Below are 288358 nucleotides of genomic sequence, written 5' to 3' on the forward strand. Positions count from 1 at the left end.
AGTGAGGGATTCTATCCATGGAGGAATTTATATCAGTATGAAGAAACCTTTTCACTGAAAGGGTTATCAATGACTGGAATAGCTTCCCAGGAAGGAAGTTGAATCCCCATCCCTGGAGGTGTTCAACGGAGGCAGAGATGTCCTCAAGGATATGATTTAGCACCAGACTTGGTAAAGAGAATGGTTCGACTTGATCTTAAACCAAAACGAATCTGGAATTCCATGATGTAATACCTACAATCAGGTATATAAAGCCAGGCAAATGGTCTCGTTTCCACTGCTCATGCAGCCTCTTCCGTGACTCCCCACCGCTGCTGCCCCCAACGCACAAGTTTGCCTCAGGGAGAGCCCTGGTATGGGAGAGGGGCAGCCGACCCAGGGAGGCTGCTGAGGTGGCCCCGAGAGGACCGGGCGGTGTGTGAGAGAAAGGCCGCATTGGGAGTAGCGGGGACTGAGAGGGAGGCTGGAATACAGCAGCCAGGAACGGGACAGGGCTCCTCGTCCAGCGCTGACATTCCCTGGGGCAGCTGCTGAACAAACCCTACCAGCCCCCAGGTAGCGGGGATGACATCATCCATTCTGTTCAAAGAGGCGTGCGCTCATTGGCGGAGGGGAAGGTACGGGCTCCGCCAATGGGCGCCGCGCAGGGTGGCAGGCCGGGCTGACGTGCGGGCCGCTGGCCGTATGGGGGTTTATTTTGCTTTGGGCCGCTCCAGTCGCCGCCATTAGAGGAGCCCGGGGAGCGGGGTGAGAGGCTCCCCCCTCCCCCCCTCCCCCCTCCGTATTGAGTGGGAGCGCCCGTGCCCGCGGCTGCCCGCCGTCTTGGGAGAGACCATGTCGTGAGTGGGGAGAGGACGCCGCAAGCCAGCGGGCCGAGGGGGGGGTGGGGGGGGGGGACGGCGGCGGCGCGGGGCGCAGGCGGCTACCAGTGCCGAGTGTGTGTTGCCTGAGGGACGGCTCCCGGCGGCGGCGGCGAGGTAAAGTCCTCTTCCCGGGCGGCTCTGGGTAAGGAGGGGGGGAACTGCCCGACGGCCGGGGTGAGCCGAGCCAGCCGGTGGTGGCTCCGCGACCTGCTGGGATTCGCCCACCGGCGGGGCGACACGGCTGATGGGCGGTGTGAGCAGTCAGCTTCACCGGGACCCCACCGGGGTCGGCTCGGGGTCACCGTCTCGTGTGGAGAGGGTTGGGGGGGTTGCTTCGGCGGTAAGCGCAGCCTGCTCGGCTGCCGGGGCGTACGGCGTTTTTCCCCAGCGTCCCGGCAGCGCCGGGAGTGTACCACCGCGTTCGGAAGGTTGTGATACAGCAGCGAAAGGCTCCCTACAAAGGCAGGAAACTGATTTTTTTTCTTTTGTGGCTGCTTTTCGAAATGCTGGGCTGCAGTACCTCGGTGTGCTGGGGTGAGATCATGCCTTTACTGCATCCCACTTCTTTCTTCCCACTCCTTGTTTTTCTTTTTTGGATATGCCTGTTTTGGTCTGTGTGCTGTGGTGGAATAACTGATGGGAGCTACCTGCTTGTAGCTGTGAAATTTGGTTGGCAGAACTTCCATGATACTGCCTGTAGTACAACGTCTCGCCTTGGCGATGCTTCCCACGCCGTGTTTTATTTCTGATAAGTATTTCAAAATCGAGCTTGTTTTTGTAAACCGAAGTATAATAACAAATGGGGAAAGTTCGATTGAGGAGTGGGACAAAGCTTGGTAACCCACGCTTCCAGTGCCTTTCTGGCTTTACCCTCGCAGTCCCACACTGCGGCAGCTTCCAGCCGGAATAAGGTAAACTTCCCTGCAGAGGTCACGGATGTGCCTGCCAGTCCTTCCTTCGGAGTGACAGCAACCATTCCTTCCAGCCTTCAGCCCGCATCTCGAGCACTCTGTCCTCACAGTAGTCACCGCTCTCTCCAGAGCAGCGGGTGGGAGAAGTGATGGGAGAGATCTAAATCTCCTGCATGGCAAGCACAGCGCTGCTGCTGAGAACTTCTTGTTGCCATAGCGGCTTTCAGCGATTACAACAATGACAACTTTTTCTAGAATTCTTGAGAGTTGGTGTAGTAAACAAGTGGTATTTGACTGGCTTTGTGCTGTTCTTGAATAGTCTCTGCTCACTAGTTACCTACTGTGTCATAAGTGGTGGAACTGGCATGTGACTTTAAAATGTTGATACGTTGATGCAAAAACTGAAACGTGAAATGTTCTGTGTAATGCCTTAACTCTAACACTACTGTGTTCAAGCTCATGCTGATGTGAGCAGAACAGTAGTTCAGGAGAGATTTGTTGCACTTTTCCTTCTCATACAAAATTTTGTCTTTGGGGACTGTAAGAGATTCCCTCCCCCTTTCTTGTGTTTTCAGTGTTTTGGTTTCCCCCCCTCCCCTTTTTGAGTAGTGAAGGAAACGCATAAGCAGCAGAAGGTATTCTGGAAAACTTAAACTTGCCTCCTTCCAAAGGCCAAGTTGAGTTGGTGTCTCAGCATGTGTAGTCTAGCATGTCATATGTAGAAGATCGCTTCAGATCTAAGTCTGTCATAGCATTAAAAGAGAATAATGCTTTTGGATGTGTTGCATTTTGTAGGAATTGAGAAAATCCTAATTATGTTGAGTAATTCTCTTGAAGAAAAATTATGACCTTTCCTTTATGCTGCTTAAGTAAGGACAGACAGATGGGATGACCCATGAGGCCATAATTTGTTACTGTAGAGCCGTAGCCATTAGGATTTTCTCAGAAGTGTAACTAAAAATATTAATTTAATTGGAATGCTGAGTGGCATAAAAGCATCAATGGGATTCATCACAGAAGCATGACGTAAAGTGGGGACTAGTTAAAATGCAGAATTGTCTAAGGGAACATCTTCAGCCTTGTGTATGGTCACTCTGACTGTACATCATTCAATATGTAAATTCTTTGGGGACAGGAAATCCCATCCCTCTTTGGTGTTCTTTGCAGGGTGGGTCTGTAAATAAGTCAGAAGTGTAAGTAGAAAATGCTTTAGTGATTGGCTGGGAGATTATTTTTGATACAGTTAATTAAAAAAATCAAATGTTCTCTCAGGCACTTTAATGTGAGATTTACTGGCTCCTTCATGTGGTATTAGTGTGTCTCCTTCTGCCTTCTCTTTGCTGTTTCAATTCTGCACCAGTTTGAGACTGTGTGGAATTTTAGGCCAATACATTATCATGGTGGACCATCTACTGATTACAGGAGAGGCACACAAACTGCTGATGCCACTTCTGTTAGTAATCTCATGCCCCTTTGTGCCCCCAAAATTTTAAGACTGGGCTACTTTGAGCTGTTCAAAATGTATGGCAAGAAGTATTCCTCATTTTAAAACTGTATGAATTATGATTTATGGTCTCCTGGTACTGAAATGGAGCTAAACTTTAGTTTGGCAGCTGAAAATGGCTGGCTTGTTTGTGACAGAGTCCTTATTTTGATTTTTTTTTAATATTATTTTTTTGGTAGTACCACATCCAAAGAGGGAAATCAGGCAAAGTTGGAAGAGAGTCTTTTTTCAGCATAGTTGATAAAGAGCTTACCACTTCACTTGTCAAATGGTATAGCATGGTAAAATCACTTAAATAACAGACAAGTATGTCTTTGTTAATGCCAATTGAATGGAATTTATTGTACTGTAAAAAGAAGATGTCTGTCTTCTAATTAAGGTCTCAAACATCAGGAATTCAGATAACCTTCTTGGTGCTTACTCTCTTGCCTAGCTGATGTTGGTTTAACTTGCACAGAATCAGACTGATTTTGTTTCTTGAGTTCATTTTTGTATCGTCACTTGCTGCAGCACAGCTTCTCATACGTATAGCTGGTTCTTTTGGAACGTTCTTGAGATACAAGATTAATAAAAGGACTTAGCTCTTTAGTGTCTTAACAGTTAAAATACTTTAAAAGAACAACTGTACTACTTAAACATCAGTGCTGAGAACATGCCAGACTGTAACGGTATGGATGATTTTATATTTTCTTCCTCTGTCCTGCGAGCAGGTTTTCAGAAGCTCAACTGAAGTTGTATCTGTTTGTCACTTTTCAAAGCACCTTTTTTCCCCCCTCTTTGCTGTTGTCCCATTTATGTGAAAAGTGATTTTTGGTGAAGACAGAGAGAGGAATGGTGTGCAGGGAGCGGAGCAGGGAATGAGTGCAGTGGTGTTTGAAGAAGGAACTGCCTTCAAGAAGGGCCTGGTATGGAGACCTTGATTCAAAAAGCTGAGGGAAGGGTAGATTACAGGGACATGGGAGAAAGGGGAAAGAGTGATGGTTGCTGGAATGTGCAGAGTATCTTGCCTGTGAAGCAGCAAGTTTTCAGGCCTTTTGCATCTTTGGCATTTTGCCCTTTGGTTATTTGAATTTCTCCTGATATAATCTGTTCTGCCTGTTCTTTAAACAAAGATACTATTGCATAATTACTATTTTATTATTATTTCTAATAAGGTGGCTTTTTTTTCTTTCTCCCTGACAATAGCTGCTAGCTTTGCTTGTGTTCACATGCGTTCTAAGCTAACTGGATTTAGTACTTCTAAGGCAAACACTTCTAGGACAAGCACAGAATTTACATCTCTCTTTAAGGCTGAGTTCAGAATTGAGCCGAAAATACTTGAAGTGCTGAGAGCTAAGTACAAAAGGAATACCAGGCTGCTGTCCAGGGGATGGGGGAACTGGAAGAATGGACCTGTGTCTATTTTGGTAGGTGTAAATAGGACTAAAACTGTCAGTTGTGAGCAAGGAGGCTACAGTCTTCTTTTTTTTTTCCTTTTCTTTTTTTTCTTTCTCTTCTTCTCCTTCCTCCCACTGTGCTGGAAGCCAATACTTGGTGATGTTTTATTTGGGTTACATTTGCCATTATTTTTGTAAACAAATATGAAGGTTTAAAAATCCTCCACGTGATACTTTGACTTGATTTGGCACCTAGTCTTGAGTAGGTGTTTTTAATGAAATGGAAAAAGGAGGGGAGGCATTTGGAACTTTAAGTTTTGTTGGCGTTCTGTTGTCTTGTGGATATTTGGGATTTAGCTTTCCCAAGCTTTTCCAGCTCTGGCACTCCCAGCACAAGGACATGGAATGGCAAAGAGTGGGTCTAGAGGCAGTCACTAACATGATCAGAGGGCGGGAGTACTTCTCCTAAGAGCAAAAGCTGAGAAGAGAGTTCACATTGTTCAGCCGGGAGAAGAAAAGGCTCCAGAGAGACCTTGGAGCAGCTTTCCAGTGTTTGAAGGGAGTTACAGGAGAGCTGGAGTGGGACTTTGTAAAAAGGCATGGAATGACAGGATGAGGGGTAATGACTTCAAACTGGAAGAAGCTCGATTTAGATGAGACATTAGGAGGAAATTCTTCCTGTTGTGCATGCTGAGGCACAGGAACAGGTTGTTCAGAGAGGTTGTGGAGGCTCCAGTCCTGGAAGTGTTCAAAATCCAGTTGGATGGGGCCTTCAGCAACCTGTTTGTGCTCATGACGAAGGATTGAAACTAGATAATCTGTAAGGTCCTTTCCAAACCATTCCATGATTTGGTGATAGAGAAAACTGTCAAAACCACAATTTACATGATTCTGGACCAAAAAACTCAACAACAAACTTGAGTGGTCTGATTTGTTTTCTATAGATGAGAATTGTTGTGATCAAGTACTGTTTTGGTGGCTTTCAAGTTGGTTATCTGGAAAGAAAAACAACGGTTACAAATGTCATGAATGTGGATAATTCTAGAAAAAATAGGGAGTGTGCTTTGTGAAGTTGATTGTCAGTTTGAGACAGTCCTGTTTCTTATGGCTGTAAAGACTGTAAGTGCACTGTGTCAGAGTTGACTTGTACTTCTTTCAGCCTAATGGGCTTGAAAGTGTTTCTGCTGTCTCCATTCATCTTTCAGGATCTAAGCAGGGATTCAGTTGAGACAGCTGGCATATTTATTAGCTGCTGCTGCCTGAATACTCCCCTGAAAAAGCTTCAACCCACTGGGCTGAGTCTTAAGTCTTCTGCAGTTCCAAGAAGTGTTCAGTCTGTACTTATATTTTCATGCTCCTTTCTTTTTCAGTTCGTAAGTCAGAAGTACTTTGTACTTGGTGTCTTAATGATATCTGATTGTTGCTTAGGTCGTTCATGGACTGGCCTGTGGGTTTAGACTTTGGCTACAAAGGCTTCCTCTTACCCTAGCTGATCCTGCTTTGGCAAGGGGGTTGGACCTGATGATCTCTGGAGGTCCTTTCCAACCTCTAATGTACCGTGATACTGTTTCCTTCTTCACTTACTGCAAGCTTGAGAAGCTAAACTTACTATCTTCCTGAAGGGGTTGGGAGGGTCTGCTGGACTATTTACATTTTTCTTGACCTTCACATTACTGTTTATCTTGGCAGAGATAAAAATAATTGTCACCTCATGATTCTGAAATGGTTTATTTAAAGAAGGTCGTTCAGTGTTGTCTGGAGCAGAAAGTTATTCCCAATGCCCCAAAAGCAGAAGGTTTCCTGATTTAGAACTGTTACTCTGAAACTTTCTAGCAGCTCAGATCACCTTGCAGGGATTAACTTGGAGTTGTTGTAATTTTCTTTGCTCATAAAACATATCCTAATCATAAGGTTAAAAACCCCAGAAGAGCAACAAAGTTGGTGAGGGGTTTGGAACACAAGCCCTATGAGGAAAGACTGAGGGAGCTGGGGTTGCTCGGCCTGGAGAAGAGGAGACTCAGGGGTGACCTTATCACTCTCTACAACTACCTGAAGGGAGGTTGTAGACAGGCGGATGTTGGTCTCTTCTCCCAGGCAGCCAGTACCAGAACAAGAGGACACAGTCTCAGGCTGTGCCAGGGGAGGTTCAGGTTGGATGTTAGGAAGAAGTTCTCTACAGAAAGAGTGATTGCCCATTGGAGTGGGCTGCCCAGGGAGGTGGTGGAGTTGCCGTCATTGGAGGTGTTCAGGAGAAGACTTGATGGGGTGCTTGGTGCCATGGGTTAGCTGTTTGGGTGGGTTGGATTGGTTGATGGGTTGGACGTGATGATCTTGAAGGTCTCTTCCAACCTGGTTTGGTTTATTCTAAATAAAGGTTTATTCTATTTAAAAAGAAAAGAACTGATGTTACTCCTATGGAAGAGTTTGAGTTTGTTTTCCCTGTGGTATTTGATACTAGTTCTTTGCACTGCATTAAGCAGTGACATTTGTGTGTGCTGTGAGAATTGCATTTTTACTACTTTCTCTTCTTTCTTTCCTCCCTTCTCCCCCCCCCCTTTTTTTTTTTTTCCTTGATACTGTTCATCCAGCTCTCTGTAAGATAGTGGTTAGATGGCAGTGAGTGTCCCTTATATGGCTTACCTGAACTAAAAGTAGTCTTGGCTATAGCCTAGTTGCATATGTGTATTCTAAAGGCAGTCCTTAGCTGTATCTGAAAGTGGCTTGCCATTATTAGGAGCAAACTACGCGATCCTTAATGCTGAGTGTGTGTTTCCTTGTTTCATTTGAAGGCAGGTGTTTTTTCTCCACCAAATGGTGACTATGTCTGCATGTAGCCATGATCCGATTTATTGTCAGCAAGCATTGAGGAGGTCCAGAGGATAATTGCTAGAGCTCAGTGTCAAATGTACAAGTTTTAATATAATGTTCCTGGGTTGTTGGACAGGTTTAAGTTTTGATGTCAGACTCCACAGTGTGTTTTCATTCAGGGCATGACATCTGGTTTTCCTCATCTTATGTGAGGATGGCTGAGATCTAAACAAAAATGAGTGTGGTATTTTGGGACATGTAGTCTAAACACAGATAAACTGTTTCTTTGTGTTTGACCTCACTTTTTTTATAAAGAAACTTCTTGTTCAACTTCTGTACTCTTAATAACAAAGTTTTAACAATTCTTCTGTATTACGTATGTTAGTTACACTGTTGTCCATCTTACCTTGAGCTGAAATTCATATGATGATCAGATCCATTAAAAGCTTCTGGCTGTATTTATGTGAATGTCCTATCATACTCATTATTTGGAGTTGCTTTGTGTGGTTTTTGATTAGTGTTGTGTGGGAGATGCTGTGCATTATGTAACTGTTGATCTGCTTACTCTGATTTTCCTAAATGGTATTGGTTTCTAAGTAAGCAGTTGTATTTAGTTCATCCTAATGGACAACTCTCATCTGAAGAGTTCTTCACTTTTAATGAACTTCAGAATAAAACAAAAAAACCTTGAAAAATTTGGCTTTCTCCTGAAATAAGAACAAGGACTGAACTGCAAGCTGCTGCTATTGCTTTTTATAGGTTGATGTTAGCAGTTAGGGTTTTCCTAGGTTTTAGTCACAGATTCAGTGGAGCTGTGTGTAGTTTGACCCATTTGAGATGAGTAACAAATAAAATGGAAACTTTTTCTTTGCAAGTTACACAGCAGGACTAGCTGGAGTGGTTAAAGGCACAAAAATGCTTTAAAGGATGAACATTTAAAAAAAAAGGCAGCAGAAAGAGTGAAGGTTTAGTATTGTCAAATGCCTTGTCAATTCAGTGCTGAATTTTCAGCTTTTGCAGAAGAGTCTAGTTAGGTCTACATCTTAACCTGAAGTTCATTGTAAATTCTTGTATTCTGGATGTCTCCTAATATCTGTAATCTCCCAGATGTTTTCCTTCTAAACGTGTGGAGCATTTGCAAAATTAGGCATATTCTTGCATGAAAACTGCACATAAATTCTCTTGCTTATGAGAGGTCAGGCTGTAAGGTTTAGCTGAAATGATTGCAGTTGGATTGGAACTTTGAATAGACTATTGAAAAGAAACCTAAGGCAAAATCAGTGTGCTTTTTCTGAACCCCATAGATATCTAATAAAGCAGCCCTAGGATGCTTTGCGATGAGAGACAAAGCCATAAATGAAAATGTAAGCAGTATTTATTAATACATATAAATGAAGTCCATCAAAATTAATTTGGTGAAGTTTTCATAGTTTAGTTTCATAGTTTCATAGTTTCATTCAGGGTTGGAAGGGACCACAAGGATCATCTAGTTCCAACCCCCCTGCCATGGGCAGGGACACCCCACACTAGATCAGACTGCCCAGAGCCTCATCCAGCCTGCTCTTAAACACCTCCAGGGACGGGGCCTCGACCACCTCCCTGGACAACGCATTCCAGGGTCTCACCACTCTCATGGTGAAGAACCTCCTCCTCACATCTAGCCTGAATCTCCCCACCTCCAGCTTCATTCCATTCCCCCTAGTCCTATCACTACCTGAGATCCTGAGAAGTCCTTCCCCAGCCTTCCTGTAGGCCCCTTTCAGATACTGGAAGGCCACAATTAGGTCACCTTGGAGCCTTCTCTTCTGCAGACTGAACAGCCCCAACTCCTTCAGTCTGTCCTCATAGGAGAGGTGCTCCAGCCCTCTGATCATCCTTGTGGCCCTTCTCTGGACGCCTTCCAGCACCTCCACATCCCTCTTGTAATAGGGGCTCCAGAACTGGACACAGTACTCCAGGTGGGGTCTCACCAGGGCTGAGTAGAGGGGGAGGATCACCTCCCTCGACCTGCTAGCCACACTTCTCCTGATGCAGCCCAGGATCTGATTGGCTTTGCGGGCTGCAAGTGCACACTGAGAGCTCATGTTGAGCTTTTTGTCCACCAGCACCCCCAAGTCCTCTCCACTTTTCAATGGGTACTACATAGTTTCTCAGATTTTTGTTGTTGTTTAAGAGGAGTCCAAGGGATAGGATGAGAGGAAATGGCTTCAAGTTGCACTGGGGAGATTTAGGTTGGTCATAAGAAGAAACTTCTTCGCTGCAAGGTTCTCAAACACTGGGACAGACACCCAGGAGTGTGTTTGAATCTCCATCCCTGGGGATCTTTAAAAGACACAGAGGTGTGGTGCTTTTGTAATGGGCTTTTCCAACCAAAATGCTTCTGTGATTCTAAGTGTGTTTATTGCAGCTTGTTTCTTTGTGAAAATTCGGGTCTTCTGGGTTTTAATTAGTCAGCCACTGGATGGAAAGTTCGTAATCAAGGAGGGAGTTGTAATGCAGTTGTAGGTAATGAAGACAAATCTGTTGACAGCCTAAACTGTCAAAACTGAGTAAAAATGTTTAAACTCCTTTAACATAAGAATGGTAAATGTTTACTCAGTTATAACTAAAATATTTTCGATGTCTCTTTTCTCATGCACTATTAATGTTACTGCTTGTTACTGGCTCAGATGATCCTTGTGTGTTTTGAGAGAATGCTCATAGTTTGACAAAAGCCTCTGTCTTCCAACATAGTTCTCTGTATGTTTGTAAGAATTTCTGCCTTCTGTAGTGATAACTGCATTCTGAGGCCAGTTCCTGCTGTCTGTACTGGAAATAGCCAGCTAATGTTCTTCAGAGATAAAAATTTGGTGAGCAAAAACTCCCACCTGAGAGACCAGCTCGCAGGAAGCAATTTTAGTGCTCTCTTTGTGGGATGGCACAGGATTTTCTCCCTTTTGCTGATCTGTTTGGGACAGTGTCTTTTCATTTTTCATAGTATCATTCAGGGTTGGAAGGGACCACAAGGATCATCTAGTTCCAACCCCCCTGCCATGGGCAGGGACACCCCACACTAGATCAGGCTGGCCAGAGCCTCATCCAGCCTGATCTTAAACACCTCCAGGGACGGGGCCTCGACCATCTCCCTGGACAACCCATTCCAGGGTTTCACCACTCTCATGGTGAAGAACCTCCTCCTCACATCTAGCCTGAATCTCCCCACCTCCAGCTTCATTCCATTCCCCCTAGTCCTATCACTACCTGAGATCCTGAGCAGTCCTTCCCCAGCCTTCCTGTAGGCCCCCTTCAGATACTGGAAGGCCACAATTAGGTCACCTCGAAGCCTTCTCTTCTGCAGACTGAACAGCCCCAACTCCTTCAGTCTGTCCTCATAGGAGAGGTGCTCCAGCCCTCTGATCATCCTTGTGGCCCTTCTCTGGACACGTTCCAGCACCTCCACATCCCTCTTGTAATAGGGGCTCCAGAACTGGACATACAGACAACCAAGGCAAATTACTCTTGTTAAATTCTGTATTTCAGTGTATTCAAGCTAATACAGAAAATGCTTTTACAATTGTGACTTTGCAGTTATCTTCCTGTTCTTTATTCTATTGCCATTACTGTAAAACTCCCAGATTCAGCACCGATGATCTGATTTGGTTGTCCTGTTGATAAGGTCAGTGTTCTTAAAGAAAACAAAATGCAACAACAAAACCTGACAAACCAACCCTGAAAACAAACAAAGCAACAACAATACCCCCCGACAACACAACACCCAAAAAACTAAATTGAAGAGATAAGAGAGCTTATTGTTAGTTCCCTTTAAACTAGAGAAGTATGGGTTCAAGTTTAATGCTTTTAACATACTGATCTGTTGAGGCTTATGCTGAGTGCTTGAGTCAGGTGAGATTAGCAAATAGTTACAGGTGGAGTAAATAAGTTTAAGAGGAAAAGAAATGTTGCTAAAATTCCACCTTGGCAAAGGAGGCAAGGCAAATTTCACATGAAAGATCGATTTCTTGATACCTGGTAAATTTGATACATTTCAAATAGGTTATTTAAAAATGTAAGTTGTCTTTGTTGAAGTGTGTTAGTTCCCATGGATTCTTGAACCCAGTTGTTATCTTCTAGACTTTCCTACTGGCTATATTTAAAAATTGGCAAAATTGTTGTTGTGGTACAGCTTATGTCAGCTTTAAGAGCGTCCCCTGGTTAGAGACAGCCACGGAGTGTTTATGAATAGATTTGTCTGGAAGAAGTGAAATCAAGCCATTGCTTTGTTCCCTATGGTGAGCAGCTGGCTCAAATTCATCTTGGAATCATAGAAAGTTTGGGCTAGAAAAGATTCCTAAGATCATTGAGTCCAACCATCAACCTCATAGTACCCTGTCTGCTGCTAAACCACATCCGTCAGCACTGCCTCTGCATGTCTTCTAAATCCCTTCAAGGAAGGCGACTCCACCACTGCCCTGGGCAGCCTATTCCAGGGCTTGACAGCTCTTCTGGGGAAGAAATTTTTTCCTAATATTCAACCCAAACCTCCCATGGTGCAACCTGAGGCTGTTTTTCCTTTTATTACTTGCTACTTGGGAGAAGAGACCAATCCTTACCTTGCTCCACCCTCCTTTCAGGGAGTTGTAGGGAGCCAGAAGGTGTCCCCTGAGCCGCCTCCTCTCCAGGCTAAACAGCCCCAGTTCCCTCAGCTGTTCCTCACAAGATATATTCTCCAGACCCTTTACCAGCTACATTGCCCTTCTCTGGACATGCTCGAGTACCTCAGTGTCCTTCTTGGAGCGAGTGGCTCAAACCCCAGTATTTGAGGTGTGGCTTCACAAGTGCTGAGTACAGCGGGGGGCAATGCCTACCCTGGTCCTGCTGGCCACACTTGCTGATAGAGGTCAGGATGCCCTTCCTGTGGATCTTCACAAAACGTTCTGCATTTTTACAGAACAAAAGCAGCTACAACTGTCTGAATTCAGATGAGTGCATGTTTTATAACCATTTAAGGGGATTATCCAGATGTGTGATTCCCCTCCCCCCCCAGGTTTTCCTTTTACAGCCTTAATTTGAAAGCATAATTGTGTGCAAATGAACTACAGTTTTCTAAGAAATATGCTATTTTTTTCTGTGTAATTGGAAGAGAACTTAAGGTAGTGCTGAACAAGGGGGAACCCTTCTGAAAATGTGTCATACTATGTGGGGTTAATCATAGGCTCTTTTTCTTAAAAAGCTGTTTGTCCATTGTGTAAATACAAACTCCACAGCAGTGTTGTCCAGCTGTTAGTGAGCAATTCCAGCCGTCAGCTTGAGCCCCTTTCTTGGTACATGTACTTTTAAATACAATTTCATAATGCATAAAGAATACAGTAGGTGAAAGTGCTGCTGTTTGATCTTCTGCTTTGACGACTTCTTGTTCCTCTCTGCTGCTTTTTGTAGTTGGATGTGTGAAAAGTGCTCTTTCTACACTTGTGAACTCTTTATTAATAGAGTCTGTGTTTGCTTATAGAGACTTTCTCTAAGGATGGGGTGCTTCTGCCTATTTTGTTCTTCTGAAGAGACTTTTCAGTCTTGTACAATGAAAATAAAAGCATCCTGCCTTTCTATTTGGAGCAGCCTTAAGAGGAGAGGAAAGGACAGTGGATCCTGCCTTGGAAGTCATGTTGAAGGCTTAAGTTGAGAACTAAGTTTCCACTTCCCTCTAGATCCAGAAGCAGTTAGCTTTGTTCAAAAATCCCTACACATGAGCAAACCAAGGTGGGAACACTGATTTGATCAGCATAATTACATAAGGTTTGTGCCAGCATGGATGCCAGCAACATCCCAGTACAAAATACGTAGTGTAGACTGGTCTAAATCAGCATCTGGCTTACTGATGGGTAAGGGCTTGATTATTTAATGAAATGGAGCTTCATAGTGTTCCTTGTGTGAGCCAAAGGAACAGAGTGAATAATTAAATTGAGGGGACTATAAGATATCCTGTCAAAAATATTATTTGAGGACTTCATAGTTTCTTTCCACTTTCTGTTTGTCATTTTGTCTTTTCCTATGCACCTAGAAAGAAGAATCATAGAATCATTTTGGTTGGGAATGACCTTTAAGACTATCAAGTAACAAGTGATAGGATGAGAGGAAGCGGCCTTAAGTTGTGCCAGGGTAGGTTTATGTTGGGTATTAGGAAACATTTCTTTACTGAAAGAGTTGTTCAGGCACTGGAACAGGCTACCTGGGAGGTGGTGGACTCAGCAAATCTGTGGATGTTAAAAAATTGTGCAGACGTGACACTTTGGGACTTGGCTCATGGGTCGTGATGGTGTTAGGTTGTAGTTGGATTTGATGATCTTAGATCTGTCTTGTCCAACCTTAAGGATTCTATGATTATCTAAAAGTTCCAAGTCTAGTGTCAAACCATGTCCCTCAGCCCTGCATTTCTGCCTGTTTTAAACACCTCCCAGGGCAGCCTGTTCCTGTGTTTGAGAACCCTGAAAGTGAAGATGTTTCTTCTGATCTCCAATCTAAACCTCTCCTGATACAACTTCAGGCTATTTCCTCTCATCCTATCACTTGTTACTAGGAAGGAGAGACTGACCTCCACCTCACTCCAGCCTCCTTTCAGGGAGTTGTGGAGAGCCAGAACGGCTGCCCTCAACTTCATTTTTTTCCAGCCTGAGGGAGCCCCAGTTCCCTCAGCTGCTCCTCTCAGGACCTGTTCTCCAGACCCTTCACTGCTTTTCTCTGGACCTGTTCCATGACCTCCATGTCTGTCTTGTAGTGAGGGGTCCAAATTCTGAGGAATACTTTTCTTTTAAGTTGAAATAAAGCAAAAGAAAAATTTGTGACTCTTGTAGGTGGCCTTTTCTGACTGACTTTATATAGTAAAAAGGTAATCTGATAATGTTCTGATTATCAGATTTTAATATAGTCTCCTCTTCATTGTACTCAGTTACGCTGTTAGTCTGCCCAGAAGGTACTCAGCACATTTTATGAACTTGCTTGGAGTTTTGTGGGTTGTAACTGCTTTGCCTGCTCATGCTTTTTGGGCACTCAGGCATGCACCTGCACTCCAGTCACTGTTGTGCTATTTCTGTGAGAGAAGGTACTATATGATTCATCTCCTCTGTGAAGAACCTAAAATAGCAAAACAGCTTGAAGATGGAATGCCAAGGAAATAATAATAATAAAACAATGTAACTAGCTTCAAACTACTTAGTGGCTGGCTGATGATCCTGTATTGCCAGATCAGAGGGTTCTTGTGTCCCTTGGGTGGAGGGCAGCTGAGGGTCAGACCAAGACCTAAATGCCAGAAAACCCTGACACTTGGAAGCACTGAGTTTCCTCATCTAGCTGTGCTGTAGTGGGTGTTGGCAGAGCTATCAAAAAAGAGAACTTGCATTACTCCATTGAGCCTTTTGATATTCTTTACTTCATAATAACCTGAGTCCTCATGTTCAGAGGTAGTGAGCTCATATCTTGTAGGCTTTCAAAGCTGCAGATGCTCAGCCTCTTTAAGAGTTATGTCTGAAAGCATCTAGCTTTTCAAGGGGCACCAAGAGTAATTGCAGCTAAACCCCTAATCTGATGATAGATGTGAAAGCTTTTCTGTAGCACAGTGTGTACTCAGTATCTCAGTATCTCAGTATTTGCTTAGATTGCTTTTGCCATCAGCTGCTTTCCAATTTGAGCAGCAATTCCCACTCTTAGTGTCAGTAAAGCAGGTGATACTTTGTTTCTTGCCCCGTCTCAAATGTGGGTTGGGATTTGTTTACTGGGTTCAAGTATTTACAAACTAGGGCAGGTGAGAGACCATTTGAGTTACAGATCCCTTTTGGGGCTCTGTCAGCCATTGTATACAGATCTGGCTTTTGATAGAAAGCATTAGGTACTCAAAACAGGTAGGAATTATTCCCAAGCTTGTATCGGGATAGCCGCTTTGTGGTTGTCCATGGCAGTGCAAACGAAACTGCTCGTGGTTCTGTTGGTGGCAGTTGGCAAGTGCAGGGACACTGCGCTGCTTCCTTCTCTTTTCTGAAAACCATGTTCAACTGCCTTCTGTTTCCTAGGAAATGTTAATGTCTCAGAAAGCTCTCTAGAGCAAATAAGATTACTAAGAACTGTTAAAGTAATTAAATAACTCATTTGGGGAGTTGAGGGGAAAATCCCTTGACCAAGTGCAATAGATAAATCCAGCACATAGTGTACTCATATAGGAGGTGTTTTGGCAAAGCTTTAGCTTATGGAGTAGAAAATCTGTTTTTCCTCCACATTCCTGAAAAATCTTCTTCATAATCATCTTCACTTTTATTAAAATCACTTTGATTTTGTATTCTTGTGTGTGTGTGTATACACACATACACCTTTTTTACTCATTTTGTTACAGAGATGAGGAGCTGAGTATAATTTTGATCTTTTTTTTTTCCATTATGCATGGGCATGGACATTTAGGAGGAATGGTGGAGGGGAAGCAGTAGGAAGTCTGCCTGCCTTCTCAGCACATTCCTTAGACTGACACAGTTTTAGACCATTATGGGTGGGAGTGAAGAGCTCTGCAGGCTGTTCAAGCAAGTAACATTAGAACTTGAACTTCATGAGAAAGTGTTCTGTATTCCTGGTTGCTCATCTGCTTTCATGTAGCATAAATATGGATTGCTGCTGAAAAGGATAGTCCTGTCCTCTCCTCTGTCCTGGCCATGTGATAGCCCCTCATTCATGCAGCCACCTGATCTGGTGAATAGATCTGCTGGAAAAAACCTATGCTGCCTGCTGGAGTCCACAGAAAGGAGCTAGCAGCAATAAGGGTGACAAATTTAAGTGAATGTCTAGCTATTCCTTGGTAGAATGAGGTGTGTGAAGGTATTTCAGTGAAGAATGTACTAAGCCATAAAACCTTTCCTGTCTGGAGACCAGGTATAAACTACTTTTGCGTTTTATGTCTCTAGTTTTGAACTGAATCCTGTTGTGTAGCAGAATTCTGAGTTGTTGTTTTCTAGACTCTGGGTGTGTTGGTAAGCCAAGAGAGTTGCAATATGACGAATAAGAATTGCCAGTCAATTGAGAGGACAAATTAGTATTTTAAACAATTTAGCAGGCTTAAAAATAGCACCTAATTGAATCTTAGATCTTGGGTAAGTATTCTGTGGTAAGGGAGGAAACAGACTTTATGGGTTTTTCTATTTGTCCTTTATCCTACCTGCCTCACCCTTTCCCTCTATTATGCCCTCTACACAAAGCTTTTTTTCCCCCCTTCCCTATCCTAAGTTTCAGGCTCCAATAAGAGTGTTCATGGATGTTTTGGTGTGATTTTGATGTCTTTTGGATCTGGTTCTTCAGCAGATTGATCACTTGTGTGACAGCTAACCAGTCTGTTAGTCTCAGCAGGTCATGACTGAGTTTAAACAAGTTAATTGGGATCAGCATAGGCGTTGCATTTAATAATTAACTTTCTGGTTACTCAGGTCCAGTAGGAAACCTATAATGAGTCTTGTTTTCATCTTGTTTACAGGAATAGTTATCTGCTTAGTCTCATCCTTCATACTTGGCAGTCTGAGGTCGAGGTCTGAGCCAGCATGAAGACAGAATCCCCTCTTCATTAGAGAAAAAGTGAGTTGGAATTAGATTGAAGTCTGTATTTGTAGAATGAGAATACTGTGTTAGCTTGTCAACATACACAGCTTGTGCTTCTTTCAAGTGGCATTTTAACTTTGTAACCCTACTGTTATGACTGATGTCCAATCAAGGCCTAGTCCTGCTTAAGCACTTCTATAGTATTTTCCAATGTATGCGTTTACTGCCGGCTCCTACACCCTGCTTTTCCAGAAGAACTACTTACTCATTGTATAACTGCCCACCTGGTAACGCTCCTTCCTTCCAAATCCTGTGAGGTCTATTACAAGACCTCACAGGAGCTAGATTTTGTGTTCCATTCCTTGTACTGCTGTATTCATTCTGAGTTTTATTTTAATAATTGTTGGGGCTGTTCTGCAGTATTCTCAGGGCTTTATGCATTTCTCTTTTGCAAGCCTCCTGAATTCTTCATCTAAAATGTTTAGCGAGTCTTAGTCTTTTCATAGTGGTTTTTCCCACTTTAAATGTTGTATCAGTATTAGGGAAACAGGATTTCCTGTTTGCCCAGCCTGATTTTTCTGTGTGCTGCAGTACACATGAACTGGATTAAATCTTGCTTTCTTTGAAGCAGAGATGCTGTGCAGCCCATGTCCACTAATGATGTCTTCTGGTTCTGTAGCTTTCTGCCTGCTGCAGTTAATTTCAAGCAGTGCACGATGACAGAGCGTGGAATGAAATGGGCTTGTGAGTATTGTACATATGAGAATTGGCCATCTGCAATCAAATGCACCATGTGTCGTGCTCAGAGACCTAGTGGAACAATTATCACAGAAGATCCATTTAAAAGTGGTTCAAGCGATATTGGTAGAGACTGGGATCCTACGAGCACCGAAGGAGGGAGCAGTCCTTTGATATGTCCTGATTCCAGCGCAAGACCAAGGGTTAAATCTTCTTACAGTACAGAAAGTGCAAATAAATGGTCGTGCCACATGTGCACCTACTTGAACTGGCCCAGAGCGATAAGGTGTACGCAGTGCTTGTCTCAGAGGAGGACCAGGAGTCCCACAGAGTCTCCTCAGTCTTCAGGTTCTGGGTCAAGACCAATCCCTTTTTCTGTTGATCCGTGTGAGGAATATAATGACAGAAATAAACTAAACACAAGGGCTCAGCACTGGACTTGTTCTGTTTGTACATATGAAAACTGGGCAAAGGCCAGGAAATGTGTTGTATGTGATCATCCCAGACCTAACAACATAGAAGCAATAGAACTGGCAGACACTGAAGAAGCTTCTTCAATCATAAATGAGCAAGACAGAGCTCGATGGAGAGGGAGCTGTAGTAGTGGTAATAGCCAAAGAAGATCTCCACCCACAACCAAACGTGAATCTGATGTGAAAATGGACTTCCAAAGAATTGAATTGGCTGGAGCTGTTGGCAGCAAAGAAGAACTTGAAGTTGACTTCAAAAAGCTAAAGCAGATAAAAAATAGAATGAAAAAGACTGACTGGCTGTTTCTAAATGCTTGCATAGGTAAGTTGTTTTCTACTACCTTATGTTGTTATGCCTGTGGCTGGGTATTTTGGGAGGATGAAGAATGAAACCAAACTTAAGGTGTGATTTTTGAAGTAGCTTTTTTATTAATCTCTGCACTTTAGTTTTAAAAATTAATCCAAATGTACAAGTTCCTGAGGTAGCACCTACTATGAGAAGAAGGGTGCAGAGTTAGTTCTGAACTTAGATGTGTTTCTGTACTATGTTTGGTCACTTTTGACCTTTCGGATATTCTTGCAACCAAATCCTGTTGTTCTATGTAGTTGTTGAACAGTGGGGGGGAAAAAAGTAGACAACTAGCCTCCAGAACAATGTAATGCATGTAGTACTGTAGAGGGGGAAAAAAGCCATTCCTGGAGAATTAAAATGGCTCTTCTGTTTTTGTGGGGTTTGTTTTTTTTTTCTCTGGCAAGATATGTTAGTAGAATCAGCAGCTGCAGCTTGGGAGTATTTGTAAACAGTGGAGAGCTCATAAGGGTACAAGATGCTCTGTCAGATGTTAAAAATAACACCAAAATATGTAGCTCCAAGAAACTGCATGTGTAATACTGACCTTGAAAGTAATAATGTTGTATTAATACGGATACTGTGTTGTAAATGTTTACAGGCTTTCTGAAAGTATTTTTTGTAGTCGACTGCTTCCAGAAAAATTCAAATACAGGTTTTGTTTTGTATCTTAGTGCTTTCCTAAGGAAATTCTGGATAATTCTTCCAATGCTGTTAAAGAACAGAGACATATGAGAGCAGGGTTTTCTTCAGTTGTTGACCTTGTGAGTTAACTTTTGTGCTCTAACTTCCCAGAGGCAGATAGCTTGTGCCCTGGTATACAAGCAGGTTAAACACTTGAAGTACAGAACTGTTTTTAGAGTAAAACACTTCATTTGAATCTCTGGTGCTCCTAATATGTCTCATACTGTTTTTTAATGTTTCATGCAGTCACTTCGTGGTGGTTACACCTGAAAAACTAATTTGTGGAACTGCTTTATATAATATATTTGATCAGGTGTAAATGTTTTCATAGGTATCATGGGTTTGATTTTTCTGAGCCAATAAATATTCCACTTTGTGGTGCATAATTAGTTGGACAAGCACACTTCCTTTTGAAATACAGTTAGATGCCTCAATATTTCTTTATCTCCAGCACCTTATGTGCTGGCAGTGCTTCTTTCTTCTGAAATGAAGCAACTGAAAATCTGTCTGGTGTTCCTTAAATTGTTAAATACCCAAGATCAGTTGTTGGGAGATTGTTCTTGTGCTTTACAAGAATATTTTGCATTCTCGGAGCCGTTGTATTAAATATTAGGAATGCTGTGTTCCCCCCCTGCTTGTTGAAAAAGGAATTATTTTGGACTATTCTGATACTACATAAAATATGCAATGCTTTCAAATTTATGGACATGGTTGTGTTTGTATTTAAGGCTGTGAATTGTGCAAGTGTTTAAGATTGCCTCAGACTGTACAATTGTATATGAAACTAAAAATATTGCCATTTCGTAAGGCAGTAGTGATTTAGTTCTTTAAAATGCAAATAGTTGGAAGGGATTTTGATGAGGAAGCCAGAAGTCAAGTAGAGTGTGGTTCTATTTTTACTACTGTTCCTCTGAAAGCTTTCATGCATTGGTTTCTGTATCTTAAGCACTACAACTTTTTATTGGGGGGGGTGGGGGTGTAACCAGCGACCAGAGCTGTTAATTATCAGTCCTTCAGCATTTCATTTTGCAAATCACAGATGTTGTATTTTTCCAGATATTCCTTGTAGCAGAAATAACCTTTTGATGGAAGATTCATAGACTTTGTGACTCTCTGAAAGTTTTGCAGTGTGTTTTACTTGCAGAAAGGTGGACCAGTTTAACCAGTAATTGGGAAAGTGATAAGCCGCTTTTGTGCCAGTTTTGTTGACTCAGTGTGACATGGTTAAAACAATTTAACTGCCAGCTGAATAATTTTGTCTGAACTTTGTGTGCTTACCATTGAAATCAGTATCATGGCTTGGTGAGTTCCTGTGTTAGCCAGCTGGAGCTCTTGTTTAGGTAGCTGAGTATTTGTCACTTCTTAGCCAAATAGTTACAAAATAAGATGAATTCCTAGTAAATGTCAAGTTAAGTTGGTGAAAATTGATGGAGTAAGAGTTACATACAGCCTGTTACTACAGTCTAGCTGACAAGTGGTGGCTTGTTAGGATTTGGTAACTTCACACAGTGCACCTCTGAGTTTAACCTCAGTCAGTTGTGGAGAGTCCAGTTGCTTTTAGTCTATCTTAAATGAATACCTCTCTTCCACATAAAGCTTTTGTGTGTATGAAGTGTAGCTTTCACTGAAGTTAAAATGAAGGATTAGAGGAGCAGAAATAGGAGTAATTCTTGGCAAACCAATTATTTTGTGTGAAGAGCAAGGTGTCAGTCTCTTTTCAGTGGTGTCCTGTGATAGGACAAGGGGCAGTGGATACAAACTGGAACATAGGAAGTTCTACCTCAATATGAGGGAGAACTTCTTTACTGTAAGGGTGACAGAGATCTGGAACAAGCTGCCCAGAGAAGTTGTAGAGTCTCCTTCTCTGGAGGCTTTTTTCAAGACCCATCTGGATGCATTCCTGTGTGAATTGCCATAGGTGATCCTGTTTTGGCAAGGGTTGGACTCTATTTCTGGAGGTCCCTTCCAACCCCTGCTATTCTGTGAGTCTGTGGTTTTTGTTTCTGTTTCTTTTCTCTTAGAAATTGCCTTTCAGAAGGTACCAAGGAAAATGTTTGCTACTTTAGGAGAGCTGTTCAGTTTAAGTACCTCTTTGCATCTCATCTCTAGAGTAAAATTGTTTTTGCTAGGTGTTTAATGTCAAGTTTCATTAAAACTATGTACTGGACTCGTTTTTCCACATCTGTTCTTTTTAGCCAAACTATGAGGATCAAATGTGTATCTTGTGTGAAGTTAGAACAGTACCTCTGGGTGTACGTCTGGACATCCAGCAATGCTGTACCCCTCTCTGTCAATGTGCCATTGAGGATTCTATTCCTTGCAAACCTAGGCTTTGCAGGACATGAGGAGTGTAACTCTTGCATAACTAGTGACCTTGATGGAGAGTATTCTTTTCAAATAGTGGCATTCCCCCTTTCAAACTGCCCAAGTTGTAATTGAGTGTTGGTTTTGTTTTTGACTTGGGTTTTGCAGCAGTGAATGTACCCATCAGATGATTCTTTCTGAAAAGGGTGAGACTTTAGAGCTGATTCATTTGGGTAATCAAAGCAGAACATGTAAATATGGCTGTTGAATAACATGTCTTGCTACAAGTGCCAGTTTGAATTACAACAAGAAATTACACACAGCTTCTACAAGGACATCAGTGCTTTCTACTGGCCTTGTACAAAGTTAGTGTGAAGTCTAAGGTGACTCATTTCTTGGTGTGGGGGGGAAGCTAATGTATGTTTAAAATTAAGCCCTGCTATCTTATATATAACTCATGGTATCTATGCCAAAGAGAATTTAAGAGCGCTTTGGTGGCCTGTGTGGCTGAAGGACTCTGATGTGCAAACGCAACGTTACTGCTGTGGGGCCTGGTGAAGCTGGTTACAGCTGGCTGTAGATTTTAGTACAAGTAGATGAAGATGGTCCTGACTATAAAACCTTTTGATCATTCTGAGTTTGTTTGGGGCTTACACTTCAGTACTTGCTGAAGCTTCCTCTCTTCTGGCACTTCAGGGCTAGGTTTTACAGTGATGGTAGCAGAGTGTGTTTGCTGCAGGGCACTGCTGAGGATCCCTGGGTTGTGTACTTAACTCCTGAGCTTCAGTTGTAGCCCACAGATTAAAAGGAAAACACCTTTCTTCTTTTCCTTTTTCCTCCAACCCTGCTGATTTACTGCTGCAAGAATATGCTCATCTCTTGGTTCAGGTCAGTAAGGAATTGTGGAATGGTTTGTGTTGGAAGGGACTTTTAAAGGTCATCTAGTCCATCCCCCTTGCAGTGAGCAGGGACATCTTCAACTAGAGTAGGTTGCTTAGAGTCCCAAACAACCAGACCTGGAATGTTTCCAGAGATGGAGCATCTACCACCTCTCTGGGAAACCTGGGCCAGTGTTTTTCTCTGCCTTCAGGGTAAAAAAAGTCATCTTTCTCTCTAGTCTAAATCTCCCTCATTAGTTCAAAACAATCACCCCTTGTCCTGTCACAAGAGGCCCTGCTGAAATGTCTTTCTTAGAGGCCCCTTTAAGTACTGAAAGGCCACAGTAAGGTCTCCCTGGAGCCTTCTCCAAGCTCAGCAACCCCAACTCTCTCAGCCTTTCTTCATAGCAGAAGTGTTCTGGCCCTCTGATCGTTTTTGTGGCCTTTTCTGTACCTTCTCCAGCAGCTCCGTGTCTTCCTTGTGCGGAAGACTCCTGAGCTGTACCCAGCACTGCAGATATGGTCCCTGCAGAGAGAGGGGCAGAATTGCCTGCCTTGACCTGTTGGCTCCAATCCATCACAGGCTGGGGTTGTGCTGCTGAGATATGGTGACTCCAAAACGAAGTAGACATGCATTCCTCTTAGCTCTGTGAAAGAAAACTCAGAGTGTGTTTATGAAATCCAAAATATTTAAAGCAATCTGTAATGACTCTTGTTTTGCAGTGTGTCCTTAAAAGGACCGTTAGTTCACTCCTAGTGTTCCTGTAGATGTGGCTGCATACTTTCCCTTTTGTCAGTTACTTTCTCTCTGTTAAAAGTTATTGTGTGGTGGTTTTTTTTTTTTTTTCTGCTTTGTCCTTTTTCTCCTTTCAGTTTTTGAAGTATGTGTTCAAATGTGTTACCCAGACATTCAGAAACCCCATGGGAAAGGAGAGCCATCCTGTCCAGATATAGGTATGAAGCTGGTTGGGCAGTGTCCCAGACTGCCCAGCAGCTGCTGGAGATTTGGAGGCCAGCTCCTGCTCTGTGTCTTGCAGAGCACGTGGCTCTTCACTAACAACAAAGCCTGAAGGGACTGATGTACCAAGGTGCTTCCAGCTGGCACTGCTGTCCACAGTAGTGCTCCAGGCTGCTTGTTTCTGTCCTCCTGGAATGTGTGCTAGTATACAATGAAGTCCACCCAGAAGCTAATCTATAGATCCATAGAAAGGTTTGGGTTGGTATAGTGATTTGAGCCTTAACTGGTGTTTAAGAGCTCAAATGGTAGCAAAAAACCTAGAATTCCTCTCCCCACCCCCAAAGAGACTGGAAGTAAATGTACCAAATAGTAATCTGGAGCTGGTTTGGATGTAGGAGAAGTAAATTTTGTAATAAAATATGTCTAACAGTAACAGGGAGGATTTACAAGGGTAAGGAATAAGGATGAATAGGAAAATACAAAAAACCAAATTTGGATGGCCTTGTATCTCCCTTGATGTATGTGGATTTCAGTCCTTTAGGCAGGCATGGATGTGGCAGGGAGAAAACCAGGCCTGACCACGTGGCAGAACCTGGAGGCTGGCAGCAGCTGTGGGTCCTTTCGAACAGGCAAGGCAGGAGCAAAGAGCAAGATGGCTACCATGCCCTCCCCTTTATAGTCTTGCTGGACAGGAAGGGGGAGTGGAACACACCAACTTATACCCAGGGGACCCCTCCTCCTGGGGGGGAGGAGGGAAGCCAAGTCCACCTGGATCAGGTTTCTTTTGTGCCCTGGGGGATGCAGGGTTCTCCCAACCCTCCCCCCTCCCCAGGATGGGTGTAACCCAACACAGTTGGAAAGGGGCCTTAAAGATCATCTAGTTTCAACCCCCCACTTTCCGCTAGATCTGGTTGCTCAAGGCCTGGCCTTGAAGACCTCCAGGGAGGGGACATCCACAGCCTCCCTGGTAAGCCTGTTCAGTGTCACAGTACTGTCACTATTTCTTTCCAATATCCAGTCTAAATCTCCCCTCCTTAAGCTTCAACCCATTCTTTCTTGTTCTCTCACTACAAGCCCTTGTAAAAAGTCAAAATCATTGCCATAATGGAGCTTGATAAGTTTGATTAGGGAATATTTTTGTGGGAGCTGTGATAGTTACTTTGTTTGTTGGTTTTGCTGTCTTAGTACACCCAGAGTGGTTTCCTCATGACGTCCATGGTAGAGCTAAACCTTGATGGGGCTGTTTGTGCTGTAATAAGCAAAAGAGTGTGGGTGAGAACAAGTTGCTGGAGACGGTCAAGGGTCATGCACCATTCTGTGCTAGTGTCAGAGTCAGTTTAGGCTAGCTTGGGGAGGTATAGCATGAATTAGTCACTGACAAGTGATTACCTGCCACGCTAGCCTTGGCTAAATATGGTAAACTGCCTGTTGGGGTGATTGGGAAAGAGTCCCTGGTGTGAGCTGTACAGCCTGGCTTCCTTCCCCCATTCCTTTGTGGTGCTGGGTTGTGTGACTTGGCATCCTTGTCTGCTTGCCACGTAACAATGATGTAAGTGTACAGCTTTCTCCTGGGTAAGAAATCTTGTTGGAGTGGGGTCTATGTCCCGTACACAGATTCTGTCATAAAGGCTTCTGCCTGTGTGTCTTTCAGAGTACAGAAAACTTCTACAGGCCTCGCTGGTGGTAGAAAATCTTCACTCCAGAGAGACACTTCTATTTCTTGACTACATTTTTAAATGCTCAGAGCTATTTGATGTCATAAATAGTTATTGATACTTGCTTTACAAATACTGATGGTTGACTTTAATATCATTCGTGATTTTCCACCCGCCGGCCTCCCTCAGGGTGTAACCCTGCAAGTGACTGATTGGCTTTAACACAACAAGGAAGCTGTGTATAGGAGAGGGCATAAGAACATCTTTAAACAAAGGTGGTGGAGTCACCATCCCTGGATGTGGTGCAGAGGGATGTGGTTCAGTGGTAATGGCTTAGCAGCAGTGGTGGCATTGTGAGCTCTAGGCAAGCTGTCGGACTTGATCTCAAAGATCTCTTCCAACCTCAACAGTTCTGTGGTGGTTCTTCCGTGCTTGCCACTTTGCCTTGTAGTGATAAATTAGCAACATATCCCTACACACAGTCTGTGTAGTAAGAGATGTTTGGATGGAAGAAGAATAGGTGTTAGTCATGCTGTCATGCATAGGATGGCTTCAGGTTTATAGTGTGTTTTTTCTTGGAAGTTAGTTACTTACCTTTAAGCTGATGCAAGTGGTTAAGCTCAAAGAATTAAATTTAGTAATGCAGAAAATTCTGTCTCAAGATGCCATAGTGACAAGGGAGGTCCTGGAAAAGAAAGAGGAGAATGAACAGAAGGGTGTGGTTAGGCCTATAGAGATTTTTCAGACAATCTCTCTTTGTATTAATTCATGGGTCATATTTGCTTGCAAAGCCGTTCTTCCTCTGACAGGAGAGCTTGGACTAAATGGTTTTTGTGCTCAAAATGCTGAAGTGGAGTAGTTATTGATAATAAAACTTTATTTAAGGTTGCCTTATTCACCCTCGGTGAATAGTTGGGTGAGGACCGAGTTCCAGGGAATGCTACAGCCTGTGTGGTCAAACCACATCCTCGGCACTCTCAGTGCTATTGCAGGACTAAGATTTCAGCCAAGCATCAGCATTAGGTTTTATGGGTCAGTTGATCAACTCCTCATTTGCTGGAAGGTCGCCTTGGCACTTAAACCAATCTTAGGATCAGTCTGTAGATGAGTAAAGGAGTACATGTGTGTGATGTATACAACTTGCAGTTGTATCTCTAGCAGAAGAGAAGCAGCACAGGGCTCTGTTTCTGATCTGGTGTATGTTACAGGGGGATCTGTCTCTACTTCTGACCTCTTAAATGTGTACTTTGGTCGCTGGAGAGATTTTGCCTTCTGTTACCAAGCAGTTAAGTAATAGTGATGTTGATTACAGTCATCCCACACGTGAGGCACAATGACCTCCTTAAGGTGATGTGTTTCCTTTTGTAGTCTGCTCAGATGTGGGAACATGTTTTCTTTCTGTAGCATTGCTACCTCCTTGAACTGAAGAAATCTCAAATCTTTGGGTTGTCCTTTAGATACTTCATCTAAAAGGAGGCATCTTCACACTCCTCCATTAATTTATCAAAACATACCTTTATTTTAGCAGGTATATTATTGAAATGAATTCTCTTTTCCTTTCACCTTCATTGTGGTCACCCTTTTCAAAGACTTAGAATGCTTTCCCTGTAGTGTGTACAAGACTGTATGTGTGCTTTTAAAATAAAATAAATATATATATATACACACAGTGATGGGGTTTTTTAACGGGCTTTAAGGGTCAGGAGCCTACTGCAGAATCAGCTGCTGTAGGCTGTCTGACCTGCTGCATTTTGCTGTTCTACAGTTGCTCATTTGTCTTCATAGCTGTTCAGCTGAGGTATTGTGGAGGAACTAAATTGACAGCAAATGTAGTCAAAGGGAAGGTTACTATTCCCTGTCTTTGCTTTTCATCTGTCTCCCAGCATATTGATCCCTTGCTGCTGTTGGGAGCTGTGTGTGGAGCTGGTGGGCCATGTCCTGACTATCGGAGGCAGTGCTGCTGCCCAGGTCTGTTTCCCCCAGGCCCTCTACTGCCCTGTAAACGAAAAAAGGCAGAACTGCATCAGCCTATTTGATAGAATTTGCCTATTTTATTTGCAAGTTGTGCCAGCCAGTGTGCTCCAGAACTGTCAAACAGAGAGTGAGTAAATAAAGGCTGCAGCTGTAGTATTTTCTGGGGAAACCTACAACAGGTTGTTCTGTCATCATTCATTGGGACTGTGCAATCAGGGCAAATGGGATTTAGGTTTCTAGATGGACATGTAAGCTTTTCTGTGTTTTTCATATTTTATTTAACTGCACTAAACCCTGGAAATACTTACAGAATCACAGAATTCTAGGAGTTGTAAGGGACCTCCAGAGAGCATCAAGGCTAACCCCCCTGCAAAGCAGGACTGCTTAGGGCAGCTCACACAGGAATGCACCCAAGCAGGTTTAGATGATCTCCAGAGGAGACTCCATAATCTCTGAGCAGCCTGTTCCAGTGCTCCATTACCCTCACAGTAAAGAAGCTTTTTCTCATGTTGAGATGGAATTTCCTGTGGTTGAGTTTATGTCCATTGCTCCTTGTCCTACCATTGAGCATCACTGAAAAGAGACTGGCTCCATCCTCCTGACAGCCACCCTTCAGATGTTTGTAGACATTCATAGGGCCCCCTCTTAGCTTTCTCTTCTCCAGACTAAACAGGTGGCTTTCTTGGCCACCAGGGCACATTGCTGTCCCATGGATAACTTCTTTATCAACCAGGACTCCAAGGTCCTTTTCTGCAGAGGTCATTTACTTATTTTAAAGAATAAATGTAATAGCACCTTAGGTGAAGCAGTGTTGGTTTTAGCAGCTAGGCTTAATTATGGGCTTATTTCATATGAGCAAGACTGGCAAACCTGCTTTAGTAGGGAGGATGGAGTAGGTGTCCTCCAGAGGTCCCTTCCAAACCCCACAATGCTGTGACTCTGTGCAATACTGATTATTAAAGAAGATAGTTGTAGCAGGAAAACCACAGGACCATGGTGGCACAAATAGTTGCTATTGGGTGATTAATATGTTTTTCTAATTGGTCTTTTAAACAACCTTAGTCTCTGTTGTTTGTCTTGTGTATACTGGGATTGCTTATTCCTGGTCTGTGCTCTCTGTAAGAGTCAGGATTTTACTAGAAAAGAGAAAAAATGTTGGCTCCTGGTGCTGTGAAAGAATGTTCCACTAAGAGGAAATGCCTCAGTTGCAAATGGGGTTACCACTGAACTTGTAAATGCAGAATATAAACTTGCACTTTATTTCCTCACAGCTTGGGTGCAGCACTTGCCATTCCATCCTGTCACTGAGGAGGTCAGGTTATAGTAGGGTTTGTGCATTAAAGAAGGCAAAACTTGGTGGTGGCCACACACACAGACTGATGTTTTTAGCTGCAGCATCAAAAGAACTTTTCAGAAGTCCACTTCAAAGAGAAGCTATTCTTGCTGTGGATCAGAAACAGACCTTGAGTACTAAGGATTTGTTTGCTGATGTATAGTTCTTGCAGCTGATCAGAGCTCTGCCCTCACAACAAGTCCAGCTGCTGGAGTGCTCATGAGTGCTGTGTGAACAATCTTAAGGCAAATGCCACTCTTCTTTTGACATTTCAACAGCCTGAGGAATGCAGTGGGTGTCACTGGGGAAGAATCCAACTGGCACAGCCCCTGGATTAGAATACAGTTCAGAGACTGCTTGTGGAAGCAGTCCTGCACTTGTATGTTATGAAGTGTAGTGAATTCTGACATCAGTAAATATTGCTGTAATTTTTCATGTAAATAGTGTTTTGTTAAGCTTTATTTAAATAGACTCAATAAATTGGAGGCTGTCATTCAGCTGACAGAAATCAAAGCCATTGTAGGAATGTGCCTCCTATTGTTAGTAGAAGCATATTAAGGCCTAGTTTTGGAGTGGTGATTCTGACTTTAGCAAATGCAGGCAGTTTGTGTGAATGTTGCATGCAGGCAAGTTTACCCCATAGTTTTGGGGCAAGATTTGTGTTTTCTTGGTCAGATTTCTATCAGTCTGCCTGTTACTACTCTATTTCTGCTCAGTATTCACTGCAGCTTTAGACTTCTGACTGATAGTGGAAGCAGGCTGGCACCTGATAAGCTGTCAGGAATTTTCCCTGTTCTTTGGAAGTGGCTAAAATGGAGCAGATATTTGGTAGAATGGGTAAAGGGAAACTTGGACTTTTCTTGCTGTGGCTAGGAAGAACTCAAGAGATGACCATAGAATATCAACCCTGCAGTAGTGATGCTCTGGATACTTGGGGCACAGTATTTCAGTGTAGGTTAGTAGAAGACCTCAGAACATGCAGTAGGTTTGCAAGAGGAAGCGTGCAAGGAAATAAACTTGTAATGGGCTCTGTGCAAAAAATTCTGCAGAGGAAGCTCTGTGTAGCTTGAATTTGTTTAAGTTTTTGTGTGTGTCACATTCATCTGTTGAGACTCAACTACAAAATGGATAGTGTATCCAGGAGTGATTTTGTCTGGACTTGGTCTAAAAATTTCCTGATGCTCTCTCCAGCAGAAAAATAGTCATTTGCATGTTTGGATTAAGGAACAGAGGATGACTAGATCTGATGCCTGCGTGTAGTCACATCACCATGTGCTAGTTTGATGTGTCATTTAGCACACCATCACTGTTCCTCAGTTCTAGATAAAGTGTTGCCAACCCTATACATAAAACACATTTTCAATCTCTATTTTTAAATAAGGCATAGAAAGCTTACACAGTTTGCCTGGGTTTTTGCATCACTGAGGTTTAGAAATCAGCCAGCAGAATAGGGCAAGGATCCTTCCCCTGTATTTGGCACTGGTGAGGCTGTGCCTTCAATATCATGTTCAGTTTTGGACCCCTCACTGTCAGAAGGACATTGAGGTGCTGGAGTGTATTCAAAGAAGGGCAACAAGGTGGTGAAGGATCTGGAGAACAGGTCTTCTGAGGAGTGGCTGAGGGAACTGGAGGGTTTTGTTTAGGCTGGAGAAAAGGAGGCTGAATGGAGACCTTCTTACTCTCTACCTGAAAGGAGATTGTAGCAAGGTGGATGTTAGTCTCTTCTCCCAAGTAACAAGCAATAGGATGAGAGGTGGTGGCCTCAAGTTGTGCCAGGGGAAGTTTAGGTTAGACACTAGGAACAATTTTTTCACAGAAAGGGTTGTCCAGCCCTGGAACAGGCTCCCTAGGGAGGTGGTTGAATCACTACACTGGCAGTGTTTAAAAGCTCATGTGGATGTGATGATGAGGGACACAGACATGGGGCTTTTAGGAATGTCAAGTATTGCAAGACATGGGAATAAACTGCAGGAACTGGCAGAGCTGCCTGCAGCACATGTCGCTGCTTTTTGGAGCCTTAACTGCAGCTTGTAGTAGTTAGTGCGGGAAGGCGTTGCCCAACCTCGCATGGCCACCTCTCAGCATCAGCCTTACACCTCAGCTGTTGCTGAGGTTTGGTTAGGAGTGGGTGGTAATAAGTTGCCTCAGCAGCTGAGGGTGGGGGCTTAAAAGAATGGTGACAAATACTGACTCAGCAGTAGGCAGCATGTTGTATGCTGTGTAGTTTGTACTTGATAGCCTGGCCACTGCATCTGCTATGGATGATTTAAGTCTGATCAAGCAATTGAAAAAATGTTTGGGGGATGTTTATTTGACTTTTGAAATTATGCTTGGATATTTGGATTATCAGAGTGGCTACCCATCAGTCTTGGGTAGCCTTTGGTATGGCTGCTGTTGGGTGGCATAGTGGAAGGTTTCTGTAGAAATGGTTAAACTATGAAAGGGAATGAAATAGTTATTAGTCTTTAACAAGAGGTCTTCCCTGAATTACTTTAAGAAGAAGAAATCAAGGTTATTGTGATACAGCAGAAAATATGCTTTTCCATAAAAATTCTTCTTTCCCTGTGGATTCTCAGCTGATGCTGTGCCCAAGCTGTAGTGTAATTCGTTTTAAGAGGGGAGGTCATGAGAAATTATCTGGCTTTAGCTGTGTATGCATGCATGGCTACAGGAAAACCTCAGCAAGCCAGTTCTGATGCATTTGGTTGGAATCATACCACAGGCAGCCTTGGTTTTGCCTTATCAGTGGCATGAATGTGATGCATGGAAATAAAATGCTGCAGTTGCCATTCTTGTTATGGATACAGCATGTACTGACAAAGCTGGACCTTTTGGTTATGTTAGTTCCACATGGAAGTGAAAATCTTGCAATAGGAGAACAGCTATGTTTCATACTGCATTTGATGTGTGCTTTGGAGAACACCTTGAAAATTAATGAATTTCCAGTGTTCCATTTCCCTTCACTGAAGTAACATTACTCCATCAGTAGCAACTCCTCTTGAAAATGGGATTGTTTAGCCTGGAGAAGAGAAGGCTCAGGGTGACCATCAAACATGGGTTTGATGGGTGGACCACTAGATGGATAAGGAACTGGCTTGATGGTCGCACCCAAAGAGTGGCTGTCAATGGCTCCATGTCCCAGTGGAGGCCAGTGACAAGTGGAGTCCCTCAGGGATCAGTCCTGGGACCTGTCTTATTCAACATCTTTGTGGGGGACATGGACAGTGGCATTGAGTGCACCCTCAGCAAGTTTGCTGATGACACCAAGCTGTGTGGTGCAGCAGACACGCTGGAGGGAAGGGAGGCCATCCAGAGGGACCTTGACAGGCTGGAGAGGTGGGCACAGGCCAACCTCATGAAGTTCAATAAGAACAAGTGCAGGGTCCTGCATCTGGGTCGAGGCAATCCCAGGCACAAATACAGGCTGGGCAGTGACTGGCTGGAGGGTAGCCCTGAGGAGAGAGACTTGGGGGTGCTGGTGGACAAAAAGCTCAACATGAGCTCTCAGTGTGCACTTGCAGCCCGCAAAGCCAATCAGATCCTGGGCTGCATCAGGAGAAGTGTGGCTAGCAGGTCGAGGGAGGTGATCCTCCCCCTCTACTCAGCCCTGGTGAGACCCCACCTGGAGTACTGTGTCCAGTTCTGGAGCCCCTATTACAAGAGGGATGTGGAGGTGCTGGAACGTGTCCAGAGAAGGGCCACGAGGATGATCAGAGGGCTGGAGCACCTCTCCTATGAGGACAGACTGAAGGAGTTGGGGCTGTTCAGTCTGCAGAAGAGAAGGCTCCGAGGAGACCTAATTGTGGCCTTCCAGTATCTGAAGGGGGCCTACAGGAAGGCTGGGGAAGGACTTCTCAGGATCTCAGGTAATGATAGGACTAGGGGGAATGGAATGAAGCTGGAGGTGGGGAGATTCAGGCTGGATGTGAGGAGGAGGTTCTTCACCATGAGAGTGGTGAAACCCTGGAATGGGTTGTCCAGGGAGGTGGTCGAGGCCCCGTCCCTGGGGGTGTTTAAGAGCAGGCTGGCTGAGGCTCTGTCCAGCCTGATCTAGTGTGGGGTGTCCCTGCCCATGGCAGGGGGGTTGGAACTAGATGATCCTTGTGGTCCCTTTCAACCCTGAATGAAACTATGAAACTATAACTATGAAACTATGACCTCATTGCCCTCTACAACTACCTGAAAGGTGGTTGTAGCCAGGAGGGGGTTGGTCTCTTCTCCCAGACAACCAGCACCAGAACAAGGGGACACAGTCTCAAGCTGCGCCAGGGGAGGTTTAGACTCGAGGTGAGGAGAAAGTTCTTCACCGAGCGAGTCCTTCGTCATTGGAATGTGCTGCCCAGGGAGGTGGTGGAGTCACCATCCCTGGAGGTGTTCAAGAGGGGATTGGACGTGGCACTTGGTGCCATGGTCTAGTCATGGGGTCTGTGTTGATAGGTTGGACTTGATGATCCTCGAGGTCTCTTCCAACCTTATACTGTGATACTGTGATATTATTGATATAGAGTAAGTTCTCACTTGTACAGACTGAAGTTTAATCTAACTAGTTCTGTAGCTCATAGAATCTTAGAATCTTGGGTTGGAAGGCACCTTAAAGATCATCTAGTTCCAGGCCCCCTGCCCTGGGCAGGGACACCTTCCACTAGACCAGGTTGCTCAAGGCCTCATCTAACCTGGCCTTGAACACTTTCAGGGAGGGAGCATTCATCTGGGGTGAATACACAGTCAGGCACTTAAGCAGAAGGAGACATTACTGCTGGAGTGGAATGGGATTGTCTTCTGTACAGAGAGACCAGAAACATGCATCTGAAAAGTAAGAATGTGTTGAAAACATCTTGTAAGAAAACAAGTAAGAAAACATCTTGTTTTCATTCTGCCCTGGCATTGGCTTTTGAGTCTTTGATGAATGGGTAGATGTTGGGTGAAACTTGAAGGTGAGTTTGTGTTCTGCAACTTCTCTGCTTTAGAGCACTGTTAAAAAGAAGAATCTAACTTCTATCTGTCGAGGCTTAGCATGCAGAGCTGATAGCTTTGTAGGGAAATGTCTTTCACTGATAATCCATTTCCCCACTGCATTTCTTTGGAAAGCTTTGTAATCTCAGCATTGAAAATGACTGAGTTTTGGGCTGAACTAAGAATGCCTTCCTAAATCCTGGATTATCCAGCAACCTGGTGGTTAGTGTGCTGCTCTGGTAGCAGACAGTTCAGTTTATGTGGGGATTTTGGGGTTTGGTGGGGAGTGAAAGCCCTGTTTGAAATTTACCTCTCTGCCTTCTGATCAATTTCTGAGTCTTGTTAAGCAAATTGATTGAAAGGTAAACTGGAGTCTCAGTTTGTAGCTTCATGATCTCTGATTGACTGCTGACTCTTAGGAGTTGGCAGGGAGGATTAACTACAGAAAATAGGGGGAAAAGATTTTGTTGCTTCTGTGATCTGTACTCTTACTCCACTGTTCTTGAGCTGCTGCAAATAAAGCTGCTTCTCAATAGCAAATTAGAACTGTTTACTTCTCTCTTAAAAATGGTCTTAACATCACTTGTCCTCAATTGACTGTTCAGTTCACAATTCAATTACACTGTTCTCTTGTGAAGCAAATACCTAAAACAGAAGGAGTTTCTAATTTTAGGAAGTCTTCTACTAGAACCCGTACCACCGCATTGTGTTGATGGTGTATTCTGGTAACTGGAGCTAAGGAATGCACTCAGCATGAATGGCTTTGATAGGAAACATGGTACAGAAGCTAAAGGTTCCCAGGGACTCTAGAAAACATTAAGGTTCCCCTGCCTCCACAGTCTTGCTGTAGGAGGTACATACCATGTGTGCCTCATTTGAGTTTTGAGTACCTTGAATAGCTGCATAACTTCGATCAGTAGCAGAGATGATGAACTGAAAAACTGGTGCTCTGTACCCTCTTCTAGCACTGTTTTTAAACTATATTTGGGGAAAAACAAAAAGAGGACTTCTATTCCAAAAACAATAGACCTGTTTCTTAGATCCATTAAGATAAAAGGGAAGGTGACACACTCAAACTAATCTCTATACTACGAATGAATGACTTCCTGTCAGTCCTGCTGCTGAGTATGTTATGCCAGGTATTCCACAAGGGTCCTCAGCAGCACTTCACAACTGGCTTTTGACCTGCCATATCTTCAGACTAGTTTGGATAGTGGAAATGGTCTAGGAGGTGAGGTAAGTGTAAATACTTTTGCGGATTTCATGTGTTTTTTAACAGACAAGTATAGTTTCTGGGTATGCTGTTGATCATTGATGTTAGGTCTGTCCTACAATAATGGTAATGTGTTAAATAAGGTAGCTTGATCTAGAATGCCTCAGTCAGCATGTAAAATGAATTTTCTTTTTTTTCCCCAGGAGTTGTAGAAGGGGATTTGGCTGCTGTTGAAGCTTACAAGTCATCAGGAGGAGATATTGCCCGCCAGCTTACTGCCGATGAAGTACGCCTGCTAAACCGCCCTTCAGCTTTCGACGTGGGGTACACGCTTGTGCATCTGGCCATACGCTTCCAGAGACAAGACATGCTAGCGATCCTGCTCACGGAGGTGAGGTGCTTCGGTCCTTCAGCAGGAACCTTATGTAACCACACCATTGTTTGCAGGCACTGACCTGTGTTTGCTGGAAGATAGAGGCTGGTATTGTTAGAATGCGCAAATTGCTACTTTGTGCCTTTGAGGCTCTCCTTAAGAAGCAAGTGTACTTTAAGACTGCGTGTATGTAATGGCTGTGTTGAGGATGTTCAGTTTTCTCATTAATGAGCAGTTTTGGCACACGTTCTGACCTTACTGGCAATGGAAGTGAGCTATTGCGAGGCTTCCTGTGCTTTGGGTGGGGGAGAGGAAATGGCCTGGGACCAAAACAGGGGGATCAATGACAGCATATTTTTTTTCCCTGACTTTTGTTAATGAATAGGTCTACCTGCTTCTCCTCCCATGGTTTTTCTGGGAGTTTCTCTTCCAGAGAAGGGCAAATTTCTTACTTTGGAAAATTGCTACATCTTTCTCACGACTTACCTGTTTTATGGACTGGCTGGTTCCTCACTGTGGCCTCATTACTCTTGCATGTATTTTTGTATGGCCCATCTCAATGGGGGGTGTGTGTGGTGGTTTTTTGTTTGTTCCCCACCCTGTCCTCCTCTACCTTTTTCTTTTTTTCCTCTGTTACTAGATCCATAAGTAATTCTGTTACCTTTTTCCTCTTGTTTTCTTAAGTTCAGAAGTAAGGCTCTTCACCTAATCAGAGTTAAATTTTTACTCCTCTTTCTTTCCTCCTTGATGCTTAACACAATTCCGAAAGTGTGTGTTCCTGAGGAGTAGCAGGCCTGAGAAGCACATAAAGGTGATGGTCTGCTTAGGGTTGAGCAATTAAAAGGAGTAGGTGAAGCAAGACAAATATAGCTAAAGCCTTGAGAAGTGTATATATTTACATATGGCTAATAGCAGCAATTTTGTTCTGCTTGCATAGCTGTCTGGGTGGATGGAATCATGTTTAAAAACAAGTTAACTTGCTAAAATACTGTCTCACAGATTGTTCTGTTGGGTTTTGTTTCAGTTCTAAGGACATGTGTTTCGTGATGCTTGAGCCTCAGGGATACTTTCCTTTGCTGGGATATTACCTAGTGAAATTTGTGTGTGTTAAAGCTTTTTGTAGTATATTCACTGTCATCCCTGTATCACTGAAGGAGTTCTATCCACTGATGATCAGAATCTGGCAAAATTTATCTTAATAGTTCTGGGCAAGAATCTTTGTTTCTCTTGCTGTGATAATGAAGTTCTTTGAGATGTTACCTGTTGTTACCTAGTTTTTATCTATTCTGGTTTTCTTGCTGGAAGTCATGATCTGTTAATTCAGCCCTTAATTTAAAGATGTTCTTAACCAACTTTATTATCATCTACATGAGAAATGAGACTGAGTCACATGAAATTTTTCAGTGTATCAGTGTTTATACTTTTATTACATTGCTTGTTAACTAAATACTGTCCGCTGGTGGTTATCACTCCCAAGTCTTTGTATTGAAGTAGAAATAACATGGAGTCCTTGTGTTTATGTGGAAACCACACAGGGTGCAGTAACTGTGCTGTGTTACAGGTATCCCAGCACGCAGCAAAGTGCATTCCTGCCATGGTGTGTCCAGAGGTCACGGAACAAATTCGTCGTGAAATTGCTGCATCTCTTCATCAACGGAAGGGAGACTTTGCTTGCTATTTTCTGACTGACCTTGTGACGTTTACCTTACCTGCAGGTACCTACCACATTTTTCTCATTAATGGAAGGTTGGTTGGTTTAGTTTCTTTTTGCCACCTGGTTGAGAGTTGCTTGTTTTGGATGTGTGCTTTGACTTTGTGATGGTGGTGGCATGTGTATATAGGTTTTATTTACCTAGTTTTGATAGCTTAGGTCAGATGTAATTGAATTCACTAACTGATACTTGGTGTTTGCACACTTCAACCCATACATTGTTCCTGTGAACATCTGTTGTCCTCTTTAGACATGAGGAAAGTGAAGAAGAGTGGTGTCTGCTAAGGAAAGGCTGTGTTTAAAGTTAAGATTGGAACACAGATGGTTCTGGGCTCCAATATGAGTTTTCACATAGTCATGTTAGCTTTCACTGCTCTTGTTAAGGTCCAGAGCTATTCTTAGGTGTACCTAGCTTTTTTTGTGCTTTTGAGGTGCTCTGTGAGCAAGACAATGTTTTTTCTATCAACAAAAAACTATTTAGAAGATTCGTAATCTCCATAGCTGTTTGCTAAGCTTACCAGAGGTAAGACAATGTGTAGATGGAAACTCTGCTAAGCAGCAGATCTGTTTGCCTTTATAATAAGGCAGTAGCATTGTAAGAATTGTATTTGAAGCTTCTTTGATTGTTAACTCATCTGCTCTTCAAAAAGTCAGGATAGTATTTACCACTTGTCTACCAAGAACCTGTATGAGGTGTTGTATTCAGTCTTATTCTGAGAGTTGCAGATGTGGGTGTATGAAATATAGGAACACTTCATTGCTGTTGGGGTGGGGAGAAGGGTAAAAAGGGGCAGCAGCATGACTCTGTAACACATGAGCATTGTCACTCTCACCAGAACTGATGAATTTATTCAATGTTTTTCAAGAGACATCTTAAACCGCTGTGCAGCTTTTTTACAGATGTAATAGTCATTAAATAGCTAAGGAATAAGAGTGTTCAAAAGCTTTGTCTGTACATCAAGAATGTCAGTGTTATCTCCACTGTCATTTACACTTAGTCAGATGAATACCTCTTGTAGTCAACATTTAGCAGATGGTCTCAAGACATCACTTCCAAGGATAGTGATATAAATCACAGTCCAATCCAGATGTAGACCTAACTGATGTAGTTCAGCAACCAGATTCTGCTTGATCTTTCAAAGAATCTTCCAGAAGAGCCATTCAGCCAGATATTAGAGTGCAAAACTTTTTGAGTTGATTGCTGACTAGTGTAAGCCAGATTCAGTAGAAAATTCCACAAAACCCCAGTCATTCAAAAGTTGCACCCTACCTGCACCAACAATTATATGCTTCTGTAGCAACTCATGGGCCTAAATGTGAATTTCACTTTCAGAAGCCTTAGAGTGTTGGATGTCTGAGCAGGGCTAGCAGATATGACAATGGAGCTGGGAGAGACTCTGAAATTAGGAGAAATCTTCATGCTCCTGAAATACCACTTAGCACCCAGTTATTTGCCCCTAGCATGCCCAAAGGGATGCTAGATATCTCTGCTTTAACTATTTGATTTACTGCCTTAACTTTCATGTACTTGTTTCATCGTTGTGTTGAAGCTGCCAAAGTTTCCCTAGTTGCTGATCTGCCTAGCAACCCATCACTACTTGTCCTGTGTTGAAATGTAGGCCAGGAGCCAATCTTGAAGGTCTAGCTGGTGAATGTGTGACAGTGTTGGTTGTCTTGCACGATACAGAAGTCAAAGTTTTGCCCATTGTTCATTTATTTGTTTTAGAGATAGATCCACAGTCGCAGATTCTGTCTGTAGAGCACTTGGAACACTTGTCATTTGTGGCTTTTGTTTTTTAATTGGCATAGCTGAGTAGTTCTCCCATTTCTTGTTTTCTAATCTGCAATCCATTGGGGTTCTCTGAACTGTTTCATCAAAGTCTGAGTGAAACAACTAAGGAAGTCTCATGGCAAACTGTACTTGTCCCTTAGGGGAGACTGGGGAAGGGAAGCCATTCAGATGGGTGGAAGACTATTGCTTAGGATTGATGCTGTCCTAAATAGAGTAGGTTTGAAAGTACTCTTTATTTTTCCACCTCAAAGTGGCTCTCCACTATCTCCTTCAAAGAAGCCTTCTTGTGCTGTAATGATCCTTTCTGCATAACAGGTCTGACAGTCTGAGGTACATCTCTGCTTCAGCATGCTCTGTGAAACCTGTGGTCACAAATGACAGAAGTGAAAATAATAGCAGCTTTTCAGAGGAGGGATGATGAGGTGAAGATTAGGGATGATAGGGTGAATGGTTTTCTGTACATCTTGAGCATCAGCTGGTGCTGTGTCTCTCTTACATCAGCATTAAGGTGGCTGTTGTATTTGCTTTCTTATTTTCCAGATATTGAAGACTTACCGCCCACAGTCCAAGAAAAGTTATTTGATGAAGTACTTGATAGAGATGTTCAGAAAGGTAAATGCTCTGAGGATGGCTATGATCTCTCCCTGCTGTTCATGAGAGAATTTGTTGATTGAAAAGAAAAGCAATGCATTTTTTGTCTAAGTGTGCTTCAAATATAGATGTAGTGCTTTCAAGTTAATCTTCACTCCATAATTGTTTTAGTTTTAACGTTTTTGGTCTATTTATGAGCAGGGAAAGAATGGAATCTGTAGGAATGGTGTTCATAATGTATTGTTTACATTGTAAAGATTTGTTAATGCTTTACAGTTTTAAGTCACAAGCTTTTTAAAGAAAAATGAGCAAATCTTCACACTTCACTGATGATCCTCCACAGACTCTGGTTTGGGGTCTTGTTTGTCTTTCCTTACTTGACAGTACCTTTCCCGAGGCATGAAGGAAAGCTTACTCATGTCATGGGACCAGTCTTTTTTTCAGTGGTGCCTAGTGACAGGACAAGGGGTAATGGGCACAAACCTGAATATGGGAAGTCCCATCTAAACATGAAGAGGAATATCTTTAGTTTAAGGGTGATGGAGCCCTGAAGCAGGCTGCCCAAAGAGCTTTTAGAGTTTCCATCTCTGGAGACATTCAAAACCTTCCTGGATGTGTTCCTGTGCGACCTTGTACACTGCACTGGTTAGGCCACACCTCGAGTACTGTGTCCAGTTCTGGGCCCCTCAGTTTAGGAAGGATGTTGACTTGCTGGAACGAGTCCAGAGAAGGGCAACAAAGTTGGTGAGGGGCTTGGAACACAAGCCCTATGAGGAGAGACTGAGGATGCTGGGGTTGCTTAGCCTGGAGGAGACTCAGGAGTGACCTTATTGCTGTCTACAACTACCTGAAGCAGGATTGTAGACAGGCAGAGGTTGGTCTCTTCTCCCAGGCAGCCAGTACCAGAACAAGAGGACACAGTTTCAGGCTGCACCAGGGGAGGTTCAGGCTGGAGGTCAGGAGGAAGTTTACAGAGAGAGTGATTGCCCATTGGAATGGGCTGAGTGGGGAGGTGGTGGAGTTGCCATCACTGGAGGTGTTCAGGAGGAGACTTGACAGGGTGCTTGGTTGCATGGGTTAGTTGGTTGGGTGGTGTTGGATGATAGGTTGGACGCGATGATCTTGAAGGTCTCTTCCAACCTGGTTTATTCTATTCTTGCCTTGGCAGGGGCATTGGACTTGATCTCTAGAGGTCCTTTCCAATCCCTGCCATTCTGTGATTCTGTAAATGAGTAATTAGTTAAGATTATGCCTTGCTGTTTGGATTCTCTGGGATTTCAAATGAATATAGATTTGAAAACCTGTTCATGTCATGTTGCAGAGCTAGAAGAGGAATCTCCCATCATTAACTGGTCGCTGGAACTGGGCACACGCTTGGAGAGCAGGTTATATGCACTTTGGAATCGGACTGCAGGGGACTGCCTGCTTGATTCAGTACTGCAGGCCACGTGGGGCATTTACGACAAGGACTCAGTGCTGCGGAAAGCGCTTCACGACAGTTTACACGACTGCTCGCATTGGTAAGTTGGTGCTTTGTCAGCCTTGGAGGTGGCTTTCCATCGAGCCTGGTATGTGGTAGGACCTCTGGAGGTCTAGTCTAACCCTCCCACAAACATAGGTATGCCTAGATCAGGTTGCACAGGAATGCGTCCAGAAGTGCTTCGAAAGTCTCCAGAGAAGGAGACTCCACCCTCTCTGTGCAGCCTGTTCCAGAGCTCTGTCACTCTCCAAGTGAAGAAGTTTCTCTGTAAGTTCAAGTGAAGCCTCCTGTGTTCTAAGAAATGCAACCACCAATTTACTGTCAAATTTGTGCCTCAAAAGATGCTGTCATAGCAGGATTCACAGAGTATTCTAGATCTAGCCTATTTTAAATGCCAGCACTGGAAAGTGGGATGCTCTGAACTCGGTGCTGGTACATGATATTCACCAAATAGCATTGAAAAGAGTGAAATATTTAATGCTGAATTCCTGTCAGGAGAGACCTAACTGCAGTCACTAAGACTGGAATTTCTGTGTGCTTGCAGTATAAATCATGCACATGCCATGCCTGGCTTTGTGGTGAAAGCTTTGCAGAAGGTTGTTAACAGAAGATAGCCTTTTATTCCTGTATAAACTCTTCAGTATTTTCATTCCATCTGCTTAGTTACAGCTTTATTTGGTATTGCTCTTTTTGTCCCTCTTCTGCCTGCTAAAATCATGGCAGTAAAGCAGAGTGGTGACATTTTAACTAGTACTGTCACTTGGCCATACAATCAATTTATCCTTCTGTAAAACAACTTTTGTTGTTTTGTGTCAGCCTTCTTTAGTCTGATACTGTGTGGTTGCCTCTGCCAGAGGGAAAAGTTCTTATTTTTGGACCCCTCTAAGTGTCTGACCGTTCTCAAGTGTGTATTGGGACTAAAGGAGGAGGCTGATAAAACCTAATAACTTAAGGCACAGGTGATTAGTTTTGTGTTCTGGCAGTCAAGGACAAGGGAAACACTATCAGCAGGTAGTGAGAACGAGCCTGTTCCCTTGCCCTGTGTGATGTGCAGTACATCAACAACAAAAGCCAACTATAGGGGGTACCAAAAGTAGCTGTTGTGCTTACTGTTTCAGACTGTTTGCTGTATGGAGAAAAGTCCCAAAATTAGCACCAAGATCTAATTAGCATCCATAAACTGCTGCTTTGGTGACAGTTCTCCCAAGAACCTGCGTCCAGATGGATCTGTCACTGCTTTAGAGTTGTTTATAATGGAGTGTGCATCTCAACCATACAGAAATGTCCCTGGCATCACAGGCAGTTCCTGCTGAGGCCAGAACAGAAGTTTATGACAGATAGGTATTGTGGCAACAAAAACAAGCATGGTATCCAAAACCCATGCTGCAAGCTATTGAGGTTTAAACCAGACTTCCAGAGTGTTAGTGTTAACCATTGTTGATTTACTGTTGTAGCTAAGGCAACACTTTGCATTTAGAGTGTATTGAATCTGGTTCAGCTTTTTAGTTTTGTGTTCTAGGTGGAATTTGCATTTTACTCTGAATTAAAGTCAGTTATTATCCTAACTGGAAGCACAATTATTTTTTTTAACTGGCTCTCTTGTTCCTTTGTAGCTGTTTGAATATGATTTCCTACCTTCAGTCTGGATAATCTTATTTACTAACCTGTTATTGGAAAAATTAGTACAGATTCTAGTGCAGACTTCTACAGAGCCACATTCTGAGTGAGAATCGTAGAATGGCTGGGTGGAAGGGACCTTAAAAATCATCTAGTTCCAACCCTTCTGCTATGGGCAGAGACGCCTTCTACCAGGCCAGGTTGCTCAAGGCCCCTGCTCATCCACCCTCACCTTGAACACTTCCAGGGAGGGGGCATCCACAACTTCCAAGGCATCTATATACCATGTGCTAACCAGAAACCCTGGGGCCATGTTAGGCATCACCATGAGCCAGGGAAGTTCTCCTTTCACAGAAAGGGAAACCAAGGCACAAGTAAATTTATGGCAGAGAGATGTGGTGTCCCAGATCCAACTGGTTGGACATCCCTGCCTACATCTACTGCAGTGCCTGCGCTTGAGCCGTGAAGGTGGTTTGCCATCCGACCTAGCCCAGGGCAGAAATACACCGAGGAAGGGCAGGGAATCAGGATGGTTTTGGTTGGAAGAGACCTTTAGGATCATCAAGTTCAACTGTTAATGCAGAGATCAGCAGCCAACATAAGTTTTTATCTCAATTACATCCCACCCCAGAGCATCCTGTTGAGGACCCTGGCTATGTATTCAGTGACTACACAGCCATATCAGCCATGCCCTTCCCTTCCCCATCTTCCTTCTCCTGTACTGCAGGAGGGGATGTTAGTGATGGAGCGCCTTGAATAGTCAACTGGTGTGTTAGTGGTGGTACTTGATCAGACTTGAGTCATTCATTCCTTCCACAAAATCTGGATTGAGGGTGTGAGAAGTCTTTTAGTTAAGCTCTTCTGTAAACTGATCATCCTGTACATCCTCTACTTGCTGTATAGATTCTGTGTGGGAAGATGTATTTGATTTTTGTGGGCTAAGATGTGTAGCAGCTAGGGAGTGATGCTGCTGTCACTGGCTTTAATGACAGTTGCTGAAAGAACAGGCTGTTATGCAATCACTACTCAACAACAGCATGATTAAACTTTTATCTAGTGGATTTGTTCTTCAGAGCCTTCACAAAGACTTAAACCTGTGTATCTTTGTAGTCAGACACTGAACGTTCATGTAACTCATTTGGCCTCATTTTGTTGTATTTGTTTAGATGCTGAACAAAGAAGAATGTATTTACTAGAGACAGTCTGCTGTCTGCTACTCAGAAAAAGCTCAGTAGTGAAGTTCCCAGAGGCCCTGGCCTGTGCAGTCTTTTCCACTCACCCTATAAGTGGCCATGCTTTTGTACTTCACTCAAAAGTGTGTTCCCATTTGTCCCTTTTTGTATTCCATGGTTAGCTTTTGGTGGACAAAGGGGCCTGTGCCCCAAGTTGCCTTTCAGTATTTATTTTATGTTTACAGATGCATTCAGTTCTCTTGTGCTAAACTGAAAAGCTTGTTTTAACAGATCAAACTCTCGAGCATTGACTTCTGTCTGCATGGCTACCTCCTGTGAACATCTGCAGATGACTTTGTGCCTGCCTAACACAAGGAAAAAAACGTTTTTAGGAAAACACTTTCACAGTAGAGCTTTTGCTGGGGGGAGGCAGGGAATTAGGGAATCTCCCTCCCCCCCTTTTAATTTTTGCTTTCTCTTCCAACATCTGCCACACACACTTTTTGCCCCCTCTTTCCCCCCTCTTTGTGTTTGCCTTCTTTCCCCATCACCCATTTTTTTTCTGCCTTCCCTCATCTTTCCCCCCACTTTTCAGTTCTCCTTCTCTCTCTTTTTCTCCCTGCTGCCCCTCTCCCCCCCCCTTTTTTTTTTTCCTTCTTTTTTGCTTTCTCTCTTCAGCAGAATCTTTCAGGAGCCCTGGCAATTAATTCATTTATCACAAGGTGTTGGGCCAGAGAATTCTGGAGAAAACAGACAGGACATCTGTGGAAGCAGCTGATGTATTTGGGTAGAAACTGGAGCGTGGGGAGACCCCTATGCATGTGTTACTGGGAGTGAGCACCCAGACCTATCAAAGAGTCTTACTAATGGGTCTTTTAAGCCAAGCAAAGGTTGTAGCTGCACTTGGGAAAGCCAGCCTGGTTGGTGGTGGCTGTTACATGCATCAGGACTTTAGGATGATTACATCTTTACTGAAAGGTTTCTTCCGTATGCACTCACTGCTGGTTAATTTTCTCAGATTTTAATTAAAATGAGTTAGTTTCAATGACTTTTTAATAAGCTAAACTCCAGAATGGTTTCTTTGTACTCACAGTGAAGGCCATTGTTCAGAAGTTGGCTTAGCACTCCTCACTAGACCCCTGCTCCTGAGCTGAAGTTGTGGCCTTTCCATAGTAGCGATCAGGCAAATTTTGAACCTTTAAGAAGCCAGCACCTGCTTTTTAAAGTGTAGGTCACTTTTCTTTGTAGTGGATTAAGAAGGATAAAACCTAAGGCATACAAAAATGCTAATTTAAACAGAAAAACAGGAATCCTGTGAGTATAAAGCTTTCAGTGTAAATCTGATTCATCCCACTTGCTATATTCAATTCTTACCCACGCAGCTTTATAATTGTTCCTTGTAACATGAGATTGCCATACTCCTATCCCTACTGAATACTCTGTGCTCCAAAAACTGATACAAAACACATTTGGCCTCTTAACCATGGTCTGTTTGAAGTTGGTACACGAGTACTCTGAAGTTCGTTTACTCATGATATGGTCAACAATAGCAAATACTTGGTGTGTCTATGTGAGAAGGATGAGCAGCTCCTCCTCTGTGAAATGGAATGTCTTAGTAATGTTCCTTGTGCACCAATAATCCTAAATAAGCCTGCAAAAAACCCTATTACATGAAGTATTAAAAGAAGCCAGGAACCTGTTGGGAACTTGCATCTGTTACAGAGTGTTTGCTGCAGTCATTGCCATCCCAACTGATTTCTTAAATACAGATTACCCAATGCAGTCTGCTGAAGAGTGAAACAAAACTCAGTTTTCCTGACACATCTCTCTCTTTCCCCCTTCTCTACAGGCTTGGGATAAAGGATTACCAGGATTGCATACAAGGTGTATGGTGATTGAATAAATAGTTTTGCCTTTACCACTCTCTCCCTAACGTTCTAGGTTCTACACACGCTGGAAAGAGTGGGAATCGTGGTATTCACAGAGCTTTGGTTTACATTTCTCCTTGCGGGAAGAACAGTGGCAGGAGGACTGGGCATTCATACTCTCTCTTGCGAGCCAGGTGAGAAACCTGCTTTATGAGATGGCTGTTTGAAAGGTTATGTTAACTTCTGAGGAGAAAGGTGCTCTTCAGGGCTAAGAATTTCCATAGATTAAAGGAAAACATTCCTCTTAAGCCAGCAATTTAAAAGTCTTACTTGCTGAGCTCTTCTGCCAAGATGGAAAGGTTCATGTGGAATTCTTAATTTTTGAGCTTACCATTAGGCAGCACAGTACAAAAGAGTCTGACTCTTTTGGTGTGTAAGTAAAGTCTGTAGAGTAAACTAACAGACAAATACTTATTTAATATGTCCTGCTTCCTAGCTCCTGCAATGCTTACTCCCTAGAACACCCCTACAAATCTGTAAGCTTGCACTGCTTAAATGTCATCAGGGTGACTCCCTTCCAAAATGAGATTTACATTCCTGAAGCTTCCAACCAGAGGAATATGTTTATCTCTTCTTTCACATATAAACATGATTTGGATGCTGTTTTCTTGTGCTTTGTTTTGGATGTGATTTTTTGTTTTGTTTCTGTCACCAAAAGCTACTTACCTTAACCTGCCCTCTTTTTAGACTAAAGATTATGTAGAGCTTCATTTATAAGTGGGGAATGAAACATGTTAGATTGAATCTAGGCAATAGGGCAAAGAATTATCCCTGACAAATGAAATTCTTCTGCAAGCTGACATGCTTTTGCTTATTTCCAGCTGATGTGTAATAGTTCTCCCAGTCTTTCTCTTTTCCTGTCAAAGCTAGATCACGCTTAAAAGCATTTTCTGTCTCCATTTGGGGGTTGTTTTTCAAATATCAATATAGAAAATGGTTAAGTTCTGTTTCAAGTGATGTCTTTTTTTGTCTTTGGTTCAGCCTGGAGCGAGTTTGGAGCAGACACACATTTTTGTACTTGCACATATTCTTAGAAGACCAATTATAGTTTATGGAGTAAAATATTATAAGAGTTTCCGAGGAGAAACATTAGGATATACCCGCTTTCAAGGTAAGCCTTTTCTTCTGCCAGTGGAGTCTTAGAAAAGGTTCAGCTATAAATCATAAGGGAAGTTGGGAGTGACATGAAGCTGCTAGCTGGAAAAAGACCAAATTATCTCATAAGTAAATTCTTGTCAGGTATTAAAACTCAAACCAATCCTCTCAAACTTGCAGTTTTTCATTGTAGAGTGAGCATGCTACCTGTAGTGACAGTAAAAATGTGTTTTGACCTACCCTCAACAAGCCTTTAGTCTCTAAGGTATATAAAATACTCTGATTGTGCAAACTTATCAAAAGTTGTGTGGTTTGTACTGCTGTAAGACACAAGAGGTTTAGTAAAAGGGGTTGGGAATTCCTTTTGCTGGTGGTACTGCTGGCTGTAAATGTTCATTTTAGAAGCTGAGCTTTTCAGCATTTCCCAGAGGAGGCTCATAAAGTTGGGAGTGAGGCAGGCAGAGGATGTTTGCGTTGGCAGTGTCTCACCAGTATGACAATGGTGTCTGCTGGGTGCTCTTTCAGGATGCAGGGACATGCCTTGTCTCTCTGCAGCACCGCAGCAGCCCACTTGAGGGGCAGTGCAAAGGTGAATTTCACCATGTAGTTAAAAGGAAGTTCTAAAATGTGTGTTTCAGAAATGCACTTTGCAGCAAGCGTGACACAAATTCTGACCTGCTTCTGAAGTACAACTGTAATTCTGTGCAGCTTGATCAGGTTCTTTCTAACTGCTGCTCCTCTTAGTTTTCTGGGCAAGCAGCCTGATTATCCTGAAGATAAATAAGATGATGTTTAATTGACTCAGTCCACTTTTGCTCAGACCTATGTCTGGAGGCTTCTACAAGCCAAATGTGTGTTTAGGTGACTTCCCTCTGCATTACACAGTGATGCTTTGTTATTTACAGCACAAAGGGGATGGGAAGAATCTGTTTGTGCTCAGCAGGAGACAAAACCCCTGTGGAAAGAAGTGTTTGATCTGGCACTCTGGCTCTTTTACAGGCTGGCAGGGTGTTTGTTTTGCCCATGGTTCATCTTCTTGGCCTCAAGTATTTCTGCTTCATGCTTGCCCTATGGATGTTGTCACCAACACATCACCGTTTATTTATAGCTTAGTAGAGGACTTCCCAAAACATCTTTTTGTGATTTTAATAAACACACACTAACTTTGGAAGGAGACAAACCCACAGTGTGGAACTCCAAGCTATGGAGTTAATGTCAAATGTGTGACCTATTATAGCTATGTGTCATAGCCTGGCTTAGCTTGGAAAGAACCTTAGAGATCATCTTTTCCAACCTCCCTGCCATGGGCAGAGATGCCTCTCGACTAGACATGGTTGCTTAAGGCCTTATCCAGCCTGGCCTTGAATGCCTTCAGGGAGGAGGCATCCACAGCCTCCCTGGGCAACAACCTATTCCAGAGTCTCACCACGCCCATACTGAAGAACTTCTTCCTAAGATCCAGTCTAAACCTACTCTGCCTCAGTTTAAAACTCTTCTCCCTTGTCCTATCACTGGACACCCTTATGAAAAGTCTCTCCCCAGCCTTCCTGTAAGTTCCCTTCAGATACTAGAAGGCAGCTATAAAGTCCCTCCAGAGCCATCTCCTCTCTGGGCTGAACAGTCCCATCTCACTCAGCCTGTGTGCACAGAGGTGCTCCTTGGTGAGTCCCTATGCAGAGTCTTCTGAGAAGCTGACTTACAAGTTTAGAGCAGTGACAAAACTTTTTAATGTGAGAAAAATTACTTATTTTTGTTAAAGACTATAAAAAATTTGGTGCTTTTTGTAGCTGTTTTATCTTTTGTTTGAGGTGATGAGAAATAGATTGGGAAAGAACAGTTATTCATGCGATACAGATCTGACACCAGGTTTGTGTGGCTGAGTGGTTTGCTAAATGTTTTTGTATTATAGGCTGGGCACTGAGGCAGAAAAATGTTACATGGCCTAAATATGCTTTTTAAAATATAGTTTACAAACTATTCTCTTGCTGTCTGAACCAGAAGGCAGCCCAGTGTCTGGGACAACCTTTCACTAGGCACACGTTTCCAGGAACTTAGTCGGGCAAATATTTGTGACTTGTGATTTGCTTACCACAAGCTGCATCCATCCATCCATGGGAACACATGAGACTGTGAACAGGTGAACTTAGGAGTCCTGTGTTGGATTACCTAGAATTACTTCTGTCCCTGTCTAACCACATTTTTGTGGTTAATGTGTGGTAATTAAATGCAGCACAGCTGAAAACAAACAGCTCTTGGACTCAGACCAGTGTGGGCTGCTGAGACAAATCTCTTGCAAATGGCACAAGACTTGCTGCTCTGGGCCCATGTGAGCTTTGGTCAGCATGTGCCCTCTTGGTGAAGCTTGGAGTACTGTCTGGACTTGGCTGATCTGCTGTGCAGCACCCTACTTGTGTTTCAGATCACAGGCCCCCGAAAAGAAAGAGCAAAGAAAAACTGCAGGTTGTAATAGAGAAATAAATATTCTTAATGCTTACTTAACATCATGGTTCAGTTTGCAGCACCTTGGAAGGCACTGTAAACCCTTCTCTGCCCCCAGAATCTCCCTGATCAGAATTATTTTCTCAAAGGATTTCTTGTTCCAGCTTGATATCCTTACTGTGACTGCTCTAAGTCCTGTCACTGACAGCTTCCTCATTTCCTAGATTTCAATTGACTCTTAATGCTTCTTTAAATATTAAGGCTTCAACAATGAAAGATCCATTTACTTGGCCTTGACTGTGCTCCTGCTCTAGCTGCATGAATATACAGCTTTTAAACAAATTATCACCAGATCAGGCTGGAGAAAAAAAAATCCTACATGGATGGCTTCCAGGATAGGTGTTAGCCAATGCTCTGTACTTTCCATGGCTTGTGTGTACATCAGCTGTTTTTACACCACCATCTCAATGTATAGCAGTTTGACTTTTATGAGTCTTAGGAGCAACAAATATTCTCCATAGTAATGCTTGAAATTCCATTCTTGTGGAGGTCATCACATACTGTTGGGGAGGAATGGGAAGTGTAGCATGTCCTTCTGTCTTGAGGAAATTCTTTGTGTGGAATTCTTACTTAGATAAAACAATGGTGAAAAAAACCACACAACCCAAACATTGCAAAAAGCTGTGGAATTTCAATGTGAAGATTGTTCCACTCTTGAAAGGTCACATTGCTATGCCTGACCCAGGAGTTGTGTGTAGTTAGACGGAATGTGAGATGTCTGTAGAGATGAGACGCGTTGCTCATCTGTGATTTCTGTAGCCCTGATAATGTTGGATAGTGCTTGGGCCAAAATCTGTCGGTTTTGGAGAGCAGGGCATTAACTGTCTGTATTAATTAGAATCATGGAATGGTTTGGTTGGAAAGGACCATAAAGATCACATACTTCCAGCCCCCCAGCCATGGCTGCTAGATTAGGTTGCTCAAGGGCCCATCCAACCTGGCTTTGAATACTTCCAGGCTTGGAGGCTGGGCATCCTGTTCCAGTGTCCTGCCACCTTCACTGTAAAGAATTTCTTCTCCAAATGGAATCGGTTTTGCCCATGACGGTAATTGTCCTTGTCCTTAATGCATGAGCTTTTTGATGTTTTCACCTGCACCTTCTGAGGAGGGGAGTGAGTGGATGGGTGGGTAAGGTCAACCCACTGCACTAGTGTTAGTATCCTGAGGAGCTGGCGCAGGCTGTGAGTGGAAGGCGTGGACCTCTTGAGAATATAGCTCTATGATCGCACCTTGTGGAAGAGGAGGGGGAAGCAGTCAGCTTGAGGGTGCTGATGCTTTCAGTTCTGAAAGGCCTCAGTGACCTAACCAATATAGATATAGACAGTACCATCATATTTAAGTGAAGGACCCTCAGTTGTTTGCTCTGCTGATGGATGATTCAGACTAACTTGGAAAAAAGTTCATAAAGTTACTTCTCAGTGTGAATGAGCAATGAATTTCCAGGAACTGAGGGACTGTCTTCATGATACTTTACTGTCAGCATGTGATTTCCATGCTGATGGATGTTTGGTTCTTTAAGGGAAAAGCTTGAAGTGTTTTAACTAAAACTTAAAACTAAAAACTTACCCCTTCTTCTGCATCTTCTGTACTTGGCATTGAATTAGTGAGACTTCATTGTGGTGGGGATGAGAGGAAGGGAGTGCCTAAAAGATACTGAATGGATTTGTCCTTAGATTTAGATGCTGTGTTGTGTGTGTGAATTGTAATGTAAAGGAAATGGAAAGATTTAAAAGAAATACACTTTTAGGTATCTCTATATTGCCAGTTCAAGAATTGATTTAGGGACTTGAAGATCTCTCCTATGAGGAAAGACTGGGAGAACTGGGGGCTGTTTAGTCCTGAGAAAAGAGGGCTGAGAGGGGATCTTATAGCATCTGTAAATACCTGAGGGCTGGGTATCAAGATGAAGGTGCCAGTTTCCATTTGGTGGTGCCCAGGAATAGGACAAGGAACAGTGGGCATGATCTGGAACACAGGCCGCTCCACCTCAACAGGAGGAGAACCTTCTCTACTGTGAGGGTGACGGAGCCCTGGAACAAGCTGCCCAGAGAGGTTGTGGGGTCTCCTTCTCTGGAGGCTTCCAAAATCCACCTGTAGGTGGCCTGTGTGGCCTGCCCTAGGTGACCCTACTTTTGCAGGGATTGAACTAGATGATCTCTAGAGGTCCCTTCCATCCTCTTAATATGATATGATCCTAAGATAACAAAAGGGACAAATATTTACTGGTAGCCCCCACTAATTTTTGTTGCAGCAAAGCAAGATGTGCTCTGAACTTCAGTAAACCCCTTAAAGCCAGCCCCTGGCTCAGATTCCCATTTCAGCATTGCTCTTCCATCTCCATGGCTATTGGAGAAGTGAAGTGCCTTGTTTTGCTGCAGTGTCTGTTCCTAACGTGCTGGCAGCAGCTGTACTATGAAAGGTTGCTATGCTACATGTGCTCTTAAGTTTATGCCTGGCTATTTTTAAGCTGTCACAAGGTAAGGCATTGCTTTTCCTGAAGTTGTCTTGCAGCAGCACACACCAAGAATTATTTATGTTCCTAGAAGAAAGGAGTTTCTGGGTTTATTTAGAGACTTCATGCACCTCAAGCAAATCACTGGCTTCCTTGCTAAAAATGGTGGGGACCAAAAACTGCAGCTGTTTGCAGAATCTCTGACTTAAATAATCTGTTGTATCTGAGCAGAAGAGTTCAGCTTCTGTGTTTTTATTTTATGTTGGGGGGGGACTACATATGTATGATTGATCTGAGGTAATGTCATCTATTCATCCAGTGCTTATGAGGGATTGGCCACATAGGTTCCTGAATAATACTTTGTGCAGTAATGTTCTGTTAATAATAAGTTTTGTAAGCAGATGGTAGAGTTTTTGTTCTGGTAAAAATAGACACGTGGCTGTAGCTTTTAGTTCTGTGCTGCAGAACCTGATTTTCACTTTTTCCCCCCCTAAGTTGTTTTATGTTTAAGAAGAATTACCAAACATAAAGGGCTGCTTTTTCCTAACCTTGTGTTTTGTTCATTGCTAGATTATAGGGCAGTAGTAATGTGGCTGTAATTGCAATGGGTTTTATGTCTGAACTTGTACAGTTGCAGAGATACTTGACTGATCTGTTAACCCCTTAATAATTACCTGTACTGAAAAGGGTGACCTAGTTTAGGCCAAACCAAGTAGGTTTTAAATCCCAGAATCACAGAACGGTGGGAGTTGGAAGGGATCTCTGAAGATCGTTTAGTCTAAAGCTGCTGCTAAAGCAGAGTGTCACCTTGCCTATTCATCTTCAGATGGATCCTACTGGGTTCCAGTTTGTGTCTGTGGTCCCTTGTTCTGTCACTGGGCACCACTGAAAACAGTTGGGCCCCATCATTTTGAACCCTGCTCTTTAGGTAATGATCAGCATTGAGAAGATCCCCACTGCCTGCTCTTCTCCAGCTCTCTCAGCCTTTCCTTAGGAGAGAGATGCTTCAGTCCCCTCATCATCTTCCTATCATAGAATCATAGGAGAACTTAGACTCTCTCCAGAAGTTTCCTGTCTCTCTTGAACTGAGGAACTCAGAACTGGACACAATACTGTAGATGAGACCTTACTAAGGTGCTGCTGTTACCACTTTAGCCAAAAGCAGAAGCTTTGTCTGAATCCTTTGTTGCTGGTCTTTGCAGTTCTGAGTCTGACCCTTGTTTTAATTCCTCCTAGGTGTGTATTTGCCTTTGTTATGGGAACAGAGCTTTTGTTGGAAAAGTCCCATTGCTCTGGGCTACACCAGGGGCCATTTCTCCGCTCTGGTTGCCATGGAGAATGATGGTTATGGCAATCGAGGTGCTGGTGCTAACTTGAACACTGACGATGATGTTACTGTTACCTTCCTGCCGCTGGTGGACAGTGAGAGGAAACTACTGCACATTCACTTCCTTTCTGCTCAAGAGGTAAGTAGCAGCTGCCTGGCTGCTACCCTCTGCCTGGGGCCTCAGCAGTCTAAGTATCCTCCACGTGTTCTTGCAGGTCCAAGAACTACAGGGCATCTGGTGATCCATTTGGTTAATGCTGCTCCTTTCCCCAGTACCGGAAGTGATGCTGAAAGATGTTTCCCCTCCAAATTAACAGCCATTTATAGCTCTGTTAATGGAGTGGTGCTTCACTCTGCAGGTGACTGCAAGTGTACCTTGAGCAGGAATCAGAAACGATGATTCTGACACAAATGTGAGACTGCAAAATACACCTTGCTTTAAGGGATGCAACATCAGTGTTGGCCAGTAGAATCATAGAATGTTTTGAGTTGGAAGGGATTGTAATGATCATCTAGTTCCAACCACCTGCCATGAGCAGGCACACCTCTTCCTAGACCACATTGCTCAAGGCCTCATCCAACCTGGCCTTGAACACTGCCAAGCTTAAATCCTCTGCAGTTTTTCTGGGCAATGTGTTCCAGTACCTCATCACCCTTATGGGGCAGAATTTCCTCCTGATATCTAATCTAAATCCAGCTTCTTCCAGTTTGAAGCCATTATCCCTCATCCTGTCACTCCATGCCTTTGTAACAAGTTCGTCTCCAGCTCTCCACAGCCCCTTTCAAATACTGGAAGGCTGCTCTAAGGTCTTCCTGGAACCTTCTCTTCTCCAGGCTGAACAATTCCAACTCTCTCAGCCTGTCTTTGTAGGAGAAGTGTTCCAGCCCTCTAATCATCTCTGTGGCCCTCCTCTGGACCTGCTGTAACAGTTCTATGCCCTTTTTGTGTTGGGGGCTCCAGACTGGACACAGTGTTTTAGTTAGGGTCTCTCCAGAGCTGAGCAAAAGGGCAGAATCCCCTCCCTTGACAAGTGTGGGAAGGCTATATTAGAAATACAAGTCAAGAAAAGTTAGAAGGGAAGAGTAGCTGGAGAATATTTCCAGAAACTTCAGATGGTGGTTGAAAATAGAGCCTGGATCATTGTGGCTTTTGGAGAGTCCCAGCTGGGGTGGAGTTGTATGGTAGCACCAAAGGAACTGTGTTGCTCCCCTAGGCCTGGATGTCTCAAGAGTATCACAGGTGGCTTGTTCAAAGCCTGATGGTTGTGTCTCAGGGCTCATTCTCACCCTGTTCTCTCTCTCTCCCCCAAAGATAGGCAATGAGGAGCAGCAGGAGAAGCTGCTCCGGGAGTGGCTGGACTGCTGTGTGACAGAAGGAGGGGTTCTGGTCGCCATGCAGAAAAGCTCTCGCCGGCGCAACCACCCGCTGGTCACCCAGATGGTGGAGAAGTGGCTCGATCGCTACCGGCAGATCCGTCCTTGTACGTCCCTGTCTGACGGCGAGGAAGACGAGGATGATGACGATGAATGATGGTGCAGAAACGGAGACGAAATGAGCGGCGCGGAGCACCTGCCCCAGAGTTAGCATTGTGCTCCAGCAGCTCGCTGTGGGACGACGCGATGGGAGGGGGACCCGTGCTGTGGAGGACTTTTGTAACCAGCATGGAGAGAGTGGAGAAGCTCATGTGCTGCCCGAGGAGAGCGCAACGGGCTGGACTGCCCTTTGTATCCAAACAAATAAAGAGAAACAAAACACAGCTAATTTTATTATCAACACAGAGGGAAAAAAAAATACCAGAAAACACCCCCAGTTTTAATTTCTGATTGTAAATCTGTCTATAAATGTCCTGCATGTGGTGGTGTAAGAGATTGCGTGATGAGAAGAGCTAATCCCTGCCAAGAAGTTCAGCTAAGGGCACTTAAAGCACACATTAGATGGAGAACTCTTCCTTCCCGGATTCTTTTGCAGTAGAACTTGGTCTTCTGTGTCACCTTAGACCCTCTTGACACATTTCTGTCAAAGGCCCTTTTATGTGAAACCTCACTAGTGCCCAGGTCAGGTTGTGAGGTTGTTTTGTTGTTCTTCTGTTTGGGGTTTTTGTTGGTTTTTTTTTTTTTTTAACCCTTGCTGTTTTTATTTTTTCCTTCTTTTTGTTTGCACAAAATCTCCACAGCAAGTCCTAAGCAAAAAAAATCCACATCCATTATTTTACTAATCGTTTAGTTACTGCTGTGCCCCTAGAATAAAACCTAAGCTCTACAGAACAAACTGGAAGAGAAGCTATTATTTTTCTTTTTATCTTGGATGAGTGGAATGGTTTTTAAAAGTTTGGTTTGTTTTCCCCCCCCTTTCTATTTTTTTTCCCCCCCTTCTCCTAATAGTTGCTAGATTCAATATACATAAGGATATTTATTCAGAGAAGTGACCTAAAATAGAGGGATTTTTATTCCAGTGAGCGTATAGCTAAACAAAATGGTGTGAAATTGGGAGAACTTGGACATGACCGAGAATTCCACATTGCCAGAACTCCACCTTGCTGTGACAAACGATGTTGTTACCATTTGTTCTTTCCTCACAACATGGCTGCCAATGAAAACCCACCCCTTGGATTTTAATTTATTGTTGTGTTTTGGTTTTGTTTTTTAAAGGGTTGCTCCTCAGTCATTTAAATCCAGCGAGAACAGCCGTGGCAGTTCTGACTAAAAGAGAAGAATCTCTGCTCAAGTTGTTTCTAAAAGCACTGTGTTATGTATTTCTCAGTATGTAAACCTGGGAATTTCTTGCATGTTGGTTGATGTGGCCATACTTTAAAACTTCTGTAAGCTCCTGAGATTGTAAGTTCAGAGTATATTCTTCAGTAGAAATTTTATTATATTTGATAACTTTAGCCATGTAACCTGTAATGGATAAAGTTTATCTAAAAATCTCACTTAAAACACTAAAGGTCAGTGCCAGTTTTTACATGTTCAGTGCAATTCAGGTTGGTCTTGAAAAGCACTTTTTGATGGTGTGGTGGTTGAACGAGGAATTTTGCCGTAGATTAAGTTTGTTTTCTTTAGAACTTGGCAAGAAGCCCCCATAGCACTGTTTTTGTGTAGTTCAGAGCTATGGAAACCCTGAGGAACTTGCTGCTTTTTCTTCCAAATGCTGCTTTTGATGGTGTTGAAATGTGCACAGCTCCTCCGTGAACTTGATGGTGACACCAAACACATAGAGATGATGAAGTACTGTATTAACTTCACAACCCTCCCATCACAGATTCCACTGAGGTTTGTTCTGAAACGTCTTCAGTTGTTTTGGCCATCAGATCTCCTCCAATGGGTGCATGCTCAAACCTTCAGGTAAAAGGATGCATGCTTCTCTGTGATGTACCTACAGCTGACCTGAACTACATAGGCAGATACTAAAGAGGTTCTTCACAAGCACATGGTCCTGTTTCAAGTGTGCTTTCTAAATTGGTATTTTTGGGTTGGTGGTGGGGCTTTTTTTTGTTTGTTTTTGTTTGTTTGGGTTTTTTTTAACCTTGCAGTGAAATCCTCCTATACTGTGTCCAGCTGAGGATATGAAGGTTTTCTGTCAGGGGAACTGAACACAGAGTAAGCTGGGATGAGAATTTCCATGATCTGCCCTGGCCTGTGCTGTGCTGGCATTGCTGAAGTGTAACGTACTACACTTCTGGAGGTCCCTCTAGTTCTGGGCTAACTGTGCCAGCTGTAGAAGTTCTTGTTCAGTGGCTAGATTGCTGTAAATTCAGATTCCAGCTTACCCAGCACTAGCTTCCTGTGCAGACCACCGTCTGAATGGGCAAAAGGATGAGCTCCTGCCTTTAGTAGGCTCTTTCAAGGGGTGTGCAAAATGCTGTGCAGAATTTGAAGGTCCCACCCACCCCCTCTGCTTTCTGCAGCACTTTTCCATTGAAGGAAGCAAAGCTTCCTTGTAACATGGGGAGAATAAACAATGTGAAACTCTACTTTGAGCCAAACTTGACAAGCATGCCTTCCCTCATCTCCCCATCCCCCACCAGCACTCCACCATAGCAGGTGGAGGTTCACCATGCAGTCAGTTCAGGTGTTCCTCAAACGCATGCGCCGCGTGCTCCGGTCTTTATCTCCTCCTGGTTTGAGAGGACAGTTCTGGTACTTCAGAGCTCTTGGCTTTCTTGGTCGCTAATTGTTTTGTTCTGATGTGCTGTACAATGGTTTGTTCAGGTGAAGACACTTCACCGGTTGCTTTGGAACTGGTGAAGCATCAAAGTAATCCAAACCTCATGTACCTGTAGATTAAAGAGATGCAAACCCCTGCTTTGTGCTAGCGCAGTGCTCAGTGTATGTTCATGGGTATTCTCTCTCCTTCAGTCACACACCTGCAAGGTGCATTTGCAGATGCTCCTTTGCAGCTTGGTGGCAAGTTCTGCTCTTTTCAGCCATGCAGAGATGCCAGCAACCCTGGGCTTCTCAGTGGTCTTCTCCTCACGTTACTGCTGGCAGCAGCCCACACTTTCCTGGCACAGAACTTGGCTTCTCGTTGCTACCTCCTTTACATCTGGTTGGTTTGTCATGGTTTTATTTATGAATTCTTCCATGAAAATCCCTGTATTTCTTTTTGGTTTTAATATATTAAAATTTAGTTGTTCTGGATTCTTCCAAAGTTCTGCTGCACGGCTTCTTACAGGTATTTCTGGATTGTGTTTGCTCCATTAACAAAACTGGTTTGTGTGCATTCAGAGACCCTCATTTAATTGCTACTTTTTCTTTTCTTCCCCCCTTGTTTAGTGATTTCCCTTAGCCCCCTTTTTTTTCTTTTATTTGTCTGTTACCTTGAAGTTGCCTCTTTTTGAGCCTGCCTGCCTGAAGCATAAGTGAAGCAGCAGCACCCAACTTAGGCAATCAGCTGTGCATCTCCCATGTCCTTGCCCAGTAATGTTCCCTTTGAGAGCCGCTTCCTGCTGTGGTTTCATCATGATGATGCTCTTCCCCTTCCTCTTCCATGGATCTTAGTGTGTTTTCCTGGTGCTTGTGCTGCAGGTGCTTAAAACCCAACAGTGAAAGAGACCTTTTGAAACTAGTCTGTTACCAAAACATGCCCTGAAGTGTGAGACCTTTGGGATGTCTCAATTTCTCCTGGTTGAACTTGGCAGTGTTGGCTTAATGGCTGTACTCAATAATCTTTAAAGGCCTCCTCCAACCAGAGTGATTCTGTGATTGCAGCACTTCTGTAGCAGCCATCTGCCTACACTTGCATCGCTCCTTGGGTTTGGTTGAGAGAGAGATTGGGTGTTGGATGAAAACTACACAATTGACTGTCCTTGGTGGGGTCTGAGCTCAGCCTTCTGTTCCCCTGACACAGCGTCCACCACTGGCAGCAGATGACTGAGGAACCAGCACAGAGATCATACCACACAAAATTACTTGCACCCACCTGTGATGTGTCTGCTTATTTAAAACCAGCTCAGAGTACAAGAGCAAGTTTATTTTTAAAACAGCTCTAAACCTTCACATCATTTAAGTGTTTTCATTCTTACCATCATTTTGCTGGTTCCCAAACACCTCTGTAATTAACCTGGTTTATCCTTCTGCTTTTGTGCACTGTGGAGGGGTAATCACTGATGTGCTGTGTGGATCACTGACAGAGTGGTCGCTCCTCTGACAGGTGTCCCCCTTTTTAACATGTTTGAAGCTGGCCACTAGTTTTCAGTTTAATTTAAAGCAAACAAAATACAGAGTTTGGTAACCTAGTCATCTCTTGGGTTCAGTTTGTTTTTCAGTACCTTTCAAGACCAAACTCTTGGGGCCCATCTAAGGCCATGTGTGGTAGCAATATGACTGGAAAAAAATGGGGTGGAAACCATAGACTAGGCCTCTTGTTTGGTGAGGCTGGAAGCTCCACCTGGAAGCAGCACCTCTTGGGCATGTTTTCAGTCTTTTTCCACGGCCATTTGTTACTGCTTCATTATTTGAGTAGGTACCAAAAAAAACCACGTTTGAGGTTTAGCTGCCTGTGTAGGTTAATGGAAAGCACAGTGATTGATTTATCCCCCCCCCCCCCCGCTGAGACTGCTGCTGCTGTCCCAGTTGATTTTAAATATTCACAAATGCCAAGTTTACAGCTTGAAAGCTTGGCTAGGACACTGAATTCAGCATGAGTTTCCCCAGCAGTGCAATCCTGAAGCTGACCTGCATGCAGAAACTGAGTTTCTACAGCATTTCTTGAAGTCTGCTGCAGGAAGCCAAGGAGAGAGCCTTGGCTGATGCCAGCCATGGCTGTCTCTGTGTTACTCTTCTGCTGAGTGGCAGGAGCAGATCCCAGCTGTTCTTGAGGACAACTTAGATATTAGACTGGATATTAGAAAAATTCTTCACAGTGAGGTTGGTGAGGCACTGGAACAGGATGCCCAGGGAGGTTGTGGATGCCTCCTCCCTAGAGGTGTCAAGGCCAGGTTGGATGAGGCCCTGAGCAATCTGACCTAGTGGCAGGTGTCCCTGCCCATGGCAAAGGGGTTGGAACTTGATGATGTTTAAGGTCCCTTCTAACCCAAACCACTCTACGTACTTACCTGCTCTATGCTGCGGGATCCTATTTGGTTTTGGAGGAGGGCAGACCGTGGTCAGAACGTTTCTGTCCTTCACTGTGCCTTCTCAGTGTCCTCAAGCCGAGGTGCTGGACTGCAGGGAAAGCTCTGACCTTCCAGAAATTATAGAAATTTTGTCACTTTTTTTATTGAAAACTGCACTGAACGCTAGATGTCCACCTTTACAATAAACAAATACAGTAACGGTAACACTCTAAAAACAAAACATACTTCTGATAGCCATTGGTTTCGCGGGGGGAGGGGAGGGGTGGGGAGGGGTTGGTTTGCTTTTGTTTGGTTGTTTTTTATGTTTTAAGTTTGGGACAGTTTGAAGATTTCTTTGTCGTCGCCGTTTGTCACAGAAACAGGAATGTATTCATACAAAGGCTCTTGGTTGGCCGTCGTTCGCCAAACAAAAAGGCCATGATGACTCACAAAAGACTATGCGTATAACAACATGTAGCTACTGGATACAAACCTAAGAGGATTTGTTAAAATCAGTCACGTCTAATAGCACATCTCGAAGTGTTCTTGTATAAAATAGCACGTGAGGAAAAAGAAGACTTTTTTTTTTTTTCTTTTTATCAATGTCTAAAAAAGTGGGGGGGTTTGTTCATAGACAGTCTGACAAGTTACCATAAAAAGTGTTTTCCTGAGACATAAGGAAATGCAACATTATTCTTGAACCCTTTCCAGCTCAAGACTTTTTTTTTTTTCTTCTTATTTTTTTTTTCCACTTGATAAAATAGCTGCAGATTTTAAAACTGAGAAAATATATTTGAGTACAAATAGTGTGTGAAACTTAATACTTTCTTCTATTTTTTTTTCTTTCCTTTTTTTTTTTTCTTTTTTTCCTCCTTTTTTTGTTTTGTTTTGTTTTGTTTTTGTTTCTGTCTTGTCTTTTTCTCGCGTCGTCGCAGGGCGCAGGTGAACGCACAGCTGCTTTACTCAGGGCGTTGGGCAGAGAAGCGCCTGGCAGGTTGGGTTTGGTTTTGTTGGGGTTTTTTTTTTCTTCCTTCAGTGCTACAGGAGCTCTGTCTGCCCTCCCCATCCCATGGATCCTGGCTGGAATGGTTAAGAACTTAAACCTGGCAGGAGGAGAACTTCTGTTACATGTCACTGGCCCTGGGAGACTGCAAAAAAAGGATCATTATTGTGGGGGGGGGGTATTTAGGGTTGGTTTGGTTGGGGTTTGTTTTTTTTCATCTTCCACTTCTAAGCCAGTCCTGATGCCTCCTGTTAGAAGAGGTAACCAGACCCAAGAGTGAGGAAAGGACTGAAGCCACATCCTGGTTTCCTCTTAGCATTTCTGGGCTAGCTCTGTAAGGATGGCTTAATGCAGTGGTTTGAAAACAGGTGCAGGAGCCCTGTCCTCCCCGAGCAATTGAGGGGGGGGAAGAAAATTCCTATTTTTTATTCATGTGATTGATGCACAGATGAAGGAAACTTAACACACAAGAACAGAAGTTGACCATTAACGTATCACATCCTAGTTTTCAGCGCTTCAGTACGTAGGTGACTGCTTCAAGGCTTCTCCCCCGTCTTGACTGCTCCGTCCCGTGGTGGGTAACACTGGATCACCACTGATGCCTCTGTCCGAAGTCAGCGTTACGAATTGTGTATCAAATGCTTTTTTCTTTTCTGTTTTCCCCAGTTCAGGTATAACTTCTCCAATGTCTCTTGGTCCTAAGTTTATTGAAGGATTTTTAAATTATCTGCTATTGCTCGTTGGGATGTTCCCTGTTGTCCCCGTGTTTTGTGGGCTGGTTGGGAGATGGAGCTTGGGAAGGGTGTGCCACTGTGGGAAGGTTGTGGGTGACGGGGATGCCTCCGGGGATGATGCCCTCCATAGCTGCCGGTATTCCTCCCGGTGTGACACTGACCATCCCAGGTGGATACCTGGGAGAGGGGACAGAGAGAGGGCAGGTTTGTCACATCAGACAAGCACCAATCACTCCACCACCACTGTGGAAAAAATGAGCAGCAAAGAGATTCCACTTCTCCACTGGAGCTGAGTTCAGTTTCTCTTTCAACTACAAGGGATGTCCTGATGTTAAACCAGTGCTGCTGTGACTTGGGTACATGTCCTCCACTATGATACTGGGAACTGCATCTTGCTCTGAACCTTCTAAGAGGCTGTTGACCCATAAAGCAGCCTTTCTTCAAAAACTGGGTAAGGAATCAGCTGGAATGCTCTGTGAAACAACCAGATACTGGTATGCTGCCTTCATCATCCCTGTGTGTGAAGCTCTGAACACCTGCTCCTGGTTTGTAAGCTTTGTCTCTTTAGAAGGTGAGCTTCATCTTCCTCAGATGTAACCAGAGAGCACAGAGAGCACAGCTGAACCCTAGCATTGGCCCTAGCCACTGTCCTTCCTAAGAGCAGAGTGAGTTGCACTGTGCAGACTGAGCTCAAGAAATGACACCCAGTTTGAGACAGGAGAACTGAGAATTTCTTGAGCTGTCCACAGGAACGATGTCATGCGGGGGCAGTAAGGCCAAAACCCTCAGGGGGTCAGTGGGACATAAGGGACAGTGGCAGAGGGCCACTGCCATCGCCTTAGGGAGAGGCAGAGAAGGAAGTCAGGAAGGTTCTACCTGCCCAGGAAGGTGCTGAGCTGATCCCAGCTTACAGGGGCACCAGAGCGGTGGCTCCTGAGGAGCTTAGCAAGGATGAAGCACCCCACAGAGAAACAAGCTGTAGAGGCTTGTCCTCAGAGCAATGACATTGTCCACATCAGAGCAGACAGGAGCAGGACCAAGCGGGACGACTTCATCAGCTTTGGCTGTTTCAGTCTCCATGTTGTCAGCCAAAGTGGGCAGTTGGTGCCTGTGACCTGTCTGCAGGGCCATGGCACAAGCACTGCTCGGGGCTGTGCTTTCCCAAGGGCTCTGCTGCTGGGTGTCCTCTTGCCTGCTGCTGCCCTCTAATGTGACCTGATGTGCCCCACAGGGCTCTTTGTATCTCGAAGTATTTCTGGCAATGGTGACATGCGGAAGGCTGCCCGTGCTCCAGCCGAGTCCTTCAGTCCTGATGTCTCCTGTCAGCATGCTTTGAGCTGGCCAAAGCAGAGCAATATATACCCCTAATCTCAGGGATTTAGGTGGAAATGAGACCACCTAGCTGTGGATCTGTATCTGGAGTTTTTACCTTGGCTCATTAACCCACAAGCTAGGCCATGCAGGGTCACAGTAGCCAGGGCATGGCAATCACTTCAGTTTAGATGTCATGTCTTATTTGCTGTGGGTTTGGGGAGTCTGGCCACTTGTGGAGATGGTGCACAAGTGACTGCTGGTCCACCAGGATTGGTGCTTTATAACTGGGAGGCCTTATAACAGTGTCCTGTGATAGAATAAGGAGCAATGGGTACAAACCAGAGCACAGGGGCTTCCACCTCAACATGAGGAAAAAATCTTTACTGTGAGGGTGACAGAGCAGTGGACCAGGCTGCCCAGAGAGGTTGTGAAGTCTTACCTGTGGACTTTTGAGACGAGGATGCATTCCTGTGTGACCCGCCCCAGGTGATCCTGCTCTAGCAAGGGGGGTGGACTCAATTTCTGGAGGTCCTTCCAACCCCTACCACTCTATGATTCAATAAGCCTATGTTTAAATCAGGCAGCATCAGTAATCCCAGTGAAGTGACCTCTGCCCCCCCAGGGAGGGGGATTTTGCCTGCTGAGCCAATCTAGCAATTAGTTGTTGCTGGGGCTTTCAGCCTGGCTTTTTGTAGGTGGAATCCCAAACTGCAGGGGAACCGGCAGCGTGGCAGGCCGCGGTGGTCCTGTTCTCCGGCTTACCTGTACGTGGCACCATTGAGCTCTGGATGGATTGCTTGCTGATCTATTACTGACCACGGAGCTGTTGTGACAAAGAATTCCTTATTCACGCAGTTCCGTAGGCTTTCCGGGATGCGCCCTGGAGTTGGTGAACAAGGTAAGGATGTGTCAGGCAGCTCCTACCCCTCTCAGCTTCTAATAACCTACAGTTTTCTCATTTCACTGCATTTGTCAGTGTAACGGATGGGGGAGAACATCCCCTGTCCCTTGTTTCAGGTGGCTATTTTGGCTGTCCCAAGGTGCAGGGTCGAAGGCCAGTCTCCTCCCCTCTGTTCCAACTCTGTTTTAAGAAAAGCTGTTCCCTTGAGCCCAGGGTTAGCCAGATGTGAAGCTATGCCTGCCACAGCAGCAAGGATTTCTCCATGCATTTGCTGGAGTAGCAAGACCACCACCTTGGAGCAAGCTCGGTTACAGCAAGAGTTGGACACAGGTGCCTTCAGTGCTTTGGGACTTGGTAGGCAATTGGCCATGGTCTGCACTGTCTTTTGGGTTATCACTATTAAAAGGGGCATCAATTATTGCTTCACTGCCCTTTTCAACCAGAGAGGTTGTGGAATCTCCTTCTCTAGAGACTTTCAAAACCGGCCTGGCCATGTTTCTGTGCAACCTGCTCTGGGTTATCCTGCTTTGGCAGGGGAGGTTGAACTAGATGATCTCCAGAGGTCACTTCCACCCCCTACCATTCTGTGGTTCTTCCCAGTCACAGACACCAGTCTTTGCCATGCTCAGAAAAGTGCCCCACTGCTTAAAAGAAAATGCACAAGCAACCCCCTCACCCAACCACAAGCATGCCCAAATGACAGCGAAGTCAAGCCTAGTTTCTCAGATATTTCTCTGGGACAAAAATGAGGGTGGGATCCTCTTCCCAGTCTCCTGCTCAGACAGGCAGGGTGAAGCCCTCTGTCCTTCCTGGCTCCCACTCCAGGCACACCCAGGAGCTGTGGGGCTGGTACCTGTGATGGCACGCCGTATTTCAGTAGCAGCAGCTTCTCTCATCTCTAGTGATGCCTGCTCACTGTACCAAGCCGTGTGGGGGGTACAGATTAAGTTAGGAGCATCTTTCAATGGGCCTTGAGCAAAACTGGGAGCAGTGGGGGAAAAAAGAAAGAAAGAAGATGGATTAGTGTTTAAAGAGAGGATAAAAGATGTTACAAATTACAAGAGGCTTGTGGCCTGCCCTCTATGTACGCAAGCCTAGAGCCCCAGCACCTCTCCTGCAACACCTGAGCTAGAAGGAATATCCTGCCAGCCAGGAGCTCCTGTGCAGGACACAAACTGAAAATGCACCAAACCTCCCATCCATCAGGGCTGAAAAAAACAACCTACTGCGTGGCTGTTCTTAATGCTCCCACAGGAATAAATGCTTGGGGATGTCTCTGCAGCAGTGTGGAGGTGCAGGGACAGGCTGAGGGTCACCTAGAACAGGGTGGGAGGGAGTAAACATGGTGGTTGCCCCTTTGTAAGAGCACACAAGCTAGCTCCTTGTCCTGCCCCACATGCATTTTGCAGTGAGAGGAGCTGCACTCACTTAAACCCTTCCCATTCCCAGGCAGCAGCAGCCCGTGGGCAAAACTGCCCAGTGCTCCCACAGTGACTCTGCTCTCATGCACTAGTGACAGCTTTATCTTATTTCAGAACCCAGGCTAATGGCTTGCTCTAACCTCCCAGTGTCCCTTCCAGCACTTGTAGCCTGCTGTGAGGTGCCACAGCCTCTTCTCAAATCATCAGGACCATCCCCCAGCCCTGGCACCGTGTGACAAGGCACATGGGTGCTGTGCACCCTGTGGACAGGCCACCACAGACAGCAACCCAGGAGAAAGGCAGAGCTTTACCTGAAGGGTTCTGACTCGTGCACGTCGAGCGCAGCCCCTCGTATCCGACCCTCCTTCAGGGCTTGAGTTAAGGCCTTTTCGTCCACCAGCCCCCCGCGTGCCGTGTTCACCAGGAATGCTCCCTGCCTCATCTGGTGGTGGGCAGGAAGAGAGAGACGACTGTGAGCTCAGTGAAGTGACCCAGGCCTCCCCTCCTGTGGACAGGACTGTGCCTCACTTTTTGTACTGAGTGGCTCCTACTCCATAGAAATTCCCATCCTGGTGCATGTGGGCGTTCTATGGAAAGTCTAGGAGCTAACAAAACTTGGCTTGCTGAAGAGAGGTTCTCCTCCCCCTCTGCTCTAGTGATGCCATACCTGGAGTACTGTGTCCTGTTCTGGGCTCCCCAAGTCAAGATAGGCAGGGAACTACTGGCAAGAGTCCAGCAGAGGCTACAAAACTGCTGAGGGGACTGGAGCACCTCTGGGAGGAGGAAAGGCTGAGAGACCTGGGGCTGTTGAGGCTGCTGAGAGGGGATCTGATCAATGCTCTGCAATATCTAAATGCCGCGAGTCAAGAGGATGGAGCCAGACTCTTTTCACAGATACCTAGTGACAGGACAAGGGGCATCAGGCACAAATTGGTACCTGGGAGGTTCCATCTGAAGATGAGAAGAAACTTCTTTCTTCTGAAAAGTGCTGGAGCCCTGTATGAGGCTGCCCAGAGAGATTGTGGAGTCTCCTTTGGAGAGATTCTAAACCCACCTGGTCATGATCCTGGGCAACCTACTCTAGGAGAACCTACTTTAAGCAGGGAGTTTTGGACTAGATGATCTCCAGAGGTCCTTTCCAACCCCCACCATTCTCTGATTCTGAGGGAAAAATGCTCTCTTGCTGTCTCCTCCACGTCATGGGCTCTCTTATCTGGTAAACACCGTGGGGAGGGTGGCAGGGTCTTGGTTGCCACTAGCTATTTTGGAGGTGACCTGTAGGCACTCAGGTAGTGACGTGCTGTGGCTGTGACCACAGAGGAACCCAGGGTCAGCACAGACCTTGTACTGAAGAGCAGAGCACTCTCCACAGCCATGTGGGCAAGGTGTATTACCTGCTTAATTGTGAAGTCATTGATGAGGTGGTGGTTGTGTTCGTTAAGGTTACAGTGCAAGGAGACACAGTCGCTCTGATAGAGCAGGTCCTGCAGCGTGTAGACCCGCTGGACTCCCAAGGACCTCTCTATCCCATCCTGCAGGTATGGGTCATAAAAGATGACGTTGAAGCCGAATGCCTTGGCTCGGACCGCGACCGCCTGCGCAGTGCGACCTGTGTGAGAAGGGCAGAGAGGAGGTGAATCAACTGAGTCCCACCTCCTGGGCTCCATGTGGCTGAACATCATTTGTCATGTGAGGAAAGGCTGAGAGAGGTGGGACCGTTTAGGCTGGAATAGAGGAGGCTGAAGGGGAAGCTTACTAGTACTGACAAATATCTAAGGGGTGGGTGTCAGGAAGATGGGGCCAGACTCTTCTCAGTGTCCCCCAGTGACAGGGCAAGAGGTAATGGGCATGACCTTGAACACAGGAAGTTCCATCTAAACAGGAGAAGGAACTTCTTTACTTTACTTTAAAGGTGGTAGAGCACTGGAATATATGGTAGAGTCTTAGTCTCTGGAGAATTTCAAGGCCTGCCTGGGTGTGTTCCTGTGTGAACTGCTTTAGGTGATCCTGCTCTGGCAGGGGGCTGGACTTGATGATCTTCAGAGGACCCTTCCAACTCCTACCATTCTATGATTCTGTGAACTGCCGTGCAGCCTGAGCCTCAGCCTGGCTTGAGGACTTCTGTGCAGGTCTCCTGGGCTTCCAGGACAGCCCACAAAGGGATGCTGCCTGGAGAGCAAACCTGGGCCACCTTGCACAGGGAGGGCTGTGCTTGGCTCTTGCAAACATGAAGGGCTTGTGTCATGATTGTTAAAAAAATGAACAGAATTACAAGGGAGGTCAGGGGACCCCTGCCAGCTCATGGCCCTTTGAACACCATCCCTGGCCACACAGGTTCAGCAGGGAAGGCACTGTGTGGCTCAGTCCCACCAGTGTGCAGCTCTGGACACTGCAGAGGGATGCTCCTCTGTGGTGTTCTGTCTACAAAAAAAAACACCAAAAAATCCAACACAAAAATCCTGAAGAAGAGAAGAAAAAAGCTGCTGTGTTTCTTAGGCAACTTGTTTGTGATGGGTTTTCAGCCTCTCACTGCATGGCTGGGCATCTGGGCATGAAGAAGGCAACTGTCACGGCTTGGAAGCAGAGGGCTCCCAGTGCAGGAGAAGGAGGCCTGTGGTGTTGGTGCAGACCTCCCCAGTCTGTCCCCATCATGAGAGCTGCACAGGCTCCATTTTACCCATTAATTTTTCCAGCTAGCAGTGCTGGAGAAGCCAGCCTGGACCTCCTGCTCTAACCTCACTCACTCACCTCACCTCTTGCACTAATTAGCTGAGGGCTTTGCAGCAGAGCAGCATCAAACAAGTGGGGAAAATGGCCGCTGCAGCCCTTGTGGTCTGGCTCCTAGCTGGGGTTGTCTCAGTGACAGCTCTCCCCAGTTGCTGAGGGGTATGGAACCAGTAATGAAGCCAGAACTGCTCCCCAGATCTCCTCTGCTCAAGGTTCTATCACTTTGTGCGTGTCTGGCCACCAAGCGCTACTTGAACACACCTCCTGAACCATCTCTGATGGCTGGGCTTTGCTTCCAAGAGGGATGTCCATGAGGGCCATCAGGAGAGGTGCTGAAGCTACCTCTGATGAAGCAGCTCTCAGTAGCTATGGGTGAACTGAAGATAAACTGTTTTACACAGTCCTGCCACCATGCAGGGTGGGATGGCTCAGGAAGAGCTGGCCTGGTGCAGCTGTGGCTCAGGATGGGGCTCTTCAGGAGAGAATGGCAGCACTGCCCAGTGTGGTCCCTCGAGGCACAGTGCTCCTCCAAGAACCCAGTCAAGGCTCATGGAACAGAGCTCCTTCTCCAGACAGAGTACTTTGCACCCATCCACGGTGGTGGGTCTGCTTTTGAAAATGCTTATTTCAGGTCCTCCCCAGGGCAGCGAAGTGGTGCTGAGCCTCCCTCAGAGGCTGCCCCCTGGGCCTGCTGCCCCTTGCCAACATACCAAAGCCGATGAGGCCGAGCGTCTCCCCTCGGATGCGGGCGGCACCGGAGGCCACCTCCCGGATCTGCTCCACGCTCTGCACTCGTGTGCCCTCGCGCAGCGCCTGGTAGAGCCACGTGTTGCGGCGGTACAGGTTGAGGACGTGGCAGACGGTGGAGTCGGCTGTCTCCTCCACAGCGGCCGAGGGGATGTTGCAAACAGCGATCCCTGCAGAAGTGACACCATGTAGCTTAGACCCTGCTGCCCACCCCATGACAAAGCAGAGGGGCTCATAGCCCTCCGCCATCACATCTGTATTCCTGTGTGACCTGTGCTAGATTCTATGGTCTTGCTCTGGCAGGAGGGTTGGACTCAACGGTCTGTGGAGGTCCCTTCCAACCCCTAACACCCTGTGATCTCCTAACCAGCTCATCACCCTTTTAAGCACCTGCAGTAATAAGGAGAACCTTCCTTGCTTGGAGGGTGCTGGAGCAGGCTGCCCAGAGGTTGTGTAGTCTGCTTCTCTGGAGAGATTCCAAACCCACCTGGACACTGTAATACTGGGCAACCTGCTGTGCGTCATTCTGCTTCAGCAGTGGGGTTGGACTAGATGATATCCAGTGGTCCCTTCCAGCCCCTACCATTCTGCCATGTTTTCCAAGGATGTGCATGATTTAGGTACAGCAGCCTTAAACCCCTGCAAAAACAACCGTGACCAATAATGATGAGGGGTCCCCTAAACACTGACAGCTCTCTGGAGTAAGGGCAAGTGCAGATTCCAAGCGTAATATGGCGTAGGAGGAACTCCAGCAGCAAATGTTTGTTTTGCAATGGGAAATCTTATTCTTGTTTAGTTTAATCTACCTTCAAAGTGACATAGATTGCACTGGCAGAAGTTATTCCTCTTCCACAATAAGACTCTCCAAGCATTAAGTTATGCAGGGACCAGTAATTTGGTGCGTTTCCCAACCTCCTGTCAATGTCCTTGCTCCCAGGAACTGCTTTTCTCATTTTAAAACTGGTTTCCACCATGTGGCTGTTCAAAAAACCCACAGGAAGTGGGAGAAAAATGCACTGACCCTACAGAAGCGGTAGATGCCCCATCCCTAGAAACACTCCAGGTCAAGTTGTTTTGAGGCTCTGAGCAACTTGTTTCAGTTGAAGAGGCCCCTGCTGACTGCAGAGGGGCTGGACTAGATGACCTTTAAATATTCCTACCAACACAAAGCATTCTAGGATTCTGTGATCTAGGGTCAAAAAATCCCACCACCATCCAACTCCTGAAAACACTACCTACATCCTTTCAGGTGATGAGGACATGATGCTGGAGCAGGTCCAGAGAAGGGCCATGAAGATGATCAGGGGGCTGGAGTACTTCCCCTATGGGGACAGACTGTGAGAGTTGGGGCTGTTCTGATGGGAGAAAAGGCAGCTCTGGATAGACCTTATAGCAGCCTTCAGTACCTGAAGGGGGCCTACAAGAAAGCTGGGGAGGGACTTTTTACAAGGGCTAATAGTGATAGAATGACAGGGAATGGATTGAAGCTTGAGGAGGGGAGTTTTAGACTGGATATTATGAAGAAATTCTTTATAGTGAGGGTGGTGAGACCCTGGAACAGGTTGTTCAACATTAGGTTGGATGAAGCCTTGAGCAACCTGGTCTAGTGGAAGGTGTCCTTGCCCATGGTGGGGGGTTGGAACTAGGTCCCTTCCAACTCAAACCATTCTGCAATTCTATAAATCTATGAGAAGTGGTCTCACCAGCCCAGTAAGGTGCTGGCAGCCACCAGTGAGCAGCCAGGCACCGTGTTCAAACACTGGCCGTTTACTGACTGCACAGTTTAAAAACTACCTTATGGAGAGCAATACCAATTAAACTTTACGCTACATTTGTGGGTAGTCATTACATTTTCCACTCCAAACTGTATCATTTGGCCACCCAGTTTGCCAAGCATAAAGGGAGGGATTGTTCCGCAGTATCCCATTACTTTCTGTGTTATATTTTTCCTTTCTTGATGTGCAGAGCCTCAGAACATTGTTATAATGGATTATAACAATAAGAGTTAAAAACATGAGGAAACCATTACATTGAGAAGACACTGTTTTCTTCTTGAAAAGAAAATAATAATACTTCACTACATTGAGAATTGCTTTTTAGGAACGGCTGTTGGAAACTCTCTTATCGCAATTATCTCTGCAAAATGGCTCACGTGAGCCAGCTGATGTTCCTCAAGTCCCCTGAGATAACCTCTAACACAAGACAACCTAAACAATACCGTAGGACTTCTTGATAGCCTGACTCTTGGGATCAGAGGATCAAAACTGGTTGTAACTCGGCTGCTAAAACCATGGATAGAATCAAGCACTGGCAGCTTCTCAACCTCTGTGACTATCCAAAGCAGTATGGCAACTGAGTGGCCCCAGCACTGTCTGACAGCCATGAAATGCAGCCTGCATGCATCCTCCAAATCCAGGCATGCAGAAAAATCCCAGAGCTGGACATAGGGGCTCCTTTCTGACATGACAATCTGTGAATCTGCAACTTGTGAAGGCACATGGGAGCCCTGGTTGATAGTTGACTAAATATGAGCCAGCAGTGTGCCCAGAAAGCCAAGATGACCAGTGGCATCCTATCTCATATTAGAAACACTGTGGCCAGCAGAAATAGAGCCATGACCCTGTAACTCAGCACTGGTGAGGCCACACCTTGAATATTGTGTTCAGTGCTGGGCCCCTCACTCTAAGAAGGACATTGAGGCGCTGGAACATGTCTAGAGAAGGGCAGTGAGGCTGTGAAGGGCCTGTAGTGCATGGCCTATGAGGAAGGTCTGAGGGAGCTTGGGTTGCTCAGGCTGGAGAAGAGGAAGCTCAGGGGAGACCTCATCACTCTCTACAACTCTCAACAACATTCAATGGAATGAAGCTGGAGGTGGGGAGATCCAGGCTGGATGTGAGGAGGAAGTTCTTCACCATGAGAGTGGTGAAGCCCTGGATGGGTTGTGCAGGGAGGTAGTTGGGGCGCTGCGCCTGGAGGTGTTTAAGCCCAGGCTGGATGAGGCTCTGGCCAGCCTGATGTAGTGTGGGGTGTCCCTGCCCATGGCAGGGGGGTTGGAACTACATGATCCTTGTGGTCCCTTCCAACCCTAACTGATACTATGATACTAACTACCTGAAAGGAGGTTGGAGTGAGGAGGGGCCAGCTTCTTCTCCCTGGTGGCAAGTGACAGAACTAGAGGAAATGGATGCAAGTGTACCAGGGGAGGTTTAGGCTGGATATTAGGAAATATTTCTTCACTGAAAGTGTACTCAAACATTGGAATGGTCTGGCCAGGGCAGTGGTGGAGTCACTATCCCTGGGGGTGTTTAAATGGCGTGAGGACCTAGCGCTTAGGAATATTGTTTAGTGGTGACTTTGCAGCGCTGGGTTGAAGGTTAGACTAGATGACATTGAAGGTCCCTTTCAACCAAAGCTATTCTGTGATTTTGGCATCCCATGTAGCATGTCCCCACAGCATATGTCTTTTTCAAGTTCCTGAGGGACCTTTGATGGGATGGCAAAGGAGGAAGCAAAAAGTCAACATAAAATTCCTGGCTACCACACGATAGATTGACTTTCTAGCAGTGTGGGCATGGCTCTGAGAGACAGATTAGATAAGACACTTAATCTTGCCTCATAAAATATAATCAAACACCTTTCCTCCATTTTTTCCAAAACTAGACCAACTCTCCTGTGCTACAAATAGACCAGACACACAAATATTCGTTGGGACAAAGGAGCACCTGGAACTAGGGACAGCACAGGAATGAGAAACTCCCACAGGGCAATTTTAACATTGCATGAGCCTAAAAGCTGCCTTCTAAAACTGCATCATTTTGTTGACTTCATGGTCAAGTTTTCATGTCACAATACCATCTACATGCAAAGAATGTAAACTGGAGCTGTAATTTCAGGGGCTGAATCAGCCCCCTTTGGGAAGTCCTGTCTGCAGCTCCTCTTTCCCAGCATGCTCCCATGGGAAGCAGCTTATTGTGCTGATTTTAAAGACTCAGAAGGACATGAGAAGGAATCAAGGTGAAAGAGACCTACCAAGCTCCCCTGCGGCTTTGATGTCAATGTTGTCATAGCCGCTGCCTATTCGAACAATGACCCGCAAGGCCTTGAACTTCTCTAGGTCTTCTCGAGTCAGCGTGATGGTGTGGTACATCATTGCCCCAACAGCTTCATTTAATACCTACAACAGAACAGAGATGTCAGGAGCCACCGGGACCACAGGGCAAGGACACCTACTATTCCTGAATCAGGAATAGTAGACAGCAAATTGGACATTTTTACTGCTGACCTGCTGTCTGACCCAGGCACAGTGCAAGCTGACACTTCCAGGTGTCTCCAGAACCATCAGGGGTGTGACCCACTGACACTGAGGCCATTCCCTTTGGGAACAGACCAGATGGGTATCTGAGAATTATGATGTTACATCTGGGGAGACAAGGCAGAGGAAAACTAGGCTCACCTGGACCCTTTTCCAGGGGGTTATCTGCTAATCCTGCTTCTAACAGCAGTGATTCTGCTGTTATGAAGGAATTAAGTGTTATGGCAGTGTCTATTGGTTCTGAACACAGCTTTGTGTCACTCAACTCCTCAACCTTCTTTTGTATGTTGGAAGTACAAATGTCTGTCAGACTCTTCTCATGCCTTCAAGATGTACCTAAAAAGATTTGTCTGAGGTTCTACAGTTACATAAGGCTGTACTCCATGCTCTTCAGTGGAAATTCAAACCTTCATCAGCACCCACCACAAGGTAACTCAGAACTTTGGAAGCCTGAAACTGATCCAAATTCTCCAAGATTGGCTAAATCTATCAGGGCCTCATAAAAAGTCTCTGTCCTCCTTGCTGTTCAGCCCAGAGAAGAGAAGGCTCCAGATCTTATTACAGCCTTTCAGGAGGAAAGATGGGGAGGGACTCTTTGCTAGGGAGTATAGAGATAGGACAAGGAACAATGGCTTTAAATTGAAAGAAGGGAGATCTAGATTAGGTATTTGGAAGAAATTCTTCACTGTGATGGTGGTGAGGAACTGAAATAGGTTGCCCTGAGAAGCTATGGATGGTCCCTCCCTGGAAGTGTCCAAGGCCAGATTGGAAGGAGCTTTGGGCAACCTGATCTAGTGGAAGGTGTCCCTCCCCATGGCAGGGGGGAAGTCGATGATCTTTAAGGTTCCCTCCAATCCAAACCATTCTGTTCTATGATTGTGATTTCCCCTACATTTAATATTCAAAGTACTGCAAAGATCAACAATGAAATGATTTGTAAGTTCTCTTTCTCAGATCCTAGAAGTGATTTCTGACCACTTCAAACTTCATTTGATTTATCTAAATGTGCACAAAGAATAATTTTAGAAGAAGTATTTACAAGAAGTTGAGCTTCCAAGCAGAAACGCCCATGCACACTGTATGGATCTGTTGCACACTGCCCAGACCTCACCCACTCACTGCTGGGGGAGGAATGAGCTACTGAGGTGCAGCCAGCACCCGAGGAGACCCATCAGCTGCAGTGTGGGATGGTGTTAGCAAAGCACCCGGGGGAGGTGCAGGGTGGATGTTACTGCTGCAACCAAGCAAGCAGCCTTCAACCCCCCTGAGAAACGTTAATAATATTGATGTAAGAAGCCTGATGTGAACAGATGATGTGACTTTTTTTTCCAAAACAACATCTGGCGTCTAAAATGGCCTCGATGAATTTTAATCTGCAGCGACTTCTGATGTGTTATCTGCTGATGGGCTCAAAGCACAACTTCCTACTCTTTTTTGCCCAAGAAGAATCATAAAAGGACAGCCAGAGCACACTGTCCCCCAGCCCACCCCTGCTCTCACAGCTCCCATTACCTTCTCATGAATCTCCTGAGTTGATTGTGCGTCACAGAATGCCACCGTTGCCAGGTCCTTCAGTATGGGCATCTCCACCGTGCAGTCCCTGCCGTCCAGCAGTGCCACCAGGGGCCGGGGGTGCATGGGGCCGTTCATGATTTGAGGGCGAATACCTGCAAGCAGAAGGAACATGGCTTTTACACTGGGGGCAGCAGAAGGTCCCCCCAGCAGTGGTAGCACCTGTGTGTGGCTCCTGAGTTGGATGAGGGGCAGTGGCACATGGCTTCAGCTCATACAGCAAATTTTGGGGGCAAATTTATGGCAACTTCCAGTTTCTCTCTGGGAGCATAGCTGTGGTTTTGCCCCTGGTGGAGGGAAAACACAGTGTGGCTTGCTCCCAAGACTGCAATGGACAACTCCATTTGTCCTTGGGAATTTATGGAGGTTTATCTCCACTGTGCCCATCCTCACCAAAACAGGACCCACTTCAAGCAAGCCACCTAAGCCAGAGCTGCTGGCCTCTTCAACCATTTTATTTAGCATCTCAGGAGTGAAATGAAACCAAAGACAGCAATACATTTTTCCCTGCCTGCAGAAGGGTTGGGATTTCATCTCACAGATACACACTGGCACTTGATCTGTTGTTTTAAGGAATGACTTTACCATTTTGACTACCTTGAAAGAAAATCCACTAAGAAAACAGGACTACTGGAAAATCCCCAAAAGAGCAGGACACCCAGGACCTGCTAAGCAGGCAGGTTTACATTCTGTTATATTACCAACTACCAAGCGGCTTCAAGCTGAGAATGGAGAAGCTCAGCTTACTCTCTAAAAACCACAGCTGCTCTGTCACCACAGGATGCTCTAGGATGTGTAGTTTGAGTTGGTGTGAAGGACCAACATATATCAGATGAAAAGGCTGCAGACCTCACTCCACCATGGCAGTGAGCACACTCACTGTGTGATAGAATTGTTTGGGTTAGAAAGGACCTGTAAAGGTCCAAGCCCCCTACAGTGAGCAGGGATATCTTTAACTAGATGAGGTTGCTCAGAGCCTTCTTCAGCCTGACCCTGAATATTTCTAGGGATGAAGCTTCTACTAGGACACTATTCTTCCCACCCTTACAGACACTTCACCGTGGATTGCCTCTTTGAAACCACTGATATTCAGGGCTCTGTTCAGCTGTACTGTGTTTTCCGCATTTCTTAACACCATGTTCTCCAGACAGAGGTGAGGAGAGGAACAATCACCACCAAGGGCCACACAAGCCTGATTTTTATATCCTATTTATTGCTCTGCTGAGGATTAACTGGTTCATTTTTAGACAAATCACTTCACCACTCAGTAAAGACACTTGCTACATTAGAACTGTACAAAATATCCCAGTTATCTTCTTTGGAGGTTTCTGGAATAAATGTAGGTGGGGGGGAGCAGGTGATCTGTGCACAAAGTGGTGTTTTATTTCTGTTGCCATACCATGGGATGGCCAGGCCTGGAAGGTTTGTGTTTGAACCTTCACATCCCTACACAAGCAGTCTTAGATAAGCTCCTCTCCTTACCACGAGAACCTTCCAGAGCTACCAACCAACATCTGCTTTGCCTTTAAGCACAGCAGTTGTGCAATCCTTTTGTAGAGGAGCTAGCAGATACTACATCTGGATGAGAGCATTCTCTGCTGCATCACATCACAGGTACCTCACAGTGAGTTAGACAAGCATGGTACTTGGCTGAGGAACTCTGTGGAGGTGTTTGCGAAGGAACAAACATCTCACGTAGAGTATTACAGGACAAATGCTACTGTCTGTGGCACTGTTTGAGTAAGCTGGACTGAAGCTAAAAGCTGGAGGCTCCTTCACTGGTCCTCTGTGGTGCTGTGCTCGCCTTTCCTCAGTGTTTCCTGCAGCTCTGCTCAAGTGGTAACCATTAGTGGTGATTGTAGTTGATGCATCTGGTCATGTAGATTCTGGGGAGACAGATATGACCCAACAGCCAAGCAATGAGCAATGTGCCCACCTAACCACAGGACTGGGCAATGTCTGTTTCAAACTAAACTTGGAAGAAACTAACTTCTGTGCTTGGTATGTAAATATGACTGTGAGTCAATTATCTCACTCCATACCTACTGGACAGCCCAGGGCCTGTTAAGCTGCACACCAAGATCTCCCCTTGAGCAGGGATGCTTCTCAAGGTTACTCCTCAAGGCCAAGACACTCCTTGCCACAACAGATTCTCAGTAAGCAATTGATAGCAGGCTAAACTTCAAAATCTTAGCTGAGTAATAGAAAGGATTGGTTGCACATACATAATCCTTTAGACTTAAGTAGTTGACCCAGTCTGTGACTGGGAGTGGATCCAGCTGCACCTTCTCCTCTCTGAGAAGGAGTTTAGAAAGCAAGGGGTTCAATTTCAGACCTCATGACCCAACTGCCTCCCTAATAGTTTTGTCTGGTCCTGTCCCCTAGGCAGTAAATAATCAAGTGTACCTTGTCATGGAATCTTGTTAAATTACTGTCAACAAAGTTCATTAAATTGCTGCTTTATATCAATAAACATCTTGCTACATTTATGAGGGAATTGTGTCACTCCACCTGTGACACTCTCATGCACAGGGCTGGGTACCACTCCAGCCCTCTGGACTGTGGTCAACACCAAGAATCATGTCACTGCAGCCCCACACACCAGGGAAATGACAGTGAGGGAAAGAAACTAACTACAGGAGCAACACACTGATTTAATTAGTTAGTTTTTTAAAGGGAAAATTAATTATAAGTGCCTTTTTGTCCAGATTGCTGCTGGGTAAAGTGTTATCAAGATCTCCAGCAGCTGATGCGTATGTGACAGACATAGGTGCTGTGGGCCAGAGCGATGCCAGCACCAGGAACATAGCCCCGGGGAGGGATCTACACTGCTGTGTACAAAATGTGGGGTAGCACCGAGTTACTTCTCTTGTACATGGGAAAAAAATAACTCTGTGGTTAAGCAGGCAGGCTTAAGGGAGTGGGTGTAATGGTTCTCTGTTACAGTTTCATTGAATCTGCATTTAGAAATGAAGAACTAACCAAGCTGGCAGACCTGACTGGAGATTTTCAGCATTACATGCTAATGTTTTTAGAGCAGGTCCTTCTCTCTGTCCTTCCTACCGAGGTCTCCATTAGCATGTACTGGAAGTAATAGATGATGGTTGCGTGCATTTCATCCAGATGGAAGTGCAACTGTGTCAGTAGGCAGGGTAGAGTGCCGAGACGATTTGGATAACCGAAAGAAGCTTGCCGTAAGCAGATAAGCAAGAATAAAAACATGCACAAATCTCAGAGGGCTTACACAATCCCTTTGTCAAGCACCATCCTGCAGCTAGATTATTTTCTCAGGTTAACGAGCAAGTGAATGATAACACTGACTTAAATGCTTACCAACATGCAAGATCTCCAAGGCTTAGAGCATCACCTAGCAGCCTCACACCACAATTGTAAATAAAAAGGAATCTGATGCAGGACCAAGGTGGCCGTGGTGGTCCCAGCCCTGGTGGCTACCATCCCCATCCCCACTCCATAAATCTTTATGCCTCTGCCTAGGCAGATTGATTTTTTGGTGCCTGCCAAGGACTAGGACAGTCCTTAGGCAGAACAGCAGGCACACAGAGGCTGGTGGTGGCTTTCTGTGAAGTCCCATGGAAGATGAAACCAAGGGTTATCTGAAACTTTGACATTTAATCTGAGCCCCAAAATAACGGTTTTATTATGCAGCCATTACATAAGCTTCTTTCAAAGTCAAACCAAACACAGCCTTTTTTTTTTTTTTTAACCAGCATCTGTGTCTTTGCTCAGGATTAGGGATGTAATTGTGCATGATGACACAGGCTTCTTAGGCACTGTCACCCTTGCCTGCACACAAAAGTGCAGTCGTCAAGGCTGAATGGTGGCTGGAGACCCCGAGGTAGGCAGAGGAATGCCACGCACTTCTGCTTCAATGAGGGAATTTACTCCAGCTTGACAAGGCAAGTTTTGAAGCAAATCAGTACGACATGAAGTGCATAATGTATGGAAATTACCTTTTAATAAAACCAGTGGCAGGTTTGCAACTTCAGCCATGGTATATTTTCCTCACCTGCCTCTCTGGGTGCCTCTCCACCACCCTGCATCTATTCTTCACCGTCCTGGTTCCTACCTCCTGCATAAACACAATCAAACCAAAATCATTGGGCTGGCAAAGCCGAGCTAAACTTAACCTGCTTGTCTTTTTTACCCAAGCTCATACACAGTACATTTTATTCTGCGTGTGACTGCTTCATTAAGAACAAGGTATGCCATGGATCAGAAAGTAATTAAACAACTAGGCACTCCCCCCCTAAATTCTGATCAAACATCACAGCCGTTAACCCTTTCGTTCTGCAAGAACCACCAGAGTCTCTCCACCAAGGTCTACAACATTGTTTCAAACAAGACCCATGCATGGGCACCTCAGCAAGCCAGGGTGGCGAGGGCAGGAATCAGCAGAGCAGTTCTCCTTGGGGCTGGGGTGGGATCAGCTCTCGTCCCAGCAGTGCCGGCAGGAGCCACCCGAGCAGCTCTCTACGGGGCTGGGGTGTGATCAGCTCTCCCTCCCTCCAGCCTCCCAAATTCGTTGGCTTCCCTGCCATCTGAAGCTGATTTTGCCAATCAACCCCCAGCCGCTCTGGCAAAGTTGTGGCAAGTATTGTTCAAGATGTATTTTTATATTTTTTTAGGCGTTTTCAGCTGCCCGCGGATGCTCGCCAGCACTGCAGGGAGAGAAGGGAGGGTTTATTTGGGGGGGGGGGGGGGGGGGGGGGGGGGGGGAGAGAAAAAGAAAAGAAAAAAAAAAAAGAAGAAAAAAAAGAAGGGGAAAAAAAAAAGAGAGAGACAGAGAAGAAAAAAAAGGAAAGGTTTTGCAGTCACACTGAGAACTCAAAACTCCACCCCGGCTCACAGGCAGCGCCGCTTGTTGCACGCAGCCCCGCGTATAAAGTGCTTTTGTTTCATTTTTAATACACAAAGCCTGCTTGTCCTCTCCTGCCGCTCCTCCCCTTTGCCACCCACTTGTATCCGATCCCAATGGCACCCCTGCCAAGAGAATTAGGGAGTGCTCCCTGCTAAATGGCAGCCTTTGTGTGACCGCAAGACGGCTGGTACTATCTCACAGAAACAAAAGCAGAAGCCATTTGCCTAATTCTTATTAATCTCAGTTGCCTACGCCACGCAGCATTTAAAAAAAAAAGAGAGAGAGAGAGAGAGAAAATAATAATAATAAAAAAGGCTTTAAACATGGTCACTTGCAGTATATAAAAGTGCATCAAGAAGCAATCCTGACACTCGCCTGAATTACCCCTTCACAACAAAGTAGCTACAGTTTTACAGTCAACTACACACTTTATTAAACAAACAGAAAAGAAACAGGAAATTTCCCCTTGCCTGGAAAATGTTGCCTCCACATTCTTCTTCTTATTAAAAACCACACATGGCAGTGGAGGAGGAGGGAGGGAAGAGGAAGGGGGGGAACCCACACACGATAAAATACTACCACTTTTTCAGTGCGTTGCCTCTCCTTTCGTCTACGAGGGGGTATCTTCAAACAAGCAATCCCGCGGCCCACAGCTGCAACATCTCAAGACAAATGTCTCTTTGAACACGGAGGGAAAAGAAAAGGCTTTTGTCCTGAGCCACGAAAGAATAATCTGAAATTGCGAGAGGAGTTACAGTCACCTCTGCGCGGCTCCCAACTCTTCAGAGCACTCCCTCCAGACTTTGCCGAAGCTTTTAACTAATCGTAGTTCTTTCCCAGCCCTTGAATAAAATCATGTGAGTGCCAGCCAAAAAATCTTATGCTATGCACACTAAAGGGTTTGTATATGTCACAGTTGCTTTTCCCCCTTCCACTCCCCTCCTCCTATTGACTTGCACATACGGCGGGTTGGTTTTTTTTTCCCCGAGTTGTCTCAAATGGATTTAATCTGTGCCACGCTGCGTTTTGTGTTTGTTTGGTGGTTTTTTTTGTGTGTGTGTGTGGCTTTTTTTTTTTTTTTAACTCAGAAATGAAACATGCCTTTCCATGCAGAGAGTATTGAACCAGGCTCCAGGAACAGGCTGATAGCCTTTAGCAGCACCAGGAAAACAAAAAGCAAAGCACTGGGGAAAGCAAGGCTGCGCTGATCTCATCTAGCACCCAGAAAACAAGGACTAAATTCTTTCTTGATGTGTAAACCAGCTGGTTTTCAGGATCAGAAAGGACATGTACTAGCACAAGACATCTTCTTGGAGATGCCCAGTTTGTCCCAAATAGGTAACAGCAGCCCCATATCATTGTCATCATGACAGGACAAGGGGCAGTGGTTTTAAACTAGAGCATGATGGATTTAATTTAGACATCAGGAAGAAGTTCTTTACTATTAGGGTGGTAAGGCACTGGAGTAGGTTGTCCAAAGAAGCTGTGGATGCTTCATCCCTGGAAGTGTTTAAAACCAGGCTGGATGAGGTTTTGAGGAGCCTGGTCTAGTGAGAGGTGTTCCTGCCCATGGCAGGGGGTTTGGAACTAGAAGATCTTTAAGGTTCCTTGTGACTCAAGCCCTTCTGTGACTCTGTGATGATTCTACAATCCCAATCCCACCTCCCTGCAAAGTGTGGAGGGAGGTTCAGAACTGTGCAATGCCCTGTGTCCAGAGCACGTGGCAGCACATGGCTTAGAGCATTTTTTTTCCCTCTTCTCTCATCTTTCTGGTCACCATCCTCACTGCCAGTGGCAGCAACAGCCAGAGACAACCCTCACCCATGAAAAAATCTGCATCTCACTCTCATTTAGTACCATTAGTAATAAACCATCTTACTCTTTCTATAGCTAGAGAGTACTGCAGGTTAGTTAACAGAGGGATCTAGGTGGGCTTTGTTCCAACTACTGGATATATCTATCTTCAGCCATGGAAGCCAAACTGAACCAGAGCAGTGCTGGTGCACCAGTCCTTCACCTGGGAGAAATGCAGTAGGTGGGGAAACTGGTTAGCAGCAAGGTGAGCCTGTGCAGACACGTGTTTCTCCATCACATTTTATCACCATCCCACTGGTTCAAACAGCATCATCCCTCCCCTCCACAGGCTAGGCAGGCTGAAGCACCCAGAGCTAAGGGAAACATCCAGGAGAAACAGTAAGCAATTCATCAGCACATGCATCTCTGTTGGATGCTTCAGGATGCCCAGGAGAGTCTTGGAAGTGAATGATGGGGTCAGGAACGCGGAGAACAAAGGTTTATTACCTGAAACTAGTCCTGACTTACAACATAAACACCAAAAGACCTATCAGCATCTCTAAAATCCAGTCTCTGAGTATAAAACAAGGGGATTTAGGCATATCTTTCTCTTGAACTTACTAGCACCCATTGCTAGGGTGCTCCACTTTTCCCCATTGTTCACTGCCCCAGCCATCATACTCACAAGCCAGAAAGTCCTGTAGTGCCTTTCTGAGGTGGCTCAGTACTCCCCACTCCATGGCGGCCATAGGCCACTCTCTCCATGGGCTGCAAATCAGTATTGTATTCTGATTCAGGACTACATAGAGGGGAAACCTCTGGAAAGTCACCTCTGTGGGTCACGGATAGCAGATGGAGTGGTGCTTGCAAGCAGAGAGGTGTAAGCAAGTTGCAAAGGTGTCATCAAACGAGTGCTGAAAGGTTTCTGTAAGGATGGGGGTGGTTTTGGAAAGCAGTGCAATGCTGCAGGACCAAGAGGACCACCCTTTGCTACCACAGCATACTTACAAGTGATGATCTTTCTTTAACTTTTGCTGCTCCTCATAATAAATACATGTTAAAAAAAAAAAATGAGGTAAGACCCAACCTTTCTCTCCCAGTCAGGGGAAAGCAGATACTTACTGTTATTTCTCTGCAGGCACTGGCTACTGTACAGACAGAAGCCACACAAATGGAACAGCCAGTTTAGAAAGGGATGTCAAATCTCTTTTATAAATAATCATGATGTACTGTTTTTTCTTTGACACTGCCAGGATCCTACCAGGAAAAGACTGGGAAATCATTCTTGTTTGGAGGAGACCTGAGTGTTTGAACCTGTGTCTTTAATGCAGCTGGAGCTGACGGGCTCCACCCTCCCAGCCAGGGCTGCTGTGGGAAAGAGGGATGATGGCAAAGTGGGGATGACTTTCAGTCCACTGGGAAAAGGCACAGGTCCACGACAGTCCCCTCTGCTCTGGCAAGGGAAATCATGCTTCAGAGAAACTCCTGAGCTCCAGAAATATGGGTAAGGAGGAAGCAAGGCTCGGGAGGGGCAGTGTCCTGGCCGGAAAGCAAAAATCTCGTAACTGCTGTTGGGAAGACCCCGTGCAAACTCCTGACCTCCACAGCATATTTCCTTCTGTCAGCATACAAGAACTGGCTTTTTGCCAGTTCCCTTTTCAGATAGAGTTTCCTTGAAGAATGCATTTTTAAAAATTCATAGGAAATTCCCATATAAAACTATATCCTTATTAGCTGATACCAACACAGCAATTACAGTCCCCAGCTGAACCACAGAAGCACACAGCAACCACAAAGAAATGCTCAAACACAGGGAGTACATTCACAAGGTATTTTCTTACTCTTGTTTCAAATCCTGGAGCTACACCAGAAACAGATGCACCTCTTCACCTCCTTTTGTGTATCCCTGCAGTCCGCAGTACAAGAAGGACCTGGGCCTGTTGGAACAAGTCCAGAGGAGGCCACAAAAATCATCCAAGGGCTGGAATACTTCTGCTGTATGGACAGGCTGAGACAGTTGGGGTTGTTCAGCCTGGAGAAGAGAACTGTCCAGGGAGATCTTCTGGTGGCCTTTCAGTACTTAAAGGGGGCTTCTATGAAGAATCATTCTATGATTCTATGGAAGTCAAACACAAGCTTAGGAAAACTCCAGAGCACTCCTCTTCTATGAAATAATCTCTGAACTACATCTAGGAGCACTCTAGGTGCAGCCACAGGTATATAAACTGGTATAATACAATATAGCCAAGACCTTAGGGTGAAACTCCTGATGGCCAAACAAGGTGACAGGAAATGGGGGGGGGGGGGGGTGGGTGCCTGAGGGATGCATTTGCTCCCAGGGCTAGCCAGGCACCTCAATAAGCAGGAGTGTTGAGCTGGGGATGGACAGAAGGGATAGCAAGGCCACGGAGGCAGCAGGAGCTGCCAGGGCATGTGAGAGAGATGGCAGAGCAGATGGGAAAGGTCATCTGGGGTGCTGAGGGATGTACCAAGAAAGCTAAAAGAAGCACCTGGAAGGAAGGAAGGAAGAAAGAAAGAAAGATAGAAAAAAAAAAAAAAGCAGCTTGCTCAGAGGAGCTCAGTTTCTTGCATTCATTGAGCTTTTTTAAGAGAGAAAAAAAAGAGGAAAAAGTCATTTGGGGGTGAAGGATTCAGATGGCCTCTCAAACCATCCCACCACCCAGGGCTGACCTTTGGAGCTCCTATTAAAAACAATACGAAGAAGGCAGCAAAACGCCCAATAAATTCTCCTTGAACGTGCTCCATTACCAAGCCCAGTGCTGCAAAGGAATTATACCCATCGTGCTCAGTGGAAGGATTTCTTGATATTATCCAGAACCCTGAGAAAATGATTTCTCTCCAGTGCTGCCACTTCAGCTGCAGTCTATATTCTTTACATTTCACACAAGTGACGTGTGCCTCTGAGAGACACATTCCAGCCACCCAGCATCATGCAGGATGGATGACACCCTGCCCTAGCTCTCCTTTGGGTCCTTCTCTATCCTCTTTATCCTCTTTTCCCTTCTATCCAAGCAGAAACAAACGACAGCAGTACCAAATAAATGAGCTGCTTCAGGAAATGGACAGCTTTCCTTGTGTTGGTTTTTTTTTTAACTGAACGATAACATAAATAAATGGAGGGAGAACGATGCTGATGCTTTACACACAGGCGCAGGGGAGAGACGCTGGTATTAGCCATCTGGGCAGGAGGCTGTGCAGAGTTCAAATCACCCTGAGGGAGTCAGAGGATGCAAAGACATTTTGGAAGATGTAAAAATCAAGGCTGAAGATGAGGCTGCTGCCCAACAGTGACAGTGCTGGCATGGGGACAGCCTCAAACGATGCTGCCCGAGACCACCACAAGACCAGCAGTGGGACTGCTGACAGTGTACCAGCGCTGTGGGGGGCAAACTCTTGGTTTAATCACAGACAGCTGACAGCCCTATGGTTTAGACTGGAAATTTTCCTCAAATGAAAAAAAGAAAGAGGTGATCCATCAAAGCAAGCACTTGGATCCAGTTTTTGGGAAGCAAGAGGGGTTCAATCACACTCACAGTCTGTGTGCCACCCGCATCTTTTAAATGTGCATTGGCACATGGATAATGAGGGATTCTGAGTGGGAAACAAAGGAAACATCATGTTGTGAGATACTTGTAGGAATTAAATTATGCTGGGGGTAAGCATAGACATTAGTCCTTCCCATTATGCTGGACAGAAAGTCCTACTGATTTTTTCAGCAAGATATACACAGGGCTTTCTATATGCTGCTCTGATTTGCTGCTGCCATTGCTGAGATCTGCTGGAGCTTTTCTGCAGATAATAGAGTGGTTTGGGCAGAAGGGACCTTAAAGATTACCCAGCCTCAACGCCACTGCCATGAGCAGGGACACCTCCTCCTAGACTGGGTTGCTTAAGGCCTTTGTCTTTGAATACTTCCAGGCTTGGAGCCTCAACAACTTCTCTGGGCAACCTGCTCCAGTGCCTCAACACCCTCATGGGGAAGAATTTCTTCCTAATGTCTAATCTAAATTAAGCTTTTTCCAGTTTGAAGCCATTTCACCTTGTCCTTTCACTCCATGCCTTTGCAGAGAGTCCCTCTCCAGCTCTCCTGTAGCCCACTTCAAATACTGGAAGGCTGCTCTGAGGTTTTCCTGGAGCCTCCTCTTCTCTAGGCTGAAAAATTTCCTGTACAATGATGTTTCTACTGCCCTGATGAGCAAGCTGGTGAGGCAGGACCACTTTGCTGGGTTGGAAGCCTGGGAAGCCTTTTGGAAAATAAATCCTCCTCTTCATGTCCACCTGTAGCTGTTGTCATCTCAATTCATTCATTTGCAGCAAGAATCATAGAATCAGTTTGGATGTAAAAGATCATTAGGATCACTGATACCAACCTTTATATAATCTTACCAAGTCTGATGTTAAACCATGTCCCTTAGCACCAAGAAGGGAGAAAAACTCATCAGTGATCCAGCCCAGGGTTTAGTTAATGCTCTTTCCACGAGGGCAATGTGGGTGCTTTCAGTGAGAGCTCAGCTGCATTGCTAAGAGCCTCCCACCAAAGCAGTCTTTGGCCAAGTGCAAAGAGCCAAAAAAGGCTGGCAGCTGCTTTAGTTCCTCTTGCAAATGCTGCAGATGGACTGTGGGATGTGGCAGGAGCTGAGACCACCCAGAGAGCACCCAAAGCCCTGGCCTGGGATGACGGATAGTTTCAATTCTTTAGATCCATCTGGACATTTCCAGCATCTTCACTCAAAGTGATAAAAAGCACAAAACTTTCAAGCCAGGGGCAGCACCAGCAGAAAGAGAAGAACGTGGGTTGTCCCTCAGCCCTGTGAGACACACCATGTGTACTCTGGGGTCTCTTCTACAGCTTGAGTGATACTTGCTAGCTACTAAAGGAAAAAGCACGGTGAGCTCGCTCCAAAGCCTACAGGTCTTGTCAAGGCCTTGTCCCTTGTAAGACCTATTAAAATAGCTTTTGGGCACTTGCCAAGTGCACAAGCCCAGCTGGAACCGTCTGTTCAGTGACCCTGTTGCAAGGTCATCCCTTCTGGAGACTTAAACAGCCACTACAAATGCTTCTGCTGAGGGCACTGGACCTTTGATAACTTTCTCTCTTAATACCATGGCTCCTGGCCGTGTCCTTGCTCTCAGATCCACACCCCTCTTCCACTGCAAAGATCAAATGAAGGAAACCTCAGCGTGGAGAGGAAGCCCAACCACAGCCACGTTTCCAGCTTTTCTGTAGCCCATTCACAGCCTGCACAAGGCTCCTGCTTTTGTTGTCCTAGTTTCCTGCTTCACTTTTTTTCCATTTCTTTCCCTGTCCCAGTCTGTACCCAGAGCCCCCTTTGCTCTCTCATTGCCCTTTGAGGAATTTGAGACCAATTCAACATAGGGCAGAGAGGATGACAAAATGGAAATATATGAGTGAGAGAATAATCCTGGAAGGTCCTGAGAGGTGCTGAACACCTGCAAATCCCACTCATTTCCCTAAGATAAACACCCTCACTTCCCTGTAGCACAGGACCATAATTGAGAAAAAAACCCACCTAAATACCAACATTTGAAAGCACTTTACTACAACCTACTTGCTATTAAAGTTGATTTACTTTTACAGCTAATGTTTTACAAGTATAATGTAGGATTTTAACACTGAAAAAAACCACAAACCAACAACCAACAGGGCACACCTTGAATTCTTGTTGACATTTCAAGCAGCCCAGAACCATAAAACCACAGCAAACAAAACTTTGTGCTTGGCAGTGACCACCAAATCCCACCTGTTCTCCCAGGGTTACCAAATAAAATCTGCACTCCAACTCTGCAGCCCCAGCCATGGCCCCAGCGTGGGCTGGGGAGGCCTCCCCGGTGTGCTTCCCCATGGCAGGGTGCCCATCCTTGGGCTCCCCAGCTCTTGGCGACTCTGCTCTCACCCAAGGAAGTAATGGAGACCACCAGGAAACCCACCATGGGGGAGGGCAACCCTCCAGTGTGTACATGAGCCTGGCACATATTTCAGTGTGCTATCCTTAACAGAAACACTTTCCTAGATGGGGCTGATATCCCCTCCAGGCACATTATCAATTATTTGCCAGGCGAGAAGGCACGCTGTCATGGGAGATCAAGGAGATGATTGCACTACACAGCACAGGAAAGATGTACCAGAGAACTGATTTTATCCTTTGGAGAAACAGTTTATGGAGGAAGGCCATTTGCTTGTGGGTCTTCCAACTACAGAGGGTAAGCAAGCAAAGCTGCTCACAGGGAGCGTCATCCTTTGGCCACCCCAGAGCAGCAGCTCTGCCCTGGGCTTGGTCCTGCAGGTAACGGTCGTGCTGGGGGAACAATGAGCTGGCTCTGACTTTCCCCTTGGGTTACACTTACTGAATGTTACAGAACCCCAGTATTCTATGTGGTTTTTACTATGTAATGACTGGTTCTACCTCAGGCAAGATTTACTGGTCATGACTGTATTAAGAAGACAGGGTTCTATATGTAAAGTCCTAGGAAAAGAAACTTAACTACTGCTTCAATCCATGTCCCTTAACTAATATATTCTAGGATTTTTCATACTGCTGTAAAGCTGTCTTCCCAGATACATCAGTACAACGAAGGAGGATCCCACATGGTGCTTGTAGCCACTTCCCAGATGAACAGGGTCTGCTGGAAAGACCAACAGGAACGGGGTGATGTGGGGCCCCGCAGCATCTCTCTCCCTGATGTCTTCTTTCAGAGTCACCTGCAAGGCTGCTCACTCAGCTAGAATCAAAACCAACCCATAACCCCCTCCAGGAAGTCTCAATCTCTTTATCCAACTTCTCTGAAAACACATTTTAGAGATGCCACACAATACAGCCCTTTTTAGCTTTCTGTGTCCTCAAGCCATGCATTAATACAGCAGAGACTAAGCTGGATTGAGGGAATTTTAAATTGGTGTATTGGACAACATAGAAGGCTATAAAAAATAACACAAAACCCCACAACTGAACCAAAAAAAAAGCACTCCAAAAAGAATAAAGGAAATACTCAACACAAAATTGAATTGTAAGCTGTAGATTTCATGAGGTCAGGGTGAACCTACAAAACCTCTCACTGGAAATGTTATTAATAAGAGCATCTTATCTCCTGTCATGTAGAAAACACACTGATTAATAACAATACACTGATTAGTAAAAGCCTCCAAAATCTTAGAATATTATCACTTAATCATGGATTCTTTGAGACTGAGGGGGGGAAAGTGGTGGGCAGGGCAGAGAACTCTGTATTTTAAACTCATCTCTTTGAAATCTTTGACTTTTCACCTTTGCAGACAGAGCCTTACTAGCTGCTCACTAACACTGTGTACCTAAAGCATCCTGAGGTTGCAAGAGAATATTGTAGGCATTTCAGAAAAAAAAATTAAAGCATCTCCATACCTTTGCAAAGACTTCTCAGGCTGACAAAAGAACACACTTTTGAGACTGCATGAAGAAATTTTGACTCTGTGGATAGAGATATCAGGTTTCCACAGGTACATTTCAAGCCAGGAAAACGTATTTTGTAATTCAGGGGGATCAAATCTTTCTTCAAATGTCCAAATCAAATTAAACCAAATGAATTAATTTTTTGTGAGCTGCTTTTAAATTTTGTTCTTCCAAGTACCCATTAAATCTTTTGAAAACTGAAAGAATTCCATTTTTAATGTACTGTGCAACTGGGGAGAGCTCAAAAGAAGCACCTGGTGCCAAAAGGATGTGTGTTTTTCTAACTATACAAGTCAGTCTAATAAAAGAGATTGTCTCTCTCTGCAAACCTTGCCTACCTTCAGTTTTCCTGGTTGAATAAAGATAACAGAAAAAGTTTAATGATTAACTTCCATGTTCTTTGTTTTTCCCCTTTATCAGGCTTTCCCTTGCTGCTAGCATTTCTGCATTGTTCCAGAACATTGGCTGCAGGTCTGAGGGCTGCTTGCACCCACCTACAGGCAGCACCAGGGACCTCAGCCCCAGCCTCCAAAAACCTCTTCCAGATACATCACCACCATGACAGTCTCTGGACCTGAATGTGGCTGGAAAAACCCAGAACTCCTCCAAAAAGATTGAAATTATGATTTATTTTGCTACAGTAGAAGGCAGCTCCAAGTAAGGGCAGGGACAGAAATTGTGATGCCCCCGGCCACCCCACCTCGCCTCCCTGGTACTCTCAAGGACCAGTTGGAGAGAGAGTCCAGAGAAGGTGCACAAAAATGATTTGAGGGCTGGAACCTCTCTGCTATGGAGGACAGGCTGAGATAATTGGGGTTGTTCAGGCTGGAGAAGAGAAAGCTCCATGGAGACCTTATTGTAGCCTTTCAGTACTTAAAGGGGCTGAGAAGAAAGCCAGAGACAGACTTTTTAACAGGGTCTGTTGTGACAGGACAAGGGGTAATGGTTTAAAAAGAGGGAGATTTAGCCTAGATAGAAGGAAGACATTTTTAACACTAAGGGTAGGTGGCCCAGGTTGTCCAGAAGTGGTAGATGCCCTATCCCTGGAAACATTCCAGGTGGGATTGGGTGGGGCTCCTTGCTCACTGCAGGGGGTGTTGGATCAGATGATGGTTAAAGGTCCCTTCCAACCCAACCCATTCTATGATTCTATACTTCTAAGATGCTAACATTTTTTCTTATTCCTGACCCTCAAAATGTTGTCATCTGATTAGTGATCATCCACTGCTACACATTTCCCAGGGTTTCATTGGACAGTGGACCAAGCAATGCCTACTGAGCATCATCACTAACTTTGATACTACAAGTAGCCATTCACCCTGAGACACCTCATCTGTCATCATGAGTGATTACCTCATCAAGGATTTCCACACGGGCTTTTCCTGCATGCCCAGAATGGGCTCAAGTCAAGGCTAGGTTAGGATCTCATAACTCTGCAAATCCTGCCCCTATAACTGATTCAGCTCCACCTCTCCTGCACTCAGTCTGGTCAGCAGCACGCAAGCACCTTCTGGCTTATGGAAACATGTTCAGCTCTGCAATTTATCATCAGAGTTTAAAATAGTATCTCTAACCTTTACAAGTAATGATAGACGAAGCGTTTTTGTTAAAACAGAGCTATTTAAGACATGACCAGCTAGGAAAAAAATCTTTGCTAATCTGCTAGATCTTTGAGCAAAAGAAATACTTCCTGGGTTTGGTACTGAAACAAAAATGAACATTGGCAGAGAAAATAAAATTATCTACAAATAGAAATCAACCTTTTCTCCTTGTGAGCCAGAGTAGCCCAAGGGATAACGGCATGATCACGCTCCTGATGTATTTATACAGCACATTTCATCTTCATTAATCTAGATAACACACTGGCAGATCTTTATTTTTCAATTCCAAGAATGATGAGCTAGTCCTGTGCTACAGCACAACACCCACCCTTTCCCTGACAATGTGAGGTTCACTGAAGGTCCCTGAACACCATCCTGAAGCACCATAGGTACCTCCTTCCTACCCTCCCATGGCACGGGGAAGAGGCTGTAGTGCTGCAGCTCCAGCTTGTCCCAGCATGCCCCAAAGTTCACCGCACTCATTTGGTCACAGCATAGGTCATGAAGCACCTCACCAAAGCATGAGGCAGAGCCCTGCCCTTGCCTTCCTCAGCTCTCACACAGGGCTTTTCTCATGTGGGGCAACCACAGCAATGCAACAAGAGCAAAAGAGGAATATTAGGATGCTGTGGCATAAAGCACTGATGCACAGATCTGTCCTTTTCTCTCTGATTTTTTTGTAATCTGACATTTTGGTCAGTAATCCTCATATTTAAGGTGCCTTATTTTTTTGCACATGCAAAGAATATTTAGACTGCCAACTCCGGCAGCTGCTGGGAGTCATTTCCTACAGACATCCACAGCACATTAAGAGACAAATAAAATCTGAACTGCGGAGAAACTGACTGCTCTCAAAACCATGTTAAACTCTAATGGGCTGCAAATGTCTTCGTTTTTATGTCTCTTCACTATCATTGAGAGAAGAAAGTCAGTGCTGACGCAGATAAGCACAGGCTCCAGGTTGATCTAATAATGTACACTAAGATAGTGAGAAATACCTCAAATTTGCCTACAGTTATAAAACTGTAAATCACACTGAACGACACCACTGCAGCAACTTATTCTCCTCTAACAGCTTTCTGCATTTTACCAGTTCAATAAAACCCATCACCTACTAACCTAAGAGCTGTAGTTACGTACTCTATGGTTATTCTCAATTAATTGATTTATATGAGTTCTAAAATCATGCCACAAACCCACCAGAAGAGCGAGGTACAGCAAAATGAACTAACCAGATTTCATTTCTTTCTTGGGAAGGAGGAAAGGGAAGGATAGAAAATGGAGAGTCTTGCACTGAAGTTTCAGAAACCTGACAAATTTTCCTGCCTTGCAGTAAAAACCAGTTGGCAAAGATGGATGCTGATGCATCATACCCTGGCCTACATGTTTATACTCTTGAGTACATCATGCTGATGATGCAAGTGTGCTGAGAAAGCTCCCTGGGATCCTGAGAAAGGCGGCTCCTGCAGCGACAATGCTCTTACACAGTGCTTGTGTCCTAAGGGATCTCAAAGGCACATGAGCTGCCACTGACATGAAACCACCCCTGCTAGTTGCAATCAAGAGGTACAGGCTATGTGGCAATGAGGTGAGAGAAGACATGAAACTCATCAAGAAACCCAGCTAAACGAGCATTTTGCTATCACACAGACAAGCGTGCCTGTGTTTTCATGGCTCACTCCACAAATACCCAAGAGGTAAACTCTACGGTACTCAGTGTAATCTCATCCTCTAATTAGTATCTTTGATAGTACACAGAAAATACCTATATTGGAAAAAAATCCACAATGCATGGCTAAATGACTTTCTTAAGAATACTTGGAGATCAGAGATAGCTTCATAATTATCCCCAAATAATTTTTCACTTAGTGACATTACTTTCAGCAGGAGTTTTCCTGAACCTCTCCCAGATAGGTCACCTTCTTTGACCTATACTCCTCTCTACACAAGCAGATCGATTCTCTGCCCATTTGGTGCCCTGAAATCATCTTCCTCAAGAGGAAAAAGGATGGTGGTTCTGCAGAAATTTGCTAGAAGTTGCTCTCAATGGAGAGATCATCTACAAGAAGACACAAATCTCAGTCACACGGTCTGGAAATGATTTCCTGAGTTTTCTTAAACAAGTCATTTTGTTTCTCCTTGGAAGAAGTGGACCTTGAGAGAGGTGCACTGAAGCAAATCCTTCTCAAGGCCTCGATTCAAGGACTAGCCAACTAACATTGATGGCTTTCAAGACTTTTTTTTTTTTGGTGCGCTTTGTATGCAATATAAGGGTCATGACTCTTGGAGGACTCCTCTTCAAGCTCTCACTGAACAAGCATGATGGATCTTTGTACCAGTCATTCTGCTGTGCTCTCTGGGAGCCCTGCAGGAATCATTAGAGAAGCCATTGCACAAATACCCACAATAGAAACATGTCTCGCCCTGAGCTGCTGAACCATGCTTGATGTTAGCATTAGGTACAGAGTGTGCACCACCACCTCCTCCCTGGCACGTGCGTGGAGTCAAGCATTCATCTGACTTGAAGCTGCTTGGCTCTTTCTGCCCATGTTGGGCATGTAAACAAAAAAATCAGTTGCTACTTCCTTGCAATTCACATGAGGAGTGGCTGGAGTCAATGGGTTCAGTGTGGGGATCATTCAAACCAGCTGCAGCCAATGAAAAGAATCCATTCTTCATTCCTGCAACCCGACTTGCTAAAAAGTAGGGAGCAAATGTTCCACCCAAAATAGTTTTGGTCTGAGCACAAGAGAAGCTATTGGTAACAACGTTTGAAGTAAGAATGTCTCAGGATTGGGCTCAGATGCCTTGTAAATGTATTTTTTATCTTCTGCCCCAAACTGTATTTCTTTCTGCCTGTAACAGACTACGAGTTCTAAATGGCTGTGGCAGATTGCCAAGTGTCTTTATTTTGGCTAGTAAAGAGCTCTCCTGCACACAGGGCCTATCTAGCATGGAAAGCAGACCTACTGGGATGGAGAGCCCAACCCCAGCTGAGCACTGGACCACCACAGCCCTCCACAGTAAAGCCAAGACTTGCAGGAGTCCTGGGCACATTGGGGAACTGCTCAGCTGCTCACCTCTCCTCAGAGTCACAGAACAGGCAGGGGTGTGGTTGTATCCCCCCTCTGCTGGTCACACAGAGCAAACCCTCCATGAAATGTCCATCTACTGGGCGTGCTCACCTGCCCCACCTTCCCAGAAGGTCCATCCCAGACTGATGGTGCAGATCAGGCTTTGGGCAAACGCTCTTCCATGTTGTACACTTCCGTGACCATCTCTCCGTGCACCCAGTTCTAGCGGTGTGAGGATGCTGATAGTATTCCAACAAACAATGCAAAAAGTGGCACACCACCACAGCGACCAGCTGAGAATGGTCTTTGTGATTTATTTTTAACCAACAGAGAATCTGAGAAGCAGAAGGTGCTGCTGCTCTTAGAGATGCAAAGGTAGAGCAACAGGCATGAGGAGTTTCCACTGGGTGAGAATCAGGCCTGATCTGAGCATCTCCTCTGGGCTGACTGGCAGAAGCAATTAATGCTGACAAAATACATATGTTCTGAATTTTGTGTACTTCAGAAATGAAACAACAACTAAAAAGTTATTGTGCTTTACACTAGGCTATCAAAAGCACCAAACTGTGATGCAGTAACATGACATTGTCTTCAGGACTCTTGCCCACCTCAAGGTTGACAGAGCAGCTGGCTCATGGACATTTAAGCAGGGCTCATATTCTTTCCTCACACACCCAGATGCTTTTACATGACACAATATGGCGTGTGGATGTCTCCATCCTCTTCCTACAGTCATCAGTGAAGAACGAACTAAGGACAATGCCCTTTAACAAAGATCCAAGAAAGGATAACCACTAAGATAAAAAAGATTTGCATTGTAAATATCACAATGTAAGGGAAATTATAAAGCCCTGCAAGCTGACTTTCTAATTTTGTTTTAATCTCACTGGGTGTAGCTGTGCCAGTGTTGGCTGCCTTTGTGTCTCAGTCCCAGTCTCCCTCCCACTGGACCAGACAAGCCTTTTCCCAAATCACAACAGCTGGCTGGACCAATGCTCCACCTCCTCCTCCTTCCTACAGCTTTCCCTTAGAGCATGATGACTTTTAAATCCTCTCAGGCTCAAAGCCCAGTAAGCAGTAAAGTCCAGCACAAAATTATATTTATGTCTCATAACTGTTTGGGGTTTTTTCATCTAAGAATCCAATAGAAAAATAACCTCAGCAGCATTCGTCATGGCCAGAGGTGGATTTGAAACTCTGACAGTGTGCTGCACAAAGTTAAGAGAAGAGATGAAATTCCTATCTTCCTTCAGCTGTAGTAAGGAGTGGCTTAAAATCTTTTGTGGAACTGGAAACTTTGGTACGGACAGAGAACTCAAATGAACAGCCGCAATGGCTGTGGAGTGGTTTCCTTAATTAGAAAGTTGGCTGTGTTTGTAAGGAGGAGGGAAGCAACACTACAGACAGCCAAGGCAAAGAGCAAGGAAAAACTGTAGCACATGCAGCTCTGGAGGAAACACAAACCAGCTCTATCAGCCCCCCAGGTCCTCCAAAACGGCTTGTAATTATTAGGCTGAAAATCAAGCATGGTCCTGCTGCTGAATCAGAGCAATGCAAGCTTGTGAATATGACTTGGCCTTAATTAATTCATTTTGACAAGGCTCAAAACACTCCCCAGGCAATTTAAGACACTGTAAAATTCAAGGAACTGACAGTTTTTGACCTCAAGATGTCAAATACAGAACTGTTGTCTAGTTTTGATGAGCTGTCACTCTGTCCCCTGGACATCCCTACTGCAGAGTTTCACGTCATGGGCTGCAACCACACAACGTGGGCCACGAGACTACTGGCACGTTCTCAAAGCATCAGTCAACCCAGCTTCCATGGCATCCAAGATGCCTATTAATATAGCAGTAGTGGTCTGCCCAGACTACCAGAAAGGCTGTGGAATCTCCTTCTCTGGAGAGATTCCAGACCCCCCTGGTCATGATCCTGGGCAACCTGCTCTAGGTAAACCTGTTCTAGGAGGGGGGATCCTAAATGATCTACAGAGGTCCCTTCCCACCCTCATCATTCTGTGATTCTCAGTCTTCAGTCCTGCTCTGGCACTAGGCAATGGAAGAGTAGAGAGGCACCCAATGCTGTGAGACCAGCTGCAAGGCAATCTGAGAGACACACATCTCACTGCCTTGCTTGCAAGGTTTTGCTGGCTGTTCTTGTGGAGACCTGGTGAGCAGAGCTAGCAAGCCGTGTAGCAAACAGAAAACACTAACCTGAAAGGTTGTTGATTTTTTTCTACAGCAGACCAGATCTCTGCCTGAAAGCACAAGAAACAGTCTAAGAAGAGACATGCAAAGGTCCCTTCCAACCTAAAGCCTCCTATGAGTCTATGATTTCAGGCCACCAGCACAATGTACATCCCAACAGGAAGGTGGGTAACTGTACAGAAGAGTGCAGAAAGCCATGAGTGGAGAAGCTGCAGCTTTCCTCTGTGCTGGTTGCATGTGAGTCTGTCAGTCCAACCAGCACCTGACACCTGTGATCAGAAGGAAGCTGATACCTGTTGTGCTGAGATAATGGAGCATCCCACTATGGAAACTCAAACAATTGGTGCCAAAACAGTGCTCCCTTGGAAGAAGCAGCTGTGCTGTGCGTCTGGAGAGACCAGGAAGCCAAAAGGGGAAAATGCTTCTTGGCTGCAGCAGAAAACCAACATACTGATGCTTCTCCTAAGCACAAGACTCTGGCCAAGGAAAATCATGGGTTGTGGACTGTTTCCAGGGGTGCACATGAGATGCTCTTCCTGTAATTTAACATGAAGCTGTGACCTCCAACGGCTGTGTGTGCTTCTCACCACGGCAGGCTGCAACCCTGTGTGACAGAGCATGTGGAGTTTGAGAGTTTGTTTTTCTGCTTCAGATCAGTCTCCAGGATGAAATGAAACATGGATGTCTGATGTGAGGGAGGCTGAGGAGCATGGCTTTGGTCTCCAGAGAGGTGATTGGAGAGTGATAGCAGAAGGGACACACTGAGTTTCTGAGTGTGGCTCCAAAAAAGAAAATCTCAGAGGACACCCTCACCATCCTGATCCATGCAGGAGATGAAAAAGAATCATTCCAATCTGGAAAGGGAGAAATGCATCTCCTCAGAGAGTCTCTGTCCCAAACTCCTCTGCAGCAGGAATAGGGCCATCATCCCAGGAAAGCTGCAAAATTACCTCACAGCTCACACCCAGGAGCTCAATGTGGCTTGACACAAAGCAGCAAAGCACAGGTTACACACACTGTTTACAAGAAAATTAATCTTGAACAATGTGGAGTGAAATCTTGGATCAATTTTAACTTGCTATTTTGCCAAATTCGGATTGAAAATCATTGCTCAGACCCCAAGGGCTCATAACCCGCTTACCAAACATGGCACTGCTGTATTTGGATGGACTTGAGTCATGGTATTTCTAACACCAGGAAGGGTAGATGCCAGAGGCAACTAAACAAAGTGCATAACCACACTGGCTTGAGAAAAGGAGCATACAAAAAAAATTCAAAACATAAACATTTAGTGAATGCTACCAGCAGCCTTCTTCCTAAGCATGGAATGCTTCCCTGGAAACTGTCTACCTTTCAGGCATCGTCTCTCCCACTGCAGTATTTTGCTTGACTTACTCTTGTTGATTCAGGTATTTTTTTCTGCTATCCTACCTTCCTCTCCCACTCAGATATGTTTGCAGTGAAGGAAAGATGCTCCCTTTGGCTCTGCAGAGCAGTTTCCAGCCTCAGCAGTGCTTGCAGTCTGGCTGTTGCTGGGCTGTCCAGCATTTCTTTGTAGTTACTTTGTGCTCAGCATGCTGGTGCTTTGGCTTCCTGCCTTACAAATGGATTAAACTAATAGGTAAAAGACAAATTAACTCAGTGTGCCTAATAACTTCCCAGAGTGGGAGTGAAGGAAATTGAAGATTCCCCAGGAAACTATCCTGGTATGCAAAGTATGACCAGATTCTCCCCATTACAGGGGGGCATCATGGTGAGGAACCCTGTACTCTTGGCATAAAGGCAAGACAGGAATTGCGTTGCAAACTGCTTGTCTTTGAGTCCAGCTGCTGCTCTGAAGCCTGAGGGCACTGGGAGGAGTAGGAGAGGCTTTTCAGAAGGAGTTAAAGCAGTATTCTTCCTTACTGGCAATCTGATGCTTCTTCCTTCCTGGAGCAAAAGCAGCTTCTGGTCCCCTGGGAGAATGGTGGAGCATCTCCTCTGGCTCACACTAAGTGCTCTGCAACTTCCTGTACTATAAACTCATTGCATAACATGACTGTGCTGTGTGAAACCTCTCAAGCACCGAGCCTTGTTGGAGCCAATGTTGTTTCTCCCAATCCTTCTGTGAGATCTGCTTTCCATATGTCCCTGCCAATGTGCTTGCCTTCCTCACAACTGCTGAAGACCAGTCTCCCTCTCCACTGATCTTACCCTTCTCCCTGCCTCAGCTCACCTGCTGGCTGCACACAAGTGCACATCCATAGGTACTACATGGTTGGGTTCCCTCTTCTCAGCACCACTCTTCTGTCTGATACCTCTACTAAGGACATACTTATGCACCATGGCTATATGTTGTCTCCAACTACTGCTCAAACAGTCCCATCACTGTACCAAGAACAGAAGGCCCAGCAGGGTGAGACTTCCCTTTGTATTTCCCAGGACAAAGCTCATCTACTACCATGAAACAAGTACTAAGAGAAAAAAAAAAGAAGCAAGAGTTGCCAATGTCATAATTACCACTGACTTCTCAAACTCCCTCTTTTCCATGTGCTGCCTTAGAAGAAAAAGACAGTTGAATGGATCTGCTCTAGATTTCTCCTACACACCCCTCACAGTTGCAAATCCTTTACAAGGAGATTTTTACTTAGCAAAGGTTTTCATCCTGTGTGTTACCTTCCACCTGACAAATCTCTTTATAGTCTGGAGCTCTACAGTATTGAGCCACAATCAAATTTGTTATCTCCACACACTCTTTTTGTGTCAATATTGCATAACTGCCACTTATCTTTTTTTCTCCTCGTTGCTATTAGCTTTCACAAGTGACCTGTTTTGGTCTATTGTAGCCCACAGTATCACTAATCTTACAATTGTCCCAAGATACAGGCAGAGAGAGATGTCAGTTCTAACATCTTCTGCCACTCCTGAGGATTCTCTTTGAGCCCCTCTGAAAAACGGCCAGCTCTGCCCTTCACACAGGACCCCATCCTTCCTTCTCCAGGGAAGAATCACTGGTCCTTGCCCCACCATTCATGCTTTTATGGTGGGGCAGCCAAGTAAGCTCCTTCTGTGCCTCCTGCTCTTTGGATCTTGTGGATTCAGTTCCACTCCCATCACAGCACATCCCACATCCTGCTGCCACAATGCATCCCATCTTCTTGCCTGGTGTCCTTTTCTCCAGGGTGGCCAGGGACTCTCCCATGACTTCTCACCCACTTCTAGCTAGAAAGCCTCTCCTGCTTCATTCTCAGAGATGCAAAAGCCTCTGTTATTTTCCCCTTTCTGCTTCAATCATCTCTCACTCTGAATCACAGAATCATAAAATAGTTTGGGTTGGAAAGGACCTTAAAGATCATCTAGTTACAACACCCTGCCATGGGAAGGGACACTTTCTACTAGATCAGGTTGCTCAAAGCCCCATCCAACCTGGGTTAGAATGCTTCCAGGGAGGGGCCATCTCTGGGCAACCTGTTCCAGTATATAACTAGCCTCACTGTAAAGAATTTCTTCCTAATATCCAGTCTAAATCTACCCTCTCTTCCAGCTTAAAGCCATTCCCCCTCATCCTGTCACTACATTCCCTAATAAAGAGTCCAGGAAGCACTTTTTCTGTTTCAGAAGACCTGGATGCTCTTTCCAGCTACCTTCCAGCTCTCTGCACCCTTTCAGATTTCCACACTAATGCTCCAAACTTCTCAGAGCTCAATCACATTTAAAGTCTATTTTTTTGAACAGCTACCACTCAACTGTTTTTAGTGAAGGATGTTGGCAACCCAGCCATTTATAATGGTCAAAAAGCCACAGTAGTTTATCAATTATTTTGTAGAGTACCTTCTCTACAGCACAGTGGGTCCATACCTATGAATCATTCTCTTTGTCTAAGATTTCTTTTTTTCTCTTGAGAGCCTCCAGTCAGACTAGCTCATTATTATGAGTAGAATCCAGCCTGATATAGCCAGCCACCATTTAAACCAAAATTGTGCTAATTTGCCTAATCAGAACGAGGACAGATGTAAAACTGACATACCAGAAATTCAGGATAGAGAAACCTTCAACCATGTGCACAACAAAACCACTTTTAAATAGCAAACATCCAAACCCGAACAATGGTTCTTAACACATACCCCCACACCCACCCCAGTACTGCACCTCAAAGTCAGGCTGGCTATGCAAAAATAACCACAAACTAAGCCCATCAGTCCTCCCTTGAAAGCAATTGGTGCTTTAATAATTCAACAGAATTTAATTTGCTGGCAGTAATAAAGGTGGAATTTATTTGTGTTTCCAAAGCGTGACGTGGATGGACATCCTATCTCTGTAAGGTACACCCCTGTTTGCAGCAAGCACTGGGCACAGGGCCAAATGCACACACCAAACCTTGGTGTTCTCTATCTAGATCAGGTCCACAAACCACAGAGACCAAACTGAGATCAAGCAAGAAATCCTCTAACAGATTTAACATGCGACATTTGAAACTGAGCAGCATTACTAATATTTATTTTACCCAGAAGCCCTCTTTTAGAATTTTGTATCTTAAATTTCCAATTGCAAACTTGCAAGGGTTTGGTGGAATACCTTTTTTATGGCTTGCTTCAGACTGTTAATAACAGCTCCAGTGCTAATGACCTAACTTCTGAATGTGGAAAGAAAAAAACAGCACTTCATGAAATATTGATACACACTTGGAAATTTGACAATTATCTCCAGAGTTCCTTGGTAAAATCTGAAGGCAAATAAATAGCAAACATTTCCTGTACTCATTAGAATACTGAAAAACAGAGAAGGAAACCTACTCATTATCCATTTGACAAATACAACCTATTATTTTTAATAATGCACAGGCATTCAAGGCATGAAATTTACAGCTTCTCTTGCTTAAAGAAACCATTGGGTTTGTATATCAAGTGTTAAGAAACGTAATAAAATTATGTGGAGCTGGTGGCTTTATCAGGAGAGGGTAAGACAATTCATCTGTCAAATGCAACAGGAAAGAGACTGTTTTTCAGATGGAAGCACAACTTCACTCACTGCCCTATTTTGGAAGCTGCTTGTCCAGAAAGAAATTCTCCAAAAATCCTCAATGTTAATTTTGTTGGTCTTTCCCACACGAACACAGGAAACAGAAAACTGGAGTAAGAGAGCTGACAAGCCAGAGCATGGGGCTGCTAGCCCACATAATATCTCTCTACATCTTGCTTATCTTACACCAGCGAGACGATGTACAGGCTCGTCCTCTGTCCAGAGCTCAGCACAGGAGATACCACACTGCTGCCTGTGCTTTTAGGATGAAGGGCAAGTACAGAGGACACTTTCTCCTGCTGAATAAATATGAACCATAAGGGGAAAACTTCAAATGCAGAGCATGACAGGTTGCTCGACATTGCATTACAGCGCAATCATCGGTGTTATTACAGTAATTCTGCTTTCTGGACCTTTTAGCCCTGACTGCAGATGAAACAGAGCTACAACTGCTGCAAGGAATAATAAAATGGAAATTTAAGATTCTTAAGCCAAATGTTTCAGCTGGTGAGATAACAACTTCCACTCTTATGCAGGTCCATTCAGCAAGAGCAACAATTTCAAATCAGGGAAAGCTTGAGATCAATAGAAATTGCAAGTGCTGCCCAGGTGGGAGAAATAAAGCTGCATTTTGGCTTTCCTGATTGTCCCGACAGGATGGTCTAGATCCTGATAACCTCTCTGCTGTCCGTACTGAGCACTCCCTTATCTGCTATAATACATACTAACCAAGATTCCTTTCAGCAAGCAAGTGAAGTACATGCTCTTGCATGACCTACTGTACTTATCAAATACTCATTTAAAACTTTACCATAGAGTCACAGAATTGCTTCAGCTGGAAAAGACCTCTAAGAAGTCCAACCATTAACTTAATACCACCATGGCCATTAAACCATGTCCTGAAGTGCCAAGCCCACACATTTCTTGAGCACCTCCACAGACAGCGACTCCACCACCTCTCTGGGCAGCATGTTCCAATGCCTGACCACTCTTTCAGTAAAGAAATCTTCCCTAATCTCCACCCTAAACCTCTCCTGCCATAATTTCAGGCCATTTCCTCTTGTTCTATCACCTGAGACTAGGGAGAAGAGACCAACCCTCACCTCACTACAACCAGAAGGCAGAGAACACAAGAAACAACTCCATGTGACATTTCCATCCCTGGGTTTTTTTTATTTTACTCTGCAGGTCACAGGGAGACAAGAGCCTGGACCATTGTAAGAAAAGGCTGATAATCTAAAGTGTCAGTAAAGGAGTGCGTAGGAGGCAGCTTGAAACTGCTCAGGGATTTGCAGTGTTAGAACCCTAAGCACCAGGAAACGTGTTAAGGTTAAGAAGACCAGCAAGAAAGTTCAGAAGGCATTATCGTGTTGTTGCACCCCGTCTCCCTGCGGCTCCCAGTGCAGCTCCTTGGCATGGAGGTAGCCTATCTGGGGATCCTACATTATACATCTGGAAAACTGGTGAGACTCTGGAATAGATTGCCTAGAGATGTTTAAGGCCAGATTGGATGAGGCCTTGGGCAACCAAGTCTAGTTGACAGGCATCCCTGCCCCTGGGAGGGGGGCATGTGGAGTAGATGATCTCTGAGGTCCCTTCCAGCCTAAGCTATTCTATGAATTTATGAAAATATAAGCAAAGTGTTTCAATGGGCCTCAGTTTTGATGCTCTTTTTCTGATGCTCTTTTTTTGTTGTTGTTGTTGAAAGTATATTCTACATTATTACTTATTGCTATGTTTGCTGTCTAAACAAAGTCTTGTCTGCTTATTTACTTGCCAAGTCAGTACGACAACCTAGGAAATAACAAGTTGCTTGATAACCAAAACAAGCCACTTCTGGCAAACAATGAAGACTCTACAGAAGTGCTGATCCAAATGGATAGTGACTGATACACTGATCATGATTTTGAGAGTTTTCCTCCCCATATTCAGGTCTATATGTATCTGCATATATAAATAAAGCATGAGAACTCCATCTTGGCTCTTTGTATCAGTATTTACTAAGGATCTCCATCAGCTTCAACCATTCAGGTGAGCCCGGATGGCTTACTTCTTACAGTGACAACCTGCTTATCTCTTGGATTACAGTGCCTATAAGACCCTCCTCCTGGGGACTGTGATGCATTTGGGAACTGTGGGAAGAGTAATGTTCTCTTTCTTCTCCCAGCCCCTCCTTGGCTGCATCTGCAAGGTGTGTAAGACGTGGCAAGGGGCCATTGGCCTTGGTCACTCTGTGCTTGGGTCTAGCTGTGCTCCCAGTACCTGGGGTACTCCTGGGAGGGAATGCCACAAGAGGGAAGGGACCATAAGCTTCCACCACTGGCCCCACTGATAGCAGTGATAGCACTGACTCTTCAGATGTGGAGCACACTGCTCATGCATCTGGCAGTGGGGGCTGCAGATACTCACTGCAAACAAAAAATGAAACTTATGCCTGATCACATGAGGTTAGGTTAAGGTCTTCCAAATAACCCAAGACCTGGATCCACCACACCGCAGAACCAGCCTTGCAGGGATGCTGTCATACAGAAAGGGGCACAGGGTGGTCCCACGCAAGCAGGACTGGGGCCATGTTATGCTGAGCCATGGGACTCATGTTTAAGCCGATTGTTGGCTTCAACACCCTTTGGACTGGAGGAGACAGCAGAGGAAGGAAAGCTGGGCACTAATCCTCTCCATCTGCTCCAGAGCAACTAATTGGATTGTGAATAAAGAAGGCAAGCCCCCTGGATGTAGTACTGGGTGTCACTGGAAAGGTGAATCTAAATACTGGAAAAATAACGCACTTGAATCCCACCCCTAGAAGTAACATTTTGCCTTTAACAAAACATTAGAAACAGCAGTCAGAAAAGATCAAAAATTGGCTTTCTTTACCAAAAGCCAGCAGAATGCTGTTAATGCCAGGTTTTATTTAGGTGCAAAAGTCAAAAGCTCATCTGCCAGTTGCTATATATAAACCTTACTAATGTCCTACGTCTGCAACACTTATTTTACATCAGTGGCTTAACAATGTTCGTCTCCTACGTTTTAAGGATTCAGCTGGGCACCTACTTCACTGTTAAAAATAACAGACAATTCAGTGGTGCAGCATTTTCATTAAACTGGCCTAGTCTGTAATGCTGTGGGAAAGACAAGGAGAAGAAATATAAAAAATGTTTAATACAATAATGATCAGAAACCTTTAAATTTTTTCCCCTCTGTGAACACTAAGTTTGTAGCTATGGAAACTACTTTATGAGAAAGCTAAAAAACCTGCCAGCAAATATATTCAGAGAATGATCTGGATATATAAAAGTCCTAACAATGATAGAGAACTACAGGCATGGGGTAAAAGGAAAGTGTAAATTGAAGATGACAACGCTTGTGCAGCTGACAACATGTTCTCCTCAGACAGGCCAAATTCATTTTTATTGCCATGGCACTAAAGTCAATGAATTGCAACTGGAATGAGTTTGACACTTCATATTGCTTTTGATAAAACCATTATGAAACAAGCGTATTTCAGCCTTTAAAAAAGTATTTCAGAAGCGTGCTCTCTGCAGTCAGTGAATCGTGTGCAGATATTGGCCAAGAGAGTCAATATTTTATCAAGGTAGTTTCAGCACATCTCTCACACACTGTTCTCCAGCCATTTACTCTACTAATGTGAGCAGCTCTGATGACTTTAGTTTTAAGATCCACACATGGCACACATCCACATACTCCTCTGCCCAGCTGAGGTTGGCGAGTGTCCTTGTGAGCCTTTCAAAGCTTTCCCAAACTCACTGCCAGTACCTTTATCATTTGGCATTTGAATGGCTTGCAAATGATGCTGTGACCACCAGTACAGCAGACATTAGCAAGACACAACTGCTTCTTTCAATATGTTCAAGAAATGTGTGCACATGACATTTCAGGGTGTGGTTTAACAGTCATGGTGGTGTTAGACTGATGGTTCGACTCAATGATCATAGAAGTCTTTCCAGTCAAAACAACTCTATGATTCTATCATAATCAAGTATTTTCATATGGAAACTACAATCCCAGTGAAAATCATTAGTCCATGGTTTTCCCAGTACAGACTTACTTTACCTAGAGAAACACACTAGCTGGGAAGGGCTCCAAGCACTTGCCATAGCCTGTCAGGTCAATGTGCAAATTGAATCAGATTTATTTAGCACATGGAGCTTCCTTTAGTGCTGTTTCAGTGTGGATTGCTAATTGAGCTGCCATACATGTATACATTGTGGTTACATGCCACACTCTATGCAGAAAACATAGTGAAGAAAACCTCAAGTTGATTTCTGAACTGTTTGCTATGTGAAACACTGGATAAAGAGTAAACTAACACCACCAAATGCTCATGAAATCTATATTGTGCATGAAATATCACCACTGAATGCTCTCAGCCCGTAGCAAACTATGAAAATTTCAATGTGGCACTCCTAAAAGAATAAGGAAATGTTGCTCTTCTAACCATCCCTGATGAACATTTGTAACCACCCTTGATGAACCATCAACCTGAGACTGATGTGTGGTCAACACAATTTTTATCTGGGTGGAAAACACCTATGAAAAGAATCACAACCAAGTGTTAAACAATATAAACAGAGCTGAGCTAATCACAGAGAAAGGCTTTTCTAGATGGACTCAAAGCTGATAAAAGAAGATGAGTCCCCTTCACACTGGAAAGAACCACTTGTCCCAGGAAAAGAGCTACCCTCAGGCTGGCTTTCAACCAAATCTTACAGTGAAGCAATACTGCTCTTCCTTCCTTACGATTCCCACCTGATTTGTACAGAGGAGCTATTCCTCATCTCTGTGGGACGAATCTCCCTCTCCAATAATTTACTTTCATCTCTTCGTATGTAAACTAGAGCTTGAAAAACCACCCAAGACACATATTTACAATAAATTCACTCCAGTGTTCTCCACTGGAGGTTCTCTAAGTCCACCATCAGGAACAGAAATCTGGACCAACCCCCTGTCTGGGAGAAGTCTGGGATAGCTACACAAATAGAAGACATTTTAGCCACCAACTGCTTAAAGATTGAAACATTGGATAAAAAAAAAACAAGTCATCTAGTAAAAATACTAGGAAATGTGACAGTTTTAAAATGCAACATTTTGGAGGTGGACCTCCATCAATCCGATCAGTGACTGCTGGACTTGGTTTGCCCTTACCAGCTTTGCTGCCCTATGCTATTTATTTCCTGGCATTACCACCCACTTCAGCACGAGGCTGGCCACAAATCCACCCTGGCAGCCAACGTGGCTTTGTCACTCAGACTTTGTAAGGTTTACTTTTCCTGCTTGCCACTGTAAGAACTTAGTGTATTTGCTACCTGTGATGCTATGGATGGTGAGACTGCAGGAACAGCTGGTTCTGAGGATGTTTCTTCCCAGGGAAGCAATTCCTGACAGTTTCATACACAAGGTTTTGATAATGCTGAGAGCGGCAGGTTTGCCAGAGCTGTGGCTGGCGAGTTCCTAGGACAGGAAGCCGCTCAGCTCTGGAGACGTCACTCTTGGCTTCCACACCCCACTTGCTCTGCCACCAAAGCAATGGCTTTAGGTGGCTCATTCACCACTTTCTCTTCATACAGCTCTGCAGTTTCCAGGAAGGGTGACTTATCAAACTTTTTCTGAAGAACTATTTTATGAAATGCCAAGAAGTTGCAACACTAAATCTTGCTGCTGATTTTCCCTTATCAAACCATACCGACGAAAGGGGCCCATAAGCATGTGGCACGTGCCTGTGTCCTTGCTCAGGGCACTGCCTCTACAATCAGGAATACCAGGCAAGAGAAGATGTCTTCCTTCTGCAAGCCCTCTGCCCAAACTCCAGTAAACAGCAGCTGTACAGAATCCATATGGAGTGTCAAAGCTCAGCACAAAATGACAAATCTTGAAACTACTCACTGTAGAAAGACTACAATACACAGTGCAGCAAAACTTCCAAAAGAACCAAAATGCGTTGTTTTAACGCCCTACCCATAGGACAAGCTTCAGTGGACTACAACATACACTTTATAGCTCTCCACTGACTGAGAAGATTAACCCATACCGACAGAAAATATTTGCAGCCATTTACAGACAGAATTTAATACTGGACTCACTTTCACCTTGCAACTCAAGTATCCACAGCTACAGCCAGCAGAAGGCTTATCACTCCTAAAAATGCATGCTGTCTCTTCCTGCTGGCAAATACAGTTTTTCCTGGATTTAGTCAAGTTTCTGTTTGAAAACCATCTTAACCATTTGTAACACTTGCTTATCACATGGCATGTGTGAACACTCCTTAGCAATGGTGGTCCTTAAAGAGTAATTCCTCAACACAGCTCGAACACCTACAACTCGCCACGCCTTCCATTTTTCATCTGTTTCCTTCCATTTGCTGTGGGCCTTACCTCAGTTTCTACTTTTAAAATGCAGTTTCAAAGGAAGAAAAGCTCTCAGGCTATTTGGGGAAAAAAAAAAGGGGGGGGAGAATCAATAAAAATGAAGACAATTTTACAGGTCCTACTTCAGCTAAACCTTTCAGGGACTTCAATGAGAAGATAATCTTTCTGTGATTATGGCCAAACCCTCTCGTTGCTTAGCAACACATAATTAAGGAATATGTTTTCAGATCCGCTTTGCAAGCTGGCCATTATCAGATGAAATTACTGGAGCAACAAATGTCATCCTCATGCAAATGAGTTGGTCGTAGGCAGAAAAAAAAAAAAAAATCTAAGAGGGTTGAGCAGCAAGAAAGAGCTCAGCAGCACAGAAATGCTGCTGGCTTCCTCTGGTTGCACACCAGTACTTCTTTTAAAGGGATACCATCTAGATTTTTAGAGAATAAGGTTTGTGGTTTATACATGAGGCCCACGGAAGGAGAATTTTGTATGTCATGGCAGAGGACACTGCTCCCAATGCCTGTGCTCCATCAGTCCCTCACCCTGTGGTTTTCACAGCATCGGCACCAACTGGTTCAGTCCGATGTGTGGCAAATAAGTGAGCATATTTGTGTTCCCTGCGTTATGCCAATTTGGCTGCCTTGGTTTTTCTTCTTTTTTTCTTTTTTTTTTTTTTTTTTTCCCCCTTTCAGGCTTTGGGAAATTGTTTATTTTAAAATACTGCCTGGATGTATTGCTTTCGCATCTGATCCATGTCAACACAGAATGTGTTGCCTAATATTTAAGTATTTTTAAGAAATCAATACATTACACCAGCTACGTCAAGGATGCGTAAGCGTGAAAGAAATAGCATCTACTTCCTCGCTGTGTAATTATGGTAAGGCAGGGAAAGGGGTACGCCAAGAGTCTGCATTTTGACAACTTTATCATTTCCACTCACAAAATCACTCTTTATTTAGATTCCTGGGGAATGGCATCACCAGTTTGGCACCATCTCTATGCCTATAAATGGTATCCTTCTATTAAAGCTTTGTGCATGTATGCTGGTACGGCACATTGTTGGAGACTTGTTTGCATGGGAGTTGAGCAGAACTGCACAGGAAGAAAATTCCCTGCTTGCAGAGCTACTACCAGGAAAAACATTTCAAGGGATTTCTTTCCTCGTTTTTCCACCAAGTCAAGCCACAAATTAATGGATTTGCCAAATTTCCTTGTACAGCATGGTTTTGGGGATTAAGGCTCTGAGCATTATCATCAAGGTACATCTCCAAAGTGAAGGAATGGAACCTGTTCAGCTTATCTGGCTTCACATCTCATCAGCCAAGGGCTTGAGCCCTTCTAGAAGGGGAAGGGATGATGATGAGCCACCATTCATTTTTATTGTTCTAGTGCTTAATGACAGGCTTTTAGTTTTAAGCACAGAGCTATTACTTTAACAGCTATATCACCTCACTTACAGGCATCTCTAGAAGGAAATCAAGGGATTTATTTTGTGCCTGATAAAATAGCAAATTAATAATAAGAAGAAAAGACTTAGGTAATGGCCAAAGGTAAGTCGATTCTGGAATAACACCATTAGCTATCTGATGAATTTAGTCAAAACAATGCCAACCATTTCCTCAGAGAAACACATTTGAGCCTGATAACAGCGTTAAAAAGTCAATCTGCAGCAAACCCTGTAGTCCTAATTGCTCAGCCAGCACGGTATCTAATCTCCCATTCTCTGCAAACAACAGGAACGGCAAGATTAACCCTGGCAGCAGTATCCGAGATACGGCTCACTTTTAACCGAACCTGGCTAAACAAATAAAATATCTGGATTTTAACCACAGAGAGAGAACCAGCATCTTTAGCTCCACATAGCCAGCACAGCCCTGTGAAGAAATCCTGTTTGCCTCCTTTTCTAAACAGGAAAGTGCCTAATACGGAGGCATAGAACCCTGATATATTTGACTGTAGGGTTTTGGGAGTATAAAGTAAGCAACAACAAGGTGGTTCTAAACTACTGCACGGGCTAAGACCCTTCGGAAATTACTTGGTTCAGGTGATGCCATGGTGGAGACGATGACTGGGGGCCCCGTGCGCCTGCTGAGCTTCGGGTACGGGGAGGGCTGGGCAGGGAAAGTGGGTCCAGCGGGTGTCAGGCTACTGTCCCCCGGTGGTCCTGGCCGGCGGAGGAGCTGTGGGCTGCCATGTGGGCTGGGTGCCGGTGACGCAGTTGCCGTCCGCTCCCTCTTCATCAGCTCCATGGGCACGGTGTAGGTGGTAGGGTAGGCTGTTTTGGGGCTGGCATGTGGGTTGGCCGAGGTCATGGGCATGCCAACCGGAGCAGAGTAAGCGGAGGCTGGCCGTGGGTTTGTGTTGCAAGGCAGGGGGGTGTTGTATCCAGAACCAGGGAGAAAGTGTGGCCCCTGAGGTGCCCCTGCAGAGGCAGGGTAGGTGGTGGTCTCCAGCAGGTGCTGGGTTGGGGCGCTGGATGGCCGGCGGTGCATCTCCACTCCTCTTGGGGAAACTGGCTGCAGTGGAGGTGGGGGCTGTGGGATGGCAGGGCCATCCATGGTGGGGCCTGAGCCCAGGGGTATCCCATAGTCACCTGGCAGCTCGCTGCGGTGGCTGAAGCTGTTGGAGCGGGTCCTGGGGCGCAGTGCCCCACTCCTCCGCTCCTGCCTCTGCAGCTGCATTTCTGCCTTGTAGTTGTGGGCAATGCGGGAGAGCACACGGGCCTGCCCCAGGTTTGGAGCCACAGATTTGATGTCATTCTCCTCCATCATGGCCAGCAGGTTTGGGGAGTCAAAGCCCTGCTGCAGCAAGGCAGCAAAGGTGCTCTCCGAGACGCCTTCCGCACGCAGCAGCGCCACAAACTCAGGGTCAAAGCTTCTCTTCCCCTCTGGCCCGGGAAAGGTGGGGGGCACCGGCGGGTGGGACACTGTTGGCACCGCTGCCTCATAGCTGTCATAGGGACCCTTGGTGCCAGCACACTCACGGCCTGGCCCATAGCCAGTGCTGGTGCTGCTGGTGGGATCCACCACCAGGCAGGTGGGTGCAGCCTGCCTGGCTCCTGCTGGCTCAGGGGGCCGCTCTGCCCCATCACCATAGGCCTGCCTGCTGGGGAAGGTGGGTGGCTCTGCTGCATACCGTGGGCCAGTGGACTCCATGCCGTACCGTGCCGGGGAGACATCTCTGCTGCGCATTCGCTGTCCATCCAGGGCCATCTTGGGGTCCCGGTAGAGGCGAGTGGCCTCCAGTGGGGTAGGTAGGCGCCCCGGAGCCTGGTCCCAGGAGAGCCGGCTGCCAGGCACCCCATAGCTCGTTAATGGTCTGCTCACCACGTGGTCGCGGTAGTAGCGGGGGTCCTTGGGTGACCTGGCTGCCAGGGATGGGTCGCTGTAGTAATCCTGGGGTGGCAGGGAGCCCCGGCCCGCCATGGCCGCCTGCCGGTCGCAGTAGGTGAAGTCAGGAACAGAGCCCTTCCTGAGGGGCCCTGGGGCAAAGGTGGCATCCTGGTATGGGTACGCCTCTTGCTTCAGCTCTGCGCCGCCCTGCAAGATGATATCGTTTGCTCGTGGTGGCTCATACCAGCCGCCCTCGCCGCCATAGGTCAGGGAGCTCCTCCGGCCTGGTGGCCTCTGGTACTCGAAGGCGTTCTCACTCTCCCAGTTGCCTTCATACCAGCCAGCAGCATCCCAGCTCTGTGAGCGGCCGATGTTGGGGTGCTTGCTGGGGATGGGCATCGCCACAAGGCCCCTTGCTCCCGCCGAAACAGAGAAGAGAGGGCACCCTCTTTTTCAGTGCTTCTCTGGCGCACATCAAAAACAGACGGTGCTCTGCCTGAGCCCTCCTAGGACTTCAGCAACCACAGACCGGTGGTTTTGCCTTTCAAATTGTTGTCTGAATTATTAATTCTGTGAAACCTTAGTAGGCAAAGCATGCAGTGGCCGCTGCTGCCCGCTCTCACTCTGGGTCGGTGGAGGAAGAGACCCTTCCTGTGCGGTGCAGCCGCAGAAGAGGGCAGCCGCTCAGCCCAGATGCTTTATCCTCTGCCGCTGGGGATGGCGAGCGCACATGGACAACTGGCCGAGCAGTGTGCAGGGATTAGGAGCTAAATAAAACCACTAAAGCCCTCACTCCATGTGACATCATTTTAGCCCGATGAAATCTCCCGCACCGACCCAGCCAGCAACCTCAATGCAGTTTCTCCCTGGGGGAACGGTTTAGGGTTTTTTTGCATGTTGGGTTTTTTTTAATGCGCATTTCATCCCTTTCAGTTGTCTCATTCCTTGTTAGCTCAGGGCTGCGGTCCACACCAGCACCCACCAGGAATTGGCAGACAGATAATGAAACGCGCACATATCCGCTTGTCCCCCCACACACGCATGTAAAAATAAAAAAGAAAGCTTCAGTGTCAGCTCAATCTTAATCCACCCTGATGAAATGCTAATCCACTGCACACAGCTAAGGACAAATTAAATGGGAGCAAGCAGGCAGGCCTAAAAAAAGGCCAATGCAGGATACTGGTGAATACAAGAGTGATTAGAAATTAGTTAGGTATCTGTTTAACACTTTATGAATATTGTAATTTGCTTTGGAAATTGCATTTTTTTTGTTGCAGTTTCAAATTAGCCACCCTAACTAGGCTCCAAAAGGATTCCTTACACTATTATCATAATACTCAAATCCTTTCATCAGCCCAGGACAGAAAACTGTGGAGGTGTAATCTGAAATGTATAATTTTAAGACCCTAGTAGAGGTCATGGAGAAGGAGGGGAGGATCAAAGGATCTAAAGCTTGGTCTTACAAAGCAGAAAGAAACAGTGGACTTCTGCCTATTATCTCTAGCTTCCTTTGGAAAAACAGCATGTTTATGAGATGGGAAAACACTCAGAAACATCAGACAAAACTCAATTTGTATCTAGTGGTATTTCAATATTCATATGGATTAAGCTTTTATATTTTTAAGCACTTAGAGCAGGCAAAAGAATTTAGATGGAATCACACCACAGAAAATTGTTATTTGGGAATGTAATAAAAATTTCCATATATAGTCACCATTTGCAGAGGAGATATTAAAATGGCTCCCCAAAACATGTATCTAGATTACTCCATGCTGCTCGCACTCCAATATTCCTTTTCAAAGAAGAATAGGTCAACCATTACTTATTTTGCTAACCACTTCTACTGAAGTAACATTTTCCTTTTTTAATTACAAAAATTCAGATGGAAACTATTCTTTTCTTCTGCCACAATCACAAATTTCTTCACCTCCAGTACACCCCTTCCAGGAAGGGCCCAGTTAAAGGACTAATAGTCACCTTCCCTGGTCTGATTGCGAGACAGCTTGTGCATTTTTCCCAGCTAATCCACAATAAATGTTTAGTGCCCTAGCCATCACATGATACAACTATTGAGCTATTATGATAGCTAAATCACTAATACAGTCTAATGCTTATACTTGCCTATCATACTAATACCTCTGGGCTATATTTCTGACCCAAATACTGACAGGATCTTTGAGTAATCCCTAAATTTCTTTATTGCAATAAATATTATAAATCCTCTTCAAACATTCTCTCCTCCGATTCAGTCCCCAAGAAGCACAGTCTTTAAAATTACGTTGGATATTACACAGACATGCAAAACAGGGGCCCCAAAAGATTATTTATGCAATTCTCAGAGAATATCTGATTGGCATCATCTTGAATTAACTAACAAACTTAAGGCACATTGGAAAATTTCTTCTTTTGTGAGAGTCAAAATGGGAAGGCACATTTGTGCCTTATAAATAAAGCAGAGAACATTTTAACAAACAAAAACATTTTATTACAACAACATTTTGCTAAAGAATAAAACATATTCCCAACTGGATACAGTGAGATCTGTGCCATTTGTTTGTTCTGAAGCAGCAACAGAAAGCTACCAAAAATGTATACCAAAAAAAGGAGTAATACAATCCTGGTCTATAAATCAAGGGCATCTTCCACCATTGTCTTCAAAGAAATTGCTAATGAACATAGCCACCATGCTAATCCCTGGTTGACAATGGAAAAAACCACGCCACAGAGGAATTAAATTTAAAAAATGCTGATCTTGAACAACTGCAAGGGAAGTCAGAAGGGAGCTTTGAGCATTTACCACCTCTGAAAAAAACACAAAAGCTTTAATAAGCTTTTGAGTCGCATGATGAACAAACAAAAGAAACCTCGCCCAAACCAACACATCTGTCACTGGTGGCCATGCCCTGCCCAACTCCAGTGCACACATGGAGAACCAGAAGACCTGCCTTGAAACTCCCTTCAACCTGAATGCAGGAGCAAAGATCTCTCTCCAGGCTCTAAAAATCACCCATGTGCCATTGCACCAGATTGCTCTTGCATGGGCAAAACCTCCTTTAACATAGGTTGCAACTTATAGCCCTGGGCTTGTACTTCTTACACCTGCTTCTCAGGAAACTTTACCTTCAGACCTGCTGCTGGGAACACTCATGCATATGGATGATCTATTTCATACACACTGACCTCAATGGAACAAACTAACTACTCCTGTGCTCCAAAGCAAGCAGAGGTAAATGCTTGCAGGACCAGTGGCTGTAGGACTTATACTTTTGCCTGCAGCCATGAGTCAGATGTCTTCTTTGGAGGGCTGTGCTAGCCACCACCAACCCTGCAGACAGTGGGGAAGATACACCCAGAAATGATGGAACTAGGAGGCTTCTCATGGCACCACAGCAGCAAAGGAAATGTTATACCCCTCAGTGAATCAAGAAATGAATAAGAAATGATTGGGATGAAATATTGATGGACGGGCAGCAAGGGTCTTACGTTTTCCTTTTATTTTGGCACTCTTAAGAGCAGCACTTATAGAAATTCCTGTCAGCACTGGAGATTACTGAATTCAGACCCAGACAACAATAGCCAAATGAGGACACAAAGGCACTGGGACACAACCCAGCGTTGCAGCAGGGGGGTTGAACTAGATGATCTCCAGAGGTTCCTTCCAACCCCCAGCGATCTGTGACCCTGTGATAACTGACCTCATCTGTGTTTTTTGGGAGCAGAGGAGGTGCTGGCACTCCTGACACGAGGGGGAGATGAAGGACTGCGGGACAGGCAGAAAATTTGTTCTCCCTTTATCTTTAAATTCTAGAGATATTTGGCAAAAAATCCCATGCACAAAAGAAAACAAAGCAAAAAAAGCTGATCAAGAGATTAAATGCTTTGGTATTTTAGATCATGTGAAAAATGCAGAGTTTTGACTTAATACCCTGAGTTTCAGTTTAATGTTCATCTAATATAGGGTAAATTGTGCTATGAGACAACTACAGAAGACATCTGCTCTAAGGAAAACAGAGTAAAGAAAGGTGTGCAAATAATTTCAACTGGCTGCACTTTTTAGTCTGAAGAAAAGGAGACCTCTTGCCCTCTAGAACTATCTGAAAGGAGGTTGGAGTGAGGTGGCAGTTGCCCTGTTTTTCTTAGCAATGAGTGAGAGGATAAGAGGAAATGGCCTCGTGAGAGGATAAGAGGAAATGGCCTCAAGTTGCACCAAAGGAGGTTTAAGTATGGATAGCAGAAGAAACTTCACTGAAAAGGTTATCAAATGCTGGAATAGGTTTGCCAGGCAGGTGGTTGAATCTCCCTCGGTGGAGGTGTTTAAAAGCTGCAGAGATGTGGTGCTGAGAGGCAAGGTTTAGCACCAGACTTGGTAGAGCTTGATAATGGTTGGACTCGAAGATCGTAAGGGTCTTTTCCAACCAAAACGATTCTAGGACATTTCAAAAACGGATAGTGTAAAATCTGGTTCTGGAAACAAGTCACAGTGGATAAGAAACAAGTATCTTACAGAGTGCTACAAAAGTGCCTTCTTCTTCCCAAGAGGAGAGTCTGTTTTACATATAAAACCTATGATAAGAAATCAGGATGCTAAATCTGCCACAGAACTGTGTAAACAACATTTTTTGGTGTCTCTAGCACCGACTCAGGAGAGGGCGGATGTGAAATTTAATTCACGTTGATTTAAAACATTTCATTACAAATTTTGAAAGCAAGTTGCTGGAAAAATTGCTCTGTGTTACAAAACAGGGCAGACTGGTTTTAGTTTTGCTTTTTATTATTTTAAAATACTTTTCAACTGCAAGTCTAAATCTTGTTTATGTCAGGGAAAGAAAAAAAAAAAAAGAAGAGAGATTTTTAATGTAGTGAAATATTGATGTTTTCTCCCAAATCATTTCCTTCTGGGAGACAGAGGAATTGAAACAACATAGTGAATATGCCAAATGTCATTTCTGGCAAAAACTGTAAGGTGCATCAGCACTGGAAAGGCAATTTCTCTTTTACAGGCAAAGGAATCCAACTGCTGGTAGTGAAAAATCCTCTAGAGAACAAATATATCTTGTGTTAATGGAGAGAGTAGGTATCAGGACACCCAGCCTTTATACTTCTCTCTGACACTGTCAGGGAGCAAATTACTTCTTGCTCACAGACGCCCTGTCCATGAAGAAGGATGTAATAATGCACACCTATCACATTCAGATGGTGTTAGGATTAATCAGTGTTTGTCATATGTTTTCAGGTACAAAGCTACCAGTAGGATAAATGCTTCTGCCCTCACTACCTGGGCTTTCAAGAACTGTGTGTGATTGTGCTTAATGACCCCCAAAGCTTGAGAAGCATTCTTTGGACATTGGCTTGCAGGATGTCAGGGAATCAGAAATGAGGGGCTGCTAAACTATACTGTGCCTATATACCATGCATGCTATGGAGAGGAAAAGGAATAATGAATAATGTGTGTGAGAGTAATGGATACACAGACACATGCATAAATTAAAAAAAAAAAAAAAGGGGGGAGGGGGGGGAGGGAGCAGGAAGAAAATGTTCCAAATCCTTGGAAATTACTGCATTTGCTAAAATTTGGCTCTGCGAAAAATCTCTCTCGCAGTGGCAATAAGCACTCTGCCTAGATGGACTTTCTAACAGTCTCCTGAAATTAGAGGACTACAAAGAGAAAATTAGCAGGATTGTGTTGGAATCATTTTCAATAATCAAAGGAACAGAACAGCATCTGAAAGCACTCAGTGCTTGAAGCCATGCCACATGCTTTTACCAATTTTCAAACCAAAAGCATAGATGCTTTGCAACTTCAACAAAACACTCTCAAATACCAACTTGGTACGACACAACAAAACACGCTTCAGATCAGCCCGTTATTAAACAATCATTGCCTCCTGTAACTCTGTATTTTGATTACTTTAAAGCAAAAACCAAAAGCTTGCATCCATTTGTGACTCACCCCCCTGGTGCTGAGATAGAAATGCGCCATAATGTTGGCTCATGTGCATTACAAGCTACAGGAAGGCACCAGCGCACGCTGCCTCTAAATGTTACGCACAAACTGGAATCCGTAACTGGGTTTAATTGCCGTTCCTGCTGGCTACATACACATGGGCACATGAATAAGGGAAATAAAAGGTCAACATCATACCTAAATAGATGTGGAGGCACAGCAAAGGAGCCTGCCTCCCACACCAAATAAAGCAGGTATTTACTCTCAGAACTGCTAACGCAGTAATTACAATGTCATTCTGACTTCCCAAACCCCCCAAAATTTCACCCATCAAAATGACAAGAGGATGCAAAGAGTCTTCCACTCATATCACTGGTGGTGTGCTGAGAAGGTGCACAGAGGTATTTCATGTAATGTAACTACACTGACCTTTTACTTGATCGCTGTGGACCTGACTGCTTGCCTCTTCACTGCTTTTCCATGTCTATTTCTGCTCCGAAGTTTGGTGTAGGAGACAGGCTCCTTTCCACCCTCCTGGCAAGCCAGTGCCATGTCTCCTGTCACCATCACATATCATCAGCTCTCTGGCTAGAGGTATTTCATCTGTGGTTCACTACCTCAAATTAACTTTTGTGTTTTGCAGAATAAGGTATGCACAGAAGCACCTTGTTAAAACACATGGTAACTTGTCCGCTTCAAGTTATCCTGCTCCTCTGGAAAAGCCCTGGTGGTTTGCTGTCCAGGATGAAAATCAGATTGCAGGTAACAAATGCAGGAAGCTATCAATCATCTAAAATACACTTGCAGTTAAAACCAAGAAGGCCAGCTGTAAACCATCCTTTGAGCCACTGAAACAAGCCCTGCAAGCTCTTGAAACTTCACTCAGAAACAATTTTGCCTTCAAGTATGGGGAGAATCCAATAAAAGTTAGCAGAAACACCATTGTCACATTCCTGCATAAACAAAGGGAGAATAAACGTATCAGATGTATCCCTACATCACTTTCAAGTACTACAAAATGAAAATCAAACTAGATGCTGAATGGCAGCCTAAAAGCCAGTGGACAAGCTTCACTGGGCACATCCCTCAACTGCTCACAAAGATCTAATCTGTGAATGCTCTTAAAAATAATCCTCTAGAAATCACATCAAGCACCTTGTCTCCAAAACTGGGTATTAGACTTTGAGGTCAAATCTCATCATTTTTAATAAGAATTCAGGATCAAGATTTAAATACCATGGGTAATGAAAAGCATGGGAATTATATCTGTCCCAGAAAGCAGCAGAGAAATCCGTTGTTAAATGAATCTATATTGTAATTCTGAACTCTGCCAGGCATGTCTGGGCTTTGCATAAAAAAAAATTAATTAATTACTAGATTCTAACACAGTTCTGAGGAGACAAACAGGCTGGGTTCAGGGTGTCTCTCTGCCTTCCTTCCCCTGATGATGCCAAGAACTTGAAAAATGTACTTCCTTTGCAAACTCAGATAAAAACCAAAACCAAAACCAAACAGGAGGAAACATTCCTTTAGCTAAAACAAAAAACATTCATGCCTTGCTTTTCTGAAAGACTGGCATTTTGTATTATTGTATTGCAATAATCAAATCAAACTATCCAGTGTGGAGGGGCCACATCTGTAGGTAGGTCTTACTGTGGTCCTTCACTATCCAAAGGAATGTTTATGGTGGATGGTTTCTCTCAGGTGAGGATGACCCCACAGATGAAGCTGCCAGTTCTGTGTCCCTTCCTTAGGTTCATGTCCTTTTACATCTCAAAACTGGATGTCCATCTGTAACTGCAGGCTGTTTAGTGACCTAAAGCTATTTACTAGCAAGTTTTGAGGTGCTAGGTGGCAGCAGAGTGTGTTTTGCTTAAAAAAACCCAAACAAACAAAACCCCACCAACCCCCCCTAAAAAGACCATCTAAAAAAGTAAAATAAAGACAAAACAAATGAATAGTGTCAAGCTAATGGGCTATATAAAAGTACCAGTGAGAAATGATTGATGCCATTCAATGTTAAGGCAACAAAACTGCACAACCAACTTGCTCTTTGAAGAAAACTCTCAGATATAAAAGACATAATCAAAACCTTCACTGTTTTGGCACTTCGATCCATTACATCTGTTTGTGGATACCAAAAAATCTAAAAGAGAAGTTGTGTAATGTGTTCCCCTGCAGCTTTATTTTAGTATAGCCAGATGTTTTACTCCTGTCAAAGCATTTACTAGTAAACATTCACTCGAATCAGAATCAAACCTAAAAGTCTAGTCCAGATCCAAACTGCCTCACTCAGGAGCTAGATGTGACTTTTTTCTGGCATTTTGAAGGAAAATCTATCCTGTTCTCATCTGTCTCTAAGGACTGATTGTTTCCCATCAGATATTTGGAAGAAGTAGAGCAGCCAGCTTCCACCCCCTGCAGATTCTGCAGTGTTTCCAAACTCCAGTCCTGGGGAATAGGTGACAGAGCTGTCCTGAAGCTGCTACTCCAACAATCCTTTAACACAGCTTCTTCCTGTATATTCCGGGGATACTATCATTTTTCTGAGTAATCTTTAAAGGCAGGGGAGGATTTAGAGCAAGGAGAAAAAAACCCTGATATGCTGATACCTTGTTAATCCCTAAACCAGTTCACTTAAATGGGAAATGTGGTATGGATGAAAATTAAGTTGATGGTATTGAAGTCATCATCTGTAATTGTTTCTTAATTAATGACATGAAGCTATAAAGCATGTTACACAAAACCTTAAGATTGGGGGAAATGGAAACAACAGGCAGAATGAAGAGTTAGATACTATTAAGTTACCATGAATGGGGGCTTAAACACAAAGGGAATGCAACCAAAGTATTTTTTCCTGTTTCTGTGCATGTAAGACTGAAGTCTCACGGAAAGGGGAGTTCTCCTTCTTGCAATAGCTTGAGCCACATATCCATCACCAAAAAAAGCTGCATGCCACATTGATGGAAATTTTGTCTGTAACCTATCTAAATGTGTCTTACTCTTTACTAGATGCCTGGGGGATTTTGTCAGGTTGGCTTCATATCTGGCTCAAGTCCTACATCTTTGTCATGTCTATCCCCTTATGGCACGTCACAGGAGATGGACTGCATATGTACAGAGAAAAAACCTACACAGAGCTGGAAGACTACTTGAGCAGCCAATGCCTCCATGTTGCAAGAACGACAGTATACATGTAGATATCAGCTACATGGTACCTCCATCACAAAACAGAAGCTGGTCAAAAATAGAGAGTTCTGGATTCAGCACAGCAAAAGGATTGAAAATCATGGACTGAAGTCACAGAATCACAAAATGGTGGGAGCTGGAAGGGACCTCTGGAGATCATCTAGTCCACTCACCCTGCACAGCAGGATGCCCAGGATCGCATCCAGGTGGTTTTGGAGTCGCTCCAGAGAATGAGACTCCACAGCCTCTCTGGAAGGCTGCTCCAGTGCTTTGTCACCCTCACAGGGAAGAAACTTTTCCTCATGCTCAGATGGAACATCCGGGGTTCCAGTTTGTGCCTGTTAAGGTCAATAAGCTCAAATAATGTCTGCGAATCCAGTCAAGTTGCTTTAACTTTCTTCATCCCTAGGATCCTGTCCAATCTTTGAAAGATCTTAACATTTTAACAAAGCCTATTAACGATCAGTAACTCCCAAACTTACTATGCCTCAGTCAGCTGGTTGTTAAGAGCACTGCTGGATGACATACTTTTCATTGCCCACATTGGTAAAGTGAGGTGGAATCCAGATTTTGTATGAATTTAAAGTGATTTTTAAAACCTTCACAAAGGCAAAACATTAGGGACAGCCAGAGAGCTCCTCAGTTAGTGTAAATCAGCGCAGGGTGCCATACAGAGAATGTGCCATACAGAGGATCTGACAATGTAACTCTGCCTTTTCTCTAGATCACAGAATCACCAAGGTTGGAAGAGACCTCAAAGATCATCAAGTCCAAACTGTCACCACAGACCTCATGACTAGACCATGGCACCAAGTGCCACGTCCAATCTCCTCTTGAACACCTCCAGTGATGGTGACTCAACCACCTTCCTGGGCAGCCCATTCCAATGGCGAACGACTCCCCCTGTGAAGAACTTTCTCCTCACCTCGAGCCTAAACTTTCCCTGGCGCAGCTTGAGACTGTGTCCTCTTGTTCTGGTGCTGGTTGCCTGGGAGAAGAGACCAACCCCCTCCTGGCTACAACCACCCTTCAGGTACTTGTAGAGAGCAATAAGGTCTCCCCTGAGCCCCCTCTTCTCCAGGCTAAACAACCCCAGCTCCCTCAGCCTCTCCCCGTAGGGCTTGTGCTCGAGGCCTCTCCCCAGCCTTGTTGCCCTTCTCTGGACACATTCAAGTGTCTCAATGTCCTTCTTAAACTGGTAAGCAATTCTTCCCTAAAAGCCTAATACTTTATGTGCTTTGAGGTGCAAACTTAAAAAAAAAGTATAAAAAGCTTTATTGGGGGGAGCAGAATCCTTGTACTGTTTTATATTCATGGAAAACAGAAACTCAAATCCATTAGAAAAAAAAATAATTAAAAGTCTGTATTTATTCTGAATAAGTAACTTTTACTTAGGACAAGCAGTATCTTCCATACTCAATATCATCTTTAACTCATTGTTTCTCATCAAATGACTAGTGCTGATAAGAATTTCCTGAGATAATAAGATTCTCTTTCTAAGCAGTAAAAATAAGTATTATCAGATGCTACTTGGCATTCAAATTTGCAAGAACGGAGGAAAATTCCTCCACCCAAATGTCAAACAGTCATTTTGGCCACTGTTATGATATACAACAGAGCAAGAACTGGAGGCAGCCACATTCCAGAGTTGCCCAGTCCCTCCTGAGACCCTCAGACATGCAATGAGTCTGAAGAGAGATGCTGAGCATTACAACCCCCCTAAATTCTGGAATTACACGTACCATGATTCCTTAGAACCCATTACTTCCTACACAATACCATGTTAACAAAACACTAAGACCTGTAAAATGAGAGGGTGCCAGAACACAGGTTGCTTGTACATCTCCCATTTTGAAAGCTTTGCAGTTTTAAACTACATTTTCCCATCTGCTTCCATGAGCATGGGTCCTCTCTTTTTCAGCCCCAATTGACTGCAGTTTTTGAGGGAGAACCTGTTCCATGTACTGCTGGTAGTGGTGTATGAGCCCAGACCTCAAGGACACACTGTTGAGAAGCCAAAATCATTGCAGTTCTTCAGAGGCACTTTTAGTGAGGGTTGGTTTGGATTTTATATGATAAGAAAGTGCAACAGAAATAACAATTGACAGTGTGAATATTAAGGACACTTTTACAGATGAGAAAACAAAATAAACAGCAGGTAAAAAACACTTCTGCCATAGATCTAGGTTGATCCTTACCAGACTAGCTAGCATTATTGTATTTATCAAAATATTACTGGATATGGTTTGCACTGATTTCCATCACAGGTGGAAATGTGGAATACACAATTTCTGTCCATTCTTGAAGTGCCTCAAGATGGCCTCATGCAGCTACGGCTGAGATAACTTTGTTGATGATGAAATCATCCTTTCCTTCCTTGAATTCCCTCCTGCAATTTAGCCCCCCCCCCCCCCCCTCCTGTGTTTGCAAAAAGATGAGGCAGCTTTAGGCTCTCACCTGTGCTACTACCCTTCTCCCACCTTCTTCATTCATGTCATCCTCCTCATCACCATTCTCACATCCTCCTAAGCCTTACCCATTAGAAAATCTCGAGATTTATTGTGGTAGATGGTTCAGCAGCTGCAGCTGGGAGAGTCTCCAGCTCAGTAGTACAGAGAGACGATCAAATACATGTATGGATGTCCAGCACTAGGGCCACATTGTCTCCTGACTGCTGCAGGATGCATGTATTTTGCTCCAAGCAGCACTTGCTGACGTCAGCCCTTTTCAGACCATATGTACTTTGTTTTAACCATCAGGTGCTCCATGCTGTGAACTTTTCAGAGCAGGCACCCTCCTCAATGAGGACTTGGTCAAAATCCAGCAACTAGCAGATATAACTACAAGCAAACAAGCAACAAGGAATCAACCAGACTGGCCACTGGAGGAACAAAGTTGTTTGCTAGCTCATCTTGAGTTTCCTGCTTCAGCCTGAAAATGCAACTGAACTGCTCAAGGGCTTCTGTTCCTTTTTCTTTGAATAGGCACAAAATCAATGGGGAGGCTTGAGGATGGAGAGAAAAATCACTATCCCAACAGACTGGTGTAACATGGGAAAGTGTTTATTCAAGGTTTTCAATATGAACTATTACTTCAAAGTTCTCAGACCTATCCAAGAGGCATCAGCACCCATGATGGTGTCCCACTGCTGCTGATCAACAAGGGTATGTGGGGGATGTCAAGGTCACACACAAATACTATAGAGACTGGAAGGAAAATATCTGAGGAATTCCTACTGAAATATTAATTATGGGTAGCACCAGAGAAGCCTCATACAGAGAAGACACTTGGATGCCACTCAGAATGTAAGTCAAAAAGCCTAGAGACCTGTGCATTAAGCACTGAAAAGTATTATGTGATTGTGCTGGCATTTATCAGCTGTTAGACATATCAAAGGACCTGAAAGGAAACAAAGAATACGAATGGTTTGTTTGGCACTGCAAACAGTTCTGCTATTCTGCAAAGCACAGACAGCCTTGGTAGCACAAACTGACACGTAAGGACGTGATTTGCCACTAGATGATGATAAATCTTAAAGCAAAAACTCTATCAGAAGATGTCTGTGCTCACTTGGTCTTGCAATTGTTTTTTTCCTCTGTGCTTCTTGTTCATCTCAGGGCTGCCACTTTTGGGGCATGTGTTGAAAGCTCAACTGACTCATAAATGTCAGTGCAAACTTTAACCTATAAAGCCAGGCATTAAAATTTCATAGCACTGCTGTTGACGGCAGCAGGCTAGCATAGCTGCAATGGTAGGGAGCAGAGGTAACGCTTGGGTTCATCAGAGAGGAATTCAGCGGTGTTGGGAAATTGACATTTTACTCACAAAGACACTGCCATCCTGTATGCTGGATGTGCCACCACCACTACCTTGCTCTCACTGACTGTCTACATTTCATGAGAAAATGACAACACTGTCTTGCACACTGCCATAGCAATTTCTCCTCTGGCCTCCCAGCCAGGCTGCTCCCAGAGACATTGCCAGCAACTGTAGAAGGCTGCTCCCTGTCCAGCTCACGGTATTATGTAATACTTTAAAAACCATATTCAGAGAAGCACAGGATAAAGAACAGCTGAACAATCAGCAGAAGTGATGCTTCAAGTTATTTCCTTTCACAGGAATGCTGTATGTGAGCACCAGAGCCCCAAGGGAGTGATGGATGCCATGTTCCAGGAGTGCCACGGTCTTTTGAGCTTGGGGTTTCCTGGAGGCAACACTGTATACCTTGTTCTGCCACAGGTATCTCAGAAAAAATTACACCTGATCTCTGGTTGTTATTTCCTAAATGAAAGGCAGGTGTTCTTCTGCCCTCAGGGTTATTGCTTCCAATGGTTTGAAATTGCTGCTGTAAGAGTCACACACAGCAACGAGCCACCTTGACCTGGGCACAGCACAGCCAGGGACACATTCATCTGCAGCTGTGTTCAGCATCTGACCCTTCCCTTATGCCTATCAGCAATATTGCACATCTTGCCTTCTGTCATCTTAGTAGGGCATGCCATGGCTTCTCCTCAACCTGGAACTTCACTGACTTTATGCTGCCCAGACAGTGGCAGAGGAGGCTGGGACAGCTGAGGAAGAGCAAAAGGAAACTGCCAAGTTTAGAAGACAAGGAGAGATAACACACATACCTGTAGGATCATGCAGTTGGAGACTATCATAGAAACCAAATCATTTTGGTTGGAAAAGACCTTTAAGATCATCAAGTCCAACCATTAACTTAAGACTGCCAAGTCCACCACTAAACTATCTCTTAGTGCCCCATCAACATGTATTTTAAACCCCTCCAGGGATGGAGACTCCACCACTTCCCTGGGCAGTGTCTTCCAGGGCTTAAAAGCCCTTTTGGAGACGCAGTTTTTCCTAATGTTCAATGTGAATCTCCCCCCGTGCAACCTGAAGCCATTTCCTCTTGTCCTGCTTCTTGCCACCTGGGAGAAGAGATTGACTTCCACCTCACTCCAACCTCCTTTCAGGGAGCTGTAGAGGTCTATCAGCCTCCTTTGCTCCAGGCTAATAAGCAACCCCAATTCTCTCAGCCATTCCTCACAAGACTTTATGTTCTAGACCCCTCACAGCTTTGTTGCCCTTCTTTGGGCACATTCTAGCACCTCAATGTCCTTAGTAACATAGTATCAGTCAGGGTTGGAAGAATCATCTAGTTCCAACCCCCCTGCCATGGGCAGGGATACCCCACACTAGATCAGGCTGGCCAGAGCCTCATCCAGCCTGGTCTTAAACGCCTCCAGGGATGGAGACTCAACCACCTCCCTGGACAACCCATTCCAGTTCCCTTCTTGTTGAGAGCCCCTTGTAGCCTGTGCTCATCTTCACAGAACGCTTCTGCTCCTCCTTAGCAGGCTCTAGAAGAGGTCTCCACCTCACACCTACCACCTCTGTTTTCAGGGGAGAATTGCAGAGCACACAACAACTTTCAGCTGCATTAGCTGTGCTTCCTTCATTTATTTCAAAGGACAAGAAATTGCAACAAATTTAGCAACACTCACAAGCACACTCTTGACAGCACAGGGCCTCTGCCACAAAATTCAGACACATTTTATCCAAACAAAGCAGGCAGGTAGCATGGCTTCCAGGCTGCACGGCTGCAGGCTTGCAGCTCTGCTTTGTTTCAAACACAGCAAACCCAAGGTCCCTGCCCGTCTCCCACTCAGACACAGCTCCACAGCTTTTGCTGGAACTTTTTTTGAAATTTAGCCTGAGGTGAAACAGAATGGAAAATCTCAGCTCAAACAAATTTTAAATGTGGCAAAATACAAGCCAATGGGAACAGGATCTGAACCAGGGGGTGCTGGACAAGTCTAACTAAACACAGCACCAGCAGCCCCACCTCTAAAGCATATTTTGACCTACTATGCAATTAGACACAATTCCACAAACAGGAACTATGTAAACCACTCTGCATATACTATTCTCAAAAGCCCCAGTCATGCAGTGGGTACATCTTTCCACCCACATGGATCCAATTACAGCATAGGCACCCAAGCTCTCTGGGACAACCAGAGAAGAAATAAACGGGGAAGCCAAGATCACTGCAAGCACACTATAGCTTTGCTTCCTTTGGGCAGGCTTCACAAATCTGCTTAATTATTAACAGACTACTCTAAATGTCTCTATTGCAGGCCATTGCCCTAAAATTCCTTTGTCTCCTCAAGTTGGCACCTTTATCCCACCCATATTTTCCTATAGAGTAATATCTCTTACCTGGTCCAGAAAGCTCACCTCTTCAAAACATCCTGCTTAGAGCAAAAAGTAACACCGTCATACAAAGATGTCATAACTCTGTATGAAAAAACAAACCCCAGAGGAACTGGTCAAGCTGAGTAATGCAATGAGACTGGCCTGTTTCTCTTCCTGCAACACTCATGAACCTGCCTATAAAAGCTACGATCCAACTTCTGGAAGTATACCACCCCCCTGTATAGCTTGGATGATTTTTCCATGCCAGATGCATGTTTAAAAGAGTAACACAAACACTCTAGCTTCTTAATGTACTCTTTTAGTACTGCCACAGTTTGTAGGCTATTTCCCTCAACACAGGACTATGTTTTTAGTGATTCCTAAAGGAAATATGAAGAACACTTCTTGCAGTATAGATAGTGATTACAACATGTAGCCTGAGGACATTTCACCTCCAGACCTGCTACTATCCTGCAGTGTGGAATTCAGTCTGTTCTAAGCAAACTCTCCAAGGGCTTGTGTTGGGACTTGTAAAGGGTACAGTACACACAACTTAATAAAAAGCACAAAAAGCCATCTATCTACTACCAAACATTGGGAGTTTGATCAGGAAAATCTAGCTTTGTTTTCTGTCCACTTGTTTAAAGAGAAAAGCTGCACAAGTAGTTCCACAGAACTCACTACAATCAACTTCTTTGGACCATGTTGATGGAGCAGTAGAGAGTCTTCTCCCTGCACACCATCCTGTTAGCAAAGATCCCTCTCCTCAATCTGATGAAGCAGTCCTCTAATTTATCATAATCTTTCACTAATTTCTCCATATACCTTTCCTGACAAACCCAGAGAAATGCTCATTTTTTCTCAAAGTGTGTTTTCACAGAGCTAGACTTGCCCCCTTTCGGTGCTTTACTGTGCTTTAATCCAAGATTAGGAGCCTGTAACAAAAAAATAGCCATCAGAGACACCAGGATGGAAACTACTGTCCTTCAAGTCCTGTATTTTGGCAAATCCTAAACCACCTGCATTTTCAAGGCAATATTCAGAATGTTGCTGACACTCAGTCCTCATCTGTCATTTATAAACACAGCATGAAGGCATCTTACAATGGTGAACGCCATCATTTCAGTCAAATCACCAAGCAAGTGGCAAACGACAAAGTGTGCTTACAGAAGTTACATCTTCAGCACCTTTACAGATTAGAAAATAATATCTTTTGACCAAGAAAGAGGAAAAAAGCTCCTATATCAGAGGAAAATAATCTAGACTTCAATCACATCTAAAGCTCTGTTAGCAGGTTTGTTGTGCATCCTTTTGAATTTCTTGTACACTCAGCAACCAGATCTGATAGTAAACATCAAACCGGGAAGGCAGCTTTTGAAAATCCAGGCTCAGCTGATACAACTCTTTTAAGTCAAGTTCAAAGTACATTTTGAAGATGAGACAGCGTACTACACCTGAGCATTTATGACATTCAAGAGGAGAAATATGCAGTTCCACGCTGCAGCATACCCTGAATACTCCTTTCCTATCTCTCATCTCCTCTGCTTTGTGCTCCCACCTTCAAAATTAACAGGGCAACATTAATAGTGAAGCAACTTAGTGGTTGAAATTGGTGATCTTTATAGAACCACAGAATGGTAGGGGTTGGAAGGGACCTCTAGAAATCATCAAGTCCAACTCCCTTGCCAAAGCAGGATCACCTAGGACAGGTCACACAGGAATGCATCCAGGTGGGTCTGGAACGTTTCAGAGAAGGAGACTCCACAGCCTCTCTGGGCAGCCTGTTCCAGTGCTCCATCACCCTCACAATAAAGAAGTTTTTCCTGATGTCGGGGTGGAACTTCCTGTGTTCCACTTTGTATTCGTTGCTCTGTGTCCTATCACAGGACACTACTGAAAACAGGCTAATACCTTCTTCTTGACACCCACACTTCAGATATTTCTAAACATTAAGAAGATCCCCTTCTCAGTCTTCTCTTTTCCAGAATAAACAGCCCCAGGTCTCTTAGCCTTTCTCCATACAACAGATGCTCCAGACCCTTCATCATCCTCCTAGCCCTTCAATTTTAGAGGTCTTTTCCAAACAAAACAATTCTGTGATCAGTCTAAAGCAACAGCAAAGGAGCATTAACTTGGCATGCTAGAGTAAGGAATACACAATACACAAAACTCAAGGCAAAACCCATCCTGTCCTGCTGACCAGCATTCAACCCTCACTAGGCACTCCCACAAAGCCTCCCACACATTGCTCAAATGGACATGGTACAATCCCCCATGAGCTTTGTGCTTTTACCTATGAGCAAAACTTATTTCACCTTGTTGACACTCAAGTAATGCTGCAAATTGTTGCCCTCTGGGTCACCTCCCACATCCCTAAGAGACATAAGATATTCTTCCCAAACAGTCTGTTCTGCTCTTAGTGCTGGTGGTGGAACTTGCAGGAGTGCTGGTCTGCATAGGAGAATTACCAGAATGCACACCAAAAAGTGAGAGCTTGTTGGCCATCACTTGATTTCCAGCGTAAGTAACTATGTGAGATGCAACAGAAAATGTTACCTAAAACGTTTTTGTGCTGAAAATTGAAATACAAGGTATAAGTAATCTCTGGGGTAACATACCATTAATAAAAAAAGTTATTCACAGCAAGTCTGCTTCATCACTACACCAGCGAAAGAAAAGCTGTTCCAACAGTATGCCCCAAACCATAGAAAATACTCCCAACAGCAACTTCTACATTTCCCACATTTCTAATATTACAGGAGAGTGTCCACTTTCAACCCTCTAGGTGACACTTGTGCTGGACACTGTAACTGGCATCTCTTAGAATGGGAAGGGAAGGAAGAGCCATGGCACCATCCCTGTGTCCTAGGTCTCTCTCCAGCCAGAGGAGATCTCCAGAAAGCAGCAGATTCAACAGAGCAAAACATTTTTCTAAAGACAGTATAAACTTAAGTTATGTTTCAAACTGGGATCAACTAGATCATTTTAGTAGAGGTTAGGTGAAAAGGGTAAGATTTGGTCCTATTCACAGGACTACAGATGACTTTCAGATAAGCAACCAATATATCCCTTTCCCAATGTTTCAATGACAGTACGACTGTATTTTGAGCCAGAAGAGAGGATCTAGTCCTGGATCTAGATCTCTTTATGTTTAAGTACTGTAAAAAACCAAGGAGAAATGAGATATTCTACCTTAACCATCTGTCAGCTTCTATGGAAAAACTGGAGCATACTCCTACCTTCACAAATTCTGTCCAGCCGCTGCCGCTTGACTTTGTGTTTATCCACCAGTGCCATTCTTGATGATAGCTTGCAACTTTCTGACTCAAAAAGCAAAGCGGTGCCCCAGGAACTCAGGAGAATCCACAGGAATCGGCAAGCATACCGCCACTGTCAATCCTGCAGAGAAACAGAAAGGTTCATGAGGATTTCCAGCACATCAGGTGAGACCTGCCTGTCCCCAGCAGCAGAACAGTTTCCTAAAGGACAGCTGTGAGTTCAGTACTTCCAGCATACCACTGCTGACACATCTCACACTGCAAGTCAAGTTCACAGTCCCTTGTATCTTCCCCTTGATTAGAGAAAACAGCATCGTAGAGGAGAACTGCCAAAGTGCTGTATGGCCTTCCCAGTTTTATTTCTGTCTTGAAAATCTATTCCTAGCAGATAAAACCCATTAAGCTATTTTGTAGGCTCACAGATACTGCAAGATTGTTAGAGAGTATCTATAAAAAAGGAAAGTAGCTTTTGCTCTCTCAGTACTTTCACACACATACACACACCCCAGCCATTTCTATGTCTCATTTAAGCTTTGCCCTGTAAAAGTCATTGATAGACCTTGAATTTGCAACTAGACCTTGATGCATATTCCAGCTGTCATCATAGCCTGTCTTTGCCTTCATACTTGAATGGCTAACATTAAACATTGGGTGCCAGAGATGCCATCTCTAGCACACATGCTTTTAAATGCTGATGAAATAACACAATTCATAAAATGTACATGTGGCTGATTTATAGGAAATGATCTACACAGAGAGAGCAGCTTCAGGCATCTGCATCTTGGTGACACAGAGGAAGACCCTAAAAATATTCTCCTAGGCCTGATGCTTTTGTTCCTACAGACAGTCAAAGGATTGTTGAACGACTGAATGTTCTGACCCGAGTCCAAGATACAGAGCCCAAATGTGCCATTGTGGCACTTTGACCCAGAAGCTTTGTTGTAAAATCCAGGTATGAATTTTTCACAGCAAGTTCCATCACAGTATTCATGAATCAGGACATATGAGACACAGACCTCATGCTGATGACTGAATTCAAACAATTCAACACTACATGCACTATTTTTTTTTACCAAGTTATGCCATACTGTCAGTGATTCAATATCCTCTTTCATATTTTAAGGTGAAGATAGATGATCCTGATGAAACCTACAAACCTTCCAGGGCTGCTTCTTCCAGCCATCCACCACTCCTTTAAGCCCACTTAAAAGCACCAAAGGAGCAGGAAAAGTGGAAAGCTGTGATTTCTAGAAACAAAACAAAACACCACCACTTTTTCAGAGATTTTGGAAGGGGAGAGAAGGAAGACATGAGCATAAGCACAGCAAAAAATCCTCTCCTGAGGGGCCACCTCTATTCTGGTGCAAAGACTCAAACACTCTGCCTACAAAGTAATGGAAAGGGTTTTTAAAAAAATAAATCAATTCAGAAAAGCCAGCAATAGCCACAGACTTGGTGCCACTTATTCAAACTGACCCCAAAAGTTGACCTCAGGCCTCTGTAGCCTTGACTTCTGCTAGAGCAGCAACAGCAACATTTAACCCATCATCTCCAAACACTTCACATTCTTCTTATTCACACAGTCTGGCCCAGTGTTTCTCCCTTGCATTTTATTCCTCTGCAACATCTTATGGCTCTCCTGAAACCGCACCAGTGAAGCAGTAACTTCCCAGAAAACCCAGTTAACAGCTCGTGAGAGGTAAAGGCTCTAACAAAGCTGCTGCACACCAAGATGACAATTTCATGGAGATTATTGTTATTATTATAAATGGTTATCAATTATGCATCACATTGATAGTTAATTTCTAAAAGGAAAAGGGTTGTGTTGGTACAACTGAATTTTGACTATGGGAAGATGGGTGATTTCCTGGTAGTTAATGGCCAATTTCCCAGCAGCACAACTGCAGCATAATCTCTGAGATTTATAGCAATAATTAATTGATTTTTTTTAAACACAGGGATGCTAAAGAGCATGATTCCCACTCACATCAATAATTAATGCAGCACTCTAAAAGAATCAGGAAACTTCCATTCCAGAGGCAGAAGCTTGCTCTATTCAAAATATTTCTTACAATAGAAATGAAGGTGTTAGGGTAAGTAAAGCCAGGGTAGCTAGCATCATTGCCATGGTCAGCATTTAAAAGAATACACACGATCTTTTACCTCTAATACATCACACTCCACTTCCAGGGAGAAAAAACAGGTTATAAAGAAGTCATGTCAGGAGAGAAAAAGCTGGCATTCTGTGCTGAAAATGCTCAAATGGTTCATTGTGTTTGGGCTGCAACTCTTTTCTCCAACAAAAATCAATGCTTGAAGTGTATGTAATTTTGATGGGGTGTGTTTTCTGATGGACAAACACTTCCATTAAGGTTTGGAAGAATTAAAGCTTGCCATCTCAATTCCCCATGATACTCTCTAGAGTAAAACCTTCTACAAAAGAAACTAATAACAATCAGAGAAATTACTGCTGGTATTACCAGAATCCCACTCAGCTTAATGCAATGCCCATGAATTGACTCCTTCCTAATGATGTTAACTATTCCACCTTTGTTTGACAGGTGTCCATGATGATATCAAGCAGTAAAAGCCCAACCCAGAAGACTTATTAAAAATGTGGCAGGAACTGCTGAGCAGGATTTGGCAAGGATGGCTAAAATGGGGAAAAGCAGATGTGCAGGGTGGCTATTCACCAGCCCTTGTACGAAGCTGTAATTAAGAAAGCAGTTCTTCCATTTGTGGGATGGAGGGGACAATCAGTTGCGCACCCAACCTCAATCTCTCCTCAACGATTTCTCCATCCAACTCAATCTCAAAACAATCACAAGGCTAGATGTTCCCCCCCAGTAAAATAAATACAATCAGGCTTGGCAGAACTAAAATCACGGTCAGCAATTAAAACAGAAGAAAACCTCATTGTATAAGGAAATGTGAGGGAGAGAGGCGCACGCACCAAAATTGTACTTCATCTTTGGTAAGATTAGGAAACAAGTGAAGTGATTTACATATAGTAATTGCATGGCCATGTTAGCCTCCAACAGTGTCTTTCAAAATGTAAATTTTCTTGAAAACCCTTGGACACGATGATAGCCCAGCACTTAGTTATTTATTTAAAGAAGGCACGTACTTAAATGCAACGTTTTGGGGAAAAAAAATACAACCCTGATGCAACACATTTAGAAAGCCTCTTAATACTGCTCATTAAACACCGCAACCCACGAGCCATAAAATGAGAGCAGAGAAAGCTGGGTTGGGGCTTATTTTGCCTGCTTCAGATTGAAAATGAGAAGAAAAGGTTATTTTCCAAAAGAAAATGGACTATTAGTCAAAAACATGAGAAAGGTGGCTTTACAAAGAATGTGTTGTCCTCTCAGCTACCACGGGTTTATCATCTATTCATGGCTACATAGATAACACAAGAGCACAAATACAGGGAACATCTCTTTTAGACCATTCTTCACAGGCATTGCCATCAAACTGCGGTGGCATCAAGCAGGTGACTAAAAGCCCCTGTGTTCCCAGTACTCCAGACCAAACCCTCACATGCTCCCTCTCTCTTTGCACAGCCCCAGGAAAGCACAATGATATTGCCTACATCCTGGTTTGGGACAAGCTAAAGCTGGTGCAAGCGCACAGCCTTGCTGCATCATTGTGGACTTTGGTAAGGATCGTGAAACCAGACCTGTAAGTCCTGCTGCAAATGCAGCTCGTGGTCTAGGAAGCAGTAAAATTCGGACTGCTGCCTTTTGAGGTGTGAATGAACACAGCACTTCTGCCATGAATACTTGGTCACAGGTTAGAATAGAATGGTTAGGTGGGACTTCTCTTTTAACTTCAAATAGAAGCTTCTTTCTAAACAAACAAACAAAGCATGCACACACTCCCAGACCCTCAGTAGAGTCAGGAACCTGTTGCTCAAAATTTCCAATCTATTTTCTACCCTCTATGGAATATAGTATTGAAAAAATTGAGATTCCCCACTACAGAGAACTCCTAGCTCCCCAAACTGTAAAGGCTCCTGTTTCCAAAGAGGAAAGGAAATTTTCATCTTTCCTCACATTTAAACTGGGGTTCCACATCTACAGCTCCTTGCTTAACATGGGAAAGTTCAGTCCAAATATTTTGATAATGCCATCAGACATTTTCTAGGCCTTTGGGAGAGGTTCCTAGAGAAAATTTTGTACTTATGGTTACTGCAAGACATCAGTCCTTTTTGGTGAGACCTCCCTTGCAGTACTTTGTCCAGCTCTGGAGTTGGAGCAGGTCTCAAGGAGAGCACAAAAATAACCAGAAGGCTGGAATGCCTCTGCTATGAGGACAGGCTGGGGTTGGGGTTGTTCAGACTGGAGAAGAGAAGTCTCTGGGTATACCATACTGTGAAACACGGAGACAGATGTTTTAGCAGGGCCTGTTGTGACAGGAGAACAGGTGATAGTTTTAAACTAAAAAAAAGGAGATTTTACCTAGATTAAAGAAGACTTTTTTTACAGTGAGGGTGGTAAGACGCTAGCCCAGGTTGGCCAGAGAGTCCTGAAAACATGCACGGGTCAGGCTGAATGGGGCTCTGTGCAACCTGATATAGTTGAAGATATTCTTCCTGACTGCAGTGGCTTAGATTAAGATGACCTTTAAAGGTCCCTTCCAACCCATTATGTGATTCTCTTGGCTGGAAGCAGACCAGTACATGCAAGCATACTCAGAGCCATGAGCTGTTTCAGCTCCACGTTAGCATCACTGGGTGCTCTAAACTAACTGGCCATTTCCAGAGCTGATCATTTCAGCCATCAGCAGCTGCCATGGGGAGGGCAGGATGATCTGAGAAGCACAGTTCAGCACAAGAAAGGCAATGCAGAGATAAGAAAGAGAGAGACACACAAACATAATGACAGGGGAGGGAAGCAGACAAAGGAAATGGTACAAAGCAGAAGGAACACTTTGTGAACGCTGTGTCATCCTTCCTCCCTGTGCCAGCAGCACATCCTTAAGTGTGATGCCCCTGTGCAGGCTCTACTACCTTCTCCTCCCACTAAAGACCTGGCACGACCACAGGGGAGGAGGGGAAGCACATAGAAGGGAATAGACAGCACAACCCTTCCTGAGATCCATTTTTTGGGATATTTTCTTTTAAAGCACAATAAAACAACATGGAGAACTCACAGTGTCAAGACACCATTAAGCCCGAAAGCGCAGCAGGAACCACAAGCGGATTAAACATTTATATGGGTAGTGAGAACAAACATAAGATGTTCATTAGCCAATATGAAAAATATATATTTTTTTTTTTTTAATGTCTGAGGGATGTAAACCCTCACATTTGGGAAGAAGAGTCACACAGTTTCTGTGTGGCCAGAGCTCAGACTTCTCCCACTCTATTAAACACCCTTGGTTATTGCACGGGAAATAGGATGCTACAAAAAATAAAACCGGGCTTTTTCCCAATTTTTGTGAGAACTACCTTGGCTGCAAATCACACCTCAGTCCCAGGCTCCCAGCAGCCTACATCCCCTCCATGAGCTGTCGGCACCCTCAAAATGTGGTGAGGGCAAGACTCTTGCTGCAAAGCCATTGTTCACCAGGTTGAATGCTTGCCTAGTTATTAGTATGATTTTGCTGCCGCAGAGCGTTCAGCAATGTTTTGCATTAAGGCCCTCTCCGTGGGAATGCCTGGGTGACACCGTGGGTGGCAATAAGTGTTATTTCTCTAGGTGATTTGCTTTTTTTCTGCCCAGAAACCTAACGATCAAAACCTTGCCCCTCCGTTGGCTACCTGGTAAGAAAAAGCAGTAGCGCAGCAGGTTAAACGTGCTTCGTGGAGAGCCAGCACTCCCACGTTAGCACCTGCTGATGGCAAATAAAAGAGCTCTTCTGCTCTTCACTGTACAGAGAAGGAGAATAACATGCTGTAGGAGTCTTGCACTGAAGAACTGGTAACAATTCTGAGGAACTTGCTATTACATGAGTGAACAAAATGTACCATAACGGCATATGAGCCTGCACATCTGCTGCTAAATTAAACACGCTACATAATGATGCAGACCACATCTTAAAACATTATGCAACAAGATACAGGCTGTGCTAAAATCACAAGGCTGCAAAGATGGCATGAAGGGCCTGATCCTGTGTTCCTTTCAGTCTTAGAATTTCATGGTGAGTATCGCACACTAGTTCTACTCCATCAAAGCTATTTGTTGACTCAGTAAAAGAAGAATTTGGATTATATATAACTCTATACCCTTTAAAGGAAAAAAAAAAAAGACATATGGGTTTGTAGCATTTTCCTTCCTCTCCATCTCAATGATGCAGAAAACATGAGAGAGGATTTTGTTTGGATCTGGATTTTATTTAGAAGTGTCTTTAGGAGTCGTGTTTCAGGTTACAAACTGCACTCCAGATTGGGTCCTCAGTAGTCAGAAAGATGTAACCAAGACCTGCTGAAATGATGACATTCAAGTTGCCTCAATAGGCACAGGACAAAAGAGAGGGGACTGGACTGGGGTTTGCTCCTGTTTGTTTTTTTTCAACCTTTCTACCCCACCCCCCCACCCCCCCGATTTTATTTTCCAACATTTGTGACTAGTTCTTGGCTTTGAGAAAAGAAGATCTGGGCATGCTCCTTGGTCAGGTAGTAATAACCCTCCACAGATCCTCTGTGAGTTTTCAAGTTAAACTAGGAAATACCACTCCTTTCATTCCCAAAGCTAAAATTCAAACAAGCAACCCAAACAGACAGCCAGAAAATTGCTTTAAAGAAAATAACTGTCATCTCTCTTTCTGCCATCAGAAGTGAAGCCAGTTGATGCTCTCCTTACCCTGCACTGACAGCCCTCAGGTGCCTGGTGGTGGGCAAAACAATAACCAGGAGCTGAACTCAAATTATCCACTTAGCTTCGAGAGCACCTAATCCGCCTGCTAATTAATCATGGGCCTCCTTCAGCCTCTCTTATCTTGTTTTTCTAAGTATCTGACGCTGATAATGCACACATTGATACTGCTGCAGCACAAAACTGGCTGGGAAACTACCTTTAACTTTTCAAATAAAACAAGAGGAAATGACACCTAAATAATCTTCAGAGTCTCCAAGGGTCCCTGCCATACTGAAAAATAAAATTTCCTTCTATCTTTTATCAGACTTCTTTTAATTGCTTGTTATTTATTTTCACTAATCACAAAGACTAATAAATAAGAGAGGTGAACCTTGGCTCTTTGCACATCTAAATAACCAAAAGTTCTCCTCTACTCAAGCTGTTAGCTGTTCCCATACCCAAATCAGCACAGCCAAACTAGAATCCCCAAGAAAAATGACTATTTGCAGGCTTCTCAGACGAGTTATGCAGTTCCTTGGCCATTAGAGGGCATTTTATACTGCAGAGTGAAACACTGGCACACAGCTTGCAAACAGCATCACTAACTTCCATCTGGAGCTGCTGGAGAACAGTTTCTGTCTACTCTCATTTAGTAATTGCCACTTTTCAACCTTTCCATATGCTGTATATAGATGAGCAAGCAGGAGCAAGGACAAGAGGAAACAAAGATGAAATAGCTAGGAAAAAAGTGCTGGTTAAATTAACGCTTTGGTGTGCAGCTAGTGTTGCTTCCAAGGGCTGGTTTTGTTCATCTGCTTCTTCCACCCTCCCTAATTCCAGCACAGAAATTTCATGCTTTTTACTCTGGCAAACAGCAGTTTATATTTTAAGTTAAGAAAAGCTGCAAATTGTACCATGGTATAACTACATGTGTCCAGAGCTAGAGCTTATGCATCTCCAGATCTGAACAAAGGCAAATTCACCTTCCCCATTGCCAAGAGGTAGGACACTTACCTTCAGACGTTGTCTTCTAGTTACTACTGTACTGCTAAATGTGAACTTTAAACCGTTTTCAGCTTTTGCTGGCTAGGAAACCACACAAAGCCACCCACTTCCCTGCTTCAGTGGTTTCCCTCTCTCCATCTAAATGCAAATCAAATTAGGAAAGAGACAGATATCTTGCTATACATCTCCAAAAATACGTATGTTTGTAATCAGGATAGCCAAACTTCCTGAACACAAGCTGCATACCAAAACCTTCATGTGGCCAAGAGCCACATCCTCTCAACCTCTGTGCCTGCTCCCACCACACATGCACCCCATGCCCTCCCAGTAAAGCCTCATGTATCTCCCATTGCCACAACTTTGTTCTGCTGATCCACCAAGCCCACTTCCCTCATCAGTCTCCATCTGAATGTACAGGTCTGCCAGGGGTGGTGGCTGCACATTTCACAGCTCACCACAGCAGTGCTCCTGCCTTGCAGGATTTGATTAAACATCTGTATGCAGCATATATTTCCACAATACTCACAAGTTACTCCTGGATTCTGCCCTAACAGAAAGTCCAAAGCAGCAAGTGCAGCTACACAATGACTACCAAAAAGACCCTGGATATCTAGCCTCTCCTTTGGGTCCCCAAGCCAAAGGACCAACACCATGACCACTTGGTGTGACTCTTCCAAGTCCTTGGATCTATATCCCTCTGAAATAACAGAAGCAGCAACTAGTTGGGTGCATCCTTACAAGCAATCTCATGGGAATACTCATGAAGTACAGAGCTTCCTTCCTCTGCACCTGGCAGTCTGTCCATGAAAGGACCCACTCCCACAGCAGCACCCACCTCATGTCCTGTGTTGTAACCAGGTGCTGCTGCATGAGCAGGTTGATGTAAGAAAAGAACACGAGAACAACCTTATTCCAGCCAGCACAGCCCACATACAGACGTACAGGATGTACAACTGAACTGTCTCAATGTCTAGAGTACTATCCTTCACTCATAGCTTCTAATTCTTCCATAATCAGGACCAGACAATTGAATCTTACTTGAAGACCCAAGTGGGTCCAGCAATGAGCAGCAACACAAGACTTCCTCCTTGCACCCTAATGGTAACCAAACACTGCTGTAGGGCAATGGCTATATACAGGTGAAAGGTACCCTGCTGGCCTCAGCCCAATTCCTTAGGGGACACATGCCCACATTCTAGGAAAGATCACAGTGGTGTACACCAGCCCACACCTTCATACCCCAGTTGAGGGCCAGAGGAGCAAGTGTGAGCACTGCCCGGCAGGAGAATCCACCATTCAATCCAGATGGACCTAGCTCAACTGAAGTGCAGGGATGAGGCTTCTCATGCGCCAGCTGCACCGTAGTCCAGCAGGTAAGGAAACTCAGATCCCCACTAGTACATCAAAATTCCCTGTACAGAACAAACTCCCTATGTCTCTTAGTATATCACAGATATCTCAAGCTTTTTCCCCCATCAAATCTCCCAGAGCCTGTCTGGGCTGGGAACAGTGGAAAGGAGCAGTAACACTCTTCTATCTCCCGGAAATCTCTGGAGTTATAATTTGCCCTTATCTCAGTGCTTGTATTTACAAGCCACTCTTACATAAAAAGTTCTCATCTGCATTGACTTATTTAGCAACATGAAATAAAATAGCCTGAAGCTACTTGTGTTGCTTAACGTAGGGTTTATTTTAATGGAGATGATGCTCTGTGTAAAGGAATATTCAAAGGGGAAAACTGTGTTTTGTTTGTAACACTTATTACTATCACCAAAGAAAATATGTTCCAACAAGTCTCCAAAGGGGGAAACACATGTAATACCTTTAACAGCTCAGCCAATTCATCTTCTGCTGCCCAGCTACTGCTGGCCAATTTTCAAATGGAAAAATCTAAGAATGGAAATGCGGAAAACCCCATTTCTTGTGGTCCAAGAGCTGTTCCCACTACACAATCCCTTTCCACTGGATTGAGCCTGGTTTGTTTTCAGCACACAGAAGCTTCACTTAAAAAAAAAAAAAAAAGAAGAAAAAAAAGGAGTTCAAGAGTTCAAGGCTACGTCTCCATTCAGGCGTACACCCTCGATACAAACTGGTCTCTCCGTCCTGTGCTGAAGGCATTCCTCTTCCCACCACCTACCTACAAAAGGGCCTTGTCTGAGGGAAATGAGGAATGACGGAAGGAGCAGGATGCTAAGAATGGTGGAGAGCAGAAGAGCCTGGCCAGGTGTTGGGGCATCAAGGACCAAGGAGGGCTTGGATCAAGAAATGGGTCAAGGGAGGAAGACAGAGGGTGGGGTTTGGGGTAAGCAAGGGTCTGGGGAGCCCCAGGGAACCCTCCTGCCCCCTTCAGGCACTCCTCATGCAAAACTCATGCTGCAGACAATACTGAGCTCTACAGGGTCAGACAAGTGCAGGCAGGATGGAAACGTATGAAAGTTTCTGTGATGTCCCACGGGAAAGAGCTGGCTGGGACATGGAGCAGCTCTGGGACACTTCAGTGGTGACATACTGCTTCCTCCTTGTTCCTCCCGTCCTCCACCCTCATCTCTCCTTCCACACCTCACCTTCACTGCTTCTGCAGCATCACTCATGCAGTTTAATTTTCAAAGGAGTGAAAGGAGAGGGAAAGAGCCAAGCAAACTGAGAGAAGTTTAGATAATAGCAATAAATAAGATGAGATAATGCACTTGCTGCTAACCTTTCATGGTAATTCAGAGTATCCTCTGCAACCACTACAGGTTTCATAATCTACTCATCTTTCTTCTAAGCTTTGCCAGCGCATTGTAGTAAGGCTATTTGGTATTTAACAACACTCAGGTTATTGACCTAAATTTATACAGGCTCATCTGGAGCCATAACAGTCCATTGTGTGCCAAGGCCTGCTCAGGATGCCTTAATACAGAGATTATTGATGCAATGAACTGTGACAGCTCCTATAGAGCTGTTATGGTTTATTGTCGCAACACCTACTCGGGGTCCCTTTAATGCACAGATCAGTGACACAATAGACAGAAAGAGTCACTACTTGGGGATGCATTATCCCACGGATCACTGACACGATAGACCGCAATGGATCCGGCCTCCTGCCCTAATGCAGGGAGGAGGGAAACACTGCATCACCCGCTGGGGGCAGGGGGCAATGGCTGAGAGGTGTGAGGCTTGTTGGGGTGGATGCTTCTTCCCCTACTCGCTCGAGCTGCCCAGCTCTAAGAAGTGACAGTTGCAGAAAGCAATTTGCTGCTGAAAGTAAGGACTTATAATGAAAGCCCTGGCAGTACCGAACTTTTAGCAAGAACAGCCACGGGCCTGCATTACAGAACAAGGCTAAAATCCTACATAGAAATACATGGAAATTAGACAGAAAAAAAATGATCAGAGTTCGATTTTCATCATTAAATAGAAAAAAAAAAAGGACAAAATTGTATGTTCCAAGAAAACACAGAGAAAGCAAGAGCAAGAAGAAAGGGCAAAAAAAGAAAGAAATCTGAATTTTTCCCCTTTCTTTTCCTTTCAAAGAACAAAAACAATCTGAACAGGCTGAGACCTAAGTATGGTTTAAAGCAAGTCTCGTGTGGGGAGACCTCAGGCTGAGGAAAGGAAAATTAAAACATTAACACTAACCAAGTGTTCGCAGCCTCCTCATAAACACCAGCGAGCAGTTCAAAAAGCTGCAGCTGGCTTTCCACTATCGCATAGATCTTCCCCACCACTTACCAGGAGCTTTTTTTAACGTTGGTGACACTTCACATTCAAAACTGCAGTTAAAAATAGACCATTGGTCCTCCTGCTTTAACCTTGCAAATTCCCTCTCCTCGTTCCCGCCTCCCCACACGCCCACTTCTGTTCCTCTTGTCCCACCAGCAGCCGTGAGGCTCTGCCCAGCTGCAAGGCCAGGGTCCCCCCATTGGTGCCTCAGGACCTCATCCAACTCTGGGAGCACCCTTCTCATTTCTTACCCAAGCTGGCAGCAGGCTTTATTTTTAGGAATGAAGGCAATGGGGCTATTCCAAATCTCAAGTTCCCTTCCCACCTGCTTTTGCAGATGACATGAGCCTAAGGCTTCAAAAAAAAAACAAAACCAAAAACCCAGCACTAATATTTTCTCTATGGCCTTAAACCCTGCAATCAGGAGCTCAACTAGGAGTGTAGAGAAAGAAAGGTCTTTGTTATCCTGTCGCTGCTTAAATGCTGAACCTTCAAAACCTCCCCAGGAAATGGGCCTGGTGAACGGCTGCCGCTACTACAAGGAGCCCTGCCTGAGAGGAACTTGGAAATCAATACCCTTCACCCAACTTATCAAATTTACTGAGGACATTTATACAGTGTAATTAAATAGAAAACAGATACAAATACAGAAGAGTATTTGCACAGCACTGCATAGCAATTGCATTATATCTGGAACAGAGGACACTTTGACAAGGAGGGAAAACACCATAGATCAACCAAAGGAGCCGCAAGGAGCATGAGGAAGGTTTCCACTCCCATTGCTCATGGGGAGTGGTTAACACTTAAATAAAGACAGACAGAAAATAGACAGAAAATACACATCCCCACATATACCTAAGGCATTTCTGCAGGTCCTATTCAGTCAGCCAAAATGATGCCATCAGAATTAACGCTGGTCCAAAACACTCAGTTGCCTCTCAGACTCGGACAGGCTCTCAAACACATGTTGGGGCACTTCCCCCCTCACTGGAGTGGAAGCAAAGCAGACACTATTATGTTGCTTTTCATCATATGAATGTACCAAGTAAAATCAATTTTGCCCAGTAATCCACTTGGTAAGTCAGTGATATTTTTCACAACCAACAGCCATCTCAGCAGCCTTGCAAGATAAAATCTTCTGTGTGAGGTTAAACCTGGGAAAGGCTGACTGCCAGTGCAGAGCAAATTAAAACACTGCAGAAAAGGCAAACTAGATTACCTGGCTATTTGCTAAACAATTCTTCTCACAAGGGTTGTGTTACAAGCATGCTTTGTGAATGCTCCTTGCTTTCAGGTAGAGAGAAAGAAGCTGGCTCCTCACTCAAAGTCCCTATGAGTGGCACAGTGTTATAAATATAACACCCCCCTTGCCATTGTGACGATAGAATTCAGAATAGCTTGTTGAGTTGTTGGACACATGCTCAGGTCCAAGTGCTGGCAAAGTAAAAGCTGAGCATGTCTACAGAAGGTGTCCAACTGCAGGCCTTCTTCCCCTCCAGTCAAAGATTTGGTCTCCGTGGTTGCCTACAACAATTAGGCATTGCCTAATTACGCTGGTGAATACAAACCAATATACAAGATGCACAGACTCCTACCCCTCAGACAGGGCTATCTGGGATGTAATCACGTCGTACAACCACTGTGTGCAGAAAGATGTTAGCAGGTAACTTGCATGATGAATTGACAGAGGCCAACAAGATGATGTGCATTGCTGGAGCAGAGGCACTATTCCCATCCACATCAACAGCTCCAGGAACACAGGAACAGCCATTGCTTTCTTCCCTGCTTGCTGCTTGCCCCACTGCCAGGTGCTGTGGGCAGTGCAGATATCTCAGCAATCCACTTAGCAATATACTCACAGGGAAGAATGAGTATCAGATTAAAGGCTTTTTTATTGCCTCTCATGTGCCTTACTTTGTTAAGGTGAATCACACTTCACACTATTTTGAGCAATTCTTTATTAAAAAGCCCTGTGAGTCATTTTCTCTAAACTTGAAACTACAAAAATGGTAATGTTTGGGTAATAGTCAGGAGTTTAATATTTTGCATACTTTTTAATTGAACAGGAAAAGGAGAGTAAGCTCACCCACAGAAAGATTTTTTTGCTTCCTTAATCGTCCTGCACAGACCCACTGCTCTTGAATAGATATCACAACTCACGGAGCAAAACTGAACATCCCCACTCTAAATACACATGGAGAATATCAAAAGAACAACTACAAAACAAAGTATCTCTTTAAGGAAATGCCAAAACCCCAATGACTGACAAACTAGGAATCTCTACCAACCTACATTCAGCTTGGTATTAAAAAAGTCTGTAATTTAATGAGCTTTAAATTAACAGTGATCCCTTTATAAATGGCTCAATACTCACACTCAATAACTCAATAATTAAAATTATACTGGTGTTTATTCCTACCCCCAGTGTACCCCACCTGAAACCAACTGAACATCACTAACCTAGAAAGAGAAGCTGTGCTCCATGCAACACAGCAAATAAACTGGCCTGCAAGCATCACAGATGTGCTTTTTTGATCCCAGACATGGAGACACCTCACCCTATTTGCTGGCATCAGATGAGACACTCCTGCAATGTCAGCTTTGGAGAAATGTTCCTCATCAACAGGCAATGGTCTCAAATGAATCCATGGCATGCACACCCATGTGCGTGCACCTGTGTTTCTCTCCTCCATTACCTCACTGCAGAGTTTGTCCCTATGGTCTCTATGTAGGACTGGCAGAAGAAAGCAGTCTCTGACCAGGAGAAGCAGCAGATAAACTTACTTTTTTTTTCTGGATGAACTGGGCATCTCTGGTATTCATGGACACAAAAGTCATGCTCAGACTTGCATCTCCCTTCACCCAAAGCAAATTAAATGACACTGGGAATGAGGAAGATTTATTGCTCAGTCCCACCACATCTGCTTCCCAAACTCCTTCAATTCATTTGCAGATCCCTGCACAGCAACATCTACAACACCAGACTTAGAGATGCTGTAGGGAAGACTATGTGGCAAAAAAGGAACATCCACATGATCTCCATGCAGAGAAGCCTGCAATGATGTTGAGATCACTTTGTCTCACTTGGGCAGGGCCAAGACCCAAGGAGCAGCAGAGAAGGAAGCACCAGCAGGTGCCAGGATGGCTCCAGCAGTGCAGTATGCTCTGAAGAGAAGCCATACTGGTGAAAGCTGTTTACTTTTTGAGCTTGTAGGTGACTCCTTTCATTCTGCTCAACCACCACAAACATGAATAAAGGTGACCGACTTACAGCTCCAGCCATGGGGTTGCAAGTCCAACCTGTGCAAGGACTGCTAGGGAAAATATTATAAAGGGAAACTCATTTCCCCCTGGCTGCCTAATAGAGCCCATCAGAGGAAACATCTGCCATCCTCCACAGAGGACAAAAGTGAGGAGGAAGTGGTTGGTCCATCCAGAGAAAAGAAAGTCAGGAACATTAAAAGCACATGGGTCCTGACCAAGGCAAGAGACCCTCTTCTCCAGGCAGGTCTCAGCACAACAGGTTAAAAAAGCAGTTTCATAGACTGCCAAGTACGAGAACGGCAGCAGCCCACTTGATGAGGTCAGGGACTGAAGTGGCCTACAGTACTTGTAAGGGAAAACATCTGTTGGTGTTAAAAGGTCAGCAGGAAATGAATGCTATTCACTTTGTCCTTATTGGTTAGGCCACCACTCCTCGAAAGAGAACCACACATGGCTTAACTTAGCAGCCTTCACCAAGCGACAGAAGCCCCACGGCAGTTGTCCCACTGTCTGCCCACCTTCAAGGCCTCTTGGTGCACCCAGGAACGCCTGGAGTGATCCCTGGGAGAGGGCTGACAGTGACCTTCCCACTGGGGATCCTCCCACCAGCTCTGTGCCTCGCTGCAGGCCACCACCCCACACGCTTCAAGGGAGCAGGGGAAACCCCCTCGTGCCGCCCCAGAAACGGGCTGTTAAAATAAATCCGTCAACATGAAAGCAAAACAACAAGAAGTTTCTCCTGAAAAACAGGAAGTGTTAGGTACATAGCAGCTTAAAATAGCACCTGCTTGATTTGTTGACAAAACACGAGTCCCAAGGGGTCGTGCCTTTTTATGGGTTCGGATGTTTTTGGGGGACAGCCAGGCTCACCTCCGCGGCTGCCCTCAGGCAGCAGGCTGGCACTGCTCCCCACCCCTCAGCAGCGCCGGGACCAGGCGGTCGATGGCAGTGGGCCTGGCCACACTTCCTGTTGGCGGCACAGGAGCTCCCACAGGAAACCCTGACACAAAACACTGCAAACCAGGGCTGGCTTGAATCAAGGGAGGGAATATTTCAGGCTGGTACCCCCTTCTTAAAACTCAGGCCGGTTTTAAGCACATAGGAAAGTGGTTTCAAACTTCCCCTCACTGGCTCCTCGCACATAGGAAAGGCAGGATGAGCCAATGATGCCTAAGGGTCAAGCTTAAAACGATAAGGCTCCAGTGCTGAGCCCTTAATGTGAATAGAAAAGTTCAGAACCAAAAAATTACAGGATGGTAGAACATATGAGGGGGGGAATGTCATGTTTCAGCTTACCATTGAGGTTAACTGCCCACTTTGGTCTCTGTATCTATTTCCCCACAATGTACTTTGCCTTCCTGATTCAGTCCTCAGAGGTAGAAAGCAGGTTTTTTTCATTTTAATTTAGAAATCAGCAAAAACACAAGAACAACACTCCCAGATGATCTAATGCAGACTGAAGAAACCATAGTGAAAAGCAGGTAGGCGTATAGACATACTATCCCCTTCCACAAACCTTGGTCCACAGATCAAGGCTGCCCATGAGTCCTGCCTGCCTTCTCCTTCCACCACACCAGATGCAAAGGGGCCCCTATCGTGAATAGCTAATTATTGGACCACATTAAATTATTTCTCAAATTAAGATTTGTGGGTTTTCCCCAGGCCTAACAATGTGCCTTTGACAGCAGCACTGCACATGCACTAGATCAGGAGCAGCAGTCTAGCTCTGTGTGCAATGAGGCCAGCATGTGGATCTTATTGCTCCTAAGGACTCTTATTTGATTTCCTGCACCACCAACTGGTGAGAAGTTTTCAAGGCTAAATACAGAAGAATTAGATCACTCTTTGGGGTGGTCGCATCTGGGGTTGGAAAACCAGATGGAGTGCTTTTTTTCCAAGTCCTTTGTAATTGAACCAGCACACAAAGCTGCTTTGGGGCAGCCTGCAACAGAGTTGGTGCTGTGTCTGCCAACACTCATAGACACCACCTTAAGTACTAGCAGGGAAGAATGGTCTCACGAGTCGGGATTTATAAAATATCCCTGGGAATGTGGACCTAACTACAAACATGCAGGACCTGTGACTTCCAAACATAAACACCTGCACCCATGATCTTCTCACAGTGCCACCCAAGGAATGTGGGAAAGGGATGATTTCTTTGGTTCCCTAAAAAATTCTTGAGTAGGTTGTGAAACTAAGGAGAGGAGTACAGAGCAATAAGGAAGCTTCAGCATTTCAAAACACAGAGAACCAACCAAGTACAAAGATGGCCACCATGAGTTCCATCATGTCTTGCAGGCTGGATGGAGCCTGTGATGGGATAAGCTGTCTCTGGAGCATCCAGCCATCATCACCACAGTCGGCTACAGCAACTGCTGAAGCAGTTTGCTTCTGGCAAGGCTGTATTGCAGAACTTTGGGAGAGCCTTGTATCTCCAACTGTCTGCCCTGGCTCTGCATGCAGTATCGGATGAACCCGCAGCTCATTCCCTCAGTGGGAACCAAGCTATTAATGCTTTCCTTCCTGGCAACCAGGAGTATGCATCTGATAAAGCATGGGATGGTCACAAGTTTTTCTTAATCAAAACATGCTTTGTAGCCTGAGGAGAGCGAGGGATGAAGTGGTTTTAATCAAAGTTTGGCCAGCAGCACACACAGATACATAGCCTAGCAGGACAAGCACATCTCTATCTCTGCAGCTGCCTGGGGCCTGTCTGGGCATACACATCTCTACTGCATCTAACATGACGAACAACATCTTGCATCGCTCCACCATTCTCAGCAAGGTGAATGGAGACAAACAGCTGAAGGAGCCCATCCAAATTTTCTGATGCCACCAGCATTTAATTTCAGTCATCTAATCTGTATCAACCTGGCAGCGTCCTGCTTTGCTTGGCTTGCTGGAGTAATAGTTGCAGGAAAGTGGAAGCCCACAGCTGTGCTGGAGAGTAGAGTCTGCTGCTTGTTAGTCCTCCAAGCCTCTACACCACATGAGAGCAAGAGGCTGGTGGTTCAGGAGCTGCTGTAAATAAATCATGTCAGAAATACTCAGAGGCATTTCTTGCTTAGAGCCAATCAGTATTGGCATGGACTGCTCCAAAACAGCACAGGCTTTGCCAGGGAATGGCTGCTTTGGAGGCAGAAAAGGCATCTATTTTCCTTGGTGCTTAACCACAGACTAGGTTTAAAAACCTGTGGGTTTAAAGACTTCTTATCAGGACCTAACACAGAACACGACTCCCCAAGATGCAGGAAGTGTACTGAAACCCTGTTTTCTTTTCCTGACTTTTTTCTCCCCCTCCTTGGAACTCAGAACATGCAACAGTAAAGTCACAAGTCATAGTAAAATAATAAGGCGAAGAGAAATTTCCCCACCAAATGCTGAGTTTGCAACCCAAGGAGCACTAGCAACTGGAAGCTGCCAGTGAAGCATCCCTTGGGCACAGATGATGAGGGAGGGCTGTGCCTGCTCCTCTGACCAAAAGCACAGCAATTTGGAAATTAATTAACAGCTCAAACCTAAGCAGAGCACCTCTAAATATTTTTGTGTGCTTTTAAAGAAGGGTTCAACAAGTAGAAAAACAAATAAACGTCCAGAGTCAGCACTTCATGACTCAAAAGAATACATAAATGACTCATTCACATGAACATGGCTTGCATGTAAATATTCACCTTAAAAATAATCCTCTGTGCAAAGCTGAATCAGAAGAGCAAAGAGGATGATAAGGAGATCAGAGAAGTTACTGATAGAAAGCAGAGGCAACAGGCAGTGAAGGAACTATCAGAGAAGAAGGTCCTCCAGAGAAATTCCCCTTGAAAAGCACATGCAAGCACCTGGGCCTGCTGTTTTATCAGTTGTTTTTTTTTTCCAGGCAGTCTGCAGGTTCTGTGCACAAAAACACAGTAATTTTGCTGTAGATTCTTCTTTTTGCAGCTTGAGAACTGTTGGCATTTTGAATCAGTGTTTGAGGAGTACTCAGTTATTCAAAAGCTATTATTTTATAGGCATTTTAATCCTAGAAAAATTAAGAGAATATTTTTCCTTTGAAGCACTAAAACTAACACCTTTGGCACTGTATTAGCACATACTACTCTATACTGGCTAGACCTTTTCTTCTCAAGCCAGTTTCAGCCACACTAGCCTTCCTTTCCACATAGCCACACTTCTGCTGCCTAAATAATACCTGTGTGCATAATGCAAGCTACGCAAGACCAACTTTTCCAACTGCAGCTACAAATTAACTCCTCCATGGACTTGGAGCATCTGGAGCCACTAGGATTCTTTTTTTTTTTAAATAACATGATGAAATATCTGGGTGACTACAGGAGCAGTTTTAAGCAGCCAATTTGAAATTTCTGGTTGGTAGCTCACCAAGGGAGTGCAAGGTTCAAGAGCTGGCCATCACACAACATGTTTCACAATGAATCTGGACTGTTTTTCTAACCTGGCTGTCTTGTTTAAAAACCAATACAACCCTCCAAGGTATACAAATAATTAATTTCAACCCAAGCTCTAAAGCAGCAGCTCCCAAACTTCCTCTCCTGGCTGCGACCTCATTTAACAGACCAGTAACTCCATACAACCCCAAACAGCAGAATAAATATTGGATGAAATGAAATTTCTTTCAGGCTCATGACCTCTTTCAGAACTACCCCAAACTGCATTTTGGGGACATCACCTCACTTTGTGAACCAACACAGCTGTAACACAAATGATGTTCAAAACACAGACCCACCTATAGACACCACCCACCAGTGCTCATGGAGCCACCAACGCCCCCAGGGTCATTAATGGGAGACTAACACCTGAAATACAAAGGTCAGGAGGTATGTGCACCATCCTCACTTATCCTTCATGGTCCTGGGCTTACCCTACAGACTTCTATGCCAATACCTCAGAAGAAAGCCCTCATTTACCTGAGGAGTTCAATGACGTCCGTGGGGTCTTGCCCAACAACACCTAAACCCACCCTGCAGTCCAGCTTTCTTCATATGCTTTCAGAAGCAGTAAAACTCAAAATGTGGACATTACTTAACAGCACATCATAAACAAATCCCCTTCAAATTATCACCCTTGGTATTTTTTTATTGCCACAAGACAAATTTTAGATTTAGGGGAATTATGCTGCTTTTTGTACACTGCCAGGGATGCAGTCACTGTAACAGGCATACATTATGAAGCAAAATCACCTGCTACCACTACATAAATCTGGTAGCATGAGCTAATATTAGAATGAAGGCATTTTCAGTTCCCATCAGATCCTACACAATTATAGCCTTGTGGTCAACTGCACAAATGGAACATTTCTACACTGGGTATCAGAGACCAGAAAGAGGAAAACAATCAGATTAATTTCAGAAACCTTTATATCCTCCTCTTTGGCTGCAAGTTCATGATTTTGGCATCATCCCTGACAGCAGTGACTTACACAATAAAAAGGGCAACCAGCAAGTTCATGCAGAAGAGGAGGGATAAGGCGAGACAGATCCTGAAGACAGATGTTTTTTGCCATCTGCTACCTTTTTAATGCATATTTTAAAAGATAAGAAACATCCAAAGTAGTTTAACTGGAAGGTTGGATTGTGAGAGGGAGAAGTGTGGCCATAACGCCTGCAAAGAAGTATCTCCTCCACGCTTCCCAGGTCTGCAACCTGCATTTCAAACACTGAGATGTGCAGAAGACCAAGGGTAAAAACCTAGTCCTTTAGCTCCCTATTGCCATTAAAGTTAATTGCCACATAAAACTGCTGATTCCTACCAAATGAGGCTGTACAATTTATCAACTCAAGGAGAGAGCAAACTCACCAGTGGTTTAAATACATTACCTGAGTTATTACTAAGTTTGGCACTAGTGACAGTTTTATGGATAATGTAGGTTTTGTAAATTCATTAGTACAGGACTAACTTTCAAAGTAAATAAAGACATTAAACAAACGTCTCAATACTGTATTTACATGCAAAATAGATTTGCCTTTCCATTCCAAAGCCACATTGGGATGCTTGGAGGAAAAATATGAAAGCAGATCTGCTGTAACACTTGGTGAAGGAAAAACACGGCTGCTCATTAGCACGCAAGTCAGTGACGGCTGAGCTCAAACCTGTATTTCTTCCCTGCTCCTGACCTCATTCATGAGCAGGTCATCCAATGTGCTCTTCATTCAGCTTCTTCAGGCTCTGAAATAGTTGAAGCATCATTTCTATACCACAGAATGAGACTGGACCTGCTCCAAAGCCCTCCGCAGTCCATGGCACCTTTCCATTGATTTCAGCAGGCTTTAAATCAACAGCATTGCATTGCTTAATTAAAGGGATGCTGTCAACAGGAATCTACTCTGTTTCAAACAGAGTTAAAACCAGTTTCAGGACTTATGCCTGGGTGAATCCCTCTGCCCTCTTCCTGTTGATTAAATGGTTTCCCTCCCAGCTGATATAAGAAAGCCCTGCCAAGCTGACCAAGGGCCTGAACACAGAGCAGAAAGAAAAATTTCATCTCTGTAACTTGCTGTCAAACCAAAGGAGACACTGAGGAAAAAAAGGAGGAAAAACATTTTCGGGTCCTTCTTACAACTTAAATCAGACATTAACAACCATTTCAGAAGGAAGTAGAAACTTCAAGCTGATACTGCTTCTTCTGTGAGAAATCCTATGATGGAAGTTGCCTTAACCTATATTTGCTGGAAGAAATGACTTAACATTGCTATAAAAACAAAAAAGAAGATGATTGTAGGAAAAAAGCTGAATTTCTCCACTTTTCCATCCTGTTTACTCTGTGCATTTATCATCAGCATATGTAGAAGCAGTCTTACTCTTTCCCCTGTGCAGGCAATGAGTTAGTCACACATTCCCCTGTTGTGCAGCTCCTTTACTCAGCAGCAGGGAAATGGAAAAGATGAAAAAAACTAAACAAAACCAGGAAAAAGCAATTGTAAAAATCATAGAAATTAACAGGAGGTCCTTGTAGGCAAATGTAACATTCACATCGATTTCACTTGCTTTAATTTAGGAGATTGCAATCCGGAAAGGAGCTCCATTGCCTTTCCATACAGCCTTTCCTCCAGAAGACATGCATGGGGGATATAGAAGAGGGAGGACAAGCACAGAGGAGAGCCAGTGTATGGATGTGGGAGGAGAGCTATAGGAACCCCTGGGGTGCCAAATCATAATTTAGATTGGAAAAGACCCTCAAAATCATTGGGACCAACCATTTATCCAGCACTGCCAGGTCGCCACTAAACCGCATGCCTCAGCATCTCATCTACACATTATTCAAGCCCCTTCAGGGATGGTGACTCCACGTCTTCCCTGGACAGCCTGTTCCAGAGCTTCGCAACACTTTTGGTCTAGACACTTTTCCTAATGTCAAACCTAAACATTCTGTGGCACAATTTGAATTCCTCTTGTCTTCCTTGTCTTTCTTGCATCAAGAAACTTGAGAGTGACATCACAATATGCTTGCACCATCCTCTTGTCCCTTGACTCAAAACTGGAAAGCATCCTCCTGGCTACATGAGGGCAAGAATCAGGCTTAAATAATCATGTAATAGTATCACACTTCTACATAGAACCAACAGAATCAGACCTGAGATACTCTCAAGGCAGATCCCAGCCAGCTAGAGTTTAGGAATGGTTTAGCCCATGCTCAGATACACCTTTGAAACACAAACAGTCCTTTCCTCCTTCTAGGAAAGCCCTAAATCACCAGCAACGTGATCTGGAATAAAACACTTAGAAGTACACTTGTACAGAAAAATGATTCTCAAGATACTTTTTTTTCCTGCTCTGGTGTTACTCATCACACTCCAGAAGTGTATTGCACTAACTGAATTTAGCCTGGCCAGGCACTTCCCACAAATGTTTAAAGAAAAAAAAAAAACCAACAAACCAACAAAGAACCAACCAAACAAAACCCAGAACCAAAGCAAACAGCACAAAACAAAAGACCAAAAAAAAAAAACCACCAGCCAGTGAGAGGCTGAGCAACCTCACGTGAGCATTTCTGTCACTAATACAAATATTTAATTCCCCAAGGAGTGCCTCACATGCCGAGGGGAAGCTCAGTATGGGATGAGATTTTTAATCTAATCTGTTTTCAAAATAATTTTGTTGGCATTGATTGTGCTAAATGGTATCTGTGGGAAAGAATTTGAAGTAAGAGCAAATGCATATATATATGACCCAGACACGCAAGTGTCTCTTACCGTTACTGCGAGCTGGTAACAACAAAGAACAACCTTGATGTTAACGTTAGGTAAAATTACCTGGTCTCAAGAGCCAGCACACAGCTGTGTTTGTAAAAATGACTCTGACATACACAATATTAAGCCAAACTCTCAAAAGCAGCCTAGATTTAAAATTCTTTTGCTTCACTTTACTCCTACTCCCCCAGAAACAACCCCTAAAATCTCAGCTGCCTGTAAGCCCAGCTGTTTCCTGGCTTTTCTATGAAAATTGTTCTCCCTGGATTTTATTGTGTGCATGTATATGTCTCTTAAAATGCACTCAAGTTTGAATTAGGAGCCCTACTTCCATCAAAGGGAATTCTCGTAAAATAAGCTTCATTCTCACAGTATCCGACGTGGAATTATTATCCCATAACTCAGGGGTGTCCTGGTGGTTCTCTATTAAACACGTTTCTCAAAAAGTCCCAGAGGGAAAAGCACACAAAGGGACATGAAGAGTCACTTGAATGCAGATCTGCAAAACAAGGAATTTCATATCTCCTCGCCGTGTGTCTAGGTTAGGACACTCCTCTTGCCTTACTTCTGAGTTTTTATCTATGAGGATTAACTAACCACTGATTACATTACTGTTTAATTAGGCTTAATTAAAACTTAGCTTAAAGCAGGGAACACTTTCTTTTCAATTCCAATCAAAACCATTTGTTTCATTCTCAGTTTGATATTGGCATCTCCCTCCAGCATGAGACATTTAAAACCATTACTGTATGACAGCAGGAAAACCAGAAAGCAAAAGATACTGGGGTAGCTGGTCAGAAAGCTCACAAACGATTGCCAGAAAACCATGAGATTGCTGCTTGTGGTTTTCACACACATTCCCTCCCCAGATTCCCACTGGCTTTCTGGCTTCTTTGCACCATACTGAACACACACCCCCACCCACCCCACCCCCCATCAAATGGTAAAAAGTTTTTTTGTGTTGCCCCCCCCAAATTTGCTATTAAATTATTTCAGCTGAATGCTATACCAACCACACCATTGTTTGGTCCTGATCAACCTCCCATCCTCACCAACCTTTTGTTTGGAATTTGCTTGAGTTTTGTTTCCAACACAAATATATGCATGTGCACAGTGAACACCTGTAGAAACACTCAAAATCTAGAAAAAACACAGTTTTTGAAGATTCTTTCAAAAGACCAAAGACTCTTTAACCAAGTCCACCTATTCAGTTTAGGAATGGTTTAACCAACTCCACCTATTCAATTTAGGAATGGTTTAACCAAGTCCACCTATTCAGTTTAGGAATGGTTTAACCAACTCCACCTATTCAGTTTAGGAATGGTTTAACCAACTCCACCTATTCAGTTCACCCTACACAACAGCATTTGCTATCTATCACCCCTCTCAAAATTCAAATGTCAAAATGCATAGAATCATGAAATTGTAGAATGGCCTGGTGGGAAAAGACCTCAAGACAATTGAATTCAATCGTAACCTAGCAATCTCCCTGTACATAACTGTTAGATCATGTCCCTAAACACTTCATCAAAATGTCTTTTAAACACCTCCAGGTGTGGTGACTCCACCACTTTCCTGGGCAACATGTTCCAATGCCTGATGACCCTTTTGATGAAGAAATTTTTTTCTAATATCCAACCTAAGCCTCTCTGGTGCAACTTGAGGCCATTTCCTCTCATCTTACCATGTCTTACCTGGAAGAAGAGGCCATCCCCTACCCTGCTACAACCTCTTTTTAGGGAGTTGTAGAGAGAGAGGTGGTCTCCTCTCAGCCTCCTCCATGTTGAACAACTCCAGGTCCCTCATCTGCTTCTCTTAAGACCTGTGTTCAAAACCCCTCACCAGCCTCATTGCCTGGTATCATCAGCATGGAAATGGACTAATTCATCTTATTTATTAAATTCCAGCCTTAGGCCAAACTATTTTTATGGTCGAATCAGACATACACTGCTATTGTGCCAGCCTGCAGTGCTGGATCTTAGTGGATCTTGAGTATTTTAGGCACAGACTTTGCAGTGTGTGACCCAAACATTGTCCTCAACTGCAGAAACAACTTCATGTGATATCCACGGACTTTCAAATGTGTGGACACCACCTGAGAGCAGAGTTTGCCCCAAGCTGTTTAGTAACTAAATGATAGCCTGTGCTAATAAAATATTTACTATGCTCTACACAATACTGCGATTGAAATGATGTACTTCCTTCCCTATCCATCAGAGTCCACTGAAAGCCCTCTTTAACTTCTACCCAAGAAGTCTCAAATTACACATATTTTTTTTTTTCCTTAGAGATTTTCCTACAGGATTGTGTATCTGCAAGGCAGTGATTGCAGTTTACCCAGAAATGCCAAGCTGTGGTTGGTTTTTTCCTACCCATTGCCTCAATTTCTCTGGAAAGAGATCCCTGGCAGTCTCTCCAGATTCAATTTCCCAAATGCAAATATAAAGCCATAAAATACACTGAACAGAGCAAAAAGCCACATTGCATTTAGTTACCCAGTGCCATACCAGTCTCCACCAAGAGGAAGGGAGAGGGGAGGAAAACAAGGAAAATAATAAAGCTCTGTTTGTTGGGATTGCTTCGTCCCACTGCCCAGCACAGACCACTGACACCCTCCTCCCCTCTGCCATGTCACGGCCATATTCCTCTTCCAGTGCTCTCAGAAACAGCTCAATAAACTGGGAGCCTGCTTGAAATGGTAGTAAGTCCTGCCACCACCAATAAGGCCAAGCAATAATGAGGTGGCACCAGTGTGATCCTCAGTTTGGATGCCCATGAACTGGCATAGGGAATTCAAAGGGATGCTCATCAAAGTGCTTGCTGTCCTTCAAGTCAAGGACCTTGTGGAAAGCCTAGGTAGCAGAGGGCGGACAGAGTTGCTGGGAGGTGAAGGAGCACACCTTGTCCTCCTTCAGTGGGTATGTAGCTGTTAGCACCAAAACAGACAGACCTGCAGGGGACAGAAGGAATTGAAATGGAAAAACCAGGAAATAAAATGTAAAAAATGTGTTGTGAGCAAGTGATTGAAGGAAGTAGCAGAGCCCTCAACAAATTGGTTATTTGTCTGGTTAGCTGATGCAGAAGTGGAACAGGAAATTAATTCAATATGCTGCAGACTTACATTCCACTATTTGCCCTTTTTTTTTTTTTTCTTTCATATATGTATACGTAATCTATCAAAGCTAAAAAGCAAAATATTCCTGGGCAAGCTAGCATTTGAAGTTTATGAGACTCCAATTAAAAGCATCTAATAATTATTAGACTACAGACAGTCTTGGAAGTGAAAGAATAGAGTAAGACCAGTTAAGGAGAACAGACCCTCTTCAGAACCTGTTTGGGTGCCAGCAGCTCTTGATTTGTTGAAAAACATCCCAAACCAATAGGCAATACCATTACACTCAAATAAGCCTTTATGAACGAGCTACCACTCTCTATGCCTTACAGGATATGGCAGCTTGCCAGTAATTTCCCTTTAAATACGAAAATGGATATTGAATCCCACTTTCTAGATATAATAGTGGCAGAGGAGATTGATGGCATCGCTGTGTGGCACAATGACTATTTAAAACACTTTTGGCTGCACTTAGAAAGCTCCAGTGACCTCCAGAACGATAGAAAACGTACACAGTGTTAGAAGGAAATAAAATCAGCAATTCACAATGAAGAACTAAAGCAGTTCAGTGCTTTTCCAAGAGGTAGGGACTGTGGTTAGCATGTCTGCAACGACACCGGCACACAGCCTTGTGTTTATAGAAGGAAGGAAGAAACACTTCCAACTTCCACAAACGAAACGTCTGCTGCTGAGATGGCACTAATGGTACTGGGGGTGCCAGGGAATTGAAGTGGAATGGAAATAGATTTCTAGTTACCAGAGAACTAAAGTTCTCCCTGGTCTTGCGAGGAATATCACTCCCACACTACATGGCCACATCATGGGAGTGGGCAGTAAGAAAATGGCAAAAGGCTGAGAAGATGACAAAAGGAAATGAAAGCTGGAGGACGAAAATAGGAGGAGAAGCGAGAAGCTGAGATTAAAGCAGAAGGCAGAGTAGATGGAGTAAGAAAGGCCAACGACAGACAAAGCAGGAGGCACCCTCATCACACCTACTGCTGACTCACACATTTCGGGTTACTTTCATTATTTCTTTGTACTCCAGCAGCATCTGGCATCTGCCGCTGAGACCAGAGCTATGTTGTGCCAAGCATGAATCAAGACCTTTCTGCTCATGAGCTGAAAATCCAAACAGACAAAAGGGAAAAGAGTGAATGACCTCACCAGTGCCACAAAGCCCATCCGCTTTGCACCCACCCACCATCCTGGTGATGTGGGGAGGATACACAGCACAACCTTTTTTTTTTCCCCCTATAGCAAGAGCTGATTCTTTCAAGCGGTTTTAAAAAGCTCTCAGGATTCATTTGCCTCTCAGTAAGGATGGATCAGGTGTTGGTTTGTCAGGCACTGTCTCAGCATTTGCTGCTGTAGGAAATTAGGATGGCTTCCCTGTGGTCCCTGTCCCTCAGAGCTCAGTTATTATTGTCCATGGAACAGATCTGTGAACCTATAGAAAACTATGAGGAACCTATTAAAATCTACAAGGAACGTACAGAAAACTGCATGAACATGATTTAAGGGCATGGACCAACTCTAATGGGCAGCAGATACAACCATGGGGATCCAAGCAGGTTCTTCCAGGCATACAAATGTGTTCACATCACAGGTCCACGGCAGACATTTAAGCCCATTTCACACTCATCAAGCCACAATAATCATGGGGCTGAGGCTCCTGAACTCACTCTTGGCCTGCCTTGCACCCTTCAGGCTCTGCAGATTCAATTAAATCATGGCTATAAAAAGTCCAAAGAGCCTTCCTCTTGTATTGTACCATAGAGCTCTGCAGAACTAATTATTTTGCAAACAGAGCACTAAATCATTAACAAAAAAATGTTGATTGTAGCATCTGCAATCATTATTTGGCCCATTACTTAAAAGGCTGGATGCAATGAATCAGATGGGGAATAGCTGGTATCAAGCTCCCATAGCTCAAGAATAAGAGATGTCAGAAAAGGAGCACTGCCTGTAGTGGTTACACTTGGGCTCTGTGAGTACTTTGTAATCAGACCACTGCAAAAAGTCCTTCAACCCCAAGCACTTAAAAAAGCCCCACCAGCTACCTTTAAATGAAAATACTGTGGGATTCTCTCCCAGGCCTTTTGTATTTCCTATTTGCAACATTCATAAACTCACATTTTTACATTTCCCCATCAGATTTCTTCGATAAATATTTTAACTTTGTTAAAATACCACAACTTGAAATGGGGATGACTTCTCTCTAATTGCTTTCTTCCACACTGGCTGCCAGCTATGGGAGTTGTTCCTTCAAACATTCAGTGGGAATGTGAATGACCCACACATCCCTTTGCTCTCCCCTCCTATGGGCAGCTGTGGACACACAGATGAATCCCACCACCACCACCTCAGTCTCCAGAAAAGGCATTTATAGCAGGACACCATTTGCACGTGGCCTCTTTCACATCACCTCCAGTGGCATCAGAGTGCAAAGTCAGGATTGGAAGGAATCCTCCAAAGAGAACTGTGTTGCATTGCCCTTTGGACAGCCAAGCAGAACACTCTCGCTGCAGTTTTCTTGCTGTCAGAACTGAGTACCCAGATGCTCATCCTCCACCCTGAAAAAATGCATGCATCTCTCGGGCTTTGGCAGAACTTTGATCTAAAGCCTATCTGGAGTGGCCATGTGCTGAAGCAACTGACTGCCAGGAGCTGCCGCTGTCACTGGCAGGTGATGACACAGGCAGTTTATCCCTGGCTTCTCACTACATGACCACAGGCTAGCTGCTGCAGCACACACAGATGTGCTCCACCAAATTCAACAGAATGATCCAGAGCTCCAGCAGAAAGATACCAAGTTTGCAGCTAAAATATTACAAAGGGCTCACTCCCCCAAGGTAAACACCTGGCAGGAATCTAGGGTTCCATGGCTGGAAGGGACCTCACCAAACAATTCCTTTGGGCCATGAAGTTTGAGAAACTTCTCTTCATGTGAATATAAGCCTTCTTTCAAATTCAACCTAAGCATATTGATGCAATGGCTACCAGCACAGACCATGTCCCAGGCAGGGTGTCCCAGCTCTGAGGAGATGTCTGGACTTGCCCTGTGCTGGCAGCTAACTATGTCATTTTACCAAACATTTCCTACTTGCCCTCCCACCTCGATTATTTCTTCCATGGCTGTGTTATCCCTTCCCTTCTTGCCTGATCAGGGGTTCTGTGCTGGTTCCTGTTGTTATATAGATGTTCTAACCACCCAGAGCATGCTTGAAAAAAACAAACCTAAAACCAAACCAAACCAAACGGTGACCCCGATGTGATTTGAACACGCAGCCTTCTCCAACTTCACTCTTCAGTGCAATCAATTCACTTAAGAGCCTAGCAAGCTGGTTTGGTTTTGGTGTTGTTTTTTTTTCCCCCCCTCCAAGTCTGCTTTACACAGTTTCAAAGGAATAAGAAAAAAAAGACTTTTTTTCCCCAGCCTGAAGAATAAAAGTCTTCAAGCTGTGCTTGCCCATAAACAAGGCACTTTTTTGAAACACTGAATACAATAGCTGGTAAAACGGGGCACAATGGAGGTGCATAGAAAGGAGAGTAAATGAAGTTCAACTTCCTCACCTGCCTCTAGAGAAAGAAATAAAGTAGAAAGGATGAACTTCTCTGACCTCTCTGAATTTTGATGCACAATGAATTAAATCTCCTACTTCTGTTTTTAAACCTTTAACTTCAGTACAGAAAATGCAGATAAATGGAGCACAACACCCAGCGCAAGCAGGGGGTGCACAACTGAAGTCACAGGCACACTGTCAGCATGCAGAACTGGGTATACTGGACATCACCAGTGCTGCAAGCCCAACATAATGAAGAAAATTCCAAACCCAAACCTTCCTTGTGCTAATTAGACTGTTTGACAGAAACTGATCACACCTTCTGGCAAGCACCAGGCTCACAGAGACTTTCCCTGATGTACACTGGAGATGAGGCAGGCCATGCCCATGTGTGCCACAAGGTCCCTGAAGCAAGCTGGCCACCATGACCCCCTGTCCCGTGCCACTGGTCCCGAGCTGTGAGTCAGCTTCCCCCGCAGCAGCGCTACTCTTCCTACTGCTGGTGTAGCCATCTAAAGGGTTTTTCTCCTGCGGTTAGTTTATATGCTCCAGCTCATTAACATCTCCTAATACCAGAACTTGAGGCTAATTAGGCATGGCAAACCCGAAGAACATATTCTCCGTTCATCTTCCCAAAGCAGGATGCTCCTTGGCGGCCCAGCTGCAGCTCCACATGCTACCATGAGGGTATCACCCTGGAAATAAAAATACTCCAGGATCCCACACATTACACAGCAGGGATCCCATACTTGTTAGTTGATGGCACCGTTTACAGGCTGTTTTGCTTGAAAATTGGAAGCATCTCTGTCATCAAGGCAGATTCCTGCTCAGCAGCCTCAGGGAATTTCCCCAAGAATTATCAATACACCAAGGCTTTCAGAATAAAAGCTACTGACTTGAAAACCAAGGGGCAAAACAGTTAGAAAACTTAGGAGAAAGCATTTGATAGAGCAATGCTAGTGAGGATTTTCTCCCCATGGTTACAAATGCACAGGAACCAACCGGCTGTGTGGTCAAAGACATGCCTTCTGCATGTGAACTCCTCCTAAGAGCAGGCTGTCCATCTACACATCACCTAAGTTCAATACTCACTACAGCAACAGGTACCCAAGGAACACCAACAGACAAACAGGGGGAGTTATGACCAGTACCAAGCACTTCTTTAAGCACAGGAGCTCATGAATCCTGGCTTCCCATGTCTTCTGGAGCACACAAACACTGGGCAAAGTTGGGACTTGGATAACTCATGTTATAGGCATCTGCAGATGTTTCTGTGGTTGATTTTTTTTCTGCCTGTTTTCAATGGTCATTGCCTCCAACACCTTCACCCTGGGTCTGCTCAAAATGGCTCTTAGGGTTCATCAGTTGTGAAGGAAGATGACACTGGCTATATTTCTCTGGTCATCATTTCAAATTCCTGTACTTTCATTTCAGCATCTGTTTTTTATAACTAAACGCAGTGATAGCTAAAAAGCATCTTCTAAATAACTACAACTAAATAACTACAACTAGATACCCCATTTTCATCCTATAGCACCCTATGAGTGCACACACAACATACTCCTTCTCCAATCACTGGAAAACAGGGACCTCTGAGGAATCAAAATGCAACTACAGACAGCACGAAGGATGACTTCATTCCTTCCTGCTCTTGAAAAAACGTTGTAGTATCTTTACTGGTGATGGGAAGAGCAAATGGAGGAGCTGTGCCCACAGGCAAAGGATGCAGCATGCCACTGTGAGAGGGGAGCAACAAAAGTGATGGAACAGCAGCGTCCTCCTCTGAATCTCCTGCAGCAATTTCTCTGTTGTGTAGGGTTTTTTTTTCCTATTCCTTTTCAAATCTTTCCTCTGAGAACTTGACATTGGACAGATTGAGTCAAATTCACTGCCCAAGGCAGCAGAGACCTGCCTTCAGCTGCCCTCTGACTTTATTTTTGGAACAGATTCATTTCTAAAAGCTCCTATAAACCTGGCTGTACTGGTCCACAGATTACAAGATGGAAACATGGAAAAATCCTGGACAAGGATGAAGCATCCACCAAAACCCCTAATTTGAAGGCAGCATAAATGCAAATTTTCCTTTGCTAGACACCTCGACATCAAAACATTTATCCACTCCTCGGGAGCTCTTTCACATCACCAACATGCAGCTACAACCAACTGTCAAACTTGATGTGGGGAAAACACACCCAAAATTCCATAAGGAAAAACAAAACAAGGTGTTTCATTTTGGGCCAGCTCAGTCCAAACTGGAATTTTGTTTGTTTTGAACTGACCAAGGCATTGGCACATCAGAGCCCAGTGAAGCATTAACCTGCTTTACTAAGCAAGCAACGCATCCAGCTCCTGGGCACAAAACCACCAGGTTTGGCACCAAAATTAAGGTTGGAGCTTTGAAGCCTGGCTCAGCGTATGAACCATGAGCCACAGCGTGGGTCTCCACACCTCCACAGGCTTGCCAGCGTGGTCCCAAGGAGAAGCGTGCTTTTGAAGGAGCAGAAAACAAAGCAGACTGTCATCTGCAGAGGTGCCAGCGTTTTGTTTATCTCTGAGCAAACTCAACAGCGTGGGCCAAACGTCATACTTCTGTACTCCCTGTTTTGGTGTGTGATCCCTGGCACGGAGGTGCTATGAAAAACATAGGGTGAGTTCTGCAACAGTACGGGGTTAATATTAATTAGGCGGTGCTTGAGGAGTCATGCGAGTGAGCGACACAGTTTTGTTCCCTGCTCTCACAGGGGATTAGCTGTTGGCAGAGCCATGATGCCGGCAGCAGACTCCGAGCTGTTTCTTGGCACTGGTCTAGTTTGGCTGGAGCTGCTCCTGACTCTCTGAAATAGTATGGTTTTATTAAACATTTCTGAATCCTTGCAATGGCCTTGACAGTGGCCAGTAGCCCTTGTTCTCCAAGAGCCCTCCACCATCTCACCTGTCATACACTAAGCACAGAGCAGTGTCCTGTTTCATGGCGATGGCTCATCAACATAAACTAGCACCCAATGGAATGGGGAATCTTCTTTGTGTCTTCTGGCCAGATGTGCACTCACTAGACTGTATCAGAGTGAAGAATCACAGGATGGTGGGGCTTGCAAAGGACCTCTAGAGATTGTCTAGTCCACCCCCCCTGCTAAAGCAGGTACTCCTAGATCAGGTTGCTCAGGACCAGGTTGCCCAGGACCACATACAGGCAAGGTTTTGAAAGAGTCTCCAGAGAAGGAGACTCCAATGGAGAGTCTCCAAAGGAGACTCTGGACAGCCTGTTCCAGTGCCCTGTCACCCTCACAAGAATTTTTTTTCCTTATGTTCGGTTGTGACCTCCTGTGTTCTAGTTTGTGCCAGTTGCTCCTTGTCCCGTCGCTAGGCATCACTGAAAAGAACCCATGTACCCAGGCCAAGAGATGTGAGTACCTAGGACAACTCCCACCCTTGTTCCATTACCAGTGTCCCAAACAAGCCCTCCAGTCCATCACAGAGTCCTGCTTCTGCAGGTTTTACACAGATTAGATGACTTTAATTAATCTTCTACTGATGAAGGCTCAGATATAATTATATAGCCAGTATATCAACATCTGCCCTCTCTTTGACAACTCCCAGACCACATCTCCCACTCACACTACTGAGGTACTGGGCTGATGCCAGAAAACAAGCCCTAGTTGCTCTGTTATGGGGACACAGTACTACACTCTTCTTAAACCCCTGCAACTCTAAAAAACCAAAAAGCAGACAAATTTCAAACCCACATACACAAATCACAGTTACCCAAGTTGTCTCGGCAGAGAAAGCCACCTAGGATAGAGAATGTCTTACAAGCACACAGGAGTGCTTGCTGCCACCACCACACTCAGATTTGGGGTAGAATTACCAGGGTTTTAAACCAAGCAGGCATTTCTTTCCATCTCCACTTCAAAGAGTATTGTGCTGTTCCAGTGTTGTAGCAGTGAACTCACACTGATCCTGTCAAATAAATGCTTTTCCCGAGGTAATGCTGTTTTAAACATATCCATTTTAGTAACCTTATTTGAAAACATTGGACAAATTAAATGACTGTAAAATCTGACTTTCCAGTATTTTGTGTTCAGATAAACTCCTCCAGCACCCTCTTCCATGGCAGCCAGCCCATATTTCCAAATAACTACAATTTTAAAAAGCCAAGTACACTTTTCAGTATCTGTGCATTAATCATCCCTCTCAGTTCAAGAACTCTTTTTGCCTTCAAAGAAAGAAATGTGAGGAAGAGGAATGCAGGTGCAACATATTCCCCTCCAAAAAACCTGCACCCAACCACCTCATATAGCCTGACATGCTCTTACCTCATCCCCAATGTACCTTACGTTCCCCATCCCCAACCAAGGATCCCCCACCAGCTGGATGAAGCTCCCCCATCGCTTGTATCAAGACCTGGACTGTGAGAATCATTTCTGCATGACAAAGGGAAACTGTGAAGCTGGTAAAAACACTGCTGAGCACAGCCCTGTGCTCCAGAAGAAGTCAGGTTAATTGAATGTGACTTCGAAATATTTCAGATTCTCAGCAAGGATTTGGTAGCAGAGGGGAACATGCTGTGACGGACTGTATTTCTAACACAGTATGAAAAGCAGTTTCAGTACATGCTGCCAGAAAGTGTCAAATGGGCTAAAATATGCTTGTCGATAGATAAGCAGATGATGCTTCTGATGGCAGGAGCAGGAGCAGGCTGCGGCCAGGGCAGCTCCAAGCCCACAGTAGCACAGGGGCTGCCCAACAGCCCCGGTGTTTTGGTGAGCACTGGAGGAGAAATATCGCTTTGCCAAGAGTCCAGAGCACAGCTCTGGTTTTATTGGATTTTCCTCTGCTCTCCCATTTTGAGAAAGATTAAATATGTCAAGCATTAGTTTACAAAACCCCTCCAATGAATCCTCTTACTCACATGATCTTCTCAATAGTCCCAATCTCTTCAGCTACACAGAAGAGACACTATGCGCTTTGACCACTCCAGATGCCACCTCCCAAAACTCAGAGGTTCCCGTGCCACGGCGACGAGGAGCTGACCTCCCAAGACAATGCACACATGAGGACACTATGGGCACCTCCCTTAAGAGCATTATCATAGTTTCCGTATTTTCTCACCCATTCTTCCTCTGGCCTAACATCTTGTTTGATCTTTTGTGACTGTGGCTGCACACTGAGCAGATGTCTTCATCGAGCTGTCTGCAGCGACCCTCGGGTCTTTTTTCCCCCCACAGTTACAGTTCATTTGAAGCACAGCAATGTGTACAGGGAGCTTGGATGCTCCTTCCTGCGTGCTTAATGTTGTGTTTGGCTGTCCTGACTTTCATCTGCCTCTGTGGTCCTTCTTCACTTGACTTGAGCTCTGCCACCTCCTTCACAGGCTGCCTTCCACCAGTGACACCATGCCATCTCCTGCTGTCTCTGTGCCACCAACTCATGGTCCATCTCTTTTTTCCAGTTTAATAATGACGATGTTCAGCCACACAGTCACAAAGCAGATACTCAGAGCAGTCCAGCATCGACTTACATCCTGAAAAAAGCTGATGCTTGTTTTCTGTTCTAAACCACAGCAAGCTTTTTTCCACCCTGCAATACTTGAACAGAGGCCCTTTGAAAATCACAGGCTGGTGCTCTGAGATCTACCACTTAAAGAACCAGATTTGTGATTTTTTTTGTCCTTCTCTTATTACATCCTTGTCATGCAGATACCTTTAAACATGTTTAGGGTTTTTTTTGAGAACTGGTATTCAGATGAGGAACACAACTGCCCTCCCCTCCTTTTTGCTGCAAAAAAACCCAGGCAGGTGAACCATGTACAGACCCAAGCAAGAGCCTGGTTAGTTGTGTATACTGGAGGTAGAAAAACCAAGAAAAGGGGACATGAGCGTGACCCTGAAAAGCAGCAGAGCAAGGGAATTTCTCTGATAGGAGCTCCTGCACTAGCAAGCCAAGCGCTGCATACAGAGGAGAGGTCACAGGATGGGAAAGGACACAGCCAAACCAGCAGTACCCTGGGAGCATCCCCTGCAGCCACAAAATGCAAAACCTAAGAAATGGATACTTTTTAAACTGATTACATTGTTTTAATGATATAGCACATCTTTTTGTTGTGTTTCTAGAGAAGGTTTATGAATGTGCCATGGTCTCCAAGACCTTTTGTTCCCTGAGAATAGGATGCCTGCACCTCACCACAGTACACGCTGAGCCACGGGACATGCCATCAAGCCTGGAGGCACAGACCTGCAGGAACGTGGGTCATGCTAGCCCAGTGCCTGTGGGATGAGGTTGCCTGCTGCAGCCTGTCCAGCTCCCTGGTACCTGTCACTCCTCATCGGCATGCACCCACTGCCTGTGTCCCACGTGCTCATCTGCCTGAAAGACGCTGACTTGGTCTAGATAGTAACTGGGTCTAGCCCACGGGAAATGCTGATGCAGAAATTGCACATCTTCTCTCCTCTGTCTCCAGCTTCATTACCAGATGCTGTTTATCCCAGAAATCCATCTGAGCAGACAGCCTCTCTCTACAGCTGTGCTGCTCATGGGTTTCATTCCTTTCCCCACATCTCCCTACAAATCGTCTTCCACCTCAACCTCAGCTCTGTGGATTTTCATAGCAGGTTTTACCAGCCCAACTCCTGACTTCATTTGGGCCATTTTCCATTTGAGACTAAACCATTTGGTGTGAAAAGTTTTCATCTGCTTTTACCTCCCCTGTGAGCAGCACCAGCCCACTTTCCCCAACACCTCCCAAGCCATCCCATTTTGACCAGCAAAGCAACAACAAAGTCAAGCAAGATCTGGAAACACCCTGGTGTTAAGATCTGCTTAATAAGTTGTCAGCCAGGTCCCACGTATCTATTCTTGGGGGTATAAAGATCTCTGTCAGCAGTCAAAACACGGATTTACCCTCCCAGCACAATTCCTAGTGGCATTTAAAGATTTTTAACGACCATCCCTTTGTCCCAGGGAGTTAAGCACTGATCGAATGTCACAACGTGACGCATGAATGCACAACACAACGGAGGTTTGACAGGCAGCAACATTGTAATATGATAATTCCTCTTTGTCCCTTAATCGCCTCTGTTTTTTTGCAGACTTGATTCACTTACCAACATGTGATCAATCACTGCCTTTTTCAGTGAGATAATTTTTTGCCCTCTCTCTAAATGGCTGCTGTCAAAGGGAATCCAGTACTAAATTAAAGCTGATATGCTTGTCTCTCCCCTTTTGTTTGTTGACTTCTTCTCGCACACAATTGATTTTAAATAGATTTCCCCCCCCCTTTTATGGGTTCCATCACTGTTTAAGTGTATGTATTTTTAAAAATATGGGCCCTTGATATTCACATGGGAGATGTACACATTTAAAAATGGTCTTGAATATATCATTTAATGGGGAGGAATAAATACAAGAGCATGTGCCAGCAAGTGTATCAGGTCCCCACTAGACACTGAGTAAGTTGCCTGTTTAGATCTTCCCACGTGCTCTATTTAAAATGGGAAGATGATAATCAAGTATCAAGATTTGTGAATATAACAAAAAAAGGACAGCATTAATCTAACACAAAAGGAAGCAAGGCAAAGATAGTCTCTTCTGAGTCTGTAAAAAAAATAATCAGGATTTAGCTGAAGACCAACACACAACTTCTGAACACCCCACCAGTGTTTGCACACCCTAATGATTACCTCCTTAACAACAGGTAAGAGATTTTTTTTGGGCACAAGCATGTTAAAAATGAGACTCTGTGAATAAAGCAGAGAGGTGTTTTTTCAGCTCTCAATTGATCAACAGACACGTCCCATGAGGCTCTGCACTGCCCAGGACAGAACCAGAGCAGCTACAGCTGCACCAACCCAATCACTCTAAGCACAGCCACATGCAAGCAAAACTTTTGCCTTGCTGCCTGGCTCTGGCCCCCCCAATTTCCTCATGCACAAACACATGATTGAAAGCTCAAAATTTCACATTTTGACCTTTCTCTTCAGCTCCTCTTCTGAGTTGGACCTTCCACACCTTGTCCTCACACAAAACCTCAGCTCAATCCTACTAAAGCAAATAGCACAGCATCCACAGATCCTGCTCCCTGCTCATCATGATCCCTCTGCCTGTATTTGCTTAGTGATTGCTATTGGGCAAGAAAAAACATGCCGAAATCCCCAGCTACAACTTTGTCCCTCACACCCCAAGGAGATACCTGCAAAGCACCTCTCCAGCTGTCACTGTTCCTCACCACTGTATGTATAGTTTGTGGTAATGAAATGGGGTGATTTCAAAGCTAGGTGGGGATGATGCCCAATTCCTGGAAACATTCCAGATCAGGTGGGACAGGACTCTCTGAGTGATGTGATCTAGTTGAAGATGTGCCTGCTCACTGCAGGGAAGTTGGACTAGATGATCTTTAAAGGTCCCTTACAACCTAAACCATTCTATGATTTTAGAATGCTTATTTAATTCACTGATTGAATGACAGTAGATTTTTGGCCGTGTTGAGCATTATAAATTATTCTACATGGTTTCAGCACTTGTCCTGGTTATGCACATAAGGCACTTAAGACTTTGCCAAGACCATCTAATAGACACATCATAACCAGCTCTATAATACAAATCATCTCTTTTTCTACGTTATTTTTCTCCTTTTTGGAGGAAACCACCTCAACAAAATGCTGGGCTGCCAGCTCCTTCTAATGTGGACCTTCCTTGAGAGAGAAAGAATAAATAAAAGGGATTTGATGCTTTCATCTTGTGATTCTAGCAGTTTTCTCCCTCTGCAAGGAGGAAGAAAGGAACAAAACCAGCTCTGCAACGGAGGTGTCGCCCCGGGTGAGGAGTGCAAGCAGCATTCCAGATAGATGCGTCCATCCACAAAGGGTGGCAGAAGCCAAGGCAGTGAAAACATATCCATGAATTGGGAAGGGGGAAGAGTGGCTCAGGAAAAAAAAACCAAAACCAAACAAAACCGCACACACACACAAAAAAAAAGCAACAGAAAAAAGCAGCTCATTTTTCAAAACACGTTATTATCGCACAAAACGTTATTTTAATGTATTTTCAGCAAGGCATCACATGCCCCCAGTATCTGCTTTGTGTCTCTTGGCAGCTCAAGAATGCCAAGGCGCCCTGTCCTCAGGGTGCCAGAACCAATCTGTTGCCAAGAGACACAAAACTGATATCACGGGTGTATAAAGCCGTCTTTGGAAACGTAGGAAACAGCGAACGACCTCATGTTCAGGGTTTGACTTAGTCAGCAAGACGTCAAGGAAGAAAAATTAACCTTTTGTTAGAAGGTTTAAAGCTGACCATTTGTACCCTTCTCCAAGGAAGAATCACCCTTTCTGAAGGAGAATTGTGCTCGCGTCCAGAATCGCGTTTTGTGCAAACACTCCGCTATAGTTTTCCTTTGCTTTTGAGAGGAAAAATAAATAAAAATCACCGGATTCGGGGCACTTGGGGAAGCAGGGATGTCGCAGGGATGTCGCAGGGATGTCACAAGTTAGGGAGTCTGGGCAGGTGACATTTATGAAGTGTGTACTTACAAAGGAAACCCAAATGCCACAGCTGGACCTTCATGTTAGCACTCAGGTGAGGCACTGGTGATCTTACTAGCTGAGAAGGATTTAGAGGCTCCAACTGTAAACATCCAGAAGGATTGTGCATTTAAAAATCTGGTTACTGGTAAGTTCTTCAAATATAGGATCACAAACTCATTTAGGTTGGAAAAGACCTTTAAGATCACCAAGTCCAACCTTTAGCACAACTAGGTCACCACTAAACCATATCACTCAGCACCACATCTACACAGTGTTTTAAATCCCGCCAGCGATGGGGACTCCGTCACTGCCCTGGTCACCCTGTTACAGGGCTTTACAACCCTTTTGGTGGAATTTTTTCCTAGCATCCAACCTAAACCTCCTCTGGCATAAGAAGTATTTATTACTCCAACTGGTGAGCAATGTACTGAAGATGCCACAGGTTTACTCTCTGCAAAGATTTCCCCTCTTTCTCTTCCCAGTGCAGCTCTCTCTCCTCTGACCTGCAAACAAGATGGAAATCCTTCCAAATGGAGTATTTTTGTCCCTCAGAATTTTCCTGCTGCAATTATGGCCAAAGTTTGCTGCTCTCCCCACTTACAGAAATAATAGTTAATGCATTCAGGATTCCCTCAAAATACAAAAATATGAAACCAGCATGATTGCTTCTTTCAGACAGGTTCTCTGCGAACTGCTTCTTTCCAGTTTGTGTCACTGAAGTTGGATAGTTGGAAATTAAGACCCTAATGAGAAAGTACAATAATTAATTAGGAGTTACAGTAAGATTTGGGGTTCTTTTATCTCTAATCTGAGGCAAAAATTTTCACATGTTAAATTAAAATCTCCATTTAGGAACATAAAAGTTACAAGGCAGTGAACCAACTTGTTATCAGTTTGATATTCTCCGAGAAAGTTCAAGTTCAAATGGCAGATCATGTTTAAAATATTAAATTGTTGGATTGTCATCTTTTTTTTGCACTTCCAAGTAATACATAGACATACAACCACACAGATACAGAGGTATCCGCATCGCAGGTGTCATATTACCTTTAGAGACAGAAAATGCAGCATCTCACATTAAATAGAATTATAGAATGGTCTGGGCTGGTAAGGACCTCTGAAGGTCCTCTAGTCTAACCTCCTCTGAAGCAAGCAGAGGCATCCTCAACTAGATCAGGCTGCCCAGAGCCCTGCTGATCCTCACTTTGAATATCTCCAGGGATGTGGCCCCAAGCACCCCTCTGGGCAACCTGTTCCAGTCTTCCATCACCCTCATAGTAAAGAGTCTCTTCCTACCATCCAACCTAAATCTACTCTTCTCTACTTTGAAGCCATATAAATAATATAAATATAAATAAAAATAATGAGGATTTTCAGGTGATTCTGTAGCAAGGACACAGAAGCACAGCAGACCTTTGGGATTTGGAGGGGGGATTTTGTCTGGATTGCAAATAAAATGGTTTTACCACTATGCCAAGAGAAAAATATCATTTTGTCTTATGGGGAGAAAGCTGAGCAGTGTCATACCAGCATGAGAGAGACGGGAGGACTGGGAGGGGTGAGGAGAGTTAATAAAATTCCTACCAGAAAACAGAAAATGAGATTAAAGGAGACATTTTGGCCATGAGGCCTTCTTTTGGCTGAAGAAGGCCTCAAAGCCAAAGTGTCCCTTCTAATCCTATTTTCTATTTCGAGAGTGCATTTTAATAACCCCTTTGTACCCGGCACAATGACTTTAGCAAGTCCCATTTTAAGCAGATTTTCCACACTAGAAAGCAAAATGGGTTAAAATAATCGTACCGTACACCTCGCACGCGCAACGCTTTGTTTAATCCAGTGTCAGACACCAGGGCCGCACAATATGGTACAGGGTCCACGTACAAAAGCGTCTTTCATGACAAGCAGCCTAAGGCATGGTGAAGGGGAAACCAGGATGAGGAGCACAGCTCCCTCCCACCAGCAGCCATGCCCTTGCTTTTTCATATGGACGGGCACTCAGCTGATGTCACCAGGCTTCAACATTCATAGAATCAGAGCATTTTTGAATCATTCAGGTTGGAAATGACCTTTAAGATCACTGAGTCTAACTGTCAACTGAGCACTGCCAGGTCACCACTAAGCCAAGTCCCTCAACACCACATCTATGTGGTGTTCAAGCCCCTTCAGGGATGGTGACTCCACCACTTCCCTGGGCAGCCTGTTCCAGGGCTTGACAGTCCTGTTGGGGAAGAAATTTTTCTAGAGTCCTGCCTAAACCTCTCCTGGTGCAACCTGAGGCCATTTCCTCTTGTCCTATCAGTTGTTACTCAGAAGAAGAGACCAACATCCACCTTTTTGTCCCTCAAGCAAAATGCTAGCAACTGCCACTCCCCACCAGGGTCTGAAGATGTGCAGTCAGGAGGGTGTGGGAGAGGACAGTTTGCAGAAGTGAGCCTGGTACCAAGGGAGAGCTCACCTGCCACTCCATGGCAGTATCAGCACAACCACCAACTCAATGGCCAAGCTCATCTTGGTAATTTACCTCTTTGTAAGTGCCTGGCCTTAGATGATGTTCTCTTTACCTCCACCCAAAAACATTGTGAAACTACATCTGGAGTACATGGTTAGAAGTTTGTCTTGCATGCACAAACCCCAGCTTTATTTGAATAAAAAAAAGCTGAAAACCTTCTCTCAATAAGTATGAGTTAACAACCAAAGGGAGTGCCATCCCTGCTGGGAAGCCTGCATCTGTCTCCCCCTGTTGTGGTCTAGACAAGGCTGCTCAAAGCCTCATGCACACAGCCTTGAACACTTCAGAGAGGGGGCATCCTCGATTTCTCTGGGCAACCACTTATCTGTGATGATGAAAACTGAACCAAATCCAGAGAGACTCCTGGAACAAATAATATGCAACAGAAAAAAGTCAATTTAGTCCTCTATGCAGCATCAGTTAGTGCTACCCAACCTCTAGGCAGCATGCACAAGACCACTAGTCAAAATGAATGAAGCAGGAGGTCCAGGCACAGTAGCCAGATGGTACCAACCACTCAGCAGCTCCCTGTGCTACTCCAATAAGGCCCTCTGGCAGTTCTCCTGAGTCCTGAGCAGCTTTACCTCTGGCACACACAATGGGGCCGCAACAGAAGTGGCATCAGCTGTTGCTCTTCCCTATCCATCCCTTAGGGTGGTGAATGTAAACCTCAAACATTCACCAGGTGAAGCATCAACTGGGAAGTACAGGAGAAAGCACTGAAAGGCCTAAATACCACTCTGTGTCGCAGGAAAAAAATGTCTTTAAATTATTATAATGGCAGGTTAGGTTCACCTGCAGCTTTCCCTCATCTCCGCGGTGCTCTGCGGTAGCCAACGCTCACGGCCAGCAGAATAAAATAGAGCAGGTGAGAAATGCAGAGCTCTATGTACCATGAAATATCTCTAAGAGACTTGTTTAGCAAAATTAACTAGTAGTTTAATGGGGGGGGGGGGGGAAGGAAGCTTGATGTATGAGAGTGCTCCAATTTCTTCATAGAAATTAACATTTCAATCCTGGTTTTATCTAGAAGTCATTAAACTGTGCAACATGAATTATTGGAACTGTAGCAGCGAATTAACTCTATTCATCAAGTAAGTCCAAACAGTTTAGAGTGCATCTGTAATGAAAAAATAGCTCCACATTTCTATCTCTTCTCATTAAAGTAAACCAGTTTTCCTTCTCTCAGTATATAAAACTGTCTTCTCTTGGTGTAATTTATATTACCATAAGCCAGCTCACATTCTAAACTATTACACGCCTCCAATTAATTTTTGCAGCTTTTGCCTGAAAATTTAATGAGATAGTAGTGTATGAACCTGCTGACTCCAGATTACGTGTGTGCTTCCAATATTAATGTTGGCATAATAAAATAATCTGATACATACTTGATGAGAGCTTTTCACTATTGTGAGAGTAGTTAAGGCAATATGTAAACCAATTCCACTGATTTTCTTCCTCCTCTCATCACGTTTGGAATAAAAAATAACCCCAAAGCCAGTAAAACTTAGCAGGCTGAAATTGAAGAGTCCTGAGTTAAGCACTAAGATCATCTATGCTTTCCTGGATATTTTCCATCAGATGTTTATTACTCACCTATTAACACTTGTTTTAAAGGCTGTGTTTCAAAACACTTTTGAATGCTGAAGGAGAGGGGCTTGTTGGGATTCATTACACCCAAAAAGGAAAGGTATATGTTCAGTTCTGGGCTTCCCAGTTCAGGAGAAACAGGGAACTACCAGAGAGTGTCCAAAAGAGATGAAAAAATGCTGAGGAGACTGGAGCATCCCTGTGAGAAGGAAAGTCTAAGCAACATAGGGCTGTTTCCCCTACACTGGGCAATTTTAAGACTTGGATTGATGGGGTGTTGGGCCACCTTATTTAAACCATACTATTACCTAGAAAGGCTGGATCAGATTATTCTTGAGGTCCCATCCAACCTGGCATTCTATGATTCTGTATTTAGCCTGGAGAAGACCAGACAAGAGGGCAACTTCTCAATGCTGATCAATAGCTAAAGGGTGGAGGGTAAGAGAATGAGGCTGAGCTCTTTCCAGTGGTAACCAGCAACAAGAAAAGGTGCAATGGGCACAAGCAGAAATTTACATCTGAACAGGAGGAAAGGCTTCATTGCTGTGAGAGTGCCAGAGTCCTGGAGCAGGCTGCCCAGAGAGGTTGTGGAGCCTCCTTCTCCGGAGAGATTCCAAACCCACTTGGACATTGCAGTCTTGGGCAACCTGCTGTAGATGACACTGCTTTAGCAGGAGGGTTGGACTAGATGATCTCCAGAGGTCCCTTCCAACCCCCACCATTCTGTGATTTTAAGTATCTCCTGATGCCACCCTGTTGGTTTGAGGGCTGGATGTGCAGATCAGACCATCCCTCCATGCTACCTGCAAGTGCAGGAGCAGTCCTTGCAAGCCCAAAACCCACCCAACACCCTACTACTCACAATGACTGACAAATTAGGAGTTTGCATTTGTGCTGGGAAACTGGATAGGTTTAGAGTACCAAGTGTTTCCATAGCTTGCTTTCTCTGCAGCTCATTTCATGGGGATAACTCTTATCTAATTTTGCAAACTGTTCTCCTGCATATTAGACAAATAACCTTTTCTTCAAAAGGACACATTCTTTGAGACTAAAACTAAAGGAAAAAAAGATTAGAATATTGCTTTCCAATGCGAATTCAATTTTATGATCACATATAGTGCATAATACAACTTTTAATATCTATGTGCCAGAGAGAAAAATTGGCAAATGCAATGCTCCCAGAGATCAAATAATTTCATATGTAGACTAAAAAAAATTACATATTTGGCATTATTTGGTACCAGCCTGAATTTATATTTACAGGAAACTCTAAGCTGCTCATGAATCATGAAACCCCTCAAACTCAGAGGAGCAAGGAAGTCATGCCCAGGGGGCTGGCACAGCCTGGAGAGGGGAGCCCAGTGGTTTGTGAACTCAGTATCTGCAGGATCACAGGAATAATCATCATTACCTACTCTAATTAAATCCTCCCCTTACTCCATTAAACAGCAGCCTACTCTATGTATTACAAGCAGGGAGAGAAACACAGCTGGACACAAAGAGAAATTCAGGCTCCAGGAGATGATGGTCTAGGACACGGCCACAGTGCATCATTGGAAAAGCCAAAATTCTCAAGTGCTTGTTGGAAGAGACATCACACCTTCTAAATACTGCTGAGATGAGTGGAACCTGAAATTCAGGTCTCTACAAGATGATAATAGACTGGGAGAAGGGATGGATGGAGGTGGATGGCAGGAGAAATAATAAATGGTAAGTGTGGAGGCCAGCGACTGCACACTTTAACAGCTCCCAGTGGCTTCAAGTCAATTTACATTTAAAATAAATGAATTAAATCTGATAATCTCTGATACCACTCAACCTATTTGCTCCAGGGCACAGAAATTCAAATATTCTTGAGTTCTGAAAATAGGAGTTCGCTCATATGACATAAAAAAATGAAGACAAAGAGTACCAACACCAAACACAACCTCCCTAGTTTTTACACAATCAAGTGGCAAAATCACTTCCATGATTTTCAAAGCACTTTGCTACTATGATTTTTGCCCCTTGCAGTCAATTTTCAGCGTTTCTAAGGTAGTCATTAAAAGAAAAAAAAAAATCAGTTTTCCTTCCAAAAACCTGCATTGGATGGCATCAGGTGAACAGAATAAGGGGCACCCACCTCAAGACCTCCTGGGCATGGGAGAGCACCTTCACCTGCACCCCACTGCTGCAGCAGATGGATCCACACCAGAAACTAAATTATTGGACCAATGTTGACTATAAATAACTTTTCTGGTGTGAGCAAGCACAATTTAACTGAGATCTGATTTTCATCAGGGCTGTGCTGACACAGCCATGATGCTGAGAACCGTCTGTCCAGTGCAAGGGAGGTAGCAGATGTGGTGATGCACACGTAGAGACATATAAACATGTTTAGATCTATACAATCTCTCTGGACTCTCTTTCAAAAGAGAGATTTCTCTTTTTTTAGCCAGATTTTTCAAAACTTGACCTTGCACTTTTAATTTTATAATACCTGCATGCCCTTACACCTAACAGCTCCTGCTTGCACCTCTGCACGTCAAAAGAAACATATAATTAAATTAGGAGACACGCACATCCTTCCTTTTCTCCTGCCTCTTCTCCTTGAAGATCATGCCAGATAGCAAATCAAAATCTGCATTTAAATGGAGTATTTTTCATGTCTGAAAGTGGGCAGCCTGAGGGTAAAGAGGTATTGCATTCACTCACCATATGCACAAAATTGCATTTAAAATGTGCTCCTACGTTTTAAAAATTTATTGGATATTTTTGTCCTTCTCCTATCTTTGTTCTACCGTAACCAAATCTCCGGTTCTGAGGAGATTTTTGTACCCACGGCACGCGAATGAAAACAATGTGATATTACATCATTTTATCAATTTAATCTGGAGGAAAAGATGATATTCAATCACATCTCGTAAGTCACTATCTCTGGTAATTCCGGCCATTATTCAGTGCGAAATTCAAGCAGTCGGAATTCATTAACAGAGGGTTGCTACAAATCTGCATTTTTTAGACTTTGTCAGAAAATGCAGCAGCCCAAACTCAGTGACCTGAATCTAACAGCCTTTCAGCTGAAATGGCCTCGCTCCCCAGCCCCAGCTCCCTTCTTGCGCCGGGACAAAGCCGTGCTGCCGCCAACTGGGTCGTGCCTGCAAAGCCCAAGCTGCCGGGGGCTGAGGCAAAGGCTCCCCACCGAACTCCCAGTGAGGCATCCCTGTGCCAAAGAGGGAATCACGATGCTTCCAAGGTTGGAGTGTGGCTACAGAGGCGGCATCCATGGAAAATGAGCCCCACGCTCCTTGTGGGGTGAGGGTTCCCATGAGCCACTAGGAGTGAGAATGTGCTAGTGTGGAGTGACATATGTTAGGAACAAAGTGTCACATTGCATCGGACAGGCCACAGGGTGATGGGTACCAAGCAGTTTTGACGCCGCATTATCAGGTCAGCAACTTCAGGAAAAGGGGAAGAAAAACACAACCTTAAAATAAGGTGGATTTTTAAATAACTGGAATGAGAAGCTGCTAAAACCATGGAGAGGGCTGTGGCCACAGTGAAGACTTAACCCTGTGTTGCAGAAACCAACAACAAAACCCTGTCAAACTCATTGGGGGTAAATCCAGCCATAATTTCACAGAATCACAGAGCTGTCAGGGTTGGAAGTGACCTCAAAGATCATCCAGTTCCAACCCCCCTGCCATGGGCAGGCACACCTCATACTAGATCATGTTGCTCAGAGTTGCATCCAGTCTGGCCTTAAAAACTTCCAGGTATGGGGCTCCTACCACCTCCCTGGGCAACCTGTTCCAGTGTCTCACCACCCTCATGGTGAAGAACTCCTAACATCCAACTTGAATCTACCCACTTCCAGTTTTTTTCCATGTTAGCAAAGCCTTCTGGTTTAATGTCATTCTGCTGCAGGTTTCCATATCCTGTCCACCTCCCTCAGCCCATTTTGCAGCTGAGACATGGTCCTCATCCTACATTGCCTGTGTGATCCTTCAGAAGCTCTTCTACCCAGTTGGAAGCAGCCTCCCACCTAAATCCTACCACTACCAAGGACCATAAGACATTCCAAGCAAGAACATGCTATCTTCCTAGTATTTTTCATAGGTTTAATCTGTAAAGGCAGGATGAAAATAATTTATTTCTAATTAGAATGTATTTTTCTGACTGATGACCCAAGTTCTTCACTGTACAGGTAACAGAAAAGTTAATACTATAATGCCCGTACTCATTGCTGTAAAAAGTGTAGTCACTGTATGGATACAGCACCCAGTTCACACTTTGAACAGGTGTCCTCTTCCATTTTATTCAGTAGATGCTGTAAAACATCCACCATAGCCAACAGACACATTGTAATCACAGAATGCCAGAAAGCCAGCACCAGAACAAGAGGACACAGTCTCAGGCTGCGCCAGGGGAGGTTCAGGCTGGAGATCAGGAGGAAGTTTTACACAGAGAGAGTGATTGCCCACTGGAATGGGCTGCCCGTGGAGGTGGTGGAATCGCTATCACTGGAGTTGTTCAGGAGGAGACCTGACAGGGTGCTGGGTTGCATGGGTTAGTTGCTTAGGTGGTGTTGGATGATAGGTTGGACGCGATGATCTTGAAGGTCTCTTCCAACCTGGTTTATTCTATTCTAATGGTGTGGGTTGGAAAGGACCTCTGGAGATCATCTAGGCCAACTTCCCTGGCAGTGAAGGTTTACGTAGGGCAGGTTGCACAGGACAGCATTCAGGCAAATTCTGAATTACTCCAGAGAATGAGACTACACCACCTCTCTGGGCAGCCTGTTCAGTGTTCCACCACCCTCAAAATGAAGAAGTTCCTCCTCATGTTTAGATGGAATTTCCTATGTTCCAGATTGTGCTCATTACCTGCATTCAAGCCAGATCTGCTTTGACCAAGCCTAGCAAAACCCCTCTCCTAAGAAAGGGGTTTAATCCCATAGACCATTCACCAATGGACTCTCATTTATTTGGGGGAAACCATTACAGTGCATTTACACTCACACAGACTTGCCAGAAACCACCCAGCCCAGAAAGGTGAAAGCCATTATTTGAAGGAGCAGACGAGGCTGCCGTGATTCCAGAATAAAATGATAATGTGCTGTTGGTAGTGAGCAGTACATTGTTCTAATGTGTTAGGATATTTATAAGTATATGAAGTTTAAATAATCAGATGACAGAGAGATCCTTTTCATCTCCTGAATGTTTATTATTCTTTGCACATTAGCACTTCCCCCCCCCCCAAATGTTATATCTTCTGCCATTTATAATTAATTTTAACAGCTTCTGCAACTTATCCCACAGGTTGTTGCTGTTTCTTTTAAACAGCGTGCTGCTGAGAAATTGATTTGTTTGCTCCGTATGCCTACAGAAATCACATTATGAAATATGCATAAATGTCATTTCTTGGGCTGCTTCTGAGATTAGCAGAAAAGAAAAGCTTGCTGAAGAAAAGGAAGAGACAAACAACAACAAAGCCTAACTTAACGCTTCAACCCAGCTTCATCACCCTGGCCAAATGCAGCTCCCTGGCTACCCCAGACCACTCTGGTACAGCAGTGAGAAGAGCCAGCGAGAGATCCCAACACCACAGGAATCCCCTCCTCTTCCAGTAAACAAGTCCCTGCCAACGTAGAGGAGAATTAATGAAGCTAATTAACGCACAACAAAGTGCTTGCACACCCTGAAAGCACTCTCACAGCCAGAGGCCAGGAGAAGTCCTGAGGTGAGCTGCATGGAGGCTGCACATGCTCCACCATCACCTCCAGCTCTCTAGATCCCTCCATATTGGCTAGCAAAAAAACCAGGGGAGGACAATTACTCTGGCAGTTGCAGTTGGCCATGAGCAACTAGCTGAGATGGACAGAAGACCATGGCTTGCTGCAACTCGCTGCAACATGGTGTGGGAGGGCAAGATGACAATCATAAAATCACAGAACAGAATCACAGCATGAATTGAGTTGGAGAAGACCTTTAAAGGCTATCTAGACTAACACCCACTGCAGGGACCAGAGAAATCTTCAGCAACAGGAGGCTGCTCAAAGCCCATTCAACTGGACCTAGAAGGTTTCCAGTGATGAGGCTTCTACCCCCTTTTGGCAACCTGAGCTAGTGTCCCACCAATGTCACTGAAAAAAAACTTTTCTTGCATCTGGTTTAAATTGCTCCCCTCTGGCCCCAAACCTCAGAAGTCAGATCTCTGTGGTTCTGCAAAGGTAGCAGAGATTCACCAGCCATAGCAACCTCTCATTAGTGTTGATACACTTCTCCTCCAACTGCTCCCACTTCAACCGATACAGGAAGCTCAACCCCTTACATTTTATAGACTGTTTTGACAGCATTGTTTTGATCCATAGAACTATTTACAAAATTTTGCAACAGCCATCATTTCATACACATGAATGGATCACTTATCTTGTCAAACCACGTTCTATCTCCACCACTTTACCAGAGAACAGGTCTGGCAGGTCTTTCCCCTCCATCCACTGTAACCACAGATTAAAAACCCTAATGTCTGAGGTTAGGACAGGGCTCAGAGATGGCACCCAATTGCAAGAAGAGTTTTAGTAGCAGATAAATAAAAGCATCACAATAAAATCACAGAATGGTGAGGGTTGGAAGGGTCCTCTGGAGATCATCTAGTTCAATCGAACTCATCTAGAACAGGCTGCAGTCCAACATATAGCGTAACCTTGGACCAACAAACCACAGCACTGTACAAATCCCCAGAAAATATAAAGTTTTCCTGAACAGGCAGATCCAGCTTGCTGGGAGCAGAGCAGAACCCCTTCTCTATCCTGCTTGGCAAAGGAAGCAGGAGCAGCCCCTACACATGCCGTACGGATGCGATGGCAGCCTGGGATGGAAGGCACCTTTCCCATGCTATCTCCTACTGCAAAACATATTGAATGACAAGTTCTGAAATGCAAACCAGATATTTTTCTCTAAGACTTCGTTAGTCACATCACTCTCTTGTATTACTACAGAGAGCTGTCAAAACAGCCTTGTGGGAAAGCTCTTCCGCAGACATGCAGAAGTATAAATTGTCATAGTATAAAGTAAATGCCATTAACAGCTACATAGTCATTATTCTGCATAATAAAAGTAAAGGCTCTTTGCTTGTGATCTATGTATTTATGGCCATTGAACCAACAAGCACTCTCTCTCTTCTTTGATGCCTTTGTTAAAATTGCAAGATAATTGGTTGCTGTTGCAGATATTAATGTCTGATAACAAAGTGCCTAAGGCAGGAGAGCTGAAGTGGTGGTGAAACAGCACTACTGACAGAGCTCCAAATCCTGTTCTTTGAGGATTAACCAAACCAACTTGAAGACAAACATAGTTTTTAATTTCTGTTACTACAGACAATATTTGAACAAATGCATATTAGAAATCCTGGGCAAAGCTATTAAAAAATACCTTTCTCTTTATTCTGGCTATCAAAAAGCTCCCCAACAACCAACTACGAGATAATCCAAGCATGTTTCAGTCTGAAGTCCTGAGAAATATCACAGAATCAGTGACAAGTTCTAAGATAACCTCAGTACCTTCTCTGCTCCAGAAACAATTGTACAATTGTATACCCATCCATAAGGGTTAAGGGGGAGCAGGGGAAGCACAAGCCAACCTCATGGAGTTCAATAAGAGCAAGTGCAGGGTCCTGCAACTGGGTCGAGGCAATCCCAGGCACAAATACAGGCTGGGCAGTGACTGGCTGGAAAGTAGCCCTGAGGAGAGAGACTTGGGGGTGCTGGTGGACAAAAAGCTCAACATGAGCTCTCAGTGTGCACTTGCAGCCCGCAAAGCCAATCAGATCCTGGGCTGCATCAGAAGTGTGGCCAGCAGGTCGAGGGAGGTGATCCTCCCCCTCTACTCAGCCCTGGTGAGACCCCACCTGGAGTACTGTGTCCAGTTCTGGAGCCCCTATTACAAGAGGGATGTGGAGGTGCTGGAACATGTCCAGAGAAGGGCCACGAGGATGATCAGAGGGCTGGAGCACCTCTCCTATGAGGACAGACTGCAGGAGTTGGGGCCATTCAGTCTGCAGAAGAGAAGACTCCGAGGTGACCTAGTTGTGGCCTTCCAGTATCTGAAGGGGGCCTACAGGAAGGCTGGGGAAGGACTTCTCAGGATATCAGGTAGTGATAGGACTAGGGGGAATGGAATGAAGCTAGATGTGAGGAGGAAGTTCTTCACCATGAGACTGGTGAAGCCCTAGAATGGGTTGTCCAGGGAGGTGGTCGAGGCCCCGTCCCTGGGGGTGTTTAAGAGCAGGCTGGATGAGGCTCTGTCCAGCCTGATCTAGTGTGGGGTGTCCCTGCCCATGGCAGGGGGGTTGGAACTAGATGATCCTTGTGGTCCCTTCCAACCCTGAATGATACTATGATACTATGAAATAACAAGAGTTCCTCAACAATTAGTGCAAACCAGCCAGCACTTATATAGTATGCCCATTTTGGTTGGAAGCATGAATGGTGATACACACAAATACTCAGCTCCCTCTAAGTGTACACACAGTTGTGTTTATGAATAAAATTGCAGCTTAAAGTCTCAATGATGGTGAGCAATTCGGAAACTCGCTGTTCATAAATATCATGCCAATTGCAGCAAGCTGCTTTGGGGATATTGTATATTATTTATTACAATTCAGTCTGTCATGGAATTAAGCATGTTGAACCAATTTCAACATGAGTGTTGGGGAAAGAAGAGATTATATTCAAATTAATAAAGTTGCTTTATAAAATCCCAGAATCCTAGCATGGCAGGGATTGGAAGGGACTTCTGGAGATCATCCAATCCAGCCCTGCTGCTAAAGCAGGGTCACCCACAGCAGGTTGACAAGGATCACAGTGTCCAGGTGGGTTTGGAGTCTCTCCAGAGAAGGAGACTCCACAACCTCTCTGGGTAGCCAGGTCCAGAGCTCCAGTACCTTCACAGCAAAGTAGGTTTTCTTCATCTTTAGGTGGAACCTCCTCTGTTCTAGTTTGAGCCCAGCGTCCCTTGCCCTTTTTAAGTAAAATAGAGTCATCCGGTATTTTTTTTAATCAGTTGGCCCATTGATGGGAAAAAACCAACCCCAACAACTTGCAATTATGCACCCAGCACATTTTTGGTCCCTTCTCCTCATGTGGTGAGGAATATGGGACATTTCTCCTGCCTCCTCTGGAAGACTAGATGGGTGACCTAATTGTGGCCTTCCAGTATCTGAAGGGGGCCTACAGGAAGGCTGGGGAAGGACTTCTCAGGATCTCGGGTAGTGATAGGACTAGGGGGAATGGAATGAAGCTGGAGGTGGGGAGATTCAGGCTAGATGTGAGGAGGAGGTTCTTCACCATGAGAGTGGTGAAGCCCTGGAATGGGTTGTCCAGGGAGGTGGTCGAGGCCCCGTCCCTGGGGGTGTTTAAGAGCAGGCTGGATGAGGCTCTGTCCAGCCTGATCTAGTGTGGGGTGTCCCTGCCCATGGCAGGGGGGTTGGAACTAGATGATCCTTGTGGTCCCTTCCAACCCTGAATGAAACTATGAAGTCAAAAAGCTCAAAGTTAGAAAACTCAAGGATGGCAAGTCCACAAGATGCAAGTAAGAAAACAGACACAAACATCTGTATCTGCCACAAGAAAGAATTCCTTGCTATAGTTGTTCAATTATTAATTATTCTCCTGTGATGGACATGATACCATTAATTTAATTTCAACTTGCATTTCCTATTAGTGTAATCTACTGAGTTATCTCAATAGCAGTAGCAGAATCACTTTACGGTGAGCTCTAGCACTTTGGAGTTAATTACATGTATTTTGGTTTGATAAATGAAAAAGGGACATGATTAATTGAAGGACAATCAATATGATCCAGCTATTAGACAGCTTGATGAGGTATCCAGAGGATGCATATAATCTATAGTAATCAGCTAATTGAGGGCTGTGGACTATAAAGATTTTAGGAAATCTCAGCTTCAAATTGAAAAAAATATCCCAGTAAAATGGATGAAGGGAAAAGCTTCATGGCACCCGTGAAGGTTTAAGGCTTGTTTCTGTTTTGGCTGGTTTTGAACAGCTACAAAAAATAATTGCTTCATTGTCTTAAGAAAACCCAAACCACCAAAACACCACAGTGATAAAACACTGGAATTAAAATGAATTTGGTACCTGAATTGTGTTTTACTAATGCTTTATGATTTCTGGAACTGCCAGAGATTGTTCAATAGTTTCATTAAACCCCCTCTATCTGTCTCGGTTTAGTCTCACACCAGATCAAATTAAACAGTCAAACAAATGGACCTTTCCCATCTCTTCTGACACGACACCAAGCATGCAAGAAAGCCCTATACTGATGCCCATTAGACTTGTGCTTCCAAAGGAGATGCTCAGAAGGGATAAAATAACCACCAGGTGCAAAGCCAGAGTGTTAGAGCTGTTTAGAAACACTTGGAAGAGGTGAGTGCACTCTGTAAGCCTGCGGTGTGTAAGGACTATTAGCATAAATGCTGACAACTGTTAATCTCCTGTAACCCTGATTAATGGTTGCAGTTGTCCATTAATACTCGGCATTTTAACTTACTACTACAATTGATTAGTCAGTTAAGAATTCAATCCTAATGCTCAATAAAACTACACTTTCTCTGCAAAAGCAATATGAAAAGAAGTGATGCATTTAGCACCACTCACATACATTAGGAGGGTGCAGCATGAAGGGAAGCACGGTGCCATTCCTGGCTGGCACAAACAGCACATCCACCTCCATCCACCTGAATTCATGTGAGAGGTGGTGATACCCCTATGGGTACAGGCAGGCTGGGAAAATCCACCTATGAAGGGATGGGAGTTGCATCTTGGGCTGGGCACACAAGGAGGGAGGTTATGTCCAGACTGAGCAGTGCAGATGGATACCTCATCCCATGGGGTCTTTGTTCAACCCATGGATCTGGTGAAATCGTAGAAACTACTCCCCTTCCTTCTAAATGCTAACCTGTAATTTTCTCCTTTTTCCAATCTTCAATTTCACAGAATCACAGAATGGTAGGGGTTGAAAGGGACTTTTGGAGATTGTCTAGTCCAAGCCCCCTGCTAAACCAGAATCACCCACAGCAGGTTGCCCAGGGCTGCAAAGTCCAGGTGGGTTTGGAATCTCTGCAGAGAAGGAGATTCCACAACCATTCTGGGCAGCCTGCTCAGAAGCCTTACAGCAAAGAAGTTTTTCCTCATGTTCTGATGCAACCTTGTGGGTTCCAATTTGTGCTGGCTGCCCCTTGTCATGTTTTTGAGTGCCACCAAAACCAGTCTGGCTCCATCCTCTTGACTCCTAATTGAGAAGATCAGTTCTCAGGCTACTCTTCTCCAGGCTAAACAGCCTGAGCTCTCCCAGCCTTTCATCCTCACAGAGATTCTCCAGCCCCCTCGGCACATTTGTACCCTTTGCTGGACTCTCTCCAGTAGTACCCTGTCTTTCCTGAACTGGGAAGCCAAGCACTGGACCTAGTATTCCAGATATGGCCTCACCAAAGCAGAGCACAGGGGGAAGAGAATCTAATAATAATTTCCATTGTTACATTATTATATAATTTCCATTATTATTACTGCTATCATTATCATGATTGTCATGCTTTTCATAGAATCATAGAAAGGGTTGTGGTGGAAGGGACATTATACTGCCTTCCTCCACAGCTCTACTCCCAGTCCAGCGCATCCACAAGGGACTAGCCAGACACCAAGGGGCAAATGTCACTTTGTTACAACACTTTGTTCCCCTAACTCATAACGTGAGGGTACAGATTTCACACCGCATTACAGTGGCGCAGAGCAGTCTGCAGCACCATCACTACTGATCTCACTCAGCTCCTGCTGCAAACCTTCCCTTCTAGGGGGTCCTTTACCATGGATACTTCAAGCACTTGACGTAAGGACTTTTGCATCCAAATATCAGGTCTTGGGATGAGCTTGGCAGCTATCATGGATGCTGGAAAAGGCAGCATCAGTGCAGAAGAGAGGAACACTTGCTGCCAAAAAGATCCTTTGTCATGAGAGAAATACCTTCTAAAAGCTGTCTTCAAATTTATCTTAGAGAAAGGAGCTGTTTTCTGAACAGGTAAAGCCAGGTAAGTAATTTCAAGGCATTCTTTGCCAAAGGTCAGGTATTTCAGAACCAAAAGCATCAGCCTACCTTTCCTGGGGCACCAGTAACACTAAAAATGACAGCTAAAATATAATCCTGGAAGAGCATGCTTTTAGTGTTGGCAGCAGAAACTCAGGCCTCCTGATCCAGAGGTTCCTGTTCAATCTTTGCACATTTTTGTGGAGCAGTATTACCAGAAAGGTTCCCTAAGCACCAGCTCCTCCAGCATCCCCATACAAATAGAAGCCCCAAGAGATGGGAACAGTAATTTGGCCATAGCTGAGCCTTGGATAAGATGCACAAGACTCTGTTTTCAATTAATGTTTTTTAAGTGCTGTTGAAAGGAGATTTAAGAGATGCTGAGCTGACGAAGTCACCGTCGTGTTCCAGCAAGATTCAGCCAGTCTTCTGAAGCGATCTCTAGGGAGCTGAGAACAGTGTCAAATTGCATTTAGTAGATGAATTTAGGTTTTCTGTCCATGGTGAGTCCCAAGGAAGTCCAAGCCCCTGAAGCACTAGTGTCATGAACGCTCCCATTAAGAGAAGGACTGAGACCACCACTATCTCAACTGACAGCACCACAGCCAATCAGCACTGCAGCCCAGATCTCCCATGGACTTGTTACCTAGAAGTTTGCCAGTGAACAAGTACCCACAACAGGGCCAGGCTTTCACAGTTTACACATATGGCCCTTAATCTTGAGACCCTAACTGTTAGGGACATTCTGAGTATCTTCAAACTCTGCTGTATCCTCCTGCACACAGACACACATCACGAATGATGGGAAAGCTAGCAGCCTCCAGAGAAGGCCCAGTGACCAGACATGCTGCTTACTGCACACATTACATTAAACATTTCAAAGGGCCTGTAAATCCTGTTATCATACTGCTGGGGGGAAAAAAAGCGACAAATAACCAGGAGAAAGAAGAAACTCCAGCACAATAAAGTATCTGGAAGCCAGCAAGGACCTTGGTATAAATCCACAGCTGATTCGTAAGGACAACCCAGGACACAGCCCGGATGTTTTTTATTATTTATTGGACCAGCAGCCTGGAAAAGAGTGTTTCTGCCCCAGCAGCACCCAAGGACATAATCTTGTATGTCAGTGATCTGCCAGGCTGCAAGGCCAGATGTGGTGGCCTCTGGAGGGCTAGAATCACGAGGATGGGGCAAGACTCTTGTCAGTGATTCCCCATGCCAGGAGCAGGGGCAATGGACACAAATTAGAACACAGGAATTTCCATCTGAACATGATGAAACATTTCTTTGCTGTGAGGGTGCCAGGACCCTGGAGCAGGCTGTGCAGGGAGGTTGTGGAGTCTCCTCTGGAGAGATTTCAAAACCACCTGGACATTGCAATCCCGGGCAACTTGCTGTGGGTGACCCTGCTTTAGCAGAGGGGTTGGGCCAGATGATCTCCAGAGGTCACTTCCAACCCCTATCACTCTTTGTGGTTCTGTCTCTCATGTCTTCCCTTCTCTGGTGCTGGGAGTCTCCTGCACTGGAAACATCACAAGCAAGTCCAGGGTTGGCTTTATCCTCATGCTTGGAACAATGGCTGCACTGCGTCCCTCCCAGTCTTAACTAAACACTGCTTAATTGTTGAAGTGGCTGTCTCTGGAGTGTTAAGTTTGAAAAGTGATTGGAACGGATGGATGATGAAGGAGCAGGATGGATCACAACAGGTAACCAAAGGTGCCTGCACCTGTCCCAGCCTGAGCTTCCTTGCTCCCACTTGAGTCCTCCCGGGAACAGAAAGCTGCTGGTGCTCCAAATCCGCACGTCACCCAAGCATAGTAACTCTAGCAGCACCCAGCAGTAACACAATGCCCTCCTCTTCAAAGTCTTTTAATAACACAAATGTCTGTCAGGCCAGCCTGGAAGGATGAGCATATGGGAAAAACGCCTAATAGCTTAATACTATTGTGTGTTGTCTGAAATAACACTCCACAAGGGTTTGTCTATCAAACACTAAACTTCCTTAAGATGACATTTGAACAGAGTCAATTATTTCACTGTAGTTCTTCATACTGAAAGAGGTATATTGAAGTATATGTTGTCACAGCAGAGCTACTTAGGTATTTAAAAGCACATTTTGCATGGAAACAAGTTACAGAAACAATAATATAAATATAAAATTACCCTTTATGCAGCAAAAATGCTAGACAGATACACTCATAGCACTACTCGAAAAGTCCTATCAACACTTCATTATAAACTTCTCCCCTTATATTCAGGGAATTAGAAATCTCTTTGCCTAGAGGGGATTGTTTTCATAAACTTCCTGCACACTGGTCTGGGTAAGGCAGGAACCTTCATGGAAAATCTGAGATTGGAACATTTCAAACTGGCTGGTTTCGAGTTGCACACACATAAAGCTACAAATAGTGAGGAAAATGCAGGCATGAAAAGTGAAGAAACAACGCGTCATGCAAAACCCCAAAACCCCAAGCACTCAAGTTTGTCAGTGACAATGGAAAAATTAGCCTCTTTTCTATTTGACTAAAAATCTAATTTACTATCAAGCTATTCTACTTTGCTGTTAGATTGCTACACCTATGATCTCCAGGATCTTTTAGTAACAGCTTACATATACAGCCCTCAAAGGGACAGGATTTTTTGGAGCAGGGTGTGTTGACTCCTGGTGACTTCCCCAGGTCACCTCTGCTCAATGCTTCAGGTCCACACCTTGACATACAATCAGGAATTCAAATACAATCCAAGAATTTTCAAGTCAAAGTGAGACCCAGATGCCAAAATAAGGCTGTGCAGCATCTTGGTGCACAGGCAGAAACACAGCTGTTTGCTTTTCTGCTACAACCACCCTAGCCTGAGTTTCCACTTCAGTAGCATGGTGCTGTGCCAGGAGAGCCTGGGTAGGAGCACCACAATGCTGGACTTGAATCACTGCCTCCTAAATTCAGCAGAAAAGGGTAGTAAGAGGGGATAACACCTAGAGGATGGGCACACAGGAGGAAATACAGAGCAGGATTGCTTTACTGTGCAGACCATTGGAAGGAAAGAGCAGTAAAAGCTGCCAAAGCAATTATGCTGGTACAGCTAAGAGTCATGTCCTGCCCCCACCAGAAATGAATATCTGAAGTCTGAGAAAGACAGGGGTATATCAGGCAGTACTTCTGTTAGTGCAACACACCACTACATATGCAGTTACTCCCTGAGTACTACCTCTTAAATAATACTTTAAATACACAGTCATCTTGGAAATAGCAATGGGGATCTACAAACTCACCACTCCCACGGCAGAGTTACCAGCAAGGGTTTTGTGGGTATTTCCCAAATTGTCTTGCTGCAAGGTCAGGCAGAATTGATGCAGGTACCATTCTTGCTACCCCTTCAACAGCAAACTCTGAACTGGAGTGGATGAGGAGTGCTCAAAACCACTGTTATATCAACCACAGCCATGGTGACCTCCAGCTGAGCAACAATAATAGCAAGGTCCAGACAAGACCATCGTATAAAGCTCTGAAAATGTTCACACATACCGATCAGAGAAACCACAAGCACAGCAAGTGTTGCATGTCAGACATGAAAAAGCTTCTGGAAACCAAGATCTCCCTCTTGCCCACATCTCAAAAGCCTTTATAGTCCAGGCAATGAGTCAAAAGAAAAAAAGGCTGGCTGGGGGAAAAGGTGAGGAAAGAGGGAAATATTAAGTCATCAAGTCTGTTTCCGTTGTCCTACTCAACTCTGCTCTACCACATATTTTCCATTGCTGTCTTGAATTACTTTAAACAATCTATACACAATTGAGCCCCTGACTGCTTCTCCTAGTCTGCTGGTTCTGAGAGATATTCATGGCTGACTACAGCACCTCCACCAGCTCCATGTGGCTTGCACCAGGAGATGTATGGGGCAGTTCAGACACTGGAGGAACCACCAAGCACTGCAATGTGTCAAACTGCTGATAGAACTTGTCCTGCCTTTGCTCTTGTTTGAGCTGTCTTTGCCTTCAGTTATAACATCCTCTACAGTTTGCCAGCGATATTCTTGCATGGCAGTAGCTGGACTTACTGTGCATCCTATATCATTAAAGCATGTAACCAGATGTGTAAAATAATCCACACTGGCAAAATTCTGTGTCTCTGCACATACTTGACTTTTTTGCAGCTTGTAAGAGTACTGGAGCAGGCTGCCCAGAGAGGTTGTGAAGTCTCCTTCCCTGCAGAGATTCTAAACACATTTGGACATCGTGATCCTGGGCAACCTGCTCTAGGTGACCCTGCTTTAGTCAGGGAGGTTGGACTAGATGATCTCCACTGGTCCCTTCCAAGCGTCATGTTGCTGGGATTCTGTGAGTATGGCAACTGTAGGATGTAATCCTGATAGGGCAAAGACAATAAATGGTAGGTAGTGGGTCAGCAAGAGCTTAAAAGACAGACAGTAAATAGGACTAACGGGTAAATGTAACATTTAAAATCATTTTTGGCTGATGCAGTTCAGCAACCTGGTCGAGTGGGAGGTGTTCCTACCCATGACATGGGGGTTGGAACTAGATGATCTTTAAGGTCCCTTCCAACTCAAGCCATTCTACAGTTCTATGGTAATTCTACACCCTACAGTATCAAGGCTTGGGCTAGTGTATGGTGTGGATCCACCATCTTCTGAAACCTCATTGGCTCAGTTACCTGCAGTTTGTCTCCTCTTCCTTCTAATTCTGGATTTAAACCCTCTACAGCAGAGCACCAAATGCTAAACATTGCATTTTAGTGAATACTGCAAGTGAATCTTCTTTTGGAAGAGGCTGGATGGTTTCTTTCACTTGGAAAATGAAGTTCTTATGATGTTAATATTTCTGGGCAACTTCTGCTTCTGCACTGCAGAGAGAAGGGTCCAGTGAGCAAAGGCTTTTGGTATTGCAGATTTCCTCAGCAAATCTTGCTGACACAGCTCCCTCTTCATCTTTGTCTCATACCAAGTTAGTAGTCGATGTGTTACTTTAACAACATGACAACGACTACACAGAACATCGAATAGTTACCTTTTATCTGGGATTTTATTCCTGCTATATATTTCAGTGGAAATATAGAACTTAATGTTGCAACATATTTCACATTGAAATGGGCAATGAAAAAACAACTATAGACTGTGCATCTCCCCTCAAACAAAGAGGAAGAACACACCAAAAATCTCTGCTGTTTACTGCTCTCGGTCTTCTAACATCTCCACACCAATCTGCTACGCCTGAACTGTACATTTTGCTGGGAATATGGTCAAGGGTGCAGTTTTGTTTTGAAATTAAAAACTAATATAAAATATATCCCAAATCCAGAATGTTCTGCACAGACTGATCTTCAGTTTCAGCCTGATGTAAGGATGGAGATGGAGGACAAACATGATGGAAGGTGCTGTCAAAACCCAAGGATGAAGCGGGAATTTTTACAGTAGCAGATGCAACCCAAACCCCCTCTATTCTTTCCTGTCCCACTGTGCGTCAAGAAGGAGTAAGTCTCTTTCCAATGGTGTCCTGTGATAGGACAAGGGGCAATGGATACCAATTGGAACACAAGAAATTCCACCTGAACATCAGGTAAAAACTGCCCACAGAGGTTGTGGAGTCGTCTTCTCTAGACTAGTATAGAATAGAATTAACCAGGTTGGAAAAGACCTTTGAGATCATCGAGTCCAACCTATCACCCAACACCATCTAATCAACTAAACCATGGCACAAAGCACCCCATCCAGTCTCTTCTTAAAAACCTCCAGTGATGGCAACTCCACCACTTCCCTGGGCAGCACATTTCAATGGCAAATCACTCTTCCTATGAGGAACTTCTTCCTAACATCCAGCCTAAACCTCCTCTGGCACAGCTTGAGACTGTGTCCTCTTGTTCTGGTGCTGGTTGCCTGGGAGAAGAGACCAACCTCCTCCTGGCTAGAAACTCCCTTCAGGTAGTTGTAGAGGGCAATAAGGTCTCCCCTGAGCCTCCTTTTCTCCAGGCTAAGTAACCCCAGCTCCCTCAGCCTCTTCTCATAGGGCTGTGCTCCAAACCCCTCCCCAGCTTTGTTGCCCTTTTCTGGACACATTCCAGCAACTCAACATCTTTCCTAAACTGAAGGGTCCAGAACTGGACACAGGACTCAAGGTGTGGCCTAACCAGTGCTGACTACAGGGGCCGAATGACCTCCCTGCTCCTGATGGCCACACTATTCTGATACAGGCCAGGATGCCATTGGCCTTCCTGGCCACACTGCTGGCTCATGTTCAGCCTATTGTCAACAAGTACCCCCAGGTCCCTCTCCACCTGGCTGCTCTCCAGCCACTCTGACCCCAGCCTGTAGCACTGCATGAGGTTGCTGTGGCCAGCGTGTAGAACCTGACATTTAGATGTGTTAAATCTCATGCCCTTGGACTCTGCCCATCTGCCCAGCTTGTCATGATCCCTCTGCAGAGCCTCTCTACCTTCTGACAGATCAACACCTGCCCCTAGTTTGGTGTCATCCACAAATTTACTGATAATGGACTCAATCCCCTTGTCCAGATCATCAATAAAGATATTGAGCAGGATGGGGCCCAGCACTGATCCCTGGGGGACACCACTAGTGACTGGCCGCCAGCTGGATGTGGCACCATTCACCACCACTCTCTGGGCTCGACCCTCCAGCCAGTTCCTAACCCAGTGCAGAGTGCTACTGTCCAAGCCACAAGCTGACAGCTTGGCCAGGAGTTTGCTGTGGGGGATGGTGTCAAAGGCCTTGCTGAAGTCCAGGTAGACTACATCCACAGCCTTCCCCACATCCACCAGGCGGGTCACCTGATCATAGAAGGAGATCAGGTTGGTCAGGCAGGACCTGCCCTTCCTAAATCCATGCTGGCTGGGCCTGATCCCTTGGCCATCCTGTAAGTGCTGATTGATTGCACTCAGGATGACCTGTTCCAGAATCTTGCCTGGCACTGAGGTCAGGCTGACAGGCCTATAATTCCCTGGCTCCTCCTTCTGGCCCTTCTTGTGGATGGGCATCACGTTGGCCAGCTTCCAGTCATCTGGGACCTCTTCAGTGAGCCAGGACTGCTGAAAAATGATGGAGAGCAGCTTGGCCAGCTCATCTGCCAGCTCTCTCAGCACCCTAGGATCCCATCCGGTCCCATGGACTTGTGGGAATCCAAGCAGCTAAGGAGATCCCTAACTACTTCCTCCTGGAGCACAGGGGAACTATACTGCTCCCTGCCTCCATCTGCCAGTTCAGGAGGCCAGCTGTCTGGAAGACAACCTATCCTGCTATTAAAATTTGAGGCAAAGAAGGTATTAAGTACCTTTGCCTTTTCCTCATCATTTGTTCCCTCTCTGTCCACTAAGTAGTGGCGGTTGTCCTCGCCCCTCCTCTTGCTATTAATGTATTTGTAGAAGGATTTTTTGTTGTCCTTCACAGCAGTGGCTAGTCTAAGTGCTAAATGGGCCTTTGCCTCTCTAATCTTTTTCCTACATGACCTAGCAATGTCCTTAAACTTTCCATGGGTTACCTCACCTTTCTTCCAAAGATGATACATCCTCTTGTTTTTTCCCTTAATTCACCCAGAAGTTCATTGCTCAACCAGGCTGGCCTTCTGCCCTTGGAGGCTCATGCTCTGACACATTGGCACAGCCTGTTCCTGTGCCTTTGAGAATTCTTCCTTGAAGTAGTAGAGACTTTCAAGACCCATCTGGAGGTGTTCCTGTGTCACTTCCAACCCCTACCATTTTATGATTGTATTTCATAATCAGATGAACATTGGAGGGACACTGAGGGAGGACTTAAAAAATACACAGGAGCTGCCTTCAGGGTCTCCAAAAATGCTTCTCTCTTTCCATTTGCCAAATGCAACATTTTGAGCTACCTACAAACTGAGTTTTTACATATCTTCCATCAAATACATTTTCTTAAGGAAACTGCAAACCATGGAAGAAATATTCCCTGTCCTTTCAGCACACATGACAGCTGGCTAATTACCCAAATTACAGCTTTGTCAATATCACTTCATTCACTCAACCCCTCTTTGCCACTGGGGAAAAAAGGAGCTGAAAGACGCAAACTCTTCCAGCCCTTTGGGTTTATTCAACAAAGACTTCCCCTTCAAGAAAGGCCTTATGGTCAGACACCAGATTCAGCACATCTACATGGAGCAGTCTCCAGAACCGATCCAAGACAGGGATCTTTGCATGTAAGATCCTTGCTTTGACTTGGCCACCACCTACATGAATAAAAAAATTATACCCACTGGGACAAGAAGAGGACAGAGAAGTTTAATAAAATTGTGAGTACATGACCCACCTTAGATGAAAGACTTGTGACACTTTTTCCTGATAGGGGATGGATTTCCCTGAGTGCCACAAGACTTTTGAGGCTTGCTCACCAGAATTCATGCTGACTGTGATTCCTCTGTCCTTGCTGTGCACACTGACCTTCTCTGAAAGACTGAGGTAGACCTCTGTCTACCAGATAAGTGACGAGAATATGCCTTTTGATGTATCCCAGGCCTTTACACCACTAGTAGTTTGGGTTTGCCCTCAACCAGGATCTGCCTAGTAATGGTAATTACAATCAACCCCCAGTGCCAAGAACTTCTCCCTGATCACTAGACACTGAAACTAGAATTATCAGTGGCACTTACTGATGAGATTTAAAAAATGAAAAAAGGAAAGTAGCACTGGACTTTGCTAAGCCACATTTCTCTAAGGCCATACCTGACCAAGACACATCAGGAGGCTTCCAGCAACATAGAATCATTTAGGTTGGAAAAGACATTTAAGATCCAACCATTATCCCAGCACAGTCAGGTCCATGACTACATGCATTACTGCTTATTATAGAATCAATAAGATTGGAAAAGACCTCAGAGAGACCTCATCAAGTCCAGCCTATCACCTGACACCTCATGACTAACTAAACCATGGGTTCAAGTGCCACGTCCAATCCTCCTTTGAACACCTCCAGGGTGCTTCTTGCCTTTCAGAACCTGCACAACATCCTCCAGTCTGACAGAGCTAACTCACACCCTGCCTGGTCATCCTGAAACATGGGTGCAAGACAACAGGGCAGGACATGCTCAGAGGTTTGCCAAGACCTACTATGCTCATTCCTGAGCAGGTATGACCTAATAGTTCTGACTTTTTCTGGGACAAGCATGAGTTCAGCATCTGTGTTTGCTCAGCAAATACATGAAGCTTGCAGGCATCAAAACAGAAACGATGTGAAACAGCTGAATTCTCTAGGTTTGCTTTTTTGACATTGATCTGATTTCCATTATTTCCTCTTGGGCAAGAGGAAGCAATGCTTGCTTCTTGGGCAAGAAAGCCCAAGTCCCTGGACATCCATCCATCTTGAGCCGGGTGACAACACCTGATGACATATGTCCAGTTAAAGTAGGCGTTTGCTCTTGGGACTTGCCCAGGATTATTGCCCAATGTTCCTTCTTAAAAAGCAGCCTGTCTTCCAAGGCAGCAGTGCTGCCATGCTGGTTTGGCTGCCTGCAGCTCCAGCCCCTCAGGTTTTGCTGGCAGAGGTGGAGATGAGCAGGTAGCAGATCCAGTAAGCTCAATACAACAAGTCAACCCTGCCAGTAGCCAAAGCTCCTTATTACCTGAAAATCTGCTGGGCTGTTGCAGATACCTGCCTTAGACAGATATGCCCTGAAAGCTGGAGTCTAGAGCATTAAATCCAGCAGCTTTTCTTTTCCCCCAGGGCAGCTTTCATGGGTTTGGCCCAGCAGCTTCTTCACAGTGACTTTGGTTCACCACAAAATGACCAGCCAAGAAGCTGCTGGTGATGGTGCAAACAAGGGAGAAGCTTGGTGTGCAACCATGGTGCCACAAGCCTAGGGCATTCTGAGCGGTCCTCCAACAGCACCCCAACAACCTTAGATCCTGCATGGGAGCCTGCATCCTTCACACCAGCAAGACCTGGCCAACTCCTTGGCTGTCCTAATGAAAGCAGCAAGGCAGCCTGAGGCAAAACACAAATATCTCTGGGGAGACCTTAGAGTGACCTGAAGGGGCCTACAAGAAAGCCAGGAAAGGACTTTTTACAAGGGCTTGTTGTGATACGATGAGAGGGAATGGATTGAAGGTGGATGAGCGGTGATTTAGACCGGATGTTAGGAAGAAATTCTTTCCAGTGAGGGTGGTGAGGCACTGGAACAGGTTGCCCAGGGAGGCTGTGGATATCCCCTCCCTGGAAGTGCTCAAGGCCTCATCCAACCCGGCCTTGAACAACCTGGTCTAGTGGAAGGTGTCGCTGCCCATGGAATGACGGTTGCAACTAGACGATCTTTAGGATCTGTTCCAACCCAGACCACTCTAAGATTCTATGATCTGTAAGTGGGGAGATCCAACAGTAAAGCAATGGATGTTTTGGAAGACTGAAGAACTGTTGAACAGTGATTTATTCAAGAGATTCAGCAGTTCACCAAGTTTGCGAAGCTTTGGAGATGGTAAAAATGTAACAACCGAGTGTCTTGCATGAATAAAAAATTACATTTTACATAAATTAAATATATAATTTGATTAAACATGTTTATGTCTTTGCAGTGACATTTAGAATAGGAAGTATTCATTTTCTGTTTTGAAAGGAAAAAACTCTTTCAAATGTAATTTGAAGCTGTCAAACCAATCTTCTTTACAGATCTTTTAAATGTCACATACCTTCGGAAGGGGATGGCAGATTCCTTTTAAATATGCAATTGCAAACAGTCCAAGCAAAATCAAGAATTTATTAAAATATGCTACTGACATTTATACTGATTAAGTATAGCCCTTTCCTCACTCCCTTCTGATAGACTCCCCTACAAAAGATGTGTCACCGCGGCTCCCATTAACGCCACGCTTGCTCTAGTTCCCCACCACACAACCAGCGCTTTCCCAACCAGCACAACCTAGCTACAGGAGCAGAACTTGCCTCTTGTTTTGCACAGGGACTAATGTGAAATTTGTGGTTGCTTTACAGGAAGAATGGTGCTTTTTGATGATTTCTTACCAGCATGCCTGAAATTTATAACCAAAAATATTAACTGCACTTACTTTAAATCAAGTGCAGCACTATACCTAATGGCTTTAAATGGAAGAGTGTATTAATCACAAGCATGAAGGAAACCTACTGCAACTCATTACAGACAACTTTATGGTTTCAACCTGTATGTTCTGGTTTATAATCACAATAAATATTAAATCATTGAACCACAAATTCATAGAATCATTTTGGTTGGAGGAAACCTTTCAGATCAAGTCCAACCACTAACCCAGCACTGACAAGTCCACCACTAAACCTCAGCACCACATCTACAGGTTTACTGAGTGCTTCCAAGGATGGGGACTCCATCACTTCCCTGGGCAGCCCATTCCAGGGCTTGATAACCCTTTGGGGTAAGAAATCTTTTGTAATGTCCATCCTATACCTCACCTGGTGTTACTTCAGGCTGTTTCCTCTTGTTCTATCTCTTGTTCCTTGGGTGAAAAGACCAGCTGATTCTTTGATTACACCTTATTCTCCCCAGTTAGAATGCACTTTTGGATTTTTTTCCCCTTTCCCTTTTCTTTTAAAGAACAGATAATAGGGACAAAGGAAAACCCTCTCATGTGCCAGCGAATGGTCAAATGCAGCAATGAAGGGAGCTCCCATTCTCACTTCCTTGCCACTAACACACTGGACATTTTAGGGTCACTATTATTTTAGAAGACAATGAATTCAATTATTATTTCTCCTTCTCTCTCACCAGGCCAGTGAAGTGCATGGGCACAGCTCTCATTAGCATTAATGGAAATCCCTACTGTAAATTCTCTCCCTGTGAAACAACATTAAGAGCAAGGCCATCCTGGGCAAGCAGGCTCAAATTGGAAAATAAAACATACCTCCCATTTCTTACTACCACCACAGGGAAAACGCAATGAAGTGCAGGAGATTAAGCCACAATTCCTGTATCAAATCTTCCTTGCACTCTGTAATTACTCAACACAACGTATACAAGAGTTACTTCTTGATGAAGAGAATTTGTTGCACGTTATTGAAAGACTTTAGCCTAATGCTCTCAACTTTCTGGTGCGTAACACAGCAAATTACAGCACGGTCACAGGAACATAAATCACCATCACCAACTCTGGGCATAGGCTTGGTATTTAAAAACCAGAAAATTACTAAAGAGACTCTTAGTGCTGCAGAGAGCACATCAGAGCCAGACAACAGGGATGCAACACAGCCCACTGGCAGCACTCTCTGCTGAGCACACCAAAGAAGGCATCCAAAGCAACGTGCCTGAAAATAGCCAGGACCACAATCAGCATTTTCTTGGAGGATTCACGTGAGACATTCATCAACAGGCCATAATGAATTTCATGTAACTAATGACAAAGAGGAACTTTGCATTGGCTTCAACACCAAACTTCCCACCCCTGCCCATGACACCTGATGCTTATTCACAAGGTGCCCTCAATTCTGGTCCAGTTCTGGGCTCCCCAGTTCAATAGAGACAGAAAACTACTGGGAAGAGTCCAGCAGAGAGTACAAAGGTGATGAGGTGCCTAGAACATCTACCAACAAGCAAAGGCTGAGAGACCTGTGGCTTTTTAGCCTGGAGAAGAGCAGACTGAGAGGGATTCTTGTCACAGAATCATGGAATCAATAAGGTTGGAAAAGACCTCAAAGATCATCAAGTCCAACCTGTCACCCAAGACCTCATGACAATGCTGATCAATACCAAAAGGGCAGATGTCAAGAGGATGGGGCCAGAGTCTTTACAGTGGTGCCCAGTGATAAGACAAGGGGCAATGGTCATGAACTGGAACACAGGAAATTCTATTTTCCTTTGAGGGTGACAAAGCACTGGGACAGGCTGCCTGAAGAGCTTGTGGAGTCTCCTTCTCTGGAGAGATTCCAAACCTGCCAGGACATTGTGATCCTGGGAAACCCGCTCCAGGTGACCCTGCTTTAGCAGGGGTGTTATACTAGATAATCTCCAGAAGTCCCTTCCAACCACCACTCTGTGATTCTGTGAAAATACATGCTGGTGGCTTCAGCTTATGATGGACAACAAAGTGACTACCCTAGGCCTTTACCCTTCCCTCCACCACTCATTGCAAAGAGCATCCAAGATTTCTGGGGGTTCCCAAATGACCCTCTTTGGAACAACAAACATCAATACATAATCCTTCCATGAACTTCTACCCTCTGTTTTACAGATCTACCAATACCTTCTGCTGATAAAACACTGATGATCAGTGTCATAACACTGCTTAAATAAAACCAATGGAAGTTTAATACCACAGTCAAGACCATAATTTTTAATGGGTTTCTCAAGTATGCAAAACAAAGTCACCATTCAACTCCTCTGAGCAACTCCTGTCATTCCCCTAAATCATGTCTTCTGTGTGACTCACATGAGATGAGCCACTGGAAGAGATCCTGCTGGTTATCTACCACACCATATGCTGAAGCTCGTGTCTTCATATAGCCTCTTAAAGGACACAGAAGCATCATCTCCCAAGGTGAGGGCACTCAGCATGTGGCAGCACAGAATTTTCTTTATCCTGTCCAAATTTTTGGACAGCTCCCACAGAGCAAACAAACCTTTTTGCTAGCAAAGGCAGCATTATTACCATTCCCTGCACCTGGAAAGTGCTCCCTGACCAAGACTCTTCTGCAGTGCAGGGACAGCAAGGAATCTGAATTTTGCTTTTCAGCTTACCCAGTTGCTATTATCTGTAGAAACACAAATGTAGAAGCAACCAAACAACTGAGATGTGAATGGGACCATCTCAGCTTTGGGCTTGTTGCCATCCCTGCTGAACTGTGGAACCCAATCCCTCCAAACCCTTTGGTCTCCAGTGCTAGGGAGAACAAGATGTGCAATTTGAACGTTTAAGTGTTTAACTCAACTTCAGCCAGTCCATAATACTTTCCAAGCCTTGATAAGGTCTTCTTACAAGTTTTGTCCACTGAAACAAGTGGACAGGCAAGACTCCTTTCCCACTCTGGGACATGGTTTAGTCACTGTGGTGGCCTTAGGTTGATGGTTGGACTCAATGATCTTAGAGTTCTTTTCCAACTGAAACAATTTATGATTCTATGATTCTGCCTTTCCAAAGAAGCAGTAAAGGAACCAACCACCAAACACGCAGTACTTGCAAACAGGCCTCTCCCCTCAGGAGAATTCCTTCAAACCCTGAAGGTTATACTCATGAAATGAAGCCCTGGGATATGTCAGTGGGTTGCTTTCTGTCTGGCTTTTTTTTTTTTTTCCCATGTCACTGCCAACACCAGGACATGCCACCTGGAAAAGGCAGGAATTCTGCCTGATGAGCTCTCTGGAAGTGCAGTGAGCCTGATCCATGTCCAGGCTACCCTGAAATATAATTTTGGAACACGTCACCAGCCGGTGTAAATCAGCATCGCTACAGATGTGCAGCAGAGAGCACAGCCTGGCCCCTGCCGCTGCTCCAAGGCGCAGGAGGATCCCTGATTTCCCCTGACAGAATCAGCGCACTTGTCACCGATGTTTTCTAGAGCCAGAGCAGGAGGTTTGCCTTTATTTCCACTTTGCTGCAGCCTGCTGACCCAGGACACAAGGTGGAAATACCAAGTATGGAGTGACAAGATTTAATCGTCAAGTGATAACATGTGGCTCGTGCTAGAGCCTGCTCCTGGGAGACAGGTATTTAGTGACTCCACTCTGTCCATGAGCAACCCAGGCACGCAGACATCCCAGATCATCAGCCTGGAGAAGTGCCATGCCAACCTCATGTTCTCTGTGACAGCAGAAGGCACACTAACTCCACTCAGATTGGCTTCTTAGTGAAGATTCCACACGTGATCTTTCCAGTGACAATGCAAAGTCCTTTTCAGAGGAGTCCTGTCCAAACCTTTCTCCACCTCCAAACATCTCTCCCCTTCATCTCTTGAGTGTTTCCTAACCTATGTCCAGCAGACCCACATCCTCCTCCATCTGCCACAGTGCCATCACACCAAAGAGCACCAGCAGTTCCCAGTGTTAGATATCCAGCAGAGACAGCATTTCTCCCTCCTGGACTATGCTGTTTTGCTTTATTTGTGGAAGCAGGAACAGGAGAAGGAACCATAGAAGGAGTACTGCATAAAGATACTTAAGGAAAAATTACAGCAACATAACACAACCCCCTGCAGAGCATGTGAGTATGTAAGCATTTCTCCTGCCCTAACAGAATTAATGCAGAACATGCTGGGATCATGTTGGGTTTTTCTCCATGCAACCCATGCATTATTTTTGTTGACTTGTCAAGTTGGGTTTTTGAAAGCCATCACTTTCTGCATTCCACAACAGAAACTTTACACCCACAAAACCTAGTACCATTTCTTTCTATTCTTGTTGTCTCTATTTTATTTATTTACTCAGCTATCCAACATGAAAGGCCATAAATTGCATGGCTGCTGAAATCACAGGGGGAATTCCTTTAAATATAAGTAAAAACTCATAAATAACTTCCTGCAGCCAACAATACACTTGTTTTCTCCTCTGCTTTCAAGCTAATCTTCTAGCTAACAAATCAAATACCACAATGTAATTATTCCATTGTGATAACCATCTCCTCATACTCAGAGCTTACCTCGGCTTATTCTCAAACTAAAATTACCAGAGAGGTGTAGGATGTTGGGAGGGAGCAAAGGAAAAGTGATGAGGCATTGGTAAACACAAGGTATGACATGGAAATTCATCAACTGGACCCACGGTGTAGAACAATTTATGTAGAATCATAGAATGGTTTGGGTTGGAAGGGGCTTTCAAGATTATCTAGTTCCAACCCCACTGTTATGACCAGGGACACCTTCCTCTAGATGAGGTTGCTCAAGGCCTCATCCAGCCCTGCCCTGAACACTTCCAGTGTTGCACCATCCCTGGGCAACCTGTTCCAGTGTCTCAACACCCTTACAGTAAAGAATTTCTTTCTATTATCCACCCTAAATCTCCCCTCTTCCAGCTTTGATCCACTCATTCCTTCTTGTCCTATCACTACAAGCCCTTGAAAAAAAGTCCTTTAGGTTGGAAAAGACTTTACTATCAAGTCCAATTGTTCAACTAGCGCTGCCAACTTACCACTAAACCATGTCCCTCAGCACCACATCTACATGACTTTTAAACCCATCAATTCCCTGGGCAGCCTGTTCCAGGGATTGGAAACCCTTTTGGGGAAGAAATTCCTCCTAATATCCAACCTAAATCTCCCCTGGCACAACTTGAGGCCATTTCCTCTTGTCATAGTACTTTTTCCCGGGAGAAGAGACTGACCTCCACCCGACTACAACCTCCTTTCAGTTAGCTGCAGAGTCCTGTATCTTGAGCAGAAGGCTTGCTACTGCAAGCCTTTGGTGGAAAAAAATAAATTACTCCAAATCCAGTTTAGCCTTACTTTGTATTAGTATGATTCATGGCCTGATTTTCAAAGCAATGAAGTGCATGATCTCAAAAAAGATGATTTTAATATCAGGACAATTCCCCTGAACTTGCCTGGAGCGATGCAGCTACAAATAAAGCCAGGAATTAATCTGTGACAAAGTCAGTGAAGAAGGCAAGAAACACTTGGCAAAATGTACCTGCAGAGGACATGGTGGGGTGTGAACAGTTATTTTGCCCTCCAGGAAATTTACTGCTTGTATCATGTAAACTAACCCTCATCACTTCCCAACACCTGCCTGAGCTCTGTGCTCATACCCACCAACATGGGCATGCTGGGAAGGAGCAAGGCGAGTGTCCTGGAGAAATGAACCCACATGGCCATGAACCTGTCACATTACACTGCTCCACACCATGGGATTGCAAAGCGGTGGCCAGTGTCAACAGCGGGGCCAGAAGCATCAGACTAAAAATAAAGAGCCAGAAATAAATTTGCCTGGGCTGCCAGCCTCCTGAGGAGATATTGCACAGGGCTTGAGGGGAAAGAAAACCAACCCTATGGTCATCAGTTTGCATCCAGCAATTTCTGCTGTGCAGCACAGCAAAGGGATGGTGGCAGAAGCAGAAAGGTAAGAGGCTCACCACCAGCACTGGAGACTGGGCATAGAAACACAGTGGGGAGCAGGCACAGAATGGCATTGGGTGAGTGGCAGCCTGCCCAAGAGCATCCTCATCCTCCCCAGAGCGCACCTGGGAAAGGCAGAAGCTGGCACAACCCACCCAGAAAGATGATGAGGCTCCAGGAAAATGGATATGGAGGGCAGCTGGCAATGCTATTCCACACCACACTTAATTCAATTTTTCTTCTTTTCACAGAAGCACAGAATGGTGGGGGTTGGAAGGGGCCTCTGAAGATCATCTAGTCCAACAACCCTGCTAAAGCAGGATCACCTTAGGTAACTCGCACATGAACACCTCCAGGCAGGTTTGCGACACCTCCAGTGGAGACTCCACAACCTCCCTTCCAGTGCCCTGCCACCCTCAAAATGAAGAATTTTTTCCTTATGTCTACATGGAACCTCCTGTGTTTGTGTTGCAGTTTGTGTTCATTGCCCCTTGTCTGTCACTAGGCATCACTGAGAAGAGTCTGGCTGCATCTTCTTGACCCCTGCCCTTTAGAGACATTAATAAGTATTGAGAAGATCCCCTCTCAGTCTCCTCCAGGCTGAGCAGACCCAGGTCTCTCAGCCTTGCCTTGTTGGTAGATGTTCCATTCTCCACAGCATCTTTTTGACTCTTTTATTTTACTGGGTTTTGTTATCTTCAAACCAAAGGTTCAACACAAGATTTCACAGGCAAACACCTTCTCCAAGTCTTCGAAAGCATGAAGATTCATCATGCTGAAGCAATAAATCACACTAGGCACACTTGGACATGAACATTTAGAACATAAGCAGTTTATAGGACAGTTTCAAAGGCTGCAGGTACAGAAGCCCAGGGTGTCCAACAAAGCCCATACTCACACAGCTCTGGCAGCATGTTCCCTGCCAGCCCTGAACCTCACAAATGCAGCCTCACCTCAAAGGCTCACACCTGATCAGCTCAGATTCCTTCTTAATCTGACTTACAGGTCTGGTTTTGTGCCAAAGAGTTCAGGATAGGATATCAGAGCAGTTAGGAAGGGTGGGTTTTCTAGTTTTGGGAAAGATGCACATCACAAGAGACAACACTCCGGGCTGGTTACAGCCTTAAAATAAAAAGAGATTACCCTGAAAACACTGATGTGTCCTACAGCAAGGGCCACCACCAATTCATTAATTTGCCCAGCAGCCATGTCCTGGTGCCAGCACGTCCCTTTTTACTTCAGTGGATTTGTTTGACACATTTAAAGTGAGATATTGGTAAATCTCTGTGACATAAAGTGATTTTTAAAATGAGTTACCAATAAAAACACACATTGAGTGATTTAGAGGGGAAAAAAGGACAGAAGAGATATTGTATGTGCAGAGCCTCCCACAGCTCATGGGGAGCAAGAAGCACAAGATCTCCTCTCCCCTTTCAGACAGGCAGCAGGATCTTGGCTAGCTCATTAACCCACCTACACTCCACAAAATGTTTGGAAATCCTCAAATAAAGACTTCATAGTGTAATGAAAAAAAAAACCCAACACCTCACATTACTTCTATCACCACTTAAAATCCCTAACACTCATCTTGCAGTGAGTTTACATTAGGAAAGAGAATTAACGGATATCCACCCAGCGAGGAACAATTCTTTGATGGCTTCCTTGTGACTTTACTGAGCTCCTGCTAATTCCCAGGAAGGCCAAATGCTGGAAACTGGCATTTCTGGGTACAGCTCCACACAAGTTATTTCAGGTACTCAGGTCTAGGTTTGCAACACTTGAACACAGCCAACCACCCAACACCATGTTGGGTACCAGATACATACCCCACCACCATGTGTAGGCTTATTCCTAGAGGAAAATAAGACTGTTTTCCCTTAGGTATAAGGAAGAGATCACTCTGCACAAGTCCTCACAGCAGGTCTAACTGCTGAAGGTATCCAAGATACCAAAGGACTGTCAATGAAATTACAGGTAAACATCAATTTGCTAGCAAGATGCCAGCTCCTAAGGCTGTGGGTTCCGTTGCTGACAATGGAGGGGAAGAAGCCCTGAACTGTCGGGAGGTGGTTAGTTTGTGTGGTTTTAATCACAAATAAGGCTCAACATGGTCCCACACCATCATGTGATGGGTTACTGCCAAAGGTGTGGGGTGAAAAGATGACTTCCCTAAGCAAAACTCTTTGAAAACAGACTACAACCAGCCCAAGCCCAACACACTTTTCTCCATGTGTCCTTTTCCAACACACCAGTCAACAAAACAGGGAAAGACAAGATGTAACAGAGAAATGGGGGCTGCTACAGCAGTTGTGAGCTGTGGGGTATCCATCCTGGACTTTAGAAGTGGACAGACCTGATCTGGAGATGCCTGCCCAGATGGCATCCACATCTTAGAATCATAGAGTGTTAGGGGTTGGAAGGGACCTTCAGAGATCGAGTCCAACTCCCCTGCCAAAGCAGGATTGCCTAGGGTGGATCACGCAGGAATGCATCCAGACGGTTCTTGAAAGTCTCTAGAGAAGGAGATTACACAAACTCTCTGGGCAACCAGCTCCAGGGATCCAGCAGCCTTACAGTAAAGACGTTGTTCTGTTGAGGTGGGACTTCCTGTGTCCCAGTTTGTATCCATTGCCCCTTGTCCTATCACAGGACACCACTGAAAAGAGACTAACAGCTTATTCTTGACACTCACCCCTCTGATAATTTTTAATATTAATAAGATCCCCTCTCAGGCTGCTCTTCTCCAGGTCTCTCCACCTGCTCCACAGAGATACTCCAGCCCCCTCAGCATCTTTGTAGCCTTCACTGGATCCTCTCCAGTAGTTCCCTGTTTCTCTTGAACTGCAAAGCCCAGAACTGGACACAATTCTCCATATGAGGCTTCACTAGAGCAGAGTAGAGGTAGAGGAGAATCTCCCTTGACCTAGTGGCCATACTCTTCTTAATGCACCCCAGAATACCATTAGACTTCTGGGCCACAAGGGCACATTGCTGCCCCCATGGATAACTACAGTGGGGCAGGGTGACCAAGCAGCAGCAAGGATGGAGAGAGGGGCTGCCTGAGCACCTCAGGTTCACATGGCACACAGCTTGAGGAAGCAACACATGTTTTTGTTTTACCTATCTGCCATTTTCTAGTCCCAAAAGATCTACAGGACACAGAGCATCATTACGCATACCACAACCTGAACACAGCAGGAAATGTTAACATTTCAGCTGCATACACAAAGCCCTCCAACACATGTCGATTTTATTTGATTTGCTGTAAGACTTTTCTTCCATCTCTTGAAAGTAATTTTTTTCTCTAAAGCATAACTGCTTAATTGGCAAGTGTACAAAATATAATTACACTGCATGGAAGTTACAATATTGCTTATGGGAATATCACTGTTGATGCATTCTGCTTTATTTTCTGTTTAATCTCTATTAAGAGATCTGTAGGAAAATAGCTAGGTACTGCAGATTTCATACACACCACACGTCAGTCAGACATTTCTCTGCCTTAACCAAAGCCCAAACAGAAAGACAACCCAAGAAAATTCCTGGGTTAATCCAAAGTTAATAAAGTTCTTGCTTTCCTCTGAAAGAACCGCCATGAGCAGGATGCTAAAGAAACCACCAACCTCCCTGGGGCTTTCAACACAAGAAGGACAAGAAAGGGTCCAGAGGAGGGCCACAAAGACGATCAGAGGTCTGGTACACCTCACCAATGGGGGTAGGCTGTGAGATTTGGGACTCCTCAGCCTGGAGAAGAGAAGGCTCTGGGGAGACCTTAGAGCAGTCTTTCAGTACCTGAAGGGGGCCTACAAGAAAGCTGTGGAGGGACTTTTTTCAAGGGCTTGTAGTGATAGTATAGGGGGCAACAGTTTTAAGCTGGAAGAGGGGAGATTTAGGCTGGATAATAGAAAGAAATTCTTTACTGTGAGGGTGGTGAGACACTGGAACAGTTTGCCTAGAGAAGAGGTGGAGGCCACATCCCTGGAGACACTCAGGGTCAGGCTTGATGGGGCGCTAAGCAATGTGATCTAGTTGGGGATGTCCCTGCTCACTGCAGGGGGGTTGGGCTAGGTGACTTTTCATGGCCCCTTCCAACCCAGTGTATTCTATGATTTTCTCCAGCCTTCGATTTGTCATATCCATTACACTATCAGACAAGGTAGATGGGAATTCATTGCTTTCAATGACAACTTCAGGGGGTTTATTACACTCCCCACAAGGACCTTTACAATCACATCTTTGATAGCAGAAGGACAACACCAGAACACAAAAATATGGACCCCCTGTGCTAACGTGGTGAACTTGGTACTCAGCAGCAAAAGAACTCCTGCTGCACCTCCAGCTCTCTCCACCCACAACTCCCACTAAATCCACATCCCAGCCCCACCACCAGCCCCAGAGTAACTCCCCATTCTGTTACATGAAAGTAACATTACACACAGGAGTAGATGTACTGTCTGGACCTCACTGGTCTGACAGTTAATTAATATAAGCATGTTTTAAGTGCCTTAAGGGTTTATTTCATTTGCTTGAGTAATGAGATTATGCCATGTTTGTTTGTTTAAGCTAAATCATACAAAGCCAAACATCTAAATGTCCTTAACTCACAGCATTAGCCCAAGCTGTGCTACTGTGTGAGCCTGTCTTACGGTCCTGCTTTAAACTGCACCAACAAACTCCTGTTTTACGCCAGTTTCACCCAGCACACCCAGACCTTGAGTGGCCAAATAAAACATTAAACATTGCCAGGCACTGCCTCATGTTTTCATGCTCCATATTTGCTTTGCAACTAAGCTTCTGACATACTCAGTTTCTAGACCTAAAGAGCCAGTGTAAACCCAGCAGATACATAGATACATCCATATATATATACACACACACACATGCACAAAAGGGATCCAAAACAACACTCCTGCCACAATAACTCCTGCATAATCAAGAAGAATGTGGACTAGAGCCCAGAGATCCCACAAACCTCACCCATGAATGATGGATGAGACTGATCTGCAAGCTCACCTAGAAGCAGAGTATCTCTGCAAACATCCAGCTGTACATTCTTGCTTCAACACGTGCACACAATGACACTGATTTTGTTCCAACCATGACACACGCAACATGAAGTTTTAAATCTTTGAGGTTTACACTCCTAGCTGCGTTGTTCTGCTTAGAAGTTTCTCACCAGGGCTGAAGCTATCTCTGAAGTCCCATGGCCACCAAGAGCTGACCCAGTGTCTGAATAATTTTGCACAATTGGATAAAGCACATGAGTATTAAAAAAAAGAGAGATAGAGAGAGAAAGGTAATTCTACCTTGTTTCCTTCTTCCATCTAAATTAATTCACATTGACCCAGACAGCAGCCATGATATGGGGCTAACACAGCCCCTTCTCACTTCTTACCTGGTGCTAAGTACCTGCTGTTGGAGGTAACTCATCCCTACAATGGATAAAAGGAATTCTTTTAAGGAAATGAAGAAACTACAATCTTTCCTGAGCACTAATGGTCACATCCTGCAATCTTCACCTTCAGATGCAGGTCTCCTCTCTGCAAGTCTTGAAGGAAATATGCAATGCCTGTGCTGGGAAGCTCTCATTTAAACTATGAACTTCTGTGAATTTTGAGGTCAGAAGAGACCACTGTGATTTTCTAGCTGATACACTGCATGCTTACTTACCTATATTAATCCCTACCTAAGTGTCATCAAGTATCATTCACATCAATCACTAAACATCCCTGAATTTGGCATTTCCAAAGGTGGAGAAACCACCTGCAGGTTCAGCAGCCACTTCCAGCATCAATAGTAGTGAAAATACAGACCTCGCCTCTCTCCTTTCCTTAGCTTCACCTTCCAGCTATGAAGTCTTGTTAGAACTTCACCTGCTAGACCTGAGACTCTTCATTATTCAATTTATTTTCCCTGTGACAACACTAATTGCCTTAATTTACCTTCCACCACTCTTGCAGATAAGCCAAGCGAACAGAGGTCCTGGACCCTTCCCGACTACTTCAGCATTCCCACAGCACCAGGCACTGGGGACACGGCGGCTGCCACGTCCCTCCTCCAGCCTGGCAGCCACCTGCCGGCACAGGTGAGGAGCGCACCAGACCTTTGGCCATAATATCTTATTAGCAGGGCTGGCTCATGACTCTCCGCTCCTCACTAAAGGACATGATTTCTCCAGACAGCATCCTGGAGGTACAGCCTGTGTTGTTTGCTCTCAGATAGAGAAATTTACAGTTGGCCATCTGAGAAATATGACTTGCTTGTATCCAAGCAATACAAATTGCTTTCACCAGCGGTCACTCCTTTACATTATTTACCGCTCTCCCAATCTTAGTGACATTTCGAGCTCTAGCAACGGTGACTCTTGGCTGTATTGCAGCTTGCTCACAGACATGTTAAGCAGCAGGAGGACAGAAAGCGAGTGCTCAAGAGAAGCTGCTAGAAATGCATGCTTGGAGATGATTTCTGGTTTTACAACTGTATTTTGAGAGCTGGGTCCCAGACAGTCCCTCTTTTGCACATCCCCAGCCAGAATAGAGATGCTGTACCTAGCTGCATTTCTTGCTGTATCTTAGAGGAATGAAAATCCCCATAGTTACTTTCATCAATCACACATCACATCATCAAGCTCTTAAAATAAAAAAAGGGAAGTCAGCTCTAAAGGATGTGCTGCCCTAAACTCAAGCTGATTGAGACTGACTGCACCATCCTGCACTCCTTCCATGGAACAAGTCCCCTTCCAGTGCCTCAAACTGTTTGCCCAGGGCTCACGTTAAGCTGACAGGTCTGTGTTGCTCAGCCTGGCGCATTTACTGCTTGTCCACACTAATACAAGATCAGTTTTACTACAGGATTTCTCCAGTATTTCAAGATCTAGTGAAAAATGAGCATTACTGGATCAGTTTACTCTCACCTGTTCAGTGAGAGACTGAAGAACTGGATAACCAGAGCCTGGACAACCAGGACCAATGTCCAAAGGTCTGAGTAAAGCAGAAGCTGTTTATTGTTCATTTCTACCACAATCCCAGTGACAGGCTGAGGGGTAACAGCTTTAAACTGGAAGAAGCTTAATTTAGATCAGACATTAGGAAAAAAAAAAATTCTTCCCCATGAGGGTGGTTAGACATCAGAACAGGTTACCCAGAGAAATTATGGATGCCCCATCCCTGTAAGTGTTCAAGGCTAGGTTGGATGGGGCTTTGAGCAACCTGCTCTAGTGGTTCCTGCCTATGGCAGGTGGCGGTGGAACTAGATGATCTTCAAGGTCCCTTCCAAACCAAATCATTTCATGATTCTATGAATCACAACAACCCTCCCCCTATCAAACAAAAAAAATACAACCCACCAAAAAACCACCAAACCCACACCAATTAAGTAGTAATTTTTTGGTCTTTTCTACCAACTTCACCTAGTAACCCAATTTTATTTCTACTGTTTTACAGAACCTGTTGGTTGTTCTCATCACTACCAGCCACAGCTTCTTGCTGCATTCCTTTGCCTCTTTCCTCATGCTATGATTTGTATTCTCTATCAATTTCCCCCTCTGGCACTCAGATGTGCAACACAGACCATATCATAAGGGCTGTGCACCCTGCTTTGGCATTCAGAAACTTCAATAGCCCGGAGCAGAGGGTGGAAGGGTGGCTAAAGGTGCAACATGCAAGCAGAGACCCACTTGTCCAGAATCTTCCTCCTGATACATCATTCACCTACCTTTTTTTTTTTTTTTTTTCAGAAACAACTGCTACAAAAATCACTGGCCACAACCTCCCTGCCTGGAGCTAAACACGAGTGAGCTTTCATGCTCCAAGCAAGGCTGGAACTAGTATTTTGTGAAGCTGGGTCACCTCCAAGAAAGCACAAATTCAAGAAATATGTTGAACTCTCGGCTAGACAAAGCTAAAACTGCACTGTGTCTCCCCAAAGCTGTCTGTGCTGCTTCTTTCTAACACCTGCAGCTTTTGTTGTCCAGATAGAGAGATAGAGATCTATACTTTCTTCTCTTCAAACATTACAGATGGGAAAAATATGTCAGCATAATTCAAAATTGCCTAAAAAAAGCAATAGGCACCGCCACTCTGGATGCCCTGACGTGGCTGCGGCATGCCACAGTGCTGCCTGACCTGGGCCGGGGCCACCAGACACATGAGAGTCTTGGTAATTCAGCTGAGAGTAATATTACAGCATCTAAAAAAAAAAATCTTGTTTCCTTCTAGGAACAGAAAAATAGGTAAAATAGATATTTCAGCTGAGAAATGCTCCTGTTATTAGGAAAGGATAAAAGTTCAAGTTGGCATAGATACACCAGCACTCAACTTCTGGATACCCTAATTTCAGGCTCAAACATTCCACCATTTTTGCATGCAAAGTGCTACTGGCTCAGACAAGTGGTAAATGTAAAACCTATACAGGCTTGTGCTGCAAGACATGAAACTTCAGGTAACTGCAGGATCATGAAAGCTGATGAGAAGGGGGTTTGGTTTTACATATATTGAATTGATTTTATTCACAACTAATCACAGCAAAGCTCAAGTCTCTCACCTTTTAAGTGTAATATCCAGTATTCAGCCTAATAACTGCTTAAATTGCTGATTAATTCCAGCAGCCCTCTCAGGCAGAACCTCATTTTCAGCATAAAAATAATAAAACAGTCAACACTTCATGACAACTCTACAGGTACCTCTGCCACCTCTTATATTTGGCCTAGCATGTTTTTACAGGGGAATTTACAGGTTTTTCCCCTCCAGCTAACACAAACCCAAGGATATTCCACACCCCACCCCCCAGCCCTCCTTGTAAAATGAAAGGGTATGCTGATAAAAGCAAAGGAAGCTGTTGATGAGGAAAGCAAAGATGCAGTTAGTCAAAGGAGCCTGTAGAAGGCCAATTTTAAATTAAAAATTTTACCTGGAACATAAACTCTTTGTCCCCAGAAGTAGTCCTCATGCATCAACCACAGCAGATATGGTGGCACAGAGAGCTCACACCTTAAGGAAGCCTCAGCCAGGTATGTGGATATAAGGATGCATGCTTGGGATGCTGTGACACCTCAAGGATGCAGGAAGGCCAGGAGAGCCCCTGAATGACAGCACTGCTGCCATGCTCACACCAGCAGGCACCAATGGGGCCAAAAGGGAATTGTTTATTGAGAAGTGAGGGACCATGTCACAGCAGCTTAATAGAGTCAGAGAATAGTAGGAGTTGGAAAGGACCTCTGGAGATCATTTAGTGCAATGCCCCTGCTAAAGCAGGGTCACCTGCAGAGCTCATCACACCCCCACAGCACAACACCTGTGCAAGAGTCAAAGGTGTGATTCATTGCTGGGATGGTTTATTTTCTGCCCTAACAATGATGTGATCAGCTCCACCAGTGCATCAGCTGCATGAAAACTAAGTTTCATCTCCTCCACCTGGCTTTTTCAGGGCTGACCCCATGCTTATTGTAGACCCATCACGGTTCCCAAAGCCCACAGGCCTTTGAAGGAGGCTCAACCCTACTCCCATCCAGGGTCACCTATACTTTGCAAAGCCATGCATTATAGTTATTATTACAGTAATAACCAAAAAGCCAGGCTAATTTTGGGGTTTCCTACAGTTTTGTGCCAAGCTCCTCAGCACAGAAGCTCCTCTTTTCCCAAATTGAACAGGTCACTAAAAAGAAAAAAAAAAAAGGAAAAAAAAATCAACTAAAAATGACAGGCAGCACCCATTACATATCTGTTACACTTAGCAACAGAGAATCCATCTGCATGATTCCTGGTCTCATTAAAGATTTGGCTCCTTGTAAATATTATGTCTCTAATCCACACGTTCTCCCTCTGCACTGTGCTTCAAGGGTCTGTTTAAGTAATAATTGGTATGCGTTGTTGCAAAGAAAATAGTGGCTGAGTGTTTGACAACATTACACAAGTTAACATACACGGGAGCCACTGCTGCAGTCCTCGTGTGAAAAATCCATTCAGCGAGGTTCCCACCAGCATCTCCACAGAAACCTCACAGCCAAGGTACCCTGCGTGTTCTACGCTTGAGTCTGAAGAAGAGCATGAGGTGTTCAACCTTGATTTGGCCACCATGGTGGCAAAGGCCTTTCCTAATCTCACGTTGCTCAGAATGGGAGAGGACCTGGCTTGCAGCAGAACCCAAAACTCAGCAATGAAGCTGGTTGCTGTAGCCATAAAAAAACCTCCTTCTGGTGGGAGGGGATGGGCAGAAGCTCAGAAGTAAGCAGAGCAGTTACTTTCCACAGGACTACTGGCTTTTATTGGCTTAACGGATATGTGAAATTACTGCCAGATGAGGCTGGAGGAGCAAGTCATTAATAATTAAAATCTACTCCCTATGTATTCAAGGAACTTGGATTTTATTTGCATTTTATAGTAAAGTCCCAGAACAGATGGGACTTTATGGATGCCTGTCAAAATGCCTACCTTGCTCCACCCAGAAGACCATCTATTTGAAACACAAGGGTGAATACTCAAAATAACTGTTCAGTGCAAGTGCACACAGCTCCCATCAGCTGTGGAGCAGCTGAAAGGTGGTGGCATACCACCCAGGTCCTCCCCCAGCAAAACCACAAAGCAGCAACAAGTCTGGCATCACCCTGGAGTGGGTTTGGCTCCTGGATGAAATTTCAGGATGGGCTAAATACCCAATAAAAATCCACGAAGCTGGCAAGTCTGCCACACAGCAGCACAGCTGATTTCTGTTAGGGGTTGATGGGTCCATCAAAGTCAGACATAACAACCAGACCACTCTGGTTCCACCACAGATCTTTCCCTTCTAACTCTTCCAGATGTGTCTTTTTAACAATCCAATAAATAATATAACCCAGTCACTAATGAGCAAACAAACACCTCCAGCTTTGCCAGCAGGACCACTGAGATCTTCCCACACAGCACCACCGTGCTTCTCCCTCACCAGACCAAGTACAATAAACACAACTGACCAAAGTCAACACCAAACCCTGGGATTATTTCTCAGTCTCAAAACACAAAGATCAAGTAGGACATCAAATCTAGGTGATACTGGGACAAATTTCAGTTCACATCCCTCTTGCCATGAAGAAGAACATAACAAAATGAAATTTCGGTGTCTCAACAGCCTCTCCTCCAAACTAGGAACTTTCACCTTTGTCTTTGCAATCTCACCACCACGTTTCCCAAACACAACATCACTCCAGCATTACCGTGTCAGAGAGGAGAAACTGAAAAGTAATTACAGAAACTCCAGATGTTTAACGCTGTGAAAACAATTCCTGGTTCTTAAGAAACCATCAAGGCTCAGGGTGCGAAAAAGGGGAGTGTACAGTCTTAAAGCATCATCAGTCGCTGTAGAACTAAATAAGTAACAACTGACTCATCTGTGCTCTGTTATCAAAAACTCCATTGACTTCACAGAAAATGCTATCTGGGGTCTTCCTGGTACTCTGTAAAATGCCAGAGATCCTGGTCTCCACACCATGATGGGACTAAACAGAAGGGAGACGCATGCAGGGTGTGTAACAGGAAGGTTTCCATGCCCTTGCTGGGGCAAAGGATGGTCATGGCATTTCTCATGCTTTCACCTAAAGCTTATGCTATTTCCTCTGGCAAAGGAGAAGGAAGAAAACAATGCACCACAGGAAAAGGGGAGAAGGAATGAGAGTTGGCCCAGGCACAATATGGGTGTGACAAAGTGCACTCTGAAATTACATCTTCTAGAATCATGTACAGCTGTGGAGAAAACACCAGTTCCTGGTGAAAATTTTTGTGTCAAGAACAAAACTAGCAGTGCCCTGCCAAAACCTCTCCTCCAAACATTGTGTTCCCTGCAAGAGTGCACCCCCAAAACTGTCCTGCACAGTCCTTGTCCTTCTGTGAGCCCTGATGCCATTCATCCTGTTTGAGCCTTTCATCCAAACATCTTTAGAGCAACAATAATTTTCACCGAAGAGTGAAGTGGGCTGCACTGAGGAAATAAAAGGTATTTCACAGGGCTTCATCCTTCTCATGACAAAACTGAGCATCAGAAGAGGCATAAAATATTCTGAGATTCATATCACATGTCCTTACTCTGTTGCTTCCAAATCCCAGCGGCCAGGAAGCTGAGCTCAGGGTGCTGTTCTACAGCTCTGCCAAATAACCAAACATACCAATAAGGTGGGATTTTAGGGGCAGGAGGGAGGAGAGCTGCTGCATCCTGCTTTGGCAGTGGGATTGGACTCTAGATGATCTCTAGAGCTCCTTTCCAACCCGTAACATTCTATGATCCCAAATTTCTAGGGCAGGTGTAATAATCACCCCAGGTTAAGAAGCCCCACACCAGCAGCTCTACTCTCAACTTACTACAGATAGAATAGCAAGCAAAGAAAGGAATACTTGCTAGATCTGATGTGAGGAGTAAACATGACACCTATCAGATTTTAAGAGATGGCATCATCCACCAGATTTTAACAAAACACTCACAAACTGCCAGTGCTGTTTAAAGAAGCTTTTCCATTTCTTCTGCTTACACGTGAAGCTGCTTTTAACTGCCAGAGCTAGAAAACAACACCAAAACCCAGTGAAAATTAACCCACCCTTTCCACAGGGCTGGGCAAACCCAGATTCAGGGTGTTTTTTTCCTTAAAGCACACATTCTTACCAGTCAGCTGAACTGGAGAAGTTTGATTTGAACTGCAGCCAGTGTGATGGATTAATCTACTTTCCTGGCCAAAGGTTTCACTATTCTGCTTCCAGTCCCTGCCTAGGACCTGAGGCTGATGTTTTTCCTGATACGAAGAATATTATCACTGGACCTCAGAGACAAGTCTCTAGCGAAACCACAGCATTAAACACCATGGTCTGTGCTATGGGGGGAAATTCCTTTGAATGTTTTCCAGTTAGGAAATACAGGAGTGGAAAAGCAGGTGGGATAAGAGGAATCAGCCAGCAAACATGGCTGGAAGGCTGCAGCTCTGTGGGGCATCATGCTGCAGAGGGTCCTTGGAGATCCCAAATGGGCTTGGCTGGGAAGAAAACTACCTTAAACCCAGGGAAAGCTGGAGCAAGAAAACCCCATCAACAATCTGTATGCTATAAAGCAATGACAAAAGCCTGGACTGAGGAAGCATCTCAGGCTGACATTTTAGGGGAAAACGGAAAGTCAAAGGCTCCTGCAACTCGCACTTCAAAGCTCTGGAGCGTCTCACTGCTCTGTCTGAACTATCCTGTTTTCTACTCAGTTGCAGAAATACTCTGTTAGAACTTTTAAAGGGGAAGATACTTTGCTTGCCTACGGCTGGACGAGCTCAGATCGAGCTACTAACCACCCTCAACCCCCAGACACGTCTGGCTTTGCTGAGCCTGGCAGCCAACCTCTGCCCCTGCTACTAACAGGTGGGGTTCACCAAGGGGTCCCCAAATCAAAACCCCCTAAGAAGACATTTACAACACCGCATTTTCCATAAAAAATACTTGCCGCTCACTGATGCTTCCTGAACAATCCCTTTCCCAGGAACTTCAGGCAGCAGAAAGTTTTGGGAGGCAAAGAATACCAATCTTTGTTTAAGGCTCGAGCCCCACGGACGAAGCCATTCCCCCGGCCAGCTCTGGAGCTCCAGCACAAATCAGCTTTATGGTAATAACAGATTACACATCGCCACAAATCATTATTTATTATTTCTTCCCCCCACTACAGGATGCGTAATTGAAACGTCTGCGATCCAACAATCACCTCAGAATCCATAAACACCTCATAGTATTCTGAACACACTCCCCTGTAATGAGCCCGTCTTCAATTTTCCTTGGGAAAGAGACCTTTAAGGAATGCTAAAGCAGGTCGGCGCCCTTACGCACTGATGGAAACAGGAACAAAAGCATTTTGTCACCAAGGCATCTCGTCCAGCATGATTTTCTTTGCTCTGCTTCAACAAACTGAAAAGTACTTGCCTTTATTTTCCCCTTCTCTCCCCACCCCTCGACACCCCCCCCCCCCCGCCCCTAAAATCTGGGCAATAAACTGCGGTTTCAATCCCATCGGTGAGCCACCATCTGTATGGAAACAACGGACCATTATAACCCTTCCCGGCTATCGGGGTTGGGTTGGTGGATGTTTTTTTTTTTTTAAATATATATTTTTCCCCTGCTTCGCTAACGTTTTTTAAAACACAGGATTAAAATGTCATACCATCCCTCAGGATGGAGGGAGCTGGGTGTATCCCTCTCCTCTGGTCTCGGTGCACTTAATCAAGTGTGAATGATTAAAAGTACTTCAATTAGAGCTACGTACATTCATCGCAGGCGATTCAAAAGGCAGCGCCGAAGTGCAGCTTGAAATTTACTTCCACTACTTTGAGATCTCCATCTCCCACTTTTTTCCCTCCTCCCCAAACCCAACCAGGCAGAGCCACGGGACCAAACAAAGTACCCAAGGCTCAGCCCCAGGGCAGGATTTTGTCCTTGGCAGGACAAAAGGCCATTCTTTTCCCCAAGTCCAGCAAGTTGAAGGGGGGGGGGTGGGGGTGCAGAATGTGATGTGTGTATTATTTTTACTCAAAAGAGCAACGCGTAAATGTGCCCGTACGCCCGCCCACCAACCCCCCCCCGCCCCGTCCACCACCTTTTCCTCCCCGGCGACAGAGGGTTTAAACGTAAAAAAACCAAAAACCAACACCAAAAAAAGCATAAAAAATAAATACAGGGGGAACTGGAGCATTTTCAGCCCTGCGGGGTGTAGAAGGAGGATGGGGAGGGGTGTGGGAAGGAAGGAAGGAGCCAGGCACGGCTCCGCGTACCGCCTTGCGCACCTCCGCGGGTCATACGCGGAGAGCTGAGCAGGGACTTAATTATTTATTATTTTTTTCCCCCTCTCGCTATGAAACAGCTAAATCGCCCTTACTAACACAAAAATCCTAAAATCGCAGCCGCCAGCTCCGCATCTCGCGGATGCGGCGTCCGGGGGACGCGGAGCTGGCGGCTGCGCCGCGGGGTCGTCGTTCCCCCCCCCCCCCCCCCCTTTCCCCATCCCCGCCTTTCCCAAACTTTCCAGCCGCCTCCTCCCCGTTAATCCCCCGGCAGATGTTGCCGCCGGCTCTCAGTACTAAGTAAACAATGCGGGGCCCGGCACAACAAAAGATTTCCCCACTTCGCTCCGCGGCCACCCGCGGAATTTACGCGGCCGCCTCCCATCACTATCACCCACACACATATCCCATCCTCCTTTTCCCCTTGTATTTTTGTTGTCCTCCATCCAAAGCAAAGATGTCCTCGCTTTTCCTTGTCCTCTGTACACCCTGGACTCCACCACCATCATCGCTTCCCCATTACCTGCTCGGCTCCGCCGGCAGCCCCGCACCGCTCCTCAACGCCGCATCCCTTCCCGCATCCACCAAGCTGTGGGAGATCCACCTTAAAAACGCCAGTCGCTCGTACACCGCACGGAAAAAAAAAAAACAACCCACCACCACCACAAAAAAAAAAAAAAAAAAAAAGAAAAAAAAAAAGACACACCAACTTAATCCTTCCCCCCCCGCGCTTCTCCGCTCCGCTCTCCTGCTCCGCCCGCCGCCGCGCCGGGAGCGGACGGGGCCAGCGGAGCCCCGCCGAGACGCCCAGCAGCAGCGGGGAGGATGCTAATTGCAACTGGGGGGGAGGGTCGCTGCTTTTCCCCCCCCCCCCTTTTTTTTTTTCCCCTTTCCCCTCCTTTTTTTTTTTCTCTCCTTTCCCCCCTCCCTCCTCTCTTTTTTCTTCCCCTCTTTTCCTTTCCTTTTTTACCTTTTTTCCTCCCTTTTTTGTTTTGTTTCTTCCTTTTTCCTCTCCTTTATCTTTTTCCCTTCCTTTTTTTTCCCCCCTTTCCCCCCTTTTATTCCCCTTCCCCCCTTTCCCCTTCCCTTCCCCCCTTTTTCTTTACCTCTTTTTTCTTCCTTTCACCCCTCTCTTTTTCTCCCCTTTTTCTCCACCTCTTTTTTTTTTCTTCCTTATTTTCCCCACTTTTTCTCCTCCCCTCCCCTATTTTCCTCTCTCTCCCCCCCCCCTTTTTTTTTTTTTTTCCCTCGTTTTTGTCGTTCACCCTCGGGTTTTAGCTTCCCTCCCCCTTTTCGCTCCTTTCTTTTCTTTTTTCCTCCTCTTCCCCCCCCTTTTTTTTTTTTATCCTTTCCTTTTTTTCTTTTTTAAACCACCCACATCCTTTTTTTTTTTTTTTCTTTTTTTTTATAACGGGGAAAGTGCCCAGGCGGTGCTGGGCGGAGCGGACGCTCCCCCTGCTCCGCGGTACTTGAGCAGAGGGAGAGGTAAGCGGCTCTCACTGCTTTTCTTGTTTTTTGGGTTTTTTTTTTCCACCCTTTTTTTTTTTTTTTGGCAATAGGCGGGGTCTCTCCTTACAAACCAATGGCACAAACCCACATGGACCAGCCTCGCCCCCTATAGATACTCTTCACTACAAATAGGCTCTCTCGGGGGATTAGTGGATCAGCTAAAGTACAAACAGACGCAGCGAACAAGGGGCGGGCGGGGGGAGAAGCGGCGGGAGGCGCCGGTGGAAGGGAGGGAGGAAGAGGGTGGTGGGGTTAGAACGGGACCGAGCTGCTCCGGGCACCCCTGCGGGACAGAAGCTTGGCGGGGCGCGGTGCCTGTTGCGCTCAGAGCGTATCTGAGAGTAGGGGGGGTGGGGGGGGCTCGGGGACTGGGGGGGCGGGGGAGGGAATGGAGCGGGTAGGGCTGGCCGCCACCGCTGTCTTTGTTCGGCCACCCGCGCTCAATGAGCCCGCGGAGCTTCCTCGCATCCCCCGCAGCCTCTCCCGCTCCCCGCGCACTGTGCCCAGCAAAAAACCAGGAGCCGCTCCCTAGGGTGGGGAGTACCCTGCGCAGCCCCGCGGTGTGCGGGCACCGGAGTGGGGCCTTTTGTGCGGCTCGGCCCCGCCGCGGGGCTGAGCGGTGACCGCACCACAGCCCGTCTCGGCACTGCTGTGGTGAGGCAGAGAATAAAGGCCCCCGGCTGTGCTGGGCCCTCCGCCTATGGCATCGTACGGAGCAGGGGGTACTGTATCTATCCCCACCCAGCGCCGAGTTTGAGGGGACTTGCCTGGAATGACAGCGGGGTCTTGGGCTCCAGCACGTCTGTTTATATCCCACAAGTACCTCCTGCATGTGGGAACTGATGTTTTGACAAACGTTCCTCATCTGCTTATCACAAGAACATGGGCAGGTGGTGATCCCATCTTTTTGTTTTATAATCACCCAGCCTTCTGCATTATCACTGCTTAGCCTGGAGAAGAGGAGGCTGAGGGGAAATCTTGCTCTCTACCACTACCTGAAAGGAAGCTGGAGGGGTGGGGAGTGGTTCTGCTGACATGCCATGGACAAGTCCTGGGTTGATGCAAACCACTGTTACTCCTTGCAGCCAAGGTTCCATCTGCTGAGGAGCTGCCCATCATACTTTGACAGTTACTGGTGTTGCCAGTGCTGGATATCCAAGAAATCCTGGTCATACAGGAATGGCGATTTTTGTGGTTGAATCCCTGTCCCTGGAGGGGTTTAACAGCTGCAAGGATGTGGTGATGAGGGACATGGTTTAGCACCAGCCTTGGTACAGTTAGAGAATGGCTGGGCTTGATGATCTTAAAGGTCTTTTCCAACCAAAATTATTCTATGTTTTTATACACACACACACACACGCATAACACACATCATGCTTCTCAACTAACCTTCAGGAAAGCACATCCCTCTTCTAGTCAAATGGCAGGGAGGTGGGAACTAGATGATCCTTGTGGTCCCTTCCAACCCTGACTGATACTATGAAATCAAATACTGGCACCAGACAGTGGTCCCATCAAGATTAATAAGCAAGCATCACATTTTGTGGGCAGAATTAGATGGTCAAGAGACTAAAGATTGTGACTCTTAGAAGTGTTTGAGCTCCTTGCTGGATGTTTACAGCCCGGCTATCATTTGTTCTCTGAGCACCTGCTGCCAGGAGCTGCAACCTCTGTTCTGCAGAAATTGGAGCCTTGTTTAGGTTCCATTCACTAGGATTTCCTGTGGTGTTGGCACTGAGATGGCCACAGCTGTGGCCGCCTCATGAGATCCAGATGTAGGGTGCAGCCAGGCACCCCCAAGTAGAGTTTAGCAAAATTCAGCAGCTTGCAGATGGAAGACATATCTAATCCTGACCTTTGGCAAAGGTCCCCCTGGAGAGAAAACCCTGCTTGCCTGCAGGAGCATTGGTCATAGATTCATAGAATCACTGCAGTTAAAAAAGACCTTTAAGATCATTAAGTCCAACTATTATCTAACTCTATCAAGTCTGGTGCTAAACCATTTCCCTTGGCACCATGTCTCTGTGTCTTTCAAACACCTCCAGAGATGAGACCACCATTTCCATATGACCAAGATTTCTTGGATATCCAGCACTGGCAACACCAGTAACTGTCAAAGCATGATCGGCAGCTCCTTAGCAGATGGAACCTTGGCTGCAAGGAGTAAGAGTGGTTTGCATCAACCCAGGACTTGTCCATGGCATGTCAGCAGAGCACCCCTGCCATCATTCTTTGCTTTGTTGAATGTTACATATATGCAATGCAGGAGGGGGTGGGGGGAAATGGGACAGGAAAACAGTAGTTGCTTCTCATAAGTAACACTGAGCTCATGATACAAACAGGGTAAGTGACAGACGTCGGGGCCAAAGACACAAATAATTATTTCACTGCTGGAGCAATTAGATTACAGGTGGTAAAGAAGAAAGCTCTGAAGCAAACGTCTTCAAGTTTAGCAGGGGGCAATCCTCAGGCATGTGAATTTTTCTTCAGCCTGTTTGGATTGCGATCGAACATTCATCAAGTGTGAAATAGCCTTTGTAATTAGATGCTAGGAAAAAAAGATACACGGTGGGGGTCGTGTGTGTGTGTGTGAAGCCGGAACAACAAGGGGTTTAACTTCAAATTGCAGCTCTTAAAGCTTCCAGTCATCTGCTGCCCAAACTTGAAGGAGCTTCAACTCCTCCTGTGTCTCACTAGTTGGTGCAAAATTCAGTGTGTGCTGGAGCTCGGGAGCAGGAGGTTTGGGACAAGATGTAAGAGCTGAAGGAGGAGGACGATCCTGCTGCCTGGGGACAGAACTCTTTCCTGGTCTCTATCTTCCAGGTTATTTTTGGAGGAAAATAAAACACCTCCAGGTATGTTATCCAATTAAGGGACAGATTTTGCAGTCAGTGGGCTTTCGCCTACAAGGCAGGTACCCCACATCTCCCCCTTCTCTTAACTGTATTTTAAGTCTGAGGCACTCATCTTAGGGAGTAACTGGGGGTAGTTGTGCACATAAACCCTGCTAGGAGAAGAACAGTCCTGAAAACTTAGTTTGAGGAATAACTTTGATGAGGGATGTAACTTTCATGAGGGATGCTTGCAAAGCCAAGGAAAACCAAGCTGCTCCTCTCTTCTTTTAACCTAATGATAGCTGTGCTAAAAGTTACCAGCACCATTTTAGGAACCCAGCAGCATTTTTGAGTGAAAACAATTGAACTTTAAAACAGAAAAAGCACTTCTTATGAATGCTTTCACTATGGGAATGAGGTGTTTGGGGTGCAAGGTTTTCATGGCACCCTTTTACCTGTCAGACAGGGCTCACTTGCAGTGCTCACTCTGCTGCTGCTAAATAACTGCAGGACTCAAGTGCTGCAGCTTAACTACTTCCTAAGGTAAACCAGAAAGTCTGTGGCCTCTGTGTCTGTAATGGTTATAGCTGATGAATCTGCAATTATTTTTAGGAAGGGATTACAAGCCTCTCCTGTGAAAAACTTGGTTTCTAGTAGCTGTGGATTGGGGAAAGCCATGAAGCACAGTTTCCTGACCCACATGCTGGCTCCCAGGCAGTCACACGAAGCACTCCATCAACCAGCAGCACAATCACACTTCCCCTCGACACTTCACTGACACGTCAGCCTGAGTGCAGCACCTCCTGCTACACTGGTACCACTCAAGACCTTGCAAGGAACTAAAATAAAAAAATAAGATTTACAATCTGCTTTTCATAAAGAGGTTGATTTGCAGATGCAAATATGGGCCTTGATCCTGCAAAGATGATGCTCCCACATGGCTTTTATGTAGTATGAGGAGTCAGAGGGGCTTCAGCTGGATGGCTCTCAGTGCATAAATTTAAGTGTGTGCATTGCTCTCTGCAGATTTAGAGCAAGGATGAATTGACTAGAACAGACCTGGTATTTTACTGCTCCTATTGTCTGTGTAACTTGCTCAGCGCTTTGTGGGAGCAGGCAATACAAATCCTGCTTAGATCCCTCTGAGACCATGTTTGATCATTAGAAATGACAGTTGTATGTTAAGCAATGCCACATATCCAGTGCCAATGTCAATATCCCATCTATTTTTTTTTACCAGTTTTTAAAACATAGCTGGTTTTAAACATCTATGTTGGCTAGTTTATGATGGATATCAAACACTGGAACAGGCTTCCCAGGGAGGTGGTTGAATCCCTATGCCAGGAGGTGTTTAAAAGATGCAAGGATGTGGTGCTGAGAGACATAGTTTAGTACCAGACTTGGTAGAGTTAGATAATGGTTGGACTCAATGATCTTTTCCAATCTAAACAATTCTATGATTCTATAATATTCATCAAAATAATCATAATCAGAAGGTGCTTGGGCCCTTTACAAATCAGTGGCAGCAAACAGTTTTTTTCTACTAGTTCTGTTGACCTAGAAACTTAAGCCTAGAGTTTGGTTTAACCATTTATAGTATAGGGACAACAAGCAGGAATATGAATGCATTAAGGAATTCCCCTTAGAGATTTTTGGGAGCCCTGAGAAATTAATTGGTTTATGTTACTGAATTATCTGTATCAGTATATTGGTTTAAAATGCATTAACAGAAACAGATCCTTCATTTCACTGCTCTGACTGATGCAAACTGGGGATGAATTTGCTCCAAAGAAGATTTGTTAAACTGTCTGCAACTAAGCATCTAGAAGATGAGTTTTTTCTCTTCTAGTTTTGAACTCACACCAGAGAGACATGGGTCTACAAGCACCATTCAGCACAGTTACTTCCAGCAGGAAATCAAAAGGTCCACCATTTGATATTAATCCTGGAGAAGTAAATTCATGAGGAGGGTGGTCAAGGTGTCCAGAGAAGGGCCATGAGGATGATCAGAGGGCTGGAGCACCTCTCCTGTGAGGACAGACTGAAGGAGTTGGGACTGTTCAGTCTGGAGAAGAGAAGGCTCTGAGATGACCTCATTGTGGCCTTCCAGTATCTGCAAGGGGCTATAAGAAGGCTGGGGAGGGACTTCTCAGGATGTCAGGTAGTGATAGGACTAGGGGGAATGGAATGAAGCTGGAGGTGGGGAGATTCAGGCTGGATGTGAGGAGGAAGTTCTTCACCATGAGAGTGGTGAAGCCCTGGAATGGGTTGTCCAGGGAGGTGGTTGAGGCCACATCCCTGGAAGTGTTTAAGCCCAGGCTGGATGAGGCTCTGGCCAGCCTGATCTAGTGTGGGGTGTCCCTGCCAATGGCAGGGAGGTCAGAACTAGATGATCCTTGTGGTCCCTTCCAACCCTGACTGATACTATGATACTATGATACTATGATACTATGATACTATGATACTATGACACTTTTATATAATTCACCATGAGGATGTCATTCAGTGTGAAGGATTGCACCATGAGAGAAAGCATTGCTCCTGAAGATCAGCAACTCCCTTCCTCACCCCTATTTTAGGATTAGTTTTTACCACTTAATTACGCTGTATTTCATGTTTAGAAGGCCTGTACCGCTGACATGGAGTTTGGTAGCACAACAGTATGTAAGGTTAGGTGAGGTTTTGAAAAACCTGGTCTAGTTGAAGATGTCCCTGCCTATGGTGGAGGGGTTGGAACTAGATGATCTTTAAGGTCCCTTCCAATCCAAACCATTCTGTGATTCTATGATTAACTTACTAGAAATGCAAAGGCTTCATTTATGTCACAAGTTCTATGAGGGAACCTGGAGAAAGGAGGGTGAAAGGGTTTGGGGTTTTTGCTTGTCAAAACATGGGGAACCTTGCTCAACACAGAAAAACAGAACAAATCATCAAGGCAGATTTGATTTCAGAGGGTGCCAGGAAAAATACTGAATAGTTTTTCTTCCCCATTTCTATGGAAGTATTTCCAGTGGGTTTCTTAAGAGACACAGCCCTCATTTGTTATCTTATACCGCTGCTGCCTTGATATTTGAGGTGCTGGATCCTTCAGGCTCTGACCCTAAACTGACACGGGTGGTTGCGTGTGTTCTCTAGAGGCTCTGAGACCTCCGATCGTCTTCCAGCCTGCCCTCCCCTCCCCTTCCCTCTGCCTCTGGGAACAACTCTGTGGGCAGAGGACTTGCACATCCCCTGGGGTCATGGTGTACTTTGAGCTCCTTATTGGGAAGGTATGAGTTATTTGCAGTGTGTGCAGAAACTCTCCCAGTTCTTTTTGATTTTGAAAGAAAATCAGCCCCAGAACAGGAGGACACAGTCTCAAGCTGCATCAGGGGAAGTTTAGGCTCGATGTGAGGAGAAAGTTCTTCACAGAGAGAGTTGTTAGCCATTGGAATGTGCTGCCCAGAGAGGTGGTGGAATCACTGTCCCTGGAAGTGTTCAAGAGGGGATTGGAGATTGCACTTGGTGCCATGGTTTAGTAGTCATGAGGTCTGTGGTGACAGGTTGGACTTGATGATCTTTGAGGTCTTTTCCAATCTTATTGATTCTATGAAAACAAACTGATTAAAAACAAATTAGCCACTCTGCAGCTCAGCTGCTGCTGCAAATGCCTCAAGAAGCAGTTGGCTCCTCTGGGCTCTGGCCATGTGCTCCCAGCCTGCACTGCTGCCTCCTCCCACTGCCAGCGACAGCATTTGTGCAGCTGCAAGGTGAAGTGGATCAGGGAACAGATCCAGCTGAACGCTAATCCCTGGGAAGGAAAAAAACCAAAAAACCAACTAGACCAACAAGCTTATTTTCAGCTGGATCTGTTCCCCAACCTGGTTCTGCCTTTAGCCGCATAAGACACGTGCTGGCACAGGGAGAGGCTGACACGGGTGGGAAAGAGCAGCCGGGGTTAGGCTGGGTTTATGGTGGTGCTGGCTTATGCCCTCTTAAAAGCATTTGTCAGGTGAGGACCTCGTGTTAATGTATCACTGTTTGGGTGCAGAGAGCAGCAGAGGTTGCAGGGCTGGATTTTCACTCCCAGAACCTTGACACTGTGTTTTACAGGATCTCCTTCCATAAATGCTGGCTTACTTCAGTTGCCTGCTTGTACTTTAGTATCTTAATGAGGAATCCCAGAATCTCAGCATGGTGAGGGTTGGAAGGGACCTGTGAAGATCATCTAGTCTAATGCCCCTGCCAAAGCAGGGTCACCTACGTATGTTGCCCAGCATCTCAATGTCCAGGCAGGTTTGGAATCTCTCCAGAGGAGACTCCACAACCTCTCTGGGAAGCCTGGCTCAGGCACACTCACAGCAAAGAAGTTTTTCCATGTGTTCACATGGAACTTCCATGTACCAACTTGAAGCGTTTAACAGCCCCACAAAGGCAGATTCAGAGATACCTTCAATTCAAACCCAGAACACACAGTTTTAAGGGAGCAGAGCAGAGAGAGAACGTTTTGACCACATTGAAGCTGTGCTGTGCTCAGAGCAAGGCTTCTTGCTGAGCAGTATTTGTTATGTTAGATTATGTTATCATATGAAAAGGGCTACTTGTCTGAATCAAAGCTGACAATCTTCGGGTCACTGTAATGCTAAATGCAACCCTTTGAGCCTAGCAGTTCAGCCAGCTTTCCACCTATTTCACCTACTTTGTCCGTACCTCATCAGTTTTTCTACAAGAGAAAAACTTACAGCGAATATACAGCCCCTGGGGTCTACTTCTGCCTTTGTTGGTTTGTAAGCCGTTTACTGCAAGATTTACCATTAAAATGTCAACAGAAAAGAGTTTGGTAATGAAAGGATGAACCAGGCCTTCCAGATGATCTGCAGTTTGCTGGGACACTGGTACTTGCCCTGCATGGCTGTTACTAGTGGTTGAAGTGAAATGTGTTTTGCTTGTATTCCCCAGTGCAGGCTGGACCCGGCTCATGGCCGCCTTACTCTAGCTGTCACTCGCCGTTTAAATTACAGTGGTGCCTGGGGCATCATCTGAGATCTGGCTGGAAAAGAGCTGGCCGAAGGGGGTGTGACAGATGTCTGTAAAACCCTGAGGGCTTGGGAGAGGGAATAGGAAACAAGTGTGTTGAATCACAAGTAGGAATCAGGTTTTTAAAGCAAGCATCTTTTTTTGTAGTAGAAAATGAAATTGTGCAACATGTGACCACCAAAATGCTGTGGAGACAGATTATCTGCTGGGTTAAATGGGGCTGAAACACATTCACAGGCCATTCATGGGCCATCCGTGATTACTGCACATGGTCATCTATGACACCTCCTCTGCGTTCAGGGAATCCTCATACTGCTGGTTGTTGGAAATTTGAAGAGATGTTTGCAGCTCCTCAGAGTTGGCCCTGAATCATCTGTTGTGACCCCCATTAGAGACAAGAGATGGGGTGAGGTGGGCCAGAGCTAGCCCAGACAACAGATCTCATCTTGTTTGTCTTACATTGTCCTTAGAAGATCACCTCAGTCCCCAAGCACCTGCAGGCTAGAATCAAAGCAAAAACTGGAAGAAAAGAGATGAAGTGACTCACACCATGTACCTCGGTAGGTCATGGAGAAGCTGGGTTTCAGCAGTCCCTAGCCAACATCCTATTCTCCAGGGCTCCGGTTGTTCAGTTTTATGCTAATTAGGACGTTCCTGGCATAAAACTGAAGCACTGCAGCCCTGAATGAGGCCCTCCAAGGATTTAAGTGCCTGGAAGGCAAAAGTTGCATTTCATTGATAGTACAATTGTGCCTTCAATCTCTCTGGTCACCAGAGATGTAGCAAGTGTGGTGTCAGCTCAAGGCCAAGCAAGGTAAATGCAGATAAGAGAGTGCCTGTGGATTGCCAAACATTGACATGGTGCTGCTACAGTACAAAGGTACCTGAGCTGTGTGAGCCTTGGGCCTGCTGCTGTGATTTAAATAACCCAGAGACACCAAAGACAGGCTCCTGCGATGGAGATTGAATATTGGCTTCAGTTTTGGGCCTCTCACTACTAGAAGGACATTGAGGTGCTGGAGTGTATCCAAAGAAGGGCAATGAAGGTGGTGAAGGGTCTGGAGGAGTGGCTGAAGGAACTGGTTTGGTGTGGAGAAAAGGAGGCTGAGGGGAGACCTCATTACTTTCTACAACCCCCTGCAAGGAGGTTGGAGTAAGGTGGTCAGTCTCTTTTCCCAAGTAATAAGTGGCAGGACAAAAGGAAATGGCCCTCATATTGTACCAGGAGAGGTTTAGGTTGGATGTAAGCAAAATGTTCTTCATCAAAATTGTTGTGAGACACTGAACAGGCAGCTCAGGGTGGTGGTGAAGTCTTTGTCCCTGGAGGGATTTAAAAGATGTGTGGATGTGGTGCTGAGCAACATGGTTTAGTGGTGACCTGGCAGTTCTGGGGTTAAGAGTTAACAATGATCTTAAAGGTCATTTCCAAACAAAACAATTCTATAATTCACTAATAGGGACTGCCATGATCTCTAACTGGGAATTTAAAGAAGAGAGATCATCTCAGACGACAGTTGGGCACTTAGGAGTGATTCCACCTATGCATGAGCAGCAAAGCCACCTGCCCTCACCCCTCCTCTTCCTCATTTTTGAAACAAAGACCCTAGCTAAATCTCAACCAGTCCTTCCAAGAGCCGCTCGTTGCCAGATTGTGTGCGCTGAAGCAGAGGACAGTCCGCATGAGAACAGCACTGCTGTTATAGCAGTGACAGCTAGAGATAGGATCTTGGGTTTTGATTATTTTTTTTAAGCTGAAATAGTTAGACACTGGAAGTCCTACTGTGATATAATTATACCGGTGCGAGCACGCCCTGTACCATCTTGCTTATTTGGCGTTCTGAATCAGAACAAGCTGCACTGGTTGTGTGTTTCTTCTAGCAGTTGAATTGGGTCCCCACAAGGAAATTCGCTGCTTGAACAAAAATAGTGTTAAAGCACCAGACCTCTGCAGTGGAGATGGGTCCTTAGCTTCTAAATAAGCAGTTTTACTTTTTTGTTGGCAATAAATAAGCTGTAGGACTCTGGTCCTTTAAAGAGATAAAAGGCACAGAAAATCTGATCTCTTCTGTTGCTATTTCCTGATTAGACTTCAGAAAGGGCACTCAAAGAAATGTCTTCAACCTTCACCATTAAATCTCCAGGAAGCCCCAATGCCCAGGCCCAGGAAAAAAAAAACCTCTCCAAAGCCAGAGGCAGAATAGATGTCTCTGTTTGGTCCAGCACCTTCATAGAATACCAGAATACCAGGTTAGAAGAGACCCCAAAGATCATCTGGTCCAACCTTTCTAGGTGATAGTGTAGTTGAAATGATGTGGCCCAGCACGCTGAATCTTAAAACTGACCAACATAGAGAAATCCGTAACTTCTCTTGGGAGATTCCAATGTCCAACTGTTGTCATGGCAAAACATTTTCTTCTGGATTCCAATTGGAATCCCACCAGGAGTAACTTGTACCCATTATCCCTTGCCTTTTCCATGTGACTTCTGGTAGAAAGGGAGTATCCATCGTTCTGGTCTTCCTGTGATGCAACCAACCTTCTGCTGATCTTGCATTTTCGTACAGATGATCTCATGCCATGATATTAGGGAGGTTCCAGTAAGAGATGTTTCTGATCTACATCCATTTTGACAAGCACTGTGTTCAGTGGTCATTGATAAATGGAGCCAGCATCTAAGCATTGATTTGTCCCGAAGAGCATACCTGTGAAAGGTTATCAAGGATGCCTAGTATATTACCATGGTCACAGCCTTGGTGGATTTTCAAGTTTCAGTGACCACATGCTCTTAGTGGGGGGAACAAAGCAAATTCCTCCCCTTCTTTGTGTCTGATACCTCATTCCAGGTGGGCAAAAACAGACCAGTGAAGGCATCTGATGTAAATCTTTGCCACATGGAGGGGGTGGGCAAGAAGTAGAGTGGAAGGTTTGGCACAATGGAGACAGCTGCTACAGGAGATCTGTTGCCAGTCAACTACTCCTTTGCCATTCTGTTTCTCTGCTCCACCCTCCTTGATCAGCAAGTTTTTCATGGATCCAGTGCACTGAGAATTAATCCAGGATGTTTTGAGTGTGTTGCTGGCTTGGTTGTCCTCTGACATATCAGCAAGGATGAACCTAACCTGAAGTGTCTGAAGTCTAATGGGTCAGAGACAGATGACCCTAAATTGACAAACAAGGGATTCCATGCCATGGACATCATATTCAGTATAAAGTTGAAGTTCAGTATAAAGCTTAAGGATCATCAGGGTCTCTTCTTCAATGGCCAGTGTCCCAGGAGGACTCTCTCGTTTCTGCCTTCAATCCCAATTTGTGAGCTCCTGAACCCAGTTTCTGAATCCAGCTCCTGAATCCAGCTCTTGTCTGTGGCTGTGTCCAGTCTGGGGCTTCCCCAGTGTCTGCCCCAGTATCAGTGGTGATGGTGACCTCATTGCCAACAAGGGCTGGGTTGGATATTGGTTTTGTATATTTGTGTCTATTTAATTTTATTGTTCTTCTTTGCATCCCAGCTGGTTTTGTTTTTTTCCCAACCCATTGGTCTCTCTCTGTCATTCATTTTCTCTTCCCTGTGGGAGCATCTGTCACTTGTCTAGTGGCCAGCCCAGTTCTGCACCTTGGCAGGTGCCTACCAGGGCTGGCTGTATAGTGGTAGAAATGACTCCCATCTCTGCTTGCACATGAAGCTCTCGGTGTCCAAATCTCATGTTCTGTCATCCTGGTGAAAGAACTTCTCTTCAAAACATCCCAAAGCCAAATGCAACCCAAAACCATTAAGAGAAGACTGTGTTCATTTGAATTAGTCTCCACCATGTTAGTTTCATGCTCCAACAGCACAAATGAGGAACTTGCAAATTAAAGATGATGTGAAGAAGTAGCATTTGGTATTTAACGTCTCCCAGGAAATGGAGAAGTCCAACAGTTTGCCAGGTGGAAGGTGTGCAGTGAGGGAACACTCCTTAGGGCTTGAGCTGTGCTGGGTCTTGGCAGATGAAGCAAACAGGAATCGCACAATCACAGAATCATAGGGGTTGGAAGGGTCCTCTGAAGATCATGGAGTCCAACCCCTCTGCCAGAGCAAGATCACCTAAAGCAGATCTCAAAGGAACACATCCAGGTGGGCCTTGAATGTCTCCAGAGACACAGACTCTAGAGATCTGTCTGGGCACCCTCAAAGTAAAGATGCTGATTCTCCATGTTTAGATGGAACTTCCTATGTTCAAGTTTATGCCCATTACCACAATGACATCTTTTTGCATAGAAACTTCTCTCTGTGCCTCTGAGAAGTGTGTTGGATGTTGATACTGAGCCAAGCAGGGAGAAAGTTGCTGGTTGAATGAACCCATCCTCCCTTCATCTCTGTGTGCCATCAAGTGAGAGCAGAACTCCTGTGAGTAACTCAGCCTGTGGACTAAGCTAAACTCCCAGGAAATTGTTTAGGGGAGAGCCTAGGCTTTGTTTAAACAAACAAGCACAAAGTACAAAAGGGAAGAGCTATCCTGAGGCAGCACAGGAGGGTTGGTGCCCAGCGAGCCAGCCTGTGCATTCATTCTCGTCAGGTTTTTATTTCATTTAGATAAATATCAAAACCAAATTTCATTTGCAAAACAACAAGAGGCTCTTAATCTAGAAAAGATCAAACTGGGAAAGTGTGGAACTTCTTTTTTTTCATTTGGGGCTTTTCTTCTACATGATGCTATTTCCTGAAATCATGATGAATTTGCAAATAGTTTCAGCTGTCCCAAAATTACACTTTTCAGCAAACAGCTACTCGTCTAATGAAAATCACTCAGCTGTTACCAAGGTCTTGGCTAGCTCTGCTGTTACATTTCCAGTGGGATTTTTCCACAACCGTTAAGCAGGAGTGGCCTGGGAATTTAAATATGGATAATTCCCTTCATCCTGTTGCAACTTGGGCAGCTGAAGCTGTTCCTTGGCTCCAGCATGCTGCTGCTGGGGACACGTGTGGGGATGCCAGCGACTGCTGCAGGCTGCTGCAGGCTGCTGGAGCATCCCTTTGGGAGAAGAAACAGACAAAATGGAGCAAAGGTAAAGTCTGAAGGAGATATAGAATGCAATTGGAGATGGAGGGCTTAGTGGAGGGCCCACAGTGGAAGCTGGGGAAGGTTTGACTGGGTCAGGACAGGCTGAGAAAGCAATGGAGAGCCTCAATGGGAAGAGCAGCATGATGGCAGCTCCTGTCTGCAAGCTATCAGATATAAATGTTATCTAGCAAGGCAGGGTGGGGGCAAGAAAAGACTTTACAATTAAATTTTACACACATTGGGTTTTTGAGTAAATATTATTTTAGCTATCTAAAGCTTTCAGAGTAATGGCAGCCGTTTCCTTTAATGCCTACCATTGCAGACCCAAGGTTTATTTACTGTAATGTAATATATCTTGAGGGAATGTCGCATGCAGATATTAGCAATTAACTCATTAATCTAAAAATCACAATTCTTGCAATTAATAGAGCACTGCACAGTCACTCTAATTACAAACTCTGCACAAAAGGCCAGTCTCACAGGGAACATGTAGCCTCCTAATTAGCCAAGATTTCAAAGGCAGACAGAAAATTGAGATGTTGAGGGTCAGGGAGGGAGAAATGTGAATACATTGCACTGTGAGCATGTCTGACAGCAGAACTGACAAGCCACACATAAAGAGTTTACTTGGGCAAAGGCTGGGGGGCAGCACTCACCTACCATCCTGCTATGGTCTGCCAGCCATGGTGTGACTTATTTTGGGGGAAAGAACCAGCAAGACTCACCCGCACAGCGGTGATGGGATCCTAACAAGGAGTTAGGAGTTTGGGAACTCCTAAGCAGGGAGTTCCCAAACTTTTCAGAGTGCTCGCACAGTCATGCTCAAGGAAAGCATCTGGCATCTGGTGATGGAGGTTTATCTGCTGGGTGACCCTGGGGGCTCAGGAATGGGGAACAGTCCTTTGGGACACTAGCAAGCAGTGCAGCATTTTCTCCCCCAGTGCTGTGAGATGCCAAGTCGCCTGGCTTGGGTCCAAGAAAGCACTTCTGTGTGCAGTTAACTTCAAGTACAGGAGTCATCCTGCTGATTTCATTAGGGCTACTCATACACTTAAGGACTCAGCTGATCTGGAGAAAGTGTGTTCAGTAAGAAGCAGGACCAAGTCCTCTATCACTGGGCATGACCATGCGAAGTCTTTCAGCAGCTCCAATTTTCCTGCTACAAGTGGAAGCAATAAGAGCTGCTTCCCTCCATGTCCTCTTGCCAGCTAGTGTGGTAGCAGAGTCCTGCTGTCAACACAAGTGGAGCTTCCCACCTGCCTCTAGATGGGCTCTTCTCATTCCTGAGACATGAGACATGAGACATGTCTGCTGATATACTCACTGATCTGGTGTTGCAAATCCCAGCAGAAGCGTTGGCCTCTGGGCACCACAGGCATACCAGACAACATCCCAAGGGGTGCTGTGGGAAGCATTTCCCCACCCAGGCCTCCACCCAGATGCTATTGTAATCTTTATCTCCAAGCAAGAGACAGGGAGTCTGCCAGTACAGGGCTGGTGTTGGTAGAAACCGTTGTCATAAGCTGACTTGCAGTGGAAAAATGCTGTGGAAGACAATGCCTGTCTGACTTACAAATACGATTGCAGGGCTGATTGCTCTTCCTTTACATTGTGTCACTCCTCAGGAGTTTAGAATCTGATGGGTTTAGCCCCAAAGAGAGTATTTTTTCATCATAGATTACTGATCATGTCCCAAAGATAAACTCCTGTGCCAGTAGCAATTTTTTTAGAGGGCACCATGTTTTTAGGGCACATCTCCCAATGTCCTTGCTTCCCGAAAGGAACCTTTCATCTCAGAGTGAATGATTCCTGGTAGATTACCTTCTGGTCCAGGAGCTCTGGAGGAAATCACCATTGGCATATGCAGACTCCATGCAGGGGAGGTGGGAACACCTGCATGGGTGGTGGAGGGGACAGACAGTAGAAGAGAAGCCACTGAGTGTTTAGATGGTGGTAAAGTGGGAGAGGTCATCTCACTGAGAGTCTGAGAGCCTGCAACTGAAGCAGGTTTAATGACTCTTTGGCAGGATGTCTGCTCCCATGTGGGCACAGGACTTCTCAATGATAAGCCTCTTTGTGCAGATCTTGCTTGGAGACTAGACCTGCTGAGGCTAATACTGCTTGAAAGACAAATGCTGGCAGCATCTTCCTGAGAACAGACCTGCTAATGGCACACTAAACCCACAGTTAGGGCTCAACACAACTGAGGCTGTGGATAGACAGCTACTGACTTTAACACAGCCAGCTGAGTAATAATATTATTGAAGGACAGTAAAAGGACCAAAATACAGACAATCTGAGATCTTTCAGACTGATAATACTTAAAATGGGTTTGGGAGAGAAGGGAGACAGGTGAACATCCTATCATTGATAGGAAAGAACTCCACAGAGGTGTGGGATCTTGGGGGGTGAAGCTGGTTCACCATCCTGTAGAGAGAGGAGAGCTTGGAAGTCAACAGCTTCATGCAGCCTGGGCAGGAGAACACAGAGGCAGAAGGACCACTTAATGGCTGCTGCCCTTTCAACAAGATGTTTGCTCTGATTAGCTCTTTATCTCCTATTCTGTAGGGCAGGGGAGAACTTTAAACATAATACTGTTGAGTCAATATTGCTGGAAGACTTGGTCAATGATATTAAGAATCAACTAGAAAAAGGCTGGGAAGAAAAGCTGAGAAATAACCACTCCTTGGGGTTCCTCAATCCTGTAGCACCAGGCCTGTGCCCACAGCTTTTTGTCATCTATCAGGCAATGCCAGTAGCTGCTGGTGCTGCAGTGAGATAGAGATTAGGCACTACAGTCATCTTGGGATGAATCCACCTGCAAAGTGGTTTTAAACAGAGGAGAAATGTTCATTTCTCTGGGACAGTGGAGAAACGCTTCAGAAAAAACCAGAAGTTTTGTTAAAGTTGCTGGCTGTGGATTATGGTTTGCTGGGAACAGAGCAGGTGAGTTTGATGTATTTTTTAATAACAAAGATGGCTGGACATGGGAATAAACAAAAGTTATTAATACACTTCTTGTAAGGATGCTCTGTCTGTGAGTCATGTCTGGGGTGAAGCAGCACAGCTCTCCAGGGCTCTTGTCTTTGTCTTTGCCCTTTCCCTCCATGTCTTAAGCAATTTGTGCCCACCCTGCTTCTGCTGCAGCTGGGGTACTCAGACCTGACCTATGGAGAAACTTTGATTAACTAAAGGCTGTAAAACATTTCTGGGTCATTGCATGAAAGGCACAATGGATATATAAAGTACTGGGAAGGAGTTTCCCTCTACTCCACCCTAGTGAGGCCACATCTGCAGTATTGTGTTCAGTTCTGGGCTCCCCATTTCAGGAGGGACAGGAAACTACTGGAGAGAGTCCAGCAGAGGCTACAAAGATGCTGAGCATCTCTGTGAGGAGGAAAGGCTGAGAGACCTGGGGATGTTTAGCCTGGAGATGAGCAGCTTGAGAGGGCATCTTTTCAATGCTTATGAAAGTCTAAAGTGAGAGGGGTGAAAGGATGGGGCCAGTGGTGCCCTGTGACAGGACAAGGGCAATGGGCACAAACTAGAGCCCAAGAGGTTCCATCTTAATGTGAGAAAAAACTTCTTTATTTTGAAGGTTCTGGAGCAGGCTGCCCAGAGAGGTTGTGGAGGTCTTCTCTGGAGACATTCCAGAACTGCCTGGGCATTGTGATCCTAGGAAACCCACTCTGGGTGACCCTGCTTTAGCGGGAGCCTTGGACTAGAGGATCCTCAAGATTCTTTTTAACCCCCATGGTCCTGGGATTCTGTGAGTTGCAATGATGTGATGTTTGTATACAGATAAACTAAAAAGTCAAGTTTTCTTTCTTAAAATGATCTTGATTTTTGCTTCTTGCACATGAAAAACTCATTGCAGAGTGTTTAATTGCAACCTAAGGACAGTTATTCAAAGGGTAGGGGAATCAGTGCACATCTTAAACTCTCTCTATTGCTGTCACATAATTAACTCAATGTTTTACAAAGATATTCTCCCCAGATGAATGATGAGAATAATACACTTTCAATTCTGTTCATTCAGTAATTAATCTTTGTAGGGAGGAAACTTCAAGTGCTAGCAAAGTAAATGTAAAATATCAGGCTGGGAGAGTTGGGGCTGTTCAGTCTGGAGAAGAGCAGGCTCCAGGGTCCTTCTAGTGACCTTCCAGTACCTGAAGAGCACCTACAAGAAAGCTAGGGTGGGACTTTTAGGAGGGCTGGTTGTGATAGGACAAAGGGGAATGGACTGAAGATGGAAGAGAGGAGAATTAGAGTGGATCTTAGAAAGAAATTCTTTACAATGAGGGTGATGAAACATTGAAGCAAGTTGCCCAGGGAGGTTGTGGATGCTCCTTCCCTGAAGGTGTTCAAGGCCAGGTTGGACAAGGTCTTGAGCAACTTGGTCTAGTGGAAGATGTCCCTGCCCATGGCACAGAGGTTGGAACTAGATGATCTTTAAAGTCCCTTCCAACCCAAGCCATTCTATGTTCCTACGATTCTATGTTTCTATGATTAGTGAGAGCATTGAACCAACACAAGACCACCAGATGCCATCCAGAACAGATGAAATGCCCCCACTTGTCTGCACTCCTCAAGAGCAGGAATTTTATCCAGACATTTCAAAACTCCTGGCAAAACGGGTAAGTTACAGATATGCTGAGGGAAGTCGTGCTTGGGTTGAAAAGTGGAGTATTGCCCTGTGCATGGTGGCAAAGAAATGAAGACAAATAAAATGTAAAATATTGCTCCAGGTTTGAATGGAGCAGTCTGTCTTGGAAGACCAAAAGGGAAAAAAAAAAGAAAAGATGATAAAAAAAGAATTGGAAAGTCCAAGCTGGCAGTTATTAGACTAGCAAAAACATAGTGCTTATGTACATAATGGTTTAACTTAGATTAAAAACCATAACTTATCTGAAAACACTCCCTTTTAGTACTTTGGAGGTTAAATACGGTTCATAGCAGCTCTCACAATTAAATTGTTTTGCCCTTGCTTCAATAAAATATATTAAAAATCATTTCCTGAAAAGTAACAAAAGATCATTATTTTGGTTGCAAACTGACACCGTGTTATTCCTTTAAAGAGAAAACATGTGCAGCACTGGTGGTTGCACAGCACCAGAGCTTGTACACCCTGAGGCACCTCTGTGGGTAAGAGTAAAGGGCTCCATCAGCAGGACCTGAGCTGTGGTCTATTTGCACCAAAGGAGCCAATTGCTCATTGAAATTGCAGTGCCAGCATGATACCACAGCAATGCAAACCCCGTGAGGTTGTTCAGCCTGGGGAAGAGACGGCTCTGGGGAGACCTTCTTGTAGCCTTTCAGTACTTAAAGGGTCCTGTAAGAAGGATGAGGACAGACTTTTTAGCAGGGTCTGTTGTAACAGGACAAAGGGTGCTGGTTTTAAACTAAGTGAGGGAGATTCATACTAGAGAGAAGGAAGACATTGTTTTACACTGAGGGTGGTGAAACACTGGCCCAGGTAGCCCAGGGAGGTGGTAGATGCCTCATCCCTGGAAACATTCCAGGTCAGTCTGTTTGGGGCTCTAAGCAAACTGCTCTAGTTGAAGGTGTCCCTGCTGCCTGCAGGGGGTTGGGCTAGATGACATTCAGAGGTCCTTTCCAACTCAAACCATTCTTATGATTCCATGATCCCTTTCCTTCCCACAGCCCATCTCATGCTGCCTGGAGCTTGACTGGCCTCACACCATGTGCCCTGGTGGTAACCTGGGCTTGTTGGGTGGTTCCCTGCTGTCAGGGATAGTTCAGGGAAGATGCTGGATGCAGGATTGCATCCTCAGCTATGGGAGTGCAGGCAGCAGATCCACCTGTCTCCATCAAACATTTAGTTGAAGCAGCTACACAACATCTGCTATGGTGTGTGGCAATGGTGGTAGAGCCTCAAAGCCTGAATGCCTGAGGAGAACTGGATGCTCCCAGGCACTAATCCCTGTAAGCATATGGAACAGAGAGGAGCTGGTTCCAGTTCCACACATTTTGCCTGTAGATGTTTTTGTAGCATTGCTTTGCTTATACAGTGGATTTTGTTTGTTCATGGTTGATGGGAAGGGCTGAGGTTTGCAGCCACCTCTTCCTTCTGGCTATTTTCATTTGGAATAAGATTGTATTAAAAAAACTTTCCTAGGATAAGAGTAACTACAGTAGAGAATCTGCAGATGACTGGCAGACTCACCTGCTCGCTGTGAGAGCAGCTGTAAATGTACCATTAGATGTAAGAGTCATGTCTAGAAGTAGGAAATTGCATGGGCTTATCTCCAGCAGAAAGGTGGACTCCCCAGGCCACACTCTCAAATGCATCACATTACCCTTCTCCTTCTTCCTGTCCACCTTCTCCTCCTTCCCAGGATTTCTGTCATTCTTTCTCCAGGGATTTCCACTGCAGTAGGTAAGTGTGATGCCACAGTTTCCTCTAGCCCTGGGGAAGAATTGCTTTGGAAGCAATCCTCACTCCTCCACTGCCACAGCCACTGGTTTCTGACACTGTGCTTGTCACAGTGGTTCCTCACCACAAGAACGTGGATACCCTTTCACTGGATACAAAGGGCAGCCTTAAGGGAAGGTAAAACATCTTTTAACCTGCCCCAGTACTGCACTCAGAGCAGCACACCCCATGCTGAGGCAGTCTGGTTGATGTCACTCAATGTGACCACCTTCTTCATGGAGGGACTCCCTGTGTTGGGTGATGCAGTCCTGGCTGGCCACCTTCAGTATCAGACATGGTGTCATGGGTGAAACCAAGTCCAAGCCAACTGCACTGTAGGAACACGTATTTTGAGAGCCATGCTGATGCGGAGCAGCAAAGGGGAACTGGCAAAGCCACCAGCACATTTCCCAAGCACATGCTCTGAAGATGCCATAAGTACCTCTGTGGGTTCTATCAGCCTAAGCACTGTGAACCACTCAAGTTATTTCCTCCCTAAAGGGAGAATGAGATCAGTATCACTATTCAGCAGCACGAATACGGACATCACACGGACAAACTCCTCCTGCTGTCATGGGAGGAACCCATACTGGCTTTTAGCTAGGGGCTGTTCCAGGTCCCCCAGCATCTGTGAGCCTTCAGAAGGAGAAGAAGTCTCTCCAGTCATCCATCTTCCTGTGACCTAACCTCTGCTCCATGAAGGAAGGAAGCAAGGAGGTACTGATGTTTCCCATTTTGTTCCCCTGAGCTGGGTGGCTCCATTGTGGAGGTGGTGAGGTTAAACAAGATGGGACGAAATGGGAAAATTCCTCCAGGCTTCATTATGGATGTAAAGGGCCCTCGAGGGAATAAAATACGAAGATGGAAACTGTCATCTATTTTTGGAAATGTTTTCCTCTCAGGGACTGACTCCAAGGCTATTAATCAGCATAACAAGAAGAGGAAGAGACTCTCAGAGATCAATTGCTCCTCACTGGAGAAATAGTTCAAAATAATTGTATATGTGTTGGGGCTCTTTTTGGTGTAATTGAACAGTACCAAAAAAGTCAAGTATATTTAAGGGATAATCTCTCCTGTGCTGCAGTGAACAAAGCAATAAATGCCTATTGAGATTGATTAATCATTGAGGAGGTGCCAAAGAGTTTAATCCATCCCAGAAGTCTCTTATGACAAGGAACCTGCAAAGTGGTGGGGATTATTATTATGTGAGAAAACTGTTAGAAAACAAAACATTCCCTTCTTTGAAATATGTAAATATTATGTTTCTGCCTCTACCTGCAGGAAACCTCCACCCCAGAGGTTTGGATAAGGATCTACTGGTAAAGCTCACCATGGACAGGAAAGGTTCATGTAGTGTAATTCCTAGAAAACTGTATTTCCTTGTTTGCTCCCTACTGAGAGAGATAAAGAGGGGAAAAAGCAGAGAAAAAGATTCTTCTGATTAAAAAAAAAACCAGCTTCAAGAGCGAAACCTTTCAGTTTGTACAAAACTGAGCCTGTCCCTTTACTTCCCTTGCCACCTGAAGTGAGAGCATTTTTAGTGTCCTGTTGACCTGGAACATGCGGGACTAAATCTCCACTTTATCTAAAGCAAACTCAAGCAGAGCACTAAAAAGGAGTGAAAGAGAGAAAGAGATGTACAGAAACACAGGATCATGGAGAAAAATGAAACAGTGTCATTGCCTTTAGAGCATGGAGCAAAGTGTGGGGTCTTGCTGGGGATCACACATGAGCCTGCTCCAGAGGAGGAGCCAAGTTGTTCCTCCAGTGCACAGGTGATGGGCACATTAACAGCTCATATCCAGAAGCACTCTTGTTGAAATAGAGACACTAGAGGCACTGGAACAGGCTACCCAGAGAGGCTGTGGCTGCCCTCTCCCTAGAAGTGTTCAAAGACAGGTTGGATGGGGCTTTGAGCAACCTGGTCTAGTGGAAGGTGTTGCTGCCCACAGAATAGGGGTTGGAACTAGATGATCTTTAAGGTCCCCTCCAACACAAACCATTCTATGATATGATATGATATGATATGATCATAGTATCAGGGTTGGAAGGGACCACAAGGATCATCTAGTTCCAACCCCCCTGCCATGGGCAGGGACACCCCACACTAGATCAGGCTGGCCAGAGCCTCATCCAGCCTGGGCTTAAACACCTCCAGGGACGGGGCTTCAACCACCTCCCTGGACAACCCATTCCAGGGCTTCACCACTCTCATGGGGAAGAACTTCCTCCTCACATCCAGCCTGAATCTCCCCACCTCCAGCTTCATTCCATTCCCCCTAGTCCTATCACTACCTGATATCCTGAGAATTCCCTCCCCAGCCTCCTTGTAGCCCCCCTTCAGATACTGGAAGGCCACAATTAGGTCACCTCAGAGCCTTCTCTTCTCCAGACTGAACAGCCCCAACTGTTTCAGTCTGATATGGTATGATATGATATGAGATACAATATGGTAATTCAAGCCTGCAGAAGCCTACACAGTGCTACTCCAATAAAACAAAACATACGAGTGTCCCTAATAAAATCCAGCAAATGTTAGAAGAGGGCAGAAGAATGAACATCCAGAGCTCCCAGCTTTGTCCTTTCCTACAAGAGAGGTCTGAGTTCAGCCCATCATCCTTGGGATGGAAAAATTGCATTCCATGAGGAATCAGTGGCATGAAGCTTGTGCAGGCTTCTGCCATCTCCTGGGAGGCAGTTCTTCACCTGGCAGTGATACTGGGCACACTTTCCAGGGAAGAGGACGTGAAAAGAGGGGAGAGAAAACTGGTCTGAATTTGAATTGCAGCCACAGTGGGAGGATTAATAAAGGAGGCATGGTCACCAAGGAGATCTTCTCTTAATTTTAAGAAGAGTGCTGACATGCCAGGTCCCTAGAATGCAGGGCTACTGCTGGACAGGCTAGGCAGGAAACTTCCAATAGTTGTACATCCAGCATCCAAACAGAAGTATCTCATGGGTGTTTCCACACCTTCTCCCCCCACCCCACCCCCTGACCCTTAGCAGTGCTGAGTAGGCAGAATTCAGCTGACAAATCAAATGCAAACATGAGAACATTGTTTGCTTCATCTTCCTAACCTCAAGACAGGATTCTTACCATGAAAGTACATGAAACAACAAACACCTGATTTGCTTGCAAGGCTCTTTCACAAGAAAGAGAATGTGTCCTTTCATCTTGATCTCTGATGTACAAATTCCTGTCTCTGTGCACAGTGTAATTGCCAGGGCAAAGCCCAGTTTGGCTTGGGATTAAATAAATCCCACACCCAAACTGGTATCAGGAGGGGCTGGAGGTGTCTTCATCCCTGCACACCCATCAAGTCCATTGTTTCCAGCCTTTCTGGATCCCACTCACTTGCCTATGAATCATGTGCCTCTGGAATAAACTGCTGGCTCAGAGTGGTGGTCAAGGTCAGGCAGGTGGGATGGGCACAGAAAAAAAAGCTTTGAAGGAACCAATTCGATCCATTTGAGTTATGCATTTAAATGACCTTATGGCCCTCAGTTCAGGAATGCATCAGCCATCAAGAAAGCCCTTTAGGATGTGTGTGGAGGTTATCTTTCCTGATTCAGGGTCTTGCTCGAAAGGACAATCAGCTGAGCATCTCCACACCATATAGGAAGCAAAAACCTCTTCTGTGCAGAACTGCACACAACAGGCTACTGTTTTCAAAAACTATTCTTTTCACTGTTTTACTTTTTTAATGCTCTTTTGTTAATTTAGACTTCAGAACAACAACAACAACAAAACACATCCTATTATTTTTGTCAGCATGGTCAGACTCTTCTGCCTGTCCTTGTTGCTCCAGTGTTTGAGCGTGTCAGACCCCACACCCAAAGGGTCACTTGCTTACAGCCACTTGCTCCCACTGACAGTTTTCAAATGATGGGAGCAGTTGTATTAAGTCTGTCAAAGCTACTTCTAATAAAATTGTGATTTCTGATGCACATTATTAAGACAAAAGCAAGACTTTAAGTCATCTTCCCCTTGCTTCCATGCATCTCAGTTATCACCAGGCTTTGGTGGGTGGGTTTGGTTGGTTTTGTGTTGCTGGGGTTTTTTTGAGCATAATTATCTACAGCCTTAAGCTTCTGGATTGTGTACATCTGATCAGTGGTGGCCACACTCAAGAGGAAGAATGTGTGGTCTACCACCACACTAATTACCAAATCTAAACTGCAAATGCCTTAACTCAGGAGTTCGTGGCTGCAGTGTCATGACTCCAAATTTCTCCACTGTACCTGTGTTGAGAGGCGGAAGAGCTTCCCCAGGCTCTCGCTGGCTGCACCTCAATCACATACCACCCAGTGGCACAGCCAGGAACTGTATTCCCCATCTATTCAGGACTACTATATGGATGCAGTAATATATTCCTAGATGTATTTTGGGAAGGGATCTTCTTTTACGTTTCAAACCCGGCTCAAAGGATCATTAACTTGTATTACATTTTATGATAAATGATAGCTCAAAAGGAGCCTTTATGAATTGCCATAAAAACCTGTGTGTGAAAGCAGATTATTATTCTTGCTGAAGTGTAGAAGTGCACTAACAGGGCACAAAATGGTTGGACTTGATGCTCTTTTCTAATTGAGAGGAGTCTATGATGCTATGAGAAGTGAGGCAATAAACATAGGCTAGATATGGCCATCACTAGCTTCAATACCACACAGAGCTATGTGCTAGGGATACATTTTCACTGACATCATGCAAAATGAAATGAAAGACATGATTAGCATGAAAGTAGCTCAGGGCTTGACTGTTGGCCATTCAATTCAGCAGGATTTTCAACACCAGCTTTAAAAAATGCAGAGCAAGACCCCAAAGGAGACCCCCAGTCTGCTGTTACCATAGCTCAAGGTCTACTTTGCAGGGGCCCCTACATGCACATAGGCTTTGCTTGCAAAGGATGTAGATAGAACATTTTCCGGTTAAGGAACTGGACAAGACCCTAGAAATCTGTTTTCACATTTTATTTCTGCCACAGGCCTCCTGTACAACCCAGGGGAAATCATTTAACTGGGAGTGCCTGTCGCCAGTAGCACCTCGCCACCACCTTGTTTCTGGTCTCCAACTGGACTTCTGCAAGGCAGGATGGAAAAGACACAGAGATGTGGTGCTGAGGGACATGGTCTAGCACCAGACCTGGTAGAGTTAAATAATGGTTGGACTTGATGATGAACGTGATGATTTACAAAGTCTTTACCAGCCCAAATCATTCTGTGGTTCTATGATCTTGCTCAAAGTGCTCCCTGTACTTTGCACAACGAGGCCCAAGAGCTGGCTGACACCTCCATGATGCAAAGGCATCAGTAATTTGGAGTAAAAACCCAAAATGTTTCATGTGGGATAAAAGTCTTATTTTGCCTTCTTGATTTGGTAGCCCTCTGAGACACTCCTACTCAGGAGTGAACCATCTCTTCCTCTTGTGAGAACACTTCCATCCGGATTAACCTAACATGAACAATAAATACCAGTATGAGGAAAGTCTGAAAATTGCCCTTTATCATTACTTGTGTCTAATGGATGGGTGTGAAATACAATTGGTATTCTCTTCACCTTCTCCTGAAGAGTAGCAGGTATTTGATACCAAGAGACTTTTTTCCCTTTTAAATTAATCAGAAGTCGTCAAGTTCTAGGTAATGTCTAGGAGATTTTTTGGAGGCTAACTTCAGAGTTAATACCAGGGAATTTGAAAAGGGTATACATTTTTCATTATGTCAGATGAAAAGAACATCCTTCCTATTTGTATGACAGCACAATAAAAGACAGCACCAGTGACTTCAACTCCTGGGCAATTTTTTACTTGTCTATCTGGTTCATTTTTCTTTGATCAAACAAAGACTAAAAATACTGTGGCATTTTACTACTTCAAACCTCAGACAGACACAGACTTCATGTTTCCAATGGAATATTGGAAGGGATTGTATATTTGAAGGACAAGTTTCATCAAGTGTCACATAGCTGCCATGTTGCCCCTTGCAGCATTTACTGCCACCAGCCAACACTTCACCATCTCCTCCAGTTGCCCAACCCTTTGTTTTTAGATTTCTAACTTCTTGTCTTGCTTATCTTCAAGCACTTCCCCTAAATCCACTCACTCCTCTATCATTCTTATTTATTTTCTTCCTTTGCCTCCAAATTAAATAGCAAAGTTCTTAACTCTTACTGTCTGAACTTCCTTCCCTTTATCTCACTTCCTCTCCCTTATGCAGCTTTGTGTTTCTATGGCTCCTCTCCCCACCGCATGTTCATTCAGTGATGACTCCTCATCTTTCTTCCCTTCTCCAACACTGTCTCTTCACCTTTCTCTCAGCTCTCCAGGGTCTGGCACATTTCCCAGCTTGCAGGCTAGGCTCTCCAGCCCTCTGCTCATTCCCCCTCTGAGGCTGCAGCTCAATGACAGCCCATGTCCTGAAGCTCTCATTCCACAACATCCTCCTTTCCCTCTGCTTCTCCTGACCTCTTGAGCCCCTCCATAGCTTTCTCATCAGCGACTCCACCAGCATCACTGCCTGTACTGCTGCTCCCAGCTGTGTGCCCACATCTGTACCCCTTTCAAATCACTTTTGGCTTAATCTTTAACTACTCCATCCTCACCTTACAAACACCTTCATTTCCATGATGAACTTTTCTTTCTCACAAAGCCTTCTCTGCGACCCATCCTCTTTCTTCTCACCATTAGTTATCCTTGCTCTCTCCCTCATCTAAACTGCTCTCTGTCTCTTGCCTTTTTTAGACTGTAAGTGCTTTGGGACAGGGAACATGGATCATCTATGTTTATAAAGCAAATGGTAAATTTCGTGACACTGTATAAATATTTCCTTTATTAATTACAGGCTCCGACATGAGGCTTTTCTTCAAAAAAGGTCTGCAGAAAGGAAATACATATTTTGGCAGCATCTCATCCAGTATGTTGACCTCGCTTTCTAATTTCCCTCCCAGCACAGGAAAGCACACACCACAGCGATCGCTATCGTTGGACAGGCACGCAGACCTTCTTCCGCATGCAGGAGATAGAGACCTATCTGTTAACCTCCTGTTTATCTCCTCATCATCGCAGACCAATTATGTGATAACATTTTAAGTGAGAGTGACATTTCCTACACCTCAGCTCCTACAATTAGATCTGAGTGTCAGAGAACATCATGTTGGTGTAGGTGAGGAGAAAGGAGGCATCAATCTTCCCTAACCGTTTTATCATAGGGCTGGTGTTACAGTTCACTTCATTCCTTCACTTGACACGAGACTTTCTATGGCGCTCAAGCCTTCCTGAGCCTATTGTGACAGGACAAAGGGTGATGGGTTTAGACTAAAAGAGCGAGATTTAGACTGGATAGAAGGAAGAAATGTTTTACAATGAGGTTGGTGAAACACTGGCCGAGGTTGCTTAAAATGATCATAGATGCCATGCCCCATCCCCGGAAACACTCCAGGTCAGGTTGGAGGGGCTCTGAGCAACTGTAGGGGAGTCAGCCTAGTTGACTTTGAAAGGTCCCTTCCAACACCAAACATTCTATGATGCTGTGATTCTCTGTCAGTGGGTACCCAATGAGGAGCTCATCTTGTGGATATGTCTTTATCCAATCAACAATTTGGGCACATCTCACTCCTAGGGTGTGTTATAGTGCTACTAAGTTTGTGAAAAAAATCTCTTTTGGGGCAAATTGGTGTCTCAATTCTTATCTAAGCAAAACACATTTTGTCCTTGGAGTCTCTAGCAGAAGTGTGCACCTATCAGTGTAAACAGGCAGTAGCCCTTCAACAGACCCTGTGTGCCAAGGAGAGCTCTTGCAGTGTGCCCAGCCTGTACTCCTGCCTTTTCTGTCTCTCAGCTGGGCTCTGCATTTGGGCTTGTATTGACTTTTTGGCAACTTGCATTTTCTTAGAAGCTGTTGTTCCTTTTGTTGTTCCACCCTGGACAGCTGGAGGGGAAATCATTGCTGGTGGCTGGGCTGAGCATGGGATATGAATGCACCCTGTTGCTGCTCCCATCCTGGTCAGAGTGGGAAGTGTGGACTGGCTTTGTGTGATATAGAGAGCAAAGAGATTGAGTGTAAGGGGAAAAGTGGGGAGGAACTACACATCGTTGCCAAAAGTCTTATAAATAAATCCTGCCAGAGGCAGCAAGCCCAGTTTTGATGCTGCCCAGGCTCTTCTTGCAAACTTTGCTGCTGTTCTCTACAGCTTTGCAGGTACAGCAATACCAGTGTCTTCACACTTGCGTATTTGCAATCACATTTTTTTAGGGGATTAGATTAAATTTTGTCCATGAAAGACAGATTTTGTCATTGTGACTGCTCCTGCATTAGGGACTGCATCACTTATAACCATATAACTTCTTCTTCAATTGCTAATGTCTGGGCAGGACTCTGTTCTGCCTTTGATCCTGATTCATTCCTGGGTCCACTTCCAGAACCCAGCTCCTGAATCCAGTTGTCATCAGCTGTGACTTCCCCAGTGCCTGCTCCCAGCATCAGTGCTGACAGTGGCATCACTGCCGTCAGGGGTTGTTTTCAATATTGGTTTTGTGTCTATGTTTGACTATTTTATAATTGTTCTTCTTTCCATCCCAGCTGGTTTAGTTTCTTTCCCAACCCATCAGTCTCTCTCTCTTATTCCCTTTCTCTTCCCTTTGGCAAAGCAGAGGGGTCCATAGAGAGCATCTGTCACTTGTCTAGTGGCCGACCCAGCCCTAACCCTTGACAGATTTATCTATATTTTAGAAAATCATGTGCCTTACCCCAATAGCTGCATACAAAATGTGTAAGACCTCACTGTAGTACTTTGCCTGCTCTCTCAGAAATGAGTCTTAATGAAATATTGACTTAGTGCTGGCACTGTTTCAAGAGCTTGCTTGCACCTTACTCTAACCAGTGTAATATCAAATGCGTAATCAAAGCATAAATCATCACAAACAAACAAACAAACAAACATATTTGATTGCTTTGCAATAGGAGAGTTTAACAAGGCTTTCCCAACTGGGATCCTAGAGGCACGGTAAGCCCAAATTGACAGCTGCTCAGCTGGAAACTATAATGATTGAGACCCAGCATGAAAAAAGTACACAAGAACTGTGATTTTAAAGAGCTGCCAATGCCTTAGTAAAAACTCTCGTGTTGGAGTGATTGTTCATTCTGAGCAGATACTGAGCCCATCAATACCTGTGCCTCAGTGCAAAAGAAACTCAGCTACTAATTTAACCCCTGCATTTTATTCACCTCCTTTTACAAATGTCCTCCAGAAAACAGATGAATAATGAAATGGTGATACAACTTGATCCAAAAAGCAAAGGCAAAGCTGCCTGAAAGCTGCAGAGGGTCTCACAGTGCCAAAAGGCTCTGTGGCAAAGCAGCAGATTGAATTCAGCTCTGGGAAGCTCAAAGGGAAAACCCCGGCTTTCACTCTGTATACTCACTGATGAGCTCTTCTTCAGCTATTACCCCTTGGAAAAGAGATCTGAGAGCTACTGCCGATAGTTTGAAGAAACATCAGTCAAAGCTCATAGGAAGCCAGAAGGGCAACTAGACTATTATAGGCATGTGTGCCTGAAAGCTCATTTAATTTTTCCAGCTATATAAGTTGATGTAATCAAAGGTGTTACATCTGTCTATGAACTCTGCTCCATCTGTATCCTTAGACCAGCACAACTGCAGCAAAATACCACTAAAGCAGACAACAGCCTTGTGCCACTGTGCCAGTTCTTGTCTGCTCACCTCTTGAATACGGTGTGTGGTTCTCCCTTTCCCCGCTCAGATCAGAAAAGAGATGATTAAAGAGGGAAGAGGATAAAGATCTGTAATAGCGTGAGTGGTGTAGCAGAGGTGTAATGGGAGAGATTATGCATTACTCAATTTAAGAATAAGTGAATGCCTACTGCTAAGCTGTAGGTAAAGCAAATACCAGGAACTCTTTTCTGTTTGTTTGTTTTTTTCCACATAAAGTCTACTTAAATTGTGCTTAAAGTCCACTTGGTGCATCAAGGCTAAAAAATAAACAAATAATGGATTTTAAAGGGATTAGACAAACTGGCAAGGTCTAAAGGATGCATTATGGCTCCTTCTTCCTCTTTTTACTCATCCAGCTGTGTTGGATGGAGCTGTAATGACTCCTACCTCCTTCAGTGGCCTCACACCTCCTTCAACGTCCACATATGCTGACTAGTCCTCACTTCTGATTTGTGTAGCTGCATCCACACTTGCTTCTGCTTTATGTAGCCTCCTGATGGTCACTAGAAGAACAAGATCAAATGTGGAGAATATATCACAATATGGCCTTAGCATGCCTCTACCTTCTTACAGGGAGTAGGTGTAAGGAATGGGAACTGTATGTGATGACATTGGTGTCATAGTGTTTTATTTAAGCCATCTTCTCCTGCAAGGTGATCCTGGGGTCACAGGATCAATCAGAAGGAAAAACTTCTTTACTTTAAGGGTGACAAGGAACCAGAGCGGGCTGCCCAGAGATGTGAGGACTCTTTCTCTGGAGAGATTCTAAACCTGCCTGGACATTGCAATCCCAGGCAACCTGCTCTGGGTGACCCTGCTTTAGCAGGAGGAGTGGACTAGATAATCTCCAGAAGTCTCTTCTAACCTGTACCATTCTGTGATTCCTCACCATGTTCATTTTACAAAATCCCAGTTTTTCGATTGTTATGAAGACCAAGCTACCACCCAGAGCCATCACTACCAGGAAATCAATCCTTAGAATTATAGAATCATTTCAGTTGGAAAAGACCTTCAAGATCATTGAGTTCAACCATTCTCTCCCTCAGCAGCAGTACATCCCTGCGTCTTTTAAACATCTCCGGGGATGAGGATGTGATTATTATTTATTAATTGCCTTATTTATTAAGTACCTCATTTGTTAGTCTCATTAATCTCTTAAGCCATGAGTTATTTTGTATCTGGAAGTGCTAGAGATGTGGACCTCACTGTGTTTATGCTCACTGGTTAGCAATGGTGTTAATCAAAGCAAATCTTTGCCTGTGCAGCTGCTGTAGTTTTAGAGGAGAAAGAGCGACCACAGAATATGGGGATCTCAGTCCTTGTGTTCAGCCTTCCCACAGCTGCTCCCTGTATCAGCACAATTATGGCTGAGGTTTTGCACAGTGTGGGATAAGCAGCTTTAAGTCATCTGCATGCAACCACAAACAGGGAGGGTTAAAATCAGGCTTAGGATTGGGGTCTTCTTGGCTTCACTCCTCCATTTACTTAGTCCATGGTTCATTAGTAAGAAGGAACAGAAGTGCTGGCTTTGACCTAGGATTTAGTCCCAATTAAAAATCTCCTCCAAAATTATTCCTCATTAGTCTTCAAAGTCAGCCTGAATATTTTCATATCCACAGGTCCCTGTAGACACTCAGTTCAGCACACACACACATGCTGACCAGCCCTCCCTTCCCTCCCTGGGAAAGATTTTCCTCATTTGGGGCTACCCTGCACAATTCCTGTTCCTGCCAGTGGGAGTTGTGTATGTGTCTAAGAAGAGAAATTGGCTGCAGAACAGTATTTTAACTACTATATTTAACATATTGTATTATGACATTTACAATATTTCCCCCAAAGCTCTTCTCAGATTGAAGAGAAGCGACTATTTGCATTATGCTGGCCCTTTTTTCCTTGTTGATTGACAGCAAAATTAAATCAGTTCATTGCTTGCATGTTGTATGCAACTAATTCTGCTCGGCATGGTTGAGCAATAGCTTATTCTGCTAGACACCCCATCGACTCCCCCAGAGCCTCTGACTGCGAGGGAGGGCTCATCCTGAATAGGGCTGGGGGATCTCTGGCTGCATTTGAATGAAGATCTTTGTCGCCAGAGAAAGTTGAGGGGCTGCAGGGGGGTTGTTTTGGTTTTAGGAGGAGGTTGTCTGGGTTTCTCTGGGTGCCTGCATTTGGTTGGATGTGGTTCCCTAATGCTGGGCTGGAATCACATTTACAGCAAAATCCATTTCATTTGATGTTAATTATTTAATACAAATTCAGTTATCATGCCATGCCCCAGCAGCACACAAACTGTTCAGCCATAAACAGATGAAAGAATACTTCAGGGGCAAAGCACTAACGTCTGGAGACATAAGTCAGATAAGAGAGGCATGGAGAGGAGGAGGAGAAATCTATATCCAATAGTAACCGAATACATCCCCTTTAATCTAGAAACAGGAGACAAATTTCAAGTCATATAGCAACCCTCTGATTTTTTTTTTTTTGTTTCTGTGGGCCTCAGAAGACTAAAGCAGTGTGCCCAGTTTTGTGGGAAAGAAACAGTTTGTAGAGAAAAAAAAAACAACTTCAAACCTAAAAGCTTAGGACTGCATTAATTTCCCTGGAGTCCCTTGGAGCAGCTTGTATCATTCTACTGTTATTCATCCAGCCTTTTAGAGCAAACCATCAGCAGGAAAGTTCCCTAAATCCAAAGCCCAAGCTATGTCTTAAGTGTACAACTAGAGGCACATCAACATTTTGCAAACAGCTCTCCAGTGCCTTCAAATACACACATCATGGTCACTGGAACTGCCTGGGAATGCTTGAAAGCTTCTTCTGTTGAAAACATGGCTTCTAAATCTATGCCATTCCTCCTGCTCTAGTCAGGTTTTGGCTGGAATTGTGGATCTGCTTCATCTTCATGTTGCCTCAGACCTGGAGCCTGAACCTTCCCATGTCCCTGTTGCAACAGCCTCTGGCTCTGCAGAAAACTCAGGTCCACTGCAGTGCACCATGGTGTGAGTCGTTTGATATGGTAATATATAATGATATCGTCTCTAGGGTCCATGAGGTACTTCGGGATCTATGTCTGAGGATCCTGAGTATTCCCTGCTGAACCTGAGCATGAATCATGTCTTAGGAACACCTGTGCAAAGGCTTTGAGTGCTCCAGCCAGGTAGCCCTGATTTCCCACCTGCAGAATGGTTCCTCCTCCCTAGGTTTAAGGATATAAAAGAGAGGAGGGCCACAAAAATGGTCAGAGAGCATGTCTGTTGTGAGGACAGGCTGGGAGAGTTGGGATTGTTCAGCCTGGAGAAAAGAGGGCTCCAGGAAGACCTTATAATGACCTTTCAGTACTAAATGCTCCAGGCAGACCTTATAATGACCTTTCAGTACTTGGAGCCTGTTGTGACAAGACAAGGGGGTGGTGGTTTTAAACTAAAAGATGAAGGTTCGGGCTGGATAGAAGGAAGAAATGCTTTACAATGAGGTTGGTGAAACAATGTCCCAGGTTGCCCAGAGAGGTCATAAATGCCCCATCCCCATAAACATTCCAGGTCAGGTTGGAGGGGCTCTGAGCAGGCCAATCTAACTGTAGATGTCCCTGCTGACTGTGGGGGAGTCAGTCTAGTTGGCTTTCAAAGATCACTTCCAACCCAAACCAGAGCATGATTTATAGACAACAGAGGGCTTGGCAGCACTGGCACATGTCCCAAATGACGGGGACCAGAGAGGTCTTTGAGATAGATCCAGCCTTTAACCAAACTCTTTTGGGAACTGCCAAGCCCAAAGTGCAGCAGACACCTCAGGCAGCTGGGAAGCTGTAGGAACTCTTTTAATGTCTGTAGTTGTAACGCCTGTCACTGCAGTTCATGAGAGACAACTAATCAATAACCATGGAACCAAATAGGCAAATAAAAATCCAATCCATTAATATGGCAGAGGTATTTACTTGTTGTATTTACACCACTGAGAGCTGCACTGTCAGTCAGTGCTTCCCTGTCACAAGATAGAAGCAATTTGTGCAGACTGATCCCAGTTTTCTCATTAATATGTAAATGAGGCATGCCAGTTGTTAGGTTAGAAGAAAGCTGTCATGTTTATTGTGACAGATTTAATGGATGTGTTTGGATTGTGCATTCAATGTGTTTTCAAGAGCATGTCTTATCTTTGTTTAGGCAGTAAATCAAACATGTAAACAACAATTCATTAGCATCTGTCAGAAGCTCAAAGCTACATTGTTATAGTTGAAAATCTCCCCAGAGGTGAAAAAAAGTATATCTGACTTATTCCAGATTAGTTTGAATATTTTCTTTCTGTTTACCAACTTGTAAGTAATAATTGAGCCACGGAATCGGTGCACTGGGATAGCACTAGGGGTCAGGCAGAAACCAACCAAACACCAGGGATCCAGAGCTGGTCCAGATGCAACTGGCCAGAGAAAGGACTGTGGCCACCCAGCTCTCCCACCATCAGAGACCTGGTTAGTGCCATGCTCAGGCTTGGAGCGTTGGCTGTGGGATGCTATTTAATGCTTCAGAAAGAGAACTCTCTACCTGGGCTGCTGCAGCTGCACCAGCAGCAGCTCAAGCCCAACATTGACAAGTGGGAAATTATTGTATGGGATAGATGGGAAAAAATAGCTTAGATTTGGAGATCTGGATACAAGTGGTCTCCCAATGGGCCAAGGCTAGATTTACTGGAGCAGAGAAGGACTGGAGCTCCAGACTCCCAAAATGGTTCATCCCCCAGAAACACCTCTGTCTTCATCCTGCTCCTTTGAACAGCCTGAAGATGAGCATGCTTCATAGGATGCCTCCTCTCAGAGATCTCAGTGTGCTTCACTAACATCAGCTAAACCTTATCACAAATCCATGGCAGAAGAATTGTATCCATTTAACTGATGTCTCTGAGGAAGGAAAGAGATGAAATAAGAAGGACATTGAGGTCCTGGGGCATGTCCAGACAAGGACAATTAGCTGGTGAAGTGTCAGGAGCACAAGTCTTATGAGGAGCAGATGAGTAAACTAGGGATATTCAGCCTGGAGAAAAGGAGACTGAGGGGAAACCTTCTCACTCTCTACAGCTACTTGAAAGGAGGTTGGTTGGAGTGAGGTGGAGGTTTGTCTTTTCTGCCAGGTAAAAAGCAATAGGACAAGAGAAGACAGCCTCAAGTTGTGCCATGGGAGATTTAGGTTAGATGTTAGGAACATCTTCTTCCCCCAAAGGGTTGTCAAGCCCTGGAACAAGTGGAGTCCCTATCCCTGGAGGGATTTAAAAAACATGTAGATGTGGCACTGAGGAATATATTTTGGTGGTGACCTGACAAGTCTGGGTTAGTGGTTGCACTCAATGATCTAAAGCACCTCTTCCAACCAAAACAACTCTATGATTCTCTGATTCTAAAAAAAAAAAATAATACCCAAAGACATGATGATGACACAGCTGGGAGGAGAAAAGAGGAACACAAAACCATAGCAGGGCTCCAGCCCTCACTCTCATAGGCCTGCATCACTGTTGTTTTTAGCGCCTACTAGTTGATGAATAAATCTATTTTTAAAAGTTCTTTGTACCTGTCTGAGTTTGGTTCTCTAGACACTAGAAATATCAGCCAGAGCTGGGCATTATGCAGGTAGAAATTATCTAAGTTGTGTCACATAGCCCATGACTTCTGCCTGCTAAATTTGGGATCATCTGAGCACCAACTCTGCTTTTTGCAGTGGTCAGGGAGACAGGTGGAAAGAAACACAAGACAAGTTCACTGATGGCCTTCCACAAACCCAGATCTTCAGTGATGAAGTGTTGCTGTGTTAACTCATTCTTCCATACTAAATATCTATGCATTTAATAGAAATAATAATTTAGAAAATGGCACTTAAGAAGCAGTAATTACAGTACATCAAATATTTATGATTTGCAATCAACCTGAAAACGTTCCCTTATCTACACAGCACAGTGTGATTTCTTCTGGTGAAGTCACAAAGCTTCTTTTAGAAAGCGGCAACCAGCTTCACATACTAGCAGGTTGCTTGAGATGGTCCAGTTCCACAGTCCACAGTCCAACTGCTCTGTGGCAGCAGAGCCAGCTGATGCCCTTCAAGCATGAGTGCCAAGTCCCACTTGGCCATGGAAGCTGTGTAGCACCCACAAATCAAAGAATCGTAGAGTGGTTTGACTTGGAAGCTAGAATATCTTCAACAAAGACATGGAATGCTTCATGAGTGAGGTGGTCTTGTCACTCTTTAGTCATAGGACCTGTGAAAATCTGGTTGTACCACAATCATAGGAAGTTTTAGACCTTGAATAAGGTCAGAATTTGTGCCCAGCTGCTATAGGCAGCTTGGTTTGGAGGCAGGGATGGACCTGTATCAAGAGAGCTGGGTAAGGTCTCTGTGGCTGGTGGCTTTCTATTCCTATGCGTACAGAAGAATAAAGGCAACAGGGAGAAAAGGCAGAGAGCAAACTCCACAGGGTAAAGATCATCTTTGTTTGTGGACGTACAGTACAAGGTGGTCTCACCCATAGGTGTATATTGTCCTCCAGTGATGGATGCTCACTAGCCATGCAGGTGGTCCAGTATCTCTTGAAACCCTTTGTTTTAAATCCAGGTGGGCTATTAAACATAAATATCTTCCTGACCTTCTACCCTCTCTTACCAAGTTTGCAATTGATTGAATTTAAGGCTCTGGGGAGACCTTATAGTAGGCTTCCAGTATCTGAAGTTGGCTTACAAGAAAGCTGGGCATGGACATTTTAAAAGAGCTTGCTGTGATAGGATGAGAGGGAATGGATTTAAGCTTGAGGATGGTAGATTTAGAGTGGATGTTAGAAAGGAAATCTTTACAGTGAGGGCGGCGAGACACTGGAACGGGTTGCCCAGGGAAGTCATGGATGCCTCCTCCCTAGAGGTGTACAAGTTGGACAAGGCCTTGAACAACCTTCTCTAGTGGAAGGTGTCCCTGCCCATGGTGGTGGGCTGGAACTAGATGATCTAGGGGATGATTCCTGGGGGAGGTGGTGGAGTCACCATCATTGGAGGTGTTCAGGAGGAGACTTGATAGGGTGCTTAGTTGCATGGTTTAGTCAATTAGGTGGGTTGGATTAGTTGATAGGTTGGATGCGATGATCTTGAGGGTCTCTTCCAACCTGGTCTATTCTATTCTATTCTATTCTATTCTATTCTATTCTATTCTATTCTATTCTATTCTATTCTATTCTATTCTATTCTATTCTACCTTTAAAGTCCCTTCCAACCCAAACCATTCTATGATTCTATGATTAATCTTCAGAGACCTTGGGTCAAGGGGGCGGATGGAACTCATGAGCTGCTGTTGAACCCTTAACCCCCACCAGCCCATCAAAGCCCCACTGGGCCAAGGCCAGGCTTTCATTTATTCAACTTCTTCCCTCTGAAGGAACTCACAATTTAATCAGATCTCCTTAATAGTACATGAATTCTAAATTGCAGCCATTTGTTGCAGCTAGCCGCAGGCTCTTCTGTCTGTGAGAAATATCTGTGTTATTTTCTTCTTTTAGAGTTTACGTAAATAAAATAAAATAAACTTTTACAAATAATGTTTGCCACTTAATGTTCTCAGCCAAAGTATCTATCTGAGGAAATAGAAATCCTTCCTTACAATTCATCTTAAGGATGTAGTTTCAGTTTCTTGTAAAGCAATAAGGAATGTACCACAGATAATGTTCCAATAGTGCAAATGAGAGGAGCATATAATCAAAATGATAATAGCGGGTATTGTACGGCTCCTATAATAAAATCCATCCCACTATGAGAATCATATCTCAAGGCAGCATTCTGTCTGGTTCTTGTAATAATGGTACCAGTGAGAGCAGGGCACCAGGCGGCCACAGAAACAAAGGTGCCACAGTGGTTCATTAACCAAGCACTGCCCCGACAGCCCACCCTGCCCGGTCAAGGGTCTCTGCTGCGGTTTAGAGAGGAATCAGCTGCTCAAACCAGATGAATAAAACCCCCTACCAGAGCCTGCCCACACCTATGGAACAGTCAAGATGCAGATTAAGCCAGACAAAGGGCTTGTATTTGTGTGCCTCACCGCACTCTGCCTGCACAGGCAGCACCATTTGGAGGAGCACCTGAGCTTTCCTCTGACCAGCTTTACAAAGCTCCCGGTGAGTTTTGCTCCTTCACTGTGGTCACACTTCTCCAAATGACCTTCCTCATTATGGGGGAACCTGTGGCTCTTCCTGACTTAGAGGTTTGTCATCTTCTTCGTAGAGGTTTCCCTCCACTCAAGTGGACGTCATTTTCCTCACTCCTTTACTCAGAGTCACTCTTTGCCACCTTTGTTATGCAGCACTTGGGGATGGTGGCCGTGTTGCTTACTGTTTGGGGCCCATTAAAAACATTTGTGTACATACATAATTACTGAATTTTAAAACACAAATGAGAGCCTTTGGGGCCAACAGGCACAGCAGATACAATCTGTCATGTCAACTCTCATTCACTTCACGGCTATTTTTTTTTTTTTCTTAAAGAAAATTACTGTGCCAAGACCATGCTCTGAGTACTAACAGCATCAAAGCCAAACCCATCCACCAGGAGAGGCAATGCTCTGGGTTAAATGTCCCGAGACAGGCTTTTTCTTCCCTCCTCATCTACTTAGCTTGCTGTTATCTGTCATCTTTGGTGCCTTATGCATTTTGCTTCAGTCCTGCCTGGCACCCCAGCATTCCCAGGGAGCTGCTGCATGGTCGCTGCCATCCTGGTGGAAAAGGAGGTGCCAGGCATAGCTGATCCCCATGGCATCGAGGACATGACGTGGCTGTAGGATTTCAGCAGCCTGGAGTTATTTGCAAGATCAGGATCTTATCATAGCATCATAGTATCAGTCAGGGTTGGAAGGGACCACAAGGATCATCTAGTTCCAACCCCCCTGCCATGGGCAGGGACACCCCATACTAGATCAGGCTGGCCAGAGCCTCATCCAGCCTGGTCTTAAACACCTCCAGGTAATCTGGAAAGTGAATCCCATCTAGTCTGTCACATTCCTTCCACCCGTGGCTGCCTGCCCCAGCAATAAGGTCTGTGTTTGGGTTTAAGTGTCAGGGATTAGTCAAGTGACGCATATGTGTGTTTACATGTGTGTGCTCTTAAGTGAAGAATCATTTTCATCCTGTTCTCTCTCTGCTTTTATACTCTGCTAAACACGTATTGCTGCTTTCATTACACTCTAGCGTTTGATTGCTGAGCTGTGTTAAAGCATCATTACAATACTTCACGCTCCTCATATAGGAAGTATCATTAGCCTCTGCTTAACAGCTCTGGAAGAGCCCTCTGCTTGTGTGTGTCCACCTTTCCCAAGCCGTCAGGGCTGGGCTGGAAGGAGTTCCCATGCAAGAGCTGGGCCATCTATGGGCTGAACACCACATGCAGGGCTTCCCTGAGCCACCTCTATCAAGGCTTTGGACCCAACACTACTTGCGACCATGTTTGGGTCAGGGCAGGAGCAGCGAAAATGAGATTCCTGCATCCCTGGGGCTGTTTGCATCAGGAGGGCCTTCTAGATTTTTTTTATAACATGTAAACTGGAAAAGAAGTGACATCCTAGTGGTAGGAAAAGAGGAAATGGCCTCAAGTAGCAGCAGGGGAGGTTCAGGCTGGAGATTAGGAATTCTTCCCCCAAAGGGACGTCAAGCCCTGGAACAGGCTGCCCAGGGCAGTGGTAGAGTCCCGATCCCTGGAGGGATTTAAAAACTGTGTAGATGGTGAGGTGGTGAGGGAAATGGTTTAGTGGTGGACTTGGCAGTGCTGGGTTAAGGGTTAGACCTGATGATCTTCAAGGTCTCTCCCAACCAAAATGATTCTGTGATCTTCAAAAAATGAAGATGACACTTAACTGCAAATGAAGTGCCACTTGGTATTAATGGCAGCAACAGGGAGTATTATTTTAACACAAAAATTGAGTGTGGCACCACAGTGAGCATGGAAGTGTGGGGCTATAGCTCAAACTCCACACAAACCTTGTTCCATTTGTATTATGGACACAGAGAGGAAGGGCAGCCCATGCACGTACTGAGACTCTAGTGAGAAAAAAGAAAAGCATCTGGGCCCACCCATTTGTCTCATACAAAGACAGAAAAGTGCAGAAAGAGCCACTAGAGCTTTTGAAAACTTCTCACACGGCAAAGTGGCTTGTTGCTAACCCACTTCAATGTAGTATTTATAGATTAGGTCCATCAGAAAGACTGGTTTCACAGTCCAGAAAACAATAATGGGCTCAATCTGCTGGGAATAAGAGTTTTGTCAGAAAAGAACTAAGTTATAATGGGGATTGCTCAAGCACCTTTTCCTATCTGCTGAAAAACCCTAATCCCATAGCTGCAGAAGACTTAAAGAAACAGATAGATGTATTTGAAAGGAAAAATAAAGGAAAAATAAAGCTAAGAGAATATATATTAACACCACAGAAGTGAGGTAAACAGAAATCAGAGTTATAGAGGCTAAGTAAAGAAAAACTTAGAAGCTGAGTAAAGCAAGAGGAGGATGGTCAGAAAATGGTAGTATATTAGCAGTAAACCAAAATAAATTCCTAACACTGGTATTTGCCTGGCTAAAGGCAAACCTTTACCTGCTCAAAGGTAAAAATTACATTCCAAATGATGTTATTAACCATCATATCATCAGAAACAATGCAGAATGTACAAAGCTTTGAATAGATGTTTCATGTCTGCACTTAGAAAAACATCCAGAGTGATGCCCTCGCAAGGCAGCATCTTGATGAAAATTCTCTTCCCAACAGCACCCCAGAAGAATATTAAACACTACAAGTAGTTTAAAGCTGGCAGGTTAAATCATCTGTGTTTTCACATTTCAAAGCAGCCAGGGAAAGTGTATTCTAGACCATGATTTTTTTTTCCCTGCACAGCTTTTGTCTCACTCTCCCTTCCTCACCTGCCCCGTGGAGCTTCCTGTCACAGGAGCTTTTTCCAATTGCCTGGAAAACATCAGGGATGTGGTTTTTGCTTCCCCAGCACTGCATTTCCCAGGGACACACACAGACTCCACAGTCCTTCACCTGAATTTCTCAAAGGGCTTTTAAGGGAATCCCTCTCTTTTCCAGCAGCTTTTAATGACTCACACACCTTACAACTTGTCTGGCTTCTTGACTTCAGGCTAATTCAGAAACAAAAGCTGAATTAGATTTGGTAAAAAGATGACAAGCAAACGCTGGCAGTGAAAGCCAGAAAATCAGAGCTATAAAAGGGGAATTAAGTTGTTAATCAGGTTGAATCATTTCAAAAAGAGTGGAGAGAATTTTCCAATGAAAAAGATGACTCTGGCATATAAATTAATCTTTTGTATAGGAAGAAATGAAAGTCATTAAATGTCATTGTCTTATTTTAAAAGCAGCAATATCCTGTCTGATTGCAAGTACTTAAAGTGGGATGATTAAACAGAAACCTTAGCTGCAGTGTTCCAAGGAGAAAATTGGAGAGAAGTTATCCAATTATGGATAATAAAGAACAGGAAAAACCAGAGCAGAGAGGAACTTGCTTAGGTAAATTATGGAGGAAGACTTGGCCATGGATCCCACCCAGCACACCAGGCACAGACAAAAGGTGACCTGCCCCATGTTACATGAGACTTCACAGCTTTGGGAAGCCTTTGAACTGTACACTTGCTTGTGATTTTGCATTTTTGTGAGCCCTCTTCAGACCTTTATAAAACAAAAGCCCTAAGGCACTTGTAAATACTAATATTCTGTTAAACATCTGGTTACTGTAAAATGGGATTGCCTTTATTTTCCAACAGGAGTTTACAAGCAGATTAGCAGCTGCTGGCTGGCTGTTGGTTTATACTCTCCAGCAACCCACTGTCCACGGATTGCTCTGCCTGAATGGCATGTCTCTGTGTTGTCAGTGAAATGTTAAGTAGCAGCAGTAGCTCACATGGCAGAGGGGATGCTGTAAGGGGTCTTCTTCTTTCTGCTGCAGACATCCATATGTCCATAAACTCCGAGTGCCTCGTGTCTTTAATGCAGCTATTCTGTCAGCGTCTGTGTGAGTTGGCACAGATGACTGTCCCCATTCCCTGCACAGAGGGACTGTGAATGGGGACAATATAAAACAACCACTCACAATGGAGCTCAAACAGTCGAGGTTTAGATCTTTGGCCAAGAATGAAGCTTTGCATACCTAATTCCAGAGGAAGGTTTCCTTCCCTCTGCCAAGGGAACAAGCCCTTTGTCTGGCCAGGACCTCCTACTGTTGTCAGGAGAGGCGGGAAGGAAGGAAGAAGTCCTGTGGCTCTGGTCACAGATTTGCAAGCAGAGTTTAAAAAACTACCAGAAGTTAAAACTCAAGTTACTGCGTTTTCAGGTGCTCTTGATGCTCTTGGGAACATGAGCTGGGTGGGAGGAAGTAGTAATGCCTACAAAGGGTTCAGTGTCAGAGCTTGTGGCTTACAGACAGCAGGTAGAAAAGCTTTAACCCTCACACCTTTCTTAATTCATCCTTTCAGTGATGTAATTTCAACTCTCACTTATTTTCTTTTGTTTCACTGTGTAGGCAGCTTGGGCTAACTGCAGCCTCAGGGAGTCCCAGGGCAGCGAGGCATGTCCCCAATGCCAGGTCCCCTTTTCCATCTGGTACTTATAGGTGCACAGCCTGCACACAAGCACTGGCTGGGAAAAAAGAGGAAGGTGAAGTTGTGTATTTTTATATGCATGCAGCTCTGTATCTGATGCATTTGGCAAGTAAATAACTAGACCTGAAAGCGGAACAATGTACCTGTCAGGGGGGGTTAGCTTCTGAGGGAAACTTGCTTTTGAGTTTATAACAGGAAAATTACTCTTAATGAATTCAAAGATGCTTCAAAACAACCCCCTAAAAAAAGAACTCAGCCTTTAAAGTGCACTTAGTTATGTATAATTGCTGTCATTAAAGGGATCTTTGGCAGAATTGTTATTTGTGTAAAGAAATTACCAGGCGTAGGACTCTGCCTTTACATCTTTTGATGGCATAAGAAGTACCTTCACAGTTGAAACCTGCCTTCAGAGGCAACCTGAGGCTTAGCTCTGGAAGCCTGACTGTCTGGAGATGTGCTGGCTGAGTAGAGTGGATAACACTTCATAATCTGGTGTGACTTAAATCTCCTCCATGCCAGATAAGATATCCAAGGGAGAAAATCAAATCAGGTTTCAGAGAGTGTTATCACACTTCTTTGTACAAATTTGTATCTGAATCTGCAAACCAAGGACTGTGCTCAAAAACCTCTTAAGAAGGCCACATAGGAGGAAAGCTGCCTCTCCTGCTCCATGTGCCTCATAGACTCATAGAATGGTTGGGGTTGGAAGGCACCCTGAAGATCATCTTGTTCCAGCTGCCCTGGCATTGGCAAGGACACCTTCCACTAGACCAGGCTGCTCAAGGCCTTGTCCAACTTGGCATTGAACACCTCCCGGGAGGGGGCATCCATGACCTCTTTTGGCAACCTGATCCAGTGTCTTACCACCCTTAATGTAAAGATTACCCTGACTGCTTGAAAACCATGACACCACTTTACCCCCTGAGTCCACAACCTCTGATTTTATGTGCCATTCCCATCCACATGCTTGATTTGGTGGATACAGGCTGCCAGAGTCTCAGGAATGGATGAGAGCTTCTTCCACCGTTCTTTCTCCAACAGTCACTTTCACCACAAGCAACCCCTTTCTGTGTTCTAGATTAAAAGACATCCATAATGGATACAATGCACTCACAGACCTTGGGACATCAGTTCTCTAGCCTGCTTTTTCAAGCAGTAGGATATGATTTTATGATGGAAATGTTTCCAGTTTCATTTGCTGGCTGTCATGCCACAGTGGTGCTGGGGTATTTACTGGAATAGCCACTGCTTTGATTTTTACGACCAAGCAGAAATTTCTACAGGAGCATGGATTCCTTCTCCCAGCAGCTGGAGTGCAAGCTTTCATCTTGAGCTGTCCTTCTCATCTTCCGGACTCTCATCTGAGACAGCGTCTGCTCAGCTCAGGAACAAACAGATGTTTCTCTTGCTACACAGTGTGGCTAATCCCACATCAGGGAACAGTCTGGTGCATTCCCATGCAACTGTCAGCTTTGGAAGGTATTTTGCCCTGGACATGTGAAGAAATGCAGCTGATGGAGATTTTCCGGCAACTCTAATCTAGTGGCTTTCATGGTTAGTCTGGATTGTTCTAGAGGAAAAGAAATGCAAAATATAGTGCCCAAATTTTACACACACAGCTGGAAGGACCAGCTTGTGCTACCAGATTGTGAATTCAGATGTGTAAATCACCCCATATGTTCCTTAGTGACCTGTAAATGGAATAACTGTAATTTGGACACTGAAGTACTCAGGATCAGCTCACCGGCTTCTGAGTCCACATAACCTTAGTGAAAGCTGAGGATAATCAATGGTGCAGATTCAAATTCCTGGTCCAGGCTATGCTGAAAGTCTCATTCCACTGGTCCTGTGCAGTGTGTAGTTATCAGAAGAGGCAAGCTGCAGATGGAGGTACCAGAGCTCTGTATGGAGCTGGTCTGCACACACAGGACACACAACTTCACTGGTGAGTCCCTGCTTCATGAGAGGATGGCTCTGCTGTTCTCTGCCTTGCCTCAGGGCAAGATGCTGCCCAGAGCTGGCCTCAGGCACAACCAGTCTCAGTGACCACTATGGCCCTTATCAGGTCAGGTCTTTACAATCATATACTTGCACAGGGAATGACTGTCACTTCTGTCCCACTCAGACCTGGAGGTGATGTTGAAGGTTTGCCTGGACACTGGATCAGCACAATAATTTGCTTTCCCATGAGTTTTCCAAAGCAAATTAACATATGTAACAAATGCAGGGCTGTATTTTGATAGGAAATGAAACCTTTCTGAAAACAAACTACACGATGCAAGGCAGAATGATGATCTTTCCACAGGGTTCATAATCTTTCTTCTACAAAACAAATATTGTATTCCCTGAAGGGATCAGAGGGTCCCCGTGAAGACCCCAGGGACTTGATGAGGTTCCTCATAGCTTCAGCCTGCCATCAACTACCTTGTCTGCACAGTGTTTGCCACCTTAGCAATTCTTCTCAAGTCAAAACTCTTTACCTATGGCCCCTTTTAGCCTGCTTTCTAGAACCCTTCCTCTTTCATTGACCTGAGTCATTTAGAGCAGGGTAGATTTAAGTTAGACATAAGGAGGAAGTTCATTACAATTAGAGTGGTGAAATACTGGAACAGGCTGCCCAGAGATGTGATTGAGACTCTATCCCTGGCAACATTCAAGTTCAAACTTGATGGGGCCCTGAGAAACCTGATCTACTTGGAGATGTCCCTGCTGACTGTTGTAGGGGTTGGACAAGATGACCTTTGGGGGTCCCTTTTAACCTAATGCATTCTGTGGTTCTGTGATTTAAAACATCAGCTCATGTCCCTGCTAATGGTTGCCTGTTTGGGACAGGATTTGGGATTTAGCCACGCAAAGGTGCCTTTCCCTTCTTCCCATCACTGGATATTGCTTTGGAAACACCCTTACTCCTGCCAGCCCACTGAATGGCAGCCCATAACCGCAAGTCCCACTCCTCTCTCCAAGCAGCAGGGCCATTAGCATCACACACACTATTACCGGTAGCCCTACACACCGGTCCCACTAAAATCAATTTATCGCCTGAAGAATTTGGCTCATAAAAGGATAGTTTCCTGTTTTTTCTTTCTTACCTTCATAACCAAGGTTATCTGCTCAAGAATATGGAGTAAATGAGGTTGTTCAGCTTATGGATACAAATAGATCTTGTGGTTTTTTGACTTGCAAAATGAATTCCACTGTGACTTCGATAAAACTTAAGTATGCTAATGTTCAGTCAACCAGTTGTCTATTTATTTCTGTTTATGCCAGCATACCCATTAGCAACTTTTTCTTGTTTTCTTTTAGAATATTAAATGGTTCAAACATATTCTAAAAATTAGTTGATTAGCTTGTTAGGGCACATTTCCACCGCTCGCTCCTTCTGTAGCAAAAGAGAAAATGAAGGTAATTTTGTTTGCAAGGAACGTATGATTGGAAGCTGACTGTTGAAAGATGTGCCATGTCAGTGTAATGAGGGAGTGTAATATCTTAGTTTGCATCAATATGGAAATAACTGTGCAGTTTGACAGACCTGATGCTAAAGGCAGCACCAGAGCACTCATTATGCATTCAGCCTCTGATTATGAAAAATAGTGTGTTTTCTTTTAAAGAGGAATACACATTATCAATCAAACCTGCGCCAATTATTTCCAAAAGGGATCACAGCTAAACAGGCGTGGGGTCTCTTCAAATATAACTGCACCTGAGAAAACAGACAGATATCAAAGTACATGATCGTTTAATTTCATGACAGTTGAATTAATTAGGCAATATAAACCCTCTCTGACGACTGGTGCTGTGAGCTGCGGTGACTTTTCTTCACCACGTAGCATCACTAGTTAGGAGTCTGATGTCATTGGGCTGCTGTCGCTCTGACCATGATCAAGGTGTCCCACCAACATGGAAACTCAAATGCAAAAGTCTTCCCATGCTCAAAGGGCTGGACATAATAGTTTCATAGTTTCATTCAGGGTTGGAAGGGACCACAAGGATCATCTAGTTCCAACCCCCCTGGTTTACATGTCTCATCTAGTTGAAGATGTCCCTGCTCAGATGCCCCTGTCCCTTGAAAGGTCCCTTCCAACCTGATCCATTCTATGATTCTGTGATCATATCCCCAGGTATGAATCATCCCCATCTTCTCAAGGACTAGGGAGCTGCCAAGGAGAGGGTTTGCCCTCTGTAATGGCAGAAAGGGGCTCACAAGGTCCCTTCTTGTGAGGGCCCAATCCCTGACCCAGAAACCCTGGCAGATGCAGCCCAGGCTCACTGGGAGCTGTTCATTTTTATTCTGATGAAGGTATGGGCTGGCTTTTTTTGTAGGCAGCCCACAGCCACGGCTGGGAGTAGGTTAAAAAAGCCCCACTGAACCCATGAGAAATCAAACAATGGGCAGAGCAGCCAGGAAAAAGGCCCCTGCATTTTTTATTTGGCCTTCATTTGCCAGTAGGAATTGAGGTCACACAGTCACTCATTGGGGTAAGAATGCACTGTACTTCTTCTGGCACTATTTATTCTCATTAACCCTTTCTCTCCTGTGCTCTTTAAAGGAAAGTTGGCATTGTCTCCTGATCTTCAGGGATCCAGCTGTGAGAATGTCATGGTATCTTCACTCCACAGGCAGTGAAAGCCATTGCTCCAATCCTTTTGCCATTCACCCAATATCCTGCTCCCACCTCCAAACTCCCTGCACTGGGACTCTTTAACTTTACAGCCCAAAGTCTTATATTGACCCATGGCCTTCAGTAGCTCCTAGCTGAGCTGTGATAATTTTTGTCTTAATTTCAGCAAATGACTTCTTTAAAATGCAGAATCAAGCTGCATTCAACCATCTTAGGAGAATGGTCACTGGGCTGTTACTGTATATAAAGAGGATAATTGCAAAGTCACCAGACAACACATATGAACACAGGCAATTATCTGAAATAAAGAATGGCAGCAAGCACTGGAAGTGATGCTAAGGGCTTTTCTTATTTCAAGGGGTTGGCTCCCTGTGCTTTATGCAGGGGGAGTTCTGAGCCCAGAGGCTGAGCATTAAAGCTCCAGGATGTGCCAGTAGTATTTGCATGGAGGATATTGCGGGGAGAGTCACAGCTGTACTTTAGAAGCTTCTGCATGGAGCAAGCAGTACCATATGAATCAGAATCTTGCCCAGCTTTTCTCTTCATTCCCCTTCCTTTCCATCAATTCATCCCCAAAGAGACATCCAAATGAAAGCTGTGTTTTTTGTAAATAGGGAAAGTCAGTTGATCATGTAGTATTTCAGTCTGCTTTTGCATCCGAAGGTCTCTAATGTCAAGTTGTCTGTAATTTGTACTGAACCAGAAGCAAAATGCTGCTGTGCTGTCACTGGAGTGTCAATGACTTCTCTGCAGAACTGAATCTCTGTGACATTTACACATCCTAAGGACCTGTCTGAGCTCTGCATTCCACTGAGATGATGCAGGAATAACAGTTTCTTCAGGCTTCAAACTGAAGGTCTTTTGGCATTTTGCAGCTATAGCAAGAAGTGGCAGGGGGCTGGGGTGGGGGAACCTGATAATTTGTAACTGACCTTCTGTTCTGCTTCTTGGGAACACAACATGCTTCAGAGAGAGGTACGGGACCAAAGGAACTGCAGACATACTGGAGGTGTATACATTGCTAGGGAATTAAAACCTAACTGGGTTTGGTGAATGTATTTTTGCTCGTTGTTTGAAGAGTATATGGCTGTATAAATGCTAAAGAGACAAAGCTTGGTGTTGGTCCTCTCACCCGCAGGAAACTAAGCAGATGTGTTATTTCTTTGTTAGCAATGCACAAATAAACATAAACTTAAGAAATAAGGAATGTAAGCCCCAACTCCCTGTAGGAAATCTCACCAAGAAATCCCAGTAAAATCAGTCCACAACTGGGTGATACAGATTTGTTTAAAGGAAACAAAGAGCCTCCTGGTTTACATGTCTCATAGGAAAGAACACACCAAATACAAGGTTCAATAAATACCTTTGGGTGATTTTGTTAGCATAAAAATGAATGTTGTACACATTGGTTTGTTGAGAGACTGAATGCATCTTCATTGAGGATAGATCTACCTGTTTAAAGTGTTTCCCCCATTACGGTCCATCTTGATCCCTTGCCATTCAATGAAGTTGCAGTCATTTAGGGTACTTATGTCTTGCAATAGTTTCTATGACAACAGATGATGATGTTAAGAGTAAAGAATTTAGAGCTGGGTTTATGAATAGGGAGATAAAGGCAACAAATTGCAGAGGGAAAGCTTTGCTTTCAAGCATTTAGCTTAAATATCTCTGCTATTAATATTTACCTGCAAATACTGATAATTGTATGAAAAGCAAATACACTCAGACTTTCAGTTTTAGGAAGCAGATATTTTCCCCAAAATCTTTCTGCTGTGGATTCAATCAGTTCCTGTGCTCCCTGTCTGAGAACACCAGAGTGTTCTGTTGCAAACCCAAAACTATATTCACACCAGAATGGCAGCATCCTAGTATGGTGGGGGTTGGAAGGGACCTCTGGAGATCATCCAGTCCAACCCTCCTGATAAACCAGGGTCACCCACAGCAGGTTGCCCAGGATCACAATGTCCAGGTGGGTTTGGAATCTCTCCAGAGAAGGAGGCTCCACAACCTCTCTGGGCAGCCTGCTCCAGGGCTCCAGCAAAGCAGCTTTCCCCCCTTGTTCAGGTGAATCTTTCTGTGCTCCAGTTTGTGCTCATTGCTCCTTGTGCTGTCGATGGGCACCACTGAAAAGAATGCCAAGAAGGCATGAGTGCTAAAAGCCCACAACAGCTCATTCTGCATGGGACTGAGATCAGATGAATATTGCTTCAAACACAAAAATGTGCTTTCAAACACAAAAATACCAGGCATACCATTAGAGGTGATGGCTCCAAAACTTCAAGATGATAACTCCTTTACTGGCAGAAAAACATCCTACAGATACTTGGGAAGCCAACACTTCTCTTCCAGTACCCTGTCCCACAGTGCCCTCCTCATTGAAAGCCCACTTGCTCCTGATTTCAAGATCCACACTCATGCCATTTATTCATTTTGTCTCCTGCCTGCTTTGTCTACACACAAAACTACATGGTGGCTTGCCTGGGGTTGGGTTGTGCTGGACAGAAAGAAGCCTTTCCCATCAGCTGGGGGCCAGTATCTGACTGCAGGATGCAAATAACACACCAGGAAGAGTCTTCTCCAGTGGTTAGTAAATGTCAGGATTGCAGTTGGAAATCTATTGCACAAGTTTGGGTTGCATAATTAATTTAGTATTCTTTCGACATGGATAATAAAACCTGCTTACCAACGATGGTCCAAAAAGGCCATTAGAAACCCACAGCTATGAAAGCTTGAAGTTCCTGCCAGTCCAAATGGCAGCTGCACAGAGAGAGTGAGGAGAGGATCATGGTTTCATGGCCAAATGCACTGTAATCAGTAACTGGCAGCACCACATCCTTCCAGGCCTAATGGACGACCTGGGAGGTGTTCATTTCCCATGGCCCAAGTCCTGCTGGGAGCAGAGGGTATTCCAAGATAACACACTGCCTGGTGTGGTAATGGAGCGGCTTGTATATGGGGTGGTGGAGTCAAGGACATCAGGGATGACACTGAGGCTGATGCTCTCTCCTGGAGAAGGGATTTTACTGGGGTTCTCAACCTCAGGTTGCACACCAAACATTTTCTTCCTAAGAATCATAGAATGGTTTGGGTTGGAAGGGACCTTTAGAGGCCATCTAGTCTGTTCCCTGTGCAGTCAGCAGGGACATCTTCACCTAGATCAGATCAGTCAGATCCCTAAACAACTTAACCTGGAATATTTCCAGGGATGGAGTATCTACAGTCTCTCTGGGCAACCTGGGCCAGTATCTCACCACCTTCAGTGTAAAAATTTATTCCTTCTATCCAGTTTAAATCTCCTTCTTTAAAACCACCAGTCCTTGTTCTGTCACGACAGGCTCTGCTAAAAAAGATTGTCCCCCCTCTTTCTTATAGGCCCCACTGGTGCACAAACATAAAGCCACCACAGATTTAACTACTGAGCTTACAACTGTAGCCAGCCCTGACCTGTTTGATCAATTCTGGAGTGGGTATGATGGAATAAATCCCAAACCCTTATTTTCCACTGCTGCTGAGGACCATTGCTGCTCTGGCCTCTTACTCTGCTCACAAGCAGGACAAAATTTACTGACAGAAGGATGATTTTGAAAGTGAGATTAGAAGAGTCCAGTTCTGTTATGGGCTAATCTGGGCTAAAGTATGTGCCAGTTCTCGTAACCTTCTCATGCCTGCACTTTGTTTTCCACTAAATGTCAGCTCTGATAGACCAGTCTGCTCATCTGAAAGGGCAGGTTTTTGCTTCAATAAAAACAAACCTAGTTAAAAAGATAGACAGTGCCTCAATAAAAAAATACCACAGGCTCATGAAATGCTCAGTCTTAATTGGTATGGCTATGAGGCACTGTTCCCTTGCTGGCATATGCTAGTGGAGAATATCTGTTGTCAGGGGATTTTCAAGGTTATAAAGCATCTTAAAGGTGTGTGGGAGTGTGTAAATTAAGCTGCTACAGGTAGGTAATGTTCTCATGATGTCAGGACTAAATATGCTGGTGCCTCCAGGTAAGAATTTACCATAGGATGGAGTACCTGCTGGGGGCCTGATCCTTAGTTCATGTAAATCTTGTTGGCTCCATTGGTTTTACTACATTGATTCAAGTTGAATGGGGCTCTGAGCAACCTGCTCCAGTTGCAGATGTCCCTTCTGACTGCAATGGGGTTGAACTAGATGACCTTTAAAGGTCCCTTCCAGGCCAATCCATTCTATAATTCTTACTCACTGCATTTTGGATTCAGATACCCACCCTCGCAATTTAATGCTTAGAATACTCAGATGGGTTAGAAATTAAACCCTGACTTTCAGAAGCTGGATGCTTCCCTCTGGGGGGACAGGATGCCTTGCTGAGTGCCAGCTCATTTCCTCAGGGCTGGGGACTGAGGACTTTTGGCAGGACACATGCTGCTCCAGCACAGCCCACCTGGAAGCCACACAACCAAATTAATGTTGCTTCTGCTGCAATAAATTATCATCAAGGGCGATGTGAACATTAAAGTGGCACATTATTTACTGGACTGGGGAATGAGGAAGACAGAGGAAAGAAGAGCCTTATTCACTCATTTTGAAAGGGATGAATGAAATGCAGGACCCTTCAGGTTTTCTTTCACTGGGGATGCAAAGGAAAGGCAAATGCATGCAGCACAGCGTTGCAAGTCCTCTCCTCTCTCCTTCCTCCCTGGAAAGGTGGCACTTGCCCAAGCTCTTTGTTACGGTGGTAAAGTCTTAAGCATCTGCCTCCCTATCTCCTCATCAAGACATGCGAGATCTGATGAGCTGATCTGTCACTGTCACTTTGCATCAGCCCAGCTGCACCACAACTCTCCAGCCATCTAGATCAGCCCATCGTGGAGCACTTGACCCCTACAGCTCCCCACCCCATCCAAGGTGTGTAGGTGAGGGGATCAGACAAGGCTAAACCAGCAGTGGTGTTACTGGGAAGGACACACACAGAGGTAGCATGCTCAGCTCCAGCTCCAGCTCACTTTTTCCCTCTGGGCTCTCTCCATGAGAGCTGCTGCCGGAAAAGTATTTAGGGAAATCTTGTAAGCATTAGCAGCATGATAGAGCTCTGCAGCCTTCGTGTAAATGTTATTCTGGGTTAAAAGCTTTTGATGAGTATGTTATAAATACAAGTACGTCCATGGGGATTGGTAACTCTTCCTTTGCCAAAGGAATGTCCCTTATTACTGAGCACGGGAAGCTTGCAGAATGCAGCGCAGGGATGATGGTATGTTAGGACTTGCTGCAATTCAGACTCTAATTTAAACCATGGGTGAATACAGGAGAGAGGATTTAGTAATGGATACACTTCTTCCCTGAGATGCTGGTGTTACAGTTTGATGGTAACCCAAAGAGCTGCTCTAGATCTTGGGGGGCAGCTGCATCTTGTCCGTGTGGGCACCAGTATCTACTAGAATGCATCCAGACCACCCCAGATACCCCTCCAAGTCCTTCTGCTGCCCTATGCAATCATGTACGATCTCATGCTTACACCATCAACAGTCAGCAAACATCCACTGCTGAGGCCAAGAGGCTCTGCCCAGACCAGGGACCAAGCACTTATGGGGAACCTTGGATTGTTTCCTCTATGACTCCAGGACAAGGTCAATGAGCCAAACCAAGGTTTGGCTTTCAGCAGAACCAGATCTCACAAACACAGAGCCAGGCTGGGAGCTGCCTGCATGGTACACACTAAAACACCTGCAAATACCAGCACAGAGAGAACATCCCTTTAGGAAATACAAATACCAAAGAGGTAGAAATGCATCTAAACCCTCCCATGGCCTAAAAACTACCTGGCAGCTGTTCATGCCCATTTGGAGCACTATTTCTATGGGAAAGTTGGCTATGGAAGCAGTGCAGAGCAAATCATATGAGCGTATCCATGGCAGATATGAGGCAAGTAACACTGCTAGCCCCATTTCATGGGTGTTTGGCCAACCTTGGGCAGGAGGGTCACAGCCACCCAGACTTCCTTAGAGACAAAGGCTTATGTAAGACTGACTCACCTTCTTCTCCCAGGAGGTTTGGAATGTATTGAGAAGCACGGATGTGAGCTCTACTCCTCCAGTGTGGCAGCCCATGCAACACTGGGGTGAGGGCTGGGGAGCCCAGCGTGGAGGGGAATATCACCAGCACATGCTGGGACAGCATCCTGCAGCCATGGTGGTGGGGACAGAAAGGAGAATGGCCTTTGTGGGGGGATGCAACCTGCAACAGCTCACATGCTGCTGCCACATCTTCCTCCCACTCGGGGGGAACAAATTACCCTCATACTTCTAACATTAGCAGCCATTTCCATAACCAATTAACCTCTGCGTTATACCATCAAGCATCTGAAAAAGGTGTTGTGACACAGTTATTAAAGGATGGAAGGGACTTGTTGGCTGGCATACATAATAAAGAGCAGCCTTGCTTTCCAACTTGAATTTCTGAACAGGGGCAGATGAAGTGCAATCCTTACAGACCAGAAATATTTCACCTTGGTTTGAGAAAGATTTGTTCAAGCTTTGTAACGTGTTTGCAATTTAAATTCTGGGTTTCATTCATTTGCTTTTAAAGAAAGATTTGTTTTCTACCAAAGCAAATTACTTCAGAAATTGTTTTCCTACCACTTTTATTTTAAAGACACTACCTGGATTTTGGCTTTTCTTTTCCCCCCATAAAGATGATGAGACCTGTTTCAGGGCCAAACAGTACTATACTGGTCTGGAGCATCTCTTCTATGAAGATAGGCTGAGAGAGCTGGGGTTGTTCAGCCTGCAGAAGAGAAGGCTCTGAGGAGACCTTGCAACAGCCTTCTAGTATGTGCAGGGGCCTGCAGGAGAGCTGGAGAGGGACTTTTTACAAAGGCATGGACTGACAGGATGAGGGATAATGGCTTCAAACTGGAAGAAAAGAGATTTACATTTGATATTAGGAAAAATTCTTCACCATGAGGGTGGTGGGATACTGGAGCACCAGAGGCATTGTAGGATCCTGGAAGTGTTCAAGGTCAGGTTGGATGAGGCCTTGAGCAACTTGGTCTAGTAGGAGCTATCCCTGCCCATGATAGGGGTGTTGGAACTAGGTGATCTTTAAGGTCCCTTTCGACCCAAACCAATCTATGAGTTCAATCATTAACCCAGCACTCGCAAGTCTACTGCCAAACCATGTCCCTCAGCACCACATCTGCACATTTCTTAAATACATAGAATAGAATAAACCAGGTTGGAAGAGACCTTCAAGATCATCGCGTCCAACCTATCATCCAACACCACCTAATCAACTAACCCATCTAACCAAGCACCCTGTCAAGTCTCCTCCTGAACACCTCCAATGACGGCGACTCCACCACCTCCCTGGACAGTCCATTCCAATGGGGAATCACTCTCTCTGTGTAAAACTTCCTCCTGACCTCCAGGGATGGGGATTCTACCACTTCCTTGACAACATTTTCAGTGAAGGAAAGTTGTTGGAGGAATTTTTCATTTTGTGTGGCTTGCTCTGTTCAGACTCCTTTCCTTTACCCATACATACATAGCATGCACAAAGTTTTCCATTCAAATCCTTCTCAACTGGAACGCATTGGGGCTGCCACCATCCAGGCTGCCAAGGATAATGCAATCAGGAGGCACTTGCAGCACCATTGGGACAGGCTATGCATGAATCAAGATATTTCACCAATATCCAGCTTTATGGCAAAAGAAGAATCAGAAACTCTCAGCTGCAGAGAATGATAGAAGAGGGAGTATTTTCCAAATAGCTCTGTAGGCTTTTATTCTTACTGGTTCCCCCACTTTTTAAACAAAGCTGACAGAATCTGTGTGGTTTTACTTCCCATTTTTGCAGTGGGGAGAATAGCAGCCATACCCTTTTTATGTAGGAAGTCTACACTGACACTTTTATTTCAGGATCAAAGCAAGGCAAACACCATGACTCCAAGCCTCTTCTCTTTTTTTATTTCCCGTAAAAGTATGCTATGGAGTTTACTTGTGGTGCAACTAATGAGGTGACTTCAGCACCCAATTCACATCATTAGCACTCTATCTAGGAGAAGCTGATGATCTTTGGCCACTGTAAAACATGATTCCCAGGCCAGGTGTTGGGCTCCCAGCCAAAATGTTGTGTTTTTCCCAACACTGCACTACAAAGGGCCTCAATGACGATAGGAAAGATCTACTTCCTTTAGGGATCAGAGATAATTAACTCTTTATAGTTGCTCTTTTATTATTACTGAACCCATGCCAAACTTTTGCATTGCTTTACTTAATAAAAGTACCTCCTGCACTGCTGGTAGTATCCAAATGGCTTTGTTCATTCATTAACAGTCAGGCCTCTAACTGCATTTTGAAATTCTTTGTTGTAGAAAACTCCCCAAATTAGTAATTTCTGAGCAGTTCCACTGCATGCTTCCCTTTGGCTTCCAAACTTCATAACAATATTGTCCCCACCAAAAGGGAGGAATTGAGAAAATGCACAAAGAAGTCAAAATAACATCAGCATATGTTTGATACAGCCACTTTGGTACTTTGTGCTATTATGCTGTTGCAATATTGAGTTGATGGATTTACAGATTCACTAATGATATCAATAATATCATTGTTCACCTACAAACCTCCAGGAACAGTATGGTACCACCATCACCCCAGCTTTGTGGAGAGACTGAAAATTACTTGCCCAGTGCTAACAGAGCAGCATCAAAGCTAGGGCCAGACCTAAGCTCTCCTTGATGGCTCTCTCCATTGGCAGCCGGACCTGGACAGGCTGGAGAGCTGGGTGCAGGTAAACCTCATGAATTTCAACAAGGGCACATGTAAGGTCTGGCATCTGGGGAGGAACAACCCACTACATCAGTACAGGTTAGGGGCTGACCTGCTGGAAAGCAATTTCTTGAAGAAGGACCTGGGAGTGCTGGTGGATAACAAGTTCACCATGAACCAGCAGTGTGCCCTCATGGCCAAGAAGGCCAGTGGTCTCCTGGGGTGCATGAAAATGAGTGTGGCCAGCAGATTGAGAGTTCTTCTCCCTCTCTACTCTGCCCTAGTGAGGCCACATATGGAGTACTGGATCCAGTTAGAATAGAATAGAATAGAATAGAATAGAATAGAATAGAATAGAATAGAATAGAATAGAATAGAATAGACCAGGTTGGAAGAGACCTTCAAGATCATCGCGTCCAACCTATCATCCAACACCACCCAACCAACTAAACCATGCAACCAAGCACCCTGTCAAGTCTCCTCCTGAACACCTCCAGCGATGGCGACTCCACCACCTTCCCGGGCAGCCCATTCCAATGGGCAATCACTCTCTCTGTGTAAAACTTCCTCCTGACCTCCAGCCTGAACCTCCCCTGGCGCAGCCTGAGACTGTGTCCTCTTGTTCTGGTGCTGGGCTCCCCAGTTCAAGAGAGACAAGGAACTACTAGAAAGAGTTCAATGGATGCTATGGAGACTGTGAGGGTACAAGAGAATCTCTGTGAGGAGGAAAGGCTCAGAGACCTAGGGCTGTTTAGCCTTGAGAATACCCTGAGAAGGGTTCTGGATCTGATCTGGCCACATGTTTAAACCTGTTGAGAAAATGGCAGATATTAGCCATTGCTTCCAAGCAGTGCCAAACCCAATTGTTCTTCTAGTGGGGGATCTGCACAGGCCCAAGAATCCATGCTTTTCCTTGGGACCTGTACCACTCCTTTTCCACATTCTTCCCAAGGAGAAGCAATGTGTGTATGATGACATCACTCTGCAGTCTGGAGGTTCCTTTGAGAAGCAGAAGGCCAAGTAGTTGATTAATTTCTCTGAGAGATAACCTATCCAGTCACATTCACAGTCCCCTTTGTGATGGAGCCAAAGACCTCAGTGAGAAGACATCTAGCCTCCAAGGTTACTAGAGGGCCATCTTTCAGAAGGGCAGTTGCTTGACGGTTAAGTGTGTGGTGCCACTTGTCACCATCTCATACACTCAACCATTAAATTAACTTGCAGAGGCAAGCCCTGTTTTTCTCAGAGGCCATTTTTAACATTTGCTTTTCAAAATCTAGTGAAAAGCTGCATAGCAGCCTACAGGAGATCATGTCAGGAAAAAGCAATACAAGAGCAAGCCCATAAAATGTTGATTTTCCTCAGCTCCATGACCCTGATCTGTTCTCTGAGCAGCACTGAGGGCAGCCCAAAGACTGACATTGCCAGCCTGGATGCAGTGGAGGAGTGCTCCTGTCCAATGACACTGGATTTATATGTCCCCAGGAATGAGTCTGTGCTTCAGAGCCAAATCCATGGTTGAGTTCTGCCTCCTCCACTTGCACAACATTGCTAGAGACACTTAGCTATCACTTCTCACCTCAGGATGGGGACGTTTGGAATTGGGATACGTAAGGAGAAGCGTGCAGAAAAAGTCATAGTTCCCAGATCACAGAATGGTGGAGGTTGGAAGGGAGATTATCTAGTCCAAGCTGCCTGCTAAAGCAGGATCCCCCAGAGAAGGATGCTCAGGATCACAATGTCCAGGTGGGTTTGTAAGCAATCCAGAGAAGAAGACTCCACAATCTCTCTGGGCAGCTTGATCCAGGGCTCCGGTAAGCTCACGGAGAAACATTTTATTTTCTTCATCTGGAACCTCCTGTGTTCCAGTTTGTGCCTGCTGGCCCTTGTTCTGTCACTGGGCATTACTGAAGAGTCTGGCCCCATCCTCTTGCTCCCTGCCCTTCTCAGAGAGATGCCAATTAGCCTATGAAGATTCCTGGCATCCCTTGTGCTGAAACATGCTGCAGTAACCATCACCTGGACAACCCCATGGCAACTGGGCTGGAGTGCTGGTTTCCCTCCTAGCCTTGTAAAGGCAGCACACATCCCTCAGCTCGCTGCTATTGTCTATGCTGGAGCACCTGCCACTGAGGCAGCATTCCTGCTCTTAGAAAGGGAACTCTCCTCAGAAAAAAAGGAATGTGTTCTGAGAAACATTGCATGTTGGATCAGTATCCATTCTGCTCCTCCACTTGGTATTTCCAGGGGTTTATTTATCTAAAGGCACAGAGTTTTCAGCTGAAGAGCAGATTGCTTAGTTTATACCATGCAACCAGGTGGAATAAAGATTTGCAGATTTGCCACTCAACCTGAACACACAAGGAAATGAAGGGGAGACAAGATAAGCAATATTTGTCACATTTGAGATTTGCTTTTCTTTTGAAGCTGCATCTGAATACAGCCTACAAACATAATCTTCCCAGATCCAGGCTCCAGGATTTTAATCTGGAGTTCTGACTGATAGCAATTAAAAGCTGACAGCACAGAACTATTTTATTTAAAAGAATGATTGGGCTAATGATATTCAACTGAAGCATGGCCTCCAGATTGGAGCTGGTCACAGTCAGAAAGTGCAGGGAATAGCTTAGTTACATGAGATCACAAAGGGAGTTAATAGAACCAGGATCCACGTTCAACATCTTTTTGATTCCTGGCTCTTTGTTCTACCCATTAGTATACACTGACTCCCTTTGGTAAGATCCTTTGTATTTCCAACTTATCAGGGCCTCATAAATGAAAGTCATGTGCTTTTATCTGCTCATTCCCTTTAATAAGTGTCACAAACATTCTGTGTGATTGATTAACTGGTAACAAGAAAGAGACAAAGTAGGAATATGCATATTAGCATATTCTTCTCTGCTCAAAGAAATGTGCTTCATACATACGCGGCACTTATATTAAGCTGCCAAAAGTGTTAAACAAAGGAGGAGCTGAACTGCAGCACAAAACACAGTGACAAGGCCAAATTTATCCTTGGTGTAACTCACTGATGTCAGTGGAGATGAAATAAGCTCGCTACGTGTACATGAAACACCCCAGTGAGCACAAAGGGATAATCACAGGTTTTGCAGCTGCTGGGACTGCTGGGATCCTATCATCTGAGTTCCTGCTTCAGTGCAGGCAAGGAAATGTTACCTTTGTCCCTGTCACACACACAGGTGACTGACTGAAAGAGTTAACATCTTTGTCAGTGCCATGGACGATGGGATCGAGGCATCCTCAGTGAGTTTGCTGAAGACACCAAACAGTGTGCTGCAGCTGACATGCTGTAGGGAAGGGATGGGATCCAGAAGGACCTGGATAAGCTGGAGAGGTGGGCCCAAGCCAATCTCATGAAGTTCAACAAGGCAAAGTGCAATGTCCTGCACATGGGGGAGGGTAATCCCAACAGAATCATAGAATCATATAGGCTGAGCGATGTGTGGATTGAGAGTGGCCTTGTAGAGAAGAACTTGGGGGTGCTGGTTGATGAGGCACTTCACACAGGCCAGCAATGTGTATTGGCAGACCAAAAAGCCAACTGTGTCCTGGGCTGCATCAAAAGATGGGTGGCCAGCAGGTCAAGAGAGGCAATTCTGCCCTTCTACTCTGTTCTTGTGAGACCCCACCTAAAGTAGTGTCCAGCTCTGGAGCCTGTAACACAAGAAGCATGTGGATCTGTTCAGTCTGCAGAAGAGAAGGCTCCGAGGTGACCTAATTGTGGCCTTCCAGTATCTGAAGGGGGCCTACAGGAAGGCTGGGGAAGGACTTCTCAGGATCTCAGGTAGTGATAGGACTAGGGGGAATGGAATGAAGTTGGAGGTGGGGAGATTCAGGCTGGATGTGAGGAGGAGGTTCTTCACCATGAGAGTGGTGAAGCCCTGGAATGGGTTGTCCAGGGAGGTGGTCAAGGCCCCGTCCCTGGGGGTGTTTAAGAGCAGGCTGGATGAGGCTCTGGGCAGCCTGATCTAGTGTGGGGTGTCCCTGCCCATGGCAGGGGGGTTGGAACTAGATGATCCTTGTGGTGCCTTCCAACCCTGAATGATACTATGATACTATGATACTACTATGATACTATGATCTATTGGAAAGGGTCCAAAGGAGGGCACAAAGGTGATCAGAGGGCTGGAGCACCTCTCCTGTGAGGACAGGCTGTGAAAGTTGGGTCTGTTCAGCATGGAGAAGAGAAGGCTCTCTGGTGAGAATGAAATTCTCTTTTTTGTTTGTTGTATGGAAGGAGAAATGAATTCTGTCTGACTGCATTTCCTTGTACCCTACCTTTGCATGTCTTCATAGTTGCAGTCCCAAACGGAACCATAACATTTCTTAAGCATTTTACCATTTGTTTAGCTCACTGTTCTAGGTGACCCACTTTGAGCTCTTTGCTCTCCAGACAGCCTCTGCCACCACATCAGTGATGTGATTTCTTCCTGTGATCCACAGTGATGCCCACTTAGTGCACTCCTACAGATCCTCCATACAAAACCCTAATGTTTCATACATATTGTTGGATTAAGTTCTAAGGTGAGTATTTAATTCTTGTATTACGATCAAAAGTTGAGTCATGGAACAGACTGAGTGACCTTTTTACTCTTTGCAAAGCTAAAGCAAGAGCTAGGATCTTATATTGCACCTCTGAGAGCATTTCTTGAACCAGAGGATATGTGTGCCTCACATCACCACAAACTGGATGATTTCCCACTCTGTGTTCAAATGCATCTGAAGAAGATGTCAGTTGTTTTCCTTACCCTGCAGTTTATACCTACAAAATACTGCACAAGCACAAATCCATCGGCATTCATAAAATCTATGTATTTCCTAACATTTTCCACCTCTTCTGTCTCCTCAAGCCTGATCCTAAACCCTCAACTGTGCCAAGTCTGAAAAGATCTCCAGAATAATTGTGCTATGCAGTCCCAGGTCTGGCATCTCCTCTCAGAGGGATGTGCACAATCACAAGATTATCTTTTGGCTTCTGGTAGCTGAAATCAGAAACAGATTATCTGAAATGAGGAGCATCTACCATTTTAGCTCCAGGCCAGGTGGACATGGATGACCTGAAAGGATATATTTAGCAGTGAACACTTCAGACCACAGTGCATATGTGTATCCACTTACTAACTGTTAATCATGTCTCCTTCCCCCAAATTGGCCAACCAAAAGGACACCTGGCAATTCTGGAACATTCCTATTAGATTACTAATATCAGTATTAAGTGAAAGAGCTTGAAGAATGTCACATTAGTTTCTGATGGCTCCCTTCCGCCATACTTCTGGCCAGCAAGCTCTGGCAGATGTGACTCCATTCTGTCCAAAAGCAATTCAGTGTTTAAGAATGTGCTCACTTTCCTGGGACCATCTGTTTACTTTTCTGCTGAAGGAACTCCAGCCTCTTTGGCAACCTCGTTGTATTGTACTCAATAAATCCTGACATGTAGCAAATTTTTTTGGCAGATCTTGAATCTGAATGCCATCCAAATTGTTCATTATTGATATTAAAACCGATTTGTGCATCACCAACCATTAAAGGAGTGTACTAAATATCTCCATGAATGAGAAGCCGAGTAGTCCATCAGAATACATTTATCAACAGTGATGTTTAAATGAGAGTTCCATGGCTTTTCCTGGTCTTGCAAAAGCCCACCTCTGAGAATGGTTGCTTCTTTCATTTTTTTTTCAGGACCCAAAAGATACAAAATGCAAATGCACAAATTGAAAAGTCAAAAGAAAAGTGTTTGTCCCAGAGGGCTACCCCATATCACAGCACTACAGAATGGTAGACATTGTAAGAGACCTCTGGAGGTCATCTAGTCCATATGGTCCTACATGTGAAGTGTGGAGCGGGAAGGTAGGACCTTTTATCTGGTCCTAACTACAAATCTACTGTCTGACCACAGAAGTGTCTTCACCTAGCATGGGTTTGACATCCTCTTCGAGTAGTTGCAGAATCTTCAAGGCATTAGGGTTGTAAAATAGTTAATGTGTATATTTAGTCCTCTAATGACTGTACTCTGATGTTCATTGAAATTGGATAGGGCCTTGAGCAACATGAATTAGTAGGAGATGTTCCTGTGCATGGCAGAGGGCTGGAACTAGATGATCTTTAAGGTCTTTTCCAATCCAAACCATTCTGTTATTCTATGATTCTAAGATTCTATGATACTCATAGCATGACAAAGCAGAATGAAGCTTTCACAGTATTGGTGAATATCGATGAAAACTAATGACATGTGCTTTTATGCACAGGGTGTATACCCACAGCATCTTTAATTAAAAGATAATTATTTCCTAGATAAGGAAATTGGTGTAAAATTAAGTTCACCAGACTAATTTTTAAGGATCCATTTCCACTGGAATTTTGCACAAATACTGTGGGATTATTTGACTCTATTTTTTGCTGGTGCATCAGTTGTCAGCATTCTGAGTCCACTGTGTATTTCACACGGATTTCTACATAAACTTGCAGAAGCTTTGGAAAAATCCACATCTGTGTCACATAAAGGAGTGGACTGTATGTGGACTTACAAGGAATATTTGAGGGAACTGGCATTGTTTCGTGTGGAGGAAATGAGGCTGAGGAGAGACCTTCTTGCTCTCTACAATTCCCTGAATGGAGGCTGGACACAGGTAGATCTTGTTCTCTTCTCCCTAGTAACAAGTGATAGGATGCAAGGAAATGACCTCAAATTGCACCAGGAGATTGGATATTAGAAGAAACTTCTTAACTGAAAGGTTTCTCAACCCTTGTAATAAGCTCCTCAGGGAGGTGGCTGAATCCCTTCCCTGGTGATGTTTAAAAGATGCAGAGAAGTGTTTATGAAGGACATGTTTTAGCCCCAGACTTGGTAGAGTTAGATAATGATTAGGCTTGATGATCTTATAGATCTTTTCTAATTAAAATGATTCTATGATTTTATGGCTCCATTTTTTTTACTTTAAAAAAGAATAAAAATATAAATAGTTTGCAAATCTAATGTTCTGTCCTGAAACACAACATTGAGGGCAAGCGTTCTGTGAAACTTTCTTCATCTTTCCATATTTCTTTCTGCTCTAGAAACTGTGAACAATTTGGACCTGAAGTATTTGCCCTTTACAGTATCTTGGATAATGATGATGAAAATTAGAAACAGAACAACTGTTGCAACAGCACCTATGCTGGTCCCCATAGAAGTAGTTGGATCCAAAACCAAGGGTTGCCTTCAGAAAGAGCATCATCATTTTGCTTTCTTTTCTATCTCTGCAACAGGTGGCTCAGGAAGGACTCGTTGCTTAAGGAGCTGTTCTCCTTGCTGTGTGCAGTGAGAAGGCATCCTTGACAGCATGCTCAACTTTTGAACTTCTCCTATATATTCTCCAGACACACTCACAGATTCCTCCCCAGTTAATTTAATGCTGTTGAAAGACTGCAGATAGATAGCTCAGGAGACACAGGTCATTATTCAGCAGGATAAATGCTCCCTCCCACTGCCCTGTCACAGTGACTACAACACCCAGAAGACCCAGCCAAGGGCTGGGATGGGAGTGCAGCCTCCACACCAGCTCCAAAATCAGTCTCTTTGTCCAGTTTGGTTCCAGCCAGAGAAGCACCATGGGTTTTAGGATATAGCTATCTCTCCATGAAGAAATGGGGGGAGGCTGCCAACATTTATAGATCTCTCTATTAACAAACTGGCTGCATTACAAGAGGCATGCTGCAGCTTCAGCAAGTAGCTTCCCAGTCTCCAGTCAGTGCACAAGGGCTTCAAGGAGATGTGTTAACAACATCACCTTGTGTGACAAGGGAGTGATACTTCTAATCATCTCTGCTCCTTCAGGTGATCACTCTCTCCCTCTCCTGCTTTGCCCTTCCCAACACTGTGCATCAGTGATGGGAAAAGTGCTTAGCTGGCTGTGAGCACCCTGCATTTCCTTATCAAGACCCATATTTTTTATCACTGCTGTTCTTCTGCTTTGTCTCACTTTCATCAAGCTTCTGGGCCTGTTGGATGAGCAGAGGATTACTCCAAATATTTCACTTGAGATTAAAAAGAGCCTTCTGATATCCTGCTTTCTGCTGCTAAAATTTCTCATCTCCCTCTGGCTATGTCATCCCATATTTCCTTCCTTCCTCTGCACAAGAGGGCAAAATCATCTTATGCCTTGCATACTCACTCCAGGTGTGAATCCACAAAAAACAGTGCAGTGGGAATAGAGCTGAAAACAGGAATTGATCAATATAACTAATGAGATAAATGTCTGCCTTTAAGGTGAGATTCTGTTCCTGCTTGTTCATTGGTCTGGAAAAGGCCACAAAAATGATGAGGGCTGGAATTCCTCTGCCTTGAGGACAGACTGAGACAGTTGGGGTTGTTCATCCTGCAGAAGGGAAGGCTCCCAGGAGACCTTATTGTAATCTTTCAGTACTAAAAAGTGCCTGTATGAAAGCTGGGGATAAACTTTTTAGCAGGGCGTGTTGTAACAGGACAAGGGGTGATGGATTGAAGCTAAAAGATGGAGATTTAGACTAGATAGAAGGAAGATTTTTTTATTTTTTTTTTTTACACAGAAGATGGTCAAACACTGACCCAGGTTTCCCAGAGAGGTGGTAGATACCCCATTCCTGGAACCATTCCAGGTCACATTGTCTGGGGCTCTGAACAACCTGCTTTAGTTGAAGATGTCCCTGCTTACTGCAGCAAGATTGGACTAGATGAACTTTAAAGGTTCCTTCCAACGCAAACCATTCTATGATTCTGTGATTAGTGCATGTAGTCTCCTGGCTTCACTGGGACAGGCATCACATATTTATGGGAATATTCTCCTATATGAACTCTCAATTTTGCTATAGAGACTGGTCTGTCATGCTCACATAACCTAGAGTTGTATTATGGCTAAGAGAACAATCTCATGGATGTCAGGAAATCTGTTTTATTTCCTATATGATGTTGGATAATGGATTCACCACAGCTTTGTATTTTTGTATGTAAATCTGGGATACTAATTCCTAACCTGTTCCTGGAATTTGTGAAGCTTAACAGATGGGAAGCTCTATCTAATTAAGTAGATGTGATTTGTATGGAAGAAGAAAAGAGGCTTGCTCTGATTTGTGCTCCAGTACCTGAACGGGGCCCGTGAGAAAGCTGCAGAGGAACTGTTTATAAAGGCTTGTGGCATTAGGAGAAGGAGCAGTGGTTTTAAACTAGAGCAGGGTAGATTTAAATTGGACATTAGGAAGAACTACTCTGAGGGTGTTGTAACACTGGCACAGGTTGCCTGGGGAGGTGGTGGAAGCCTCATCCCTGGAGACATTCAAGGTCAGGCTTGAGCAACCTGATCTAGTTGGGGATGTTCCTGCTTACTGCAGGGGGGTTGGACTAGGCGACCTCTAGAGGTCCCTTCTAACTCAATGCTCTCTATGATTCTATGATTAAGATACAAACTTCTCCCCAACTATTTCTGCTCAAAGGCCTAATGTTCTAGCATGGTAGGTACCATGCACAGTTCCAGGCACAAGATCTTTGCCAGACACCACATAATGCTGTGGCAGATCATTCCGACAAGCCAGCTCCCACAGGAAATAGCAGCAATCACAAACCTGAACACCTTCCACTAGAAAAAGTACAAGATGTACTCCTGACCTTGCCTTCTTGGTCACATAGGCTCAGCAGCATCTACATTGGAAACAGAAATAACCCCTTTCCAAATAAAATACTGTGTTGCTTACACAAGGGAGGACAGGAGAAAGAGAGCACCTGAGAGATGTTGGTCATGTCTTTTAATGCACTGAAGTGGTGTGAATGGCATGAGAAAGGAGACAGCCCTACAGTCAGGGCTTGAGGCAGGTGCTTCTGGTTGGTCTGGATGCACTCTTTGTAAAAACAAAGTCAGTCAACATTGACTGGTCTGCAAAGCCCGCAACTCTCATTTCTTAGGAGCAAAGATGCAGCACTCACTGGATGGTACAAAGAGCATTGGAGTTCAATAGCACCTTCTATCTGCAAAATTCTGATGTTGCCTCCACTCTCTAGGGAAACATCATGATGAAGTGGAAAACATATTTATTTATTTATTTAGCCTGTAGGACACAAAAATCCTTGTCACTGGATGTCACTAAAACTCCCCAGGACCTGGGAGTGTACTCCAGTGGAGAGATGACTCCATGTGGCTCACTTTTGTTCTACTTCTTTTTCACAGAAGAATCTCTGCTGACCACTGTTAGAGAGGAGACACTGGGACATAAGAATTTTTGATCTGAAGGGAGAAGTTTTGCCTCTTTACTGGTGTAGCTCACATTTGTCTCACTGGGAAACCTATATATTGGATGTAGAATAAGCAGTGGCCTTGTGTAAACTACAAACTTGGGGACTACATAAGAATGACAGCTGGTGACATTTCCTCTGTGAGAAGTATTTTCATCGTACCATGGGAAAGCACTTTTAAGGGTAAAAACATCATAATGATGAGTGTCTGCTCTTTTATTTCAAGTGTTTGGATGTCTTTTCCTCCAGGTCTGCTAAATTTATAAATATCTGTAGTAGTTCAGATGTTGAAGTGGAAGAAGATAATCCTATTTTAGAAGCGTTTTATATATTGCCTCACAAAATAATTGTCACTGTATGGCAACACATGACCTTTTGATGGCTGCCAATAACAATTTGGGCTACATGTGTGTCTTGGACACACTCATCACAATCTTTGGCTAAAGGCACACACCTCTTACCATTTATCCACCTCAACAACAGTTTTAGGTGAATAACTCTTACAAGGTTAGATATTGACCCTAAAGAACCATGAATTATTTTCACTATAGATTTGCTGCAACTGGAAGCTTATTGGATCCAAACTAAAATGGGTTTTAATTAATTCAGCAAATATTGGACTCAGTAACAACTGTTGCTCAGAAGGTAAATTCCACGGGGCAGGGACAGATAATATCTGTGTGTTAGGTATTACACAAAGCCTATTGACTACATCAGTAGCAAACAGAGATCTCGACTATCACTTATTGAATGTGGATAGAATTCAGCAATCCTTTAAGCTGAGGATGTGCTCCAGTCACATGTTTGTGAATGTATTGCTTAATATAATTAAGCTTTGGTTTTATTGTTCTAAAACCACAGAACAAAATATTTCAAAGGGCATAATGGGCTCCCAGGTCCCTCTTGCTATTATTCACCCATCCTGTTGTGGTTTTAGAAAACCCACTGGCTTTTTGGAAGGGTTTAGTGTGCTGTGAACACAACTGCCATTGCCAATATGGGAATGATATTCACTCCAGTGTTTCAGATTGCCCAGTTAGAGCAAGGAGGTGATGGTTTACACATGAGCTGCCTGGATTGTCTGTGACACATGCCAGAAGTTGATTTTAATTTAGGCACTGTGTTCTTATGATTATTTGTGCTGCATTCACATGCAAAGGTGCATTCTCATGTCAAAAAGTTGGGCAGTGGATAGCAAGATAAGTGCTGCTCAGGCTGCAAGGGCATACAGTGAAACCAAGGGACAGTCAGAGCTGATGGAATTTCGTTGTGGAAACTCCTGGCTGGGATGATGGTCCCCCTTGCCCCTAATGTCTGTGTCCATAGAACTTCCTTTTGGCAGCAGTCACTTCTGGATGCTGCTCTCCCTGAGTGTGCCACTCCTGACCAGGAAGGATGGTGAACTCTCAGGGAATGTGTTTCTACACCCCTGAATTGCTATTCCTTTTCTGCCAGGGCCACTGTCTAGTTGAGAACATAAACCTGAGCCTCATTTCCACTGCACCAGCTGATTTCAACAGGACCACCTATCTGCTCAAATCACACACCAGCCTGATCTAGTGTGGGGTGTCCCTGCCCATGGCAGGGGGGTTGGAGCTAGATGATCCTTGTGGTCCCTTCCAACCCTGAATGAAACTATGATACTATGAAATAAATGCTGAAGGATAACATCAGGAACATAGCTGTAGCTGGGCAATGCCCCTCACGTGTACCAGACAGCTGGAATTTGGATTTGCTTGATAATATAATGGTTTATGAGGTGGAGCTCTATTGTGCCAAGGCAAGACAGAAATCCAAATCTACTGAGACAGGAATGATCCATGGAAGATCTGGGTATACCCAAAGAACTATGTCAATTTGAGGTATTCACAATATTGAGTTAATTTCATCCCAGGAACAGTTGTGAACTGAATATACAGTTAAATGGAAAGGGGAGTAACTCCCCATACGTGCTTAAAATATGGAGCCAGTCTCCCATGACTTCATCCTTTTATTAATCCTGAAAACTAATTACTGCAAATCATTTGATTAGTCAAAATAGAGGAGTCAGATTACAAATAGATAATTTTTTTTTTTTGAACAAATGACATGTAATCATGATATGAAAGTTCACAGTAATTAGTCCTCTACTAAGAGTTAAACAGAAATCATAGTAAGCATGCTTTGGTGCTTTCCCTTTTACCAATCAATGCTGTAATTCTCCGATTTTTATCATGCTGCAATGGTGAGCCATATGTATAATGCCATCAAAAAATGAAAACATTACAAAATATTGACATTTTGGGAGCAAAGACAGAACAGGAATTCAAACATGAATCATAGTCTTCACTTTTAAGAAGAAAGCCCAATTCTTATTAATAATTGAAAGGCAGGCTGGCAGTGGAATGCTCTCCCACTGCAGGCAATGTGCAGGGCATGCTTTGTGCTCCTGCAGCTGCACTGGGCAGATGTAGAGGAAGGGTTGTTTTCAGGTAGCTTTGCCTCTTGCCCAGTCACACAATCACAGAATCGTTTTGGTTGAAAGAGACCTTGAAGATTGAGTTCAACCATTAATCCAGTACTACCAAGTCCACCACTAGACAATGTCCTTCAGCACCATAGCTACACATCTTTTAAATACCACCAGGGATGGGGACTCCACCACCACCCTGGGCAGCCTATTCCAGGGCTTGACAACCCTTCTGGGGTAAGAAATGTTTCCTAATATCCAACCTAAACCTTTCCTGGTGCAACTTCAGGCCATTTCATCTTGTTCTATCACTTGTACTTGGGAGATTGAATCCCATTTAACTCCAGCCTCCTTTGAGGGAGCTGTAGAGAGCAAGGTCTCCCCTCAGTCTTCTTTTCTCTAGGGTAAACAGCACCAGTTCCCTCAGCTGCTCCTCACAAGACTTATGCTCTACACCCTTCACAAGTTTTCTTGCCTTTCTTTGGATGTGCTCCAGCACTTCAAGGTCCTTCTTATAGTCAAGGGCCCAAAACTGAACACTGTACCAGCAATAACCAGCTCCTGCCTGCCAGTGCCAGATCAGTTCAGGAGATACAACCAGTCCTGCAAAATCCCAAAGTGCAGACACATTCTGCTCAGAGACCAGAATCTCTAAGAGTTATCGTGCTTTAAAAAGGTTAGTGGGGAATGATGCTGAGGTCTGGAAACACTGACAAGAGGATTGCTGTTATATAAAGCTGGTTGTTTTCTATGTTCCTAAGAGTTTTTGCAACAGCAGAGGAAACCCACAAGTTTCTTTTAAAATCAAACCATCAGTCACCATTTTATATGTAGGGTTTGATGGCGCACTGACACCCACAGTGAGATGCCATAAAATCTTCTCAATTAATGGGAGAGGTGGTTTACAAGATGGAGGAGATTTTTACACCACACTAAATCCAAGTCACACACCAGTTCTGTAGGAAGGATTTCTGAGGAGAAGTACAGGAAAAAGGTGACAGGGTGCTCTCCTTCCTGACCTGAACAGAGGGACTGAAGTTGATGAACCACAGGGTAGCTCTGGGGCAAACCACTTGCATCCAAGTGCTCTGTCCACCACTTTCTCAAGCCACTTTCTCAATCTGCTATCTTCCCTTCACGTTAAGCTAAGTGCTGTCAGAGAGTTGGCTAAAGCATCTGTCACAGAATCATAGAATGGTTTGGATTGTATTCAGTATTCAGTATTCCTAAGGTTGGAAGAGACCTCAAAGATCATTGAGTCCAACCTGTCACCACAGACCATATGACTAGGGTAGGGCAGACACTACTGTCCACTGCAGGTTTGAACTCACGACCTTCCCATTAAGAGTCTGATGTGCTACCAACCTGAGCCACCCTGTTGATTGGAAAGGGACTGGATAGGGACTTTAAAAGGTCATATAGTCCAAGAGCAGCATTTCCCCCTCTTGAAAGTTTGATGAGCATCCAAACCCCCCACCACTGTCCCTGGGAACTGTTCCTCAGCTGTGGGACCCAGCCCAGGGTAACACAGTTCACTGAAGCTGAATGAAACTAAGATAAGCTAAAATACAAGGTGAAAAACTTCCTAGTAGCAACATTTTTATAACCCCTCCCCAGCTGGCAGGTTAGAGAAGGAAGAGCATCCTCTAGGAGCCTGCTTTATGGTGAAGAACCGCATTATCCTGGAGAAGAGCCTCTGACAAGGCTGCAGTGCTATCTCTCCTCACAGGAAATAGCTTAATCCTATCATAATCTTCCTGCAATTTTCCCCTGTATTTTGATGTATATTGTTCCAAAGATACGATTTTATTTGAAATTGAGTTTATTTCAGGCTCCAATGTGTCAAATTTAATTTCAAGAGTTTTTATTGTAGTGGAAAATCTTTCTTTTTTTTCAGTGAGAGATTAGAATTGTGGTAAATAACCAGCACTGAGTTTCTGCTCTGCAAGTTTAACTGTTTCCAAGGCAGATACAGATCAAGAACTGACATTTATTCCCTCACACTTGAGACTTTTCAAACGTTTTTATTCACCATTGCCTCTGGACAAGCAACATCAAAACATTATGTTTAGAAAGATCATTCCTGTGAGGACTCAGCACTGTGGGAGCACAGCTTTTTGGAATGACTGTATTGGTTGTGGATGGAAATCTCTGCACTGTCACTTCACAGAGCTGATTCCAGCAGGTGGTTTATGATGCTGAGAAAGCTGTGCTGGGAAAAAAAGTGAAAGATTTTGTTAAAAGAAACAAAGTTTAGTGTGGATCTGTGCCAAGGAAGATGAGGTTTATGAGTACAATACTCCTAGTGCACATGAGACATTATATCAGTGGTCAGAAATTTATTGCAATCATCTTCTTATTTCCATTTCTGCCTTCTTTTTGATGACATAATAGTGTAAGGAGGAAAGGTCACACCTTGATGCCAAGATGATTCATAACTTTAATACCAGAAGGAACAATTGACCTAAACAATCTTTGACTAAAGTGTATTTCCAGCAGTACTTTCTGGCTTGGTTTGAAGGTGAACAAACCAAGAAATATTCACCAGGAGGTTATTGTGATATATTCAGAATCACCTGCCTGAGGAAGGGGGTTGATATCTAGCTGAATGTCTCTGAGAAGCTAAGACTGAGCTAAGACCTAGCCATCATTGTCTTTTAGCTGTTCACAGTATCACAGTATAACTTAGGTTGGAAAGGACCTCAAGGATCATCGAGTCCAACCTATCAACACAGACCCCATGACTAGACCATGGCACCAAGTGCCACGTCCAATCTCCTCTTGAACGCCTCCAGGGATGGTGACTCAACTACCTCCTCTGTTCCTGTTCAGGTCAGGAACCACTACCTGTTGCTCCATGCTGGTGGCTTCTCTGCAGACCAGCCTGATGGCACCTTTTGTTGCATGCCTCAGAAGTGCCCTGGAAGTAAAGTGAAGTTATGGGGGTTTTCCTAATCTACAATCTGGACAAAACCAAGCAAAAAGGATCAGTCTCTGCTCTTGTGAGATTCTGCCTGGAGTACTGTGTCCAGCTGTGGAGTACGGGAAGGACAGGGAAGTGCTGAAGGTATGAAGGTGATCTGAGGGCTGGAACATCTCTGCTATGAAGATGGGCTGAGAGAGGTGGGGTCTGAAGAAGCGAAGGCTCCATGGAGACCTTAAAGCAGTCTTCTGGTATTCGAAGTGGGCTACAGGAGAGCTGGCAAGGGACTTTTACAAAGGCATGGAGTGACAGGACAAGGAGTAATGCCTTCAAACTGTAAATGGATTTAGAAGAGTCATTAGGAAGAAATTCTTCCCCATGAGGGTGGTGAGGCACTGGAACAGGTTGTCCAGAGAAGCTATAGAGGTTCCAAGCCTGGGAATGTTCAAAGCCAGGCTAGACAAGGCCTTGAGCAATACAGTCTAGTACCAGGTGTCTCTGCTCATGGCAGGGGAATTATAACTAGATGATCTTTAAGATCCTTTCAAACCCAATCCATGCTATGTTTCTATGATTCTATGATCAAGGACAACACAATGGCATTTTCTGCCCTGGAAAAACTGCTATTCTGCAGCCTCTTTGATGAGCAAGGTGAATCTCACTGATCCATTGCTTTGCCCATTTAGAGCTTAGACTGGCCACTTCTGTGAAGGACAACAAAAAATGCTTTTATAAATATACTAATGGCAAAAGGAGAGACTCCTTAGTGGACAAGGAGGGGAATATTGTAATAAAAGATAAGGAAAAGGCAGAGGTACTTAACACCTTCTTTGCCTCAAATTTTAATAGCAGGATAGGTTGTCTTCCAGACATCTGGCCTCCTGAGCTGGCAGATGGAGTCAGGGAGCAGTACAGTTTCCCTGTAATCCAGGAAGAAGCAGTTA

The 288358-nt window shown here is 44.7% G+C and overlaps 2 protein-coding genes across 12 annotated transcripts; one reads left to right on the top strand and one right to left on the bottom strand.

Annotated features, from left to right (window-relative positions):
• The first annotated feature begins 678 nt into the window (after positions 1–678).
• Positions 679–56847, top strand: ZRANB1 (zinc finger RANBP2-type containing 1). Of its 2 annotated transcripts, none has more exons than XM_068140191.1 (11): positions 679–1005; positions 16938–17035; positions 17679–18529; positions 34712–34899; positions 36443–36596; positions 38925–38996; positions 40297–40495; positions 45186–45306; positions 46154–46283; positions 52455–52684; positions 53858–56847. In XM_068140191.1, exons 3-11 carry the CDS (start codon positions 17716–17718, stop codon positions 54074–54076), a joined length of 2127 nt encoding a protein of 708 aa, XP_067996292.1. In that variant the 5' UTR covers positions 679–1005; positions 16938–17035; positions 17679–17715; the 3' UTR covers positions 54077–56847. The 2 variants fall into 2 exon arrangements, with proteins under 2 accessions (XP_067996292.1, XP_067996291.1); XM_068140190.1 differs by having other exon boundaries at positions 679–977.
• CTBP2 (C-terminal binding protein 2) lies at positions 54650–216393 on the bottom strand. 10 transcript variants are annotated; one of them, XM_068140184.1, is made up of 11 exons: positions 216376–216393; positions 215793–215873; positions 128132–128291; positions 73771–73925; positions 71976–72120; positions 67910–68116; positions 65867–66081; positions 64784–64914; positions 63905–64032; positions 62913–63030; positions 54650–61013 (listed from the first exon to the last, which is right to left on the bottom strand). In XM_068140184.1, the coding sequence occupies exons 3-11, from the start codon at positions 128187–128189 to the stop codon at positions 60833–60835; spliced, it is 1338 nt and encodes a 445-aa protein (XP_067996285.1). In that variant the 5' UTR covers positions 128190–128291; positions 215793–215873; positions 216376–216393; the 3' UTR covers positions 54650–60832. The 10 variants fall into 10 exon arrangements, 9 of the variants coding, with proteins under 9 accessions (XP_067996285.1, XP_067996286.1, XP_067996284.1 ...); XM_068140185.1 differs by lacking the exon at positions 216376–216393 and adding an exon at positions 216240–216256; XR_010987565.1 differs by lacking the exons at positions 128132–128291; positions 215793–215873; positions 216376–216393 and adding an exon at positions 108265–110278 and having other exon boundaries at positions 54650–57573; positions 59100–61013.
• Between the last annotated feature and the right edge of the window lie 71965 nt (positions 216394–288358).

The sequence above is a fragment of the Melanerpes formicivorus genome, unplaced genomic scaffold (genome assembly GCF_026170545.1).
Source record: "Melanerpes formicivorus ecotype bairdi unplaced genomic scaffold, bMelFor1.0.p_v2 SCAF_6, whole genome shotgun sequence".
Taxonomy (NCBI): Eukaryota; Metazoa; Chordata; class Aves; order Piciformes; family Picidae; genus Melanerpes; species Melanerpes formicivorus.

Coding starts and splice junctions, on each gene's coding strand:
- ZRANB1 (XM_068140191.1), top strand. CDS start 17,716: ATGACAGAGCGTGGAATGAAATGGGCTTGTGAGTATTGTACATATGAG. Junction 18,530..34,711: donor GTTTCTAAATGCTTGCATAG/GTAAGTTGTTTT, acceptor TTTTTTCCCCAG/GAGTTGTAGAAGGGGATTTG. Junction 38,997..40,296: donor TGATAGAGATGTTCAGAAAG/GTAAATGCTCTG, acceptor GTCATGTTGCAG/AGCTAGAAGAGGAATCTCCC.
- CTBP2 (XM_068140180.1), bottom strand. CDS start 109,960: ATGCCCATCCCCAGCAAGCACCCCAACATCGGCCGCTCACAGAGCTGG. Junction 72,121..73,770: donor CTCAGGAGATTCATGAGAAG/GTAATGGGAGCT, acceptor GTTCTGTTGTAG/GTATTAAATGAAGCTGTTGG. Junction 68,117..71,975: donor CAAAGCCGCAGGGGAGCTTG/GTAGGTCTCTTT, acceptor TCACTTCTGCAG/GGATCGCTGTTTGCAACATC.